General features: G+C 42.5%; 1 protein-coding gene and 1 long non-coding RNA gene across 11 annotated transcripts; one reads left to right on the top strand and one right to left on the bottom strand.

Moving 5' to 3' along the window:
• Positions 1-61,456: 61,456 nt before the first annotated feature.
• On the bottom strand, positions 61,457-63,561 carry LOC128768675 (uncharacterized). Its single transcript, XR_008416263.1, has 2 exons — positions 63,517-63,561; positions 61,457-61,941 (listed from the first exon to the last, which is right to left on the bottom strand). It is a non-coding gene; the product is annotated as an uncharacterized LOC128768675 (long non-coding RNA).
• A 65,118-nt stretch (positions 63,562-128,679) lies between these two features.
• Positions 128,680-286,279, top strand: LOC128768026 (adhesion G protein-coupled receptor B1-like). Of its 10 annotated transcripts, none has more exons than XM_053880548.1 (32): positions 128,680-128,876; positions 161,331-162,168; positions 186,903-187,061; positions 190,127-190,234; positions 199,199-199,366; positions 199,621-199,785; positions 201,535-201,699; positions 202,911-203,075; positions 203,164-203,265; positions 203,342-203,448; positions 203,821-204,015; positions 204,993-205,061; positions 205,188-205,296; positions 206,191-206,334; positions 206,551-206,626; positions 215,435-215,537; positions 215,628-215,671; positions 218,937-219,063; positions 230,569-230,672; positions 243,701-243,803; positions 243,999-244,149; positions 244,469-244,538; positions 244,647-244,713; positions 246,733-246,818; positions 257,601-257,699; positions 260,304-260,475; positions 260,590-260,685; positions 261,118-261,157; positions 272,381-273,006; positions 275,587-275,622; positions 275,785-275,943; positions 281,719-286,279. In XM_053880548.1, exons 2-32 carry the CDS (start codon positions 161,442-161,444, stop codon positions 281,911-281,913), a joined length of 4,737 nt encoding a protein of 1,578 aa, XP_053736523.1. In that variant the 5' UTR covers positions 128,680-128,876; positions 161,331-161,441; the 3' UTR covers positions 281,914-286,279. The 10 variants fall into 10 exon arrangements, with proteins under 10 accessions (XP_053736523.1, XP_053736524.1, XP_053736522.1 ...); XM_053880549.1 differs by having other exon boundaries at positions 128,680-129,125; positions 199,202-199,366; XM_053880547.1 differs by having other exon boundaries at positions 128,680-129,125.
• Positions 286,280-288,358: the final 2,079 nt, after the last annotated feature.

The raw sequence follows: 288,358 nt of genomic DNA, 5'->3' as shown, positions 1-288,358 counted from the left end.
AGGAAAAAGGTCTCTTAAGTCATCACGACTACGGGTGTGGAGCAAGGCCTCATCAATGGTGGCAGCTATAAAGACAGTCTATTCATTAATGAAGCTTTTACACTTAAATACTTTTATATTTTTTTCTATTTATGAATTTACCAGTATTCAACTTAACAGGTCAAACCAAGTAAGGTTTGTTAACTCGTTTCCTCAGTTGGAAGCCCAAGAACAAACTGGAAATATTGAGTTATCTTGTTGGGCTGGTTCAGCACCAAATAGAGGATGGAGTTAGAGAAACTGAATATATTTGGCCGGCTACTAATTGAAATCTTAACGTGATAATAAATGTGATTGAGTAGAGGCGTGTATCTATTATAACAGAGATGAGAGAAGAAATACAAAGTAATAATCATAATTGACATTTATGACTGCTAGAATACAATGGGTGTAGCTATTCTCTGGTGAGAGAACCAGTTCTAACTGGTCATATTATCTCATAATTCTAAGCCTTTTTTAAGGACGAGATGAGCTCAGTAGAAAAGTACAGAACAGTACCATTGTGTGAGTATAGATACAGAAAAAAACATACAATACCTAAAAACAAAACCAATCATATCAGTGTCTTGTCGGTTTCTTCCTTCCTTCCTTCCTTCTTCTTCCGCTTATCCGGGGTCGCGTCGCGGAGGCAGCATTCGGAGCAGGGAAGCCCAAACTTCCCGGTTCGCACAAACCTCCTCCAGCTCCTGCCGGGGGATCTTGTCGGTTTCTCTTACCACTAAATGTAAATGTAATGCAAGTTTTGATTTTGTCATGAATTTGTAAAATATTTTTTTTTACTATTTTTTTTTTATATCAGCATCAGCTTACAGTTATTTATTTACTTAGTTTACAAATAACATTAATATGAAGATTTTTTCATACCTAAACGTGACATACCATTTAAAATTGATACTGTGACATCATCCAGCTCATCCATGATGGCCCCCTGTCTTGTAGTGTCTTTAATTGCTCCTCAATCTGTTAGGGAAAAATTATATTAAGTAACATTTAGGACAGGTTAGCCTCCTGACTGATCAGTTTTTTTGTTTTGTTTTGTTTTTTAACATGCCCATCTGCCATGGATCCTGAATCCTGCAGTATTGAAACATCGTGACACCTAATCTGAAACGTACTATGGGATCTGCTGCACAGGTCCAACTAGGGATGAGAACCCCAATAGCTCAGCAGATGCTAGTCATATACAGACAGAATTTAAATTGGAGTGGACCGGGGCTTCATGGCACAAGGTCATTGTCAAACGTCAAACTATATCAGCTTCCTACCGGACTCAAGCTGGCTTCCCCATGAACCAGTGCAGACTTACTCCGTTTAGTTTTGCTAACATAAGGTAAGTAAATTTAGCTACATGTCGCGTGGCCATCCCGTTTTACAGTTTTCAGTGTAGTGTATGACAGCTAGCTTCAACTAACATTAGCAAAACTTCTCACAACACTGTGCAGCAACAAAACTGCAAACTCACCTTAGTTAAGTTCGGTGGTCTATCGGCTAAGAGGCCAAATTACAGCGGCACCAAGCCATGGCTTTCACAGTGACTAAAACTGCAGCGTAAAATTTAAGAAAACAAATGGTTTACTTTTGTTTTCTTTCTTTTTTTGGGCAGACCAACATCATGGCCTGTTGGAGATGTGTGATTTGCTTTGTTTTTGTTGCCTTAACATTGAAGTCTCTCTAGAGCCATATAAACACAGCACATAGTCGCAATCCAGATTTCTGTGTTGTATGCGGAATTGATGGTTGTACTCAATACAGAGTCTTCAACTCCTTCTGCTACCATATCAGATGCACACATGTGCTCTATCTTGCAACCGGTCACCCGCCAACAGGACGGACGACAGCAACTACATCTGAGCCATCGAGAGTTGGAGGTGAACATTTTTGATTGACCCATTTTTTCTGACTGTTCCACTCAAACAAGAGGGATGCAAAGAACCAGCAGTGAAGTCAACATAGCCATCATCCCACATGAAATGTTGCATTAGGAGCCTGAGGATTTTCAGCTTCAACATGCTGATCGTCAGGTCATGTTGGCTTTTTCCCATGATAATATTAGACAGCTCACTTATTATATTTTGGTCATGTATTAGTGCAAAGCCAAAGTTTTCTTCTCTGCTCCTGTTTCACTTGTTCAATTTGCATTTTGTCATTATGCTGTGAGCAAAACACTTTCTGTTTATTTCAAATTAAAAGGAAATATGGCATAACTCTAATTGTGCATATCATGTCTACAGGAAGGAGCATTAAGTGAGAATCTTACCAGACGTGCAGCTGCATTTGCCAGCAATGTCCGAGAACAATGCCACCTATCCCAGGTAATGCACTACAAATATTCTGTGCCATTATTTAAAAATTTTTTTAATTGTATGTTAATACACCTTCCAATACACCAGGTAATTATTATTAACAATAAAAATCTATAGTACATTTAAATAACAAAAAATAAATAAAAATCAAATCTGCCCATGTAATGCACCCTTTCCTAAGTATGAAAACCAACAATTATATTTATATTTATGGATCATTTTATAATCAATCTCATAGTCAGAGAAACAGTCTCTTATTTTATGACAGGAATAAATATAAAAGAGGAAGATTTATATTTCTTTCTACTTCAGTGGACAGCAAGTGTCCATAAAAAGAAATCGAATGTTATCCCAAAAATGCACAATGTTTATAAACTTGCTGTGATACGGCAGTGACCATTTTGGTATAAAATATTGTTTTGTTGATTCTTGATAAAACTTGATATGTGTCTTATAGTTTTTTTTTCTTGTTCAATGTTTCAGAGGAGCGTCAGCACTACTGTCTCTGGAGTCCAACAGTATCAAGCTGCTCTTCTGAATGCTTTGAGAAATACAATGAGAAGGGTCTTCGAAAGACATCCAGATATGGAGCAGCTCCAAGAGGAGGCGCTGGCAACATTGGACAATTTTCAGGATCCTTTCTCCAGAATGGCCACTACTTATATGCAGGACAGCATCATTCAGAAGCTTTTCAACCCAGTTAAACCAGAGGAGATTGTGATTTCTCAAAGAGTTTGTAGAGTTAAGAAAGGAAAATCAAGGGTTCTTGCGATATGATATGATCAACGCTGCACCACCGAGCTTGTCATGTCTGCACTTTATCGTCTGTTCCTTTTTGTATTTTTCGCTCGTGCTTTTATTTTGTTACCTCCGGTTGCCTTCTTATCCTGCTTTGTCTCCAGCTTCACTGGCAACACAGTTGTCGTTCATCTCTCATCAGTCTCATCCTAGATTTAAGATTTAAACCTGCCAACGTCAGCCCTGTTTGCCAGGTTGTTGCTTCTTGCTTCATCAAGGTAAAAACTCTTCCAAGACTCCTGTGTGTTTGCGTTCTTCCCTGATCTTTTCTAACTTCTCCCTGCGCACTTGATTTCTATTTCAGCCGTATCCTGATTTTTCCTCATTCTTCCTGGCTCCGCTTTGTTTTTCCTCCCATCTTCCAATTCAGGCTGCGTTGTGAGCTTGTTATTTAAGCCTCACTTTTATTTATATAGATTCGTCAGTTTACCCCTCGTATGTGTGAGTGTGATTAGCTGCTGCCACCGAGCGCTTTCAGTTTAGTACCACCACCACGTTGAGCTTAACTCCGGGTGTGTGTTTTCTGTTCTCCCATTTATATAGTAGGTCCTTGATTCTAACCCGCCTCTCTTGTACTCCAGATTCACCCCGTTCCCTGTGTGTTGTTCCCGGTTAGCGTTTTGGTTCCCGGCGTCCTTAGTTTAGTTTTGTCTGTCGGTATTTATTTGTTCGTTCCAACGAATAAATCTTTATAATTTACCCTCGTCTCCCGTGTCTTCTGCCGACCAACACTTCCTGCACTTGGGTCCATCAGCCATCATTATGACAGAGCTGCCCCAAAAATGGGTTTTTGTATGACATTATTGATGGGAGCCTTTTCAAATCCCACCCACTGTTTTCAATACAACCTTCAGCTTTGCGACCCCCTGGGGTCACACACCTCTGTCAATAAGTTACTGATGGCATATTATACTTACTACAAATACACAGAATGGGGAAATGCATTTATTTGGAGCCGTTGTTTCAGTATGCGGTGACACACTTGCACAACATGAGCTTGCTGGTTTCAAAGAAGGAGTTGGTTTTGCCTGCAGTAAGTGTAGGCATTGTGAATGTACCTTTGAGGAAATGCAAACAATTTTTGACAAACAAAGGGATTGCACCCTTTGAAATTAAGTGTGTGTTAAAATATCTTGTTCTCTCTGGCCACATGGAGTTAGACATGTTCAATTCAGCCATGCAGTGTTTTCCTTTTTCATCAATAGATGTGCGTGACAAACCTAGTCCTATCAGTTATCAGTCAGTACCTTAGCATCTAATGATAAACTTAAATAGTCCTCTGGGCAAATGCATATATAGTTGAAGAACATGCCTTTTCTGTTGAACAGTAGACAGGAAAATGAATATGTTCCGGTTGTTCAGCTACTTTTTGCTCCTGTTACATCAGTAAAAAGTGAATTGAAACAAATAATCGAACGGCATCTCAAACTGTTGAAGCAACTTTTTCCTGAGAAAAATGTAATTCCTAAGCAACATTATATGTTGCACCTCCCTACTCAAATTCTTTGTCTGGACCCGTTGATAAGACATATGTGCATGAGATTTGAGTCAAAGCACTGTTTTTTCAAGCAGTGGTCATCTAAGTTAAACTTCAAAAATGTCTGTAAGTCACTTGTGAACCATAATCAGCTCTTTGAATGTTGTCAAAATGAAATGGGCACTGAGCATCCAATTTTTGTACATGAGAAGGAATTGTAACCTGTCTCCGAAGTGACAAATATGGAATACATAACAGCAAAGATTAGAGACCTTTTGGGGATCGATGGCATATGACATGCAGTCACAGTAAAGTGGCTTATTCTCAATGGTAACAAGTACATCTGTGAAAGGACCCTGTTAATTACCAAAGCAAATGAAACAGTACCCGTCTTTGGACTTTTTATTAAAAAATAGTGTGTATGTTTTGGCTAAATATAACTTTGATGATGTCATTGCACTTAACACTGGAAATTAATAACCATGGATAAGATTTGGAACGTGAATGTGGTGAGCTAAAAATGTTATTGTTTGTTACTGCTTGCAAACAATTGCAAGTAAATGTGTTGATGTTGACAGTGTACCAGCGCTTGGAATAAATTAAATAATGTGACTTAACAAATGGGCTCATTAAACATTTGTTTCTGGGCAGTCTTGAAACAAGTTCTAAACACTCTTTAAAAACACAGGGTCACCTAAAGTAGTATTTCCGACAATAATTTGGCTTGATTTACATTTAAAGTAACTAACTTTGAGATTTAATAAGATGAGTTTGACCTAGTAAGAAAAAAAGAGTACAAATATTCTTTAAACAATCTTAATAATCGTATACAATTTGATCTTACATAGTATATTATTCTCAAAACAAGATCAATAAGAATTTTAGCCTAGATATAAGATTGTAAGTCTTGGCTAGATAAGGAGTTTTTGTGCATTGTGATCTGTGGTTAGCGCAGGGAGCAAGTGGAAGATAAGCACGACGGAACGGAAGTACAAAGAACCAAAGCAGCAGTGGGATGAAGACTTGGGACAGCACCAGCATCTAGTTGTTAACGGTCAGCATCAAAGAAGTCAAAGTACAGGCACATTGAATAGAGACGGGACCGATCCTCGTATCTATCACACCATCCAATACATAATATTACACACACAAACGCATGACCATATTAGAACGTCCGATGACAAGAAGTTTTACATGATTTCCCCAAATCCAGGATGCTTGGCTGAGCCATCATGGCCTGACATTACAGATGATTGATGCCCTTGTTTTATTCCTAAGGAGATCAGCTCTGACTGTTTGGAAACTCGTTGAACATTCTGTTTATGCTAAAGTGTTCAACTGACACCCTCACTGAGGCATTCTCAGCAGGCGTACACTTTAAACCACTGGACAGAAGGGATAGATAACATTGAAGATAACACACAAGAATGTAGCAACAACATTAAGCATCTGTGAGACACTCAGTCTGTATTCAGAGTTATGAAAACAAGGAGGAATGGTACAATGAAAAACAATGAGTTAGTCTGTCCATTAGTCTGTACAATGACAATTTGATTCTGATTCTGATTCTGATTCTGATTCTGAATAATTTTCCATCATAAGTCTCGAAAGTGAATCTGCTACATTGGACTTTCCTTCTATATGCTCTCTGGACATCAAGACTCGCCTCACTTGGAGAGTCCTGAGGATTGCAACAGACCCCACCCACCCATCACACCGCCTCTTCACGCTGCTGCCATCAGGGTGAAGGTTTCAGAGTCACCGTGCACAAACTAGCAGACTGAAAGACAGCTTCGTCCACCAGGCTGTCATGATGCTGAACTCCCTTCCTGCTCTGCCCCCGGGTCTGCACCAGGCACTTTTGGCTCCATCCATTGCACATCTGCCCGTCCTGGGTGGGGGACCCCACCTCTGACGCTCACCTTGAGGTTTCTCTGTTTTCCTCCCGATAGGGTTTTTTTTTCCTTAGCGAGGGTTTAGGGTAGAGGATGTTGCCATGCTGCTCATGCTGTCATGAGCTCGATGCTCCCCCCGGTGGCTCATGGACTGATGTGAGGCTGATTTTTGTTGCCATGTATCCTGCTGTGTATTTATCAATTATTTATCGTTTGTTCTTGTCTGTGATTTTCATGTCATGCCGTCCAGGTCTGAGAGAACAGATATTTCATCCATGCTATATGTCTTGTACTGTAGCATATTTGGCAATAAAGTTACCTAACCTAAATGCTTCTTTCAATGATTAAAATGACAGCTCAGTCCCACTTGTCCAATCCCATCCTCATCCTTTCCTTGTTAGCTTCCCTAGAGGTTCTGATAGGTTTGCATAATTGGGAATAAATTTCATCTGAAATCCACAAGTACCTATGAAAGAACGAAGTAGATGTATGTTCCTGGGTCGGGGTGATTTGCAAATAGCTTTGACCTTCCTCAAATCTGGACTCATAGATCACATGTTCAAGGTATCTTAATCTGTTGAAGTCCAAAAGTGCATTTGTTTCTGTTGCTCTGAAATCTCTCTCTCTCAAAAAAAAATCAGTCTCTGTTAAAGTTGACCTTCATTCTTTCCAAAGACAACAACATCATCCATACAACAGATGGTTCCAAGCATTCCACATAACATAGAGTCCAGAGCCTTTTGGTAACTGGTGCACTTGACAAGCCAAAATGAAACTTATTGAAGTGGTAGCAACTCGATGTGTGATGAATGTTTTCTGGGGTCTGGATTCTGGGGCTAAATCAAACCCTTATCATACATCAAGCTTAGCAAAAAATGTTGCTCCTTATACTGCTTGTAAAATGCTATCCCCTGTTGGAACTGGATATCATTCTCTGATGATTGCTCTGTTAACTTATCTGACGTTGACACATAACCTCACTTCTTTCGTATCTTCCTTGTGAACTATTCGGACGTTAGACATCCATTTAGATCCCTCATTCACTTCCTCTATGATGGCTTGCTCCAGGGTCTTGTCTTGCTCCTGGTTTACAGCTTCTAACATGGGATAAGGGACTCTCCTCAAACCTTGCGCGACATGTGGAACTTTTTGATCTGCCCTGGTCCTTTGAAAAAAACTGGAAACTCTTCAATGAGCTTATCAAATCTTTCTGTCTGCCCCACTTTTCTCATGCTTCCACCCGTGTTCTGCCAAACCCTGCCAAACAGTGCTTTCACGTTTCCTTTTATGACATCAGTGACGTGCGGTCAGGGGAGGCAGGTGAGGCACTGCCTCAAGAAAAAAGAAAGTGTACATAAAGAAATATTAATCTTTTCCACGGTTATGCGTTAAAAATGGAGTTTGACTACACATTTCTGCCATTTTTTTGAGTAAAAATTGCTGATTTGGGGTTTTTCCGATCAAATCCAGGGCAGAAACCCCACGTGTGGCAGGCGCGAACAGTGCCTCATACAAACTGGGTGGCGTGATGCGTTCCAGTTTCTGTTCCTCAGCATATAGACAGTATGAACTTTAAGTATATTCGTTATACACCACAACTTTCTACAGTCTATGTAATGTCTTTTATGTGTGTGTGACTTTTCCTGCTGATCACACAATAAAGTGCAGAGGAAAGTCAGCAGGTGAGGCAGGCAGTCCTCTGCCTCAACTCAAGGGGGAGCACGCAAACTGGCAGGTGCTTTCTCGCTGCAGTGCTGGCTTCAAGAGAGGCAATCCAAAGTCAGCGCCAAGCTAAGGCCATTATGGAGAGTTGTTTAAGACTTCTGCATTTCTCTAAACTAGATTTTCAGTCCAAACAGAGGGTAATAAGTGAAGGAAGACCAACGCCAGAGCTCAAAGGTTTGATTCAAACGACGGAGCAGACGAGTCGTTATTTTCTAACGGAAAGACTGGCTGCGTGGCTGTCCAGCAAGAAACCGCCCTTACTGCTTCCCTTGCCTTTTATTGTCATCTTGCGACCACGTCTGGAGTAACTACGGATACTGTGACCAGAAAAAATTGCAAAGAAGCCTCAGCAAACATGAAAGATCAGCTACACACATTCAAAGCCAGATTTCCTTAAAAACTTTTGGAAATTCTGGGATCGATTTGGCATTGGATGAACAATGGAGACGAAACATTACCATCCACAATGCTAAGGTGAGGGAAAACTGAGAGATTTTAAAAGACCTGATGAATGCAGCCTGTCTTCTAGCCAAACAGGAGCTAGCATTTCGTGGTAACAATGAGAGAGTAAGCTCTTCTAATCGGGGCAACTATGTTGAACTGTTGCATGCTTTTAACGAGAAAGATGAGAGGTTAGCTAGACATTTAGAAACATCCACTGTGTTTTCTGGCCTGACAAACAGGATACAAAATTATTTAATTGAAGCAGTTGGTGATGTGATCAGAAAGGATATTAAAAAGGACATTAATGCTGCCTCTTTTGTTGTCCCCGATGCTGCAGACAATATTATAAGTGAAAATCCTGACAGCTGGGACAATGAAACTCTAATGATGACTGCAGGATATGATTGGTGGCTGTCAAAAACATAAACTTGTTCTTCCTTATGGCATATGAAGGAATTGTCATGGAAACTGCCCTTTTTTGCTGCAAAACAAAGTTATGGACATTGGATATTGTTTTGCACGGATCCGCAATACATTCTCAATTACTGAACGCATGAGACAGGAGTTTTTTTATGAGACGTATGAGCTGAAATGCATCATACTTGGCCTGACAGATAGTGATAGTAAACAGCCAGTCATAGATAAGAAGAAAATAACGTATCATAACATCTTGGGCAATGTCAGTGTTCAAATGAAAGCTAGGTTTTACCAGTTTGGTGAGCTCGCTTTCCTTGGCTTGGTTGACTGTATGAAATTTCATGAAATGTCACAACATTTTAATGACACCAAACTGCAAAGCCTGTCAAAGTATGCAAGTTTCTTTAACTTTGATAGACTAAAGGCTAATCTTGTCGGACTGTACAGCTCACAAGCAGTAGGGAGTGCTTGTCAATCACCTGGACAGCTTCTCAGCTTTTTGGCCCAGAAGGATCTAATCCAGACTGTTCCAGAGGCAACTAAGTTACTCCAGCTGGCTCACACTCTACCAGCTACAACAGCATCAGTTCAGGGGTCATTCTCTGCATTAAAAAGACTGAAAACATACAGCTGGAACAAAACTGATCAAGGACGTCTTTCTTCTTTGGCCATAATCTTTGAGACAGAGACACTCTTAAAACAAAGAGAAAATAAGGATGACCTCTACAACCAAGTCATAGAACTTTTTGTGGAGAAGGACCGCAGCATGGACTTCATTTATAAGTAAGGTAAGACCACAACTGGTTTTAAGTGTTTGTTTGTTTGTTTGGTTTTTTTTAAATAAGAAGGGCGTAATTGTAAAAATAGTATTTGATCGATACATGTTTGTCCATAAAGTTAAAATATTAAAAAAAAATTCTGATCATTTTAATAGGCAAACTTTATTAAAATTTATTAAAGCACCAGAATTTAAAGTTTGGAAATAACAGACATTTTTGCTGTTGGTCAAAATTATTTTTTTTTGCTACACACATCTCTGCACTTCAATTTGTTTACAGTATATATGAATTTCTTAAAACACAAGATGGGTGCTTTATCCATAGCTATAAGGACAAATATGTCCACGTGTATATGTTGTGTGTGTTGGTTTGAGAGTGTAATTGAAAGAGGAATGCTGATGGGATATGAAGCACTATCAGTAGTGGTATGCTGTTGGATGAATTGTGAAATAAGATGCATTCTTCAGTTCTTAGAATTGTAAATCTGACTCTTGACGAGTCAGTGCCTCACCAGCAATGAACGTTACTGAATGACATATATGTTATCTCCGATCACATTGTCTTTCCATCTCATCCCTGACTCAAAATGACCTGCACATTGAAGTGGAGTAGTTTGGGCATATGCACAAAACCTCTTCTTGGTGGGTTTCAACTGTGTTCCAGAAGTCATTATTCTTTTTTAAAGATTCGCTCCAATGAAGTTTTTCAAACTTCCTGTATCTATGAACATTTTCAGCCGTTGACCACTGACCTTAGTTTGAAGCCATCTGTTTCTGAAGCATCCTGAACAACTCTCACAGGCTTCTTGGACTTTTCTTTCTTCTTATGTCTGTCTTTCCTTTTATCACTGACTTTTTCTGCCTGTGTTCTTGTATTCCTTTCAAAACACATACGCTCATAATGTCTTTTTAATGACATACATGACACGTTGCGGACTTAACTCCTCATTCATCTATGTGAGTGTCCAATTCCACATCTTTGACACTGGGTGTCACTGTTGGCTCGCTCGTGGCTGCTTCTTCCTCCTTGCACTGTCTTTCCACAGGGTGAAAATATTTGAATCCGGTCGTCTCTTGTTCTCTGACCAGCACACTCACTGAAATGTCTCTGCTTGATTCTACTTGTGCTGCTTCAAAAGCTCTTGCGAAAGACAATGCCGTTTAGTAGTCTGTTCATCCTCCTGCAGCAATTTGTCTCACACCTTTTTTGTGGTACATTTCTCCACTATTTGAACTAACATCACTGAACAATTTCCAGTGTGTAAGTCACATGATTTCACCAGTTCTCTTAATGCATGAACAAAAGCATCTATCGTTTCGTCGGCATCCTGAACTCTCTGCCAAAACTTGTGTCTCTCCAGGACAGAGGTGGGTAAACTGTTCCAGAAAGGGCCGCAGTGGATGCAGGTTTTTGATCCAACTCCGGAGTTTAATCTAAGTTTGATTGCCAGTCTGGTCCTTCCTGTTTCAGCTGACATCTAATTGGCTAAAGTGTGTGAGCTCGATCAGTTGGAACTATATCCTGCACCACCCAGTCCCTTTGTGGACCCGTTTGCTCACCCCAGCTCCAGGACAATGTTTCTCCTAAGTGTAAAATATGTGTCTACGGCAGCAACTGCCTCAGCATATGCACATTTATTTCCAGGAATTATCTGTGTTGGTGTTTCGATACAAAGCAACAGCTTGGCTCTCCTCACCACATCCTGTGCATTAATAGTTCTGCTGGCAACTTAAAAAAAAACTGTAGTCCTTCCACAGGGTTTACTCCATGAATCAATTGGATGCTCTCAGGCACAGCTTTTCATGCAATAACATTAAAATAATGTTAACTATGATACAGTGGGAAATGTACTGTTGGTGCCTGCGTAACTCAGCAGTTTTTCAGTAGTAATTAAATATCATCCTGAGGGCCTTAGATTTGAGGGCCAGATGTGGCCTGTTGGCATTTTAGTTTACTTTAGTGAAGCTAAAGAAGAGCTGCACTCTTGTATGGAGACGGCAGACTGGGAGGTGTTCAGGGCTGCTACCAATAATCTGGATGAGTATACAGACACTGTGACTTCACAGATCAGCTACTGTGAAGAGTGCATAGTTCCAACCAAGGTGAGTTATGCAAATGACAAACTTTGGTTCACAGCTAAACCCAGCCAGATTAGACGGGAGAAGGAGGCAGCTCACAAGAGCGGGGAGGATAACTGCTACAAAGAGTTGAAGTATTGGAAGTATCAGCGGGAGCTGAAGAAAGCTAAGGCCATCTGACAAACTTAGGCAGCAGTTCCAACAACACTTTCCTAGTTGGTGGGATCCTCAATGACCATGGTAATAAATTTGATTCTGATTCGATTCTGATTCTGATTGTCTCTGACATATGTGTCTTTAAGAGAAAGGCTATTTATCTCTTCATAAGTGTACATATTTTTTAGTTCAATTGACACAATCAAAAATGACATCACATCAAAATTACGTATAATGACAATTGTACCTCGAAAAGCAACATCAAATTATGCTTGAAATACCAGTATCTTAACTTTGACTTCCATAAAACAGCGATCTGCATATTACATATTATTGATGCTTCTGTTAAATGAACATTTCGCCAAAGCAGGTCAATTGCTGGGGGGTGTGGTCCCAAGTTTTTTGGACGGTGCTCAAACTAGCACTACTTATCAAATAAAAATGGTAAAAGAGTCTACCGTTTTCCTTGCTCTTTCCTATTCACCTCTTTTAATCTGTCCATCACTCTCTATGACTGGTCTCTAAAACCTTAACTCATTTGTTTTCATTTTTTCTGCTCCCTCACCTTCACCAGTTCTCCCGTCTCTCTCTCTCTCACACATTTATTGTTGTGCATAGCTGTGCGACGGTCCTTCATTCCTCTCCTTTTCCAGCTCATACTTCCACAGCATCTCCTCTCACTACGTCATTCCAGGTGTAATCTTAGGCTGCACTTGAAAGCTTTCCTAACTCCCTCGCCACATTCTGTCCTCATTGTGTTCCTCACATGATTATTCTATTAACCACACTTCCTGTCTGGGAACTCTAGGAAGCCTCCTCTTGAACTACAAAGACCAGTTTAACTACTTTGTACCTTGCTATAAACATCCACAGTGTAAACATCACATCTGTTCGCTCTGTCATGACACTGTACTGCTGCTCACCGATTCTAACCTCACCTTTTAGCAAAAATCCAGGAATACCTTGTATCTGAATGTCTTCCACCTCATCGTCACTCATGTCTGGACTTCTGTGATTGCTTTCTTCAATGACATTCAAGAGGCCAATTTTCTAGGCATGTCCCGAGATAGTCTTGGAAGGCCCCTCCTTTATTGTACACAAAGTCAGTTGTAGAAAGTTGCTTTAACTGGACCATGTATAAACACACACACGTTAGTCTATAATAACCTAGTTCTTTTAAAGTTATTTCCCTTCAAAATACTTCAAAATGAGAGTTGTAGGACCAGCTTAATTGTCTTCACTTTGCAAAAAGGTCCTCAGCATTGGTAAAAAACTCATAACGCTAAACTGTCACTACACAAAACTTAAACCAGAGTTCATCACACCTTAAAACTACACAATACAACAATACAATACTAAAGCAATTTATAGGCCGCACAACTTACCTGGTCAGAAGAATGTCCACTCATCCAGGTAATCACCATCTTGTTGACGTTGTCCCTTAAATACTTCGGCTGTAGTTCTTGAAGCAGCAAAATGAGTTGACCATGCGTGCATGTGCGTGCATGAATGCATGGTGAATACGTTTCATTTATTTCGACAAAAATATGGCGCATTCCCTAAACTGTTTCAGATTAATTTAAACCAATAAACAACCTGTACATATTATGAGTCTGCACTCGTTCTGCTCTGTAAAATTGTCAGGAAACATCCATGCACAAAATGCAAAATTTGTTTCCAGTCTGTGTTGTTGCTGATCCATTGGCGAGCGGAGAGCACTCGGGAATGTGAGTCTTGGTCAAAAACAATCCTTGCGATAAGAATTTTCTATATGACGATAAATGTGGCTGCTGACTGCTCTTTTTTTTATACAGCATACCTTGGTTGACACAGAGTCTCTAGATCTGTATATGTTTTATGAGATGGAGTTGTCCTAAAAGGTTTCCTGACACTGTCGTCTTCCTTGATAAATATCATTGTCACCGAAATGACAACATTTAACATGATTTGTTTGTTGTTGTTTTTGTCCATATCGCCCATCCCTACTGAAGTGATGCCCCATTGTTGTCATGTCCGCACTTTAATATGTTTTTGTTTTGTAAGTATTTTCTCATGCTTTTATTTTGTTACTCTCTCTCGCTTCCGTTTCCCTTCCCCTATCCCACTTTTCAGCCAAAACGCAGCTGGCATTCATTCTTCTCATCAGTCCTGCCGTGGATATACTCCTCCCGTCGCCAGCAACATTTTGCCAGTTGGTAGATTTTCGACTCTCCACACAGGTAATCCTCGCAAGACTCCTGTGATTGTACTTTTGAACCCTTGAATTCCTATTCAGTCGCCGCCTTTTGTTTTCCCGTTCCTCCTCGCTTTTTCTTTGTTTACCCATTACTCTCCAATCCAGCCCACGTTGTTAGCCGCTTCAGTCTCACTTTTTAGTTATAAATAGATCCGTTTAAGTTAACTCCTTGCGTGGTGTGAGTGTGAATAGCCACCGCCACCGATCTATCTATCTATCTATCTATCTATCTATATATATATATATATATATATATATATATATATATATATATATATATATATATATATATATATATATATATATATATATATATATATATATATATTATATCAATTAAATTCTGAATTTAATCTCGATCTTGTGTCTTCTGTCGACCAGTTCCAATAGCACTTGGGTCCATCCTTCCACACAATTATGTCAGAACCAACTGGCCATGAGCAGGACTCACATTGGTAGCTGGTCTACAGAAGGCATTAGGCGTCAAGGGTTCACGTATAGGAACTCTTAAAAGAGCTGTGCAGAGTGTGTTGGAGCAATTGCAGAACATGTCTTCCACCCTACTCTGCCAGTTCCTCTAGCTTCCTCTGCAATTGACCCAGCACACCTGGTGTCCGGTGGTCATGAACCTACTATCCCCACGCCAGAGGTTTATGCGGGTAAGCCTGGGTTTTGCAAACATTTCTTCTTCCAGTGCTCTTTAGTTTTTGACTCCCAGCCATCTTCTTTTAAGACCGACAGGTCCCGGGCAGCCTATTGCATAAACCTCCTCTGGGACAAGGCCAATCAGTCTCCTTATGTGAGTCAGACTCTCCCATATTAAATAATTATCCTCTTTTTTCTGCTGGAATGAGAAGGGATTTTGATGCTCCTTTTAAGAGCACACCTAAGGCTTCCCAACAGCTCATAACTCTTTCACAGAACGCACCAGGTGAGTCAGTCTCTGAATTCTCTATACGTTTCCGTATAGCTGCCGCAAAGGCAGGCTGGAACAAATCTGCACTTATGTCAGCCTTCTATAATGGCTTGGCTGACGAAATTCAGAACCAGCTCTCCACCAGGGATGAGCCGAGTTCCTTAGAGGACCATATCATGTTGTCTATTAAAATAGATAATCAAATAAGAGACCATGCCCGACGGAGACGACCCACTCCTCACGTGGTGCTTCCAGCTTCGTCTTCTCCACTTGCAATTCCATATGCCTTTGCTTCTCTGGGAGATCTCCCTGAACCCATGCAGGTGGGGAGGACGAGGCTGACCCCCAATGAGAGACAACTCCGTCTCTCCCACGGTCTCCGTCTGTATTGTGGTCAACCTGGTCACAACATCCGTGCCTGTTCCATCCGTCCTCGAGGTCCTCGTCTTCCACTCACCTCCAACAACAGTTAGTCCTCTATCTCCCACCAGAATCAGCAGAATTATTTTCTCCACTTCATTACGCCAAAATAATAATTCTGCCTCCGTAAAAGCTTTCATAGATTCCGGTGCTCTCGCGTCACTCACCGCACCGCACCAGTAACCCTCACTCTGGCCGGAAACCACACAGTGACAATCTCCTTCCTGGTCCTTCCTTCCTCCTTATCTCCACTGTTGCTCCCATGGTTGTCCCTTCACAATTCTAACATCGACTGGACATCTTCTAAAATCACAGGTTGGAGCACTGACTGCCACGCACACTGTCTCAGCTCTGCTTCTCCTCTTCCTCGTCCTCCTCCTTCTTCCCTCCTTCTCGAGGGAAGAGGAGGAACATAAAGGACATGCGTGCCTAGTTCTTCAGAGGCTGCTGGAGAGCAAACTATATTGCAAGGCGGAAAAGTGTGAGCTTCACATGAAGCAGATCAGCTTCCTGGGCTTCATCCTGGCTGAGGGACGTCTCATCGCTGACACTGCAAAGATCGAAACAGTCGTCAACTGAAGGACGCCAAACAGCCGCAAACAGCTACAGCAATTCCTGGGTTTCTCCAACTTCTACAGACGCTTCATCAGAAACTATAGTAAGATCACTGCCCCACTAACCGCTCTCACCTCTTCCAAGCAGGAGTTTAGTTGGAGCCCTGAAGCCGACCAAGCCTTTTCCAAGCTCCGGACCATGTTCTCCTCAACTCCAATCCTGCGTCACCCCGATCCTCGATGCCAATTCATTGGTGGACGCCTCCGAATGCGAATTGGGAGCAGCCCTTTCCCAGAGAGACCCAGAAGACCAAAAGGTACACCCATGTGCTTTTTTCTCCAGGAGACTCACCCCAGCCTATGACGTGGGCAACTGCGCACTGTTGGCGATGGTGCACTGCAGGAGTGGCGGAACTGGCTGGAGGGCACTGAAACCCCCTTCATGGTGCGAACCGACCACAAAAATTTGACATACCTGCAGTCTGCAAAACGCCTGAACACATGTCAAGCACGCTTGGCCCTGTTCCTGCGACGCTTCAACTTTTCAATAACTTACCGCCCAGGGAGCCAGAACACCAAGCCGGATGTCCTTTCCCGACTACACGAACCTGCCACCTCCTCTGACAGATCCAACACCATCCTCCCCGCCCGATGCCTATGTGATTCGTGCAGCTGTTTGGGACATCGAGAAGGCCGTCCTGGAGGACCAAAAGCTCCAGCCAGCTCCCAGTTCCGGGCCCTCCAAATTGACTCTACGTTCCAGAAGCGACCAGGCCCCAGGTTCTCCAATGGGGGCACTCCTCGAAGCTCGCCTGCCGCCCCGGTACGTTCCGCACAATCTCTCTAATTAAGCAACGTTTCTGGTGGCCAGGTGTGACCCGCGACGTGAAGGAATACTGCAAAACCTGCACAACCTGCAACAGGGCAAAGTCCATCCACAGCCCCCCTGCCGGTCTCCTGCAACCTCTTCCTCTCCCTGGTCGCCCGTGGTCTCACATCGCTCTGGACTTCGTCACTGGTCTTCCTCCATCGTCCGGCTATACCACAGTGATGACAGTGGTGGACAGTTTCTCAAAAATGGCACATTTCATTCCTCTGCCTAAGCTCCCTTCAGCTCTCGAGACTGCTGAACTTCTGGTCTGGCGTGCTTTCCTTAATGCACTGGGTGCATCTCCAAGGCTCTCCTCAGGTTACCACCCACAGTCAAATGGCCAGATTGAAAGGGCCAATCAAGACCTGGAATCCGCACTCCGCTGCGTCTCCCCACAGGACCCCTCTGCCTGGTCTTCGCATCTGCCTTGGGTGGAAGATGCTCACAACACACTCACCTCATCCGCCATGAGCATGTCCCCTTTTATGGTCACTTACGGCTATCAGCTCCTCTACTCCCTTCCCAGACTGCCGTCCCCTCGGTCACCCAGCACCTCTGTCGATGCCGAGAAACATGCACCCGCACCCGGACAGCCCTGTCCCACACCTCTGCCCACATGAAGAGACTCGCTGACCACAGTCGGATCCCAACTCCAACGTACCAACTTCCACTATCCCACTTTACAGGCAAAACGCAGCTGGCATTCATTCATCTCATCAGTCCTCCCATGAATATATTCCTCGCGTCACCAGCTACGTTTTGGCAGTTGGTAGATTTTCGATCTTTCGAGCTTGTGTCTTCTGTTGACCAGTTCCAATAGCACTTGGGTCCATCCTTCGACACAATTATGTCAATTGTCAAGTACAAGTCCAAATGCTCGCTTCCTGGTTCAATTGTCATAGAATTGCCACTGAAGTGTAATTAATCATCTTCTTTTTTTTATAATTTGTGAACATATTATAAACAGCGAGTGAGAGACAGAATCATACATACCACAGCTTTATCACCACCGCTTCAGGGTTGTTCAGGTTTGCGGGGAGTATTGCAGGCTATCCCAGCGGTCATTGGGCGAGAGGCAGGAATACAGGAATACAGGTAGCCAGTCCATAGCAGAGCCTACATGCACACCTAGGGACAATTTGTCCAATTAACCAACTGAGCATGTTTTGGAATGTTACAGAAAATCAGAGAAAACCCACATGTACACAGAGAGAACATGCAGGGAGGCCACTGGTCCAGAGGCCACTGGAAAAAAAATTAAAAATAAAATAATTATAATACATAAAATACATTTTATGTTTAGCACCCAAAGCTGCTTAAGTCATCTTGATACATTTTTGCATTGGGAGGGTCTAAACCAAAGGCTGCGCAGCTTTGACATTGTTGTCACTACTAAATGAAACAGTATAACCAGTATTGCCAGGTAAAACAAATATGGTACCTATTCTGACAATAAAATGAAATCAACCAGTTAATTCTGCTGCAATGCAAGACACCATCAACTTGGAATTAATGAGTAAATTATTTCATTGTTAATGCTGTGGATATTTATATGCACATTTTTAACAAATCTAGTGCCTTTAAAAAGGGTAAACATGTTCAATCCCAGTATAACAGATTAGTGCTGTAGGGAATGTGTGGGTTTGTGCCACAGTTAGTGGTGTTTGCTGCCGCTCGTATCGTTAATCCATGTCTATGAGCAAGTGTGACAATAAGCTTCTTGTCTGAACAGCAATCCTCTTAGGCAGAGATTTATGGGTAACTTTCCTCATGCAAGTTCCAGAGCCCAATAGCGTTGAGAGAGGGCAGTCAGATATGTTGAGATTAATGCCAAAGCGACTTCTTGAAATCATCATGTTAGTTCACATATACCAAAGGGCAATAAACCACAACTTTGCATCCAGAGCATTATCCTTGGCATTCAAAATCAGTGGTCTTTGTGGAAGTTTCTAATAGTGGATGGTTTATTTTCTATGATATTGACTGTCAGCTCAACAGCTGATGTGTTCTCATTTTAACTATTATGTCACTACTAACTGTGACAACTAGATGTGTGGATTGATAAAAAATCCAACAGGTTACAAAAATACAACATGCTGTAACACAACAGTTAAACATATAATAATAATAAATAAAAATAAACAAACAGTATTCAAAAAGACACCATCTCTTTAACTGGAGTCTACTCCCTGGAAACATTGCCTGTACGGATTAGTGCCTGGGTGGGGGGGTTTCTGTCACTACATAGCGTACGTTGTGACAGTGAAGTAAGCTGAAGGCAGACTGGAGAAGACGATTACTCTAAAGTAGAGCAGCAGATTTTAAATATTTCTTTATTCACTTAAAACCCTCAATCATTCTCAAAACAGTCCTGTAAATTTGCACTCAGATCTCAGCATGCTCTGCAAGCAAGCTCTTGGTGCAGATGAGAGACGAGCTTAAACTGACTGAACGCTTTAGCAGGTGAACTGAGAAGAGTTTTCCAGATGAGAGCTTAACGTTTGCCTATTTTAAGAACAGCTACTGATAGAGTATCACAACGGGGGCTGATGAACTCTCTACAACCTGCTTGATGTTTGCAGTACTGATAAAACCCTCAGTTTAACCTGAGCCATTCTTATTGACTTAACAATCCTACCAGTGACGCCTGATATGGTCATCTCGGAACACCTTGTTATAATTATTTGGCGCAGATGACATGAGACAACATGATATCCATGAATGGTATCTATCACAAATTATTTGTGCCATACAATGCGACTTCATTGAAACTGAGTGGCTTATGGGCATATATAAACACAATGATAATTTTGTAATTGACAGTGGAACCAAAATATAATTGAACTGCCAAATAAACAATGTATGAAACGTGTGGCCGGAATCCTTCAATTATATTCCTGCAGGCAAAAATTGACTGGTTATCAGACATAAGCAAATTGTTATGTACAAATCAGTGCTTGTGTGACTCATTCACATCCATACACCCACACATCTCCAATGTGACATGAATCACTTCCGCCCATGTTCTTCTTTCCATGTTTGGCATCTTGCCCGGCCTGGAAGATTATGCTGATGGACACTGACTCACAAATGTGACGGATGCCACTTTACTGGCTAGACAGCAATGGTACTGAAATGGAGGCCAGTGGGATCATCTTGGTCTGTAAAGACATTTAATCTGGCCTTGCAAACATCCATAAACTTGAAAATTATGCATTCTAGTGAAGCACATGTTCATACAGTACATCTCAAACTACCAGAGGGGAAAACAAGTGTAATAAATACATGGAAATTGTGCATTGGAATAAGATGGTTTCATGGTAGTAACAACGTTGTGGAAAAGACCACAAAGTGTTCATAATGGTATTGAGATAATGTATGATGTTTCTGGTGAATAGTGGTCACACATGGTGGTGTTATTGATTCCTCCAGTGGTTGTCCTACATCAGTTGTCTACACATGCAATTGGTGCCTAGGTCATAAGTGCATTGCTTTGGTGTATCATAATCAATTTCACAGCATCCAATTTGAATAATTAATTGGATAAGGTTAATTAATTCATTCATTGTATTAAGATAAATATTTTTGATAGTTTCCTGAGAACTTTATAATAGGTGGTGCTCCAGAGGTATATTTCAAAATTATTATAAATATAAAATTATCATATTCAAGACACTGGACACAGGCATCTGTAATAATTCCATTCCCATCATTTTGACTACAAATATGTAAAATAATATGTGGTCGCAAGAAGACATTTGATTCCGGATTCTGTAGTCTATAATTTACAATTCCAATTCCTTCCTTCATCCTCAACCTCAGTCCTTAATCTGAAAAATGTGCGCACCTACATGGGGATAGACCCGGGACAGCTTACATTGGCATTGAAAAAAATGGCTGAAAAAAAGAATATAGGCATTCAAAAAAAGAATATTGGCTGAAAAAAAAGTATCGATATATATTCTTACATGGCAGTTCAGGTGGGCAATGCCAAGTACCTAACGTGCTTGCTCTGTTTTTCAATCTGGTTCCTGCACCACTACGATATGTAGGCTGAAGATGGCAGTTGTAGATAGGATTGGTTTTCAAAATTGCAGATTGCTAATACAAAAATGTGAAAAACTAAAGCATGCCCCCAAAATGTGTAAAACGTAAAACGTGAATCTGTGATCTGGAATGTGGAACTTTGGAACAGTGAATGGTCTTGCTATTTATTTTGATATCGCAGATAAAATATATGCTAAAAGAGACACACACACCCCCAAACATTAGCTGAAAAAAAAAGAATACAGGAATTGAAAAATGGAATATTGGCTGAAACATTTTTGTATTGAGATAGAAAACTTGAATGGTATTAAAATTAAAATTAAGAATATATTTCAGCCAATATTAGTTTTTTCAGTACCTAAATTCTTTTTTTCAGTGCTTATATTCTTTTTTTTCAAAGCCAATATAAGCTGTCCCTGCTCTAGTCCCATGCTCCTATGGAGTGCTGCCCCCCACAGTCTGAGGACTTGCATCTGCATTTAAAGGGTGGCGCATTTCTTAGTCACACATAATCCTTAACACTTGGTTTGGAGGGATAGGGATTAGGGTTAACGAAGGAATTGGAATTCACTCTTAGTTTAAGAGATGGCGTGATGCGTCTGAAATCTTGCATCACACCAAACATGCATCGTATAGTACAGGAGCAGCCATTCAAAAGTTCCACTCCCAGCCAGCTTCCAGTAGAGTTCCTGGAGTGACCCCGTTCAACTTGTAGGAGTGTCTTTCAATAATGTAAACCTCACCTAATCATCACACCATCTACTCATGGTATAAACGAGGGTGGTGTTCTCTCTTTTTCCAAAAACCCAGATGTGATATTCAATGGCAGTGGTGCACAACAGAACTCCAGCAGTTCAGATGTGACCCCCTAAGGTCCTTTGTGGTGAAATTTCCTGACTACAATAAAGAGATAATTGTCTTTTATGCATGTGTATTGAATAATCTTTGCAAAAGAGTGTGAACTTTAGTCACTAGATCAGAAGGAGGTCAGAAGAAGGGGATGTGAGCTTGTGGAAACCGTACAACAGAGTGCCAAGAAAAGAGGTGTGGTATTGTATGAGGAAGTCTGGAGTGGCAGAGAAGTATGTTTGAGTGATGCAAGACATTTATGACTGGCATGAGACAGTGGTGAGGTGTGCTGCAGGTGTAACAGAGTAGTTCAAGGTGGAGGACGGCAAGGATGAAAAGGGTAAAAGTGGTCAGGCCAGCAATGTTGTATGGTACTGTGGAAAAATACAGGAGGCAGAGCTGGAGCCAGCAGAGATGAAGATGCCGAGGTTCTATCTGGAGGTGACCAGGATGGATAGGATCAGGAATGATATCAGAGGGACAGCACATGTCGAGTGTTTAGGAGGAGGAAAGGCAGAGAGGCTCGATTGAGATGGTTTGGACATGTACAGAAGAGAGATAGCGAGTACATTCGTAGGAAGATGTTGAGGTTTGAAATGCCAGGCAGAAGGTCGAGAGGAAAGCCAGGAGGAGGAGATAAATGGATGTGGTAGAGGAGGACATGAAGTTTGTAGTTTGGAGAGAAGAAGCAGCAGAGGACAGGTTGAGATGGAAAGACGATCCGCTGTTGACACCTGAAGGGAAGAAGAAGAAAGAAGAAGAAAAGAAAAAGAAGAAGAATGTGATTAAATGGTAAGAATAAATGTAAGTAAAATATAAAAGTAAATGTAAAAATATGGATCAATGGGTAAATATAAAAGTAAAATGCCTAAATTCAGTAAAACCAAGCCCACTTGGGTTTAAGGTAATTCATACAAGGGAAGTAACTGAAACACATAAAACCATTTAAATGATAACAGCATACATTTTACACCAAAATAGTAGGAAAAGTATTGAGTTGACATCATCAACCTGGGAATATTGAATATAATCGATTGGCAAAGGTTCAAGAACTGGTCCACCGGCTCCAGGTGAATGGGGCAGTGACGTCATCTTCTTTCATATCAATGAGCAGAGAATTCAGCCGATCAATTGTGTGTGTGATATTAGCAGAAACATTGGGAATGTAAGTGCAATCATGAATCACCTATCATGTGACATAGACCTCCCTGACAAGCAAATAAAAGAGAGAGAAGTCGTGGGAGAGTATACCATTAGGAACGTGATGAAACCATCTGGCGACACAAGCTGCCGTTGAGGGGTTGGGGCCCGTGGAAAGTCTGATGATAAAATGCACACCAGCCGTGTCTAGGAAAGCTGGAGAGAAAACAGGAAACGGAAACAAAGGAACAACAGGACGATCGCAGACATATGAAACGCGGACATGACAAGGTCAGACAAAACAGGTCAAGGTGGACCTAAATATAACAGACGCCACTCCATCTGTGGGGAAGAACCTGGTATAAAGTACTCTCACTTATCCAATGGGCATGATGGGGTGACTGAAGTCCAGCATCACTTGGCCGTAATACATTTTCTTACACAGTTGGCTGAAAACAGGGTGAGTGAACATTGTTATCAAGAGGTAATGTCTTCTCTCATCAGGGAGATTGGTCGCCACATTGACCAGAGGAGTGAAAGGAACAGAACTGATCGATTCAGGAGATTGAACCTCAAGGTTGAAGTAACCGCAGGGGTCAGTACCAGAAACATTTGCACAGATTGAATAATAACCTGAGTCAGAAACCCATGGCCTTTTGATAGAAAACAAAATCTTAGCACCACGTCTGGAGATCTTATCAATTCGAATTCGCTCTGTCCTCGGGAACTGTGAATACCCAATCCTCATCTCCAGTGTGCCAGACTCTTTTTCTCCAGTCAGAACGAGGTGTGGGGTTCCACTCAACCTCATGCAGATATAGACCATTGCTCTGGGTGACCAAGATGATCCTCCAGTGTATTAGAAATATGAACAATGGTCAAGTTGAACTGTTGAGATGTTGGTGTCAGAGGCATTATGTTTGTGCCTGTTTGGACTCTTCCATGGCACCATTGGTGTTTGGGGTCATCAACAGTATCGTTTTGATGCTTTTTGATGATATCTTTTGTTTGGATTAGAACCATTGATAGGCTCTTAACCTTTGAAGAATTGGGTGATGTTGATTTTTGGCCCAGACATTGATGATGGTTGTAAGATGTCACAGAAACACAAAAGCTGGAATGGTGACTGCCACCATGGTTTGGCATATCACAATCATTCTGAACCATATAATTCAGGTTGGCAGAAAACGTCTTTCGTCGTCCATGTTGGAACGTCGTCAGCTACTTCTGGCCGGAAGGTGGCATGTTTGATGTCATGCAGAGTGTCGGCTGACAGTGGGTGTGTATCAGCCACCTGCTTCCTGATTTGAGAAAGTTTCTTTTTTAGGTTAACACAACATGTCATCATCACAGAGTGCTGTATTGATTGGCGAAATAAATAATAATATAAACAATGTATATGTAAAAAAATAAACATGCAGAAAGGAAAAATTGAAAAAGAAATGAAAAAACAACTAGAAAAAAAATCAGATTGAACAAAAAAAGACATCTGTTAGATGTTTCCCCATCTATGAATAGTTATATTGTTCAACAACAAGATCAACCTCCTCTTTTTGCTGAGCAGCATGACGCAGAAGTACAGCAACCTGATACTTCAGGGGGAAATGAAATCAAAGCAGGCGACAACTAACTTACAGTCTAATAGTGTTAATGACAATTCAATAACAACAGTTGAGACCCTAACTGAAGCATTTGCTTATGTATTAAATATTGAAAAAAAAAGCATGACATTGTATCGCCCAACCGTGAAAGCCTGTTTTCCATGATAGAGGTCGCAGGTCCAGGAGGGGATAATGGTCAAGAAACACTTTGCATTGACTGCAGCAGATATACGTGACATAACCACAGCTATGCCTCAACCATTCACCACACCTTATCGTGATGAACTGCCAAATCTAGTAAACGGTTTTAGATTAAATGGAAGGGAAGTTGAACATATTATACGTAGACCTACAGGAACACGTTATGTCCTAATTGCTGGGGAATGGAATCCGTTAAATGCAGCAGAAACTCCTCTTCAATTTGATGATCAAGCATTAGAAGATCACATACAAGCTCTTTGTAACCGAATTGTGGAGCAATCACGTGTATCTGCATCATGGCATGAAATTGAAAATACAATTCAAGAAAAAAAAATTCTCGTCATACAAAGCAGTGTTTGATCTGAATTGCCGTATGGAACCAACTACTACACATGAAATGATCCCTTACACACAGCAACTTTGCATTTTTGTACGAACGCATTATTACTGTCAACACAGCACCACGTCTTGAAGTTGCTCATTGTAAACATACTGAGAACATGATAGCTAATAAAAATGAGAAGAAACCCGCTGCACCAACAAAAGGTTTTTTAGTTTCTGATGAAGATGATAAGGAAGATGACATATTTTATCAATCTATTAAAGGTTGCACATACCACCGCCCTCGTTCCTCATCATGAAACCCTAAAATACAACAGACTTCAACCCAAAAATCTGATAGTTATGAATATGATGTATCCCCATCTGAGAAGACCAGTTAGTCTAAAAGGTCTGGTGTACAAACGGGATAGTTAATTAAATAATTGGGTCAACACTAAGCATAAAAAGCGTGACAGATCTTGGATAGTCGATAATAAATTTGGCTGTAATCCAATGTATATAACTGTCAGACCTACACTTGCTGATGCTGGAACATACATTGTAGGAGTACACATTCAGGGAACTGATGAATTAAGAGTGTTCATGCTGCAAGTTAATTCTAATTGTCTAGTTGCTTCAACAGTCACATCGCTTTCTCAGCCAACTTTTCCATCTGGCAAAATATTAGCAAAAACAACCCAAATGATGTAGTCTACCATGGAAACCGGTAGCATAAGACAAAAAACTTGGTTTAACTGGATGCTTTATACAGCCTCAACTCTAAATAAAAGAAATTGTGTTCTATGTGCTCAAGTTTTACCTTCTCTCACAACAGTTCCTGTCAATCTAAATTCCACAGCGATAGACTGCTTACTGTACCTTATGCTACCTATGCCTATTGGAAAAACGATGGATTTTCTTGTGCTCCATATGATTATATTTGTCCTATATCTGACAAAGAAGTTCCAACTGAAATCACGATTTCCCCTGGAAATTACACGTTACAAAATTTTAGGGAAAAAAAAACAGAAAACAGATATGGAAGATTTCCATCAGATCCACGTGATGTTCTATTACAGAATTGTATGGAGTTACTTATCCTGTTTATGGCCCTGAAACTTATATTGACGCAATCGGTGTCCCACTGTATTCCATCAAAATTCAAAGCTTGTTGTGAGACTGCTGCTGGATGGACTGCAGTCATTCCTGTAGCAGTACCTGTTATTAAAACAAATAAAAACGTACCTTGGATTAACTATGTTTATTACAACCAACAGCATTTAATAAACCTTACTTACATCGGTATTAAAGGACTTAGAGTATTAGCACCAACATCTCTCATGACATGGCAAAATCGAATGGCATTAGATTTCTTATTGGCAGAAAAAGGTGGAGTTTGTTCTATGTTTAAAGGTCATTGTTGCACTTTTATTCCTAACAACACAGCTCATGGAGGAAGTGTCTCCCAGGCTCTGGCAGGCCTCAACTCTTTATCTGAAGAAGTAGCTAAAAACAGTGGTATCGATGATACATTTTCCAACTGGTTCACCAAAGTGTTGAATTTTGAATTTGTGTCGTGTAACTCTGGTTTCAGTTTTATTTAGTGCCAGTAAAGTGTTATGATTTTTTTTTTTTTTTAATTTTAATTTTAATTTTTTTTAGTTTAGGCCGGTCCTCACTTCTTCAACCCTCATTTTGAAAGGAAATGTCTTTAAAATAACTTATTAATATTATATTACTATTGTTATTATAATACAATTTCAGCAAAATTAATGTTGAACATTCGTTTTGGATGGTTAAGTAAAGGATTGAACACTGGGGAAAGCGTTACGTCATCGATGGTCCTCACTAACATAGAAAGACAAACATGTATGTATGTATGCATGCGCATGTGCTTATTTATACATGGTCTCGTTCAGGGGTGGGCAAACTCTTCCACAAAGGGTTGCAGTGGGTGCAGGTTTTTGTTCCAACCAATCAAGAGAACACCTTTTTACCAATCAGGTGTATCATCAGTTGATTGTCACTCAGGTGCTGTTTTGTTTTTTTTTTGGTTTGTTTTTTTCAGATGCACCTGATTGGTTAAACTGTGTGCGCTTGTTTGGTTGGAACAAAAACCAGCACCACCTCAGTCCTTTGAGGACCGGATTGCCCCTGGTCTAGTTGATGCACCTTTCTACAACTGATGCAAACTTTGTGTGGAGAGGGACAGGTCAGGAGTTACATTGGTCTTTGTAGTTCAAGAGGAAGCTTCTCAGAGTTCTGAAGAGAAGAAGCATGCGAGGGCCACTATGAGGACAGAAAGTGATGAGGTATGCAGCAGAAGTTGGGGAAGGTTTCAAGTGGATCCTAAGATGACACCGGGAATGACGTGGTGAGAAGAGAAGCTGTGGAAGTATGAGCTGGAAAGAAGAGGAATGAAGCTCCGTAGACTCTGGTGACCGTGGCAGAGTTGAGGACTCTGGACAAACTGCTGGATATTATGAACTACACCAGCCACCCTCTGCACACCGTCATCAGCAACCAGAGGAGCCTGTTCAGTGAAAGGCTGCTGCTCCCCAAGTGTCGGAACAACAGACTTAAGAACTCCTTTGTACACCACGCCATCGTACTCTACAACTCCTCACTTGGGGGGAGGAAGTAGTAGGGTACACCACGCTTTACCACATAGAAATGGACACCTGCTCTTACAATGTGCAATACCCATCTCAATGTGCAATAACCATCCCTACGGTGCAATAACCCTTTTTAACCTAGTTTAATTTTTAACTTTTTTATTTTTTTTATTCTATTTTATTTTATTTTATTTTATTTTATTTTATTTTTTTTTATTATTATTATTATTATTATTATTATTTTATATATATTTTTTTTTAATCTTATTTTATTTTCAATTGTATTTTTACTTCCAGGTGATTAGTATTATTATTTTTATTTCATTTGTATTTTCTTTCTTATTCTCTGTGTGATGCTCTTCCTAACTGCATGCCCTTTCTTGCCTCTATTGTTACTGGAAACGTAAATTTCCTGGAGGGAGTCATCCCAAAGGGATCAATAAAGTCAAGTCTAAGTCTAAGTCTAAGTCTAAGTCTAGACACACAACAATAAATGTGTGTACATGAGAGATCGAGGCAGAAGGGCTGCTGAAGGTGAGGGAACTGAAGTTAAAACAATGTATGAGAGGAGAATGAGATGAACACGAATTCGTTTGTGAAGAAATTTCATGAAAACAGGCCAAGTTGTTCATTACTAGTAATTACTGCACATTTTTCAGTTTTGTACATACAGAGGATAATGGATAAAGCTTTTTTAGCTTTAAGGTGTTTCCATTATATTGTCCAACCCCTGTAAATAGTGTGCTCATGTATTTTTGTATTTAGGATTCCACCCTGGTGTGAGTGTGTTTGGTCTTCCACTGAAGTCAGTCTGCCAGTAGATCTTGACCTGGACAATGACACCAGCATCATTGTCATCCAAGCCACTTCCACTGTCTCCACTGTCTGTCAGGTATGGGTGTGGACTATAAGGTTGTCTTCACCTTCAAGGACGTCCATAACAACATCGCTCTGCCATCAACAATGCATGTCCAACTGTATAAACCACATGTGTCCTGTTTCACACACACAGCCTTTACAAAAAATGAAGGGTCTATGTTGAGGAAAATGTGTTACAAACAGGGCAGCTGATGCTGATGCTACTAATGATGGGTCTAGGTCGGGAGTTATAGTTTTTACATACCACCTCAAATTATCTTAATTCAAAGGTAAACAAAAATATGCAACTGAGAGTAAGATGGAACTCTGAGGACACAAGGGAAAGATTCATGAGAGAATATTTAAAGTATTGTGTCATTTGATCAGGTATGATTCCTAATTCTACATGAAAGAGCAGCTCTGTGTTGAAAGTGAAGCCAGCAGGACAGCGGACTCTCAGAGCATCCTAGAACACTCGGTCTCATGTCCAAACACCCAATTGTGGACCAACCATGGGCGTTCAAAAGTGGACATTAATCAAGGATCAAAGGTCACTCCTTCTGTCGGGGATTCTCATTTGACCTTCATACTTACATCGGACAAAGAGCATGACGAGACCTTTAAAACAATGCATTGACATTAGCTTTGTTCAGAAGTAGGTCCACTGGTCTGTCTGTCCCTGGAGTCCTTGAAGCACTTAAGTAGCCAATGACAATGCCTGTTTAAAAATTAGTCGCCCGTGCATGCGTGTGTGCGCATGCAGACTACATTAAACATATTAAGCATTTTATCAATCAGTCAAGTTTAAACTATAATAATTCAGTTAACCTTTCACAAATACGTAGAGTTGGAGCATTTCAATTGTTCCCTTCCCAGCACATTTCTAGCACACTCTCAGCAGAGTTTCAGCCGCTGGAGTCTTCCCCCTCCTCTTGAGTTATGAATTATGTAAATACACCTGCTCATTGCGCTACGGGGTGTGAACTGAAGGTGGCCCTTTCTCTTCATACACAAAGCCCAGAGTGACGAATGAAAGCTGACCTCACACCAACTTCGGGTGTGTTTTGAGACAACTCTAGAGTGCCTCCACTCAGTAAAGAATCCTATGTCTCGGAAATAGGTTACTTGAGGAGCCCGTCTGTGGCAAGCCTGGATTCATGAGATGACTTCCTCATGCTATTTCCATTTCTAAATTTTGTAAATGGTGGTGTGCCATTGTATCTGCATCTTTTAATTTTAATACAAAAGCTCAATGCTCTGTTCTTTTATTTTTATTTGTATTTTTTCATTTTATCTTAATACGCCCATTCATTCAAGTCTGGTGACTCTGGTGGAGTTTTGACCCAGTCGATCCCTTCGGATGCCATGCATGCTCCAGCAGCAGTGTGTTTGGGATTATTGTCTTTGACAAAGCAATGGTCTGATCCAAAATGTCTTCTTATGTACGGCGCAGCATGCTCTTTAAGGATATACAGCACAGGTGGTCAACCAATCAGAGGTTAAGAGCCACATTGTTTTACTGTGTTGCTGAAACAAGCCACATCCTACAAATATGCAAGGCTGTAATGCTCATGTGAACATTTGGTTACATGATTTAGCTTGACTTATTGAAAGTTTGTTTGATGTTGGTTGTTACTTGAGCTTGAAGGGTAACTATCAAGCCATTTTGAAAACTTAACTAAGGATTGACTAAACTGCAAAGTCAACAAAATAATTCATTGGCCTATCTTGCATTGGAAGTTCTGTAACCACAAAATTTCAAGTCATTAACTTACCATCGGTGGGTGAAAACGTTGACATTGTTAAAAAAGAACATGAGAATACAAGTGAGACGGGTGTGTCAGAGAATAATTATACATTTTCCCACTAGTCTCTTCAGGCACTGATGCCATGTTATAGGAAATAATCTATGTTGTTTTCAAATGCCTTTTCTACCATTTCTCCACAGCCTGTTTTCTGCTACAAAGGCTTCTCAAGCAGCACCGTTCGACCAGAGCCAGGCTGCAGCCTGCCTGACGAGCTTCAAAGCGCGGGGGAGCAATTCATCTTCTTATCTCAAGCTCAAAACACACTTTCTGTGTTGAGGAGAGGGGAATGGGGGGAGGCAAAGGGGAAAAATGCTGTCGAGTAATTTTCCGTTTAAACGTTCCACTCCACAACAATTTGCATAAGCAGCCCTGCGTCTGTGATAAGAAGATTGGTAATTTTCAAAGGCTCTGTGGGGATTGAGAATTAAAAGCCTTTCTCTGCTATCTCCCCTCTTGCAGCTGGCCACCGCCAATTCCCTCTCTTCTCACATGCATTCCCTTCTAAACTATGCCTATAAACTTTTTTTTCCCCATGTGCTCCTGTCTGCTGGCTCTGATAGCTCCTTCTCTTTACTGTGTGCCGGCATCTCTTCACGGCTCCCACTATTCAGTCACACTATTTTCTACTTCTCTTGCTTGCTCACTCTGTCTGTTGGTCTCCTTCCTGCATTAATTTCCTCTGGCATCAAAATAGACATTGGAAGCAGTCGGTCAAACACTTACAGCACATAAATAAATAAATAGATCATCATTGGTTTTGTATTCATGTGTGCTCGGGATATCCTACAAGGTGCACTGCTGCTGAGCACAGGTGCAATGAGATGCTGTTATTACAAAAAAACGGAGTGGGACAGTTCAAAGGACGGTGGATGGGACATGAACATTGTGTGTTTGTTTGAAAATTATCCAAGCTTCATTATTTTTCATTGACTAACTTCCACCAGAACAAGTTGCTCCAGTTGCTTCAGTTTCATTGCTGGAAGTCAGCTGAGCAACATGTTGATGTGGCAAACATCAAAGAAGTTTGCGTCTTTTTCTCTATTTATAAAGGACATCTTTGGACATCAAACGCAGACACATTCTTGTTTCTTTGGTGATCTTGAAGTAGACTATTCGTCCAGTGTTGATAATGAAGTCAGCTTTCCGTGCTGCATGTTAATCAGAATCAGGTCAGTATCAGCAACAGCTTTAATTGCTAGTATAACTAGAGTGATATACAGGAATTGTGTTCCAGCTGATGGTGACTCTCAGTAATTGTATTACACATTAAGAATAGCATGCAATAATGGATATTTACAATATCTACACACCTGTATGCCATATACAGGACAAAGTCTCTGTGCGAAAAAATAAAAGAGTGCAGAAAAGAGTGCCATGCAAAACTGTCATGAACAGTCAATGCGGCTCAGAGTTTGTGAGGGTTATGGCAGAGGGGAAGAAACTGTGCGTGTGCCTGGAGAAGAGGCTAAATCCACGTGAGTGAACTCCTCGATAATGTTCCCTGCTCTCCTCATGGTCCTGGTCTCATACAAACCTGGTCTCAAGGCAATTCGTTCATGGGGTCATGAATATTTAATCCATTGAATCGTGCATGGGGTCACGAAAAAAACGCCTTTTATACGTGCTGAGGACCACGTAAAAAAAAGGATGGGGCTCCAATTGCAGCTCATCCATACACTATAACGTCGTAACGTACTGCTGCAATTTATTTGAGCTTCTTCGACTCCTGTTATAACATTACAGCCACACGAGTCACTAATTTCACCAGATTGGCTTCGGTTTTGGTTCTTATTCACTCTCCCATTCCCGAGTGCTCTCTGTTCTGTTTCCCGACAAAGTCACGGAGGAAAATGAGCGCAGGCTCATAATATGGACGTGCATTTTATTGGTTTAAATTTAACTGAATCAGTTTAGTGAATACACCACATTTTCGTGGAAATAAATTAAACTTATTTGCCGTGGATTCATGCACGCGCACGCATGTAGACAGATAGATAGATGGATAATTACTTTGTTAATCTCCGAGGAGAAATTCCCAATTCCGGCAGCAAGGCTGGTGGAAACATAAGAGCAACTAAAAACAATAGTAAAAATAAAATTAAGAAAAAATAAATAAAAAGAAATAAAATATGTAAAATATGTGTCCATGGAGTGAGTGTGTAGTGAGTACGCAGTGTATTTGTCCATTTTATCATCCTCCCAGAGAGATGTTGAAGAGCCGAATGGCGTGGGGGAGGAATGTCATCCAACTGCACTCCGAGGTATTTGTAAGTGTGGACCACCTCCACACAATCCCCTTTGATGGTGACTGGTTCTGGATGCGGCCTGGGTCTCCTAAGTCCACCACCATTTCTCTGGTGTTGGTGGTGTTGAGGAGCAGGTGGTTGGAGTCGCACCATGTGACGAAGTCCTGGATCAGTTTCCTGTACTCATCCTCTTGTCCACTCCTGATTCACCCCATGATGGCCGTGTCGTCTGCGAACTTCTGCAGATGGCAGAGTTGCGTATTCGACTGGAAGTCGGAGGTGTACAGGTGCACCTGCGGTGCAGTGGCTGGATTGTGTTAAAGGTGCTGGAGAAGTCCAAAAATGTAATCCTCACAGCCCTACTGCCTCTGTCCAGGTGAGAAACGGACCGGTGGAGCAGAAAGATGATGGCATCCTCCACTCCCATCTTCTCTCAGTAAGCAAACTGCAGTGGGTCCAGGGCATGGTGGGTCTGTGGCCTCAGGTGGTGGAGCAGCAGCCGTTCCATGGTCTTCATCATGTGTGACGTCAGGGAGACCGGCCTGAAGTTGTTCAGCTCACCAGGGTGTGGTTTCTTTGGAATTGGGATGATGCAGGATGTCTTCCACAGCTGGGGGACCCTCCCTTCTCCCAAACTCAGGTTGAATATGCGTTGAAGGGGGTGTCCCAGCTCCCTCGCGCAGGCCTTCAGTATTCTTGGGGATACTCCATCAGGACTTGCAGCTTTGTTGGGACGCAGCCTCTTCAGCTCTCCACAGACATGACCTGCTGTGATTGTTGTTGGAGATGTTATGGGGGGAGGGGAGGTGTCCTCTTCTCTGTTGGTGATGGCTTGAAGGACAGTGGGGGCTGCTGTGTTCAGAGGTCTGAATGGTTTGGGCTGGTCAAACCTATTGAAGAAGTGGTTAAGCTGGTTTGCCCTTCCCACATCCCACTCATCCCACTTTATGGCACCTCTCTTGGAGTTGCAGCCAGTGAAGATCTTCATCCCCTCCCACACTTCCCTTGTGTTGTTGGTCTGCATCTTTTGTTCTAATTTCTTTCTGTATTGCTCCTTCACCTCGCCGAGCTGGGCTCTTAGTTCCCTCTTTATCTGCTTGAGCCCCTGGGTGTTGCCATCTTTAAAAGCCGTCTTCTTCTGGTTCAGATGGCCCTTGATGTCACTTGTTATCCAGGGCTTGTTGTTAGCAAAGCAGCGTGCAGTTCTGACTGGAACCACAGTGTCCATACAGAAGTAAATGTAGTCCCTGGTGCAGTCAACCATCTCCTCCATGTTCTCGCTGTTAGGCTCCTGCAGTGTTGCCCAGTCCGTGATTTCGAAGCAGTCTTTCAGTGTCTGCTTGGCTTCAGGAGACCGCTTCCAGAATGAGCATGTGGTTGTGGGTAGTTTCCTCACTCTTGGTGAATAGTGAGGTTTAAGCAGGACCAGGTTATGGTTTGCCTTCCCCAGTGCAGGCAGGGGGGTGACTCTGTATGCATCCTTCACGTTTGCATATACCAGGTCTAAAGTCCTCTTCCCCCTGGTGTAACAGTCCACATACTGGTTAAAAGCAGCCAGTGTATTGTCCAGGTGACATGGTTAAAGTCCCCAGAGATTAGCACAAGAGCCAGAGGATGCTTTGTTTGGAGTCTCGCCACAGCGCTGTGGATGACGTCACACGCAGCCACCACGTCGGCTCACGGGGGATGTAAACAATAAGTACAATGGCGAGGCTGAACTCCCTGGGCAGGTAGTAGGGACGGAAACTCACAGCTGAGAGTCAAGATTTTAATGTTCACATGCCCAGGATTGCACCACCGTTTGTTCACATACAGTGCGAGTCCTCCTCCTTTACGCTTCCCATAGGCGTTCATGCTTCTGTCCACTCTGAAGTCCGGGAGCTTCACGTTAGCGTCTGGTATGCTATCAGTAAGCCATGTCTCAGTGAAACACAGTATACTGCACTCCCTGAAGGTCTTTACGTTCTTTGTCAGTGCAGCCAGTTTGTCGATCTTATTCGGTAGTGAGTTGACGTTTCCCATGATCATTGAGGGCACTGGGGGTCTGAATCTCCACTTCTTCGCTAGCATCTAGCCTTTAGCATAGCGCCGGCTCTGCAGTCCCGGTACGGCTTCCTTACCTCCACAGTTAAACAGGGAACCACTCTGATGTGGGACTTTGCTCTCAGGGCGTATTAAAAGTTCCTCGAATAAACGAGTCTCGGCGTGGAATAGTCCATATCCATAGGATACAATAATTTGTTCCAAATAACTCAGAAGAAGAAGAAAAATACAAAAGGAGTATAAAAGCATACAGAGCTGCTGGAGAGGCTGTCACTCGCGTCAGCGCCTGCCTACCGTCAGCTAACTTTTAAACAGGCATCGTCATCGGTTACTGTGCTACTGTGTGACGCTCCAAGGACCCAGGGACAGACAGACCAGTGGACCTACTTCTGTGCAGGTGCGTTTTAAATATTCTCTCATGAATCTTTCCCTTGTGTCCTCAAAGCGCCATCTTAGACTCAATAGCATATTAATGTTTACCTTTGAATGGAGAGAATTTGAGGTGGTATGTAAAAACTACAACTCCCATGCTAGACCCATCATAACTGGCATCAGCATGGCTGCCATGTTTGTAAGTCCTTCAAAACACAGCTTCGTCAACATAGACCCTTCTTTTGTGTGCACACTGCTGTGAAACACGACACGTGGTTTATACGGTTGGGCATGACTTGTTGATGACAGAGTGGTGTTGTTATGGCGCATGAATGCACAGCGAATAAGTTTCATTTATTTCCACGAAAATGTAGCGCATTCACTAAATTCACGAAAAATTTAAACCAATAAAATGCCCGTCCATATTATGAGTCTGCGCTCGTTTTTCTCTGTGAATTTATCGGGAAACAGAACAGAGAGCACCCGGGAACGGGAGAGTGAATAAGAACCAAATTCGAAGTCAATCTGGTGAAATTAGTGACTCGTGTGGCTGTAATGTTGTAACAGGGGTCGAAGAAGCTGAAATAAATTCCAGCAGTATGAATGAGCTGCAATTGGAGCCCCATTGATTTTTTTCGTGGTCCTCAGCACGTAAAAAAGACATTTTTCATGACACCATGCACGATTCAATAGATTAAACATTCGTCAACTCATGAACAAATTGCCTTGAGATCGGGTTGCTCATACAGATGAAGGGCTGATCCACTCAGCTGTCCTCACGGTCCACTGTAGTCTACTCCTGTCCTTCTGTGTGGCTGCCGCAAATAATAGGGTGATGGAGCAGCAGAGAACAGATTGGATAACCGGCGTGTAGAATTGGACCAGGAGCTGCTTATCTGCCATGTCTCCTCAACTGGTGCAGGAAGTACAATCTCTGCTGGGCGTTCTTCAGGAGGCAGGTGAGGTTTGCTTCCCACTTCAGGTCCTGGCAGATTGTTGCTGGTTGCTTGGTGTCCAGAGGTCCAGTCATTGATGATGTAGAGTAAAACAAGCTCTGTGATGCGGTCTGCGCAGAAGATGGAGAAGCTGGAAGATTGAGTCCGGTGTCGGGGTCTCGCCACTGAACCAGGTTTCAGTGAAGCATAGAGCGGCAGACTGTGCAAAGTCCATATTCCTTCCGCTTAAGTGAAGGAGTTCATCCATCTTGTTGCGTAGACAGCGAATGTTCTGCGCTGCTGTAGCTTTTTAAGTGCCATTTCCGAAAAACTTTCTGGGTTGGTGTGGAAAGTGGGGAAAAAAAAATACAAAGTCCAAAATAGCACGACAGTAAGCAAAGAAAAACAAATGTGCACTGCAAGAGTGGGAGTGAACATACTGACAAGAATCATGAAAATCCTGCACAACATGAAGGTTTCAAGTAAATGTAAATGACGCAGGTAGTGCAAGATTATTGTTGAATCTTGCAAAGATCAGCGCTAAATGACTGACTACAAAAACTCCACAGAAAAGATGACTGACAGTAATACACAGCAAAACATACACAACCACACGCAGACACAAGCTTGCAGAAATTCACAAGGATAGTGGGAATAAGGGGCAGAAATTATAAGAACTCATTAGAACCATTTTCAGTCTCTGTGAAATGTAACAATAATGAAGCCACATCATAATAGTTTTAAAAATGTAATATAATTTGACATGTAAAGCATTTACAATCATAAAAGATGGCCGTCAGCGTAGCATAATGCATTGAGCCTTCCAATGACACCAAAGTTCTCCTCTCTGTGGCTCTATCTGACACTGTAAGTGCGCTCACCACAAGCCCTCTTCCGCATCCTCATAATGGCCACTAAAGTGAGTGAAGGTGTGATGGCCTGCCCCGGTAATTAATGTAGATACCCAAACATACTCTCTCACTAATGACAGTCATCTGGAAATTCAAAATAGAACGGAATGCAAATATGAATGAAAATCTGAAAATAATATCACAGTGTTGATGATTTAAAGGTAGAACATGCCTCAGGATTGACGAAGCTACGTTCCTCAATCATGTTCCTCAGTTTAACTTCCTAAGAATTGGGACAGTACTTGCTCCTTGCAGGAATGCACATTTTTGACGGCTGAGGTAGAGGATTATGGGAGGAAATGGAATGCAGCCCTAGTGCCCAGTGCCTGAGTGTCTTCTCCTTTTCACACTGAATTACTTTTGTGTTGGTTTTTTTCTGTCGTTGTTGCTCTTTTTTTGCTACCGTGTCAGACAATTGTAGTTGCTTTTCCATCCACTTCTTCTGTTTTTTTGTTCCTGATTCTAGGATGTTGGACTCTGATTCCCTCTGAATATCGAATGTAGTGTGTATTTCAGGCCTGAGTTTTCGCAAAATCTGTCTAATGGCTCTTTATGTTTTTTAATAAAATCCTGGCTTGTAGAGTTGTCATGGCAACGAATTATAAATTTACCGATAAATCCTGTTACTCACTCACAGATCATCTCGTGAGTTGCAAAATTCATGTGTGAAAAGAGAGAGATTGTTCTCTGTTTTTGTAACCCGTGTATGATTCTTCACTTGTCTGTGTTTCAAGGTGTGCAAATTTCATTTATTTTTTATGAAAATAAAACAATTTTCAAGTCCTATTCATGGTTCAAATCAGAGACAAAATAATGAAAATACGTAGCACTGACATCAATACATATAAAATTAAATGAAATTCAAAACATACCGTTTCGTTGACAAGCTTTAGTCTTGAATGATTTACAGGCATATAACTTAAAAATGTCCTTACCGAAAACATGAAGTGTATTTTAGTCACGCGACATCTAGGGTGTCACATTCATTCCTATTGCTGTCCAGTATGGAAACAGCTGTGCATTTCTGACAGACAAAACCACCACTGGAAGTGATCGCTATGAACTCAGAAGCATGACTAAAACCAGGAATGTAATTTATGGACAAAAACCTTAAAATCCAGGGATCATTTCTGCGAAAACAATTAATTCTTCATCTTTGTGTTCTTGAGCGGATGTGTTTGAAAAAGGAGAGAGGAAAAGTGAGACTGACTCAACTATTTTCTAGCCCTCTATGGAGTTGTGTTTTCATTTTGGTGTGGTGTTTCTTTCGTGACTTATTTTAGTTGTTTGCTGGCGGGTGAAGGAAATCAGCTCCTCGGATAAATGGGACATTTGTATTGTTTGTGGCACAGGTGGATCAAGTGAAGTGGAGAAGTGGTGTGCGATTGGCGGGGTCCTGAAGCACCTCAAGCTACTTGTACCTCTCACATCAGCTGTCATTCATTCAAACCAAAGCGCTTTGGTTTATATATTTATATATATATATATATTTATATATATTATTATATTGAAAAAAAAACAAAAAAACAAAAAAAAAAAAACAATACCGTTACTGCAACTTCAACTCACCTGTCTTGATTTATTTTAGACAAAGTATATATTTTATGAAATATGAATCCATGAAGACCAGGCATTTATGTCACAAATAACTTATGTTGATTCATGGGGGGGATTCATTCACAGGGTCAACCTATGGTCGAAAGATAACAGGGTACCTTTCTGGAATAGGAGTGGTTGCTGGAAGACAGAGTGGGGAAGATTTTCATCAACATCTCATGGTCGCTATCATGAGGTCCACAAATGTGTAACTTTTACATGATGTGGTATATGTACTTTGCTGATTAAGTTCTTCTTACTTTCCCCGAAATGGGAGCACATAACCTTAACCCTGTCCCCTACCGTGCTGACGAAAATCCAAAATTGGTAATGTTTGGAGTGACACTGTTGTCTGGGCAGTGGGTTCCACAAAACTAGAGAGCAGAAAGAGAACCAGAAGAACCAATGGAATGCCACAGAAGCAGTGGGATGCGAGTTAGTTTATTCCAGATCACCATTTAGTTGTCAATACTCAGCATTAGCAGTAAGCATCCATGGTCAGCATCAAAGAAATCAAAGTACAAATACCTTAAATAAAGACTGGACCGAGGGCGTTCCTCAAATCCATTACATCATCCAAGACACGGCATTTGTCGAATCCAACACACAATATTACACAAACTCAAGACCATAGTAGAATGTCCACTCACTGGAACTGTTTTGTTATGATTCAAGACGCGGGACGGGCAGTGGTGAAAGAGTCACAGGAGGCTGGAGTGAGTCAATACAATTGTTTCATAAGCAAATAGAAAAATATAAAACAATAGGCATCACTGAACTGGGCAAATAAAACAGAAAATAAATCCAGAGCGTCACCAAAAACGGGAAGAGTCCACAATGGAATGAGTCCAAACGGAAAGCATCACCAAACCGGGGGAAAGAGTGCAAGGCCTCGGGTCCAGACGACATCCCGTGAAGGCTGCGCTGGGGAGCTCACGGATGTCCTCACGGACATCCTCAACACCTCGCTGAGCCAAGCTGTTGTTCCAACATTCCAGTCATTCCAGTCCCAAAGAAGTCGTCTCCCACCTGCCATAATGACTACCACCCAGTGGCACTCACTCTGACCATCATGAACTGCTTCGAGCGGCTGGTCATGCATCACATCAAGACCTCCCTTCCTCCTGCTCTGGATCCATACCAGTTTGCATATCGGTCCAATCGCTCGACTGATGATGCCATCTCCACCGACCTGCACTCCGTCCTCACCCACCTGGAGACAAGAGACTCTTGCGCCTGAATGCTGTTCATAGACTTCAACACCATCATCCCGCAGCAGCTCATCCTCAAGCTGGTCCAGTTGGGACTTGACCCCTCCCTCTGCAACTGACTTCCTCACAGGCAGACTACAGGTGGTTCGGGTTGGGTCCATCACGATGAACACTGGAGCTCCTCAGAGATGTGTTCTGAGTCCTCTCCTATTCACTCTGCTAAAGTATGATTGTGCACCTGTGTTTTAACACAAACCTCTTCATCAAGTTTGCAGATGACACGACCGTGGTGGGCCTCATCAAGAACGACAACGAGTCCAACTACCGAAGTGAGGTGAGCTGCCTGGTCCAGTGGTACCATGACAACAACCTTCGCCTGAACGTGTAGAAGACCAAGGACATCGTGGTGGACTTCAGGAGACGACCCGTCCTGCATCCTCCGCTTCTCATCACTGGTGCCACTGTGAAGCAGGTTACCAGCACCAAGTTCCTGGGTATTCACATCTCCCAGCACCTGACCTGGAACACCAACACCACAGCACTTGCAATGAAAGCCCAGCAGCGCCTGTACTTCCGACGGAAGCTGAAGCACACTTGGAGAGCCCTGAGGAACGCAGGAGACCCCACCCACCCTTGGCTCGATCCATTGCACGTCTGCCTGTCCTTGGTGGGGGATCCCACCTCGAACGCTCACCCTGAGGTTTTCTGTTTTTCTCCCGATAGGGTTTTTTTTTTTGACCTACCTACCTAAGTAAAGTCTGTAACAAGAGAGCATACACAATGAGCAACAAAACAAAGTAAACAATCAAGGTCGTCAACACACAGGTACAGCACAGGTAAGATATTACAGAAAGAAAACCAAGAAGCCACACAGAGCAGGGAGAACAAAGGAAATTTAAATACAAAGGCTATTATTGTTAAACTGACTGAGTCCAGCATGGATGAACCACAGTTCATTATTCCATTAGGGATGAGAAACAGATCATACTTTACGTTAAATGTTGTACAGGTTTCTAATCAGATATATTAATTTATTTTACAACGCATTCCCTCCTTTGTGGGTCTTCTGTCCCACACACCAAAACTTATATTGGAAGGCAATCCCTTTTTATTTTTATTGAGTGAAGTAAAAATATTGCAAAACACTGAGAGTATATTGAATATAAGGATATGTGAAAGGTTAAATGAATGATTATAGTTTAAAGAGTGTTTGATAAAATTCTTAATGTGTTTAATGTTGTCTGATTAAGAAAATCCCGATCGCACACATTGTTAGTACCCGCCGCAGGGAAATGTTACCGAGATGACATGATGAACACTTGAGTAGCTTCCGCTTAGCTTGGCAAATATGAACCGAACGTAAAACCCGAACGTGAACGTGAATAATCGAAGCCGAGCACTTGAACAAGTGTACAATAATGAACATCAACAATCAAAAACAATTTTCAACTTGATGAAGATTCAATGATTTTGGGGTTTCTTTTTTTTCACAGTTAAGACTTCTCCCTTTTTTTTTTTTTTTTTACAAACATCAACCCATCACAAGATCAAACATAAAACAAAAACAAATGCATCATGGGATAATGATGGTCAAAGCAAAGTGAAATACAGCAAAGTTAAAACACATCTCATTTCATGTCAGGTGAAAGTAATTATAAAGTCCTTGTTGCTCAATAGAAAACTAATTAATATGCAGATCATCTTGAAACATTTTGTCGTCACCGTCATAGTTCTTCAGATAATTGTACAAAGATCTGGAGCAGGGTTGAGATGAGCTTGTTGTTGTTCAGCAGTCATCATTGCGCTGTGGAGACCATTCATGACGTTCAATTGTTGCTAACCATTTTCAGGGACAGTGTTCTTATCAGTGCTATGATACAACATGCCAAAAGTAAAATCACAGTTAAAAGCAGTTGTTGATATTATTCTTATCTTAGAAAATATGTATCTCATTTACCTAGTCTTTCCTAAATCTTTGTGTGTCATAATAACAAATCACTGTCAAGTTTGAGTGCTTTTATTTTATTTCTCCATACACAACAGTCACTGGCATCTTGAGCTGGACTAGCGCGCATAGTCCCTCTCAATGTGGCGGCAACGTATTGAACTAGATGTTTTTCTTCACACATCCAATAGCTATCTGCAGTTGTGGTTATCTGTTCTCTAAAACAGTTAGGTAATCTAAATTGTTTCTATAGTTTTCCACAGTCACATTGTTTCTACTCTTCTCTTAATAAAACTCCTCTTGGGATATTATATCATATATATGGGTCAAAAGCATGGATAAAAAAACGGTTGCATCGTACATAACTGAAATATTGCTGTCATTAGTCCCGTGGTTGACTTGCCGAACGTCTTCACTGGTTCTCCTGTGGTTCCCGTCTGTCTTGCCGTGAGCTTATCTCCTGGTGGAAGCCAAAACAGACACTGATAAATACAAATAAAATGTTTTATTGTTTAAATTGATTCTTAAATATTTCAATTTCACTACCCTGATTTTCATCTTTGTTTCGTTGACTTTGGTGCAGTGACAATGACCCTCATTGTGCACGTCAGAATTCAAATGTGTACTATTTTCTCATCTAATTTAATTTTCATCATCACGCTGAAACTCATATAAAGAGCATCTTAAAATACAGTTTAATGCAAATAACTCTCAGGTCAGGCAATGCTGGTCTTCTTTGATTTGACATAGACATCGATTTTTGCATCCTCATGATCACATCCTGTCAACTATACTTGTGCGATTTGTGATGGCGGGTCCCACTGGAGCAGTTGACTTTTTAAATCATCATAAAATTGACACATATTCTGATTCTCTCATAAGAATGTTGTTGCAACAGATGGATACAGCAGTAACGTTGTCGCCCATGCAACCATGTCTGTTAAGAATAACCTCACAATATATCAAGAAGCGTTAGTCCGGTGCTTCTCAACTTGCAAGACCTCTTTGTCACTTTTTAGACACGGTTGATTTTATACAGCACAGTTAAAAAAATAAAAAATATCAGTATCTTGATAAGCAATCCTACTGGGGGAGTATTGTATGGTGCAGTATACCAAACATTTGAGTTTATTTTTACTGAAAACTCCCGACTGTCTATATTCATATATGTACATTACATCTGATTATCCTGTGTCCCTTCATCATTTTGATTTGCAAACTAAATACACAATTACTACCTATCTACCTTTTAGTTTAAAAAAATATAAAAAGCATAACCATGTAAATTACCCACTGAAGGAGGCCAACCTTACTGCTGAGCTGTGCAAGATTGGCAAAACGAGAGCTGTGCACCCTTAGAACACAGAATCCCAGAAGAGTCAAATAAAATAAATATGCATCATAACAGTCCAGTTCTTTTGGGAACTTTTAATGAATAGTGAATTTAATGATGGCATGTTGTTACCTATGCTTTACTTCACAGGCAAAGGAACTCCCAATTGTTTGGCAGCAGGAGGATGTCCTGGGGAAAGAGTTGGTGGTGCTCAAGGTTTTTGATACATTCTTGCTTGTTGTCTCCAATGTTTTTGTGTACCCCTCCCGTCCAGTGATTAAAGTGTATGCTCGCTGAGAATACCTCAGTGAGAGTGTCTACTTCATACTGTGAACTTGTGTGTTCTTCCTCTCTTTGCAAAGATTATCCGATAGATATTCGTAGAACACAATTCTCTGTTTATTGAAGTCAAGAAATTCCACAACAAACAGTGTCAGAAGTGGGATTCCAGGACAATCGTTGGACCAGTCGCAGACAGGTGATTACAAAGACATCCTTCCTCTCACCCAAATCAATGAAGGATAGGAAGAACAACTGCTTCTGGATCAGCTGTCAACCTTGAGATCTGACGAACAACGCAAATGCTGAATTACGTTAGAAGGAGAAATTTTGTATGCATTGAAGCTGAGAGCTGTTTTTTTTTTTTAATTGGTCGTTAGAACAGGATCAGGGATCTCAGTTGCACATGTAATAGAGACGCTGTGGATCTGGGGTGAAATCTGGGATTTCACATTCGCAGATAAAATAAGCGCTTATCTGAGCCGTAGACTCAGTTCTGGGTCCAGGACCCATCTGTGAAGTCCCTGACTGTGAAGTCCCTGACTTCACAGAGGAACAGCAAGAGTAAAATGGAGGAATCATTGTGGACAGCTCCATGCATGAAAATTACGTAAGGCAAATATGAGGATGAATGTTTGGAGTGTGTGACTGAATGGGTGAATCATTTTGGTTTTCCCAATGGTACATTGAGTGTGAATGAATTGCAAATGTTGACAGATCGCTCTCATCACCAATGAGGTCACAATACAATGTTCTGAAAATCTTAGAGCAATGACTGCCAACTGGAACAGCGACAATCCCTTGGAACAATGGGTCACAAGCATCTGCAACACTGTATGGCGCATCTTCCAAGTAAGATATGGTCACAGCAAAATCAAAGCTTGCTCCCAAAAGCTCGATGAGTCTCGATAGTCACTGATTACTTCTACCGCCTGGACTCCAGGCGGTAGAACATGCTGAAGAAGCTGCTTCAAAAGTCCAACTTGTAATTGCTGTCCCAGAGACGGACAGCCAAGCTCAACACGAACCTCGCTATGGTCCTACACTCTAATCCAGTGTAATCCATTTGTCAATAAAATTATTATAATTGCACCTCAGCATAACAACGTACTTAAAGTGCATCAATTTGCCTGAAATTAAAACAAGAAAATCACGAGTGGACGTGCAATTACACTAGTCCAGCAATAAGGCATGTTCTGAGGTCAGAAGCATCCCCCTGGCTTTGCTCCATGCCCCCCAGTGGTGCCCGCCCCATTATTTGAGAAGGACTGCTCTAATCCAAGGGGCCGTGGGTGCGGTCATTGGTATGCTCAGCTGTGGTGACGTGAGACGTGGTGGTCTCAACCATGGAAGAGGATCTGGAAGTGGGCCAACATCCCAGGATGATGATGTTTGCTTCAACTGTGGTGAGGTGGGTCAATGGGCGAGAAACTCTGATCAATGAAAATGTTGTGAATGTGGATATGGCACTCCATCCAAAGGACGACGCCATGATGACAACAATCCTCAGTCACTCCACCCTCTCTCATACTGACGCTCTAATGTGAGCAGTGCCGCCCGCCTATGACCAGATAAGAGAAACAAAACACACCACACTTGCATCCAACACCAAAGAATATGCTCATTGCATTTGAAGAGCTGCTCGCAATTGATTCACTGCTTACTTTGCTGAAAGGAAAGATCAGGGAATTAGACAACTGCGGGCACTAATGCTCTTTTAGAATCACCCATCTTTCTGCAACTGCCAATGATAACCTGCAAGGTCAGCGGTGTGAATATCAATTTCATGGACGACTCCGGCTCTACTCATTCTGTGATGAGGACAAGTGAACTAAAAACAAAACCGAGCAAGTGTTCAACCATCACAATAAGTTCTCACGGAAATGTAGTGTCAGAGTTCAGAGTAAGTTTTCGGCACTGTGACGTTCATTTAGGGACCTCAGTTGTCTTCAGTTTCAATGTACACCTCCAGCTTATGTGTACAACAGGTAGGTTAATCATGATTAACAAAATACCGACATTCTGAAAACAGCACAGCCATATCTGGGTGATGGCTCAGATATGAGTCCTCACCCATAAAGCACTCTGAAGCAGGTGGCTGACGCACTCCCACTTGTCAGCTATCCCAGGATCTGGAATTTCCGGCTCAAACCGTCGACATCCTTTGTTTGCATTAGAACCATTGAAGAATTGGGTTGTGGTGATTTTTGGCCCAGAGATTGGTGATGGTTTTCAGATGTCATTGAACCACAGAAGCAGGAACGTGTCACTCGCTGTGGTCAGGGGGAACATTGTTGTGGAGGTGGTGGAGTGTCCCTCAGTTGACACTCATCGCTGTCGTCTGGTGGAGGTGTTGCCGTGTCCCTCGGTTGACACTCATTTGGCGTTGGCACAACCTTTCAGTGGGATGCATGGATCCAAATGGCTCTTTCTGGAACTTTGACCGCTATGTTTGACAAGCAGGACCTGAAAGGGCCCCAACCAGAGCTGATGTCGCCAAGATTTCCGCTGCAAGTTACTGATCAGCATGAAGTCACCAGGTTTGATGTCGTGCAGAGGACTGTCAGCTGACAGTGGGAGTGTGTCCTGCTTCCTGATTTAAGAAAGTTTGTTTGTTAGGTTAACTCGATACATGTCTCCAAATCATTCTTACCGAGTGCCGTATCGACTGGCGGCCTTGGAAGCCCCATTTTAGTGTGAGGTGTTGCTGCAAATAAGATCTCAAAAGGTGAAAGGTTAGAATGCATGCACAAGTTCATCCTCATGAGCACAAGGGGGAGACACTTTACCCATGAGACGCGAGTTTCTTCACAGCATTTAGCCAGTTTTGTTTACAGTAATGCCATTTTCTCTTTCCATCGTACCTCCTGCGGGTGTTAACTGCGATGTGTTGTCAAATCAAACTTCAGTCTGTCAGAAAGCTGTGAAATACCTTCGCCTTCATTGCGAGCTCACTAGCAGCTACAGGCTCTGAGGAAGACCTCTAGCAACAAGGAGACACGAAAAGAACCCCACAGGAACGCCCACAGTTGGTTAACATTCATAGGTTTCATCAGTATGGTGACCATGTTTGTAGTCCGTCATACACATTTCCCTCAACATATACCCTGTTTTGTGTGCAGGTTGCTGTGACACATGACACATGTCGTTTACAGTTGTATAGTATACAGTTGGGCATGTCTTGTTGATGGCGGAGCGGTGTCATTATGGACGTCCTTGAAGGTGTAGACAACCTTTAGTCCACGTCATTACACGAGAGACAATGGAGGGGCAGTGACAGGAAACTATGTCACAGTAGAATTGGCTTGGGCAACAATGATGCTGGCATCCAAGTCTAGATCAGCTGGCAGACTGGCGTCAGCGACAGACCAAGCGCACTCACGCCAGTGTGGAATCCGGATGGCTGTAGTGTCAGGTTTGAGGGACAGCCGGAGGCTGTGAATATAATGTTGGCTCGTTGCAGACACGTACATGAAGACCCCGAAACTGAAACACATGAAACACAAGCGCCAACTTGGTCTGTTTTTATCAAATTTAAACACAAACGAATGAATGCACCAGACATGGTGCATACTAGTGCATACCCTTTGACTGTATGTAGGTGTCCCTCCTGGAGTCAGAATAAAACGATAAAACTGACGTTGTTAGAGAGATTATAGGGGCCATAATTCGTCAAACGAAAAGTGACAGGTTTCCACGCCCCTTTTTCCATCCAAAGCCCCATCCCCTTTGATATAAAACCGCAAAGCTCCTCCCCCTTTAAAATAAAACAGCAAAGCCACACCCATCTCAAATGAATGTGATATAAAATGGATATAAAGATGAGATACATTAATCTAAAAATAACATCCAATTAAATATACATTTTATATAAAATTCATATAAAGTGTATATGAAAAAGAGATCATGAAGTTTGACTGTGTGGGAGTTGTGTGTGTGTGTATGTGTGTATGTGTGTGTATGTGTGTGTGTATGTGTTAGGGAGGAGACGTGTGTTGATGGTTTTATAGCTATAGGTGCTATATAGAGACTGGATCCAGGACAAGATTATAATTTACACGGGCTGGTCGCAGCAGTGGGTTTTTAATGTTCCGTGCAATATGCGTAGGTATGGCGAAAATAGTATTGACTCGATTCTATACAGGGTACGGTCAAGACACATGGACAGATGTGTGTGTGTGAGGTCAGAATATACAAATATCTCAGACAAAAAAAAAAAAAATCGTACATATGAGACGGTGAAATCCTTTGCATCGACCGTCATAAGTGTAGGACATTGGCGTATGCGACTTTTTGAATGTTTCGTGCAGCGTTTAAAAAGAAGTAGGCAAAGACACTTACTCATTTTTTGAAGACTCACGCACTCGACGAGATGGTAAAGATGACTGACAACAAAACTGCGATAATCAGCCAGACGCATATAACGGTCATAGAGGATCCGTCAGGAGCCCCGCGAAAAACCATGCTGTATCTTCGTCGAAGGCAGTCACTGCCGCCGAACGAGGTGCTTCAGGAGGAATGGTCTTGGGAGTCCTGCGGTCATAAAGGCAAATGGGGCTACGTATTAAAGTATGTGTCCTCTGAATTACGCCTGTACCGATCAAGCCGTGTTATCTTCCAGCGACTGAATTTCCAGCGACACTGAATGCGGCGTGTTCCATACTCTGCTGAGCATCTCTATGGCAGAGTGGATCGGCCGGGTAGAGGGAATAGCGGGGAGAGTGCACTCATTGTTCGAATCCAGCCGGAAGTGAAATGATACTCTGACGGTGAAAAAGTGATTTTCTTTTAGTTCACTCCCTCTCCATCCTTATGACCCCTCCCCTTTCGTTTAGACCATGCCCACAACAACTGGCCCTACCACACCCTTTCACCCCTAGAGCATAGCAACACGTGTATGGGAGCTGGTATAAAAAGTCATCGCCCAAGACAAATTTTTTCATTCCACGGCTCTGATCGGCCATGGGAGGAAGAAAGCGTCTAGCACCTGCTTTTCTCTGCCCTGCTTCAGGTGCGCAGAGGCCGATGTTTCATCTCCACTCCATTCCGATTCAGTGATGCCTTATTCACAATTCAGCAGTGAGGGACCTGAGTCCGACTCTGATACAGATGATCTCACTGCGGCTCACTGAGGTCGTCGCCTTATTTGGCGGTTGACAATCCTTGTCCTGCATCCATCCTACCACAGGGGAAAGAGGAGGTCGGGGGTTTATATCTGACCTGCTCATGAAAGCGATAAAAACCATTGTATACCGTTTGTTGAGTTGCACTCTGGCCAAGTTCGCTGAGACGAAGAGCCAGTCCAGCAGCAGCGTAGACCAACCAGACTACAGCAGCGTCCAGGAGGCCAAGGTGTTGACGGAGGAGTACTTTTACCTCAGGAATTTCCCCCATCTACTGAGCCTGCTGTGCACTCCAAACTTTATTACAGCAACACTTTCTGACCAAAAACAACATTTGCGTCGATGATCAGAGAGTGACGGTGATCACGGGGGTTGTCTTGGTCCAGCTGAAATCCTCAAAATTTATCCTCTCTGCCATCATTCTGCCAGACATCGAGTGCGATGTGAAACTGCAGCTGGAGCACCTGAAGTCTGCGGATGAAATCTGGGAGAAGATTTGACTTTTCAACTACACACAGGAGACACCATGGGTCAAGTCACCGAGAAACTCCTCCGCGCTCCCTTCATACAACCCTGAGGCAGCGACTTTGCATGGTATTTGACTAAAGCCATCAAAAACATTTCAAACAACAGATTTGAAAGGCTGGAAATCATGCTGGGGCTGATACAATCGCTTTACTCCAATGACTGGGACGATATCGTCCAAATGACCCTGTCTTTGTGCGATGGCGGCGCATTCGAATGCATTTCAAAAGAAACCGAGTATTTGCTCTGAGACCCTTGCACCAGTTTCAGGCCAATCTGTGCGACATGCAAGGTTTAGCCAAATACAAGGATAATTACAATTATTTATTGACGTAATCGATGTGTTCTCCAAGAGGGCTTACACGAGGGCTTTGAAAAAGAAAAAGGCCGAAGAGATGTGCTGAAGGAGAGGGACGCCTGTAAAAACTTCAAACCGACACGGGCAAAGAGTTTTTCAACAAGAAATTTGAAGCTTTGATGAAAAAACACAACATTATACATTTTTCCACCGCCAGCGGACTCAAGGCTTCCGTGATTGAGAGATTTAACCGAACTCTGAGAAGGGAGAATGTGGAGATATTTCACTGCCAACAATATTGCGTTATCTAGACATTCTGTAAGACTTGCTACACAGCTACAACCACAGTTATCATAGCAGCATTAAAATGATGCCTATGCAAGTCACGAGGGAGAACGCTTTACAAGTGATGCGTAAGTTGTATGGTCAGTCATCCACCGTGAAGCAGAAATTTAAATGCGGGGACCACGTCAGGATATCAAAGCTCAGAGGGGTATTTGACAAAAAGTATGAACAGGGCTTTACGGATGAAATATTCATTATCACAGAATGCATCCCTAGCGATCCGCCTGTGTATAAATTGAAAGATTTTGACGAATAACTCATTCAAGGCTCGTTCTATGAACAAGAGCTGCAAAAGGTACAACTGGATCATGATAGAGTATATCACGTGGAAGAGATACTCAAAGAGCGTGTAGTCAAAGGTGAAAAACAGGTCTCAAAAATTGGCCGGCGAAATTTAACTCGTGGCTGAAAGCCTTGTCTTTTAAAGACATATAAAGACCGAGATATCTGTCATTGCATCATGCGTCATTCAAAGGAAGGGTTTAATGTCGTACTTCCATTAAATTCCAGCGCAGACGTTTTCAAAGACAGCACGATCGGAAGCTATCGCGTAGACCTGGTTCAACATATTGATTTAGAAGGACGGTGGGAAGTAGCCCTGACGGAGATTTCATACCCCCACACCTGGTACAATTTACCTTCCAACGATTCGCTCTTTTATTGGAGACCTAAACGAGATTAAAATTGAGAGTAAAGTAGCCGCGCAGAAGATTACACCCGGATATTACAGCACAGTGCAGCAGCTCAAAGATGAGCTCAACCGTTGCTTCAGAAAAAGGAACTTGGATATCACCTTTGGATATGACGGCGTTTCACAGAAATTTGAATTCCAAAGCACAGGACAGTTTCAACTCCTCTTTAACTGCCGTCTGGCATACCTGTTGGGTTTAACGCTGTATGAATAGGTAAAGTTTGAACGTAAAGTTATACCCAATCCCGTCGATTTAAAAGTCGTTTTTTTTATCATCTCTTTTGCTACTGCGACGTCGTCAGACCTCATTTAGTAGGAGACTCGTACGCTCCTATTTTAAGAACGGTGGAGATCAAGGGCAACTATGCAGAAGTGGTCACAAAATGATTTAATCTGGCCTATTATCTCCCTGTGGCCAGAAGTCACATCGAAAGCATCCACATTCAGATCAAGTCAGACCTAAACAAACCAGTGGAATTTACCTACGGAAAAACGATTGTGACGCTTCATTTCAGACCTGCCAAGAGCTATTAAAGAAAGATATATAATCTCGTGATACATTTGGGAAAAAAAAAAAAAACTTTCTACAATCAACACACAACAAAATGGCTCCTTTACGGTTTTGAGAGGACCCTCACAGATTTGTACAATATTCTGAGAAACAGGTGGGAGGCGAGCTACCTAGTTTTCTCGGATCGCCCGTGATGTACGATCGAGGAATAGGATCCATTTTTTCAAGACTATTCTGTTTTGTATCGCCGATGATCAAGAAAGGGTTGGCCATAGCTAAACCGCATCTCAAAACGCTGGCCGGCAATATAGCCAATGAGATGATTAAGCAAGACGGATTGGGGGCCATTATGGTGTTATCTCTTGATTGAGAGGAGGTTGAGAGGACGTCTTCCAGGAACACATGTCACTACACATAAACACTCAGGTGTGAAAAGAAAGAAATCAGTGAAGAGAAGGACGAGTAAGAAGAGGAAGTCTGCTGTACCTTCTGATATGTTTTGAGAAAAAAAAACATGGCACTCTTACATCAATAATCTCCAAAATGATCCCTAGGAGAATTAGACTTGTTTACCGCTCCGATGACACAGTTGTCTATCGAAGATAAAATGTATACAGAAATTGCCCCTCTGTCCGCCATCACTGACGCAGGACCCATCGAATTCTTCATACCGGGAGATGGTGAAAAATTACTGGATCTCAACGACACCATACTGTACGTTCGTCTCAAGATCACCACCGTTGACGGCGGGACACCGGCCAACGACGCTGAGGTCAGACTCTTCAACTACCCACTCAACACCATTTTTGATCAATGCGACATTGTTCTAGGTGAAAGACTGATTTCACGATCCAGCGCAACTCATCCATACAGGGCCATGATCAAGACGCTGCTCAATTTTTCAGAAGACACTCTGAAATCGCAGTTCTCAGCAGGATTGTTTTATCAGGACACTCCAGGTAATATGGATTCAATCGATTCGACAAACGGGCAAAACGCAGGGCTCAATAGCAGGGCTCGGTTTTCACCCAAAAACGAGAGAAGTGGAACTTTTCGGACCGCTACACAGGTACACATTTTTCTGCGAGAGACTGCTGCTGAATTCAGTGGACCTGAGAGTCAAACTGACTCCCGCCACCGACGCCTTCTGTCTGACGTGTGCTGCCGACTCGACTTTCCGACTCAAGATAACCGGTGCTTCTCTCTTTGTCAAAAAAGTAACTGTCTCCCGGCGGTGAGACTCGGCCACGTGTCCGCCCTGATGGGAGGAAACGCTCTCTATCCACTTTCACGCGTTAATGTGAAAACCTACTCCATTCCAGACCACTCCTGGATTTGTAATCAGGAAAATCTTTTTTCTTTCTTGGATCTCTTCCCAGATACGTATTGGGAATGGTGCACCATGATGCTTTCACAGGAAAAAGAGATCTCTCTCCATTCAATTTCTACCACCACGAGTACTTGGCTCTCTGTCAGGATGGGAGACAGATCCCTGCTAAAGCTTTCCAGCCTAAATTTAAAGATGGCATGGTGGTCAGAGAGTTTTACAACATATATCTGTCGACTGGGAAATATCTCAACGATCTACCGTTATGCATCGATAGAGCAGAATTTCCCCAAGGTTATTCGCTTTCCGTTTTTCAACTGTCCGCTGCGGATAACAACGAGGCATTATCCACTGTTTCAAACGGGAGCCTAAGACTAGAGATGAGATTCAAAACACCTTTACCTAACACCGTGACTCTCATTGTCTACGTTTGCTATGACTCCATCTTGGAGATTGTTGCTAAAAGACAGGTGCTGGTAGACATTATTAGAAAAGACATGAACAGACTTCAACTACGGAGCATTCTGAAAGCGCTGCTTGGGGATGTGTTCTGCGGGGTGTGGTCAGCTTCCATTAATATTCAAAATACCCGCCTATTTTGTCGTCAATACTCATCCCTCCCATAAACAGGGTGAACATTGGTTAGCTTTAACTGTGGAAAATAACGGGAAGGCCGCTTTCTTTGATTCCTTTGGTCTTCCCCCAAACTTCACCCATTAGCCCGTCTTGATTTTAAGGTTTCAGGACAAACACTGTCAAGACATCAAGTATCATGACGGGCAGCTGCAACATATCCTGTCTGACGTATGCGGCCAGCATTGCATCTACTATCTCTACCGGCGAGGCTGCGGATTATCTTTTGAACAAACACTCGGACTGTATAAAGATGACCCAACGAAAAATGATCTCATGGTGTACAACTTTGTGAAAAAATATTAGCATCTCACTGAAAAAAGAGGAGTCTGCCCTTCCAAGCAATACAACTGTTCTATGCTGGTTTTTAAAGAGCGTTACGAGTAGTTTAGAGGTTTTGGGGTTTTTTTTAACTTTATGGTGAACTGTACTTTCATGTCTGTTGAAAAAAAAACTGTACGCTTGAAATACATTGAATAAATCAGCTTTATTGCTTAAAGACAAAAAAAAAACCATGATGCGTCTTTTTTTTCAGATCGTCCATTGCGGTGATAACATCACAGGTTTTCGTTTCCTCTTGATCTGAGGCATAGTCCCTTCACCGCTGGCATGAGGCACCGCAAGCCATCGTGGGGATAAGACAATTTGTTTTTTGTTTTTTCTCACAACGGGTCTTGTATTCTCTGTTTTGCCGATGTGAGGTGTGACCTCGTAACTCCACCTCGGAGATAATACAATGGGTTTTCTTTTTCTCTTCAATGGTGTCAAAGTAGTCTCTTCATCAGTATGCAGAGGGAGGACACCGTCAGTTTTGATGCGTCGATATTGTGCACGAGCATTCGCATTATTCACCATGGATTGAGGGATGTTCAACTCTGCCAGAGTGTGGAGAAACTCATCCCAGCCCGCAGGCTTTAAAGACCTTTGTTTTGGTAGCGAGAGCTGCTTAAACAAATCGATAATGTGTGAACCTTTCACGGCGGTCCCTTTAAAAACAAATTCTCCCTTTGAATTCCAGACGTCTTTGTGATCTGATAATTTCTGAGCAATATATTCAGCGTTTTTACGAGCGTTTACAGGCAGATTTCTCAGAATTTCTCCTGTCAAACCATCATCTAGGCCTGAGGTGGGTGTACAGTCCGCTGGTGACGGTGCACCCACACCAGGGTCCCCGTCCTTAGGTGGTACAACCTCTCGGGCTTCTTCATGCGGCAGTGTCAGAGTCACACGACGTTGCTCGTCTTGCCCCTGTTTTGTTAGGGTTAAATATCTTTGCAGGAGCATGTTATATTTTTTCATTTTTTCATACGAATTCAAGGACGCATCGTTTAACACCTCTCTCATCTTCTCGTCCAAATCACTCACAGCGGATTCTCTAATGGATGAAGACGGTTCTTTTAGCAGACTGAGTTGCTGGGGTGAGACGAGATACATTTTTTGCGTCCAATTCATTTTTTTATATCGTCTGCTAGCCCCTGTTTGTGAGACCGCCGATGAGATTGATGTTTCTTTTGCTTCTTCAGTTTATTGTATTGTATGTTTGTGAGCGGTATGTGACCTTTCAAGAGCTTCAACGCCACCTCACAGAGAGCCTGGATAAAGTCCGGAGAGCTGTGCAGCAAAATGTCCTTACGTTCCCCTTAGGGGATAATCTGAGGTGGTGTTAAGGTAGGGATACAATGAGGTGAAATCAACATAGTACACTCTCTCGTTAAAGGCATTTGTCCTACCTCTGCAGAAAGCGTTTCGGGGGTTGAAGGGCTGAGGTGGTTTGAAATCATCAAGAAACTCTTTACATTCCGGGGATGATTTCTTTAGCGCCTCCCATTGATGTTTCAACATGGCTGAGACGCACACCATGCTCAGCCTATAAAGCATGTTCTCTCTCCAGCTTGGCTGCATTATAGTCCCCGAAAGACTTGCACCTCAGAGGACATTTGCTGTTAGAGTTAACACAGATGACGCAGCCATGATGAAAACATCCATAAAATTCCCACACGTTTAACACCATCAATTTCTGCAGAACCATCCAAGTGAAAACAGCCCAGTTGCTTCTCACCGTGGTTCAAAGTGTGCTGAATGAAGATGTTTTGAGTGTGCATTAACCACTCCATCCACTGGATGGCTGAATCTGAGTACATTTTGCACTGTCTGCTGTAATTGGCCGGACACGGCACCACCAACGTTTCCGGAGCCAGGAAGTTACACTCATAAAGGGGTCGACGGCAGACTTGTTCAGAAACTCCTCCCTGTATATGGAACAGCATTTTTAACATAATTTTTACAGTAATGTACAGCCTCTGCCTCAAACCTACCATGTTTGACCTGATCGTACCAACGGTAGAACTCCACCTGTTCAGAAGCGGTCAGTTGATCGACGCCATATTCTGCTGGTGACGGATAAGCCCTGATGTACTGCAGAAGATCTTCTGAGCTGAATTGGTGTGGATAATAACCTTTTCTGTGATCATCAAAACCTAAAGCTATAGGCATATCACAGAGTCGCATGGTAAGAAAAGAAAGTGAATCCATAAATTTCAAATGATAATGAGGATCCTGCAGACAGAGTATTTTACTACCCGTCATGATAAGATGATCATGATTCAAATCCTCATTCAACATGGCTTTTAGAATCAGGTAACCGTCAAATCCTTGGGCATTGTGAGCCATAAACACATGACCTTAGTATCTGTTACTTCTGAAATTACTGAGAAAAGCCTGTACACAGTCTAACCCATAAAACGTCTTCTCTTCACCTTTTGAGGTTTTGACGCATACGAGGTATGGTTTGTGTTCGCCATGGTCCTCCACAAACATTTCAATGTAAAAAAAATTGACTTCAGGATACGGGGTATCCCTATCAAGAGGTTGCATGTAACACTGATGATTCTCTGCTAATTTGCCTTTGCAAATGTTGCATCGGGAGGTAGGACAACGATGCAGATTCTGACCCTTCTTATTGGTGGTGTATGACCAGCCACATTCTTTACATCTTTTGACGCTTTGACAAAGACTGACTGACCTTTGTCCTCTTTGTGACGTGCCATGCACGAGGCAGATCTACACTTCCTGTGGCAGTCAGGGCACTCAACGTGACTTGGCGGTTCTGCAGGACAGATAGGGTCAAGACAGACATGACAAAAGCCTTTGCAGGAGTGATTATGCAGTTTAGCGATCACCATGTGGCAGTGATGACAGAAATCTTTTGCTCCCAGAAAACCTTTTTCATTTCATTTTTCACTGCATAGTAATGATCTTGCAAAAGAAACAGGTACAGCGTGCTCAATTTGTTTGCCAAGTCGGTCTCAAACACAGAGAGAGGCTGACTGACGGAGGTTCTGTAGAATACTACGATTTTACGACCAAGTGTCTCATCAAATTTACCAATGTCCATAAATGTGACGGGTGTCTGAAAGTTTAACCCCGTTCTTTCTTGAAGCTCTCTCCCTATTCTTTCACACTCTGGATCGTTCATTTTAGGATGGAGCAGGAGAGCCAGGCCGATCGCAAAGCACAGCCGGTCGTCTCTGTCTTGAATAACAGAACTGCTTGACCCCCTGTGCTTGTCCTGGACCCGACTCTCTTGTCCAGAATTCGGTGGTTCTGTAACAAAACAAACGACAAACGACGACACACACACGACTTTCTCTCCACGGCACGTATCTAGCGGCTGACCAACAGGAGAGTTAGACGTCATGAATATGAAACACGGGCGGGTTTTTACAAACTCCTGACAAAGCAGTCAGCGTGTAAGCATCGTACAGCGGCCTATAGGCTTGTTGCTGTAAAAGCACAAACAACACTCAACGAACGCTTGAACCGAAGTAAACGCTGCGGCTGAACTTCTCTTAGATGTCTTAGCCTCATCTGCTGAGCGAGAGCGGTCAGTTTTTTTGGAACGTCCAGACTTTTCCTGTTTTCATCCTCCGTGGGGGTAGGGAGAGAAGAACCGCATTCCTTGCCGTTCTGCGCAATCCCGGGGCTTCACCACGATAAACGACGCTGGACTGAGCCGTTTGGTCGAGAAAAGGTGTGTTTATCAGTTCTTCAAGCTCATCTCTTTCGGTCAAATCGGTTTAAAGAAAAAAAGAGCATTTCCTCAATCAACCATCTAAAATTGGAAACTGAATTCAAAAATAAGTACACACAGGCAAATTGGTAGCCTGTTGCTGCTGTGTCTGATGAATGTCCATCAAACTGACAACATGCTCTGCACAATATAAAAAAAGTTCATTGTTTGCTTCGACATCAGCATGCTCAAACGTATGAATGTTACAGTGCATACTCAATCATGGTTGAAGTCTTTGTTGGCTGTCGCTGACGATGCAAGTAGAGGTGCTAACACGCAGGTCTGACGGAGGGCTTGCAGGAGCGTACCGAAGATGATCGATGCAAAGGATTTCACCATCTTATATGTACGATTTTTTTTGTTTCGTCTGGGAATCACCGGGTTTTCTCTGCCAAGCGGTTGTATAAGTCTGACCTCACACACACACACACACATCTACCACACTCTGGGAGTCCATGTGTCTTGACCGTACCCTGTATAGAATCGAGTCAACACTATTTTGGCCGTACCTACGCATATTGCACGGAACATTAAAAACCCACTGCTGCGACCAGCCCATGTCAATTATAATCTTGTCCTGGATCCAGTCTCTATATAGCACCTATAGCTAGAAAACCATCAACACGTCTCCTCCCCAACACATACACACACACACACACACACACACATGCACACACATACACACACACACACAACTACCCACACAATACATCTGCCACATAGATCCTGACTGCGTTGACCTCCTTCAAACTTCTTGATTCATATACACTTTATATGAATTTTATATCAAATGTATATTAAATTGGATATTATTTTTAGATTCATGTATATCAACTTTATATCCATTTTATATCACATTTATTTGAAATGGGTGTGTCTTTGCGGTTTTATATCAAAGGGGGCGGATGGAAAAAGGGGCATGGAAAACTGTCACTTTTCGTTTGACGAATTATGGCCCCTATAATCTCTCTCTCTGTTGTTGTGGCTGACATTTTTGTCTTGTGCATTCTTTTTTGTTCATTATGATGCAACGAAAACTTTCTTGTTTTATCATTTTTTTCTTAATTGTTCGTCTTTTTCTTTGGCTATTTTAGAAGCATGTCTTGTCCCTTAAAATACATCAGAATTGAGAGTAGATTTTGAAATGTCCATGACACATCAATCCTAAAATGGAATGTGGTTTAAATTAAATAAATCCCAACAAACCATCATTTTCTGCATTTTTAATGTGTAATTTCATTATCACACATGATGTCATCACTTGATTTTAATTGTAAATGTTCTCACCCTCCTTTCTTTGGGTTTGGCTCTCAACGGTCACAATATATAACCTGACCCCTTCGAAAATTTAATTGCCCAAATTTTTTGAACGCCTCCTGCTCCTATCTGCAGTCGTCCTCACACAGTCCGGCTCTTCATTTGTCAGGCTGGACGAGCCGGGGGCACAATTCCTGCCATTTAGCTATGTTTCTTTTGGATCTTTTCTGTTAAAAACTAAGGATGCCCAGACCCCACATTACTGGTTCCAGTACCTGGGCTTTGGATATCTGCAGATACCAATCCAATACCAGTGTTAAAGTAACCATCTTTCCATGCTGTGGGACAACACGATCACAGCAAATTTGAGGAGTGAAAAAATTAAGAGTTGATTAAAAAGAGTGATGGGGTTATTTTTATTCACACACTTACACTCTAGCGCGTGTAGAATTATACTGTTCAATGGTGTGGAAAAATAGTGGTGAATAAAATCCACGGCAGAGTTAATTCTCAATGGTCCTTTTACACGTACGCACACTTATCACATTTACAACAGATCACTCCACATGGGGTTTGGCTATTTTACTGCAACACCTACTGCGAATGTCAGTTTTTGTCAGATTAATTTCAGGCAAGGAAAGAATTTCCCCACTTTCTCAGTGTACCTTGTAACTTTCATCATAAACTTCGATTGACAGTGAAGAACAAGCACAGGTAACATCACATTTATTAACTTTTTAAATGTCTTATTAGAGAACATTTTGCCAAGCAAGGACACAATGATATTGTAATTGAAAAGTTAGCTTAATTATCTTTGTTGTATACGATTTAGACTAAGTGGAAAAGTCTGCATCATTCATGCTCCTTTCTATTTGCGGTTTGAAACCTATCCCCGTGTGACATAACCATGAGTTCACTGCACCATTAAAGTCTGGCCCACTTGTAGCTAGTGCTCGCTTTGCTAATTGCTCATGAGGCAATTAAGCCGCTTCTTGAAGTTTTGTTTGATATCTTTGCTTGAAAGTCATTGTAAAATTAGTGAAACACACACACACACACACACGCACACACACCATCATCCACCGCATTATACAATTTTTAACGGCATGCATTTGCATAGAAACTGAAAATAGCATGTTAAAATTTATATTTATCTAGCCCAATGCTAACTTATATGGGAAACTACATTACAATGCTAACGGTTTGCGTTTAAGGAGTTGCGAACGTTTTTCTTACTGTAATTTCTATCTAAAATCAAAGACACGTCTTCCAAACACTTTTACTTTAATCTGAACGTACATATATTTAGAGGTTATATTTTCTGGCCGTATAAAAGAAATACGAAAAAGAACGTTCTGATTTGCTGTTGCTGCTAGCTGTTGAATTTTGTCAACAGCAATCATGCAAGAAGTGTAAGAGCAATATTAACATACTTGTACAGTTTTCATCAACATCAATGTGGCTCATGTGTGAAAAGGAATGGTGAAAAGATTAAGTTATTAAAGGAAATAATCTTGTTACATACATATTTATATGTTAGTGTGTTCTAAGGGTAGGAGTAGCCAAACCAACCAAGGAGTTTCATGCTTGTGGGATTGTGTCACTCTTCCCATCATTAAAGGATCCGTATTCAAATAAAGGATACGTGAGATTCTTTTTTTAATGCAGTGGACAATGTTTCTCACATTTATTTCTGTCTGCTTTTTTTTAAATGGCGGTGTCAGTACCCTAACCAAAGGTATTTTTCCCCAGGAGCATTTTTATGACATCCAGTGCAACACAGGTTTTCTTGACTGGAGAATGATGGCAGTTCAATCCAGATTTCCAGAATTCCATCAACTACACAAAAAAAGCAGTGCTTAAAGGAGGCCCCACGTCATTGAGAACAATTGGTCCCACCGATGATCAGCAATCAGGAGATGACTGCATAGAAGTCAGTTTTCCTAAAGATGAAAGAAACATTCTCCTATCGTCAGCAGATGATCCATGATCCACAGCGGTCCGCAGACATTCTCAGTGTGTTTCCACGTTTCGTGGACACACAAGGACTGGTATGAAACAATGAAAAATTATTTGAATTATGTTTCTGGAAAAAAAATTTTTCTTAATAGTTAGATTTTTATGGTAGTTCATTATGTTAGATTTTGCAGGACTTCTCACTTATGTTTGGAGGGCAAACATCATTCAGGTTCCTGGAAAAATGGACCTCATGCTTCAAAGATAAGATCATACAAGAGGCCAAGACACTTAGAGAGACACCACCTCTTAGAAAACACCTCAAATCCGCCCTTAATGAAGACTCTAAAATGGCAGATGATGACCCAGGTAGTACTCTACAAGTTGCCATATTCCAAATATGTCAAAGTCACTACCTTTGACTTCTATTCTATTCTTCTCTTTAAGACTTGAGCACACCTGAACCTGTTTTGATCTTATGTCTATGGGTTTTATCTGCCTCAATCAATTTTATTTCTGTACACCAGTGAGTTGTAACTATGAAAAAGCTCACCTCACCAATTAAAATGTGCAATTCCACAGTATGTTCTTTATAAAGTAAACATGAAGAGTCTGTGTTGCTGCATCAGCTTACTCCTCAGCCAGCTGGACGTAAGCGACCGAAAAAGATCAGTGTTGCAGAGGCTGCAGATGATTTGGTCTTATTTCAGAAGGTTTGTAAAAGCGACATGATCTTTTCCAACACTTTGATACATTAGTTGTATTTAATTGCTTATATTGAGATGCCTCTTAATGTAACCATCAGCCATATCTCTTGGAATTTTCAACTTATTCTGGATTGAATGGATGAAGTATCTTATCAAGATACATGCAGCCCTTGAAAGTTTGTGTCTGATAAACAAGACCCACTCTAACAATGGCTCTGATGGACATGGTAATTTGTTGTCCTTTAGTGATGAAGCACCCTCTACTTCATCACAACCCCAAAATATTGAGGCAGGTACTTAAGTTCCATTAAATAGCAAAGACACGTGTGCTTCAATTATTGCAAAACTTTTAGGAAGTGGACGACAGTGATGCTGGTGTCCAGGTCCAGATCAGCTGGCAGAGCAAACACACTCACACCAGGGTGGAATCCCGACGGCTGCAGTGTGATGGACAACTGGAGGCCGTGTATATAATGTCGGCTCATTGAGGACACGTACATGAGGACCCCGAAACAGGATTCAGTCTTGAAACAGTGGTGAGATGCAACACTTGAGGAAACTGACCAACGCTTTTCCACTCAATAACACATCCAGGGAAGCTTGAGGTGTTTTATTCAGAGTGAAACCAAAATACATGAACACGCTGTTGATCTACAAAGACATGTGCAGTAATTACTAGTCATGAACAACTTGGTCTGTTTTCATGAAGTATCATCACAAACAAATGAATGTTCATGTCCAATCTCCTCTAACACATTGCAAATGTCTTACAGGACAAATTGTAAGACCATTACATAACAAGGCTTCATTCTCGTTACATTACTTACAATTCAGCCAGCGTTTCTTCGAACTTAAATTTTACAGAGATGGAAAAGGAGCAGGCAGAAGAACAGTTCTCATCATTCCTGCCCCTCAATACCACTTTTCCTGAATTTTCAAATTCCATAAAAGACCAGAAAAGAAAATCCCTTCTTTACACTCTGAGATGACAAACAGCAGATCTCTCCAGAAGTCACATGTGATATCACCTCAGAAGGCTTTCTTGGACAGAAGATCTGTTTCACCAACTGTTGCATCCACCTGAGAAATAAAGAGAAAAACATAGTGAATATTTAAAAATTGCATCAACTGTCCTCACCTGGTCCAACCTGACTGCACTTTCCTAGTCACTTCTTTTAATCTGTCCATCAATCTCCATGACTGACTCTGAAACCTTAACTTGTCACTTCTTCTGCTCCCTCACCTTCACCAGGCCTCCTGCCTCTCTCTCTCATGTACACACATTTATTGTTCTACATCTACAAAGCTCCTCTCACCACGTCATTCCCGGTGAAATCTTAGGATCCACTTGAAACCTTCCCTAACTCCTGCTGCATACCTCACCACTTTCTGTCCTCATAGTGGCCCTCGCATGCGTCTTCTCTTAGGAACTCTGGGAAGCTTCCTCTTGAACTACAAAGACCAGTGTAACTCCTGACCTTATCTCTACCTTGCTATAAACATCCACAGTGTAAACACCACAGGTCAATGTTCTAGACATGTCCTGAGGTAGTCTTGGAAGACCTGTCCCTCTCGACACAAAGTTTGCATCAGTTATAGAAAGGTGCTTCAACTAGATCAGTGATTCTTAACCATAGGGCCGGGGCCCATGGATGGGCCGCGAGTGCCTCCTAGAGGGCCGCTAAATGTTTTTTTTTGTTTTACATCTCTGGGCCGTGAGACGCTCAGTTTTAATACATAAGCCACATATGGCGGCAGTAGTGTGTCGCTGAATTGACTTGACAGCTGCAAATCTGTGATAGTTAACAACTATGGAGAAGTTCCAAAAAAATGATAAAGTGATGCCCCCCACAACAGTAAAAACTGCTCACATAACCACCTGTTGAAGCAGTTTTGAAATTAATTAGAACATTTTATGGCGATACTTTCATTTACACTTAACTTATATCTTCCTCTGAGTTTCAATAAATTATATTATTTTTATTTTATGATATTCAGACATGGTTTAATTATTTATTTTATTCAGAATTCTATTGTGTACGTTTTTTTTATTAGTAAATGTGATGAACATGACTTGCACCTGGTTCTGCTGCTGGTTGGACTTTTCTGTGACAAACATATTTACAATGATCACATGGTTTCATGTCATTTCACAAGGTTTTGGTTTGTTTACATGTGAGGATATTAAATATGGTTGTTGATCACAATTGAAATTTAGAGTAATGATCAGTTCTGTTACTTGAATGGGCCCCGGGCTACGAGATCAAAAAGGTTAAGAACCCCTGAACTCGACCATGTACAAATAAACACACACATGCATGCACGCGTTAGTCATTGTATCTTAGGACCGTCAATGACATAACGCTTTCCCCAGCCTCCAATCTTTCACTGAACCATGCAAAATCAAATGGTTAACCTTAGTCTTGCTAAAATCGTATTATGTTAACCTAGTTCTTCTAAAGTTATTTCCCTTCAAAATGAGGCTTGAAGAAGCGAGGACGGGCCAACGCAAAAAATAAAACCTCAAAAAACTCACAACGCTTCACTGGCACCAGACGAAAGTGAAACCAGAGATACACGACACAAATGCAAGGTTCGACAACGGTGCTGGAGCACTAAAATAATTTATATTAACATCGGGGCAGTGCAACTTACCTGCTAAGAAGTAGGTCCGCTGGTCTTTCTGTTCCTGGGGTCCTTGGAGCGTCACGCAGTAGCATAGTTGCCGATGACAATGCCTGTTTAAAAATTAGTTGACCGTACGTGCGTGTGAGCGCATGCGTGCCTGGCGAATAAGTTTCATTTATTTCCATGAAAATGTGGCGCATTCACTAAACTGGATCAGATAAATTTAAACCAATAAAATGCACATCCATATTATGAGTCTGCACTCGTTTTTCTCTGTGACTTTGTCGGGAAACAGAACATAGCACTTGGGAACGGGAGTGAGGATAAGAACCAAAAAAGTCATCAGAAATCGTGTGGCTGTAATGATCTAACAGGGGTCGAAGGAGCTCAAATAAATTGCAGTAGTACCACGTTATAACGTATGAATGAGCCGCAATTGGAGCCTGATTCTTTTTTTTTTTTTTTTTCGTGGTCCTCAGCACGAAAAAAAGGTTGTTTTTTTTTGTAACCCCATGCACAATTCAATAGATCAAATTCGTGACCACATGCGCAAATTGCCTTGAGATTGGGTTGGTTGGAAAGCACGTATGTTACCAGACAAAACAACAAATCCGGAAACTATGAGCAAGTTCCAGTCAATGACAAATTCAAATATGTTCCCATACTCATAACACTTTGTTCTCACAAATAAGGTAATTTGTAAAGAGATGTAAAAATCTTAAAGATCTGATAAATACGAGGACTTCTGTGATGGAACTTACTTCAGAAATCATCCCTTGTTTTCAAGTGGTGAATTGACTTTCCAGATTCAGTTGTACTTTGATGAATTTGAGTGTGCAAATCCGCTTGGAACAAAAAAGGGTATTCACAAACTTGGCTGTCTCTACTTCATTTTAAGGAATCTTCCACTCCGGATGAATTCACCTTTATTGAAATCCATCTGATGTCCTTATTCAATGCACAAGATGCTAAAAAATATGTTATTTATGAAATACTGAAAGCCCTCATAAGGGACGAGAGAACTTTCTGTCTGTGGCACACTTGCATAAATTACTGGCAATAACTTCCTGAAGTCATTTAGTGCAAATTATTTGTGTCGATTTTGCTTGATTGATAAATCTGCTGCTCAGTCAATTTTCTCAGAGGATGACCCACGTTTGACTTTAAGATCAGCAGTCTTGAATGACCAGCATTTTACTACTTTGAAAAACGATCCAACATTAACGTCCTCATTTGGCATCAAGCGAAAACTGCATATTGAACTCCTTGCAATATTTCAACATTGCAGAAAATTTTGCCGTTGACATCATGCATGATATTTTGGATGGGGTTGGTCAGTTTGAGATCAGATTGCTTTTCAAATACATGATTGAACATCATATCTCAAAACAATGGCTATTGGAATAGAATATATGCTTTCAATTATGGCTATCTGGAAAAGAAAAACAAGTTCACATATGTAAGGCTTGACTGTGTAGGACACGGAATAGGGTTAAATGCATTTCAAACTTTGTGTTTGATCACAAACATACCCTTGTTCTTTGGTGACCTGGTACCAGAGAATGATTTGCACTGGCGTTTGATGCTTTTGTAACTCTATCACTGAAAGGATGACTGTTTATCCGAAGCATCTTATCATCAATCATCACAAACTCTTCAAAGATCTTCACCCATCAAAGAACTTGATCCCAAAACACCATTCCATGGTCCATTATCCTCGTTGCATCTGAAAAATTGGACCACTCATTCATTTCTGGACGATGAGATTCGAAGCCAAACATACATTTTTCAAGGATTGTGTAAAGAACTTTGACAGTATCACTTGCAAGGAAACATCAGTTTTCTGTTGCCTGTCATTGGGAATGCATTTTTTGAAAGGAATAGAGTCTGGTCCAATCAAAATGTGTTTAATTGAAACACTTAACTGCACAGAAGATGTTTCAGGAAGTCTTAACCTTGATCCACAATCCATTGTAAAACTGACAAACTGGGTAAAGTGTGATGGAGTTGAATATCGTGTTGGCCTTTTTGTTTGTACTGGTTCTCATATAAATGCTATGGTGGCCGAGAAGTGCAAAACACAACAAAATTAAAAGGAAACACCACAAAATTTACTCAAAACACAATAAAACATAAACTACGTGTGAAACGTGATGTGGTAATGAGGTTGCTGCGACAACTGCATCCACGAGGGACAAATTTGAGAAGAGGTTCATACAACGGACATATCACTCAATGAGGCCAAATTATATATGGCATGTAGATGGCTCCGATATTTTTCAGGATAGGAAGGTATTCGAACCTAGATAATAGATTATCTTTGTTTCAATATGGTGTCAAGGTATCTGAAGTGGTTTTTCAAAGTTTATTTGTGAACACTGTACATCAACTTAAAATGGCTGATGATGATAATATTTCCACAAATGTGAGTTTTGGCCAGGGGTGGTTTTTTAAGGAGCGAGAACAACAGCCAATGGTTGGCAGGTTGGGTACTCCAAGGTTTACGTCTACCTGTGTACAGACACCTTCACTTGAGCCTCAAGGGGCACAGTCATTGCCAGGGAATGAGCAGACTGCTTTAATCACAGACTTGGCAGATAAGATCGGTCAATCTATTGCAACGCAGCTGCGAAGTGGCAGGAATCGTGCTGATTCTGTTTCATCTGAGGGTGACACTGCAAACCAGGAGCTTCCTCAGTTGAATCTGTCTGGTGTTAAACTGGTGATACAGGGTGATGGCAGTGATAAATTCACGGTCCGTGAATGGATTGAGATGGTTGAAATGTATTTCAGGAAGACCAACACACCAGCACATGAGCAGTCACAGGATCTGTTAGCAAAAAGTATTTACAGATGAACTATGAGCCTGTGCAGAACCAACAGCAAATACCTTCCACGCCTAATACTGATGTGACCAACATGAACAGCTTGTTCAGTCTTCTCCAGAATGTACCGACTTCTGCCCCTGCACTACCACCTTCTTGTGCTTTCAATCCTATACCCTTTCAGAGAAAGATGTCATGATTCCGCTTTTATTTTGGGTCACGTGAGTCCTGTTTTGTTCTCTCCTTTCGTTCTTCCTGTTCCTGTGACACACGGCTGGAGCCAATCAACCCCTGATCACCCCTGATCATTCAGTACGAAAGCACCTGGACTCGAGCAACGTGTGCCAGATTGTCTTCTCTAGTTCCTGTGATCGACTCCTAGTTCCCTGTGTTTTGAGTTTTTGATTCTCCCGTTTCGGTGTCCTTGTGTTTTCTGGTTTATTTTGTGACTATGTTCATTGTGCTTTTGTCTCTGTTTCCAGATTTGAGTTTGTTTGTTTCTCCTGGTTTGGTGACGCTTTCTGTTGGACTCTGTTTCATGTATATGGACTTCTGCTAGTTTGGTTACTCCGTTTGCACATTCAGCTTTTGCTCTGTTTTCTCCCGGTTCGGTGACGCTTTCTGTTGTGATTTTGTTGTTTAATTATTAAAATATTATTTCTGACTCGCTCCTGCCTCCTGTGACTTTCACCACTGTGCTTGTGTCCCGCTCCACGTCCTTGACTCACGACAAAAGAACTGTAAAGTGTGTGGTGCCTTCAATCGCTCTACAGTATTGCATTGTAGAAGGGACAACCTTTGTCTTTCTTGTTTCACTCCTGGCCACTGGAAGAAAGACTGCCACAAGCGGATGCATAACAGTCATAACATTGCTGAAACCAGCCAGGGTCAGCACCCGGGAAACTAAGTCACCCATGTTTGGAGAGGGGAGATGTAGGAGAAACCCTCAATTGTGATAGGTCAGACGTGCTTTACATTAACTCCTGTTCAACTGCTGCAGAGGGTTTCCCGGTCGTCGTACAGGGTTCCAATGAGGTTCCCATTTTCAGTGAATTTTGTTACATGCAGGTTACTGCGAATGCTGTTGCTAAATTAAAGGGCATGGTGGATTCAGGATCTATGGCATGTTCTTAGGGATGCTGGTACTCTTAAGAGAGAATCCCGGGTTGTTGACAATGTTGTTTTGGTTGGATGTGGTGGAAAGCAGTCCCATCCTAAATGTGTTTATGACTTGACACTGACAATCTATTCTGGTCGTACCTGGTCAATGCGATGACCTTATTGTTGGTTCCAATGTTCTCAAGTATCTGATGCACACCATGAGAGGTGACGCAGCTTATTGGAAATTGCTGTCTGCTGGATGCAATGACAAGTTCTCTGAGTGTGAGCAGTTTTTGGATGTGATGTTGTGCTCAACTAGGTGGAAGGGAGACACGATCCCCAGCAAAGTTGAAGTTGGTCAGTTCCTTCACACTCCTCCCTCTGCACCAACATCTGGTATGGGGAAGACTGCCAAGCAATACGTCAGTTTCTCCCGGCAGGACAGTGGTTATTGAGCCGTCTGCATCTAGATGTAGACCGAGAAATGTTCTTGTGGGACAAGTGATCTCACCTTTATGGGGTGATCGCTGGTTTCCATGAAGATTACCAACTTGTCATTAAAGCCTGTTACACTGAAACGTAATGCTAGAGTTGCAGATGTGTTCCCTTGCATTGCAGTGGAGGATCTCAACATCCAACAAGGTTTTTGTGAGGTGGAGAACAACCGGACATGTAGGGTTGACCAGTCAGAAACCTCAATTACTGATCTGAAAGCTCAAATGGCAAACCTTGGCTTGAGTGAATTTAACATAGACTCGTGCAATGCAAGCATCCAGACAAAGTGCGAAGTATGAAACTCATTTGTGAATATAAAGATGTCTTTTCCAGAGATTCTCTTGATTGTGGCAAGACAGACAGGTTTGTTCACCGTATCAGACTGAAAGACGATCACCTTCTTCGCATCCCTTACCGAAGAGTACCACCTGCTCATTATCAGCAACTTAGGACAGTGCTCACTGATATGGAGGCGCGAGAGATTATTCAGAAATCTACGAGTGAGTATGCTTCTCCTCTCGTTATTGTTTAGAAAAAGGATGGTTGAATGAGGATTTGCATTGATTTCAGGTGGTTAAATGCCAAAACCTTTAAGGATGCTCATCCACTCCCTCACCAGGCCGATTGCCTTGCTGCGCTTGGGGATAATGCATTTTTCATCACCACGGACTTGACTTCATGGTTCTATAACATCCCCTTACACGAAGATGGCTGAAAATATGCAGCCTTCACTACACCAGTGGACTTGTATGAGTACAACAGAATGCCACAGGGGCTATATAATAGTCCCGCTTCGTTAATGCGCTTGATGCTGAATGTCTTTGGTGATCTAAAGTTTTCCAGCTTGCTTTGTTATTTAGATGACCTTTTGTTGTTCGCTCCAACTGAGGATGAAGCTTTATTAAGACTGAGTGTGGTGTTTGGAAGGTTAAGGGACAACAACCTTAAGCTCAGCCCAAAAAAGTGTCATTTACTTAGGAGGTCTGTGAAGTTCCTGGGCTATGTGATTGATCAGAGTGGGCTAGCAGTTGATCCAGATAAGGTTGAAGTCATCTCAAGCATGTCTAAGGAAGCCCTGATGGAATCGAACGGTTGCACGCCATCAGCGAAAAGGATTAAGTCTTTCTTGGGCATGATTTCTTTCTATCAGAGTTTCATTCCAGGGTGCTCAGCTCTTGCAAAACCTTTGTTTGCTCTCACAGCTGGTATGAGGAGGAAGGGGCAAGGGAAGCAGCCAGCAAAAGGCGTAGGCACGTTTAGGAAGCTTACACCTGCTGACTGGACATCTGACTGTGATGCTGCCTTTGAAATTCTTAAGAGAGAGTTGTTGGGCTGTGTTCTACTGGCTCACTCAGGTTTCACAAGACCTTTTATACCATCTCTTGATGCATCATTGGATGGTTTGGGGGCAGTTTTGTCCCAAGTGCCAGTTGGGGGTGATGTGGCACGCCCCATTGCATTTGCCAGCAAAACACTAACGTTATCCTGCTCATCGTTTCGAGTTTTTGGCATTAAAATGAAGCATCTCTGAGCATCTCTTTAGCCACTGGCTTAAAGGTCATGACTTCACAATGTGGACAGACAACAATCCACTCACTGACATTATGACGAAGCCTAAAGGTACGTTCACACCGAATGCGACTTCCGCGAGCGACACGACTGATTTGCATACAAAGTCAATGGAGTTGGGCGATTGACGGCGATCAGCGGCGACCACGACTGGAGTGTGTGACACTACGCGACATACGGCGATTCCGGCTACTCAAGACAACACAACTGGGCTACTGCGACAGTCGCAGTAGTTACATTTTTTGAACTACTGCGACCAGTCGCGGAGCGTTGACCAATCAGAGACCAGATCGACTGAGTGACGTGTCCCGGAGGAGGCAAAGCAAATCGCTGCGGTTGTTTACATGCAGACTTTCCGCCATCCTCAAGAGAGTGGCACAAATTGTGCATTTTTTAATTTCCACCGGAACATAAATAGGAAGAATCTTGTCCGGAGGGAAAGTTCGCAACAACGGTGGTGTTCCTGGTGAGTTGAGACCTTTATTTACGTAAGTTATATTCGCCTAAACGCAATGTCTACCTGGTTTACGAGGCGAATGTACTGCTACGACTGTAGAAACTACGCATGTATGGTGACGGGATAAATAAGTACTGTTTCTGATTTCATTCAGATGAGACGTCCTGAAGGGTCTGTTTATATGAGGGGAGGATGGTGACCGAGGAGCGGAGTGGTCAGCGGCATCTACTGTAGTGTCGTGAAGTGAGTGTTCTTCGCCCTCCTCTCTTGTGGAGCCCTCCATCTCCAAGAGCGACCTCAGCCAACAAGACTGGAGAGGCAGCAGCAGCAGCAAGGTAGCGGGTAGGTTTGTACGTTCATTTAGTGGGGACATTCTGAATAGTAGCTCAATATAAAAAAACGTATGCAGCTTTCTGTATTGCTTTTTTCAGTATAGCTAGTGCAATAATGTAATCACGATATGTTGTCATTAAGGAGAGGAGGATGATGGATCCACTCATGATGTTGGTGATGATGATGAGGAGCGGGATGGACCTTTCTCCTGCTTCACCTGGTGCTGCTGCTGCATCTCCTCCACCTGCCACTGGCCCCTCCTCATCCACTGCTGCTCCCCATGTATGTAGAAATAGCATTTTCTAGCATTATTCTATTTTTTTTAATTAAATGTTATTGTTCTACATCATTCAAGCACTGTCATAGTGACATGACTTGCTTTAGGTTAACTATTGCTGTCCTATACAGATTTTATTTATTAGTACTCATCACTATCACTATTGAACTCATCTTTCATTATGTGCAGGTCACCAAAGGAAGAGACCTACAGAGGAAGGGGCCACCAGATGCTGATGCTGAGCTCAAGCATCTACTAATGAGCTCCTTCCACCAACCCAGCTCAGAAGACGGGATAGTTTTCAAGGTCCTCGTTCCTTCCAGGCTCCACATAAATTTACAATGTACATGTTACTTTACCAAGCAAAACAACAGCTGACTGAAATTTGGATCATTTGGACCTTTCATTTACTTTCTTTGTAGCCACAGGTGATGAGTCTCCTGTTACCGAAGACCTGCAAAATATAAAACATACATGGATATGTAAACATATATATGTTATTTAACATTTAATTAATTAATTTAACAGAGTATATATCAACCATACAACAGTATATCAACTACAGGATAAATAGTTTCATCACAATGCATTTAACTGTTGCATTCATTGATTACCACAAAGTGGCGCTAACTGATAAGACTCAAAGAAAATATAAATATTGTTTCAAATACTCTAGTTTTCGCGTACATATTATTGACGATGACAGATTACGTATTTCCGAAAATTACTTTAAGTATACAGCAGATACGACCGCGGAGTTCATGAATCGATAACAGTTCAGAAAGACTTGGACACAAGTCTGCGTACATAACAACACATCGAGCTGCTTACCAAGGACAGACCGCGAGCACTTGATGTCCTGTATTCGGCCACTGATCCGGACCAACAGGTCGTCCAACTAGCGGCGGTTCCGCCTGAAGTACTGCTCGAAGCGGCCGTATCCCGGTGACGCTGCTGGAGGAGGTGGTTAAATTCACCAGTGTGAGCGGCTCTGGTGAATGCTATGATACGAGAGACGTCTCTTTTTCCATGTTTTCATTTAATAAGTTGCGAGCACCGGCTCCGCCATCTTCAATCCACCGTCCACATCCTGAGACCACGCCCCCCGGCGACTGACCTAATTTGGCGATGTGTTCGAACGGGGCAGGTGGCTACTAATGACGACCTGGTCTTGCCTACCGGTTTGAAGGGAACGGCTGTGGAGGGTGTTCATGACTTGGCAGGACACCAGGGTCAAGCCTGCATGTTCCATCTTGCAAGGCAACGTTTTTTTTGGCCGAAAATGGGGAGAGATGTAAAGGAGTATGTCCGGTGCTGTGAAAGATAGAGGGGGACCCAGCTTTGAGAGTGAATTGATGTTGGAGTTGCTGCAGTTGTCTGGTGTCTCTAAATGTCACACCACAGCCTATTATCCCATGGGCAATGGGTGCACAGAACGATTCAACTGGACACTAGGAAACATGTTGAGATCACTTCCTTTGCGATCCAAACAAGAATGGCCCCAGCAGATCCACACTTTGACATTTGCATGAAACGACTGGACACTGAGAGAGTGTGAGAACTGCAGCTGCTCAGAACTTATTTTGTTTTCTCTGGTAAGCACCGGTCAGTAAGAGGGGACCGGTTACATACATATATATATATATATATATATATATATATACTGTAAATATATAATCGGCAATGTCATATAAATAGCAATTGCTGTGTCAAGTTGTATAACTGTTCTTCCTTCCTTGCGTGAAACGCTGCTTTGATTCGTTCCTAGGGCGCAGTCTAGGATGGACTTGGACTGGAGATCTCTGAGATGCCGGATACTTCAAGCCACAAACATCAGTGTTTGCTGAGATTCTGCTCCCGGGACGTTCTGCAGAAAGACCTTGATCAATGTGTGGATCTCTGGAACAAACACAGGATTCGACCCTCCAGACGTGCATCATGTCCAGGAGGGATTCCTAATGAACTTTTTTTCCTGCCTCACAGGTATTGTATTTTTAAGAATACAAATTATTATGCAAGGCAAAATGTTTCATAGCAGAAATTGCATAAATTATCAGAACGTGTTTAGATTATGTGTAGTTAACCTAAAACCTAATGAAATTTATTGGGTAGATGTCTTTATTTACTTTGGATTTCTTGAGTCAATTTCAACTACTTTTCCTCTCCTGCTGAAATATATTTTTCTCATGTGCAAGTTTGGTTCAAGGCATTGCGGATTCCCTGTTGAGCACAGGGAATTAAATCAATTTCCTGAGTCAAACCAAACTACTTGTCAATGTCAATAGAAACAGTTTCCTCCCCTCAGCCATCACCATCTTGAACACTTAATTACACACCTCAGTGTGTTGGGTCTGCTTTTTGCACTTCCAGTCTGCACAGTGTTTTTTATATATTTTTACTCATTATTATAATTGTGTCTGTTTCTTTGTAAATATATATTCTTCAATTTTTCTCTGTAAAAATATATTCTTCTATTTCTTATTGAAAATCTCTATGGAATCACCATCGGCCGGAAACAAATTCCCTGTATGTTAAACATACTTGGCAATAAAGCTGATCCTGATTCCTGATTCCTGATGTGGAGATCCATACATTCAGGATTATGCACAACAAGCCGTGGAACTAAATGGACGACCTCAGCTACATGATTGGGAGTCGGCCTCGGAACTCTGCCTATGGCTCAAGGAAGTAGCTGGGCTATGATTTTGGCTAACTTAAGTATTGGTAAGTTTAAGTGATCATCACATGGCAGACATTATTTTCCCAAATAAAAAAAAAAGTTGAACATATGACTACTGTATTTACTATAAGTAATTGATACAAATTGTGAAACAAAATGATGATATACAGTGTGTACTGTAGATCATGCTGGAGTGAAGGCAATTCAAGAAAACACAGAAGTGATCATCACAAGAATTCCTTACACTTCTATTCATCATTTCCTTTAGAGCAAACTGGGAAACGTTATACACACCATCACACAGACAAGTGAATACAACAGGGGTCAAGGAGGGGCCAAACGACTATGAATGGAACTACGAATGGAAAAAAAAAAAAAAAAAATGGAATGAACTGTAACCCTCTGCATGACCAACCGGTGGAAATAAAGAAAAACAACAATAACCAAACTGTCATGTTCTCACTTTAATCTGTTTTTGCTTTGTTTGTTTTCTCTGCGTCCTCGTGCTTTTATTTTGTTACTCTCTCTCTCGTTTCCGTTTCCTTCCACTATCCCACTTCACAGGCAAAACGCAGCTGGCATCCACTCTTCTCAGCAGTCCTCCTGTGTATATATTCCTCCCGTTGCCAGCTACGTTTTTCCAGTTGGGAGATTTTCGACTCTCCACACAGGTAATCCTCGCAAGACTTCCATGATCATACTTTTGAGCCCTTGGTTTTTCTAAATTCCTCCACGTTGAATCCCTATTCAGTCGCCGCCTTTCGTTCTCCCGTTTCCTGCTACTTCTTTGTTTACCCATAACTCTCAAATCCAGACCGCGTTGTGAGCCGCTTAAGTCTCACCTTTTAGTTATATATAGATCCGTTTTAGTTTACTCCTCGCGTGGTGTGAGTGCGAATAGCCACCGCCACCGAGCGCTTTCTGTTTCATTGCCACCTCGTCAAGCTTAACTCTGAGTGTGTTTTTCTGTTCTCCCAGTTTGTAGGCTCGTGATTTCTAATCCGCCTTTTCTTGTGCTACAGATTCTTCCCCGTTCCCTGCGTGTTTCTTCCCGGTCTGCGTTTTGGCTTCCGGCGTCCTTAGTTTTTCATCGCTATTTGTCTGTGTATTTGTTTGTTAATAGAAATCTCTCTCTCTCTCTCTCTCTCTCTCTCTCTCTCTCTCTCTCTCTCTCTATATATATATATATATATATATATATATATATATATATATATATATATATATATATATATATGTATATCATTAAATTGTTAATTAATCTCGATCTTGTGTCTTCTGTCGACCAGTACCAATAGCACTTGGGTCCATCCATCCACACAGCCATGTCACAAACACAATTAAGCCAAACTAGTTCAGTTGGTGAGTTCTTTATCCCAAACTCTGAAGACGGTGTCGGATTGCAAGCGAGGAAGTTTCATTGTGTTTGCACAGGTGTTTGCCATCGGGAATGGTGAATCTGTTAAAAACACAATCTGTGGCTGAGGTGTTATTCCAGCAGGTGGAAGCAAAGATAGGCCTGTGGCAAACATCGACACCTCCTCCATCGACACAGCAGCTACATTTTCTGAAGGTAGAACAACAAACAATGTAACATACTGCTATAAGTTCTACCTTCTCAATATAGGAATTGTAGTTTTGACTGCATCACTTTCAGTCTTAGTATATATGAAAAACACATTTCGCCCCAGAATCCTAAGGCTTGGCATTCTTTCATTTGCCTGTTGCTTCCTTCAGGACAGAGGTTTGTTCTGAACAAGTTTTCAATGTCTTCTGTTGTCAGCTTCCTGTTAGTGCGGCACAAGACTGGGAATAGGACACTAGGATGCTGCCTCAGTGCCGTCAAGAATTGCAGACTTGCAAGTCCATCCTTGAATCTAAATATCAGAAAAAAAATGCAATGAAAAATCATACACTGATTTAGACTCCGGATGTTAGGAATAAACAAAGCAAAAGAACGAAAACAAAACACAAAACAATTCACGGCTACTGTTTGAAGTGACATATTTCACCAAAAATGTTGTAAACAATGTAATCAATAATGTGAAATTACTTTTTTTAATGTAATGGTTCAATCAGTCAAATACATTTCAATGACACTATAATTTCTGTGGATAATGTACTACTCCTGCACCAGTACATTCCTTTCCTCCAATGTTTTTACTTGTCTGAAACATCTAGCTGTTTGGAAGATGGCGCTGTTTTCCAAAACCACATTTTGCAGATTATCGACTGAGTGTGCTTTCTGGACCTGAAAATATTTTTGCTTTTGTGTTTTATGGTACCATTACGTCTACATTTATTTATTTATTTATTTATTTATTGTTATTTCAAATCAATATCATATTTTTATGTGTCAAAGTCCACTGCCAAAAACATCTGCTCTTACCTGATATAGAATTTTTTTTTTTTTATTTCCTCATCTGTAAGGTCTTCCACAGCGGCACTGAACGTGGACTTTCCCACAATGTAGTTCATAAGATCTACAGGGAGGAAATGTGGTACAGGTCCCCCGTTCACAATAGACACAGCATAAAAGCATAAAAGAGTCACAATTGATCAGCATCTGCTCAGGTACAGCCACAACATTTGCTTTAATTAAAGTATGTTAGAACACACAAAAACACACCATATACAAAGTACAATGTAAACAGTAATGTTAACACTACAAGTGGAATTGTACACCAGAAAACAACGTTGTGAAGGTCCATCGAAGATAGGCCGTTGCTTCAGGACATTCATTAGAAGGGTAAGAAATTCTCGTGTGGAACCTGCAACTAAGCCCTCTTCCAAGGACCCTGCACTATTGGTGAACTTCAAAAACATGTCATACTTCTCGGAGTATGAGCTCCGCTTAAAACCTCAAACACCTCCATCCCAGATGTGTGATCTTGATATATTAAAACGGCTGACTTTGTTGCGCTCTATTGCACTAGACTAGCTGGAAATTATTTCAGGCATTGTTGATTGCCTGGAAGTAATTCGGATCAAGCATTTCTTTCATTCAGGGTTCAAATAATTACTAGGACTTACACAGGTTGTTCCACCGACGCATGAATTGTTTCTATGGCCATCTGAACACCCTTGTAATCATCGTCATCGCTGATGACGATAGGGGCATACAGGCCTGTGTAGTTGCTACAAAAAAACATGTACACTCACCACTAGTAATAAATGCAGAAAAAAAGACATTATCAATATTCTGAAAAAAATCTACATCATACTATACATGTAGATGAAAAGTAAAAGTCCTAGCAAAATTACATTGTGTCCTGTTGACTGTGATTAGCAGCTGCATTCTTACTACTCTATCTCAGTAACTACTAGTGTATAATCGAATGCTAAAACCACACCTGTAAAAAGTGCCCCTGTTTGCTAGTTGTCCTCTAGCTCTACATCCTCCACATCCTGAAAAACAGTATGAAATTAGTTCAAATGGATTACATCTTGATGTCATTCTGTTAATGTTGTGTTGCATGCAGACTCATAGGAGAATAACCCAAATATATTGCACAGGGTTGTGTTTTTCGACTTACCTGATGGAATTCATTTGAGGGGGGTCATTAAATTGTCATTAATTTTATTGTTTTCCCAAGTTGTGCCTTCAGACCTCCCTTGGAAAAGGTCATGACACCAATATTTATCTGTAACAGAAGACAGACTATCAGGATAACAGAAGCATTTATTTCAATATTGATCAATTGATCGTGAGTCTATTGCATCACAATATTAAGATGGGCTTCCTTGTTCGCACTTTCAATAACATTAAAGATACTTTACCTGAATTTTTCCTTTTCCCCTCTTTGAACCCATTTTACCCGACGAAAACTTCTCTCTCTCCTCTGCTTTTTCCCTGAAAGGTTTTCAGGGCTGCTGATGAAGTGGAAGGGGATTTGGGGGGACTACGGGAAGCAAAAAAAGTTTCCTTTCTGATGACCAAGTGTGCATCAATGCGTTTCAAAACAACAATACTGAAAACAATATACAATGAAATACATGAAACACAAAAAAAGTTTTTCAAACTACATCAGTGTATAAAAAGTTACATTCACATTATGAACAATGATAACAATAAAATAATAGGAATTAATAGTAATAACCAAGTTTTATGGCACCTGTCTTAGACGGCGTTTAATGTAATTTGATGATTAATTTGTGCAATCCGGTGCCAGCTAACATGGCGCCATGGCATCATTTACGCTCCTAAACTGTACGTCAATATGTTAGCGACGATCTCACCTGATGGCTGTGCGTAAGCATCTTGTGCATCAAAAACACTTCATGTTCTGAATTGAAGTGAATGCACCAATCCTGGATTTCGCCTTCATCTTCAAGTGGTGCACTTGTATCCAATCAGTGGGGAGATCGTCATTGGCAATGCAACCAATGACAGACAGTCTCTGCTAACCTGGTGAGTGGGACTAACACATTCGCCCTCATAACTTCCGTAACAAGTTAATGTTTTTGTGTTTTCTGCTATTTGCATTGTGTTTTGAGTTAATTTTGTGGTGTTTCCTGTTAATTGTGTTGTGTTTTGCACTTCTCGCCCACCCTAAAATTGGTGGGTTGGTTGAGCATGAAACTTTTGTCCATGACCACTTTCATGCTTTCCAAGGTAGTGAACAGATTCCAAGAAAGATTCTTGTTGTTGAGAGAGTAAGTGTCCAAACATTGCACAATGTAATGTGACATATATTTTGTTAAATACGATCAATAAAGCAAAATTAAAGTGATTATTTGGTATATTTCATGATTATTGTTAGTGTAAAAAACATTTTATATTGAAATATGAACTCCAATTGTCTCAAATACAACACAAACCAGTTGATTTTTAACACTGGGAAAGAGTTACATTTTATGAATGATGATAGTTAATCCTACTCTGAATGGGAGTAGTATTTTAACTGCGTCAGGAGTTAAATTTTAACTCCTTACAAGAGTGAAATATTCAACTCGCAGAAAAGAGTTAATTGAACTCATATTTAGAGTTATTTCGATGGACCTATATGTACACTCAATTTTTTTTTAACTCTCAGAGAGTTTATTCCCGAAACTCAGATTTGTTGTGTAGCAATGCTAAGTAAAATGCAAAAGTGACTTCACGTTGAATTACAAACTTGATATTTATTTATACAGTATATACAGTTATACAACAAGTTTACCAAATGTTGCCTACCTACTGCATGCTACTGAGGGGCTGCTGCACTGCACTACTGACAAGGATTCTATTTCTTGCGGAGCTACCCACTGTACCGCTCCCAGTTGGAGTGGAACGTACAGACAGGAAATCTACCTCTGTGCCTCTGCATGGATCTCATTTGGATAGCACAGTGACACGTGATCTAATTTGTTAGTTCAGCATTTTGCATGTCTATTGTCACTTTTATTTTGCACCACTTCCTTTTTGTCGCCTCCTTCTCCTTTCTTGATTTGTTGGAACTTCACCTTGCATTTGGCACACAGCTGCAACTGATCTCACATCATCATCCCACCCCTTCTTAAGCACCTTGGTTCCAGCAGTGAGTGCCAGATCGAATCAACTCGTTTCTAGGTAATTGGCTTCTGCATATACTTCTCCTTGTCCGCTCGCTCTCTGTGTTTTCTGCCGCCCCCGACGCGACGCACCATCAACCCGGCCTCTCCCTCACTCACACGGACCGTGGCACAGAGTTATCGGGAAAATCATAGGGCGGCGGAATATGCTTTTATATCAACCAAGACTGGTGCACATCTGTCACAGTCCTGTCACAACACTGCAGTCAGAACATGGAATCGCTCTTTATCCACTGTAAGCCGTTTCATTCCCCTTCTCCTTCATCATGGCCGGTGTTTACATCCCTCCCCATGGCAACGCGAGTGACGCGCTGCAGACTCTTGCGGCTTGGAAGCTAAACGCCCGGACTCACTCTTTATTCTCATGGGGGACTTTTACAGAGCAAATTTAACCGTCGAACTACCAACTTTCAAACAGCACGTCAGCTGTCCGACCAGAGACAGAAACACACTGGACCATTGTTACGCCACTATTAAAGGGGCATACCACTCTGTCCCCAGAGAAGCTTTAGGACACTCTGACCACTATGTACCCAGCTGTGAAACTCCTGAAGTTTGCGGAAAATACGACAGTCATCAATCTCGTCCGGGACAACGATGAGTCTGCTTATCGGCAGGAGGTCGAGCGGCTGGTTCGGTGGTGCGGCCAGAACAGCCTGGAGCACAACACGCTGCAGACAGTGGAGATGAGAGGTGGCTTTAGGAAGCAGCCCCGTCACGGCCCCTCCTCACCATCCACAGCAGCCCTGTACCGGCCGTGGACTCCTTCAAGTTCCTAGGCACCACAATCTCCCGGGAAGCCAACATCAGCTGCATCCTGAAGAAGGCCCAGCAGAGGATGTACTTCCTCCGTCAACTGAAGAGACTGGCTGTCTCAAGGGCTATTAATGGCTGTGTCAGTTCTACACAGCCATCATCCAGTCTGTCCTGTCCACTTCCATCACCGTGTGGTTTGCAGCAACCACACAACAGGACAGGAAGAGGCTGCAACGAACTGTCAGGACCACTGAGAGGATCATCAGAGCCCCACTGCCCTCAATCCAGCAACTGTCAATATCCATGACCAGGAAGCTGTCAGAGAACGTCATCCAGGATCCTTCTCACCCTGGATTCAAACTTTTCTCCCTCCTCCCCTCTGGCAGGCGCTACAGAGCCCTGCACACCAGAATGGACACAGTAACAGTTTCTTCCCCTCAGCCATCACCATCTTGAACACTTAATGAACACACCTCAGTCCTTTTCTGCTCATTGCACTTCCGGTCTGCACAGTGTTTTTTATTTATACTCTTATTATTATTATTATTATTGTGAGTGTTTTCCTGTAAATATATATTCTTCTATTTCCTACTTGAAAATCTCCACCATGGGCGGGAAACAAATCCCCTGTATGTTAAAACATAGGCAATTAATTCCTGATTAACACATATGAACAACTGAGTAATCCGAAGTGTAGTGTCATTTTGCAGGAGCCCCATCAATCTCCCACCACCTTCGACTGAGAGATGAACTGTTCCTCGAAGTCTAGCAGTACTCTTCCGTTCTACTGTCATAATAAAATATATTAGTTAAAATAAATGTGCGGCCATCCATTTTTTCTTTTGCTCCCCCCCCATAATGCCTAAAACCACCACTCACCACAATCGTATGCTGCCAAAACCTGACTCGCTTGTGTTCACGTCGCTGACTTTTAAGACGAACGCGCTTTGTCTTTAGGGTCCACAGTGTGAAACCAAACCAAAGTGTTTTGACGTTTTCTGTGATGCGTCCAGAAACGGAGGATCCAAATGCAGATCAAAAGAGTCACCAATCTCAGTTCACAGTTACTTCCAACACAGACAAGGGGGGGGCAATAATCCACAAGCAGCAAATAATCCAAAACTAGGGGGTAAACCCCAGAACATGCACAGATGGATGGGGGGGAGATATTTCACACACAAAGTTCATAACAGAAACTGAAGCAGATGCAGACTGGAGGCACAAACACCGGTGGCACTGAACAGAACAGTGAACATGATCAAGACAACAAACTTACAACTGAAAGCACCGGTTCAACCAGGAGTGTCCGAAAAGGAGCAAAAGAAATGAATGGCAGACCTACAACAGCAAATGCTCCTGCGTCTGCGGTAATTCTCCTACATGCAGTTTTGTTTGAAACCGCAGGGAGCAGCAAAAGGACACGTAATTAGAGGATACTTCTGCTGGCATAAACGTGTTGTGCTTTATCTTGTGTGGTACATGAAAACAAGGAGGGAATTTTTGTATATTATTATTTTATTATTTTTGCAAAACATTTTAGTCTTGTTTTTATTCTTCAACTATAACGAACATTCATTGTTATTATAACAATGATTCCGTTATTATAACAATGATTCGGTCTTGTCTTTCTCATGGGAAAAAGGGTTGTTGACTAACATATTTTGTCTCGTCCCGCCTGACCAAACTGACACTATCATGATGTCAAAGCAGAAATGGGGGTTCAAGTCATGAGTTGGAGTTGCTCTTTTGATGACTTGTGACTTGACTAGGAAAGAAAAATGGAAGACTTTAGACTCAACTTGGATTTGGAAGTTAATGACTCAGGACTTAAATTGACATGAGACACGATGCGTGTCATTGGTTCTGTGCTTTGAGTTTTAAACATACAAATATTAATATAAAACGTGACCCAGCATGAGCGCTGGTTGAGAGTGGCATCACAAATGGATCAGGCTGGCGTTATGTTATGTTCTTATGTTAACAACTTTCAAGTGAGAAATTTTGGTCACCACTATTAAAAGTCCACACAAAAACTATTTTCATTTTTAACTAACATACATATATATACATTTCGTTTCTAAATACTGCACACACATATATGCATATATTTTTTCTTCTTGTAATCATTCATTTTCCTGTTTGTGGCGGTAGGTCCCACAAGAGGAGTTGGGCCATTTATTCAGAATATTCAGGAAAATAACATACATATTTGTAGGATGTGGCTCTTTTCAGCAACACAGTAAAGCAATGTGCCTCATTGCCTCTGACTAGTTGGTCACCCCTGGATTACTGTTTGTGTTTGGTCCAACTGCAGGGGAAAAGAAACTGAGTTTGAGAAGCGTGTGGGTAGGGGCAAACGGCATACACACAGTTTTCAGAGTGTGAATAAGCGTAGGAGCTGAGTGGACTCAAACACACTCTGAATCAGACGAGCTCAGAGCAGGGGCAGGCTGGGAGGCGTTGTATTCTTTCAAGATACTTAAGAATAATGGAAGAAATTCCGTGGCAGGCATTGTCAGTGAGGGTAATTCTGCAGGCAAACACAGAAAAACAACACCAACACTGAAAGGTTAGGGTGTGACATCGGCCTGTTAGACACATTCAGGCATGGCTGAAGACACAACATCAATTAAAGCGGCTTTGTGTAGATTTAGAATATTTGGTTTTGGCGGCGCCACAGGTAAATGAGTGTAATTGCAAGCTGTCATAAAGCTGGATCTCTAATTCCGCCCTCCGATCCCACGCTGGTTCATTTATGAGGTAGGACCGCGGCGAGACAGCAAAAAATTTTATCACAGATGGCAATATACTTGCAAAGGGAATCTAGAAGCATCAAACATTCACCATCAGGAATCAAACTCCGTCATGCAGCCAGAGAGGAGAGGCAGGATCCAATGAGAGGCTGATGCAGCTGCAAGACCGACGGACCCAGATAATAAAACTTTATTTCAACTGCACGTTTCCGAATGAAGCAAAGTTTTGACATTTAAGGAACTGGTGACAACGTCCTCCTCCTTCACGTTTGGCTGCAATGCACTACTTGAGTTCTGCAAGCAACGGAACTCCGTCATTGTGATGTTTCTTATGGGATTCTTCTGTGAAAAACATGCTGAAAACCGTCATGTTCTTCTCATTGACTCTCATTTAAGCAGTAGCGGTGCACCACCATCATTTACTGCGCTGTGGAATAATAATAGTTACTGAACGTAACTTCAGTTGTATGAACCCCTCTAACGGGCTTCGCACGTATTCATTTGCTATTGGTTTAACCACTCCATGGCTCATCCTTGTGCCTGAGAATTGATTGGCTCCACCTCCCTTAATAAATCCCCTTCTTCATCGTCATTCGTCTCCTTTTGGAAACTCAGGAGAACAGGACCTGCTGGTAGAATGTTAGAGGACTTCGCACGTATTCATAGAACTGAAGTTAAGTTCAGTAACTATTATTTCTATGTCATACGTGCTCTGCCCACTAATGGGCTTCACTATTGTTTTAACACCTCGGCGAAGCCCATAGGGATGAGTTCCCTCCCAGCATGGCGCGGGCGAACGTGGAAGCTGATGACCACGATGCAGCTTCACAGATGTCCAGCATCGAAACACTTCTAAACAAAGCAGCCGATGCGGAGATGGCGGAGTGGAAGCCACAGATTCAGATAAACCCAGGTTAGTCAGTCTCATCTTCTCAGCAACCAAACCTTGAGCAGACGTCCCAGGACAGGAGGAGACAAGATTGTCCCCCCTGCTTGTGTTAGGGCTTAAGACACGTCTTTTATTCGCTGCAGCAGCGGCATCATGAGACGCAATGGAGGAAAGGCATACAGGAGCCCTTGCGGCCAGTGATGATGCACCAGAGCATCCACCCCCAGTGGGGGGCAGTCTGACGGCCTCAAGGAGAACCAGAGGGGACATTTCACATTTAGTAGAACAGATCCGCAACCGGTAGTGACCCCACGTTGAGTGACTCCGGGACGTGGCATGCTCTCGGTGACAGCAGATGACTGTCTCTTTGATGGCGCTAGAAGGAGCCAATTGTCCAGATACGTCAGCAGCCTAAAACCCTGTCTTCGTAGCGTTTCGAGAGCCACGTCCACGAACTTGGAGAACGTTCATGGAGCCAGAGAGTACCCGAAAGGCAGGCGATTCTACTGAAACACCTGGCCTCCCACTGCAAATCTTAGGTACAGTCTGTGTTGCTGTAAAATGGGAACATGGAAATAAGCGCCTGTCAAATCGATAGACGTCATCCAGTCCCCGGGTCTGACGCACTCCAGCAATTGTTTCACCGTCAGCATGGTTGGTTCAATACTTTGAGATCCAGGATGGGTCTCGCACCGGACTTCTTCAGCACCAGGAAATATGGGGTCTCCTGTCTTCCTTGTCTTCCTGGTCCACTCTCGACACAACCAACCTTTTTCAATAAAGACGAGACATCCTGGTCGTGACATTCTCTCTCCTGCAACGTGCGGGGTTGAGACGCTCAGATCCCCTGGATCCGAGGTGGTTGACGGCAGAACTGGAGGGCGTAACCGCTCCTCAAGGTCCTGTCGAACCAGGGCGCAAGAGTTCCGCACATTCCGACCCACTCCATGTAAAACTGTGACAGCGGAGGAACGCCCAGCTGCAGACACACTGGCCCCCCCGCGTCTGACTTCCGTGGTGAGGGGGCTCCCTTGAAAGGGCGGCATCCCAGACAGCGAAGAAACGTCACTGCCGTCTGTGACATGCGCCGGATGCATCCTGGGGATTGTAGTCTACAGGCGTCCTCAAAATGGCCACTCGACTTGCTTCCTGGGGATTGTAGTCTACAGGCGTCCCCAAAATGGCCGCTCAACTTACCAGATCTATCTCCTTGAATGGACTTGGCTGATAGTGATGCAAAATGGGCGTATTCTCCACAAAGGCCGGCGTATTACATACATCAGAAGTGGCGGTTTGTGACGCTGGCGACGTTGTCACTCCTACCCGGAGAACGCGTCGAAAAGCAGGAAGTGGAGTAGGCCGCAGTGAAGCGTGAACCACAGAACCACTTGACGAGGCTCCACACCGCTTGAACGGAGGAGGCCCCTGCCTCTTCCCCGCGCCCACACGTAGCATGTTGGAAAGTGGGCCCACAGTCTTCCGCGATTCCCAGGTGTTCGACCTGCTCCGTGATGCCCTCACCAAACAGCGAGCCTTTGAAAATGGGGACACCAGTCCTGATAGTCCAAGCCACATGTAGCGCTGTCATCTGTAGCAGCGCTTGGCCCCGGCCTCCGGCTTTGATGAAGGCCTGCGACATACGCAGGAAGGCCGCCATCGCCACTTGGGCCTCGTGTAGCCCAACGAGGCGCGAGGCGGAGCCACGGAGTGGTTAAACCAATAACGAAGGCAGTTAGAGGGCGGAGCACCTATGACATAGAAGGTGCAATTTTCCTCTCTCGCTTTATTACATCATAACTGTCATGTGTTTCATTAAGGAGCAGAGAAACAGTGATCAGAGTGTGATAATCAAAACGTCCGTTCACACATTTATTTTGAGTTGAGTCACAGTTCTCAGGACGATACCCTCGGACCTGTCCTCGGTGGTTTCGGAAGCTCTTTGTGGCTTTGGTTTGCTCCAGAGACCCCATCGAGCTCAACATCGGTCCACCACTTCCTATCTCCTTCTATCTGCCGAGGGAATTTGCTGCTGTTCTGCTGGCTGCAGTATACATCCCTCCCAGCTCAAATGACAACAGCAAGAGAGAGGGAGCACTGAACGAACTTCACCAACTCATCAGTACTCAGCTGAGAGCTCACCCCGATGCTCTCCTCATCCTGGCTGGGGATTTTAACCATGCAGACCCCAAGAGTGTGCTCCCACAACTGCACAGCCATGTAAACTTCTCCACACGAGGCAGCAACACCCTGGACAACGGCTACACTGCGCACAGGGGAGCCTACAGATCAGTCCCCCTGCCTCCGCTTGGTGCCTCTGACCACACCACTGTCTTGCTCATTCCAGCATACAGGCCACGGGTGAAGGTCACAAAGCCCACCAAGAAGAGGATCCGCGTGTGGCCCGAAGGATCGTCTGTAGCACTCCAGGACTGCTTCTCCACCACAGACTGGAACATGTTCAGAGAGGCAGCCACTATCAACAACACCGTCGATCTCCAGGAGTATACAGAGACCCTCACAGCCTACATCCGGAAGTGCATCGATGACGTGACAGTTGCCAAAACCATCTCCATCCGGGCTAATCAAAAGCCTTGGATGACGGATTCGAAACGCTGCCTTCAGAGCTGGAGATGAGGAGGGCCTGAGAGCAGCCAGGGCCAACCTGGCACGTGGCATCAGAGGGGCGAAGCGGCAGTATTCCAGGAAGATTGCCGACCCGTTCAGCGACAGCAGAGACACCAGGAACCTGTGGAGGGGGATCCAGACCATCACAGATTACAAGCCCTCACCGCAGACCTGTGATGACTCCCCTCTTCTGCTCAACCAGCTGAATGACTTCTTCGCTCACTTCGAGGCAGTCAACAAGACTCCAGCCCAGAAGATCCCTCTGACCCCTGAAGACCAGGTACTGTCGTTGTCTCCGAACAGGGTGCGAAGATTGCTGAGAAGGATCGACGTGAGGAAAGCTTCTGGTACTGACGACATCCCGGGAAGGGTCCTGAAAGACTGCGCTGGGGAGCTCACGGATGTCCATCACGATGAACACCGGAGCCCCTCAGGGATGTGTTCTGAGTCCTCTCCTATTCACTCTGCTAACGTATGATTGTGCACCTGTGTCTAACTCAAACCTCTTCATTAAGTTTGCAGATGACACAACCGTGGTGGGCCTCATCAGGAACAACGACGAGTCCAATTACCGGAGCGAGGTGAGCCACCTGGTCCAGTGGTGCGATGACAACAACCTTCGCCTGAACGTGGAGAAGACCAAGGAGATGGTGGTGGACTTCAGGAGACGACCCGTCCTGCATCCCCCGCTTCTCATCGCTGGTGCCACTGTGGAGCAGGTAACCAGCACCAAGTTCCTGGGTGTTCACATTTCCCAGGACCTGACCTGGAACACCAACACCACGGCACTGGCCAAGAAAGCCCAGCAGTGCCTGTACTTCCTGCGGAAGCTGAAGAGAGCCGGAGTTCCATCCCCCATCATGTGCACCTTCTACAGAGGCACGATTGAGAGCGTTCTGACCAGCTGCATCACAGTGTGGTTCGTCTCCTGTACCATCGTCTGTCGCAAGACCCTGCAGCGTCTGGTGAAGACTGCTGAGAAGATCATCGGGGTCCCTCTTCCTTCCCTCCTGGATATCTACAAGACTCGCCTCACTCGGAGAGCCCCGTCGCACCGCCTCTTCACGCTGCTGCCATCAGGGCGAAGGTTCGAGAGTCACGGCGCACGAACTAGCAGACTGAGAGACAGCTTCGTTCACCAGGCTGTCATGATGCTGAACTCCCTTCCTGCTCTGCCCCCGGGTCTGCACCAGGCACTTTTGGCTTCATCCATTGCACGTCTGCCGTCCTGGGTGGGGGACCCCTCCTCTGACGCTCACCCTGAGGTTTCTCTGTTTTCCTCCCAATAGGGTTTTTTTCAGAGTTTTTCCTCAGCCGATGCGAGGGCTTAGGGCAGAGGATGTTGCCATGCTGCCATGAGCTAGGTGCTCCCCAGGTGGTTGATGGACTGATGTGACGATGACTTTTGTTGCATGTATCCTGCTGTGTATTTGTCTGTGATCTTTATGTTGTCTGTATTGTATGTCATGTCCAGGTCTGAGAGAACAGATATTTCATCCATGCTATATGTCTTGTACTGTAGCATATTTGACAATAAAGCTACCTACCTACCTACCTACCTACCTACCTACCAGAGTTAGAAAGCATCCTTCTTCAATCAGTTCCAGAACAATCGTCAGGGATGATGAAATGTGGCGCTGGTCGCATCTCTCACCAGCTCCAAGCAGGTCTGCAGATCAGAGGACTCAACAGCAGCAGCTACAGATAAAACATGAAATATAACATGTTACAGTTGTCCAAACCAGATGGACGATAAACACGGCTAATGACAATGAATCCATTATTGTTCTGTTTGATAAATGCTAGCGGATGTTAGCCAAGGCCATTAGCAACTAGCGGCTATTGTCGGAGCTAATTGGTTTTGATGGCTATATCGACACAATACTGTGATAAAGCCAATAAAATTAGTAACACACATTAAATAATTTTTCCACATCTGATAACACACCCAAGACCAGCTGTAAGCACAAAGAATGAGTTACAAGTCTGGTACAAAAACTGTTTTTCACCACAATGTATTGACTAACATGACACGCGATTATTAGCATCGTGGATAATCGGTTTGGCCACCTGTATGTTCAATGTACGCATCGGCAATGCAGTACAACAAACAGCGGACATCTATAATCGTGTTTGAACATGAACTAGTCATTTTCACTGGCAATCAATTAATTGAAAAACTATTTTCACCATACATGAAGTATATCTAGCACCCGTTTTAGCACCGCAGTTCATCTGTTTTGCTGTAAACAACAACAAGCATATATACATTTGTTTAATTAGAGACAGCAGTGAACACAAAAATGACTTTCAAGTCGATTCAAGTCAAATATTGCCACTTCAGGATCAGAAGAACAGGATCCTTCAGACATCTCCTGCCCAGTGGACACCACCCCTCTGACCTCCCACCTTCACCTGATCACTGCAGCACCACACCCCACCCCCCTGCAGCACACCCCAGTACTCCCCTCACGCCCTCCTCTTCCTCACATCGGATCAGGTGAGGAGAGAGCTAAGACGACTGAAGCAGAGGAAATCTGCGGGACGAGATGGCATCAGTCCCAGGCTGCAGAGAACCTGTGCAGATCAGTTCTGTGAGGTCCTCTGCCACATCTACAACCTGAGCCTGAGCCTGGAGAAGGCCACACATGCCGGTGAACATCCATGGGGAGAACATTCAGACTGTGGTCAGTTTCAAGTACCTGGGTGTTCACTTCAATAATAAACGGAACTGGTCCCACAACTCCACGACATGGGAGAGAGTCGCTTCCATCTTCTGAGGAGACTCAGGTCCTTCGGCGTGTGCAGACCTCGGCTCAGGACTTTTTATTACTCTGTTGTAGCCTCAGCGTTCTTCTACTCAGCTGCTCCTTCAGTGGACGACTGAGACACCCTCAGTGCAGGAAGGAGCGCTACCGCAGGTCCTTCATCCCCACTGCCATCAGCTTGCACAACTCCACTGTGTAGCTAACACTGTATAGTTACCGGTCAACCATCATCATATATACACCCCGTCTGATATGGTACAATGTACATAACACCCCACCCCATGTTGTACTACGGTATTGCACATTTGTATATTTGTAAATAAGTTGAGATGACTACCTGTATGATGACTACTTGCTTGCACTAATCATTTTTACTTATTTCTGTCTTGCACTAACAACCTAGGAGCTCCTGTAACAGTGAATTTATCCTTGGTGAGATCAAAAGTCTATGTTATGTTATCTTATGTTATCTTTCATAGCTCTCAGTTATTGCCAGGCTATAAATGCATCTCCTATATTGACACTTGTCCGGGATCTTGCTTGGTCATTCCATTCTTCTGCCATGATGCAAACAAGGGAACTCAGCTTCCTGTTGAAGTCACTCGGTCGTAAAGTGTGTTGGTGGAGGTGGAGTTGGGGCTGTGACGCCACTCTCAGAACACGTCTTGGGCGGCTCGCACAGAGAAAGTTACATAGTCCAAGAGAGCGTTTAACAGGGAGCTGGAGAGTCTGACTCCGGGATTTTTGACTGTTCATACTGAAACCTGTCATCTCAGGAAATGTGAAAATAATCTATTTATGTCTAAATGTTACGCACTGCTGCTTTAAGCAAACATCCACCAACAAACCATGAGCACACAACAAATCTGCCCCAATAATGGGACCTGTAATGGACTCATCAAGATCAGAGAGTGGGATAGAAAATTGTGTTGTGTGAAAATTGTTTCAAGATTAATCATTGTTCATATATGTACAGTAATGTCTTCAGCTGTACACAGTTGTCCACAGCAAGGATTATAGTGACTTCAATCTGGAAGGTTTTGATTTTTCGTCATTCATTTCTGCAGTCCAAATCAGAAATGTAGCAATATCGTGACAACTGTAGTTCAGAATCTGAACTGATGTATGGCATTAGGTAATGAAATGAACACAGCAACAGAGCGCATTATTAAGACTTTCTTTCATAATACGCACACACACCCACACCCACACACACACATACAGGCATGTTTTGCCATACTTGTGAGTACCGAGTCTTGACAAGCCACCTTTTCGTGAGAACACATTGCTTTGTGAGGACATTTTTGGGGTATACACCTTCTTGTGAGGCCCTAATGACTCATTCTTGGACCGCACAAGGTTAAGCCTCAATTTGAGGTTGAAGACTTCAAAGCAACAAGGTCATTTTATTTTGGTTTAAGTTTGGCTCAGAGTCCTGGTTAAGGTGAGCCATGTGTTTTGGATATTAGGTTCAGGGTGAGAGGCTGGGGAAAGGTTTATGGCATTGACAAATCTCCCCTTCAAAGATAGACCTGTGTCTTACTGCAGTTCGAGCTGTGATGGATCACAATGTCTGCCTATGCAATGTTGAAGACATTTGGATGACCAAATGATGTCGTTTTGAGAGGAGACTAGTTTGTTTTTAAATGTCACACACGTCATGTGATGTTCATATTGACAGTGTGTCGAGCAGTTATATTGTCAGTGTGATTAGTAAATATATAAATGACATACCTATATACTACATGTACATTGATGTTTTTAAATCATTCACAGTGACCAATAAAGACATCCCTTTCGAAGACGGACTCTGTCAATTGGACATTTGATTTCTAATGTAGGCACATGACGGACGCACCACACATGCCTGTTCCACTCAGAGCATTTTAAACTTTAAATAACAGTTTTGTAGTTTTGCGTGTAATATGTGCACAACAGTAAACCGTTCAAGAAGTTTAAATATGTTTGTTTTCGTTTTTTTTTTTTTTTTTTTTATCATGGTAAGCAACCTGATGTGAATCATTACAAACCACTTTTGAGGATGCAGAATAGTAAATGGAATTTGTAAACTCTAGAATGATACCCAAATCAATTGATGCTAATTGACCTGTTTCTCTTCCTTTTTTCCCTGTGCATTGTCAGTAAGAGAATCGCTAAGGAACTGAATCGTTGAGCAGTTTCGATAATCACAATCGCTCAAATCTTTTCACTACCATCCCTATCAGTAGGGATCAGTAGGGCCACTGCGCCACTGTCTGAGCAAGGGCAAGTGACTACTTTCTATGGATATGGCACATGCATATCATGTATAGTGGGAGTTTCACATTTAAAATGTATAATAATTATTTTCCGATGTAGGAGTAGAGAAGGTCATGATGGTCTTCTGGGACCCGTAATCCATTCTGTGTCCACTTCCACTCCGGCTGTCTCTTTTTACTCTGAAGATAAAGGCAGTGCATGGTGCAAACTCTCCATTTGCAAACATTTTTATGGATGTGCTGCATGGCGCCTAGAGCTGTTTCTGGCATGTGCTCAGAGTGAGAGCAAGAATTGTCTTGTGCTTAGGGATTTGGTAATGTCATTCATCATATTCCTGAGGGTATTCTAGTTCATGGCAAGTTTTGAGCAACAGAGAAGAGACTGGGCATCCACAAAACGGCCTTCTGCTTCTTCTTGTGGCAGTCCATGCCAAAATTGAAATCTTTCTCTTTTGGCATCTCCATTCAGAGGTTGCCAAGGTGGTTGTGTGCTAGCTCGTTGCATCATTCACTCACTTGGTGAACAAACGGATAATATGTATGATTATTAAATGCCATCACAGTAATACATTAGTCCCTTAAACTACACACTTTGATAATTGATAACATCGAGTAGTTTGACAGTTTGGTTTAAATGCTAACTGTTAATTTGTACATTGCTACATATCCCTCATCAGGTTTCAGCTGTCTGAGCAGCTAAGGGCCATCTTCATGATGTACTGTGCACTGTGGCTGTGATGCTCTCAAGTCCTCAGCCTCCCTCTTTCCACTAAGCGTGCATCTTCAGGGTGCTGGACATGGCCAGTGATGATCCCAGCAGGGCATCTAATGACTGGCAGTACATCATCCATGGGGAGGACATCTGGCAGGCGTACATCCGAATCACCTTTATTGCCATGGTCAGTGAGGATCCCACCAACTAGGAAAGTGCTTGGGAATAATGTGCAGTCATGACCAATAACCCACAAATAACAAGGACTATTCACAAATTTCAGTTTGACGGCCCGAGAGGAAGAAGTTGTTCCTGTGACGGGAGGTTCTGGTCTAGATTGACCGTAGCCTGCTGCCCGAGGGAAGAGGGACAAATAGTTAATGACCTGAGGAGACCTGATGTTGAAGGTCCGAGTGTCCAAGACAGTCGTCGCCAGCCGTACTCACTGACTCGCTCAAATATAGAAACGAAGGGGCCTTTGAAATGCATTGAGGACATCAGCATGTAAGCACAGAATTACATGTTAGCAGTAAATCTCCTCAGCTAAAACCCAAGGGGTAAAACAGGACTGAACCATAAATATGATCAATAAACCATATTTTTCTTTGTCACAAGTCCACTTCGTCAGTCTTCATAAAATGCCTTCTTCACCGCTAGTCTTTCATTTGGAATGATGTTGTTGAGAATTAGAAAGTCTGACTCAACAGACTCAAATCCATGGATGCAGGCTATTATAATGCCTGACAAGCATGACACCATTGTGAATAAATGACTTTTGTCCAATTACTTGCCCCTAAGACACCCTGGCCTCGGGCCCCAACTTTGGTACTTGCTCCACTTCTCCTTCATACTGCTCTAAAAGTTGCTCCCAGAATGCAGTGTATACCTGCATTCATTGCATTTGCTGGTCAACTGTAAAATAATTCTTAGAAAACAATCAATAACCCAAAATATGTTTGAAAAGAGACACACAAGTACTTTTTACAATGGCCACTGCTTCGTCATACACAAAAAGACACTATTGACATTATTGACATTATTTTTGCAGAATTGTTGTCTATTTGCATTCATGACTCACTAACCAAAATTACTGATCTCATCCCATTACCTGGAAAATGTCCTCTTCGTTGGTGTTATTCAATGTCAACGCTACTAAATCCAGATCATCTTCTTCACAAAGAACTTCACAAAGAAGTTGTTTCTGTTTCTATTATTTGTTGTCTTTAGAGGGTTTCTGTTCCTGTAGCTCTCAGGCCTCACTCCTCACTTCTCACTTCGTTTTCCATTCTTAATATGCCATCACGCATGACAAGCTGCTTCTGGGTATTGATAAATTTACACCATCGTCATGCTGCCCTGAGAACTTTGCATTGTCTCACTGCCTGCTGGAATTTCATGAGAATGGGCTGTGGTCTTATTCGATCATTTTGTACAGTTTTCTGCTCATGTGTCACAGGAAAATGGCTTTCCCAGATTTCCGTCAGAGAACGTGGTCTTGGTGGCCTAAGACTACATGAAACAACACGGAAACACGCACAACAGGGTGCGCAAAGAGCCAAGGGCTCGTGGGCATGTGCAGGGCGGCAACCCTACATCCGAAGCCCTTGTTCCAGTTCGGACAGTACAAGGACCAGACCTTGCATTGACTTCTGGCGAACAATGTGGGCTATGCTTGCTGCAGAATCACATCACATAAGAAGGAGAGAGAAGTGAGAAGTGCGTGGTCAACACCACTCATGGCCAACAAAGATGCCCTTGTGTGTGTGCACTCTTGCACACAGAATATGCCTCTTCAGACCCCGGTACCATCTCGCATGCAGAGCTTGTAGCTGAGACTGACTGCAACTGAGACTCGACTCTCAGAACCATGAGTGGAAATGCTTTGATGTTTAACTGCTGTTACTCAGACGTGTTTATTTATGTGTTTCATGACTCATCACAGCCACTATTACGGACGACCCACCAATGCCAGTCCTGTCCACCTGATCCTCGATGGAGCTTCGATGACAAATGAATATTTTTGCGATGATCACATCGTTTCATGTTATTTCACAAGGTTTTGGTTTGTTTACGAGTAAGTAGATTAAATACGGTTGTTGATCACAATTGAAATGAAGCGTAAATGAATCAGTCCTACAATAAAATCATTTCTAAATATCACAAAATAAATATTATATTTTTTATCTAAACTAGAAAGAAGATATAAGTAAAGTTTAAAAGAAAGCATTGCCATAAAATGCTTCAACCGGTGCTTTCATGAACAGTTTTTACTGTTGTGGGGCAGCATCACTTTCTTTATCATTTTTTTCTTTTCAAGAACTTAGTTGTTAACTATCACAGACTACACGATTTGCTCATCATTGAAGTCCGGGACAATGCAACTCATCAATTAACTGTTTTGCACTAAACGATGTTATCTGAAGCATTTTAAGTATTTTCAGCTGCTCTGGTGATAAATGGGTTGAAAACTCATGTATTTCTATTTTTAAAATAGTTGTAATAACAATAATAATAATAAAGGCTCTCCGTATTTGTAATTGTTCTTGATCAGAATTCAGGCACCCTCCAGATGATGAAGATGTATTTCGTCTATTATTCATCCTTTCAAACTTCATGCTCACATTGACCAGAATTTGTTTCAAGATGTATTAATAATAACGAAGGTAGCTAAGGAAATTAACAATTTAAGTACTTCACTTCCTATGTTGGCCTTAACTTTTCACTTCTTATTAGCAAACTCCCCATGCATGAAATGCTTATACATAATTTATTTTTGCACATTAAACAAAAGCTGAAAAATGTGTTAAATAAATATTTCACGACCACTAACGTCCCCTTGAAAGACCAGACTAAAGCATACCTCACTCATTTGTGCTCGTCCAAAGAACAAATGGAAGCCACAGTCTATGGTGGGTTGTTGATGGGCCTCAACACCCGTTGATGATTGTCATGTCATGACATAAAAACTGATTAAATATTGCTATTTGACATAGGCTGAAAAGTAATATGCTGGATGACAGAAAAAATATCAGTGATGCGATATGTGAAATAAAATTAGAGTGGTCAAAAAACTCTCGGGCTCCAATACTGACAACCTGCCGAACTACAGAATCACAGGTCAGTCATCCCCTAGCACAATAAATAAAACACGTCAGTGTAAACCATCTATCTGTAACTAATGTGAAACCTTTATATTAACTGATAATACAGAAATAAACAATATATCTCAGCTATAATAAACTTAACCAGCTTCTGTTTGTTATCAATGTCTTTGAAACAATTACTTCAAATTGCAAACAAATCTGTATATATCAGTAAACGTCTCCATGAATCTTCCAAGTGGCCAGGAATTTCTGGGTGATGGCTCATACATGGTCTGCCCCACATCACCTATGTCGACGTTTCTGTAGATGCAAAAGTTATTCCTTTCACCATCAATATCTGCCAGATACAACACTTGCTTCCATCTGCAATTAGCATCATGGTCGTTTTCATGAAATACTGCAGGTGGTAACTTTGCTTTGACCTTGAGCAGCAACAGGAGGTTGGGTTTGAGGGCCTCTAAAGAGGTCTGATGATGTTTTTGTGATGGATGTGCTGCGTGAAGACCTTCTTCATCCAACAGTTTCTCCTTAATTGTGACATTCAGGATTTTTCTGAATGAACGAATTAGCCATTCTCAGCAGCCTCCATGGTGAGAACCTAATGGTGGATTGAAATGCCACTCTAAACACCACTCTGTTGCAAGTGTTTATCTATCCTGGACACTGGAAAAAATGCCCTTCCAAAAATAAGAAATGCAATTGCAAATATTTATTGATTTTTATCCCCACATTCATAAATAATTGATCATGTAAAAAACACTGACAACAACACCATGAATTTCAATGCAGCACTACAAAACCTGAAAATAAAAATGTACACGAATTAAGAAACACATTATTGGTGCATTCAATTCAAACCTCTTCCAACGAGAGGCTGCTGCACCTGACAGTCGGACTGACCCAGACAATTAAACTTTATTTGGACTGCATGTTGCGCAATGGAGCAAAAAGGAACATTATGACATTCACTGAATTGGTACTGCATCAGCCTCATACTGCTAGCACTCATGAGAGTGTTATCTGGAGAGAGAAGCTGAAAGAGGAGGTGAGGAACACAAATAAGTGGAGAAGATAGTGTTGTATTTGTATATGCAAACCTGTTTAGCTATACTTGCGTGGAAATTATAAAACAATTTAAGCTTGGGTGAGGCCCTGGTTAAGGTGAGGTTTTGGATCGTTACAGGGTGAGAGGTTGGGGAAACCATGGCAGTCAATGAAATATCCTGACAGAACATAAAAACATAACATGTGCATGTGTGTACATGAGAGTGGTCTTATACTTCTATTTTTGTGCAGAGTTTTTAATCAACTGAGTGAGGACGTTTTTGCAAAGTGAGGAAATTTTGGCTGGTCCTCACTTTGTTAAACCTCATTTTGAGGGTTAAAACGTCAAAATAGCTTTTATGATGAGCTATTATTAAGTTTTGCCATTTGTTGTAGATGGTTAGGCTTAGGGTGAGAGGTTGGGGAAATGGTTATGTCAATGACGGTTCTCATTAAGATAGGAAGACAAATGTATGTGTGTGTGTGTGTGTGTGTGTGTGTGTGTGTGCGTGAATACCAGCAAACAGGAAGCACCATTCATAACCTTTGTAATAGGTAACCAGGAGGATATCGGTGCCATATCACTCAGCAGGGACCGCAGACCCCGGACCTGTGAGCAGGCCACAGGGAAGCCCCAGCAGCCCGAGGCACAAGGGCCAGCACAACTCACAGCAGGCCACGGGCAGCAGCCACCAGTGACAATCTTGCCACCCAACCCTCATTCCTGTCATTCTGTATTATTTGAATGAGCAGGATGAAGTTCGGTGCAAACAGCTCAGATAATTTTGGGGAGATATATGCTTAGATAATTAATCTTCTCTATTTTTAGCTTATGTACTGACGCTGCTTAATGAGTCACAGATCGCTTTCCAAATAAAATAACACATGACTAAACCCACATGTATTTAACAGCCATGCGCAGCAAAACCGGGCACCTCAGTCCACAGAGCGTGCACGCTAAGCACTACTTGGCACAAACGGCAAATGATTGACATATAGTGAGACAATTGTTGTACTCGGCCTTGATACCTCACTTTCTCCATTGAACGTCCTGGCACTGACATCAGTGTTGCGTGTCGTGTTCTGATCCGGTTCGGGACTTGCGATGTGTGCGGATGTTTGATAACTCATATGTTTTTGTCTTTATTAGGCTGATAAACATCAGATTTTATTGACAGACATATTTGTTCAAATGAATTATGCTGAGCTCTACAGTAACTGTTTTCACTGCAGTGACCTCGCAGATGTCTGCATGGGGACGAAAATGGGGAGGAAAGACGCTGATTTTTTTTCAACGTTACTGAAGCTCACCAGACTATTCCAGTGAAAAGCTACAGATAGTCACCATTTACAAAATTTAAGATTGGAAATAGCATGAATAAGCCATCTCATGAACCCAAGCTTGCCGTAGACGGGGTCCTCAAGTAACCTATTCCTGAGACATGGAATTCACCGAGTGGAGGGATGATGTGTGGAGCCCTAATCGCACCCTGGAGTTGTCTCAAAACATAACTGAAGTTGGTGTGAGACCAGCTTTTACTTGTCAGAAAGCACCACCTTCAGTTCACACCTCGTAGCGCAATGAGTCGGTGTGGTTTACATTATTCAAACACATTCCCTCAAGAAGAGGGGGATCACTTCAGCGGCTAGGACTGTGCTGGAACATTCCTATAAGTCGACTGGAACTCTGCTGGAAATTGGCTGGAACTGTGCTGTGAGGGGAACTCTTGAATTGCTCCTATATTGTTTGTGGCCTGCTGATGATTGAGAAGGTCTGGAGTTTTTCCTAGCATTGTATCTGTCTTTAACAGAATCAAACGCTGTGTTGAAATTATGGGTCGTACTGCTGAACCATCACAAACAAACTCTTGTCAGTTTGTGGTGGTTCTTCAGGGAGATGTTAATGATAGTGACCTTCTGGATCAGAGATTGCAGACTTGAGTGTGAATTGAGTGTGAATTTTATTTATTTTTCAAATTCAAATTTGAAATGAGGATTTCTTTCTTAGGAGTTGCATTTTGCTTAGAAGGTGTGAGGAAAGCTGAGTGATTCAGAATAACCAAGGGGTTAGCTCACTGTCGAGTAAAAGTTGTCCATCAATATAAAGCCATGGACCGGCATGCAATGCTCCATCCGGCCCGGTGAAACGCATGCTCCACACCACCCTCTTTCAGTCCACTGAAACACCTATGGGTAACATTCAACTCTGAAGCTTGCCTTTTTCATCAGTATAGGACACAAAAGTCCAATATATTACGCCAGGCTAGGCCTGGCCAACATGTGGCTCCCGAGTCGCATGCGGCTATTTCCCCAGTTTCATGCGGCTCTTCACCAAATGAGCCGCAGAACTGGCTGCGATTTTGCTCAAGTTTCTATTGAGATGATCATTTACACAGGAAATAAGACGAAAAAGGAAGAGCTAATCCGGTGAAATGTCAAAATATTGTTCAAAAACTGTGATGATGTGAGTCGCGATTCTAAGACTTGGACCGTCATCAGATCCACAATCAACGATCAACGATTTACATTACTTAGTTTCACTTTGTCATTCCCTAAACTAAACGTATGGCATGTATTTCACCTATTCATTGTTGGTTGTTGTGAAGTCTGTTTCATTCAGTGGAGTGAAAATGAGAGTGCAGCGTCGCTCACACACACAGAGTGAGGCGATGTTATTGGTGGCATGAGCCACATAAATATATATATATATATATATATATATATATATATATATATACACACAAGTCCAATAAATGCCGCACACATTTCTATATACGCCGCTTGATATTTCACGGAGTATCACAGTAAAATGCATGAATTTTAAAAATACATGCAGAAGAGACATACACCATGAACCAGCAACCTTGTGACACACAAGGAACCGTTAAGTCACATGACCAGCTGTTCAGGTGATCCTCACAGCCTCACATATTTGTAGGATGTGGCTCTTTTCAGCAACACAGTAAAACAGTGTGGCTCTTAGCCTCTGACTGGTTGGCCACCCCTTCCCTAAACGTCTTGCTACCAGTTTTTGGACCCCAACCTATATGTTTGATGCGATATCTGGTCCAGACGCACAAACAGGTGATGAGATATCCAGTCCTGTCACCGTTGATCCGCAAAGCCTGTTTCCGTATTTTCCATGTGTGAAAAAAATTAATAAAAAAAAAAAAAATCAATGACGTCATCAAGAAAAACCTCTCGTTTTCTGAGTTAGAACTGTGAGAAATGTCAGATGTCACTTGTAGTCTGTCAGTGGTCACCATTTCAGAAGAGTTTGACAAGAAGGGAGCAGCTTCCCTCCAGAGGCCGGGAGACGTGCACTTCTACCCACCAAGCGAACGCATACAATAAAGTTGATTTGAAGGAAAGGCAGGTCATCAGGAGGTGGCAGTGAAAGAGGAAGGGACTTAGACAATTAAGAAGATTATAACTTCAGGTTCCACTGGACAGGCTTCATTTCAGCTTTTTATTGACGGTTAGAAGCAGCTCCAGGCAAATGTTCATAGTGTCCACACTGAAACAAAGAAGTGACAATGTTTGACAATGTTTTGACAAATATTCATGAGAAGGTGGAACGAATCAAAGACAATGCATCGTCGACAATAACAACGTTGGAATGGGAGTTTGCGATGACACAAGGTGTTGCTGAGGACTGTTACACAGACATGGTTCTGGGACTCAGAACGTCTGTGCTTTCTCTCAAACCAGCCAACGTTTAGACTACGCGGGAACCAAAGTGGCATTTCTAAAAAGTGTCACTTACGTGGAAGTAAACAGCACTCCTGCAAAATGACAAGGTGCTCCAATATTCTGCAGGACTGCCAGCTCTCATCCTCCAGGCTTGTGCTGACACTTGTTTCTCACATTACTAAGTGTCTGTGTATGTGTGATAAATGATCTGAAAACAGAAATATGAAGATACTTTTAAGCCTGAATGGTGACTTTGTGGTAGCATTGTGATCACAGCCACGTAGATCACAAGGTTGATTCTTTCTGTTGAGGTTAATTGATGAATGCATTAATTTTCAAATCAAAGTATCATGCACTTTATTGTGAGCCACTTCGAAAAATCAAACTATAAAAAACAGACAATTGACTCCTAATTTTATTTACTTTTTCTGAAAGCAACATTGAGTAGTTCAAGAATATTTGTTTTTGGCAGCACAGCTGGTAAAATTGTGCAGCTGTTGTGAAGCTGGGCTCAGGTTCCCCGCACTCTCTGGCACGTTTGTTTATGAGGAAAGACCATGGCAAACAGTGAGAAATGAATGGAAAAATGAAAAAATAAAAATAAAAATCATACACGGCAATATACACAACACTGTCCAGCTTATACTTATACAAATGGAAGTCTAGAAACTTAGTTGAACATCAGTTATCAAACTCATTCAGCCACTACACTTGTGGTGGCTAGATGATGACAAGTGGCAAAAATAGGTTTGGTGAAATGAAAAGAGCAAAGTAAAAGAAACAAAGGAAGACATTGTGTGTCACACATTTTGTGTTTCATTTATTACATGTTCCTGATATTTTTTTTTGTCTCTGTTTTCAGTCATTTTCATTGGAATCTGTAGCTGAACACGAGATACACATTAACAATCAATCTTCTGGCAGAAATAGTGCTGACCTCAAAATCCAACTGGTGAGAATATTTGGTCAAGGTGGAAAGTGGTAGAAAAAAAGTAATTTATTTTACTTAGCAAATAACTGATATTGTGTTTTCATTGCACATGACAAATGCTACATAAGAGCATGTTGTACTGCCAATTAACAAACATAAAGAAATATCCATTCACAAAGAAACACAATGGGCCTTGATGGGGGAGGAGTGTGTGAAGAGAATCATCATTGCAACCTTGAAACACTCTATGAACATGCATTTCTTTTTACTAAATTGGACTTCATTTCTGGACTGAATTGATTTATTTAGTCTTTCAAAGTTTCAAAAAAAACCTGAGGAGATGCATAGGGGATGGTGTGGGTTCTTTGACTGATGGCTTTCCTAGTATATAATTTAAGTTTATTCTTTTTTCATGCTCTTCCCTCGAAGCAGCACTTCCTTATGAGTTTGACCCCCAACACAAGATTCATTGCACTTGCCAGCCAGTTTGGGGCAGTGTGGCCTTCCCTTATCAACGGTCAGCGCTAAGTTTGAGGGGCCTATTCAGCTTCTCAGCAAGTGACGAATGATGTTGTACTTCCAGTCAATCATCAGACATCTGTTACGTATAGTATGGAAAATTGTAGGTTAACTATTGTAATCGTTGTTCTCCGAAGTGTTCTAGTGAGGCTTCGCTATTGGACATTCTCCCGGAACCCTGTTCCGGCAACTTCCGCACAGTGTGGTAGCTGGGTGACAAGACTAGAGGGCCTCGCACACTTCGGAGAACAATGGTTACAGTAGTTGACCTACAGTTCTCCTGCATTGTGCTCCGCCCTCTAGTGAGGCTTCGCTATTGGATAACCCCAAGAGCTAGTGAGTAAGTACGACCCCTTGTGGTGAAAAACCCCACCTAGCCATAACCACCCAAACTCCTAACACTGCAACACGCTGGACCTTGGAGAAGGTGGGAGACCAGGGAATTAGTCATAAACTCCTACTCCGAGTTTTGTAACGGCCAATAACTGAAATTATTTCAGGGACTCGGAGGGTCTCGCAGGACTTCCATTATGCAACCTAACTCCAAGTGAGGACAAAATGGGAGAAGGAACAGAATTAGCTTGCAGAAAAAGCACTCTGAAGCCGGATGCCTGAATCTCCAACAGCATCTTGGGGTGACTGCAAGAAGCTTGGTTAACACTATTTAAGCCTCATATATGAACCTAAAGGGGAAGCCAACCCTCTCCAGGCTTCCAGGGTGGCGCCTGAAATGGAGAGGAATAGTGAACCAAAGGTTGGAAACAAATGCAGGCTCACAATGACACCGGAACCTGATTCTACAACAGTGTCCTTGGCCTGTAAGAGACAAACCCCAAAAAGGAGAATTAATTAACCACGTCCCACAATGAAGGTGGCGGACAGGAAGCGAGCCTGGTTCGCCTGTCAGACGGGTGAATGAGATGTCGCTGAGCCACTAACCTGTGACCAATACAACACTGTAAGAGAGGTTCTAGTGGCTTAATATGATGGAAGGAGTGTCCAAAAGGGGAATTCTTATCTTATCTAGGAGCCATCAACACCAAAAGAAATACAGTCAGGGTTGACAGACAGGGCACTTAGATCGCTGACCCTCTTAACCATTCGTTACTGCCAGTAGTAGCAATGTTTTAAATAACAGAACAGATCTCTTGGGCCAGTCAACCCCTCGTAGCAGGTTGTCGGACCTGCGGCAAGTGAATCAGAGGGGGCATTTGTGATACTGTTGACTTGCAATGAGAAATCACTGGAGCCCTGAATGTCAGCCAGGTCTGGTCACTTCAGGAGTCTGTCACTGCCCACTCACCCTGCTGAGCTCCTCTGGACAGGTGATCTGCTGATACACTGCAGATTCCTGCAATGTGGAGGACTCTCAATGATGCCAGATGCTTGTCCGCCCAAGTCCACACTTTGACAGCTACCTGATGAAGCTGTGTGGATCTGACGCCACCCTGGCACTTGCTGTCGGATCTTACCAGAACATGGGCTCGATGCAGAGAGGGAGCAAAGTGGAGCAGACTTCTGTAGATTGCTATCAGCTCCAGCAGGTTGATGTGAAGGGGAGTGGCCTCCTCCCAGATGCCGCAGATGCTCTGCAGCCCACAGGTGCCGCCCCAGCCAGTCAGAGACGCGTCCGTGAAGACTTGCTCCCAAGACGTGACGCACCCCAGTGGGACTGGTCGCTGGACCCTTTCCAGGTCGATCCTAAACTGACGGTCTCTCTGGGCGGAAGGGGGAGCACACAAATGTGTTCTGCTCTGTTGAGAGAGGGGAAGTTTATGTCATTTGACGACTGTACTTCTTATTGCGGCGTAGCTGAGGGGGAAAAGAAGAACTTCTTGACCACATAAACTTCCCCAAGGAAGGTTTTGGCGTCAGGGACAAGGAGGCAGAGAGAATGTTACTATAGAGCTTGGTCCCCTGAGACGATGCCAAACAAAAACAAATTTTTGAAGCCAGAGAGCTGCCACTCGAGTTCACATTGACTGGAACTGGAGGATCACTTGGCGGTTGATAAACCCTAATTTTAGGCAGAGAAGAAACAGATCCGACATGAAATTAATGCATCTTATTTTTATTCAAGTTAGACTTTGGTTTAGATTCATAGTTTTACATACAAAGTTTTTTTTTCTGCTCGGGTGGCAGAGGTGAGAGCAGCCGACTGGTCTCTCCGAGAGGAGCAGTGATAATCAGCGCGGCTATGATCTGGACGGCATGGATCTCATAAAGAGCGCGATGATGTTCGCAAGCGCTATGAGCTGGTTGCCGCCGTCGTAGATGCCATTCCACTGCACGATAGTGTCTCTGTCAGCACCGGGAGGGATGGTCACTCCTGCAGGGGCAGGTCGAGCTCCCGGGGCATGCGCATCGCGCATGACGGCTGGAATAGTCCGGATTTCTTCCAATTGTGGGCAGACAACATGCGGTCCTGCTCTGTGTGTAGTCTCGCCATCCAACGCCAGCAGGCCGTTAGTGAAGTGGAATGGTTCTTGGAGAGACTTCGATACGACGAGGGGCGGATGCCACGAGGCATGGGAGAAGATCAAGCGGGAACCCGCCTGACTCCACCACCCGGAACTCAGGCAACTCTGGGAACAGAGTCTCCGGATCCACCTCACAGCAGCGCCCGGCTCTTGTGAAAAACTCATCCCATGGCTTGGAAGCAGGAAATGCGGTTCGGCTGCCCGTAGGCAGGTCGTAAGAGGGTACCCCTATTCGTAAGAGGGAGAGCCTGGCAGACCTCACAATCTGTTGCCCAACTGTCACGACCCCCCCCCGTCTGTTCAATTTGGTTTGAACTGCTTCCTGCTCCTGCCTTTTTCTCCGCCCCTCTTCCAAGATTGGGGGTCTTTTTCCCGCCACAGACACACACACCTGAGGCTCATCCTCTGCCCTACTTTAACGCCGGCCAGATGACAACCGGCGTCAGTTCGTCACTTGTGTTGGTGAACAACCCGCTGTGTTCGACTCGATATCTTGGATGATTCCTCTCTGGACCATGGGCATTTTGTGAGTTTTGCTGATTGATCTCCTTTTTGTTTTTCCAGTGTGTCTGTGCCTCTTAATCTGATTCCTCTTCCCCCCAATCCTGTGGACTTGCTTCACCTTCCTGGACTTGTTACACGTTTACGGATGCTTGTAGACTCATTCAACTGTTGTTTTTATTTTTTGGACTTTATCGCCAACTTGTGTTGAGATTTTGTACCACCTTGTTTTTTCCGCCTCCTTGTTGTGTAGAAGTAGAGTTTAATTCTATTGTTCTACTGTATTGTAATTGTGTTTGTCTCCTAGCGTTGAAGTCGAGTATATTCACTTAGTTTTCTCATTAAATTTGTTGGACTTGACTGACCAGTCGCAGTCTCCTCCCTGCTGCATCACAGAAAATGCTGTGGGGAAAAAGGCCGAAGCAAAGAGGGTGGAGGACGATCAGGTATAGTATCCCCACAGTTCACGCAATCTCCCCAGTCAACTTCCATAGCTTAGGATGAGAGCTTTATGTTTGCAAAAATGCAGATGGTTTTGTACAAATGTACTTGCTTTCTCGCAATGACTGCTGTCCGCAGTGCGTGAAAGGGAAAGGAGGGTGAGGCATTATTATGCCATCCCCATTATAGGGGGTAGTCTGCCCCCATTGGGTGGCGAGTTCATGTTTTTTTTGTTTTTTTTTTCAGTGCCGGTACAGGGTTCCGGGACGATATCCAATAGCGAAGCCTCACTACAGGGCGGAGTGTAAGGCACTTAGTCAGGAGACCCACATACAGCAGACAGGGACTGGAAATTTAGTTCAGCACTTATATTGAGCTCACTTCAAATAGTAATTCTCAGTATAGAAGGAGTCAAAAATACAAAAATATAAACAGAAACACTAATACAAATTAACGGAGGAGGCTGGAAAAACAAAGACAATTCCTAAACACAATGCAAGAGCGTCAGAGTCCAAAAACCACAAACAAACAGTCGAATGGATTAGCAAGCGTCCGTGAGCACGTAGCAAGTCCAACAAAGCGAAACAAGCCCACACGATTGGGGTGAAGAGGATCCTGGGTCACAGGCCCAGACACACTAGAAAAACATAGAAGATCAGTCAGTAAAACTCACGAAAGCAAAGCGCATTGCAAAAATGTCCATGGTCCGGAGATGAATCATTCAGGTTGGCAAGACGAACACGGAGGGTCATACCAGGGAGAACACATGTGAGGAACTGACGCCGGTTGTCATCTTGCCGGCGTTTAAGTCATGAAAGGGGATGATTGCAGACTCAGGTTTGTGTGCGTCTGTGGTGGGAAAAGGACCCCCAATCCTGGAAGAGAGGCGGAGAAAAGGCGGGAGCAGGAAGCAGTCCAAACCAAATTGAACAGACGAAGGGGGGTTCGTGACACGGAGCACACTGAAGGAGAACTTGAGGATTGTGCTTTCTGTGGTGTTGGTCTGGCCATCATTGACCAGCTAAACCTGTTTTGTATTTGTTCAATGAACACGCTTTTGGTGAGCTTGGACCATTGCTCGAGAGATGACGATGAGGAGCATTGGTCAGATCAGATATCAGATAAAATATAAAAAACATATACATCCATATATATAATACACAAGTCATAATAATACACAAATTAGATAAGCAAATACCTTTATACCCATTTATAAGCTCTGGCCTTTTAAAACAGTGATATCAAAGAATTTTGTCGGGAAAAAAAAAAAAAAAACAATACCACCCTCACGCCTTCAGCGTTAAATGGGATGCTGCAGATTTTTGTTCCAAGCGATCAAGCCAATTGGTGTCAGCTGAAACAAGCAACACCTGACTGGCAATCATCTGATTACACTCCTAGGACACCTGATCGGTGAAAAGGTTGTCATGACGTGTTTATAGTGTGAAGGTATGTTGACACTGTCCGCTACTTTGCGACACGACTGGCTTACATACAAAGTGAATGGATTTTGGGTGATTGACAGTGATCATCGGCTACCAACTTGGCCGCGAAACCTCTGGAGTGAGAGACACGATGATTTTGTGGCTGTCGAAAGTATGCATATCGTCGGGATATAAAACATGAATAACTGGACATAGCCAGGTGGAGTGGAGGAGGTTCACCATCCTCTCCTTCATGGACCCGTACATCACTCCTGAGGGAGAAACATCACTGCAGCAGCAGCACCGCCAGCAGGTACTAGTTGTTGAGAATCTAAATATTCGCTGAACATAAAGTGTATTGAGCTTTTAAATAAGAAATATAATACAAATAATCACACTATGTTCTCATTTTACAGAAACGTTCCATCATGTTGATGGTGAGGAAGAGGAGGTGTAAGTGCCAAAGTAAGTTTTTCTTTTGACCGTTAAGTTTGGACTTTTGGATGTTCCTGAGACCGTTATTTTCATTAAAGACGAACCAACTTCCACGGCACAAGCTTCAGTTTGTTTTTTATGCCTTTTGATTCCCGTCTGAGAGAAGCTCGGGGAAAATACATTCTTACGGATGTGCTGGAGTGAACAATGGAACGGACACTCGGGACAAAGGAGGAACGAGTCAGAAACCAACGTCGTTCTCAAGAATAGAGGTAACAAACTATTGGAGTTTGCAATTACAGGAGGAATTGACCCCAAAAGAGTGTACAGTGGTGCAACCTCCTGTTTCCTCATCTGGTGGAGCTGCGGCTGCATCTGCACCTCCACCTTCGCCTGCCACTGGCTCATCCATATCCTCTGAAGGTCCCCGAAGTATGTATAAAAAATATCATACATTCATTCATTTTTTGGCGTACACTTCATTTTTGTTCCCCGACAGCAAGCTGTCCTGCAGATTTCTCTTGGTGGATGGAATAACCATCCTCTTTGAACAGAAGAGGGTTTCACTCCAGAACAGCTTTGGTGTGTGGCACATGTACAAAATACTCAGGAGGGGGAAGACTCCTGAATATTGAAAAGAATATTCAGATATATCTTGTCTTATACATGTACATGTATTTATTTTACTTTTATACTTGCAATTGCAGGCCTGATTGATATCTGTCCAGTTCTCCTTCAGTGTGCTCCGCCCTCGAGTGAGGCTTTGCAATTGGATATTCTCCCAGAACCCTGTTCCGGCACTGAAGAAAAAACCATGAACTCGCCACCTGATGGGGGCAGACTACCCCCCCCTATAGGGGGTGGCATAATAATGCCTCACCCTGCTTTCTCCTTCACGCACGCAGTCATTGCGAGAAAGTAAGTACTGTTATGGAAGTTGACAGGAGAGATTGGGTGAACTGTGGGGTACTATACCTGATCGTCCTCCACCTGATTCCCGCTTGATCTTCTTGCATGCCTCATGGCATCCGGCGCTCGTCGTATCGAAGTTGAACTCACTTCACTAACGGCCTGCTGACGTTCAAGAACGTGGTCAGGTACGGAGCATACTGCCAGGTGGAGGGTTTGGATTCGCAGTATTCCCGCTCCCTCAGCCGTCACGCGTGATGTACTCGCCCCGGGAGCTCGACCTCCCCCCGGAGGAGTGACCATCCCACCCGGCGCTGACAGAGCCACCATCGCGCAGTGGAATGGCGTCTACGCCGGCGGCAACCAGCTCTTAGCGCTTGCGAACATCATCGCACTCTTTATGAGCTTTGTGGAGGGGCTCATCCATCGCAGAACCTCTCTCACTCCACCAGAGAATTTGCAAATGCCCAGCATCAGAGTATGTGGCTCCAGCGTGCACCGTTCGCAGCGCCTACTCCACACAAGGCCGGCTCCCGGGGGAACGGCGTCGCTGGTCTGAGGAGCGGATGAGCCCAGCCGTCCGGATCATAGCCGCGCTGATCATCGCTGCTCCTCTCGGAGAGACCAGTCGGCTGCTCTCACCTTTTCTCCCGCCAACCGCGTAGAAAGAAAACTTTGCCTCAAAACCAAAGTCTAACTTGAACAAAAATAAGATGTTTCTGTTCTGTTCTGTTTCTTCTCTTCCCAACATTAGGGTTTATCACCCGCAAGTTCTCGGTCAGTGCAAACTCGAGTGGCAGCTCTCCGGCTTTAAAAATTTCATAGTAACAGTTTCTCTGCCTCCTTATCCCTGACCCAACCTTCCCTGGGGGAAGTTTCTGGAGCCACAAAGTTCTGTTTTTACTCAGCTTTGCCGCAATAAGGAGCACAGGCGTCAAATAACTCTTTCCCGTCTCTCACCAGATCCCGGTTCCAGCCAAATGTCAGGAGAGTTTCAATTCTGCCATTAACTCTTCTTATTTCCCAGACTCCCCAGTTTCCAGCAGGGGTCGCCACAGGACCGCGAAAGTCACCTCTTAAGGGGATCACACAGTAGGCGCTGTGTGTCAGACCGGCTCTGTTCTCGGCACCCTTGCGCGATGTATGATGCAATGTCTCTCTTTGATTCTGTTCTCTGCAGCCCTCAAAACCTCTCAGAGGCAAGCAGGACATCGTCATCTACAGAGTCATCTCTGAGGATGATTGGGCCGGTCCCTCGGGTCTCCATCTTAGGAGAATTGCAGCGTCAGATCAAGGTTCAACATCAACATTCCTGGACGACTGATTAAGGAGTGTGCAGACCAGCTGTCCCAAGTGCTCACGGACATCTTCAACACCTCTCTGATCCAGACGGTTGTCCCCCCATGTTTCAAGTCGGCCATAATTATTCCTGTGCCCAAGAAACCGACCACCACGTGTCTGAACGACTTTCTCTCCATTGCACTAACATCCACCATCATGAAGTGCTTCGAGAGGGTAGTGAAGGACCACATTGTCTCCATACTCCCCGCATCATTCGTTCCGTTCCACTTTGCGTACCAGCCGAACCGCTCCACTGAGGACGTCATCTCCACTGCTCTCCACCTGAGCTTGGAGCACCTGGAGGAGAAAAACACTCGGATGCTGTTCCTGGACTTCAGCTCAGCTGTTAATACCATCATCCCACAGGACCTGGTACATAAATTGGAGCACCTAGGAGTGGGTCCAGCAGCCATGTGCAACTGGCTCACCAACAGAACCCAGACTGTCCGAGTAGGAAGTAACACGTCGAGTGTCATCTCCCAGAACATCAGCTCCCCTCAGGGATGTGTCCTCAGCCCACTGCTGTTCACACTGCTGACCCACGACTGTCATCCCATGTATAGCAGCAACTACATCCTGAAGTAAGAGGACGACACAATGGTTGTGTGTCTCATCCAGGACAATGATGAGCTGGCCTACAGGGTGGAGGTGCAACATCTGGTGGACTGGTGTGAGGCGAACAATCTGGCCCTGAATCTCGACAAGACGAAGGAGATTGTCATGGACTTCAGGAGATCGAGACCCAGCCATGCCCCTCTTTACATCAACGACAGGGCTGTGGAAGTGGTGAGCACTACCAAATACCTGGGTGTGCACATCACAGACGATCTTAGCTGGTCACTCCACACATCTGCCTGGCTTATGAGTTAGCGGGACAGCCTGCCCCGAAGGGCACTCGGGCACAGTCTACCTGTAGCATGGCTTCCTCCACAGGCGTGCTGCGAGGAGTGCCGATGGAAGAGATCTGTTCCACAGCTTCATGGTCGTCGGTCTCCACCTTTGCCAGAGCTTATCTGGTGGATGCGTCAGCGGACTCCATGGTCCATTCCATCCTCAGTGGTGCCCCGACCAGGCACCTCGAGGTCTGATCAGGTGCATGCTCTTCAGGTACAATCCTTATTACCTTATTACGAACTCCGAGAGAGGTGGATGCTGATATCACAGATGCAATCTTACTCCGGCATCATATCTTTCCCTCACTATATGTCTTGTTTGTTTAGTCTTACAACCCCTGGTCTTGGAAGATAAGACCAGAATTCCACTTTTGGCCAATTTCTTCCATCATATTAAGCCACTTGAACCTCTCTTACAATGTTGTATTCGTAACAGGTTAGTGGCTCAGCGACACCTCGCTCACCTTTCTCGCAGGTGAACCAGGCTTGCTTCCCGTCCGCCACCTTCATTTGCAAGACTCATGATGGACAGGACATGGTTAATTAATACTTCTTTTTAGGGTTTGTTTCTTACAGGCCAAGGCCATTATCTCTCTCCATTACAGGTGCCACCCTGGAACTCTAGAGAGGGTTGGCCTCCCCTTTAGGTTCATGTAAGAGGCTTATATAGTGTTAACCAAGCCTCTTGCAGTCACCCCTGAACTTATTAACCACTGGCGGCCAGCTGGGGGTACATTTCTCGCTTCTCCCTTGGTTATCCAATCGCAAAGCCTCACTAGAGGGCAGAGCACAATGAAGGAGAACTGTAGGTTACCTAATGTAACCGTTGTTCTCCAAAGTGTGCGAAGCCCTCTAGTCTCGTCACCAGCTACCGCACTCAGTGCGGAAGTCGATTGGAGGGTGAGGCCTTATTGTGCCACCCCCTTTGTAGGGGGGTGTCTGCCCCCATTGGGTAGCAAGTTCATGGTTTTTCCTTCAGTGCCGGAACAGGGTTCCGGGAGAGTATCCAACAGCTTCGCACACTTCAGAGAACAATGGTTACATCAGGTAACCTGCGGATATCTACCATTCCTAGAAAATAATATACTGACGCAGATGATAATTTTCGTGTGAAAAGAAGCAAAAGAAAAGAAGAATTCTTACTTGTTCTTTTTTTCTTTTGTTTTATTCTGCTTGCAGGAATTCCAAGATCCAGACATCGACTGGGACTGTGCTGTACAGCAGCTTGACACTCGTGAGGCAGTTGTGGTTCCAGAATGTGAATCCCCACTGAACAATGAAGTTCTAAAAGAACTTTAAAGAAGGATCAATCCTCTTACAGAGTCTCAAATATATGGTCGAGACTTGTATTTACAGTTTTTAGAAGCCACGCGAAACTGTGAAAAACATAACATACCATAAAAATCCAAGAAAGGTAAAAAAAAATAATTTGGAAAATAAGACATTTTAGGCAATATTATGAACAATGGGACAACTCTGCATTGAGAAGAACTTTTATTTAGAGGAGCAGAATGTGACTCATTGAAACCGGTTCCGAGGGACATTCGAACCCTGTGTGAACCTCCATTCGAATGCCTTCTCCGGCGGACCTGACCCTTAAGACGGGACTGCTCTTAGTTTTGGCTACAGCTAAACAGGTGAGTGATCTGATCAATGTTGCAAACTTAGCGACTTTGTTGCTATTTTAGCTACTTTCTTTTTGGTGATCAGAGGCTCCAAGATTGCGGGAGGGGCAAAAAATAATTGCGCCGTTTTTGCTCTTTCTCCGTTCAGAGAGGGAGACAGAGAGGGGCGGGGGCCGTTGAGACAACAGCGCGCACTGTCGCTTCCTTGTTTTTCTTCCTCACTCACTCACAGGCAGACAGACACGGCGCGCACACACACACACACACACACTCACCAGTCTCTCCTCTGCTCCCTCCCATATCGTTAGATCGCCTCGGAGTCTGGTCATTCCTCTCTCTGTTTCTGTCATTCAGTTTCTCTCGTCACATGCATCTCTTTTTTCTCCTTTTCTATTCAATCGGATTGCCACAACCAAAAGTGTATACACGAAAGTACAGAGGGGAGTGGGAAACCTATCCTGAATTTAAAGGATGGTTGAAACCACTCCCTGTCAACGATACACAAAATAAAAAGCTATAGTTTGCCCACTATAGCACAAAAAAGTAAAAATAAATAAATAAAAATCTTTAGTTAAAGTACAGCACAAAAAAATAAAAAAAAAATAAAAAAAAGCCAATAAATAAATAAATAAATAAAAAAGCTCGCTATAGATCTTGGACTACAGCTCCAAACAAATATCTAAAAAATAAAAACCAAAAAAAAAAAAAAAAATTTAATAACGACACCAATAAAAGGTTAGTGTCACAGGGTGCGGAAGGTTACGCTCTCACATTTGGATTGGACCGCTCGCTCGTTTAGCGACTACTTCTACTACTACTACTTCTGGGCGGGCCAATAGCTACTTCCGATGCTGGGGAGTTGGCAACACTGGATTTGACAGCATTATCAGTCAACCCGAACTGCATGCCATTTGGTGGTGGAAGGGACTCCTATCATCCTAACCCTGCTTTCAGACCAAAGGTGATCACCTCGGGGTACAGGTCACTGGTGATCATCTTGTGGTCGTTCCATTCTCCCCTCATCAAAGTGAGAAGGAGGCAAAACTGCATGTTTTGTGTCCAGTTCCTGTAACCAATAGCGAAGGCCATTAGAGGGTTCCGCACATATTCGTTGAACTGCGGTTACATTAGGTAACCAGGATTTCATCTAGTTCTCACAAACAAGCAGAAGCTGAAGCTGGCAAAATCAAGATGCAGACTTGTATGGAGACCACAGACTGGGAGGTGTTCAGGGCTGCTCCCAATAATCTGGAAGAGTATACAGACACTGTGACTTCACAGATCAGCTACTGTGAAGAGTGCATAGTTTCAACGTGCACCAAGGTGAGTTATGCGAATAACAAACCTTGGTTCACAGCAAAACTCAGCCAGATTAGACGGGAGAAGGAGGCAGCTCGCAAGAGTGGGGACGGGAACAGTTACGAAGTGTTGATGTATCAGTTTCAGAGGGAGCTGAAGAAAGCTAAAGCTGTATACTCTGACAAACTTAGGCAGCAGTTCTTAGCCAATGACTTGGCTGCAGTTTGGAGAGGGCATAAGGTGGTCACAAACTACAGGCCAAGTGCCCCCCTTCACCCTCAATAACCTCGCCCTTTACAGGACTTGAACAACTTTCACTGTCGCTTCAGCAGCCATTTTGCCTCAACACCTCTGTGGTCTCTCCAGCCCCCTGTTCCACTTTACAGCAAAGGACTATGCTGTCTCTTCACAACACAACAAAGACGAACGATGTCACTGAGACAGTAAAGATGAACACAGTAACTGATGAGCCACGCCCTCCCCTTCAAGGTTGCCCCGAAACAGTCTGCAAGACTGATTGGGCCACGGACCCCGATGTCATATCCCTGAGATACGCTCGGGCGAAAGTCGGAGCTGATAACCAAGATGCAGCTTCAAAGATGTCTAGCATTGATCCACCTCTGAACAAGGTTGTTGACATGGAAATCCCTCTGGTTGAATGAGCCTTCAACCCAGCTGGAGGACCAGCTCCTGTGGCCTCATATGACACCGCTCTCCCTGCCGACTGACCACCAAAACACATGAATAGTCTCTCTGCTCTGACTTAGTAACCACTCGGGTATGGTCCAGATAGGCCGCCAGGGCCCTCACTGGACAGAGCAGCTGCAAACAAGCCGCCAGCTCATCCTGAGGAGAAAACTCTCTCAAAGAGATGACCCATGACCTAAAAGACAAGATGATCACTTTCAGGATGTAAAATGGATTCGGACAGAGCGTAACCGAATCTCCATCGACCCCAAATGGAAAACATGTCAGGTTGATTGACAAAGCTGCCAAGTCCCCAGCTCTTTTGGCAGACACCAAGGCCAAGAGAAGTGCCGTCTTATATGAGACCATGTCAATGCGAGCCGAATCCAAAGGCTGAAAAGATGACCCACACAGTCCTTCCAGGACCACTTGCAGTCTCCAGCGCCCTCCAAAGCCCTCGCGAGTGGTTTGATCCTGCAAGTTCCACGTAAAAAAAATGTTTCACAACTGGGTGACTTCGAATTGAAAATCAAAACCCTTGTGGCCCACAATAACAGTAGCCGCAAACACTCTGAGTGTAGACGTTGCGTGGCCCTTGTCCAGTAGCTCCTGCAGGGAGCCCAGAACCCCAGACAAGGGACAAGACACTGCAACCAGACAGACCCTTTACGCTGCACCAGATGTCAGAAACCCGCCATGGGTGTTCTGCTAGGTTCTGTTGGTAGCCGGAGCACGAGCGCTCTGAATCGTAGAAACCACAGTCTCAGATAAACCCAGGTTAGCCAGTCTCATCGTCTCAGCGACCTTGAGCGGACGTCACAGGACAGGACAAGACAAGATTGCCCCCCTCCCTGCCTGTGTCAGAGCCCAAGGCACGTTGGGAGCAAAGCCTGTGTCAGAGCCCAAGGCACGTTGGGAGCTGGCCATGGATCCCCCACTGCCAACTCGAGCAGATTCGGAAATCACCTGGTGCCCGAACTGTCCGGGGCCACCACCACAACCGACTGGTCCCTTATTCTCATTCTGGTCCCTGATTCGCTGCAGCAGCGGCATCATTAGACGCAATGGGGGGAAAGCGTACAGGAGCAACTTTGGCCAGCAAGGATGTGCCAGAGCGTACACCCCCAGTGGAGGGCAGTCCGACACCCTCAAGGAGAACCAGAGGGGACATTTTGCATTTGCTTTTGTAGCAAACAGTTCTGCGACCGGTAAACCAAACCGGTTCCAAACAAATCTTACAATTCAAGGAGACAACTCTCACTCCTCCACCAGGGCACCCACTCTGGACATCATGTCCGCTCCCACATTGAGGGACCTCAGGTCGTGACATCCTCTGAATGACAGCAGGTGACTGTCTGCCCAAACTAGGATGGAGGATGCCACCTTGTGGAGTGTGGGTGACCTGACACCCCCCTGTCTGTTCAGGTACGCTACAGCATATGAGATGTACGACCTGATCATGACAATGATTCCCTCTGATGAGAGGAGCAAAGTGGTGGAGTACCAGGTCCACCGCCATCAACTCCAAAACATTTATATGGCGTGATGAGGCTGACCAGACCCCACCCACACTGTTTCCGCTCAAGGTCCCGCCCCAGCCCGACAGAGACGCGTCCGTGAAAACGTGAAGATACCGTGGGACATAATTGTAATTCTATGATTCTATGCACTCTCCCCCCTAGTGTGCGCAGCACACGTCCCTATCTGGCCATTTCTATATTTTTACTCAATTTAAATATTGATCTGTCAGTTATCAATATTGGTATACTGTATTCATCTAAGGGAGTGAGAATGGGTTGTTCTATCTTGCTGAGATTTGGAACCCCGACTGCAAAGACAATGATTTCGTTGTTCCAGTCATTCATAAAGCACACATGCCTGCATCAGCATTTTTCAACCGGGTGACGCGGCACACTTGTGTGCCATGAGAGCGTGTCAGGTGGGCCGTGGTAAAATGACCTCATTTGTCCTGAGATAGAGGTAGGCGACATAATGACATTGAATCATGACAATTAGAACATGCTGATGAGCAACAAACGTGAGGCGATTTCAATGAACCAAGGGTGCCCATGTGTCAACAAAGCCGGAGTCGAGAAGCATCTGCCGAGACTGGCTGTGGTGTCGGTACTTCAGGCGTGCGGGTGAAAACAACAACATTAATTTGAATAAAAGATGTGAGGAGTTCATGATTCAAGTTCAGAACATTGCACAATTTGTTTCATGAGTCAGTCTCGATGCCGGAGCCTATTTTCAAAAGTAGTTTTGAAAAGCGTTTTTAAGCCGGCTGCACCACTGACCTTTCTACAGCACAGGCAGCACCACTGCATCCGTGGCTTATAGACCGCTGAGGCTGAAGCATGAACATAAATTTTCCTTCTATAGTCCAGAAATAGTACTTTTCCTCTGACCTGCTTGCAGCAGAATTACTGAGACATTTATACACAACTTACTTTATGCTTGACAACCATATGAATGTGGCTTCACCCTCTACATACCACAGCATAATGTGCACCTTCCACATCATATCCAGTTTCCTGAAAATGGAGGATTTCATCAGGTTGTTATAAATCTTTTCAATAAGAAGCTCCGCCGTATATACAACCAGCCAACCTTGGAAGATGTGCAGCAAGTGAAGGTTGTTATGGTAATGATCTAAAATGCCTTCCATAAAACCAGAAATATGTTGGGGTTTTTTTGGCGATAGGACCACTACATGATGAGAAGTTAAAGTTAAAGATTGAAGCAGCTGGTCACTCACTGGCGGATAAACTAAACATTTATACATGACACACTGCAGTGGAAGTCATGCAGGAGATTCATGGAGGAGAGAGAGAGCGTGACTGTTGATATTGTTCTAAAGCACATAAATAATTCCTGAACAGTCAAAAGACCAGTTAGTAAGGAGAGAGACACTTTTGGTTTCAGTATGACACTTGCTCGTGAAATGCTTATGAGGCTTCGCGAAACAGTGTCGTTATTTTCTGTGCTAAATTCTTTGGATTTCATCAACCGTTTCCAGGAAACCTCATTTAAAACAAGAGCCATCCGGTGGGGAAAATAAGCACAGTGTTTCATGAAGCGTATGGATGTAAACAACTTACTCCAACTGCTGGAAAGAAATTTGACTGTCTCTCACTACACAACCTGGATAACGTGGGTAATAACTTGACTAAGCAAGTATGTAGCCGAGAAGCTCGACTATAACCGGCTGTATGAGCTTCAGCCACGCAGCGTAAGTAAACTAGCTCATGGGTTAATCATGTCTATTAATCTTCTATACAATCTAGTAGTCGTGTGTGTAACCTGATGCATTATGAACGCAGTGAACACATAACAAACTTGAGATCATCTGTGTTTTCTAACTCGCGACAATGATCTGCAGACCGTTTTGATCTTTAGTTCTCACAATAAGATAAATAGTCGGGGGTCAGACCAGTGATCAAAAGCACGACTCTGTACTTAAAAAACTCAACATCACCATTCGAAGGCAACACAATCTCTGGGAGATTAAATTTTATCTTCCAGGTTATCTTTATAACCTGCCAAACGAAGCATGTTCCGTGACAATGACAGCATTGAACCATCGCTCCGATGCGCTGAATCTGGACCTCTAAAGTGAACATGGTGGTTACTCACGTAACCCAGGTTCTATGAATATGTGCGTAGCCCTCTAACGGCCTTCGCAATTGGTTAATCCACATCGAGGCACTGGCCTCGGCCTGAGACTTCGACAGATTGGCTCTCCGCCCAGGAAGGCACCGCCCACCACGTATAACTCTCCCCTGCTCCTGCCGCTCTGCTCCTTTTGGAACTCAGCGGAAAGAGGCCTGCTGGGCAGCCAGTTAGAGGGCTACGCACATATTCATAGAACCTGGGTTACGTGAGTAACCACCATTTCTATTTCATATGTGCTCCGCCCTCTAACGGCCTTCGCAATTGGTTAAAAACCTCGGCGAAGGCCGTAGGGATTAGTTCACTCCCAGCAAGGCCTTACAGAAGACCTGACAGGAAAGAACAAATCAATGACCAGAGGATCCAGCCGTGGTCGAAGATCCCTGGACAGACAAAACAGTGTGAGCCACCAAAGTGTCCGTCATGTCTCTCAGACAGTTCTGAGCAAAGGTCGAAGCAGATGACCAAGAAGCGGCTTGGCAAATGTCTTCCATAGAATCACCTCCGAAGAGTGCAGCAGATGAGGAGACGGCCCTGGTTGAATGAGCCCTGAGGCCCTCAGGGGCCACAGAGCCTTCGGCCTTGTATGCAGCGGAAATGGCCATACAGATCCAGTGGGCAAGGCGCTGTGACGTGACAGCTCTGCCTCTCTGGCTGCCTCCATAGCAGACGAACAGGCTATCGGTCAGGCGAAAGCCCTTTGTCCTGTCCACATAGCAAGCTAGGATCCTAGCCTCCTGATCAGACTGATGGGGTGGAGGATTAAAGGCCCTCAACATCAGGACTTGAGATCGATACGAAGTCGTGATGACCTTCGGTCTGAAGGCCGGGTTTGGGTGGAGGGTCACAGAGGTCAAACCTTCACCAAACGACATACACCGTGAGCTCACTGACAAGGCTGTCAGATCGCCCACTCTCTTAGCTGAAGCTAAGGCCAGAAGAAGAACCGTCTTCAAGGACAACACATCCAGTGGGGCAGCCGCTAGTGGTTCGAACGGGGCCCTACAGAGCCCTTCCAGAACCACCTGCAAACTCCAGGGCGGAATTAGGCTCCTCGCGGGAGGCCTCATGCGCCGGGCACCAAGCAAAAACCTCTTAACAACCGGGTGACTCCTAACAGAGACCCGGTCAAAACCTTGGTGCCCAGCCGAAATGGCGGCCGCGAACACATTGAGTGTGGACGTTGCCCGGCCCTTGTACAACAGCTCCTGCAAGAAGGACAAGACCTCCGCCACGGAGCAAGCAGACGGCGAAAGCTGTCTCGCTGCGCACCAGGTAGCAAACACTCGCCACTTAGAGGTGTAAAGTTTGTTAGTGGCTGGTGCACGGGCGCTCTGCACCGTCTGGATGACCGCGTCCGACAGGCCCATATCCAGCAGCCTCACCCTTTCAGCAACCAGAACTTGAGAGGTCGGCCCAGGACAGGACGGGACCGAAGCCGGCCCCGATCTTGCACCAGAGCCCCGTGAGTGTCTGGGATTGTCCAGGGGGGACCCGTCGCCAAGCTGATCAGGTCCGGAAACCACCTGGTGCTGGGACTGTCGGGGGCCACTGTGATCAGTGAGTGAGCAGCTGACATGAGACCTAATAAGGTCATCACCTCGCTCACCCTCAACCTCTGGGTACTTCTCGCCGTCGTCACCGCGAGGAGAAGTCTTGACAACCTCTCGTCTGACAGCGGCGCTATCATAGAGTGAGAGTCGAGGCGCAAGCCCAGGTATTGAGTGCAAGTGCTGGGCTGCAGCGCACAGAATGAGCCAGTCGTCCAGATATGACAGGATCCTTATGCCCGCAGATCTGAGCGGCTCCAACACGGCATCCACCACCTTCGAGAAGGTCCGTGGAGCCAGGGAGTACCCGAAGGGGAGCCGGTCGAACTGGTAGCAGTTGCCCCCCACTGCAAATCTCAGGTAGCGGCTGTGGCACTGTAGGATGGGGATGTGAAAGTACGCATCTGTCAGATCCACGGAGGTCATCCAGTCCCCTGGCCTGACGCACTCGAGCAGTTGCTTTATTGTCAGCATCCTGAACGAGCGGGTGGAGATGAAGGTGTTCAGCCGTCTCAGATCCAGAACTGATCTGAGACCTCCCGACCTCTTGGGGACCAAGAAGTATACCGAGTAAACCCTCTCTCGCGATCCTCCTGAGGCACCAGGGAGATAGCTCGCTTCTGAAGGAGCGACTCCACCTCCTGCTCCAGACACAGACGCTCTGCTGGGGAGCGAGGAGATGTAAGGCGGATTCCCGTGAACTCGGGGGGACGGCGGCAGAACTGAAGTGCGTAGCCCCTGCTTAATGATCTGTTTAACCAAGGGGCGAGGGGGCCGCACAAATCCACCCACACCGAGTGGAAGTCTGTGAGTGGTTGGGCCAGAGACGGAAAATGCCCGGCCGCCACATCTGGTATGAGCGGGGGGCACCCTCCGAAAGGGCCGGGTGCCGCCGTCGGGGTTCGCTGAAGACACCGTGAGCCGTGAATTTCCGGCAACACGGGAGATGTCAGCAGCGTGGAAGCCGGGAGATGTAGTCCCCTGCTCGACACGGTGACACTCTGCGCAGCCGCACTGGGTTCATTTGACCGAGGCGAAGCAAAATGGCCAACCGTGACGACACTCACCCGAGCGCTTGGAGAAGGCAGTGTCACTGCCCTATTTGCTTCTTCATCACGTTTTGCTTCCAGGGCTCAGGCTTATGACGTCATTTCCTGTCCGCATGCGCACATTGGTATTTCAAGACGTAATTTACTGAGTAAATACTCATATTAACGGAGACCACGTAGGCAAGATACAGAAAACTGCATGCAAATTGCACAGAAAGATCCAATTATTTCATCTGAAATCTTGTTAAAATATCCGAATTGTTGAATACAAGTCAAATGTAGTGATATATATATCAAATAAGGTTAAAATACAGTTAATACGTCGGCGTAGTACTTTAGTAATTCAAATTCTGCTTCTCTTGATGAAATACGAGTGTGTAGTCCGCATGCGCACATTGGTATTTCAAGACGTCATTTCCTGTCCACATGCGCACATGGCTGTAGCTGCTTGACACATAAATTAGAATAAAATTAGCAACGTCATTAGGCCACGCCTCACTACAAGCCTGAGCCCTGGAAGCAAAACGGGATGAAGAAGCAAATAGGGCAGTGACAGGCAGGAGGGACCTCCCGGAGGCAGGCGGTGCAAGATGGCTGCCAGAGATGACAGCTGCAGAGGCAGCTGGGAAATGAAGTACCTTGGGCCGGTCAGCACTCACCTGTACGTTTGAAGCACTCGAACGGGGCCGGCTTGGCACGGGCGGTGCAAGCTGGCCGGTGGTCGAGGAGGCTACTGTTAGCTTAGCCTTTTTGACTAGCGAACACGAAGCCTGGACACGAGGGAGGCCTACGGAACCGGACTCAAGCTGGTACGTAGAAGCTGACGCCGAGTGTGAAGCCCCGCATGCAATAAAAGCATCAGATGACACAAGATACTTCTTCTGTGGTTTATTGGTAGCAGAGAGGGATCTTGGGCGCTTAAGAGCGGGTGTCCTACCGCGGGGAGCGGCAGATGAAGGACCGGCGAATGAAGTCGAGGGCTGGGGACCCTCGCAGCGGCGAAAGGGTTCCTCTCTGCCGACTCTCTGGCCCGGACGTTCTCTGGAACGAGGCGCCGGAGGTCTCTGGGCCATGCGAAAGTGCTCGGAGAGCTTGGCCGATGACTTCCGGGTCTCCATCAATTCCATAAGGCCCGAGACGTTGGAGCCGAACAGCGTGTCGTCAGAGATCGGCGCTCCGATCAGGTTACGCTTTTCCGGTTCCTTGAGCCCCGTCTTCCCGAGCCACAGGTTGCGGGCCGCCATCTGGGTGAGGGCGTACGTGCGTGCACCATCCACCGAGGCTGCCAGCGCCATTTTCTGGAAGGCCGCGGTAGAGAGCTGGATTCTCCTGAGCTCGTCCCCCGACACGGACTATTTTTGGAACAGCAGCCTGTCCATGGACGCCGCCAGGAAGGTCATGTTGTTCGCCAGGGAACGGACGTGCATGCCGCACGAATAAGCCCGGTCCAGGAAGGTGGCGGTAACGCGGTCTTTCTCCTCAGGGAGCCGCTGCTTACCGCCCGTCCAGAGCGAGGAGTTTTGCGCCAGACAGAAGCCGAGCGTGTCCCCCAGAGGTGGCAGCCCCCTGGTGGGATCGACGCCCTCCACAGTGGAGTAAACGGCATATCCTCTCGGCGGCGCCTTGATTGTCAAGGGCGCCTGGAGATCCTTGGCCGAGTGGGCCCAAAGCCTGGCCATCTTGGGAACCGTGGCTGAGGGTCTGGACGCCTTCTTCGCAGCCCTTGCGAACAAAGGTATTGAGAAGTCCTCTTCCTCTGGTTCCACCTGGGCAGGGAGGGACACCCCGAGTGTCTCCGCTGCCTCGCGGAAAAGAAAACGCCCTCGTCCACCATCCCCGGGTCGTCGTCATCATCGGGGAAAATCTAAAGGTGGACCTCCTCCTCATAGAAAGGCCGCTCATCCTCCTCGGTGACATCCGCTCAGACCATCCTCGCTGGGGGTGGTTTGGGAGTGGACTGAGGAGGCTGAGACGCTGGAAGAGAGCGTCCAGCGTGCCAGACCCTCCCGCCTGCGCCGCTCTTCTCCTGGAAGAGCCACGCAGGTGGGACGTGAGTCCAGCACCTTCAGGTGCTCAGGCCCCAAGCAGACGACGCAGGCATCATGCTTGTCGGACTCACCTAGAACATCAGCGCAGGACGCACAGGAACGCTCCATGATAACCCGATGGTTAGTCGCAGGCTGAGTGGAAAAAAGGAGCAGAGTGGCAGGAGCAGGGGAGATTTATACGCGGTGGGCGGTGCCTTCCTGGGCGGAGAGCCAATCTGTCGAAGTCTCAGGCCGAGTCCAGTGCCTCGATGAGGATTAACCAATTGCGAAGGCCGTTAGAGGGCGGAGCACATATGAAATAGAACTAGTTAATCAGTCAGCATGACCGCTGTCTACAGAGGTCAGTATAACGGACTGAAACGGCGTCTCACTCCCTTTCAATTTTGATTGTTCTTCCTTTATGGCAGGGGTGGCCAACCATTCAGAGTCTAAGAGCCACATTGTTTTACTGTGTTGCTGAAAAAGGCCACATCCACCATATGTGTAAGGCTTTAAGGCTCACCTGAAAAGCTGGTCACGTGACTTAGCAGCGTTATAGCCATTAAAGCACATCCCTGCATGTCACAAGGTTGCTGGTTCGCGTCCGGTGTATGTCTCTTGTGCATGTATTTTTAAAATCCATACTTTTTCACCGCGATCATCTTAGAAATAGCAAGCGGAGTAGATATAAATGTGTCCACTAATTGTTTTACTTATTTTATTTTTTTTCGTGAACATTAAGATTTTAAGACTCCATCCGACGCATATGAGCTGTAAGTTAAGGTGGAGGGAGTCCATTGGAGGAAGGGCCTCCCTCCGTGTGCGTCGCTGGCATTATGTCTGGCGCCGACCACTTCTCCATGTGCAACGGGGAAGCAGGTCCTCCTGGATGAGCATTCACTTATGCCCTAGTGGACAGGGCATATAATTGTGCGACCCAAGTCACGGCGCTGGCCAACAACATGTCATTGTTGGCCTGCTCTATGGACAGGATGCTCTACAACAAACAACATTTTACGGCATCACAGAATGCACCTAAGGTTTGCACTGGGGGTTGAAGCGTTTCAGTCCAATCGACTGCCTTTCGGGTACTTTCTGGCCCCACGAACATTTTCCATTCTCATGGCTCTGGAACCGTTATGGAGATGGGGATTCAGACTGCTGACGTATCTAGAGGACTGGCTCCTTCTGGCGTCATCGGAGAGGGAGGCAAAGATACAGACGGTCACAGTGTTACATCACATCAAACAGTTGGGGTTTGTGGTGAATGAGCAGAAAAGTGTTTTGAAGCCCAGCATGCAGGTCCAGTATCTGGGGATCTGGCTCGACTCCGACCTGATGTTAGCGCACCTGTCAGACGAGCGAGTGGAGAAATTGCTCGTTCAAATATCGAGAGTCAGAGACACCCCTGGAGTGAGAGCCTGCAATGTCATGTCAGTAGCGCATCCAGTAGTGAAATTGGGGCTGTGGAATATGAGAAGGATGCAGAGATGGTTCAGGCGCTTAACCCTAGACCCAGTGAAGGACAAGAATCACCGACTGGTGCTGTCCGGCCAGGCACGTCAGGATCTGATGTTCTGGGACTCTCGGGCTCGTCTGAGGAGGGGCATGCTGATCGGTTGTGTCCCACGATATCTTCGCGTGTTCACAGACGCGTCCCTGTTGGGCTGGGGCGGGAACCTTTCCGCCTTATTTCCTGTATAAATGATCATCTCAATAGCAACTTGACCAAAATCGCCGCCAGTACAGCGGCTCATTCAGTGAAGAGCATGAAACTGCGGAAGAGCCTCATGCGACTCAGGACATGCCTGGTCTACAGTTATAGGAACCAGAAGGACTGAAGAGCTCATGGCGCCACCCCTTGTTATGGAGATGAACTACTCATAGTTAGATTTTGTCTTAGACTTTATGTAAACCGGTAGAACATGACGCAATTGGACTTGGCAACTTAAATGAGATATTGCCTTCGTCGAGCTGCTCTCTGCATGTACAGCGGTTACATGCAGAGAATTCATTTCTGAATTAAAATGTTTATTAAATATTTGAATGCCTGTACGGATGTACTTTGTTGTAAACGGTTTTGCAGTAAAAAATGTCTTTGTGTGGCTCACAACTCACTACTCACAATAAGTTAGTAGTATATTTTGATGTCCTCGGTGGATTTCATACATACAGTGTTTGTCACACTACAGTGCTTTTTGTGATAGGGAGGCAATTGTGTTAGGGTGATAGACACACTTGATTTTGTATTTTCCACGTAATGACCTACCTGTGGACAGTGCACCTTTCATACTTTGGGCAGTAAAAATACAAAACAACAACCCTTTTCAATGTGGCATCATTTCAACATTATTGAGGTTGAAAACTGTGTCATTGTCAGAAAATCATTCCCTGGTCATCATTCACGCAAGCATGACCACATGACATCACTTGATGGATGAGCAGCACCAGCTGGCCATAGCACACCTTCGCATTTGTAGCAGGCAGTCCGATGTTGACAGTGAACCTGATTGAAGTGTCATCAGTAGACATGTAGCATGACACAGAACAATTGGCAGTGTTCGTGATAGACCAAGAAGTGGAGCCCCACAAGCGATGCACCTCAATGATGACCAGTACCTAAGGACCCATGCACTCAGATACCGCTATGCAACTCCCACACAGCTGCAGGCCTGTTTACAAGAAGTGAGGGGTGCTAGGGTTTCCAGACAAACCATCTGCAACTGACTTAACCGCTTTAGATTCCATGCCAGATGATTGTTGAAACTGACTCTACTGACACCGAGACACTATTGTGACTGTTAGCGGGGGTTACAAGACCCTGTGACCTGGACAGTGCAGCAGTAGTCTACCGTCCTCATGGTGGGTAGGCACCATCAGTCAGTGCTAAACAGATTTGGAGATTTTAGATTGCACAGTCATGGTGCATTCCAACCTCAGAGACATCATCAAACCCCAATTCTGTTGTGCACACCCTATTTCTGAAGGCATGATGACATTCATTGTACCAGAATCGGCTTGACTTCAGAGCCTCAGTGCCTCACATGGTGTGGCCAGCAATGTCCCCTGTCCTCAACTCCCTAGATCACATCTGGTACCACCTGAAGAAGCAAGTCTGAACTGCATGTAGCACTTGAGGAAGGGTGGAACAACATCATGAGGCTAGTGGGGAGACATCACTGTTCAGATATAGCGGAAAATGGTGGAAACAACTATGACTAACTTCGGAGTTTGGGGCTATCTTTGCTTTTGTCTAAATTGTTGGCGTAATAAAAATTGAAATAATGAAAATATTGTTTTTTCTAACGTAAATGACAATATCCCCAACTTATTGTGGGCACTCCAGTGTAGGTCTGAAAAAGCCTTTGTAATTTAATAGGTGTTTGAGCCTTGCAGGTACCCTGCAGTGAATGACGTTACATACAGGACTGTTGTTGTACTTACGGATGTTGGAATACCTGGCTGAGTAAAGACGGATTCAACATGAAGCTTGATGGTCACGACTCATCAATATCACATGGTGTCAGAAGTTAAAACAGAGAAAGAAAATGGCTCAGTTTCAACCCCCAACGCATTAAAGTTCACAAGGCAATCTTGCGGAGAATTGGATGAGCTGGATACAGAGCTATGAGCTGTTTTGCACTCTGGGTGGAATCGAGGAGAAATCCGAGGAGGTGCAGTGCGCAACTTTTCTTCACGTCGTGGGAGAAGAGGCAATTAAAGTGTGCAATACATTCGTCTTTGGGAATGACGAAAGGGACAATATCGCAGTGCTCAAGAGGAAGTTCCAAGACTATCGTGAGCCCACAAAAAAAATTACCTTATTTACAGCACGTTTCAATCGTCAGTCGTTTGTGGCATAACTAATGACCAACTAAGAAGCAGACTCCTGAGAGAAGCAGATCCGACCCTTGAAAACGCTATTGATATCTGCCATGCAAGTGAGATCACCAATACTGAAGTCAAAGCTCTGACAGAGGAAGTGGAAATGAACACAATAAGAACAGCCAGACCAAAGACATCAAAGCTAAAACCAGCACAGGACGACATGAACAAGATGAGTCGAGCTGCAACAGATATGGCGTTAAACATGGAACAATGAAATGTGCAGAATTGACCAAACGTGTAAAACATGCAACAAGAAAAATCAGAGATGTGTAAATCGCAGGGTAAACAGCTGCAATATTGGAAGAAGGTCCATGCAATTGAGCAAAGTGAGTGTGAAACTGACATGTTTAATGGCACTGCCAGTGTGGAGCATGAAAAATACATAGGCATAATGGAGTCAGCAGCGACTGACCATGAGCAAGAAAACTGGACTGAGAAACTAAAAATAAACATTAAAAATGGTGACTTTTAAACTGGATACGGTCACAGACAGCAATGCAATTTCTGTTCAACCACTCAAGGCACTGGATGTTAAAGGCAGGCATCGGGTGATTAAAAACAAACTGGTTGCATTTTTTTGGACAAAAGATAACACCACATGGCAAGAGAGTGCGAACATGTGAGCACGAAGGCCAGAAGCACCAAATCGAGTTTGAAATCATACAACATGATGCCCTAGCAGTTTTAGGAGGAGACACAAACTTGATGAGGAGCACTCGAGGTTATGCACATTCAACACCCTAGTAGGATGATACAGATTCCTGCATTCGCTGTTTGGCATATCATCAGCTCCAGAGGTGATCGAGAGGGCTATCGCACGGATGATAGAAGGACTACATGGTGTTGTGAACATCATCAATGACTTGCTTGTTTGGGGGGACTCCATGGAAGAGTATGACCACAGACTGAGAAAACTGTTAGACAGAGCGAAAGAAAACAATCTGAAGCTTAACAAAAACAAATGCTTCATCAGTACAAAAGAAATCAGGTATATTGGACACACTCTCAGTGACACTGGACTCAGGCCTGATGAGGAAAAAGTGTACAGAACAAGCAGGAACTGTTGAGATTTATGGGCATGATTCAATATCTCTGCAAGTTTATCCCCAACTTGTCAGATATTAGTGCCCCCTTGAGGAAGTTGCTTGGAGATGGCACAGAGTGGCACTCGAGCGGTAACGCAGAAGAGGAGTTTTGGACACCTTAAAAAAGTGGTCACCGATGCTCCGACACTGAAATACTATGATGTCAACAAGCAAATCACACTGTCAGTGGGTGGCAGCTCAGAAGTCATTGGAGCAGTTATCCTTCAGGATGGACAACCAGTAGCCTATGGCTCACGAGCACTCACTGAAGTTCAGCGCAGGTATGCGCAAATTGAGAAAGAGTAACCTGCCATTGTGTAAAGATGTGAGAAACTCCATCAGTAACTGTATGAAAAAGAAAATCAGGTTGTGAATGACAACAAGCTGCTGGAATGCATCTTTAAGTGGTCATTACACCAAGTTCCTTTGAAACATCAGAGGATGTTGCTGAGGCTGCAGAGATAAGTTACCTACCGGCCAGGCAAGGAACTTTGCAGACGCTCTGAGTCGTGCATTTCTCAAGGAGCAGAAAGAAGACTGGGCAAAGATTTATGTGAACATGATAACACCTCAGCTGACCATGTCAGAAGAAAAGCTTCAAAAGCATTCAGAAAAGCGACTGCAGAGGATCCTGAAATGCAGCTACTGAAGAACATAACACTTAGTGGATCGCCAGATCAAAAGAGTGCTGTGCCAAAAGACATTCAGTTCTGCTGGACATTTAGGGATGAAATAACACACTCATCCAGGCTCATGTTCAAAGCGGCAAAGCTTATTGTTCCATAACAGCTGAGACAGGAAATGTTAAAAAAAAATCCATGAGTCACTCCTTGGAATGGTCAAGTGTAAGGAAAGAGCCAGAGATGTTCTATATTGGCCACACATGTCATCACACATTGAGGAGATCATTTCACGCTGTTCAATATGCAATGAGAATAGGCACAATAATCCAAGAGAGCCATTACTTTCGCACCCAGGACCAAGTAGACTGTGGGATAAAGTAGGGACTGATCTCTTTCACTACAAAGGACCTGAGCGTGGACTATTTCTCCAAGTTTCCTGAAATCACAAAGCTGAAATACACTACTAGTGCCAGTGTTGTAGTTGCACTGAAATCAATTTTTGTTTGACATGGATTTTCCAATGTTGTCATATCAGATAATGGTCCTCAGTATGCCTGTGCTGAGTATAGAGACTTTGCTGGGACTTCAGACACACCTCGTCCAGCACTGGTAATGCCCAGTCAAATGGTTATGGAAAGGACCGTACAGACTATTAAAAAATCTGCAGAAGAAATCGGAGTGCAGTGGTGGGCTCTACATCTCACTGTTGGAGTATCACAACACAATTCAAACACCAGATGGAAAGCTGTATAGGAAGAACCGAAAGCATCTGCGGAAAACATGAGAAAACCTTCCTTCCAGAGCGGAAGACCTTTACCTGAACCAGGACACAACAGATGAGCACACCATTGTGTCAAGCCAAAAAGAAACAACTGATGAACACTCTGAGACACTCTCCTACCAAACCAGATTGAGTAGACAAGTTAAACTACCTGTTAGATATTGAGATTAGTATTATTGTTGTTTTTTTCTGTTAATTATGTGTAGGATTAAATGTTGCACGGTCATATTGGACAAGATGGCATATACCGTTGAAATGTTTGCATGTGAAAATGAGTCAGATTTAATTCTAAGGAAAGGGGTAACCATTATTTACACTTATATACAGAAAGAAAAAAAATGAAATGGATGGAATGTAATAGGTGTTTGAGCCTTGCAGGTACCCGTAGTGAATGACGATACAGATGGTACTGTTGTTGTACTTACGGATGTTGGAATACCTGATTAGTAAAAGATTCAACACGAAGTTCGATGGTCACGACTCATCAATATTACAGTTTTCAAATTTATTATTGTTGAGTGCTTCACAATGTAGCAGTCCAGCAAGACATCCCCATGTAGGCAATATATATATATATATATATATATATATATATATATATATATATATATATATATATATATAATCTTTAAATGAAATAAATACAAATACAATGATGTCGTCAATAGATCAGTCATTTAGAAATACATTTTATATATATATATGACAAGATGGCAAACGAAACAAAAGAAATTCCAGAAGAGGGGGCTGACAGCCTGTTTTTTAGGATACATTTGCCTTCAACAAGCGGGCAGAAAAAAAAAAACAAAACGTAATTGGCCTTCAAAGTAAGGCATTTCCTGTGGGAATTACCATATCGATTAATAAGTTCATACGCACAGCGGAGACACATAAACAGTACAATGTTGCAATTCATTTTAATCATTAAATGAAGTTACATTAAATGGCGCATGAAAAAGTGTCAGTATAACATGAAGTGACCCATTCAGATGAGGTTGCAGGATCAAATAATAATAGATACGTAAGCGAGAAGTCCCAGATCATTTATTGTGAAAAGTATGGTAGGAAGTAGTGTGGCTCAAATCTTGCTGCTCTGACTGTCGCGTGACTCCCGGACTTCCAAATAAGGAAAAGGCTGTTGACGCGTGTGGACACAGTACAAGGACTCTCCAGAGCCGCGATCATCCATCCACTCGTGCAGACCCTCTCCTTTCATTTGAAAGCTTCATTGCCACTCTGGATTTGAACAGGAGGTCCAAGGCGGCGAGCAACTGTGGAATAACTCACACTTTTATTTCAACAATTATTCCAGAGGAGCTTGCGGTTCCTGATAATGTAAGGATACACCCCTAATATTGTTATGACTGAAAACATTTTTTAAAGGAACTATAAAAAAAAAAAAAAACTATAATAATTAAAAAAAAAAAAAAAACAAGAGAAAGTGGACTTATCAAAAAACAACACAACATATCCAATATACGGTTCGTGTACTCATTCAGTCTGAAACCCATGTTTTTTGGAGGGATTTTGTGAATCTCGCACCGAAGTTTGGGCATTGGCACGGACCTGCGGACCACATCCAAGGTAAGTAAGGCGGATATATATATATATATATATATATATATATATATATATATATATATATATATATATATATATATATATATATATATATATATATACATACATATATATGTGTGTGTGTGTGTGTGTGTGTGTGTGTGTGTGTGTGTGCGCGCATGAAACGGTGGATCCTGAATGTAACGCTGCGCATATTGCGACGCATTCAATTTCTGTTGTCAGTAATTTGCTCGATTTGGAAAACATTCATCAACATCCGTGTAAAAGAAATTGCACTGGGGTTCTTGTGTTTATGGTATCGAGTGTTGGAGGTCGGTTGGTCAGGGTGTGGTGAGATTCGATTGTGGCAAAGGACTCCGCTCTGAGGACTGTCGCCGTCTGCAAGGATACATTCTTCAGATTACGTGCGTTCCCCCGAGAACGGGAGCGATTTTGACGGTTTATTACGTCCGACAAAGACATAGGGACGCAACGATCACCATTTAAATTTAATTTCATATTTCAAGTAAACGTCTGAGTAATGTAACGCCTGAAAGAAGTCTATGACGAACAGGAATGTCCGATTATGGTTTTCCATTTTATTTTATGATGTGGGGAATTATTTTATTCCCCACATTTTATTTTAAACACACACACACACACACACACACACACACACACATATATATATATATATATATATATATATATATATATATATATATATATATATATATATATATATAGTTTCCCACATCATAAAATAAGTGGATATTACAGGTTATATGTATGTATGTATGTGTGTGGGTGTGCTTGATTGTTTTACTTTGTGGGGACATTTGGTTGGACCCCACAAGCCTCAATTTGAGGATGAAGACTTCAAAATAACCGGCTATTAAGTTCAGTTAGATTCAGAGTTTTAAGTTAATTGTGAGTTATTGTGAGGTTTTAAGAAACCTCACAATGTCCCCTCAAGGATAGAAATACTCACATGCGTGTGTGTGTCAAGAAATGAAGCACCAAATAAATAAGACACCAAACAGAAATAGAGTCAACAGCAGTGCTCTGGCGAGCTGGCTCACCGTGTCAGAGCACAGCCAAGCCAGCAGCACTACACAGACCTTTTCAGAGTCGTTCATGCATGTTTTTTTTAACCTAGATGTTCCCTTTTGTTTCTGCTTCCTGTGTCCTCTTGCCTACTCTGAAAACAAACCCTGTCAGACTCACCCACCGGTCATTCCATTCTCATAAGATCTTCCCCAGCAAGAAGGTTGTAGTGTCTGCAATTATTTGTTTGCTGATATGGATTTGTGAGATCAGAAGAGACGATTGTGGGCATGCTGAATGGAGGAAGACATTGAGGCAGAGGTGGTTAATAGACAGGAGATGAGACAGCAGTCAGCAGGATGGAAGAAGATGGATTTAAAACAAGCGTCTGTCGACTCGCCGATCTTGCCAGGGAGCTCACAACAATCAGTTAATGCACAACTGTAGTGTAACACGCAATCACTGTATGCACCTTCCTGTATGTTCCTCATGGCATCTCGACACTACTAAGCGGAGAATATATTTGGATATATTTTGATCACAGAAAATGTTTTTATTTAGAGTCTAAATGAGATTCTTTGGAAAGAAGGACACCTGGCTCAAGTACAAAAAACTACTTGTCAGCCAACAAAACATCTTCTGGCTTTGCACTTCTTAACCATCAACTTTTGTTGATTTTTTTCATCTACTGTATATCGTTCAGCATTTTGGTAAAGGCAGTATGTATCACACACACTCAGATATACACACACAAACAATTTTTGTGAGGACCTCCATTGCCATAATGTTTCCTCAGTCACTCGCCCATAACCTAACCCTTAACCCTTTTACTGACATTTTAACCTTGTGAGGCAAGGCCAAAATGTCCTCTCAAAGCAACATGTCCTCACTGTGACTTGTCAAGACTTGGTGTATATATATATATATATATATATATATATATATATATATATATAATTTTATTTATTTATTTTTTTCTTTGAAAAGCAGAAAACACTAGCAGCAGGATGTACCTTCTCTGACAGGTTAGGGGTTTTTCCATAGGATTTTCTCAACATTTCTGTATCTTTTCAATGAGGTGTCTTTTTGTTTCCATTGTGCTACAATGACATCAAGTGTCATGCAGTATCGATAATGAGTCAGCAATTTTGTTGTCATGTTAAGTCTTATATAGAATATAATAACAATAATTAATCACACTTTCTTAACTGACTGACAAGATTTGGTAATGTAGAGAAAGAAGAATCCATTTTTGTTGTGGTTTCAAGGAACAAAAAGGTGCAAGGAGAAGAATACATTTTATTTTTCGTCATTTTTAATTCTTTCTGTTTCCAGATAGAGTCCATTTTAATTTACAGTCCACCCAGAGAGTTAACTATATTGAAGATTTCGGATGATCTGTCAGTTATTACAACTCATTCTTGTTCATCTTCTATTTGTAAAGCACCGTGGTGCCTGAACAGCCTCTTTTGGGGTTTTAGGTTTCCACATTATATCTTGTAACTGAATTTTCAGCTTTGCTTGGAACAAATGTGTGGATCTGCCTTTATTTCCAGGAGTTTCCTCATTGCCACTTGCGTCTTTTTTACTTTATGTTGACCTTTGGTTGGTAGTCATGGTTGAATGTGATCCTGGTCTAATCATTGATTGTTGTTTCTAGCCTGCCATGCAGCCCAGAGATTTTTTTTTCATTTCCTCCTTAGTTTTGGCATTTTCGTCACATTCTTCCTTTTCAGACTCTTTGTGTTGAACAATTTCCTCTCGTTGGCTTTGTATAGAGGTTCACTGTAGCCATCTTTTCTATCTCATCCTTTGTTTTGCATTCATCCCTTTTTGAACCTAAATTTTTTTGACTCCATTAATTTAGTCAAACTGTCTTTTTTCGGTGTCATGAACATTATTTTCTCAGACTCCCCAGACATACCCATAGTGGTTTCTTCCAACAGATTTACGTAAGTTCTATGATGCTTTCGACACCTTATACTTTATGTATATAGTGTAAGTGGGCCCCTTTAATTATCAGGCTGTAACAGACTGATAATGAAGACTCATTGTAAACAGGAATTCAATCCAACACTTAAAAAGAATCAAAAACATCAACACTGCATCCAGACATTGGATCACACTTTGCACTGACGATGGTCGGAACCAGCCGCGCCTACTGCTTGACACTATGCACAACGACGAAATGATCAAATAAAGAGGAAACGTGGTACTTGCGTGGAATAGTCAAAATCGATACATTTTTGACTTGAGTTGTACCACTCATTTTCGATCATGGTCGAGTGTGCTGCCAGAATTTCACCAATGGTCTCGCATAGTTCATTTCACTTCTGTGGCATTTTTTTTTGTTTGAAATACGCATTCAATGAAGTCTGTTGTTGGTTAGAAGCTGCTCTGCATGGTGTTTGATCTTGCCGCACGTTGCTATTCAGCTTCGGTGAATCTGTCACTCCCGTTGCCTTTTTTCACTGTACAGCCACCAAATGTTCTGTACATCCCTAGTAAATACTCGACAAGTGTGCTGGGTAACTGGAGTCATTGAACAGTGCAGTGGTCCGGGACTCTCGATATGTGCGGGCACTGCGTGTTTCTTGCCTTTATTAGGCTGATAAACATCTGGTTTTACGTAAATGACGAATGTTAGGCTCGAATTGTTTTCACTGCCGTGATCCTGCAGCTTTGCAGCTGTCTGCATGAGAACAGTGAGGAGGAAAGACGCTCATTCTTAAATTACTGTAGCTTATCGGACTATTCATTGGTCATTTTTGATGTCGGGATCAGTACTTCAATGATAAAATTTGCTCAATCGTCAGTAATCTCTCTCGCTTTGTTCAATGTGTTGTGAGAGACACTTCTATGCTGATTTACAACATACAACATATTTGTCAAGATTCAACTTAAATCTCATAATTCTTGTGTCAGAAAAGTTGAATGCAATTCAAATGTGACTATTTGTGATGAATTATTTACCTTTTTTTCGGATTATATGTAACATTTCTTTTTCAAAGTTTCACTAGTCCTGCAACACAGGTGTTATATTAAAATATATAAGTTAAAGCAACAATGCGTAACATTTAGACATAAACAGATTAGTTTCATATTTCCTGAGATGACAGGTTTCAACAGTCAAAAATCCCAGACTCAGACTCTCCACCTCTCTGTTAAATGCTCCCATGGACTATGTAACTTTGTCAGGTCGAGGCGCCCGAAGGCATGTGTGAGTGGTATCACAGCCCCAACACCATCCCCACCGCGACACTTTACGACAGAGCGATCTCAGCAGCGAGTTGAGTTCCTTTGTTTACATTATGGCAGAAGAATGGAGTGAAGGAGCAAGATCCCGGACAAGTGTCAATATAGGGAATGCATTTACAGCCTGGCAATAACTGAGAGCTACAAAAGGCTTTTCTTCTGATCTTGAAGTGGCGATGTTTCTGCTTGACTCAAGGCAATCAATGTGTTTACCTCTGGTCTTGGGAGTGTTATCAAATGTGGGGAACTTATTTTTGAGATGCTAATAAAGATCTAAGTGTCTGTTACTCATTTTATTGTGTTTAACACAGTATACTGTAGATATAGCCAGGAAAACGGATTAGCGCAGACATTACCGGCTAATGTCAGTGGCTAACGTCTGCAAGCATTTATCAGACAGAATAATAGTCGATTCACTGTCATTAGCAGTGTGTATTGTCCAGTTGGTTTGGACAAGTGTAACATCTTGTATCTCATGTTCTATCTGTAGCTGCTGCCATTCAGTCCCCTGATCTGCAGACCTGCTCAGTGCTGGTGAGAGACGCGACCAGGGCCACATTTCATCATCACTGACGATTGTTCTGGAACTTATTGAAGAATGGTTTCTAACTGTGACATCTGTGTCCACAGTGAACTAAACGTGTGAACGATCGTTTTGATGCTCACACTCTGATTGCTGTATGGCCATTATTGAAACATGCTGAGCCATGATGTAATAATGCTAGACAGAAAAAAAAGCTTTGTCATAACCTTCGTCGCTATTATTCTACAGAGCTGTAGACTAGTGCTGTGTTTAAAAAATCCATAAAATCGATTCGTAGGTCCAAAGATCGGATTAATTAATTTACGTTTTAACACATATTCTCCGGGTGAAATCCAAGCCCTTTGACGCAGGCGCGCACCTGGGACACCAAAGTCAAAACAGCGTGCCTCCTCACAGTGGCAACACAAGCAACGTGCCGGGTTTGAAAACGCCTGAAACGCTCATAGCAATGGTCTGGCACCATTTTGGGTTCAGACGCGACTAAACCAAAAATGCGCTCAACAAAAGCATAGCAATTAGCATGTTGTGCCTAATGGAGCTATTGGAAGTGTTGCAGTATTGTGGAAATATGACCCACCTCACGAATCACGTGACGCGACATCACCCAGAGCTCCTTTCCAAGCCATGCCACAACAAATGAAACTCGAGCGAACTTTACCACTACCGGGTAATTCTGCACACTCTGTCAATATAACTGAAGCGATTGCGGGCTTCATTTGCAAAGATATGCACCCGTATTGCGTCGTTGAAAACGAGGGCTTTAGGCGGCTAATGAAAGTAACAGAGCCACATTACGTTATGGTGTCTCGCAAACGTCTGTTATCCCAAACATGCACCAGTCAGTAAAAGAAAACGTGAAAAGTAAGCTTCAGTCAGCAGTCAGGGTGGGCATTACAAGTGACACGTGGACATCTTCGCAATCTTACACGAATCTGACAACTCAGTATACTGATGAAGAGTGGAACCTCTTCTCGTACGTACTACAGAGCACAGAGAACTGTTTACATACTGTGCAATGACCGTCAGGTTGCTGTGAAGTCAGTAACCAGCACTCTGTTTACATTTTCAGTGGCTGAGAATACATATCTTTTCATTTTGATCATAAAATAAAAATTAGTATTAAACAGCAGCATCTTTTGGGTGAATTTTTAATGTCATATTTCTAATAATGCACCAGTCCCATGAGCAGTCACATCTGGCGTTCTGTGTCTGGATCTTTATTATCATTTACTACGAATCCTTCTTTAATTTCAATATGATACTAGTATTAATACGTTGCGTAACTTGTCATGTGATTATGGCAACAGCTCAGAAAATGGTTTAAATACTAACTTGAATCGAGATTGGATCGTATCGAATCGAATTGAATTGTGATAATCAATTCTAAGTCATGAGAATTGGAATCGAATCGATTCTTGAAATTAGAATCGATACCCAGCCCTACTGTTGACAACAGTGGCGCACCACCACGGGTTAAATGAAAGCCGCTAGACAATCAGAAAATGATCTGTTCTTGGAGATCCTCTCCTGTGATCAAACGTATTTTAACAAAGTGGAAACGGATAGCACGCAACATGTCATGAAGGTGGAGATGAGCATGACGGTTTTCAGCATGTTTTTCACAGAAGAATCCCATTAGAAATACGACAAGGACTGATCTCCGTTGCTCGCAGAAGTCATGTATTCCAGCCAGATGTGAAGGAGATAGACCCATGATGACACATGATTCTTACAGATTTATTTCTCGTCACTAAAAGATAGTGGTTTGTTTTCACCAATTTAGTAAATGTCAAAGCTTTGCCCTTTGCTTCATTCTGAATCGTGCAGTCGAAATAAAGTTTTATTATGTGGATCCGTTGGTCTGCAGCTGATGGAGTTCTATCTCTGATGTTGAATGGTAGATGCTTTTAGAGTGGCCTTTGCAAGTGTAACATTGTCAGTGTTGTGTATTGCCACATGTGATGACATTTTTTGCTGTTTCGCTGTTTTCGTCTTTCCTCATAAAAAAATAAACAGGGGATCGGGGCAGGATGGGAAACCCGGCTGTATGACAGCTTGTGATTACACTCAATACCTGGTGCCGCCAAAAGCAAATATTGGTAAAACTACATATTGCCGCTTTAACGTGTACTTAGATATTTCATAATGAGTACAGTCACTTGCAGAAAGTAGCCCAAATAAGGCAATAGGTTGAATAAGCTACCAAGTCTGATTGCAGCATGTTTGCACATGTAATGAAAAAAAAAAAACAACTGTTGATTTATGTCACGTCCATGAGATATATAGATGTATATAAATTCAGCCACTTGTATCTGGGATCTCATTCTTTCGGTCATGACCCACAGCTCATGACCATATGTGAGGGTCGGGATGGAGATTGATCGGTAAATAGAGATCTTTGCCTTCTGGCTCAGCTCTCATTTACATACAATGGGCCAGCAGAGCGACTGCATTAACACCCCTGCTGCGCTAGTTCGTCGAACAAAAACTCCAACTTTCTTAGCCCCAAGATGTTTAAACGTCTCCACTTGAGGCAGGAACTCATTCCTCACTTGGAGAGAGCAGTGTTGGGCAAGCTACTTTAAATTAGTAACTTAGTTACAGTTACTAGTTACCTCATTCAAAAGTAACTTTGTTACTTCAAGTTACTCATTACTTTCAAAGTAACTAGTTACTAGCAAAAGTAACTTTTTTGAAACTGTACCCATTACTATTGTTTGTGTGGCCTGCTAAACTAGATAGTCAGGTAACAAAGGTCGATCTTTAAGCCCTAGTCCACTTCAAGTGCAATCCTACTACAAAGTCGCCACTTAGTGACCGAAAGCTGCTATGGCAGTGTGAGTGCAAGTGAACGCTTGACAAGATCGAAACCTTTAATTGGCACATTTATTGTAATCATTTAGATTATTATTATACTTTCAGCAGTGCAAAAAAATCTTTTTACAGAACACTCAGTAGTAGCAGGAACAAACAATAGTGCAGAGCCGATGCTGACGATCATCTCAACAGCAACACAACTATACCAACTGGAAACATGAACTGCAGTGACAACTCCACAGCTGCGATAGGAAGCACGTCTTCCACAACATACCTCCCTACTCGTGTGTTAAACTGCTTCTGAGATAAAGGCTGTGCAACAGGCGCTCCCAAGTCAAGCTTCTGCTGTTTGGCTGCAGTGGCTTCTCCTGTGGCGTCAGATGAGATATATATATATTTTTTTTTGATCACAAAATAAAAATGCATTAGTATTAAATAGCAGCATCTTTTGGGTGAATTTGCAGCGTCTGCTTCGGACTCTTTTTCCACGAGCTTGGACACATGCACTCTCTGCGGCTGTTACGCCAGATTGGAATTGCTCGTTTTGGACGTGCATAGTGATTTGGAGCCACCACATGACTTGCACGCCACGACAATATTTCTCTGGTCCCTCAATAGCCTCACTCCCCGTAGTCCCGAATCACCTCCCACAGTTGTTTCTCTTGAATACGAGATTCTACAACCGCTCAGACCCTCGTCTCCAGCACCTTAGAGTAGACCTTACAAGGGAGGCTGAGCAGTGTGATTTCCTTGTTGCTTGAACGCACCCTATAGTCCCCCTTTTTAAATAGGGGAACCACCACCCTAGTCTGCCACTCGTCTGGTACTGATCCTGACATCCCCGCAATGAAGAGGCGTGTCAGCCAAGACGGCCCCTTAAAACCCAGTGACTTCAGCATTACTGGGCGAATCTCGTCAACTCCTGCAGCATTTCCACCATGGACCATTTTGACTAACATAGCGACTTTAATCTCCACAGGGATATAAGCAAAAGTTTCACAGAGGTGTGAGTTGAAATCCCCTCTAACAGTTTAGTCCTCCAGACATTCCCAGTTCACCATCACTACTCGTTTGGGTTTACCTGGTCGATCGAGAGGCTTCCCCTGCCATCGTTTACAAACTCGATGATTGACCTACGACCTCGGGAGCTCTGGTACCAAGTACACTTTTGAGCGTCCCAATTTTCGAACATGGTGTGATGGACAAACCATGACTAGCACTGAAGTCCAACAACAGTACAACAGCCGTTCGGGTTCAGATCAGGAAGTCTGTTACTCCTAATCACGTCTCTCCAAGTTTTTCCATCATTACCTACATGTGCGTTGAAGTCTCCCAAGAGGAGAATGGAATCCTCTGGTTGGGCCCCACACAAGACCCCACAAGAACTCTCCAAACAACTTTTTGGCTCATATGCACAAACAACAGTCAGTGTTTTGCCTCGCTTGAGCTGCAGAGAAGTGACCCTTTTTGTCTGCAGTTACTTCTCCAGACCTACCAGGATGCAGAAATAGAGTCAAATGGACTGAACCTGATATCAGGTATTGGCCAGATCTAGCCTCTTAAAGTGGTATCTGGCATTGGTGAAAAATTGCCAATCCGGGAGCTGATCCTGGCATTCAAAGTTTATGTTTAGTGCTGGTTGACGTCACACGCGGCAGCCTTTATTGTGATTACATGGCAGCGGCTAAAGATACAACGCTGCAACAACGTAGTGCACTTTTCAAATTCTATACGAAGCTGAGCGGCAGTCCTCCACTCAGTCACGCGAGGATGGCTGGATCACAAGACACTTGATGCAATTAATGAAACCAGTATTCGAGGATGAGATTGCTCCATAATCAGATCACATATTTGGGCTCACTGACCAATCAGGGTTCACTATTTGTCGCGGATTGAAAGAATGAATGGATGAATGTCTGCCAGCCTATGGTCTACAGCCCATGCTGCGGTTTCCCTTATGCTCTCATAGTAAAATGTGAATAATGTCTAAGACATTGTGTTTTATCATGGTGCATTCCCGGATTCACATCACTTTTCACAGGTTGCTTTCCTGTCTGTACGTTCCTCTCCACTCCAACTTGAAGCGGTGGTGCGCGTAGCTCCACAAGAAATAGAATCAGTTTGTTTAAATAAATATCAAGTTTGTAATGGCACATGGAGTCTTTTTTGTCTTTTACTCCAAGTATGGCCAGTTTTATTCCACAGCATGGAGAGATGGCTAATACTTTAACACTGGTATCGGATCGGTATTGGGACCATAAAAGTTGGATCAGTGTATCCCTAATAACAGGGATAATGGTCTTTTCCAGAAGCCAAGATGCCAGCCGTGTAATTTTACCTAGATAGCAATAGGACTTGGAAGGGTAGCATCACATTGGAAAAATCGCAATGCATTGTAGGTCATCTGGAAAGTTTGTTTAGAACATCGGCGCCAGATCTCTACACTCATCGATTATTTATTGTGACAGATCTTCAACAAAAGGTACAAAAGCAACTGACAAACAACTAGTATAATCAGAGTGTCTGCCAGTGTTTTCTGAAGTTTTGGCAGACCCTCCCTAGATCACCGCCTTGCTTACCCCTTGCCCCTCAACAGGAATGGAATGTAGTCAATCAAGAAACGGTTTGACAGAAGCAAAGTAGGACATTTTGACATTTCTTGAATTGATGACAATAAAACGCTTCGTGCGCTATATGATCAATCAAATAGTTTGATAGTTTGAACACAAATAGAAATAAAAAAAAAAAAAACATGTTAAATCAACATGTATTTATCCTCTAGTTCAAATGATAGCAATTGCACATCGGTGACTTAGAATGCTAATTATAGGCTCAGCAGCTGTCAGAATCAGAATCAGAATCAAATTTATTGCCATGGTCAGTGGGGAGCCCACTAACCAGTAAAGTGTTTTGGAATAAAATAAAATAAAATAAAATAACATCAAGGCTGTTCACGAATTCAACAGTCTGACGGCCGAGGGGAAGAAGCTGTTCCTGTGACGGGAGGTTCTGGTCTGGATGGACCGTAGCCTCCTGCCAGAGGGAAGAGGAACAAACAGTCCATGTCCAGGATGAGAAGGGTCGGCTGTGATCCGACCTGCACGTCTCTGGGTCCTAGAGGCATACAGGTCCTGAAGAGGTGGCAGACTGCAACCGATCACCTTCTCAGCAGAATGCACGATGCGCTGCAGTCCACTCTTGTCCCTGGAGGGGGCGCTGTTGTACCAGACAGTGATAGAAGAGGTGAGGATGGACTGGATGATGGCCGTGTAGAACTCCACCAGCAACTTCGTCGGCAGTCGTAGTTTTCGTCTTTGCCTTAGAAAGAACATTCTCTGCTGGGCCTTCCTGATGAGGGACCTGATGGTTGGCTCCCATTTGAGGTCCTCAGTGATGGTGGTTCCTAGGAAGCAGAAGGAGTCTGCAATAGGAATAGCTGAACCAGCCAACATGAGAGGGGACAGAGAAACTGTTACTCTCCTGAAGTCTATGACCATCTCCACTGTCTTCTGGGCGTTGAGCTCCAGGTTGTTGTGGCTGCATCAGGACACCAGCTGCTCCACCTCCCTCCTGCAAGCCGATTCATCTGTCGGAGACAGCGGATGTCTGGATGGCTTGGAAGGGAGCTCTGGGTGATGTTGCGTCACGTGATTCGTGAGGCGGGTCATATTTCCGCAATACTGCAACACTTCCAATAGCTCCATTAGGCATAACATGCTAATTGCTATGCTTTTGTCGAGCGCATTTTTGGTTTGGTCGCGTCTGAACGTTGCTTGTGTTGCCACTGTGAGGAGCCATGTTGTTTTGACTTTGGTGTCCCAGGTGCGCGCCTGTGCACTTCACCCGGAGAATATGTGTTAAAACGTAAATTAATTAATCCGATCTTTGGACCTACGAATCGATTCAGAATTGGAAAATCGATTTTTTAAACACAGCACTAGACAGGACACCAAGGAAGCATTGAAGATGTCCGTGAACACTTGAGCCAGCTCAGCAGCACAATGCTTCAGGATGGCAGGGGAAACTCCGGACCCACAGCCTTCCGAAGGTTCAGCTTCCTGAACTTCCTGAACTGAGTGAGCACGTCTTACTCCATGATGTCTGCGATGATTTTCTGAAAAGTAAGAGAAAGAATATATACGAACAAACAAATAATATATAATTGTGAACCTTTAGGTACTTAAATGAGCATGCAAACATTGTTTTGTGAGTAGCATTGTAGACAGTTATGACGTTTTTTAACCAGTCTTCATCCCTGAGTGAGTGATTTTGAACAAGTGCTCGAACGAGTGCTCACCGTGTAAGCAGTAACTGGCTCGTTGAAAAGTTTATGAGCGGACAACAGCTTTGCTCAGGTTATTATGTTTACTTTCAGTTTCTTGACTCCACAGCGTGCACTTTTTTTGACAACTCATTAAACTTAAGAATGTCATGGTGGCTCATGGGAACAGACCCAAGTGCTAAGATTGCAGCTAACTCACAGAAGACTCGAATCAACAAGTTTGAATTTAACAATGTTAAATACACAATAAACAAGAAAATAACAGGGTACAGACAGGAAACGGGGATCTAAAGACGTCGCCACCAAAAAACGGAGTGAGGGAAACACTCAAGGATGGGGAAAATAAGCCTAATAAACGGGGACCACTAAAACGCACTCGGATAAACTCACAAGGCCCAAACAACGATAAACGCTCTGTGGTGGAATACTCAAACACACACGTGACGAGAAAAAGCCAACAAAAGAAAACAAAACACAAGTACAAAGCTCTCACACAAAGCACAAAGGCGATAAGAGAGGACGGAAAATAGGAAAAGGAAATAACCAAGGAAGCGACAGAAAAGACACGCACAATAGAAAGTTATCAAAGAACGCAATAGAACGAAGTCTCGAGGGGATCTTTATCGGTGATGGAAACAACACACAGGAAAACAGGAAATAACTAATTTAAAGCATACAAAAATGGAAACACAACAAAGAATGAACACGTGATCCCATCTTAATAAAGTAGCCAGACACCCAACAGTGTTGAACAGAAAACTAGTGTCATGCAAGACAGGGATATTCATGGGTTACGTTCACTGTAAAAATTTTCACTCTCACATCTCTCCTCACATAGCTTACATCCTCATCATTGTCACTGCTCATATTGCCCCTGGAAAATAATGGTGGAGGGCGCTAAGTAACTGATCGTACACGTTGTATATGTGTTATGTCAAAAGGACAACTAAAAAACAACTAATTTGATGTGAGACATCGCAGTTTGGTGAATCTTTGAGACTTTGCTAAGTCATGGAAATATTTACATACTGGCTGCTTGTAGTGGGAATCTGAGACAGAGAGCAGAGCATTCAAGTTTCCACTCGGTACATTTTCAAAAGTTTCAAACTCAGGTGGCTGACGAATGCTGCACCTGACTTCAAAATGGTGACAGATCCGGAGGTTTCCGTCTCCTTGAGAAAGGCTGCTCATTTAGCTCTTTGAAGTTAAAGATTTTTTCTTGGGCAATTAGCTTAGTTTTCCGAATGTCACGCTTGGACCGCCGGGTGTTGCCAAGCATCAGCAGCGCTAACTGCCTGCTCCTGAGGAACCAGCGGTCTTACTTTCACAAGCCCGGAAAACTCTCCCAGCTCCAACAAGTGCTGATGCTTTAAATGGCATATTGGCCTGTGCATGTGTTGCAGGAATCACAATTTAAATGACAGATTGAAAGAACCTTCACAACACACATGCCGCTGAGGTATATCGTGTACGATAAGATATCACCCTCCGCTAGTCTGTTCATTTCATCAGTGATGCTGCTTATTGTGGCCAGAGGAATTCTGAGCTCTTTACATGTCTCACTCTGAATGTCTATGTGAATTAGACAGGCCACGTTCATGAGCACTTTCAAAGTCAATGATTGTGGTTCATATGGTGTTGCCGGTAAGAGTAACTTGGTGGTGTCATCCGGTGGCTGCAGGTGCAGCAGTTGGTGTACTGGGAGAAGAGCCATGGAGGGAGAACACAGCCGTGAGGAGACTCGATGTTGAAGGTCCGAGTGTCCGAGACAGTCATTCCCAGCCACACGCTTTGACTCCGGCCGGTCAGGAAGTCCGTAATCCACCTGCAGAGGGAGTCAGGCACGTTGAGCTGGCGAAGCTTGTCTTCAAGCAGAGCTGGAAGAATTGTGTTAAAAGCAGAACTGAAGTCCACAAACAGGATCCTGTCGTAGGTTCCTGTGGAGTCCAGATGCTCCAGAATGAAATGAAGGGCCCGGTTTACTTCATCGTCCACAGATCTGTTAGCTCTGTAGGCAAACTGCATTGAGTCCAGGAGGGGAACAGTGATGGTTTTCAGGTGGGATAAAACCAGGCGCTCAAAGGACTTCATGACCACAGACGTCAGTGCCACTGGCCTGTAGTCATTCAGTCCTGTGATTATGGGTTTATTGGGAACAGGAATAACAGTACAGATGGTCAAAGAGGCTAAGATAGCAAACTAACTGTCCGCTAGTGCTGTGATATAATGCTTGACAATTTTGGGCACTTGTAGCGAAACATGAGCTGTGGCATGCTATAAAAGTTTGGAAGTAAATATTATTTAGGGCTGGGACAATAATTTGGCCGTGCAGTGGACCGACCAACCGAGTCTCACTGAAAAACGTAGTAATTTGATGGAAATTCCTCAATGACCGTCTCCCAGGTACATTTTATTTCTCAATAGCTTTCTGAAAGGTGTGCCGCTGGTCACGTGACTGACAGGTTTCTCTCCTGTCTGAACACAAAACATGGCATACGTCTGATCTATTTTTGTTCTAAATTGTGAGATTTTAAAACAATTAAAAGCCTTAGTTGCGTTTTGATCACATTTCTAGCTACAAATGTTTTTTCATATTTTCGGCTCAGTGTATGTTCATGGTGCTTAGTTTTTTTTTCGTTTTGACCCAGATTCTTTCATGGGACTCAATGAAATAGTAGTATTGTGATGTTTGCCCAGCTAGCCAGTAATTCCGCTGTGAATTGTGGGGTTTTAAAAATAATTAAAAGTTTTTGTTGCGTTTTAATCACATTTCTAGGGACAAATGTACTCTTTATTTTCATATTATATCATGAAAATAATGTACCATGTATTGTCCTTAGTTTTTGCTGGCAACTACGGAAAGATGTTGCAGTTTTGTCACAGACTGAATACATTATTTATTTATCATTTGTATTGAATACATTTCTACGCCCAACAGTGTTATCGGATATTTAAAACTGTATCAATTACACATATAAGTCTTTTGACAAGAAAGGAAGTTCCATGATTTTTTTCAGCAGCAGCAGCATTTTGCTGAATGATGATTCCTTCTACGTCACTGATGTCAGCTGAAGCACAACCAGCCAATTTCAAACCATCTACTGAAGCACTGCCTGCCTGGGCTCAAGTGACCAAGTGTTCCAGGATGCTCTAAGAGTCCACTGTCCTGTGGGCTTCACTTTCAACACAGGGCTGCTCTTTCATGTATAATCATGTAATCATACCTGATCAAATGACTCAATACTTTGAAAATTCTCTCATGAATCTTTCGTTGTGTCCTCACAGCTCCAGAGTTAGACTCAGTTGCATATTGTTAACGTTTGTTTGCCTTTGAATTAAGATAATTTGAGAAGGTATGTAAAAACTACAACTCCCAAGCTAGACCCATCATAACTGGCATCAGCATGGCTGCCATGTTTGTAAGTCCTTCAAAACACAGTTTCGTCAACATAGACCCTTTTTTGTGTTCAGGCAGCTGTGAAACAGGACACGTGATTTATACAGTTGGGCATGCCTTGTTGATGGCAGAGTAGTCTTGTTATGGACGTCTTTGAAGGTGAAGACAACCTTGCAGTCCATACCCAGACCTGACAGACAGTGGATGGGCAGTGACGAGAAGTAACGTGACAGTGGAAGTGGCGTGGATGACAATGATGCTGGTGTCCAGTTCCAGATCAGATGGCAGACTAAACACACTCACACCAGGGGGCCGTGGATATAATGTCGGCTCGTTGCGAACACGTACATGAGGACCCCGAAACAGGAGTCAGTCTTAAAACAGTGGTGTGATGCAACTTTTGATAAGCACTTCAGGAAACTGACCAATGCTTTTACACTAATTTACACATCCAGGGAAGCTTGAAGTGTTCTATTCAGAGTGAAACAAAAATTCATGTGCACACTATTGACGGACAAAACTGAAAGACAAGTGCAGTAATTACTAGTAATGAACAGCTTGGTCCATTACATAATGTGGCTATATTCTCGATACATTTACTTACAATTCAGCCAGTGTTTCTTCGAACTTACATTTTACAGAGATGGAAAAGGAGCAGGTCCAACCTGCCTGCACTTTCCTATTCATCTCTTGTAAACTGTCCATCAATTTCTATGACTGGTCTCTAAAACCTTAACTTTTCACTTCTTCTGCTCCTTCACCTTCACCAGTCTTCCTGTCTCTCTTTCTCATATACACACATTTATTGTTCTGCATCTACAGAGCTTCATTCCTCTCCTTTCCAGGTCATACTTCCACAGCTTCTCCTCTCACCACGTCATTCCCGGTGAAATCTTAGGATCCATTTGAAACCTTCCCTATCACCTGCTGCATACCTCACCACTTTCTGTCCTCATAGTGGCCCTTGCATGCTTCTTCTCTTCGGAACTCTCAGAAGCTTCCTCTTGAACTACAAAGACCAGTGTCATTCTCCACACAAAGTTTGCATGCAGTTATAGAAAGGTGGTTCAACTAGATTAGCCACGTATTGTGGCAGTAATGTGCCACTGAACTGACTTGACAGCTGCAAATCTGTGATAACAATTATGGAGAAGTTCCTAAAAAATGATAAAGAAAGTGATGCCACCCCCTCCAACAGTAAAAACTGTTCATGTGAGCTCCTGTTGGAGGAGTTTTGAAAATGAATTGGAACATTTGATGGCGATATATATATACTTTCATTTACACCTTACTTATTTCAGTTTCAGTAAAATAGCAGTTTGCCACAAGTGTATTTTTTTTCTTTAGTAAATTTGATGAACATGAACAACGTACTGGAGCACTGAAAAAATTTATATACTGGGCTGCAAAACTTACCAGTTCAGAAGTAGTGGTTTGTCCCTGGAATCCTTGATGACGCAGGCAGCGCTTCAGTAGCCGATGCTTGTTTAAAAATTAGCTGACCGTGCATGCATGTGCACGCACGAACGCACAACGACGTGTGTGAAATGAAACGTTTCATTTATTTCCACGAAAATGTGACGCATTCACTCAACTGATTCAGACGAATTTAAACCAATAAAATGCATGTACATATTATGAGTCCTCACTCATTTTTTTCTGTGAATTTGTAATTGAAACAGCAGAGACCGACTGCACTCAGGAACGGGAGAGTGAATAAGAACCAAAATCAAAGCCAAACTGGTGAAATGAGTGACTCGTGTGGCTGTAATGTTGTAACAGGGGTCGGAGAAGCTCAAATGAATTGAAGCAGTACCACGTTATAGCGTATGAATGAGCCGCAATTGGAACCCCATTCATTTTTTTTCGTGATCCTCCGAACGTAAAAATAGGCGTTTTTCGTGACCCCATGCAGGCTTCAATAGATTAAATATTCGTGACCACATGAACGAATTGCCTTGAGACCGGCTTGTATTTTATGGTAGTTTTATGTCACTTGTGGTCACTGTTTCTTCAGATTTACATTTCAGATTGTGTTTATTCTTCCCTCCATGGTGGATCAACTTTCCTCAAGAAAAGCACCACACATTTAATAAACACCTGCACACACAACGTAAATTAAGATAAAGGGACATAATACGGATAAACAATAATCCTAAAAAATCCAGATAAGATATATATGCTTGATCATCTTGGTTGCATTCTGCTATGGCAATTTTGTCCTGCTTCAGGAACAAAATTAATTAATCAATAAATTCATCTGTTTGTATGCATGCATGTATTGCATGACAACGTCCAGATCATACTTTCGCAAGTTTTTTTTTTTTTTTTTTGTATTATTATTACTATACATCAACAAAAACAACACGACAACGACAACAATTGAGACAATAACTACTTTTATTTTGTTGTTGCTGCCTTTGGGACCCACTGAAGTGGGAAACTCTTTCCACTGCAAGAGAAAGAAATGAGATTTAATCACAAGACGGCAGAGAACAATCATCCTCGGTGGTCTTCGGTTTGTAACATAGACATTACCATGCACATTTGTATGATATCTAAGGCTTTCTTCAATAGTGGTTTGACTGAGGCATTCCCATTGGAACACAAACTTGATCTCAGACTTTTGCAATATCAGGCCCACAATGTTTACACTAAAACACCATATGAAAGGCGAATTCACAAAGCAATTAAAATACCCAGATTAAGAGTGCAGAGGATTCTACATGGAAGAAAACAACCCTCTCCATAAATGGATGGTTTAACAAAGAAGAGCTAATTCACTGGCCAAAACTCAACTGTCCTTACATGCCTCATTAACAGAGAACACTCTTCTGAAGCAGTGATGTTGACATATTGGCACAGGAAGACATGTTTTGAAAGAGGAATTAATAAGCCACTTTGTCAAATTGGAAAATCATTTTTTCTAACAAGGGGAGTGGACTTAGACCGGATCTTTCACCCTTATACAATGATGTCATGAACACCTCCCTCAGGTAGATCAACTTGTGAATAGAGCAACTGCCGTTGTCATTCATAACTCGCTGATATTGTTGGGGATAAATAAAACTGTAAAGAACAGTTATCACAATATTTAAACTGCTGTTATTATTTAAGTATAAGTATAATATCCATGAGACTAAAAGGTGATCAAAACCAGTGGCACATCGAGTGCAAATCAAAACCATGCCATAACATGCATAACAACATTCTCTGACTTTGTCATAGTAACCTGAACTACAACAGTCTTTTAACTAAATATTATCATGTCTACATTTCAAAATCCTGCGGAAAATAATTTATTAACAAAACAGATATTCTGGTAATTGGATTGCGTACATGTTTTAAAGAGGTGGTGGACGCTGGATGGTGGAGGTGGTGGACAGCTGGCTGGCAAAGGTGGTGGATGGCTGGATGGTGGAGGGGATAGATGGCTTCTGGTCTGTCCAACCTTTGTGGAACACACAGACAAAATGATTAGAGTGAGATATTTGTTTGTATACACACACACAAGCGCACGCACACACACACAGAGAACTTTCTTGTTCTTAAATGTTTCAGTGATACTGCCATATATATATATATATAAATATATATATATATATATATATATATATATATATATATATATATATATATATATATATATATATAGCCTCGCCCCCAGCAGCCTACGTGTGCACACTTCTTGAGCTTTTACCCACAATCCTTTTAATTTCTAATGTCTAAATTAGTCATCTGGTGGGCTGATATAGCCAATGCCCTGCTCCTTGGTATGTCCGATGAAACATGCAAAAGTCTCCTGTATTAGTTGAAAACTTCAAGGCTGGTAAATTAATAGATAGTTTGTGAGGCTTGAGAAAACTACATTTAATGAGAAGGTGCCAGTGTAGTCATGGAATCAGCTCAAACCTCAAGGTCTTTTGGACCATATTTCAAAGATGGGAGAGAAAGGAATTTGTGTGTAAATTGTGTTTGTGCAATGCAAAGGAGATGTTCCAACTATCTTCTTTGGTGCCCAATGTAACCAAATTAGAGAGATACAATATGCTGTGACGTCTTCTTCTTTCTCTTTCGGCTTCTCCCTTCAGTGGTCGCCACAGCGGATCACCTTCCTCCATCTCACCCTATCCTCTGCTTCCTCTTCTCTCAAACCTGCAGACTTCATGTCCTCCTTCACCACGTCGATAAATCTCATCTTTGGCCTTCCTCTCGACCTTCTGCCTGGCAGTTCCAACCACAACATCGTCCTTCCAATGTACTGGCTATCTCTCCTCTGTACCTGTCCAAACCGTCTCAGTCTAGCCTCTCTGACTCTCTGACTGTCTCCTAAACACCTGACATGTGCTGTCCCTCTGATCTTCTGCTTCCTGATCCCATCCATCCTGCTCACTCCCAGAGAGAACCTCAGCATCCTCATCTCTGCTACCTCCAGCTCTGCCTCCTGTCTTTTCCTCAGTGCCACTGTTTCCAAACCATACAACATTGCTGGCCTGACCACCCTTTTGGACACTTTGCCTTTCATCTTTGCCAACACCCTTTTGTTTTGATTCAGACATGAACTCTGAGGAAAATTATGAAATCTTGATCCGGAGGAATTCATGAGATGACTTCCCTTCCTATCCAGAAGTAGTCAGAAAGATACTGTGGCACATCCAAATGTATACATTCCAGAAAATATTTGGAGCCAATTGAACCAAGTTATGCACTTACCTTCTCAATTAGATATTGCCATATCCTATAGGGGCTGCAGAAAGCATGGAGGGGCTCCACCACAGGGTCAGGGCATGCACGGTCAGGGCAGAAAAACATAAGCAGGGTTAAAATTGAACATTTAAGTCTTCCTTTTGTTCAAAAGTAGGATCTGTGTCTTGTGCACTGTCACTGCCTTTGCCTGCAGTATGCCGGATGTAATCCAGGTTCTGATGTTTCTAATTGGTCTACACAGAAAAGGATTGACCCAACAAAACTATGTTTGATGAGGCGCATTTATTAATGACTATAATCATTTAGGTGGTATGGGGCCATAGCAACCCCCAATGCTAACCCTAACATGCGGCACTCCAGCTGCTTCCTGTAAGTTGAGATGATGATGGTAATTACTACGTTCAGAAATAAGTAAGCTTATACATTGCAAGACCTGCTCATACCATTTGTACTTTGGACATTTTACATCACATATTTAAATGAACTTGCCAGAGTATATTAGAAGGACAGCACATGTCAGATGTTTAGGAGACAAAGTCAGAGAGGCTAAATTGAGATGGTTTGGACATGTACACAGGAGGGATAGCGAGTGCATTGGTAGGAAGATGTTCAGGTTGGAACTGCCAGGCAGAAGGTGGAGAGGAAGGCGTGGTGAAGGACGACATGAGGTTTGTAGGTTTGAGAGAAGAGGAAGCAGAGGACAGGATGAGATGGAGGAAGATGATCCGCTGTGGCAGATGAGGGAAGGGAGAAGCTGAAGGAAGAAGGAGATTTAAATTAACTTGCCACTAAAGAAGACTCATTATTCCTGCTACAAAACAGCAGTCTCATTCAACGTACTGCTTCGGTTTACAAAGTCAGTGTGTTCCTACTTGTACTAGCACATGATTGAATAACATACATACCGACACATGAGTATATGAAAGACAAGAAAGAAAGTGAAGTGAGTTAGCATAGCCCGTTAATTGACTTTATTGAGGATGCACGAAAGCTGTATTTCAACAAAACTTAAAATAAAATTTCATAATTTACATAAAAAGTGGCCTAATTCAAAATAGTGATATTACATAACTCAGAAAAGGAGTCAATTGCAAAAAAAAAATCACATTTCAGGTTAATACTTCAGGTTACATAACGGTTTTCCTAACAGGCATCAGTGTGCCTGCAATTGCTGGACCACGGAAGGACATTTGAGATATAGGCAAGTTTGATGAGGGAGGTCAGAGTTCAGAAGATGAGCTAAAATCCTCCTGTTCTTCATCATCGGTGGAGGAGCTACTATTGTGGGGTCCTTCATCATCAGTGGAGGAGTCATCCAGAGACAAGGCTTGTGATCTAAACACACGTTGGTACATTGAGCGAGCTGCACCCTGCTGAGCTTTAATTGCTGACAGTCTTCTCTTCAGCAGACAGAGTAGCCCCTCACGTCCTCTCCCAGTCAATGCTTCTGTGCTGCCTGACAGTGACATGAAAATAAGTAAGACTACAAACACATATCTGTACAATAAGTAGCAAAAATAACTGTACTTAATTTGCTGAGTGATCCCTTCTGAAAGCTGGGAGGAAATCTCTTCAATATTTCCAACTCTCAGTGCTGATTGATTTCACAGACAACAATGACCTCTTCTTTCAGTCGGTTAAGCAGCATTATCTTTTCGAAGACCTTTTTTCTGTGTCACCATGACCTGCAAATCATCATACATATTTTTGTATCATTTAACTTGAATTTCTAGATAGTGGTGAACTACTTCCTGCAGTGTCTGTGTAGTTTCAAAGGAGTGTTCTATTACACTGCGTAATGTCCTCCTAATAATATCAGGCAATTTCTCCCATGGGACAACATTTTTATTATATAGAACAGTGTCTCTTTCAGTTTTCAATAGCAAGTCCCAGAAGTCACTGTTGGGGGTAGGGAGATTTGTATAAATGAACAAATGGACGAGAAACGTTACAATCCAAAAATGGAAGTATGTTGAAATAAAATCCATGCATCTGTCTACAGTTCGACATTAAATTATTGAGGTTAAGAACGCCTAAGAGGTTTGAAAAGAAAGCCAGAGAAGGTACATCCCAACACCTGTCAAGAACCGGTATTCCTGAGATAGTTTGGGGTACATGGACGTTTCTAACAATGAATACTGCTCGATAGTTCGTGCTGATGTATTCATTTGTAATAGTCCCCCATCCAAGTCTAAAGGAGGATCAAACCAATAATATGTGTTCACTGGGTGGATGCAAGATGGTAATGTGTGTGCACTTGCATGCCATGAGTCTCTGTCCAAGGGAGAAGGGTATTGATGGGCCATTATGTTTATGTGAAAATTGAAGCGATGGCTACAATTCATCAACATCAGCAAGTTATGAATGACAAAGGCACTTACTCTATTCACATGTTGATCTACCTGAGGAGGGTGTTCAGGACATCATTGTATAATGCTGGGTCCAAGTCCACACCCCTTGTGAGAAAAATTATTTTCCTGTCTCCACACTGCACCGTGGTAGAGTGTCACAGGGAAGGTGCTCGCTCTCGACACCTCCGAGGCTGGGATGCGTACTCCAGGGTTTTATTTCTTGTTGTTGGCTGGAGCTCGGACAGGGATGAGGAGAGTCTCGGACAGAGCGTTACTTGGTTTATGACTTTGTCACAACCAAACTGCACAGAAGCGCACATTCAGAGCTGGACACACACCGGGCACCTCTTCACTTCTGGAGAGACGTCACTCACTCGGCAACCCCTCCCACATGCAGCGGCCACACGCATAGACGAACAGCGCACCTGCAGCAGTCACTCTACATTCACTCCTACAAAAGACTATTTTAAGGCTTGGAACGTATTATTTCTTTTTCTATTAATTGTAATGGGAAAATTCGATTCAGATTTCGAACAAATCACTTCTCGAACCGCCATCTGGAACGGATTGTGGTCGAGAACCGAGGTACTGCTCTATTCTATTTATAGTGGAGCAAAGACCAGAACTGCTTCAAGTTGGAGTGGAGACTAACGTACAGACTGGAAATCTACCTGTGAAAAGTGCAAATCCACAGAATCAGAATCAACTTCATTGCCATGGTGAGTGAGGATCCCACCAACTAGGAAAGTGATTTGAAATAAAATAAAATAAAATAACTAACAAGCACAGCATTCAAAGTACAGAAGTTAATTGGCAGTGGAAGAGAAGTATTTAGGCTTTGCAGGTCATACAGCAGGGTGACCGCTCGTAGCAGGCACATCCCTTGTTTTCTACTGTCTTGAACGGAACCATGCATTTTCAAGATGAAATGCTTCCATTATTTCTTTGCATTCACCATACATCATGTCAACTACTGACGTGCTTTGTTCCAAAAAAAAAAGAAAAAAAAGATCTAAATATCTATTTGTACAAAAATAACTTTTTTTGGAAATAAATATCTGAGTCAAATAATGGTTAGCAGAGATGAACTCAGCAGCTGTTGCAACGGTACCACCCAGAACTGTATCTTCATGGTACTTATCTAAGTCCCTTTCTAATTCCTGACTAACCATTTTATGAATTTCAAATCCCAAATACATTCTTAAATAAGATGGTCTGGACCAGTGGGAGTAACCACCTGACTTGTTTTCAATGTTTTTATTTAATTCAACCAAGCAATACTTCCGGTTTTCTTATTGCGGTGACCTGTTTCCTTGAGCTGGGAGCTTTACATTGGAACCGAGATGAGGTGCTCAATGAGACTTTTCAGCAGGAAGACACAGATTCTTGTTAATATCAACATTTACTTGAAAGTTTTCATTTTTCCAACTTACACCAAAACCACTCCAAGCTGTCAGATTCTCATTTCAACAGATCTCTACACACTTCTAGCAGCGTTTTAACCTTTACAATCAGCATTTTGTTCAGCTCCTTACTCATCCTCAAAACACTTGTAATACAATAGTGCAAGCTTGACTAGCTACTCTGTACCATGAAAATCTTGTTCAAGTAGCAGTCACGCATGCATTCGTCTGTTCTCCTTGCTTTCCTCCGCTTTTTCAACGTACACACACCTTCACATTGACTTTTTACCCTTAATAGTGAATAACTCTGTCCTTTCTCTCTCTCTTTCCCTCTCTCGCTATCTCTCTCTCTGTCTGAGGAACGTTCCAGCTCGCCCGCACACACACACACACAAACCAATTCATGCCAAAAAGACTGTGCACAGTTAAAGAGATAAATTTCACACAGAACAGAGATACACACAGTATGATTTGCAGGTCATGGCTGCAAGCACATGCACACACAGTGTCTGCCGTCTGTCATCTGTTGGTAGTTTTAAGTCAGTGGTCTCTGTTGTGCTCTTTCTATGCAGCATTTGTTCATAATAATAATAGTCATTAATTATGAGCTGTCTCCACCAGATTCTCATTCGGGGTATTATTTTACAGATTTTGATGCAGAAGGGTCAAATTCTCTGTAGGAATCTAGAAAATATAAAATATTTTCAAATATAGATTATAGGCCACATCTAACTTGTCGGTATGTATGTCTAAAACATAAATTGACAACCCCCTGAGGGCATCGGTCACCGCTAGGGATGGACAGAACTTGTCATACACGATACCTGCAAAATATCTGCATTGGACTTGCATCCATGAACATGACAGAGTGCCGCGCTCTCCAGCTCAGTTAAAATAAACTGTCAAGAGACATGAGATACAGCAGACAGACAGCTCAATTTAACCCCGGAATAAAGCTGGCAGAGCACTCTGTCAGACATGAGCGTGTTCTACCAGAGACGTGAAACATTGAATTTGTCTTCTCTACACTTAGTTAACTATTATAATTAAACATAAACAAATAATGATATTGGAGACAAACTCTACTAATAAGTTTCATAATTTAAAGTGATGAAACACAGTTTCACGAGAGACTGTAGTATGTCCAATACATGGAACAGAATGAAAATTTATTTATCATGATGATTATCATTATTGCCGAAATTACAAAATTTATCATGAATGATTTTTTGGTCCATTTTTACTCATAACACAAGTGTTTCTCAACTTTGTTTCAACTCACAAGCACTTCTCAACATCATACTGCTTCTGTTTTTGTGTACACATCAATTTGCTCCACAGCCTTTGGTGCGAAAGTTTGGCCACCAAATACACGTTGTCACACACGTACATGTCCATATTTAGTATTGCAGGCTGGTCAATCGCTAGACGTGTTACACCTACTTTCTCAGAATTCAATGCACTCGGTTGGGTCGCCATGACAAGAACTTCATGGATCTGTGGACAAAACAGACATCCCTGTTTACTACCAAAGGGAGCTATCTCTGGTTTATTTGGAATCCAGCATGAGTCTGTCCAACATTCCAAGTTATCATTGAACTAACCGTCGCATGTCCCGAAGGAGACATATCAAATTATTCTCCAACAGTTCGAGTTCTATAGGATTTGTGACAAAAGTAAGAATGTGGTATACGATGGTGAAGACAGCAACCTGAACACAAAAGATTTGACACAATTGAATCAGATTCCACCTACCATGAGATATGCTGACGCCATGGGTAGTACTTCATGTAAAAGATGGACAGAGGTTTGAGTTATTGTTGGCTATGGTCCTTCCACACTGATCCTTAGAATACGTCTCATTTTAAGTGACATATACGTCTAAGTCGTAATGTGAGCTCCAGATTGTCTCCACTCTGTGGAAGGCTTACTTTGATGTCAACACGCATGCAAAAGTCACTTGAAGATAGTTGGTATTTGATGCCTAGCGAATGAGAATGGGTTGGATATCACCTGTATGTTGTATGGGAACTTTCTGCTGAATACCTAGAGAGCATTGTGCTGCCCGAGTACTTAACACTCCATTTTTTCACAGAGGGCATCTTTCCATTCATGAAGGAACGTAGCTTGAAATGTGGGAGAAATGGGAAATGTGGAGTGAGTATTTGAGACGAGGAGCAATGACTGCACCATCGGGCCGGATATGGTGCAAAGGTATTGAGTGGATCTGGTTCCTGTGGATCAATGCGGCTGCTATGTGAGTAGCAGGTCATTGCGTGTTTCACATCTTAATGTATGTATCAAAATAATAGAAATAACAATGCTTCTAATGCTGATGAAATCCCAAAAATAGTTTGTAGCAACGACAACAATGTTGCAGAAGTTTTGGTCCTCCAAGTAGCAGGAACAGGTGTAGTGCGCAAGCAATTTTGCAAAACCTATTTTCATCATGATCTGACTCGCATTCAACCAAACATTCTCTGGTTCTTTCTTTGAATGCACTGTGTCTGTGTTGGATATTCATACTCGGCAATGCAATTAGCTTTGTCAATAATCATGATTGTTAGAGACACAAGTACAAATTTTTGTTGGATATATATAAGTATGTATAGAATGTTTTAGGTCATCTTTATGAATATGAAGTAAACCGATACTGAAAGTTAAGCTAAATTAAAGAAGCACCTAAAATATTCATCCTTTATCAAAATGATCGATAAAGCTCAGGAATCCATTACATGATATGGGACTTTATGTCCTTTACAGCAGTGGACCCAACCTTTTTCGCATCAAGCAACATCAACCTGTTTAATGGCAATATTCTCATGTACTGGCTTCTAAGGCCGGTTACACACTGAGGGGCTTTTCACACTGCGGGTTCTGTCTCAAGTCGGCTGAGTCCGATTCGCCCCCTGCTGTGCAGCCTCGCACCTCTGCGCCACAGGCGATGCGTTTTTTTTTTTCTCTTCACAAAATAGCAATTTTGTGACCCACGACGAAGCACGTCTATTTACCACCATTGGCTTGACCACCTTATTTCTCCTTAGCACTGCGAGTAGTCCTCACCTCAAATATTAACTGATGACGGAGCTCCGCCACGGCTCTAACAGAATGTGGCGTTTCACAGCCAAAACTAAACATGAAAGAGTGTTGTCATTGTCATGATACCGTCGATGACGGTATATAGAAGACTCGAACAATGAGCGTAAAAAGTTAACAGTAACGTTAATAAAGCGTTAGTAAAGTAACACAAATGAAACACTAACAAGGAACAACAGAAGACGTCAACACCAGAACAGGAGGAAGGAGGACAAACGTGCAGGGAAGGGTGAAAACCTGAAAACAGAAAAAGCAGGTGAATTAAGCTCAAACCTGAACATACTGGACAACTGAAAAACACTCGGAAACTAAACTCACGATTCTAAATCACTCCCTCGGTGGTGGTTCTATGCACACACACACACACACACACACACACGGATCACAATAAGAAACAGAACGGAGAAACAGAAAAGACAAGTTCAATCAATAGCATGCACATGCGAGCAATAAAACTATAAGGTAGCAAGCGAGAAGGACATATAAACACTGTACACGGGAACGGGAATATAATTCGTCAGTCGAGTCACAAGAGATTGGAGGGTCGAGAGGGAGAGATTTACCACTGGAACTCGAAGTGACCATCTGGAAGGACAGACTGGAACCCAGGTGTAGAAATCCTTGCAGACTGATCACTGGAATGAGATCCACCTGCGCTGCCATTAAGCTAGAAACAATTGGATGAAAACAAGACACAAGACACCGAAACTCAGGACACAAAAGAAACGCACATAATAAAAAGCAAATATGACAGTCATGTTTATTTTACAAGGAAATAGCGGAAACAAGTTGCGTAGCAGTACAGAGCGTCTTGATTGATCTACGCTGCTCTCACAACACAAACACAGTGAGAGCGATTACTGACAATGAAGAAGATTTAAATCATTGAAGTACAGATCCAGATGTCAGAAATGATCAATGAATAGTCTGGTGATCTTCAGCAACTTGGGGAAAATCAAGTTGCACCTGTCCTCCTCGCAGTTCACCTCATGCAGTCAGCTGCGCTGCACAGCACTGAAAGCAGTTACTGAAGAGCGCAACATTATTCATTCAAGCAAATCTGTCTCTCAATAAAGTCAAGTGTTTATCCGCCCGATAAAGGCGAAAACGTGAGTTATAAAACATCCACACACATCGCGAGTCCCGGACCGCCATACTGTGCTGCTCTCCAATTCCCAAGCGCAATTTTCCTGCAGCTTCCAGCTGCATACCTCAGTGTTCTGGGAGTTTGAGAAGTTGTTTTTGAACCGTGTTGTGTGCCCAGACAGCGATCAGACCCTTTACTGCCCAGCATTTATCATGTTTATGTGGAGTCACGCTGTATACGTAGTTTCCGGCATCTAGTGCTGAGTCGCCTAAGGCGAGAAGCTCACTACCTGTTGAGAGTTTCCCGAGACAAAATACAGGTCTCCAGGGTTCAAGTCCACGGCCAATACCCGACTCGCTTGAGTTCACATCTTGGACTTCTGAGCCAAAAGAGCTTTGTCTCGAGACAGAACCCGCAGTGTGAAAGCGCCCTGAGGGTTCTGCCTCGGGTGGCCTGAATGTGATTTGCCCCCTGATGTGCAGCCTCGCTCCTTTGCACCTCAGGCGATGTCCTCAGCTGGTGGCGCTCTGCGCAAAATAGCTGGTTTGAGACCCCCGACGAAGCCACCATCGGCTTGACCGCCTTATTTCTCAGTCACTTCTTAGCATTATCAGTCACCTCAGATAAGAGCTGATGACGGACCACCGCAATTGCCGAGTATTTCACAGTATTTCAAGTACAGATCCAGATGTCAGAAATGATCAGTGACGTACACATAGGTTGCGAAATTTTTACATAATCGCACAGTGACTCTGATCTTTAGTAAAGCCATACACAACCACCTGACTGGCTTAGTTACGATGGTACAATAACATGACGAAAATTGGCATGTGAGGTTGCATAACTCTCAACAATAAACTCAATTCACTGTGATACGACATGAAACTGAATAGTTCCCAAGATGCTCTGCAGGCTTGTGAACCAATCGACTCTGTGCCTGTTCCTGTTTCATTCTGCTTTGTTGTTCTACATAAACAGAATGGAATATACCAATGTATGTACATATGTGCATTTTTCAATATATTTTAACCCTATTGTATTTTATCATGGATGGGATTTGAGTTTCCTCAAGGAGAGAAAGCAGGATCCTCCGTCGTTTACTTGAATGATGAGCCACAATTTTGAAGAGCTTGCTTCAGACAGTGAGGTCACATCGATAATGTGTCATCATGTTATCCTGTCAGATCTTCTTGTTTTCATTTTAATGAGTCATTAGTTTTTTTTTTTTTTTTCCTGCGTGCTTGTATGCATGTGTGTGTCTCTGACATTTGTCCCTTCTTTGGAATACACTGTGAGAACATTTTACCATTCATGATTTGCATGATTTGTATGCGCATATATAACGTATGGCAAGTCATATAATGGCATACGTTATATGACTCTGTTTAATGTATGGCATGTATTTCACCTATTATTCATTGTTGATCTTCGTAAAGTCCGTTAAATTCAATGGAGTGAAGATGAGACGTTCCAATCTGCAGCGCCGCTCACATACACAGACAGAGAATACATGCAAGAGACATATGCTGGACACGAACCAGCAACCTTGTGACACACAGGGATGTGCTTTAGCCACAATATTGCGCTTAGCTGCGACTGGCTGGTTTAGGAATCAAAGTTTCCTCAGACACATATTTGATTTAACAAAGTTTAACCGGTTATATGCCTTTTCATCATTCATGACTGAAGTTCGACAACAAAACTTTTCGTTTTCAAAGAGATTTAATTTTATGTTGCACCTATATTGATGTTAGTGTTCCATAGTCTCATTACTTTGTAACAGATTTATTATTTGAACCTTGAATACTATTTTTGTGATTGCCATGCATTGATTTTCTGAGTTAAGAATCCACCCATAATGACACCATAATTTAGTGGTATTAATAATTAGCTTTAAAACTATTAAAATTACATTATTATATTTTCTATATATATTGTTATCGTGCATGTATTTTTTTTTGCATAAGTTTATATGAATATAATTATTCATAACATATCTAGAATGCTCACCACCACCAATACATTTCCATTGAATAAAACATCCATAATCATTTACACCTCCCTGATGGTAGTCTTTTCTGCATGTCTCCGCTGTTTTAATACGTTTCATCTAGGGCTGCACCGATCAATCTGTCCGCTGATTTATTGGCACGATTATTATTATTTACGTATTCATTCAGCAAAAATGACAGCCAAATTGCTTCTGGGCAGCCCAGACTCATACGCAGCATTAAGACAAGATACATGGCGTCAACTAACCACTGCAAATTTGAGCACTAATGGATGAAGGCTAACTGCAGGCGAAACCGGTGCCACAGAGTTTATTGTTTTGTACTAGTAACCAAGTTCCGTTGTTGAAGACCAGGGGTCGCTATCAGCACCTAGGTGTTTATTTGGCTTATAAACATCTGATTTTATTGATAGACTGTAGGGAGGGGTGATAACTTATTGTACACGATATATCGGCAAAAACAATCTCCACAATGACAATTCTGCATCTCCCGATAAATTCGATAAACATGTGGCACCCTCATTGCATTGGACCTGCATACATGATCTTGACAAGACTTTGACGGCATGTTGCGCTCTCCATCTCTGCGGCAATTTAGAGCCGACACCAGTGTCTGACAGTTGTGGAGAGAGTGTGGTGGACTTTGCTTCACGATCGCAGTTTTAAACTTATTTTCAATCCAGGGAACCTTCGATGATGACACTGGTCGACTCTCGGTGTTTCTTTCTGACGGGGTCATCCGTCTTGGTTCATATCAACACAAGCAGTGGTGAAAATAGTAATAATGTATCCAGACTGGTCCATACTTAAAGTCGACTGTTAAGAGACATGAGCTACAGCAGACACACGGCTCTAACCTCTAATTAAAACTGGCAGAGCAGTCTGTCAGACAGGAGCAGGTTCTACCAGAGACGTGACACTTAGAATTTCTCATCTCTACTCTTGGTTGACTATTATATTTCAACATAAACAAATAATGATGTTGGAGACAAACTTCACTACTAAGTCTCATCATTAAACAGTTTAAAGAGAGGCTGTAATTTCCAACACATGGAATAGAATTCAAATGTATTCATTGTGATAATTTTTTTGTCCACATCGCCCATCCCTGACAGGTTTACTTTAATGAATAATGTTCACATGACATGTTGGCCCTAAGTTGTCCTGATAATTTTTACTGCAGCTCCCTCACTTGTGCAATGGTTGTGTCCATCTTCATGATGAAAAGATGCCCATTGATGCAAGCAAACCATACGTCCTGAAGTGATTAATGTATCAATGCACTTCAATTAACTATTGCAGCACATGATTTGTGAACCTGTCCAACATGATGGACATGAAGGTGCTGTTTATGGGCACAGGTGAAAATGTGAGTCAACAGCTGAGACCAGGGGCCTCATGTGGTGCCCTCACCCATGTCTGTACGTACGAAGAGTGAAAACTGCATGAAAATATGCAGTGCTTCACACAAACTTCAGAGCTGGTTTATGCTAGTTTCCATACATTTCTCCTGGTGTTGGTCCATTGAGGGTAGTTATACGAAAAACTGGTACGTGCACATCAGAGACCCATGATAAAAACATGCTGAAGAACTGTTTTTCAGAGGCCACACATACAGTATGTAATCCACATTTAAATGGCTTTGTATTATATAAAATTGAAACAACTCACACCTTTCATCGATGAATAACACCTCTCTGACAGCCGTAATTAAACTACACTGCATATGATCATCCCCTGAACTACAACTGCGCAATGGCACATTCCTAACCACTACAATCAACAATGATGAACATGGTAACACATAAACATGTCCACGACTAATGTCACAACACGCAAGCGAGAACTGGAGACATTTTCATTTGATCAATATGCACTTCAAATGTGATGCAGAAAAACAATTCACCAACATGCATGAGCGCACAATCCATAGACTCTAAGTACCAGCGCTGTGGTTAAAAGTGACTACAAGCTGACAAGAAGCTCTTGCCATGATTTGCAAAAGCAAGAGTGAGATGTGTACTGCCAGTGGCTCATCTGCCCTAATTCCGACAAATACAAGAGGTCATAACTGTTTTAGTAGTCCAACAATGGGAGATACAATGTTAGACCTGACTTGAAACACAAATATGGAGAGTGGACAGCGTTTCCATTGCAAAAAAGCATGCTAATTTTATATTTGTTTCTGATGAACTGAAGTCTGATGGACATTGTGTCTCTTTTCTTTCATAGGTTCCTGAGGTCCATCATTGCAGCCACTGTGCGGCAAGTGTGTCGGAGTTACCTGCCACCCCCACATCCCTTTTCTTATCTGACCAACGGTAGCTTGAATATTTAAAAGCCATGACTGGAATTGTTTTCTGGCCACTTGGAAATGAAAGGTGGCCACTGACTCAGCCAATTTTGTATTTGGTTGCTCTGATGCTAGCAAGTTGGCCATGCCTAGCATCCCCATTTGCCCCAGAAACTGACTCCTGCTACACCTTAGTCCAAAACCGGTTCTTCGGCTCCTTCCTGTCATCATCAATGTTCCCCAAAGTACCTTGTTCCTGGACTTTGCAGAACCCTGATCCAAGGCGATATACAATTTTCATGAAAATAACGAAACTGGATGAAATCTGCATGCCATCACAGGTGCTTACCTTCCAATATGAATCATTTCTAGAGACCACGCACACTTACATTGGCATGGAAAGCTTCGATGAGATAGTCAAGCTGTGCGATGCCACTGCTCCAGTGACCTTTCTAGAGGCTGGAAAGCGATTTGTCCAGATGCAAAAACGATTTGTACCAGCAGATAGCAGTTCTACAGGAAAAGGTGGGGAATTCAAGTCTGAGTTCCTGGTCGTCAGCAAACGAAACCCCAGCATGGCAGCCTGCCAAATGCTGTGCCAGTGGCTGGGAGACTGCTTGACCTCAAGCACATCCAAAAGACCGTGTGGTATCATGCAGACACCATGTATGTGCTGGCAGTCTACGGCGATCAGTGACAGCTGCTACTTCAATGGACTGTACATGGGAAATTGTTTACCTGAAGAGAAAGAGAGCCCAAAAAATACCCAGGCAAATGGTGAGTTTCAACTCTTTTACACTCTATTCTCCACATTGCCACATTTTAACCGAGCAATCTGGGTTGGTACTGATTGCATCAGAACCTTTATAAGGATGATTCTTCAACCAAAACAGTGGAATGACCAACACTACAAAAAACATTTTTGGTATGTTACTCTTGAGGTGCAGAAAACACTACTCACAGGTAGGATTGGATGGACCAAGTTTTCACCAAGTTTTGAGCAGTCACATGGACCACTGTGAGCGATCTGTCATTGTCGGCTGTGGTGACTGCTGTAATAGTTTAGCGTTTGAAACAGTATAAAAAAATATATATACATGATTTATGAAATGAAATAAAAGTTTGGAATCTGTACAATCAATCGTATTACATATTTGTGCAACTGAATGTAATGATGACCTCGGGGAACATACTTTTTTTCATACTAGAATAAAGTGTAATCCTCATCCACTTTTTCTTTTTTTCTGTTATGGACAAAAAACAATGTTAATGAAGTTATTATTTATTGGAAGTTGATCAATATTATTTTTGTATATTCAGATTTTTAAAAAATGAGGTGATTACAATTTGGGTTTCAGTTTGGTCCAGATTCCTGGTTAAGGTGAGCCTTGTGTTTTGGAAGGTTAAGTTAAGGGGGAGAGGCTGGGAAAAGGGTTAGGTCATTGAGAATCTTCACAATGTCCCCACAGGGAGAACAATACAAAAATGTGTGTGTTCTTGCGTCTTCTATCTTGAGGGTTAAAACTACAAATTGCTCGGTTATTATCACTGTTTTTTTATTTGGTTCAGAGTAAAGGTTAAGTTTAGCCATTTGTTTTAGATGGTTAGGTTTTGGGTGAGAGGCTGGGGAAAGGGTTATGTCAATGTATGTCAATGATGGTCCTCACTAAGATATGAAGACAAACATGTTTGTCTGTGTGTGGCTTGATGCATACAGACAGTGGGACTAATATTATGCAATACATTCTGAACATTTCAGTCTTGTGAGTCATTTGAGAAATGTTTATTTAGTGTTCGCTGAGCAGTCTCTCGTGCTTGAGTTCAGACAGACGGAAGATTATATTCAAACATTGGCATCATTTAATCAGTCCAATATATTTTGTTGAAACAACAGAGATATGGCATGAATGTGGGTATTGTTTTTAATTATTTAATTTGCTTCTTGCTTTTTCCAAGTCAAAATCATAACCATTGAAAAGTAGGAGTAAAGTAGACTGGATTCAGAGAAGCATGTAGAATAAATAAAATGACTCATTTGTTGTGCGCTGTTGGCAACCCTGTCTAAGTAAAGTTTTGGGGTGACAGTTTTCTCTGCAGTGCTCCACCCTGGACACAGCAGAACTGGGGAAGACGCTGCATCAAATATACATTGTACAATTTCACAGTAGTTCTACTCGACATGATCAGTGACACTAATCCAGTGTGTATGTCCTCTGCAAGGTTATTATAGTGATAGTGAAAAGTAACAAAAACTTGAATTGTAAATTATTTTCGTTAATTGAAATAAAAATACATGAATTCCCTAAACAAAAACTAAATGCAATGGCATGGTCTGTTTACAGAACGAATCGAAACAAACTAAATTATAGGTAAATTGTCCTTTAATTTTGTCTTTATTTATTTCATAAAGAAGCATTTTCAGATGATTTGGGCTGCATTTATTTTGGCTAGTTTGGTTTTACAACAGCGGCCGGCCAGGTGCGGCACGTCAGGTTGTGACATCAGTGCAATTCAGTGTCAGTAAAATGTCAGAGGACTTGAGAGACTGAGATCCAAGTTAGAAGACCATATCTCATAACCAGATGCAGAGTGTCACTAAGTAAAAAAATATGTTGTTGTTGGCTGCATTAGATGAGGTCTATGTTTTCATTTCACCACCGTGTTTCTTTACATAAAGACAGCAATTTTAAAAATACTAATCCTGGAGAGGTAAGGGCATGTAGATGCAGCAGCGACTGCACACAGTGGTCACTGGTGGTCAACTGGTTTTTGTAGTATTTACTTTAAGAGCGGAGGAAACAGGTTCATTCAAACTTAACTGTGGTCTCTGGAAATCTCAGTTCATGTCATTGTAACAAATTCTAAAATTACGGACTTGTCCAGTGACGCACTCACGAACAGTCTCACCAGCAGGGCGATTACAAAAGTACACACGTGTGAGAGCAGGTTGGGGCTTGTGTGTGTTTCAGACCTTGTATTTCATTCTAGCTTTGTCTGTGTTTTCAGATATGCGTATGTTTTGGAAAATCATACATGTGTAGTTTTGCACTCCAGTTACGCATACGTGTCACTTTTGCAAAGATTATAACCCCATACTTAAGCTTCTCTTGGCTTCTTCACACCTTAAGCAGGACAGCCTTTGTCTGCAGGTTTATTCATTCCTTCTGTACTTAGCAAGTTAACCAGTGGCAGAGCATGGCTCTTTCAGACATGGTTGGGATGCCACAAGGACTTCAGCAGCATCTTAAAAGTCAGTGTCTGATAGGTACACATGGTATTGAAGAATTGCCTCAGCTGAATAGTCTAGAATGGCTGACCTTAGCCTATTGTCTGGATTCAATAAAGTACAACAGAGTACAACAAGGATCTTGAAGTGAGGGACTCAGGAAATGACATCATGTCTGTATAGCCACATAAAATAGGTGAATCATAACCAATCTGTGATGAGGCGTGAGGGATGTTTAGGGAGAAAAAATATCACTGATGCCTGCGTATTTGAAATGACAATTGCTAAGTAATAATTTTGTAATGTATCTCCAGAGCACCAGCCCTGATTTTAAGTCCAAGGGAAGACTAGATTAAGAGAATGAATTGCCTTTTGCTGATTCATGAGTCACACCAATTAATCTTATTTTGAAGTCACTACTAATGCTGTGATTTGATGTTTTTTACTGATCAGAGTCTCTTAAATTGACTATAATACATTCCGAAGTAATGCAAGTACAACCAATCGCATTTTCTATGTTTATTAAAGCAAAGTAGAAGTGACAGAGCAGGAAAGAATATACAATTATTTGAAGATGATCACGTCAATATTGCTGTGAAAGACGTAAGTAAGCTGTGATGTAACATTAATATCATCTTAGACAAATACACTAACTTGATAGGAAAGTTGTGATCTTTCCTACTTTAACCGTAAACCTCAGATTAATGTGAATGCACATCAATCTGTGAACAATGACAAAGAGGCAGCAACTTACATGGACGTGACTCAGCATATGCCACAGAAGAAGGAACGTGTTTTTCAGTTGAAAGGCTGACTGCCAGTAGCGGGCGCAAAAGCCTACTTTTCCATCATCAATACAAGGTTTCCACCTGGATTTTTTGAAACTGTGAAGAAGTCCTCACACGGTCCGTCTTTTCTTTTGTACGGCCAGAATTTGCAACTTCAATTGCCTGAGCTATCAACTTCGGTCATTATCAGGTTTCACTCAGAGTTTTTCTGTTAAAATCATGCAATTTTAATGCATTTATTCACATGATATTTCATCTTTAAAAGGAGCTCATCTTTCTAAAGTCATAGCATCTCTCATCTAAGTCATGGCAGTGCATGCAGCAGAAACCCTGTCATGTATTACACCATGGGTTCGAGGTTGTGTTGGATTTGTGGCCATGAACTCAGCACAGACGAGTCACATATTTCACCACAAAGTATTTTCACTTGTCTTAGTCTTTAATTCATTCAATGAATTGATTGACAGGATCATTTGCATTTTATATTTTTACACATTGCTTTCTGTCTCTTTCATTGAGTGTTTTTTCTTAAATTTGTGTTGTCTTGATCTTGTCAATTCTAATTGCATTAATTTAATAAAACATTTTTAATAGTTTCCTGTGAACTCTATCACAGAAGGCGCCATCATTTTATTATTATAAAACATCCATGACATTAAACATGGATGCCTCACTACCAAACACTAAAAAATAGGGATAATTGGAAATCAGAAACAGAAAATATAAGAGCTGTGAAATGTTCGAGAAAATAGTGACTGAATTGCATGCAATGTAACAATTATGTATGTGTTGTATGATGGTCAGGTAGACATGGTAACTTGTCATGTCAGCGGTATGCAACAGAATGGTTGAAAAAATAAGTGTGGTTTTTGGTGTCTGGTTTCATCTAATGGAAAAGAAAAAAAAAAACGGTGTCCTTCCAAATGTCTGTCCTTGAGGTTTGGCTCATTGGATCTGCCTCCGGGAATTGTTTGTCTACTGATTGATCATCTGATATTGGATAGCGCTGGGTATTCCCTAACAGAGAAATGGGTAGATGAGGATGCAGAAATTGAAAAGGAGTAGAGTGAGAAACAGTTCATTTAATCTCTGCCCCTGATTCTCACTAGTTTTGTGGTTGTGTGTAACTGTGTGTAAATCTGTGATTGAGGTCCTTTTTTGTTGTGTTTTGACAGTTTTGTTTGTGTTTGTTTCTGTCAATTGGTTCAGTGTTATAGTCAGTTTTGTGTTTGTGTGTGTATTAGTTTGTGTTTGTTTGTATGTTTGTTAGTTATAGTAATTTGTGTGTTGCTAATACTCACTTTTAATCTTTGCAGTCTTGCAGTTCCTATGTCAGACCCATTGTCTTGAAAACCCTCATTGTTGTATTCGGTTTTTAATATGGATATTCCGATCAGAATTTTTGCCGACGTTCACCAATACCAATCACGTGTATTGACAATGAATTTGTAATCAAAATGATGAGACTTTCTGTGTCCATGATGTAAAAAAATGAACTTTAAATCATTTTAATTCAGAAACGTTTTACATACCTCTTCATGGAAGCAAAAAAAAAAAATAGAAAAAGCTTGCTTGAATTCAGCAATTATTCTGAAGCACATTTGATTCAACTGAAAAATATTTGATTAAACGTGAGATGTTGCAGTTTGGTGAATCACTAGAGACTTTGCTATGTCCATGAAATATTTACATACTGGCTGCTTGTAGTCGGATTCCTAGACAGAGAGCACTGCATTGTGAAAGTTTCCACTCCGGACTTTTTCAAAAGTTTCAGATTCAGGTGGTTACCAACAAATTTCCTTCGCATCCTGAATGTCATGCTTGGACCGGCGGGTATTCCTAAGCGCCAGCTTTGCTAACAGCCTGCTGCACTAACAGTCTGCTGCTGAGGAACCAGCGGTCTCACTTTCATCAGCCCCAAAAACTCTGTGTTGGTGCTTTAAATGGTGTGTTTGATCTTGATGCACTTCCCTGCACAGCATTTTCCCACGCATGTGCTGCAGGACGCAAACTTTAAATGACAGATTGAAAGAACCTTCACAGCAGACATGCCGCTACCGAGTGGGCAGCGAGTCGGGAGGAGCGGACACATCACAACCAGCGGGTCTTCATCCGAGTGCCGGCTGTCAAACGTGATCGGTTATTGTGATTGGCACCGATAGGTAGTGATCAGCATTCACCGATCACGCTGAAATTGGCCGATCATGATTGGTGACCGACCGATCGGAGCATCCATGGTTTTCAACCTCAGTATTCTTTATCAGCAAGCAGTTATTTCTTATGTGTTCCAATCTGCCTTCTCCCAATTTCTAACAGCCTTCTTCTTTAGCATAACAAATGGTCTTGTACTTCTTTGGTTGGTGTCCTCCCCACTCCTTGACTCCGTAGGATGTGAGTGAGGGAGTATCAGAGTACAGTCGGGTATTAAGAATGCTCTTTCTTTCAAGTAGAACTGATACAGATATTTTCATTTTGCTGTTTGTTATGTGTTTCCACGTGAGCTGCTTGTCTATACTGAAACCCAAAAAGTTAACCTCTAATACTTGATCTAATCTCTGTCCGTTGTCAAGGACAAGTTACCATCTGCATTTGAATTACATACGACCATGAATTTAGTTTTATTTTTTTTTTAATACCACCTATTTTTAGTTTCTGAATTTCTATATAGTGTGACCATCAACCTTCACTCGATCACTTTGCATCCAAGTACGAAACCGCTGGGATGAGGATCAGCTCTAAGTCCAGGCCATGGTTCTACCCCCTAGGCACCTCCCTTGCGGAGGTGTGTCAGGCACGGCCACCTGGGAGAAGACAGAGGGGTCGAGCCTGGACCAGGTGGATTATGTCTTTTCACTGGCCTGGGGGTGTCTTGGGATTCCCCAGTTGGAGGTGGTCGATGTTACCCGGAGGAGGGTGTTTGGCACGACTTTCTGAAATTACATATTATTACATACATTTTATTATTACATTATTATAGACCTCTAGAACGTCACACATATGAAAACAGTGGAATTGTCAGGACAGAAGTGGAGTTTCCAGAATTTCAACAAGATGGTTATGTTGTTAGATTTTTCACATTTAAGTTGGAAAATTCTTGGCAAGTGCTCTCATGAAATACTGGTGAATACCCCATCACTTGCTCTGAATATATTTGCTTCACCTTTTACATTTACATCAATCATAGCAAGGTACTGAAGGCAACAACACAGTGATTGTAAGTAGGGGGAAATGCACCTGAAAATTTGACCTGAAGATTTATTCCCTTTGTGATTTTGTGATTCGGCATATTGTACCAGAAGATGGTACAAATATGGATCTCAAGTGTATCATTGACTTGCTTGTGGCTTTTTTTTTTTTTTTTTTTATAAATGTGAGATATTGTTCGTGGACAATTAAAATGATTAAAAACAACTCTCCCACTTTGCCATATGCTTCATAGAGTGACAGTGACAGCGTGGCTAGTGCTAATGTAACCGACTTCATGTTTGCGAAAGATTCTTCTAAGTTTCTCAGAGACCCAGCCACATAGGGAATAACAATGCCGTTACGGTGCTCAACATTGTTTTCTTTGTCCTTTGTGTTCCCTTTTGATGTTTTGGTAAAGGCCCAGTTGGGGTAGCCACATTTTTGGAGGGTATTCCTAATGTGATTCTGCTCCTTCCCTGTTCTCCTAGGTGTTCTAATCACTCCGTTTTTGTTCTAGTGGGTGATGTGAGTCAAACTGGAGGTATTGGTCGGTGTGTGTTGGTTTCCTGTGCACTTCAACGTTGAGACTCCTGTCTGCTTCATTGTTAACCACAAGTTGATGTGTTGTGTGAAGGTGCCATCAACATATCTGAACCGACAGCTGGGTGGTGTGCCCTTGTATGAAGCCAAAGCAGTGTTCGCAACTTCCTCCACGTACAGCTTCGCAACTATGGGTGACACTGGACAGCCCATTGCACAACCGTGTATTTGTCTGTAAAAAAGATCCTTTGTATTAGAAGTAGGTGGTGGTGAGGCAAATGTCCAACAATTCACATATATTCTCTGGTGAGAGACTGGTTCTGTCAGGTAGACTGAGATTGTGGCTGCTTTTTACCACGGCGACCGCTTCGTTGGTGGGGATACACGTAAAAAGGGACGTGACATCATATGAGACCATAGTCTCATCCACATCTCGTTTAGTTCCCTGTATCTTTTGTGCAAAGTCTGTTGAATTGATGATGTGGTGGGTGTTGTGCCCTACCAACGGTGCCAAGAGTGTGGCTAGATGTTTTGGCAATGTTGGATGTCATAGAGTTTATGACAATAGGTCTTAAAAGCGCTCCTGCCTTGTGGACCTTAGGGAGACCATACATAAATACGCAGGATGTCTTCCCCTGGGTATAAGCGGAAGTAAAGGAAACAGTCCAACGATTTGGACTTCTGAAGTCTTTGCAGGCAGTCAAACGGCATCTTCTTGTATGAGTTGGTGGGATCCCTTTTTAAGGCTTCATTTGTGTCTTTGTCGTTTAACAGGCTTTCCCTCTGACTTTGATAGTCAGCTGTGTTCATAACCACCGTGCATCGGCCTTTGTCTGCTGGTAGGATAGTGACATTGCTGTCCTTCTGGAGTGCTGTCAGAGCCTGTTTTTCAGAATCAGAATCAGAGTCAAATTTATTGCCATGGTCAGTGGGGAGCCCACTAACTAGGAAAGTGTTTTGGAATAATGTGCAGTCAAAAATAAATAAATAATACAATAAACTAAAATAACAACAAGGCTGTTCACGAATTCAACAGTCTGACGGCCGAGGGGAAGAAGCTGTTCCTGTGACGGAAGGTTCTGGTCTGGATGGACCGTAGCCTCCTGCCAGAGGGAAGAGGAACAAACATTCCATGTCCAGAGTGAGAAGGGTCGGCTCTGATCCGACCTGCACGTCTCTGGGTCCTGGAGACATACAGGTCCTGAAGAGGTGGCAGGCTGCAACCGATCACCTTCTCAGCAGAACGTACGATGCGCTGCAGTCTGCTCTTGTCCCTGGAGGTGGCGCTGTTGTACCAGGCAGTGATAGAGGAGGTGAGGATGGACTGGATGATGGCCGTGTAGAACTCCACCAGCAACTTTGTTGGTAGTCGGTAGTTTTCTTCCCTTGTTAGATTGGGTGGAGGGATTTTTTGCTTTCAGTGTCGCTGATATTTTTGTTATTGTGTATGGCAGTTTCTGTGGCAGTTATGAGCTCATCTACGGGTATGCGTTCTGGAGCAACTGCATAGTTCAGGCCTTTGGATAGCACATCCAAAGGCCATTGGGTCATCTTCAATGTAGTTAGTGCTTATGGGGTGTAACCTTAGGAGATGGAGACCTTTTGGAGTGAATTAGAGAAACTGCAGGAGAGTATTCCCAGAGGTGAGAGAGCAGTCATTGGGACAGACTTCAATGGACATGTTTGTGCAAGAAACCGAGGTGATGAGGAAGTGATGGGAAAGTTTGGCATCCAGGATCACTGAAGGTCAGATGCTTGTGGGCTTTGCAAAAAGGATGGAAATGTGGTCAATACTTTCTTCCAGAAGAGAGAGGAGCATAGGGTGACTTACAGAAGTGGAGGTAGGAACACACAGATGGATTAATTAAACATTGCTTTGTCGGATTGTTTCTTTTGATCCTACCTTAACAAAGTTCGAGAAGTCTGTTGGAATTCTTCCGGGTGCTTGCAGAGCGCATGTGCAAATGCTGTGTTCATTTACCTGAGCAAATTATCTATTTAAATGGGTTAATCGATCTCTATCAGAAGTCACTACTACTGTTGTGTTCTTTATTGATTGGGGCTTATACATGGATTATAATACACACCAAAGCAATACACTTAAAACCAAACTAATTTTACAAGGTTTATCAAATAAAAACAAGCATGAAACAGCCAGAAAAGCATGTGTACATACATAGAATCCTAATGATCTTGTCAGTTACACCAAGGAATGAGTTTCAGACTGAGACAAGTGAAAATACTTTGTGCCAAATTTTCTTTTTGACTCATCTGTACTCAATTACTTATCTCAAATCAAGATAGAAGAAGCATCAATCTGTGATTATTAGTGAGTAGCGTCTAACAATATCATCTGGAGAAGAAGGCATGGGCCAAGATTTCTGGTGGCAATGTGTTTTGACTGGTTCGGTCCAAGTGTGTTAATGTTTAACCACATCATAAGCTCTCAAATCTGTGAAGTGCAGCATTTTGGATGAGTGTTTTGTTTTTTTTCGTGCTCTTCTTTAACGGTGGTGCTCCACTAATCACGGCAGGCTGGTCAGAAGGCCTGCTTTTTGCAGAATGCTCTGGAGTTCATCCTTTCAGTATTTCTATGTAACATATGCTTTGTCCGCTAATGCCCTTCGCTATAGGTATTAGTTTCCTAACAGCATGGCCTGTAATAAGACCCAGCATTCAGAAACCAAGTGCTCAAGGGACAGGACAAAGCTGACAGTTGAGTTTTTCAAGTCCTTCACAACTTTTCATGTTGAAACTGTGAAACGTAGGTAAGGTGTTCTGAACAAAGGTGGAGTCAAATGGAATGGGTTTGAGAGCTCCTGATTTCTTAGGTATGATGAACCCCCCCCCCCCCCCCTCAAAAAAAAAAATTATATATATATGCAGTCTTCTTCAGTCACAATATAATGTTTCTTACAGGACTTTCCAGTGAATGACACGAAAACTAACACGTTCAAGACTACCTCTTTGTTTATTGTTGGTTTTGATATGTTTAATCATGTCAGATTTGATTTCATCAATGAAAAGAGATGAGTTTTCTGATAGAGTGGCTGTTCTCACGTAAGCCGTGCTGCAGCACCAGGCAAATTTAGAAGTGGCGGAATCCCTGTTGTACAGTCATTTGCTAGTCAAGTCTCAGTTTCGTTTAAGATGGACTCCAACCAGACAGCCACAGTTTGCAGCCAGCAGCATCAGAAACATGTCAGAGTAGAATTACTAGTTTGCGTGTAAAAATCTGTATATGTTTAAGCCACCGGGTTCAGAGAGCAAGAAAAGAGCAGTGGTTAGTCCGGAAATTACGGTGTGAGTATCCAGTCACAGGACGCGTACAAGTCACATTCAGCGTGAGGCCGACTAGATGGCCTTGCTGTCCCCAGCTCATGATTTGATTGGCTGTCGCAACTATCCATCGACTATATGTGTCCGTTCACTCTGAGGGTTCCTGTGCCTGCATGGTTGCTGGACTGATTTCTCCAAACATGACAACACGAGCTAGCCGAATCTGATTGGATAAAAACCCGAGAAAAGCCTAGAAAAACAACACTGGGATATACTATGACATGAGTGTGATTATTATATATACTATGTATGATATATTTTGGGAAAATACTTTGAAAATAAAATTCACTTTTCATCGAACACAGAAGACCGTCGGCTGAACTGAAGACCATGGCCTCTGTTTAGCATCTTGTTCACAAAGAGAGAATGAAAATCCGTGGAGCAGGAAGGAGACGGCTCACCTGCATCCATGATTTCTTGCGGGATGCCTGATTCAATAAGGCTGTAAGGCACCCAACATGGTGAGACTTCAGCAATTTGCGTGGTAACACATCTGTCAACACATTACGTGACACAGAGTTGTTTATAACCCTCGCCACTGCTGGGAGAATGCCAAAAGTGGCACGGAGAATTTCCTAGCTTAGCATTTTTTCCCGTGCTGCTTCACGGAATCCTAGCAATGTGGGAAACAGCATTGATTATAGCCAACGTCACAACTCATCTCGTCCGTTGCTCCCGATACAAGATGACAGCTAGTGGCATGTTAAATTTCCTCACATGGGAAAGGAGGCGCGACCACTGACTGGGCATTGGCATAGCTTTTTTAGCTTGCTGCTCCATGGCATCCGGGGAAAGGGACCTCTTAATAATGAACTTACCGTATGCATGCCTTGTTCCTTGCTAGTGATCCTTTGTGTTTTGTGCACACAGGGGCAGAGGGTTGTGGAAGTGTGTGTGTGTGTATATATATATATATATATATATATATATATACATATATATATATATATATATATATAGACACATATATATGTATATATATACACACATATATACTCAGGCTAACGTTAACATCGACACCTCTAACAGGTGTATCACTGCAATATAGCGGCAAAGCCAGCTTTGGCAGCCGATTTGTACTCTGTTGGTTCACCAAACAAAGTAAGATTAGTAGTGCTGATGCAAGAGGTTGCAAAAACACTGGAGCTGGAAATTATGCTTCGTCGTTGGATGGCACTCAAAACCAAGTGCTGGTGTTAAGGGTGAGACATGGGATTAGGCATTGTGGGAAATAAACAAGGACACTGCAGCAAGTCTTGTTTTAGATGCGTCATTATTATGGTTTGAGGATTTCTCATTAAGTGCATTCTGACTGTTTAATTGACACCACTTAATTGGTTGCATACTTTTATTTTAAAACACCACTTTTAGTGTCCTTCAAACAGGAAGTAAATACGTCCTTTCAAACTCAGACTTGACAAAACTTTGGTTCTTTGGGTTGATACTAACAAAACACAAAGACGGTGTCATGTGAGCGCAGTGTCTCATCTCGCACTGAGAACCCGAGCAGCCGAGCGTGAATTTTCAATTCTTGGTCCTTTTGTTATACATTTTTGTATCGTGTCATTAAATAATTGTATTAACTCGCTCCTGCCTCCTGTGACTCTTCCACCACTGCACTTGGCTCCCGCCCCGTGTCTAGCAGTTCGATCTGGCCAAAAACATGGACCCAGCAGTGGTGAAAGATCTATAAGACGCCTTAGCCACTCAGGCCACCAGGGTTAGGACGCTGGAAGAGGTAACTCAAACTATATTGACGCAGTTGCGACCGCTGTCTGAGGCAGTTAAACAGCTGTCCTCCCGTCCTCTTCCAGCCAGTGCTCCGCCTGTTTCCTCCGCTGCTTCAGAAACAGCGGTGCGAACACCGTGTATTCATCTCTGTGAGCCTCTCATTCCTTCTCCAGAATTTTTTTCTGGAGAAATTGATGCCTGTTCCAGATTCCTTCTGCAGTACAATCTTGTTTTTGATTTACAGCCACATTCATACGAGTCTGACCGTGCCAAGATCCCGTTTGTGATAAATCTACTCCGGGGCAGGGCAGCTCAGTGGAGCTGCGTCTATGTGGGAATCCTATTCACCAGTTTTTGAGTCATTCCGTTCTTTCTCTTCTGAGCTCTGTCGTGTTTTTGACGCTCCTTACAAGAGCGGTTCATGCTCCTCCCGTCGCTTACTGCATCTCCAGCAGAATGCCCAAGTCAGAATCTGTTTCCAAGTGCTCTCTTCGTTTCCGGGTCGCTGCGGCTGAAAGTGATTGGAACGAACTGGCCCTTGAATCTGCGTTCATCAGAGGCCTAAATAGTGAGATCCCGGACCAACTCTCGACTCGAGACGAACCCGAGTCATTTGAGGACCTGATAACTCCAACAACCGCATTAGAGAGTGCCGTCAGCAGTTACGACCCGGGTTCCACTCTTCTCCTGTTCAAGTCCCTTGGTTACCCCCTGTTATTGAACAGCCAGAGGAACCCATGCAGTTGGGAAGAACTTGTCTCTTCCCTGAGGTGCATCAGTACCAATTAGATCATGGGTTGTGTTTATATTGTGGTGCTACTGGTCATTTTTTAAGCACCTGCCCAGAACGTCCCAAGTCACCTTGTTCTCCCCCTATGACTGGCACCCACGTTAAATACACCGCTCTCTCTCAGTGTGAGAGACAACCGTGTGTTTCCTCAGGTCACTCACCAGAGACCGAGACACCCATGCTTGTGGGAAGAACTCGTCAGTCACCTGAGGCACGTCAATACCGGTTAGCTCACAAGTTTTGTTTATACTGTGGTATGGTGGGTCATGTTCTTGGCACCTGTCCTGCTTGTCCCAAGATCCCTTGTTCTTTTCCCATGACTCGTACCAAGGTTGGACTCACCTCACTATCTCTGGGCGATGGACAGCAGTACACCTTGTCAGGTCACTCACTGCATTGCACCGCTCAGACTCCAGTTGTTTCCGGTCAGGCCACCGAGGAGCTCTCCAGAGCATTTTCCAAGCCAGATGTGCCCCAGAACCCCCAGCTCGTTGTCCAACCCAGACCAGCCAAGACTTCAAGCCAAAGCACCCAAGCTCCACATCCAAGTTCAAAGCATCCTCAACGTGAGACGGCACAGTAATGGCCTCCAGTATCTCGTCAGCTGGGAAGGTTTTGGCTCTGAGGAAGATTCCTGGGTCCCCAGCTCCCTATTGGATCAGAGGCTTCTCAGTGACCACCGTCTGAATCCCAGCAGACTGGGTAAGACACCTGGAGGTGTTCCTTAAGGGCGGGGTACTGTCATGATTCCGCTTTTATTTTGATCCCTTGAATCCTGTTTTGCTTTCTCCCCCCTTTCTTCCTGTTCCTGTGGCACATGGCTGGGGCCAATCAACCCCTGATCATATGTGTATATGAGCACCTGGACTCCAGCAACGTGTGCCAGATTTGCTCCTACTGGTAATTTGCTTCATTCGTTCATCTCTGCCGTCGTACATTTATCCGTCGTTTAAATTATCTTCTGTTTCACTATTTCTAAATCCTGGTGTTCTGAGTTTTTGTAGTTTGACTCCCTTTGTTCTCCCTGCTCCGTGTGGCTTCTTGGTTTTCTCTCTGTATCTGTTAATCCCTACTTGTGCGTTAGTTTTGACGACCTCGATAGTTTACTTTTCTATTGCTCATTGTGTGTTTGCTCTCCTGTTGCAGACTCTTCTTGCATTCTCTCTTACCGGTTCGGTGACGCTTTTCGTTTGGACTCATTCCGCTGTGGACTCTTCCCAGTTTTGGTGACGCTCTGGATTTGTTTTCTGTTTTCTTCTCCCGGTTTGTTATACATTTTTGTATCGTGTCATTAAATAATTGTATTAACTCGCTCCTGCCTCCTGTGACTCTTCCACCACTGCACTTGGGTCCCGTCTAGAACCATAACATCGTGAACTCATTTCTTGTTTGCATGCAGCTTTGAGGAGGCTCCATAAGCCTCAACATGACCCAATCGACACATTTGATGCTCAAACAAGGTGAGAAAATAAATTGCTTGTGGGCTATAGTCACCTCGATCATTGTTTCAGTGTGCAGGCCTTTCCTCTCTAACTGCTGAACTTCTTCGTTCTCCAGCGTCATGACAACAGACCTTCCTTGTGAGGTCTTGCTGTTGAACTTGAGATCGTAGTAGGTGAATGACATTTTCATCTGCTTTTCACACTGTTTAATTTTGATAAATGTTTACCCCTTAGTATTTACTTAATTGCCTGTAAACAATGTAATTATTTTTTCTCCTTTGTGCACAAAATACATATATTTACTTTTATAAGGTGTTGTTGTTTGTCATTTAATGTTCTTAAATTGGTTTTGAGACCTCTGTTCTGTAGTGAGTACCAGGGATGACTTTTTACATATTTATGCTGGTTATGGCACTGATAGCCCTACAGGTGTGTGCAGGAGATATAGAGAGACAGCTGTGATAGAAATTTCTGAATGCATCAATCGCGCAAATCCAGCTGGCAAATCGTTGCGTGAACACTGCTGATGAAATTAAATCAGCTGTACTCTCTGTCTAAAAAAATAAGGGAAGCAAGCACTGGCAGCTATTGGCTAGTGAACATTAGCAACTACTGTCTGAAAATCCATTTGAGTGCCTAAGCTATCTTTGTATATCCCAGTGGGCCTCCTGGAGGGCTGCTAGAAGTTTTTTAGTTTTACACTTCTAGGCTGCTAGATGCTCAGTTCTAATTCATTAGCCACATATAGTGGCAGAAGTGTGTCACAGAATTGCCCCTGACAGCTGCAAATCCGTGATAGTCCCCAACTATGGAGAAGTTCTTGAAATGAAAAAAAAAAATTATAAAGAAAGTAATGCCCTCCCAATAGTAAAAGCTGTTCCCCTGTTGAAGCAGTTAAATTAGTTCACGTTTTATCACCACTTTCATTTACACATATCTTCTTAAGAGTTTATTTATGAAAAAGACTATTTCAGGACATTTAGACATTATATATATATATATATATATATATATATATATATATATATATATATATATATTGTATTTTATTCATGACCTGCAGTTTTTCCAATTTCCTCAACGGAACATGATTTGCACGTGGTTCTGCTGCAAACCACGTGCAGCAGTGGTGCACTGGTCACATGATTTCATGTCATTTCACAAGGTTTTGGTTTGTTTTCATGTAAAGCTATTGAACACAAATAAGTAATCACAGTAATGAATCAGTTATATCCCTTGAATGGGACCCAGACTCATTTGTTCTGGAAAAGGTGGGCCCTTAGATCAAAAAGATTAAGAACCCTTGGTATATACTATATAATGACTAGCGGAAATTTTTTTGCATTACAAAAATCACCTTCAACGCACTAAACACATGAAACTCACAAAACAATTTAAATCATTGTGAATGAATGTACATTTTGGATAAATGAGATAACTACTGTGCACTGATGCCTGTTGTTTCATCCCCAATTTTACTGAACAGTATAAATGTGTTTAAACTTATCTATTTATTGACATAACTGTTTTCTTTTTATCCTGAATAAAAGTTGACCTACTGTATGGTCAGTATTTCGATTTCAATGATTCATTTCTTTTCTATCCACCTCTCCTTTTGGGCTTCAGTGTCCATATCACCCACACGACTCAGTGAGGCTCATCCTCCATATCTATCTCCCGCTCTGAGTCACACAGCAGCCAGTAGCCCACACTGTGTGGGGAGACAAGAGCTTGTGATGTATGAGTGTTGAAACACGTGGGAAGAGGGAACCACATTGGTCTCTTTGCTGAGTGTATGCGTCTTTTTAGTTTTGTATACTGATCTGTAGATGATTCTGCATAATTCCATGTACTATTTCATGGTGTGTTGGTTGTTGAGCTGTTAAATCTGCTGCCAAAGGAGCTTGGGGAGAACGGATGTATAGAGGGAGTGACGAGCCTGCTGAGACAGCAGGGCACACAATAGTACAGTTGGGGCAAGCTTGACGAAAAAGGGAGGGAGAGGCGACTACAATGATGGAAAAAGATAGCTACTTCTCGTCTCATGGGAACACTTGAATCTAGACACGTGGTGCCAATAAACCAATAGGACTGTAGTCAGAATGTCAGGTGAGTCTGTGGGAACTGAGAATGATAGAGGTGCATGGCACTGCCATCATATTACTCATTTGCATCTAATTTGTATAGAATGGCACAGAGTGCACTATGTTCAGCTTGCTGGGGTTTATGTGTCTTGATGAGTGTCAAGGAGGAACCCTCTAATTCGGTGAAAAAAATATATTTTTCAAGTATCTGATTCTAAAGGTGGGAGAATGTTTGAGCCTTTCTTCACCCTTCCCTCTGGAATGGGACATCCATCTTCAAAATTGAACTGTCTGCTTGGATGACTTGCACCTGAATCCTGCAAACAGCTGGCTTGATATGCAACTATATGCAATGTCTTTGGACAGCATTTCGTCATCACCACTGTGATTCACTTCACAGTCGACCAGCCAGTTGGAAACATGAGTTTAACCATTGTATTCACCATTGTCGTGGGGTTCTTGTCCACACTCAAAAAAAAAAAAAATATGGCGTAGTTAAAAGAAATTGAGAAAAAAGGCCAATGTATTGTGGTCTTTTCCCAAAAGCGCAGTGATCTTCGTGGCTATTTACAATAAAAGTGGAAAAAATGCAGCAAAGAGGCTGTTCACAAAATGTACAGGGAAAACTGGACGGAGTTCCACAAAAACAACCAAGTCAGCTTTCCCAAACACAGAAAAAACAAACAGCTCACAATTAGTTTTCTCTCCAAAAAAGACAAAATTTCAATCATATAAGTACAGATCCAGATGTCAGAAATGAACAATGAATAGTCTGGCGAGTCTGGTCAGCATCTTTCCTCTTCGCTGTTCTCCTTATGCACATATACAGCTGCGTTGCATTGAGATCACAGCAGTGAAAACAGTTACTGTCGAGCGCAGCATTATTCATTTAAGCTAATCTGTCTGGACCGGACATATCGCAAGTCCTGGACCGCCTAGGCAGTCCCCCGTGGCGTGGTGCGATGCCAGGGGAGCGCATACTTTTTTGCCGTACTAGAATAAATTAAATTAAATTCACATCCACTTGTGATTTTCATTATTATTTATATTATTGACAAAAACAATGTTAATAAAGTTATTCATCATTGTAAGTTGATCTATATTACTTTCTTTTTTTCATTTCTTTAATGTTAACAAGGTTAACATTAGATACAATGTTATGCAGGGGTGCAGTGCTAGACTAATGATACCATTGACAGAGGCGGCGGAGACTTGGGGGTCGCGAAACATTTGCTTCTTCCTGGGGGGGGTGCAATAAAAAATAATTGCGAAGTGCTGGGTTAGGGTAAGCTATGGATGGCACTCGATTGCTATGTCTGCTATTTCTAAATTGCTATTTAAAGGCCATCAAACGGCCTTGTGTTTTAGTCACCCCCGCGTTTTTAGCTCTTCTTTCTATCCATTGAAACACCTATCCGTAACATTTTATGCTGAAGGCCTTTCATCAGTATAGCACTCAAAAGACTATTCTCCTAAAGTCTATAAATTATGCCATGGGAGTGAGAATGAGTTGGTTCATTTTGTGACCCTCAGTACTTTGAGTCACCAGCTCCACTCTTGTTAATTATTGGACCTTGGTATTTCCGTAAGAGAAATGTGTTTACATGAATGACTATTATCTCACAATGAAATATAATTGAAAAACAAACGTCTCTTCAGTTCGATGAGCTTTTTTTCTTTATCTGCAATCCCAACATTTGCTACTCCCCCAGTGTCCTTTCATTTCCCTCTAGTCTTATCTATCCAAACATTTTCTCTCTCTCCGTCCCTCCTCTTTAATCTCCCTCTGTCCTCACCCCCGCCTTTCATGGTTTGTTATCTCCTCCCTGCAGTTGACAATTTCTATCCTCTTGGTGTCAGCACTGGCTTGATGCCTTTTTCAGCCATAAAGCTTTGTATGCACCAATCTAAGCGTCTACTTTAATGCTTCCATGATGTTTCCTTTCCTTTTTTTGTCTTTGCTTTTCTCATCTTCTCCTACTATCTCATCATTTCATAAACACTGAGCTTGTAACCCCAACGCTTCTATTCATACCTCCGGACTTTCTATAGCCACCTGTCTGAATTTTATAATGTAACAGGAAATGGCCTCCAGATGGGTGATACATACTCTGATAGTCACTACAGCAGATGCTTTTTGAATATCAGGGTGAATCTGATGATTTGAGACGAGCAAACTATATGTCACGGAACAAGCAGACAAGTTTTTATTTTATTTTTATATGAAATGAAAATCAACACATGCAGTCCAAACAAGGTGGCAGCGAGGGTTCGGCTATATCGAGTATAGGAAAAAGGAGGGAGGAGTGAAGAGTGCAAAACCGCTATGCAAGTCTGTGCTTGCCAGCGCTATAACGCCCAAACCTGGAGAAAACAGGAAACAAAAGCAAAAGCGCTGAGTAAAACTTGTTGTGCCAGCAACCCTAACCCTCACCCTAACCCACACATTAGTTGTTGCTATTCTTGCTAATCACTGCAGCTGACCCCCATTTCCCAATATTAAAGCAGAAATGCACATTTCAGAGTGATCTTTCATTGTGGCCAGTTGGGATGGGCGATATGGACAAAAAAAAAATTGTAATTTTGGCCCTAACAATAATGATGATAAATACATACGAAAGTGCAAAGGTGAAACGACAATATGTTTCTATTTCAAGTCAACTGCCTTAAATAATCAATTTAGTTGCATAAAAACAATCAACCCAGAATCAGTAATCAATATTAACCACAAGACTGGCTGCCAGCTCTCATATGATGACATCATCCATGACTTCACAAATAAAAAAGCTCGGAGGCAGAAGACAACACACTGGACTCTTATTCTAGATAATATGTGTTCTTTTTGGGTGTTGTGCCGTTTATTAAACATTATTAGATTAGATCGCATTTATTCTGCCCACAGTAATGAAATACACACAAAAGGCAGAAAGGCAATGTGAGAAAAAGAGAAAGTGTCTAGATAACATATACAGACTGACTTACTATTATTATCCGTTGTAAATATTTCTTTTTATTGTTATGCGTTCTTGTTTTACTGCTGAGCGCTCATTATAATAAGTTGTATTCATGTTTTGTAATGTCAAAATTTTGTTGAGCATGTCTTTTGGGTCATTTTGATTAAAAAACACACAAAAAAGGAACGGTTTGATAAATACATTTTTGGTAGACGTAGGGTGATAGTCAATGAAGTCAATTGAAATGTGAGATTAGGGCTGCCCTGCGATAGGTAGAGTCTGAAGCTGGTGAGCTGATGGTCAATGCCAGGCCTTTCTCTGCGAACAGATGGTACAGGAGGCTTCATGTGTCTTTACATTGCAACCAGTGTTTGGCCAGTGTTTGACCAGGAGCATTGAGGTGCAGCAGGTTGTGGTTAGCTCCGTGATGAACAAGAGTACACCCACTGGAGAAATTTGAGATGTACTGAGGAGGGGTGCATGATATATGGTTATCGTGTTTATATCCGAAAATCAGCATTAAATACGTTGATTTTGTAAAATCCTTTATAAGTGTTTACCCTGCTTGTCCTGAAAGTAAACCTTCATCAGTGGCATACATTGTCCCTTCCGGCAGCTACTGTATGACCAGCCAACCACAATCGTTGTTTTGTGCTTTCTGTAGATCAACAGCTGAAGCCACTCAAAAACATGAGTTTAATATTTGAGTGGAACCTTTTTTTCAAACAAAGTCAAATGTATATTGTACTAATGACCAGTTACCGACGGAGCTGCTCAGTGTCACTCGATTGAGGTGGGCGAAGATGGATTAACACACTCAATGTGGTCAAAGGTCGTAGTGGAGAGCAGAATGATGTGGAAATAGTTGTATGTTGGTTATGTAATCCGACTCAGGGAGTGTGTGTCACCTGCACGACGGCTCTGTCTGATACAGGAAGAAGCGATTTGTTGAAGGTACAAGGAGAAGACAATCAAAACACTTGCTTTTCATCATCCAGGATTTTTTTTAAACAATGGAATGGAATGGGAATTTTCCGCGAACAACAATGCAAAAACCGTCATGTTCATGTCCACCTCCATGATGAGGTTTTAGGGAATAGGTGACAAAAATTAATAAATATTATGGAAGCAACAGGCATGACAAGCATATTTTATTGGATGAAGAAAAATTTCAAGTATGATTTGAAAAATGTGTGAATAATAATGCAGCACATGAAACAAGATAAAGAAAGATGTTGATCAAAGTAGATTTAGTGAAGGCTTTTGAGTAAGTCACAAGTACTATTTATATATGTATTTAAACTGCCAGAAGGAATATGAATGGGGGATAGATGTATCTAAAAATATTTGTGAAATAGCAGAAATCTATCTAAATTAACGTAATAATTAAAGGGGGGGTACATTGTAAGATCTATTAGACAATGGTGCCTCTTGTCTGTCGTATTGTTATATACTGAAGTAGAATGTAACAACAGGACAGAATTTAAGGAATGAGGGGTTCCTAAGCTTAAATGAAATGGCTTGGTGGGCTGGAATTACAAAGGTAACGGACACAGCATACATTACTCCAGGTTTTTTCATCGTCACTTTAATGGATGAAGTTGAAAGAATCGGAGAGCACATCAATAGCATTGAATAGAACGTTACATTAAGAATGGGATGCTGAAAGAACAGAGGGAGAATGTGAAATATAAATGTGTAAAAAATCAGAGAATGATTTGTAGTTATGTGTCGAGGTGAAGAAAAAAAGATACATATGAAAAAAAAAACAATAAGGAAAAATATGGTAACCTGTATAACGAGAGAAAAAAAGATCACGAGAGCGAGATTGCGAAAGGTGCGGGAACAGGCGGTGTAGGTAGTGGTTTGGCAGAGAAACATTTTTGGTGAAGTGTGACAAGCATAAATGTGAACATCTTGAGTTTCAGGTCAAAAGTATAAAGTATGTAATGTGTGTGAGAGAATGACAAATACATGTTCATGCATGAGTTTTATGGATGTACAAAATATGGATTATAATACATAAATCAGAAATAATTAATTATTTATTGTGCGGCCCGGTACCAATTAATCCATGCACTGGCACCGGTCCCAGGCCCAGGGTTTGGAGACCTGGTTGAAGACACACAAACTTTTTAGCCAACAGGAAATAGTTTGTGGCTCCAAGGTCATCCATTCCACTCAGGTAAAGTGATCAAGGTCAAAGAATAAGTGTTCATTTGACATGATGAAATGTCACACGAACATTGTTTTATGTCACACGTTGCCGCTTCTGTTTTCTTCGTCAGGGTTTGTTTTGTTCTTCTGTGCTGTTTAAACATTAGGTTATTTCCTGTTTTATTTTGGTGAGGTTAGTCTTGTCACAATTAATTATTCAGAGGGGACGTGTTCGGCACTTTTTGTGTTTTCTTTGTGTTGTATGTATAGTGGTGAAAAAAAAACAAAAGAAAGCTGTCAGGCACTCTGACTTGTTGTGTTTGCTTCCGCTGTCAGAGCTGTGAAGCAGTGGGAGATGAGCTCTTGAATCCGCGTTTCACTCCTGAAGGTGACACGTCTCTCCACCTCCCCTCTGTCATTCGACAATGGTCCAGATTCAACCGACCAATTGTGTTCTCTCATCACCACAGTGTGGGTCAGTGAGATGGAGATTGTGAGCTAACATTGAACATTTATAGTATAAGCAGATTCAGTAGATAGCCTATCACAAGTGCATGAACTGGAAACGTGCACATTTTAGAGCAACTCATATGCCGTAGTTTTACAAGTGATGCATCTTGGATTCTGTTCTGGAAAGTTTTTGGCTCATCATGAATTTGATGGACAGATTGATCCACTCCAAGTCAGAGACAGCTCGGTGTAAAAAAAAACATGCCCGCACTGAAAACAAGGAAAGAAGACACCAGGTAATTTGGAGATATGAAGAAGTAAAAATAAATTCCGTCAAATACCTTTATTGTTGTCCACATTGAAAATAAAATTTGTTGCGAATTGGGCAAGACCACTTCAGCCATAATACTTTAGGCTAGGTAGCACATACATGGGATGCTTGTTGTTTAGTAAATAAAACTCAGTCTTTCACCCTGTGTATATAGCTATAGGACACCATAAAATATGTTTTATTAGCTTTTTAGCTTGTGAGCGAAAATTAGCTGTGGAGCATAACAAAGCGGTCGATGCTGTTCAGCTTCTGTTATGCAAGTCAGAAAAATATTATACTTGTATTTGTGACTGGCTTCTCTGAAGAGTGTGTGCTGCTCACATGGTCAAACGCACACTAATTTATAGTGCGCCAGTATTTTTGTCAAGTGCCGACTTTCAGGGAGCGATCTGAAGCAGACACCTCCGTGATGTCATTGTTTATCCAAAAATGTATTTTTATTTTAATTTTGATACATAGAAAATCCACCTCCTCCAAGAATGAAAACTTTTTTCTCAATTTGTTCTATTTTCGAGTTTCCATTACTGTTAATTTTTGTTATATTTGAATATGTAACAATAATAGGTAGTAATGATAAGTAATTCTTAATGACACAAGGATTGTTCTGATGCACTTTTATCCCCTTCCAAGTAATCATTGTTTTTTTGGCACAAACTCAACAAGCAACTGCCACTGCTGCTGTTGTGAACAGGAGCGTCTACTACTGTGAGTCGTTCCCCACTAGATTATTATGTAATTTGTTATTAAAATCATTATTAATTATTAAAATCATAGTTAAAGTTGTAAATGGAGTAAATAATGTAAAAGAATGGTCTATTGACACAGAGAGAATCATATTTGGAATCACAACTGTAGTAGAATCCTACTGTAATTGATTAGATTAGATTGCCTTCATTCTTCCCACAAGTGTTATAATAAGAGTAATAATTATACTTTTATTATTATTGTTATTATTATTATTATTATTATTATTAGTAGTAGTAGTAGTAGTAGTAGTATTGTTATTATGTGCTATTATATCCCCGTATTCCACATTTTTGTGACATTTATGATTTTAATGAAAAAAAGAGATCATAAGGAAAGGAAGTAATAAACAACACTATGCATTAGACGATCTGATTTTGTTTTTCTTTAGTCTATTTTGTTTCTGAACATGCTCATCTGATATGCAACATGTCACACAAAGACAAACGTGTGTGTGTGAAAAGTACGCATGAGTCTCACCAATGATTTATTTTATTTTTTTCCCATTTCCCATATCTTGGATGTGCTGCTTTGCCAAAAACCTCCTGGCACAAAGGGAAAACAGACAAAGGAGCGTATTGCCCTACAGTGACTTTCTAAATGACGATGGTGATCAGTTCTTCCACAGTTCTTCCACGCTTCCAAATGATCCCCAATCGACATTGCATCACGCTTGTCCTTTAACAAAGACAAATTAATGGCATTGCGATCTCTGGGCTTTGCATCAGAAAAGAATCTTCTGGTTAGACTTCTGGGGTATTGGATATAGCAACATGGTAACAGGATTAGGACACTGAAGAGTAGACTGTGACTGTGTGCAGCTTCGTACAAGATCCTCCCTTACTCAGCAGCAACACAATTTATTGGAAACATGAGTGAGGCAAATCAGCAAGAGCTATTTTCAAGATGCCTAAGCTTCACTGCACCTGTCTTTTGGACTTAGGAGTTAGCAACCATATACTCAGAAAGAGATGGTGTGGTCAGACACAAAGGAAATGAAGCTGAGTAGCAGGAAAGACCAGAAAAAAAGTATATAAACGAACAACACAATTCAGTCAACAACCCGAGGGGTGCTGCTCAAAACCAGGATAAGGGATTAAGTCATAATTTCCCAGTTATCCTGTCTTAATTTAACCCTGACTCAGATGCATGAAAGCAGGTATAATTAAGTCTGGCAAAGATGCTATGGTTATTCATTCTTTACAGCTAGTTTCCTCCTGAGTAGGCCAACAACCAGGCTATGATTACTCCTGGCTATTTCATCCGTTAGTTGTGTAAGAACTTTATTTGCTTTATGGGATTTACATGCAATTGGTAAATATTTTGCATCATTTTAATTATCCTGTATTAAATCGTTGGAGATACAGTATATTGTTATTGTTAAATCAGTGCAAATGACTGAGTATCATACAACATGAAGGACAAGACCTAGACACAAGCTTAGACATAGTTACATAAAAGAGCTGTTATTCGCTTTGCTGCTTTTCAATCTCTAAAATGTAAGACATGTTGCCTCCACTATAAGTAAAGTGAGTCACTAAAATGTCAAATGTAACAATACTGGATTAGAGAAGACTGAAATAAGCATGAACATGCATTCAGACATTCATTCATTCCATTTCTTTTTTGCAATTGTTATCATTAACTTCTACCCCGTCGGATGTTTTGTCAGCAAGAGCACAGCAACAAATATGACAGCACATTGTGATTGACAACTGTGAGATGTTGTGTTTGTCTGCCTGCCTGTAGGTGGCTGGAGCATGTGGGGACAGTGGGCACAGTGCACCAGCGAGTGTGGAGGCGGGATTCAAACACGGACCCGCCTGTGCAAGTCAGTCACAGAAGAGTCAAACCCCTGTGAGGGAGTGCTAGAAGAAGGTAGACCTTGCAACTCCCAAGACTGCCAGGGTGAGTTGTTTTCCAAAACACACATACATCTTTGTATCTCTGTGTTTGGGAAGACCACTCATTAGCACGAGGCTTTTCAAGAAAATACATCTACAAGATTCCTCTGAAGAATAAGGTTGAAAATGACTCACTTCAACAAGTAGAGACACACAGGTTTGGGTCGGCTTATTCACATAATGCTTTACCTAGCCTCTCATCCTTCACTTAACCATCCAAAACAAATGGCTAAACTTAACCAGGGGTATTAACCAAATTATAAAATCTTCTATAATTATAATGACCTTATGGGAATAACTTTAAATATGGGGCAGAAATTATTTGAAATGTTCTTCACTGTGTAGAAGTATGGACTGAATGGTATGCAGTAAAACAATCATGAAGGCATGTTGTATTATAGCTCTGCACATATGTCAAATAATTTGTCATGTGAGGCATGGCAGATTGAAATAAACATTTATTTATTTATTTAATTCCTTGGGCATGCTATGTGATGAGCAAGTTGTTGCAGATGGCTTGCATGCTCAATCCACTCTTCGCTGGATGTAGCAGTGGTCGGGTTACAAAGTGCAACGCAGACAGTGAAGCACTAATGCCAACAAGCTTTGTGTTCCTGGCTGCCATACCTTTTGAATAGGACGGTCAAGTGCAAACCTCGTGTGAGGGAGGCAGAGGTTCTACGTAGAGCAGAACAGTGAGCGGCAAGATGCAGCGTTGAGTAGCAGGTAACAGCGAGAGGGAGAAGCAAGAACCAAGAGGAAAGAGCAAGAGGAAAGACGACAAGAGAGACTTCCAAAATGTAGTCTTTTAACCTGGGGTCCAGTGCGAACAGTCCCTTGCTTGGTGGATGAGCACAACTGTCTATCTTAACTTTCCCATCTCAATTTAAAATTTCAAACGAGACTAAGCATGAACATTCGAACATACAGGGAAGCATGATAACAATATGACAATGAGTCGTTAACTTTCATGACATAGTTTCTAGAATGACTGTCTTATGGGATCACAAGTTCTTGGAATCAACGTTTCTTTTCAGAGAAATATGCATTTAACCATGCACATATGAGTCTGTCTTTGTCCTTTTGAGGTATGTTGAAGCATGGGTTAAGCAAAGGTCAGGCCTGCGAGGTCAGGTCAACCTTGTGTTGCTCACCTGATGTTCTGGAATGCTTTCCAACTGAGTTCTCCAAAGAATCGGCACATTTATGACCTGTCTGGAGAACCCACAAATATCTGATGAGGATAGTGGTGGCCGAAAACCAGTAGACATGTCATGGACTGAGGTTAACCATTCAGAGGTCTCATCAGACATTTACTCTTGTATCTTTGAAGAAAGAATCACTACAATAGTTTTGATTTGAGTAGAGTAAAATCAAATTACAGTAATCCTGGACAGTATTCTGCCAAAACTGTGTTCATCGAGCCCTGACAGCTAATGTCTCTGATCGTTGGAACTAATTCCATAGCTATGATAAGTAATGTTTTAACAAACAGCACAATGATGGCAGAAGGAAGAGATGACCATGCCTACTCTGATGCCCTGTATGATGAAAACTGATGGAGAAAATGTTCTGGGTCAGCTCTGCATCGTCTGAGTCGGTTACGGTGTCAGCATCTTCCTTACATTTCTTCAGTCCCATAAAGGTACCAAATTGAACATGTCCCTAGATGGACAGACAGACAGGCAGACTGACTGATAGATAGATAGTGCTGAAGGTCACATAATAATAATAATAATAATAATACACAATAATAACACATTTCTGAATAACAACAACATTGAACACTGAACCGAACCTGTTTACATTATTCCATAAATGAAAGTGATACATCAAGCACTGTACAATACGTGAGCACATCAACGGTATCACAAAATGAAATGCTGAAATAAAAACAACACTTTTGGTGGGACATTGCCATTGCTAAGGATCAGTAGCAGTCACATTTGTCATTAGTCATTAGGTCTAATACTGCAACACTAACTCAGCAGTTGCTGAGCGCATCGCAGAATTAACTTGCAATCTCCTCACATCTAGTCAGTGTCAAGTCAGGTCCTCGTCTTATCAAGTTAAGCCATGTCTTGTCTGGTGTTTTTTTCATCGTCAACGTCTTGTCAAGTTTTTACTGTGACTGTTTGCCATCAAGACGCACAATATTCAAGGCATCTTTATTTGCATAAAAAAAACAGACATAGAAAATAATGTATCAAACCTAAGCTATTTTTTGTCATGAGCTTTGGTCTTAACAGAAAGAACAGGATTTTGGACTCAAGGAGTCAGATCAGGGTTGGGTATCTTATAAGGGCTCCTCCTTTGGAGGCTTTTGAGAGCCAGCTGGGTGGTGACCGAGGGGTGAACCCAGGAGCAGGTGGAGAGATTATATCTCTTCACTAGCCTGGGAGCATCCCGCAGTAAGAGCTTGACGCTGCCCAGGAGAAGGATGTTTGGCCCCTCCTGTTGAAGCTGCTGCCCCTGCGACCCGGGCGAGAATGGATCAAGGGAAACTATTTTTGTCTACTGAAAACACAAAACAAAAGAGGACTATGACTTTGCATTTCTCTTTTTCCAATGTTGCATGATTGCAGTTGCATGACTTCAGTCTATGACATAGAATGTTCTGTGTCAAATGTGCAAAGATACAAAAGTAACCATTATCTTTTCTGATCTTTTTGGAAGTTATACGAGTACACAGTGTTTTTGCATGCAAATGTAAAACTGTGAACGCTATAAACTGTGAACTCAGTTTTACTCACACCGTGATTGAGAGGAACAGATCCATGCACTTGTAACTGATGATTCATGTCCTTGGGGTTGAAGAAAGACATTTGTCAAAGAAATGACACAGTTATAGATCTGTTTTCAGAAAACGTTGTATGCAGGGCATGTTCTACGAGTGTCGAGTTTTTGTTGGCATTTTGGTGATGAGTGAGGAGCAGATCAAATGTGTCTTACAACTGCAGATTCAAGAGTATATGTCTACTAACAGGTTTAGGTGCATCTATTGCACAGAGCATACATTGTGATATTGATTCCATGGAAAATGACACTTCTTTGCATGACTTTTTCTAGGCAAGTGGGAACATCTCTCTCGCAGCCAATCGCTTCGCTCAGTGGACAGCCGGAAGCGTGATGAAGTGGACAAGCCTCTCCGCGGTGGGCAGCAGGTCCCTCTGACAGGTAAGACAACGGAAAACAGAGATTCCATATGTGAGCTTCTGTGGCATGTTGGGTGACTGTGAATTAGTCATATCATATTAGTTATATCTGCATCTTGCTATTTTTGACATAAAATCTTGAGTTGTGAAAGATGATACATTGAGAAGGCTGTGTAAGGTAACACACACTTGCATCTCAGTCACAGAATTTTAAAATAAATTTATTCAAAACATCTCCCTTGTAAATGCGATACTAGGTGTTTGTTGCATTCAGTAATGCTTGTAACGCAAAGGCTTCCACGTACATCAGTCATTTCTGTATCACTTTCCGAAATGCAACATGGAGCTCTTGATCCAGTGCAAACCTTTGCAATTGGGTAGAATTGGTCATATATTTTGTGTATTCTGTCTAACTGCAACAAAGGGATCACAAAAAAAAATAAAAAAACGTAGTGACACACATCTTGGGGCCCACCTTTTCCAGAACAAATGGTTCCGGGGCCCATTCAAGGAATAGAATTGATTCATTACTGTGTTTACTGATTTCTGATTTCAGAATTAGTGCCAATTAGTATCATTTATGTTCAATAACAATGTCAACAAACCAATAACTTGTGAAATGACATGAAACCATATGATCAGCGCAAACATATTTGTCATAGAAAAGTCCAACCAGCAGCAGAACCACATGCAATTTATGTTCATCAAATTCACTAAACAGAAAAAGAAAAAAATTGATGCAAACTGTCGAACAAAAACTGTACATCATGAATAAAATTCTGAATAAAATAAATATAATAAAACAATGTCTAATTATATTATGCTATAAATAAACTCTAAAGAAGATAAGTAAAGTGTAAATTAAAGTATCACCATAAAATCTTCTATTTAATTTTAAAAACTGTTCCAACTGGTGAACAGTTTTTACTGTTGGGGGTGCCATCACTTTCTGTATCATTTTTTCTGTGAAGTCAATTCAGTGACACACTACTGCCACCATATATTTGATGATTATGAGTGAGAAAGTGTTGTGTTTTTTTTGCCCACTTGCGCACTGAGATAAATTTAAACTGCAAAAGTGGGAGTGAAAATGTGGAGCCCATTGACCAAAGAAATGAAAGACCTAAACAGCGATGATGGTTTTCTGGAAATGTATCTGACAATTATACTGATTAAACAAAAACACAAAAAACATTCACACACACACAAAACTGACTGAGACAGTGAAGTGACAGACATAAACAAACAGACAAACAAAACCAACTGACAGAACACAACAAAGAGAACCTCACACAGACATTTCAATTATTTTATTTTACAATTATCTGTCTATGCATTGAGATATTTTTTCTTGACAAGTCTTCTTGAAACAAGCCAGCACAAGTAAAAAAGTGTGTAACCTTGAAATAAGAACCATATGCTGATTTCTACACAATAATTACTTGAAGTTAGCCTGAAAGGGAGCTATTGAAACTAGATTCAAATATATATTAATTAAAATTAGTCTCTGTATCAAGACTAGAAACTAGATATTGAATACCAAAATCAAGGCCTGGTTATTTTAGGTAAAACAAAATAAATGTGAAGCAAGTTTCCATAACATAAAAAGAACATGAAAAAACAAGGTAAAACACTCAACGTTAGATTGGCATTATATAACAGATCACATGTCCTCTCCATACTTATCCTAACAACTTACGGTACTAACTGTGTTTGTTAGACAGGAAAACATTAACAGTGATTCAAAAAAGATCCTCTGAAGCACAATGATCTGGGCTGTACATGTAAATAGTTGGGGGTTACTTTTGCCTGACACAACACTTAAACTTGGGCGTTTGCTGTTCACAGCAATGGTCTTAGAAACGAAACATCCAAAGTATCAGTTACAAACTTCTGTTGAAGTGAGGTAAATATACTTAACTAAATTTTTCTATCCGGCAGAAAATATAAGAACTGCTCCTCACTCTGCTGCTTTTCATTCTTTAATTAATGTAAGTATTATAGTGTTGTGAAATATTTACTGAATTATATGCTATGACTGAGGACAGGGAAATGTGCCGGTATGCTCGTTCACCTTCGCCGAAGAGGATCGCGCACACCGCTTCCTCTGATATTTCTCTCCAACGGCCGCTCGCTGAGCAATGAGATGATAAGATAAGATAAGATAATAGAATGAACTGGCGCTGATGTTAAGAAGGAACGGGGACTTTTCCTCCTCTTGTGTTCTATCGTTCACTGAGACATGGTTGCACGAACTTGTCCCTGACACTGCGGTTCATCTGGAGGGATTCCAGCTTCACCGTGCAGACGGGGTTCTGGAGTTCAGCAGGAAAACCAAGGGTGGGGGAGTGTGTTTCTACATCAACGGCCGCTGGTGTACGGACGTGATAGTGAATTTTCAGCACTACTCTCCCTCTCTGGAATGTCTTATAGAGAACAATAAGCCATTTTACTCCCTTCGTGAGTTCGCTTCATTCGTTCAGGCTGCTGTGTATGTCCCACCGAGCGTGGATGTTCATGAGGTTCAGCATGTGCTCATGGACAAGGTACTGCATGCGGAGCGAACTTTTCCGGACTCCCCTGTTATTGTGCTTGGTGACTTCAACAACGCAAATCTGAGGAAGGAGCTTCCCAGGTACAAGCAAGTGGTACAATGCCCCACCAGAGAGCACAGCGCGCTGGATCACTGTTACACATCACTGTGCAACACTTATAACGCCCTCCCTCGACCAGCACTGGGTATCTCTGACCACTTGAAGATTCAGTTTCTTCTCACTTGGAGACTTGTATGGAGACCACAGACTGGGAAGTGTCTGCTACCAATAATCTGGATGAGTTTAGAGACACTGTGACTTCATGGATCAGCTATTGAATTTTCAGAAGGCTGCAGGTCCGGACAGAGCATAGTGCCACTGAGCTGGCTCCAGTGTTCACGGGCATCTTCAATGTATCCTTGGTTTCCTTTCATGTTCCCGCCTGCTTTAAATGCTCCACTGTCGTTCCTGTTCCAAAGAAACCTAAGATAACACGCCCGAATGACTACAGACTGGTGGCACTGACGTCTGTGGTCATGGAATCCTTGGAGCACCAGGTTCTATCCCACCTGAAATCCGTCACTGCTCCCCTCCTGGACTCAATGCAGTTTGCAGAGAGAGCAAACAGATCTGTTGACAATGCAGTAAACCAGATGGAGATGAGTCGGCTTAACGGAGGGAGGTGGGCCGGCTGGTGTCCTGGTACAGCCACAACAACCCAACCTGGAGCAGAAGGCCCAGAAGACAGGCGAGATGATCATAGATTACATAGTTCCTCCATCTTTCCTCATGATGGCTTAGTCGCCCATTTCCATTGCGGACTCCTTCCCTCATTAGGAAGGTCCAGCAGAGAATGTTTTTCTTGCGGCAGTTATGAAAACTACGACTGCCGACGAAGCTCGTGATGGAGTTCTCCATAGCCATCATTGATCATCCTCACCTTCTCTATCACCATGTGGTACAGCAGCGCCACCTCCAGGGATATGGGCAGACTACAGCACATTGTGCATTCTGCTGAGAAGGTGATCGGTTGCAGACTGCCACCTCTTCATGACCTGTATGTCTCCAGGACCCAGAGACGTGTTGGTCGGATAGGAGCCCACGCTGGTTTGTCCCTTTTCCCTCTGGCTTCTTCCCCTTGGCCGTGGGACTATTGAATTTGTGAACAGCCCTTATTGTTTGTGGTTTATTTGTTTATTTGTTTCTTCTATGATGATTGTTCATTCTTATTCTTTTTTATTTAACTTTATTTTTGTTTATTAATCATTATTATTATTGTTTTGATCATTATTGCACATTGTTCCAATGACTTATTGTTTATTTTTATTCTTTTTTATTTCATTTTATTTTTTATCTTCTTCTTCTTAATATTATTTTATTATTATTGTTATTATTAGGTTTTGTCTGTAATTGCACATTGTTCCAAAGCACTTTTCTGGTCAATGGGAGCCTCACTGACTCTGGCAATAAAGCTGATTCTGATTCTGAATGTGTCTGTTATGAGCCATGGCATATGACAGTACTACAAATGTCATATCATTTGCCATGAAAGACATTTACATCGTATTAGTGGAGATTGAAATACATATTCAATAGCATTTAGAGCTAGATAAACATTTCAATCTCAATACTAATAAATCACGAGAGCTGAGGTAATTCGATTAAAAAAAAAGCAAAATAATTTCTGCCCTGATATCCTCTGAACAGTAGTGTGTAAGCTTGAAAAAAAGTGGTTAGCACTGCTGCCTCTCAGCAAGAAGGTTCAGGGTTTGAATCTAGCTCAGGACCCTTCTGGGTGGACTCCGCAGGTTCTAACCCGGCGTGCGTGGTTTATCTACGGGAACTCCGGTTTCCTCCCACAGCCCAAAGACATGCTCACTACATTTAGTTCACATTCGGTATGTGTGTGAATGGTGTGTGTGCCCTGCAATGGACTGGCGACCTGTCCAGGGTATATTCATGCCTCATATAATCATCTGGAATATTATCTCACTGTCCAGTGGTGACTTACACCATAGTTCAGTGGCCTCCAAAGATTTTCTATTGGATATAGATCTGGAGACAGGCTAGACCACTCCAGGACCTTGAGATGCTTGCTACGGAGCCACTCCTTAGTGGCCCTGAATATGTTTCGTCATGCTGGATGACCCAGCCACAACCCATCTTCAAGGGTCTTACTGAAGGAAGGAGACTGTGGGCCAAGATCTTAAGATACATGGCCACATCCAGTCTCCCCTCAGTTGTCCTGTCCATTTGCAAAAAAACATCCCCAAAGCATGAGGTTTCCACCTCCATGCTTCATAGTTGGAATGGTGTTCTTGGGGTTGCACTCAACCTCTTTCTTCCTCCAAACACAATGAGCGGAGTTTTGTCCAAAAAGCTCTACTTTGTTCATCAGACCACATGATCTTCTCCCATTTCTCCTGTGGATCATCCAGATGGTCATTGGTAACTTCAGACAATGACCATCACTTGCATGTTTCTCCTGAGTGAGGGACATTGAACTTGAACTTCCACTTTCTAATAATTTCACCAACAGTTGTTGCCTTCCCACCACACTGCTTGCCTATTGTCCTGTAGTCCATCCCAGCCTTGTGCAGGTCTACAATTTCAACCCTGATGTCCACAGTTTCAGGGAGGTTTTGAGGCTTCACCAGCAGGCATGGAGTTCTCACACCAAAACTGAATTCTTACCAGCGAGGAGTCATGTGAGGCTGCTTCTCACAAACCAACTCCACCACGCAGTGCCATTGGCACACTGAAGAGGTCAGAACAATACCTCTTTTATTATTATACTGTATGATTCATTACACGCATTAAGCAAGCAGAAGTTGTATGGCACATTTCATGACGGCAAATGATTTTGCAAGATAAATGTCAACTGTTTTGCAGGCTGTTTCCATCTGCAACCCAGGTGTGGTTTTAACCATTAATGCAGTATTTTTTATATTGATTGGCAAATGCAAAACAGTGGAGAATTACTGAGAACTTGATGCATACATGGCAAAAACACAATTGACATTGACATTGATAACTAAATACATATTTCCGTAACACACAGCTTTCTGATCTTGGCCATTGTGAAGAGTGTTGTTTTGTTTGTTTGAAATAGTGCGTGAACAGGTGTCTTTTACACAGGTAGCAAGTTCTAACTGATAAAGTTAATACAGGTAATGAGTGGAGAACAGGAGGGCCTCTTAATGAAGAACTAACAGGTCTGTGAGAGTCTCAATTCTTACTGGGTGATAGGCGATCAAATACCTATGTCATGCAATGAAATTAAAATTAACTATTATAAATACATCCACCGTGATTTTCAGGATTTTTGTTTAAAATACTGTCACTCAGTCACTCAGAGTACCTTTTATTAAAAAATTACAGCCCTCTACATCAATTGTAAGTGGGAATACTTAAAAAGTAATATATTGTGCACTGAAAACTCCTTTTACAAGTTCTCTGAACACAGTCATTTACATAACCCCTGTCCAGTGTGCTGCATGTAATCTCTGCTGAAGATGCGCAACGTTCCGTCACTCGTGTTTTTTCTCTCCTCTGGCTGGAGTAAAAATAATGAATTGCAGATTAATCAATACTAATAAAATATGAATTAAAAATATAGATAAATAAAAATTACTTGGAATATTGAAAAAATAAAAGATAAAAGCTGACTTATAGTGATATCCGATTAAGTGTTGTAAAAATTATCATATTCCTAAAATTCCAATATTTACACAGTACTGTGCACCACTAGAATGCAGGTGAAAATGCTCTTTAGTATCGGCCTACACCCATAAAGAGTTAAAAAAAAAAAAAAAAACTTTCAGCCGTTTACACAGATACACAAAAAACAACAAATTAATAAATGAGTCCACCACTAGGAGATGTGTTTACCAAAGATGCGGTTTAGTTTTTCGTAGAGTCATCACTGAACTACTGTACAAGTCATCGAAGAAATGCGAAGGTAGTTAGGCACGCTTTTCTCATGTTTCAAGCATTTTCAGCATCTCTGTGGTCAACTGCTTCATGCTCCATCAACACCCAAGGGGTACGATGCATTTCAATTCCACAAATTCTTGTTTCATAGTTTGAAACTCGAAATATTGGTCTTACTGCCTTTTCGTGCTGCTTACATGCCTAAAACATGTCTGCCACTTATGATAGTGACATCTTTGTTGAGGATTGTGTGTTAATTTTCAACAATTGCTGCACCATCACTTGTTGGCCAATATTGTTGAGAATTTTTGGCGAGAGAGATAAGGCGCAAGGGGCGGTAACTTCATCGTATTGGGATCTGCTGTCCACACAGACACCCCGATCTGTCATTTTTAAATGCATTTATTCTGGTATCCGCTTTCAAAAAGTATTAATTATATGGTGAATTAAAATGCGGGATCCATGTGGACTGGGGAAAAGAAATCCCCAACTGTTGTGCGACTGGTGCCAGTGAACAAGCCAGCTTGTCTAGCTAAACAGATAGACAGGTTATGAAACCGACCTCAAATGCCCATGCTTTTGCCCTGATTGCATTTTTTTTTTCTGATATTGCGGTGCCGATTTGATTTATATTGCAATTATGGTTAATATTGTGATTCTTTGTATTCTTAAAAACTTTACTGGACCCAAAAACAGGTTCATTTGCTGTGGGGGAGTGAAGTCAAAAAAACAAAGCAAAGTTATCAATTAAAAAAACTTGTTGAAAATCATGGAGACTAAACATCTCAGTGCACAGCTCAAAAGACATCAATTGCAAGGTTGAGAGGCCCACACAAAGCACATTGGACTGAGAGTTTTTAAACTGTTCTACATAGACCTCTTCAATACCATGTAAGGAAACCTTGGTTGAATGTCTCAGCTGGTGACCTCAGCACACTCATCTCACAGTTACTGCATATTTCTAACCCCTACTTCTTGATCATAGTTATCCCAAATCCAGTTATGAACACTACCAGCATCAAAATCAATACAAATATATAAGAATAAGAACACATAAAATAAACACTCGGCTCCAATATGTCGCTTGGCAAGATCATGCAGTTTGTAACGGCACAATAATATGCCATTCCAGGATTTCACAGGATTAACCTACTTTATGAAGAGTATGGAAAATGATGAAACAATTGATGAACTGATCGATGACCATTGTTGATTGTCGATCATTTGTTCATACATTATATATCTATTTATACAATTGATTTTTTCCATATCATTATTTAATATTTTATAGTTTTATATTATCAATTTAGTTATTTTATATTTTATTTATTTTCTTTGTTTTATATTTGTTTATTATTATCAGTATTTATTTATTTGTCTTGTGTTGTATGACAGCATGTGACTTCACTTTTTTTTTTTTTTTTTTTTGATAATGCTTTGTGGACGTCTTTGATGTGTCTCTCCTCTTCACTGTCCTCATGCAGACAGCTGCGAGATAACAGAAGTGAAAACAGTTACTGCAGAGCACAGCATTATTATTTTGAGCAAATCTGTCTATCAATAAAATCAGAGGTTTATCATCCTAATCAAGGCGAAAACACATCATTTGGCAATAACATTTGTCAATCAAATCCAATACCTTGACACCCCTCCCTCAAATTAGCATAATTTGATTATATAATAGTCATTCAAAATACTCTTATCCTACACATAACATCATGGTTCCTTAATAAAAATAAACAACTTTACATGATCCTGTTCTTAATCCTGAAAAAAATAAAATAAAATAAAACATTTCATTTTTTTTATTTTCTTATTTTTTTCTATACACAGAATGAAACACTGCATTTCTTCGATGTTTGTCTTCACTGATTTAAGTTAAATTACAAGGGTGCACTTCATCAGTGTGTTATTTATCTTCAGGAATGTTTATGTTTTGTGTGTTGGCAAAAAATCAGTTCATTGGTCAGAATTGTCTGGTCTATTTTATTTACTCATCTATTCCCCCCCCTCGACTGTTTACTTGCAGAAATGGCGTTGTTGCATTGAGAATAATCATACAAACCAGTGTCACCTGTAAACTATGATGAAATCCAAATATGAGCTTTTCTAATTGAAAACATTGGGATAAGATATTTTTGCATATCGACCGCCCGTACGATAAACCAAGAAACCCAAATACAATTGTGTGGTGTATGTGCAATCCCCATGTCATCCTTGTTTCCATCCCTCTACTGCCCTAGTAGTTGATGCCCATTGTGCATGAGGAAAATGAGGAACAAATAGCATATGCTATTGCCAGTCAATGCCACATATATGAATTTCTTTGCTTTCTCCTCATGTGCGACCATTTTTGAGCCACATTCCTTGATTGGAGGTGGTTCTCGAAATCAAAAGGGGCTGGAATCCACCTCTCACACCACAGTCCTGAGTAATCCTGCATGTTACTTAGTTATGGCCCTATCCTTTCCCCTTTCTTTCTACTATCCCTTCCTTCACCTATCCCCCCTCCTACTCAGTAGATTCAGCGTCAGGTGAGGAGTGGTCAGCGTGGAGTGTGTGTTCTGCCACGTGTGGGGAGGGCTGGCAGAGTCGCACTCGTTTCTGTGTGTCCTCCTCCTACAGCACCCAGTGTAGTGGGCCACTGAGAGAGCAGAGACCGTGCAACAACTCTGCTGTTTGTCCAGGTAAGCTCGCCTGATATGCCACCTCCCTGCGCTCACCCAGCCCTCACCTGGACCCTGCCTCACCCTGGTAGCACCCTCTCTCTACTGGCACTAGGCAAATTTCATTATTTGTGTTATTTTCACACAGTTATGTGGATTGCAATGTATATCAATAGGAGCTGGACTTATGAAACTGTAACTCTTTCAAGATAAATCTGTGTTCACTGCTGACTCATAATGTCCTTATATCATTACTTTCGCCACTCTACTTGCAGTACATGGTGCCTGGGATGAGTGGTCACCATGGAGTTTATGTTCTTCAACCTGCGGTCGAGGTTACAGATCTCGTACCCGGACCTGCAACCCTCCTCAGTCTGGTGGTGATCCTTGTGATGGACCAGAAAAACAGACCAAATTTTGCAACATAGCTGTTTGCCCAGGTGAGAATTTGTTAGCTGCAGCCACTTTGTTGCAAACTGTAGTTCTAGCACTTCTTTGTCACACCACATCTTTACTTGTCAAGAGCCAATGTTACAATGTTACTTTATATACTATAATTTATACAATTGAGACCTGTTGTAACCACTAAAGTACACAAAAAGTTTTCTAGCAGTGATTGCGAGTAGATGTGATAAGTTTTGCTTTTATAGTAAACCAGAAACTATCTTGTGAGTTTGAACATATAAAAGGCAAGTAAACCAGGGTAATGATTGCAAGTATAACAAATGGTAAAAACAACGGCACATAAATGTGTTAAAATATGTTGTCTGACATCTTACGACTTCCCACCCAGAGAGACTCTCTGCACCCTAATAGATCACAGTTATCAATAAACACAAAACCCAACTCCTTACAATGGGACTCAAGCCAAGAGTGTGGACGCCCTTGATGAGACACTGATGACTGGGACTTTTCACACTGCAGGTTCTGTCTCGGGTGGCCTGAGTCCGATTAAGCCTCGCACCTCTGTGCCTCAGGCTCCCTTTTTTTCTCCTCAACTGGCGGCACTCTGCGCAAAATTTGTGACTGGTTTGTGATCCACAGCAAAGCACGTCTCAAAGAAGTCATCAGCCGCCCAGCAACCTATTTACCACCACCGGCTTGACCTCATTATTTCTCTGTCACTTCTTAACATTAGTCATTGTCAGCTCAAATATGAACTGATGACGGATCTCCGCCATGGCTGTAACAGAATGTGGCGTTTCAAAACATATTGAACACAGTGAGAGAGATTACTGACAATCGAGAAGATTTTAAACATTTAAGCACAGATCCAGATGTCAGAAATGACCAATGAATAGTCTGGTGATCTCCAGTAACTTGGGAAAAATCAGCGTCATTCCTCTTCGCTGTGCTCATGCAGACAGCTGCGCTGCAGCGAGACCACAGTAATGAAAACAGTTGCTGTAGGGCATTCAACCAATAAAGGCAAAAACACGTGAGTTATCAATCACCCGCACACATCACGAGTCCCGGACTGCTGCGCTGCGCTCCCGTTCCCAAACACAATTTTCCTGCGGGTGCCAGCTGCACACCTCAGTGTTCTGGGAGTTTGAGAAGTTGTTTTTGAATGATTTGAACGGTTTCACACTTCGGGTTCTGTCTCGGGTGGCCTGAGTCCGATTCTCCCCCTGCTGTGCAGCCTCGTACCTCTGTGCCTCAGACGATGTCCTTTTTTTCTCCTCAGCTGACGCCGCTCTGCGCAAAATAGCCGTTTTGTGACCCACGGCGAAGCATGTGTCAAGGAAGAAGTCATCAGACGGCGAACAAACTATTTACCGCCATTTGCTTGACCACCTCATTTCTCAGTCACTTCTTAGCTCTACAAGTCGTCGTCACCATCAGACATTAACTGACGACGAACCTCCAGCGCGGCTGTAACAGAATGTGGTGTTTCACAGCCAAAACTAAACTTCAATGAGTGTTGTCATGTTTATTTTACAAAAACAAGCGGCGTAATACGTAGTGTCATGATTGAGAAAACGTCCTCTTTCCCAACGTCAATATAATACGCAGTGAGAATGAGGATGAGCTGAAAATGATGTCGCGGCTGGAGATTGCTCCTGTGTATTTTTTGTTTGTATAATCAGTGTAGAATGACATTTCATTTTGTCATTCTGCTGCGCTTTGTTTCATTGTACTGAACGCTGCCAATATTGTTTTCACACCTAATTAATTCTCATTCTCAGTCGATGGAGTGTGGAACGAGTGGTCCAGTTGGAGCTCCTGCTCAGCCTCATGTGCCAACGGGACCATGCAGCGGACCAGAGAGTGTAATGGTCCATCATATGGAGGGTCTGAGTGCAAGGGAGAGTGGTTGGAAACAGTGGATTGCTTCCTGGGAGTATGTCCAGGTAAATGAACAATGGGGACTTTTTGCTCATCCTTCAATCTTTCATCACTACTCTTGACTGTTGTTTTCATTTCTGCGCATGTCATCAACCAATGTAATGAATTATTTCAAATCAATCATGTTATATCAAGTCAAAACTTATTGTCATGATTTTATGTTCCTCTATTAATCAGATACTCCTTAGTTTATTATAATGCACACCAAAGTAATGAAAAGGCAACCAGCATCATATAATATATTTGTTAAAGTAAGATCAAGCTGAACAGACTAAATAAATATGTTGTCATACTATATATATAATATACATAATATGTATATGTATACATATACATATGTATATGTATACATATATATATGTAATATTTAACAAGTAAATAACTGCTGTCAGTATCATTAGTAAATAACAGCTGTAATTATTCTTAGAACTGTAGGTGATGGGAGGAAGCTCTTGGATGAAGAAGACAGTCAAAATGTATGCGCAGCATCAATTTTTATTTTTATTTTTTTATGTGGACCATGCCACCAGTCCTATAATGTCGCCTAATGCCACCCGTGGCTCTGGGTGTGGTTTTTCTCCATCGACAGATCACCAATTTGGAAACAATATGTGTTGTGGTCGCCGTATGATCAACAGTTGTATGGTTCAGATCGTGAATTGTAGTCACTGAATGATACTTTCAATTCATTGGTCATCTTTTTTAGCTTTAGATGAATGTCGATGACCTTGACAGGTTGACGGACCACTTACCCAACAAGTGGCTGAAGCTGTTCTGTCCCATACCTATGTGACAGGGCAGACTCCCGTGCTCAGTGGTGATGGTCTCAGTGATCAAGAAATTTGCTGGAACGATTGGGATTCACTCTGCGTGTTGCTGGTTGGAGGTGCAGAGACGAATCACAAAGGAACCAGCTTGCGTCATTGAGACAAACAATGTTGTGGGAAGTTACTTTGTTTGAGTCAAGCTAAGCTCTAATTTGGTAAGGCGAGCAGGAACACTGGCACGAGCACCATGGATGGAGGAGAGATTTGGATAAGAGAGACTGCCCACTTAGAATGTTCGTTGATTTGTGAATGAAAGCTGACTGTGCAGTTTCTATTGACCCCATTTCATAATGATCCTCAATAAAACACTACAGCACACAAAGAAATGCAATGAACAATTTATTGATTATAAATCTTTCTTATCAAGGTAACTGTGTTTTCTTTCTCAGTGGATGGAATGTGGCAGTCCTGGTCTTTGTGGTCAGGATGTTCACAGACGTGTGGTGGAGGAACGCAGGAGAGAACCCGATCATGTTATGGACCCTTTTTTGGTGGTGGCCATTGTCCTGGGAATCGAGAAGAGGTGCGCAGCTGTAGTGAAAAGAAATGCCCTGGTCAGTAATTTTCCATCATAGGTGCAGAACTTTTTCCAAACAAGTATGGGCTATATACAAACCACAAGATGTTCTTTTGTTTGAGCAGAACCACATGAAATATGTCCAGAGGACAATTTCTCAAATGTTGTTTGGAAAACCACCCCTGCAGGGGACACGGCTGTGGTGCGATGCCCTCCTAATGCAATTGGTAATCCTCCATAAGACATCACATCAGATTTTCTTCTGCACCTTGCCAGCATTGTCTTATATGGGCACTCTTGCAGGTCTCATCCTCCGTCACTGTGGCCTTAATGATGAGGGTAATGCTTACTGGCAGAGTCCCACGTACATGAAGTGCGTTTCCAATGATTATCGTTTTATACAGACAATGGTGAGTCCAAATTTTTTGATTCAAGTGAGTTCCACTGAGGTATTGTTGTCTTTTCAGACTTGATGGTACATCTAAAGCTATGTTCTGACTGCAGTGTAAACTGACCCAAATCTGTTTTTTCCCCCTGCCATTTAAACTTCTATTGATATTATGAGTGACATAGATTTTTATTTATTTATTTTTTTTTTTCAAATGCGATTCACATCACTTGGATATGTGATTGTAAGGCGGCTACCTGTCCTAAATTCAAAATAATTAAACATTGATTCGCTCAAATATTGGTGGGACACATCAAATGGGAAACATACGTTTTATTAAGTGTAACATAATGTGTTGATTGGTGTGAATCTGACGCCCCTATATCTCCCTCAGACTCGAGAACATTTGACTAAAGCACAACGAGGCCTGGTGGTCGATGGGATTTCTGAGGTGATGGCAAAGTTGAAGGACACATCCAGTGATGGGACCAGCTACAGTGGAGACCTCGTCGCCTCCTTGGACGTGTTGAAGAACATGACAGAGATTTTCAGAAGGATCTACTACAGTCCTAGTGGGGTTGACATCAGGGTACATTCAACCAATTGTTTGATACCCCTCCTTAAGTGACCACCTTCGAGTGGTGGTGGTGTTTGAGTATGTCCAGGTGGTATTGTGTTTCTGGTTGGTTCCCTCAAGGCAAGCATGTTGTGTGATTCTGAAGACCTTTATGAAGGAAATATTAAGCCAAACATTGGGTTACTGACCTGCCACAGAGAAACAGAGACAGGTTGGGCACATCATGAAAAATAATCACCAGTATGCCTTTATGTGAGCTAGCTACCTGTGAAAGAGGTGATAAAAGTCAAATGCTCGGATTACGCAACAGTGATTGATGCAGGCCTTGTTGATCCACCCCCTGAAGTGGCTCATCGGAGCTTTGGCTACTTGGGATTGTATTGACGTCCTTGATCAGATGCCAGATGAAGCTGACAGGCAGACTTGATATTTCCATTGGTATTTCTACCAAATGAGTGTTGCAAACTCACTTGCACTTGCAACAAACAAACAGCACATGCACATTAAGAAGCTTGAGTACAGGGCTTCAGAGAACAATATGTACTTGCACTTTTTGGAAACCAAGAGTTGTTTAACAGTTTGATTCTCTATCGCACTTGATTGATGTCAGCTTCTGCCCACATAAATGATATTATTTTTTTTTAAGATTCCATTGAAAAAGAAAGTGGCTGGGAAGGTGTTATAGTGTCTCTAGAGATGATTAGATGTCCTTTTTGTTATTGTACTTTCTTTCACTTTATTTATTTGTTTATTTATTCATTGGTCATTTCTATTTATTATTATTATTCATTTTGAGGCAAATGGAACCCCAGTGATGGACATTTTTTATATCCTCTCACATTTAATTTTTAATATTACAGTTTTTTTTTTGCTTTGCTTATAGCAGATCTAAAGTTTGTCTTCAACCTGGATTTGGATAATCTGTTTGTTTATTTTTTTTTTCCTTTTTTGTTTCTGTTTTTTTTGTTTGTTTGTTTTTTTTTCCACAGAACTTTGTCCAGTCGGTCAGCAATCTGTTAATGGAGGAGAATCGAGAGAGATGGGAGGAGGCACAACTGGTAAGTGAAACCACTTCCCTGCCCTTTCATACTGGCTCATTACGTGGAAAAATCTTTCATTATGTTGTATTGGATGTTTAACTGGTCAATTAATATTACCTATAAATCTACGTGGTTTCTCCCCAGCTTGGACCAAATGTCAAAGAATTGTTTCGGCTGGTGGAAGAGTTTGTTGATGTCATTGGCCTGCGGCTGAAAGACTTCCAGGACATGTATGAGGTCACAGAAAACCTGAGTAAGTAAACTCTTAATTCTGAACTACATCAATACGTTATGTTTATGAACACTTTTATATGTATTTATCATTGCTTGTTGTGGAAATATTCAATGAACACTGAAATACTTATTTTAGCATATCAAAAATTGTGGTGATGTTGCTGCTGTATTGAGAAAAAAATTAAACATCAACATCTTTTGGATATCTTCAAATGATGCGCCCTGAACGAACACAACAAGGATGGAGAACAATCTCAGAAAGGATGCTCATGTTTGGATTTTGGACGAAATGAGTCTTTGGCTGCCTTCATACAAGCTTGTACTGTTGTTTTCCCACATGGGTTATTTGGAAAAAGAAAGTGTTCAGTTTTTTAATAGTATTTTACACCATGTTACAGGACAGTTTCATTGCTTATTGTTTGAACATGAATGATGTGCAGTACCAGGATGAGACAAGCAGCTGTGAAGAGCTCTTGCAGAGTGTGAAGGACTGACACCATTTGACGCAGACAAAAATGTGTGTGCGTCTGTGTGTAAGCGCATGAATGCTAATCGCTTTATTTCAGGATCAATTTGTTCCTCAAACATTTACTTTGTGTGAATAATTTTCTGGATGGAAAATGCACCTTTGTTGTAGTCATGAAAACAAACACGAAAGCTGCTGCAGAAAATGCTATCAAAGTTGGGTGTAAAATGACTTTTACTGCCACAGGATTGCCAGTTGCAAACCATTACAGGTATCCTAGAGGGAGAATGAAGCCTACATATTGCTCTGGTTGGAAGTGTCATGTTCCTGGAAGACTCCATCAATCACAAAGCAAGCACAAAACAATGTGCAAGGGTTAGGTTGGGGTGGCTGGACAGGACACAATACAATTTACATGGAAGAATTTCTGTCTCTCTGCATCCATAGTTCTAAGCATCCACAAGCGCCCAGTTGTGGGACGCACAGACATCAGCTTCCCAATGAAGGGTTGGAGAGGTATGGCAGACTGGGCCCGGACCTCAAAGGACAGGGTCCACATACCCAAAAACATTATGATCACAGTTAAGCCAGGTGAGATACACACGTGCACAAGCCATGTAGTCGCACTTGAAAGTACATTCATTATAGATTAATCTATATGCAGACTGTCACATGCGTAATTTCTATGTGAATGTTTCAGAATGAGACAATTCACTAGTCATATTATCCATAAGAAGCAAAGGGTTACAGGAGGAAGAATGATGGCGGTGTTGACCTCGACTCTTTCATTTTTCTTTCCCATTCCAGACTCTGGAGATTCCTCAACGTTTGTGACTGGAATTACTCTCTACAGAAACTTGGGCAATATCCTCACTCTACACAGGTAAGAGTTACAGGAAATTTGCTGAATTGTTATATTGATATTTTCTGATCCTAAATACGATTGTGACGGCCCGTATATTCCTCCTGCTACATGAGTTAAGACACAGAACAGCCATCCATTCTAATCCACTTGTATTGATAAAGTCCATTTTACACCACTGCCTTCTACAACATTTCCCTTTTGGGGTTGCCACAGCTAGATATCCTCCTCTGCGTAAACCTTTCTTGTACTCCCTAGCCACACCTTTTCTCTCAATAACCCCCTTTACTAAATCTGGGAACCTTAATGGTTTCTACAATTCTTCCTCCAATATCTTCCCCATCTATTCTCTCCTCATGACCAAACCAACTGAGTCTGTTTGGACTCACTTTTTCTGTCCCTCTGGTTTACTTGTTTCCAATGGTGTTCTTCATCGTCAGTCTCGATGAAAATCTCACTCTCACTCTCTCGTCACTTCTGCACATTTCCAACCCAGTTGCACCACCTTTCCTGCTGTCTGTCTACTTGGCTGTCCTGAAAACAGCAATTTTGCTATCCAGTCTCTCATACAACTGACACTGTACTGACGCTGCTAATTGTGAAAACTCAAAATCTTACCAAGTTTCTTAAGCCTTATTTATTGTCAAAGCATCTCATTCCACTTGACTTAAGATGCAGTCACTATAATGTGACATTTCAGCAAAAATGGAGGTGCTTTTTTTTAGACAATAAAATCTTAGATATGTTGTTTTTTTCACTCTGTTCTCCTGCCATTCACTTTGATTGTGAAAAGCAAATCCTGGAATATATGAGTCATAATTCTGGGTCATAGGCCTGGTGCACTATTGCACTATTGCACTATTGCACAGCAAAAAACATGGCAGAATAACTATAATAAGGTAAAGAAATTGGCCAACATAAATACTTTTTTAAATTATCACCTTAAAGCAGCTGTAGGTTGGATAAGAATATTGGCTTCTGGCGGCACCACAGGTAAATGAGTGTAATTGCAAGCTGTCATAAAGCTGGGTCTCCAGTCCCGCCACCCATCCCGTGTTTGTTGGAAAGACCTTGGCGAAACAGCGAAAAATGTAATCACAGATGACAATACACACAACACTGTCCAGCTTATACTTGTAAAGGCAATTTCAAGAAGCATCTATCATTCAACATCAGAGATGGTGGTCCGTCATGCAGCCAGTGAGGAGAGGCAGGATCCTGCGAGAGGCGGAAGCAGCTGTAAGACAGACGGACCCATATTATAAAACTTTATTTCGACAGCACTTTTCAGAATGAAGCAAGCAGGGGAGTTTTCACATTTAATCATTAGGTGACAACAAACCCCTGTCTTTTAGTTATGAGAAATAAATCTGTAAGATGCAGCCGTCATCAGACAAATTTCGTTTAACCAGTTTAAAACAGATTCCACCATTGCAGTGTGTCAACACTATTGTCTCCTGTCTCGCACATGGCAACACATCCTCACTCCCATGGCCTCACATATTAATGTTGGGAAAGTTGGCTTTTGCGTCATTTACTAACGAAAAACGCATGCAAATGCATTAGCAGCCCAACACGTGAAAAAAAGACATTGGTCTGGGTTAGGGTAAGCTATTGGATAGCGCTCCATTCATCCTACATTTAACGTGCTGGTTTGCTCTTTAAAGGCCATCAAATGTCCTTGCATTTTAGTCTTGGTGACTTTCAATACCATCTGAAGACCCTGTTCACTGTTGTGGTCTCGTTGTGTACACTCGGGTTGAGCTGTCAGCATTCTGTGCTTACTTGGTACCGCTGAATCAACCCAACGTTCCGCTGGACCTGAGAAGGAGGAGACAGGCCGCTGAGGTTCTCAAGCCGCATGAGGAGAAGTCACAGGCCCGCTGTACCATCCATCATCAGAGGAAATGTCACTTTCCAACAATGGATGAGCTAGCAGCTCTAACCCAGAATCAGTGGGAGTACTGGCAGTGTAGCATTCTACTCATCATAGAGACGTGGCTAACATAATACCCGACACTGCGCTGGTGTTGGATGGATTCCAATTCCTGTGTGCGTACAGGACAGCAAACGTCGGTTAGAGTAAGAGAGGTGGCTTAGCTGTTTTTGTGAAAAATACATGGTGTAAATCCACGCACATCACTGTCAAAGAACAGCTTTTAAGGACATTGAGCTATAAGCTGTTAGTATGAGGCCATATTACATCCCGAGGGAGTTCTCTCATTTTGTCGCAGGGGTTGTTCACATCCCTCCCTCTGCTAATGGTGAAGCAGCTCATGAGGTTCTGCTATCAGCTGTGGGCAGGCTCCAGACACAACACCCTCCTCCTCTGTATGCCAACACCAAGGAGGCATATTTATCATGCCCTCTCCCTCCACATGGGCGAATATGATGAAGCAACGAGCCAAAGTAAAGACATGGTCTGCAGAGGTTGAAGAAGTTCTACAGGTCTGTTTCTCCTCTACTGTGTGGGTCTTCAATGAATCCCAGGGAGAGAATATTTACAATGTCACTGACACGGTCGCAGATTATATCAACTTCTGTGTGGAGAACACCGTACCCACCAGGACTGTGCAGTGTTTTGCAAACAAAAAGCCCAGGATTACACCACACATCAAAGCTCTCCTGAAGGAGAAGAAGAGGGTTTTTGTTTCCATGTAGGAGCTGAAGGAGGTGCAGAGATGGCTGAGGGGTAAGATTTGTGAAAGGGGAAGAAAGTGTACAGGGAGAAGATGGAGTGGCAGCTGCAGCAGAATGACACCAGAGGACTCTGGAAGGGCCTGAAGGCCATCTCAGGCATTAATGAAACCAAGACTCAGATTGGGGGGCAAATGACTTGAACCTCTTTAATCGGATTGACTAGCTGCCTCCCACCCCACTGAGTGCTCCATGCTGCAGCCTCCCGTGTCCGCTCCAAGTCCCACAAAGCCCACACCCTCCAACATTGCTCCTCCCTGTACCAGCGTGCACCTGACATTAGCCATTTTCCATTGAGTCGTCTGCCGGGCGGCAGCATTACGGACAGGCACAGAAAGAGGCTGGACAGACTGGTGAAGGGGGCCAACTCAGTCCTGGCCGGTTCTCTAGACTTGGTGGATGAGGTTGGAGACAGGAGGACTGTGGCCAAGCTGTCATCCATGATGGCCAACCTGTCTCACCCCCTCCAGGACATCCTGACAGCACCTTCTGTGGCAGGCTAATTCACCCTCGCTGCACAACGGAGTGATTTCGATGCTTCTTTGTGCCCAGTGCTGTCACAACAGTGAAATATGATGGCCCGATTGATGACCACTGTTTATTGACAAGCATTTGTACATTTATTATCTATTCCATCTAGTGTCTATTTATGAAAGATATTATTTATATAATTTCTTTATCTAATATCTCAGGGCTGGGGCAGAGTTATGGCCTGTGAGTGGGGCTTTGGACGCCCCGTTTGAAAATCCTGGCTTAAAGCCGAGAATGCAGAATGAAGATCAATCGATTTCAGTCTCTATCCACTCATCACTGATCCATGACGTGTTTTATTACGCATACAGAACTCTGAAAGATAAATTACATTAGATTTTTTGTCTTTTATCTGAGTGGGACCACACAGGCATTTTTGTGTGTCCTTGTTGGTTACAGGTCAATATAACCTTGATCTGAGCTTCCTTTCCTGCGAATGTTTTGTGCAATTAAGCATGGACGTGGATCAAAGCAAATGTATTTTATCATTATCATTAACTGCCACTTTCAAATCAATTGAAATCACTGTTTTTTTATGTTTGTCAGTCCTCCCCCTTGCAGTTTGCTTAATGTTATTTATAGTCACATACACATTTGATGCCACGTAATTGGACAAAATGCTATGGCATGGAGATCAAGTACTTATATTCTCAGTGAACCACATTCTCCCCTCTTTTTTCCATAGTTTTTGGACATTATTTTAAGTGTTTCGTTCCGTTTTAGCAATGCCATACAGCTTTGTGATGCAGTTGAAGCAAAGAGACCAGCTGACACAAACATTTATGGTGATTGATTGTATTTTCACTTGGTCACTATGCAAAAATGAAACTGTTGTATGGAAGGGCATGATTGAACATAGGCCCGCTGTGAGATGTAACTGCAAAACTTAATTTGTTTTTTGCTGCATTTGTCTAATCCCATGTGATGGACAGGAGGAGTGTTGTAATGCATACTAAAGAGCATCAAGGGATGGGTGAGTCTGCTGTCCAAACCTATTCAATGCACCCACTTGGTTGACTAAACCTTAATTGCAAAGTTTAAATGGGCAACATCCTTTGTAGCAAAGTATTGTAATGACACTACTCCACTACACCTCAACTTGAAACATCTGGTGGAGTCGGTGGGGCTGTCTAGGCCCTGGGCTCCCTGCCTAAGAAAAAGTCTATCCATGTGTCCCAGTGAATTTTGGAGCTCTGGGCCAAGATTCTCACAGGAAAAGAAAGATGCAGTCTCAAATAGCACTCCAACAAAAGCAAAGTGCCAGACCCAGCAGAGCTTTTCCCAGAAAACTAACGCTACAATAAGACGACGAGAAAGCCGTCCACAGCAACTGTATGAAGATCATCCACGGGACTAACTGCAGGACTGAGCAACAGAGCCGCCACTGCTTGCTCCAAGAAATATATGGGATATGGATGCAGCCCACAGTGGAGAACACTATACAAACCCTGCATAAAGAAAATGACCTGTGGTGCAAAATTATACACAGTGCTATGGCCCCAATGTTTTATTTTGGTAATCCATCTTACTGCTTTTAGTGATTGCCCTTTTTCCAGGAAACGAGAAACTGTTATTCATGTTTTGACAGAATGTGAGATACTGTAGTTTCTTCTTTTTAATCATGTTCTAATCTCTATAATGTCAATTTTACAGAGGGATTTTTTATTATCAGGGTGGGTTACAGAAAGAGAAAAAAATCAAAATAATTGTATTTCAATGGAAAGTCTGTAGGAGGGTGGTAGGAACCCTGCCACACCAAAAAGCGACAAAAGTGCTTTTCGGAGTCTTTCGTTCCAAAGACAGGGCGAGTCCTCATCGTCGCCATCATGGCACAAACTTCATCCAAGAAACAAAATATTTTGTATAAAGAGAGCATAAAACGAGGGAGACTGGAACAAGGCAAATGCAGGAATTAAGTATTTGCCTGGCTGTCACTCACTGGCTTGTACTCAAAGATGAGGAGGCGTTTGCGACTGATGCAGGCCTTGCTGTTGTTCCAGCAGGACAAGTAAGTAGCTTTTGGAGTTTCAATGCTCAAATCAAAACCTAGTAATGTTAGCTATTGGAAATTTTCATGTGAGCATTAAATAGCCATGAGCTTGATATTTTGATTGATATTTGACCAGCCTAACTACTGACTCAAAATTGAAAATATATTTTTGTCATAGTTATGTGTTTCTATTAGACATTGTGCTGTCAAAGGTGTATGCTGTGGTTCCCAATATTTTTCATGCTATAGTATTTTTATTTTCATGGTGTATTGCTGGTTATTGACATTCTTGTCTTATACTTTAATTCTGTAATATAACATAGAAGATGCAGATGAAGTCGCATTCTGCAATACATGTTCGGATATTATAAAACAAGGTAGTGTTTTTTGTTGCCCTGCATGGAAATGTCACCATCTCACAATTAGATGCGTGATTACAGGATCAGCAGCTTAAGAGACCATCGACGCGAGAGGAATGTAAGGTGGGCACGTTTTGAAAATGTTACGTGTACACACACACGCACACACATATATATATGGGATTCGATTAAAAAAAGTAATGTAATCTATTTGATTTTGTATCCATTTGCTCCGGACCAGGTAAACCTCCTACTGGTTCACTTTCACGCGAGCAGTCTTTCGCACCTGGACTTTACTAAGATGGACACAAAATGTAAGTTAACTAATCTAAGAAGGACTCCAGAATGGAATCTCATAGTGTTTGCATGATAATTGTAAAACACAAGTATTTGTACTTCTTTCAGATCCAGGCCAGAACTGACCCTTACGCCAGATGACCCCCAGAATGTAGGAGTGCTGGTTTCAGTGCAGTTGCCCCCAACAGTTGAGCTTGCCAAAATAGGATTCATGTGAAACATGGCGAAGATGTCCCTCAGAGTGAACACAGAGGATCGTGCCTCATATGTTCACAAAAAATGTACATTCAAAACAGCAAACTTGATGAAGGAGTACAAATAAAAGTGTCTTGTTTTGCAGACATTTCTTTGAAAATACATTTCAGAACAATTCACAGTACATAATGACACGACAAGCTGCTATTAGTATCATATTTCCTACACACAGGCAGCTATGACATTGTGCTAAAGGAATAGACAAGAGGTGAAAATCATGCAGGTGGCAAACACAGACCACTTCTCCGTCCTCAGTTCCCATGCTTTCTGACAATGCCATGTATATAAAGATTTCATCTTTTAAAAATAGTTCATTTTTATGAGTAGCAGCTCTCATTTAAGCCGTGGTGCACCGACATGATTCCTGGCTACATTAGGTCAGTAGATAAGGCCTTGCTGGCCCTGACGGCTCGCCACTGACAAATGGGAGATTTCAGTTTTCAGCGCAAACATCACATTGTTGGTTTTCTAGTACTTCCATACTTCACAGTACAACGCCAACATCTGCATGAATTCCATCTCCAAGTTCAGTGCAGTGTCTGTGCATTCCCCAACTGCAGTTTTGAAAAACTCAATGGCAGTATTCATCAAAATCTGTAAAATTTTTACTGACTTGACACCACAGAGCAAACTTGTATTGTTAAAACTTTTTTAGAGTTAATTCATTTTAGGGCAGACCTGAGCCACCCCGTCCTCAAAGGGCTGGGGTGATGCTGTTTGTTTTCTTTTCCAACTAAACTGGCAAGTGTCCTCCTAACCTGCAGTCACTGCATCCTTTTTTCGAACTGTTTGCCACCTCGGTTTAGAGCAGTGCTTTGATTTGTCTATTAAATTATTACACCTCTGCATAACACTGTATCCTTGTTAATACTAAATAAAAGAAAAAGAAAGTAATATAGAGCAACTTACAATAAAGAATAACTTTATTAGCATTATTTTTGTCTGTCAGAGACAAGGGGGTCCCGCCCCACTATTTGAAAAGGACTGGTTTAGAGGAACAAACTCCAGATTAAGTGCTTGCTCAGTGCACAAGACAAGCTAGAGTTTCTGTGCATTATTATATATTATTATTATTATAGGGTACACCCATTATACACAAGTTGCTTCACAGACAGACCACTGAAAAATGTCTGCGCTTGTTTTATAAACAAGCACAGAGACATGAATGTGGGCAGCTAATCTCTCAACGAAATAGAATGCAATGCAATAAATGTGAGTTTTAGTGCAGGTACATGATGCATTTCGGAGCACTGTTCGGACTGAGTGATCACATTTGCATATGTTACCCATTACCATGTTGGCCATGGGTACTGTATGCGAATGTCCTCCGTGACCTCTGTTATCATACCCTTAGCTCACTTCAACTGTAGGCCTGTGAATTCTGGTGAGAAAGATTCCTGGGAACTCTCTGAAGCCACTGGACCACCTGTCCAGTCATGTTGGCTTTTGTGATACATCCAGTGAGTAGACAGAGTCAGTAGACATAAACAAATATTTACATGCAATCTGTATGCGACCTGTCCAGGGTGTAGTCCTGCCTCTCGCCCAATGACGCTGAGATAGGCCCCAGCACTCCCCGCAACCCTTAACAGGACTAAGCGGTGGTCAACTGCATACATACAGCTTCAGTTAACTACCACTTAGTCCTGTTCAGGTTTGTGGGAAGTGCGGGATACAAAATAAATGGTCTCTATTTTCTCATTTATTGACATGCTAGAATGAATATTACATTAATAACAGAATATTGGCTGGTGTAAAGCCATACCTTTCATCTGATGTTTTCGGCCGCCCTGGACTACTGCAACTCCCTGTACTGTGGTCACGGCCAGGATCGGTCGGAAACTCCAGTAGGTAGAAAATGCAGCTCCCTGTTTGCTGACCGGCAAAAAGAGGTGGGAACATGTCACACCAGTGCTAGCCTCACTGCACTCTTTTTATTGTTTGTATTTAAATGCCACCTTGTATGTCTCCGAGTTGCTTCATTTGCACGACTCCGGAAGGTCCACTAGGGCATCTTCCCAGCTGCTCCTAAGCTGCCCTAGGACCAACCTTAAGACCCTAGAGGACAGAGCTTTCTCTGTGTCTCCAAACTGTGGAACAAACTACCTCCCGGTATCTGAGCTGCACAATCACTTGAGCGCTTTAAATACAAGCTGAAGTCACACCTATTTGCACTGGCTTTTAATACAACCTGAGCATCCTCTTAAGCTGTTTTCATTGTATTGTATTTGTATTATTTTGTGTTCTTTTTCTTACTCTTTTCTTAGAGGTTTGTTGAAAATGCCCCGTTTAGTCCTGTTTCTCCTGTTTGTAATTGTATTCTTCTTTTCATTGTTGTATGCAAAGCACTTGAGGTCAGCACTCACTATGGAAATGTGCTATATAAATAAATTGACCTTTGACCTTGACCCTTGATTTTATTTGACTATTATATACATTATATCCAGTACCTATTCAACCACACCACTATATATGTGTTCATCTATTCAAATGTCCATTCATTTAGCCACTCGATGATCAAATGTTCCAACCTGTTATTTTCACATTTATCTTCTTTATATTTTGATATTTCCCTTCAGAGAATGCCAAATCAACCATGCCTCCCCAACATTAGCCTTTCCTGTGTGTCCTCTCAAGTCTCACCAGTTATCTTCATTCCCTCATTTACAGTGTCGATATTTACGATTTGTTCTTCTACAGAAACGGCACAGTGCTCAACTCAAAAATTCTCTCAGTGACCATCAAGCCATCCCCTGCTGCTCTCACTGCTCCAGTTGTTGTTGAGTTCTCCCACTTGTACAACGTGAGTACCAAATAGAAAATGACCTTGATAATCTTTTTCACCCCATTATAATGCTGTGCTGTAAATGGTGGACTGTGTTTCTTGCCTTAGGGAACCATCAACCAGACATGTATATCCTTGGATGAAAGTGACAGGTGAGACCCGTGCTCTAAAGACAAGAATACATTTATTGTCATTGCAAAGTAAGTCTTTCAGACCACTAATGTAGTTAGAAATCTGAATAAAAAAAAAAGAACACATTTTGTGTATTTCCTGTCTCTTCAGCGACACCAGAAGCAGTGTCAATAGCAGGCTGCAAAGGATCATCAAGAAGTGTGGATTCTGTCTAAACCTATTTTACACATGTTCATTTAAGTGCACACACACAAATGCATGTACGCACTTTTGGAGCTACAGGCCTAAATAGATTGAAACCGCTTTCCTCAGGACAACAACAAGAACAGCCTGCTTCTGTGAACTGTCAGAGGTCATGCTTCAGGCAATGACATCTGGTGTTGATGATATTGGGACATAGAGGAGGGCCTCTGGGCTGGGTCCATTTAAATTTTTTGACCACACATTGGAAGATCTATTCCTCAGTCTGATGCTGTGTAATATTTACAGACAGCTGTGAGGAAGACCAGAATAGTTGATTGTAGGAACCTTCAATATAGGGACGGTGACTGAAAAGGGGAGGGAGTTAGCTGACATGATAAGAACCAGGGTAGTCATATTATGTGGGCCGAAAGCCAAGTGGAACGGAAGCAAGACAAGGAACATTGCCGTCTCTTTTGTGGGGTCTTTTGTGGTGTAGACAGGAAGAGAACTGGGAAAGGTATAATATAAGCACCAGAACCATGTTGTGGGGGTGAAGAAGGACTCTTCATAACATAGCGACCGTGAACTTGTTTTTCCAGAAGAGAGAGGGACGCTAGGCGACCTCACAGATGGATTGTCATTGACATTGTGCGCACAAGGGTGAATCTGAAAGAGATAGTTGACTGGAAGGTGGTGCCAGGGAGAGTGTTTCTGTGCAACATAGGCTGGGTTCTGAATAGCACAGCCCAAGATTAAATGGTGGTGGAGGATGACGCAGTAAGAATGTTGTTCAGAGCTCAGTGAGAAGTTAATACAGGGATAATTACCAGATGAATGGTTATGTACAGCACAAGTGGTGTGAGAAACTGAAAAGAAAGTGTTAGCTGTAGCAAATGGGAAAAATATGGAGGGACAGGAGGCTTAATGTGAACTGATACAGTTTAGGAGAGATTCAGAAAAAAAGAAGAAAGTGAAAAAAAAAGAATCTGGGATAATCAGAGAGATGAGGAGACCAGACTGAAAAACTGTGAGTGTGTATGTCTGCTGGGATGCGTAACAGATTAGACTGATATACAACAGAGATTTGTCAAGAGAGTCAAGAGAGTGCGACGAAAAGAGGGAAGAAATAACCGATGAACCGATGAACAAAGATAAAGGTGAAACAATGGATCATGGAGCTGAGGATGTGAGGGCAGCTCTCAACAAAATGAAAAGTGGGAAGGCAGTTCGTACATAAAACATCCCAGCTGGGATGTGGAAGTGTTTAGGAGAACAAACATTTAAATTTCTGATTTGACGCTTCACAATGGTCTAGAACGTTGAGAAGATGCTTGATGAGTGGGGGAAAAGGTGTTCTGGTGCCTATTTTTCTGAACCAACGGGATTGACATAACTGTGGAGGGATCAATTTGATGAGTCATTCCATAAAGGTGTGGGAAAGAGTTGCTGGGTCCAGGATTAGGGAGGTCAACATTAGTGAGCGACAGTACAGTCTCATTGCAGATCTGTTGTTTGACAGTTCATGTTCATTGTCTGTTCACTTCAATCTCCTCTAATCATATGACATTATTTACATGGAATTACATTATACGTGCATTTTAGAGAGATTGAAAAGGAGCCGAGTGAGGAACAGTTATTATATTTTCTGCCCCTTATTCTCAAGTTTTCCTATTTCCCCAAACAGTGGAGGATATGTTGCTGGACGCTGTGCTTGGTTCTGTGTCATGCCCTTTCTGTTGTACTTGGTGTTACTGTCAGTTAGTTAGTCAAGCCCTGCTCTTTCAATTTGATGTGGCAACAATAAACAAATTATCCATCCATTCAGAAATCATTACCATTTATGTTAAGTACCGCTGCACTGCTTACGACAAAAGTCTATTTTAATGATGCTGATGCTTTAATGTGGCTGCTGCCAGTGTTAGTGTTTTATGGCATGCTGAAGGTCTACACTAGTTCAAGGGTTCTTAACCTTTTTCAATTTGGGGCCCACCTTTCCCTGAACAAATGAGCCTGGGGCCCATTCAAGTAATAGAACTGATTCATTACTTTTGATTTCATTTGTGATCAATAACCATATTTAATCTACATACACATAAACAAACCAAAACCTTGTGAAATTACATGAAACAAAGTGATCATCGCAAAGATATTTATTTGTCATCGAAAAGTAAAACCAGCTGTCAAGTCAATTCAGTGACACACTATTGCCACCATATGTGGCTAATGTATTTGAACTGAGCGTCTCGTGGCCCAAAAACAAAAAAAAAAAACCTGGGCGCTTGCGACCCAACCATGTGCCCCAGCCCTATGGTTAAGAATCACTGCACTAGCTAGCTGCGAAAGGTGCACATCAGTCAGATGGCATAGAATCCTTCCAATCAGATTCAGATAATGAGTTGTGTGAGTTGTGTGGTCGGTAACGGTGTGTGTATCCTTGATCTTTGTCCACTGAAAATGCAAAAAGAGGGGCTCCACTGACAAGAGTCATCAACTACCCCTGAAGTTCATCACCTTCCTGAAACCAAGTATGAGAAGTCCCAGCCCAAATATGGTGCCAAATAATGTAGCGAGTGACTTCATAATTAGCCAAATTATTGTAACGCTTTCACAAAATTGATTGTAAAATGGGAACCTCACAGATTAATTGGAGGTTGTTTTTCTGACGGCATAACTTTCTGTCCGCTGTACGTCATGCTTAGAATCTATTTAACGCACTGTTCACACAAGCGCCACAGCTCCTCCACTGCTATAGGAAATCTATTATTTTTCCAACGGCTTGCATTGGAAACATAACCACATTCGCATATATAATAATAATAACAATAATAACAACAACAACAATAATAATAACAATAATAATAATAATAATAATAATAATAATAATAATAATAATAATAATAATAATAATAATAATAATAATAATAATAGGTCAGTCACTGCAGCGCTGGAAGAATCCGGCAGCCACCGCTTTACAGCCCCCCTCTCCTCCGTCTACTGCTCCGTTTCATCACCTTGGTCCGCTGTGGAGACGGTGCGGATAACTGGATTGAAAAGCGGATGCTGTTGGATCTCAAACGATTTTCTCTGTGTCTGTGTGTGCAGCTCCACTCTGTTCGGGTCCTGGTCCGACAGTGGCTGCAGAGCTGTGCTCGTGGATCCGTTCAGAACCAAATGCGTGTGTGATAGACTGTCCACCTTCGCCATTTTAGCACGTATCAACCCCGACATGGTAAGTGCGAGTCCAGCTTTGCCTCCGGCTTTTATTTCCTCTGTTACTGAGAATTATGTGTCCATGTTTTTTTCTCCCCGCGCATCCGCCGCTTGGTCTCCAAATGTCGTCGATGTGCTGTAATATCTGGGACATCCTTTCTCACGCCACCGCAAGCAAAACGCTGATACTAAAACCAAATAGCATATTGACATCGAAAATAATACCCGTGTTACTCGTGTACCTCGTGGAAATAGGCAAACCGAAGGCATGTTAACGCGTGTGCGAGCGCCGACTGCTCAAGTATTGAATGATCAGATTGGCTTTTGTTGCAAAACAAACACCGTTTCATTCATAAATTCATCTGTACGACGTCCCTTGCGAACGATTATCACTCTATTGCTCCGTCAAATATTTCAGGCCTGAAGTACCTTCGTTGTGATCTAGTGACCTAGAAGTGAGTGTAAAAAAATACACATCCTACGTTTTTCAAATTTCAGTTTGTTATGGGACAAGTCAACTAAAGTAGAAAGATGCATTTCATGATTTTGTTCTGAGAGGACCTTCTCATGTAGGCCTAGCTGTTTCATTTATTTTGAACACAGCAGATAGTGATAGTGAAGGAATGTGTATTCTGTTGAAGTTATGTGTTTCATTGATTTGTGCAACTGCATAGGGTTTATTAGCTGTACAAAGCTCTTCAAGTGAACACGTTAAATAACAATCATGTCTTTTATTTAAAAACACCTTTCAGAACTCAATTACAGTAATACTGAGAAACAATGTAATGAATGTGTTTCCATTATCCTTCATCTAACTAATGGAAATATGTAAACTGTTATCACTTGTAAACTGATGTCAATACTGTGAATACAGAAACTTGCTTAACGCCCAAAACTTGCTTCAAAAGTTTCACATATAAGTGAAAAAATGTGTTTTCATGTTCATTTTTATTCAATCAGAATCAAGTTTATTTGACCATGATATTGGAAAGGTATTTTCAAGTTCCATTAAGATCATTGCATGTCACGGTTATAATCCAATATTGTTTCAGATGATCATCAGTCTAATAAAAAGCATGTACAGATCAACTGATAAACATCAATCGTTTGTTGGTCTATGTTTACTGGTGAAGTGTGCCAGGCTTAAGTTGAGCTCCCAACAATAAATACAGCACTGGGTTTCCTCATTAGACTCAGACGTATAATTCATTTGCTGATTTTGGCAGGTGAACTGTAATTTCTTGTATGATTGTTTAAACAAGTTAAGTTCAAATACCTGGCATTAGCGGTGTGGACACCAGCTAAGTGTTGGGATAGCAGTGTCAGGTAACGTTAGGAGAGATGGATCTTGTTTGTGTATCTGAGCCGAGAGTGTACCATCAGACACTGCACTGGTGACTTCCGGTCTTTAGTGCCGTTTGTGTTACGTCATTGGAATTCTGGCTACGGATACTCTGATCCATCGGTCACTGATCATAATCGGCCAATTTCAGCGTGATCCGTGAATGACTACCTGTCATTTCCAATCACAACAAGCGTTCATGTTCAAATTGTGATGCATCTAGAAATCAAATCAAAAGTGTTATCCATTTATATAAATGCAACTAGTGTATATGTGCGCATATATATATATATATATATATATATATATATATATATATATATATATATATATATATATATATATATATATATATATATATATATATATATATATATATATCAGTGTTTCCCCTAACCTTGTGTTGTCAGTCTTAATTTGGAGTTTAATTGTGTATATGTAGTAAGGTGTGTAGTTCTTGTCATCTTGTCTCTGTCAAAAGACACATTCAAAACAACAAAGCTAAACAAAATATGAGGGAACAGTTTCTCCTTTGTTGCTGTCACTATATTTATTCTTTAGGTGCCATGCTAAAAATAAGGGTTACATGGCTGCATGTAGAACTGTCGCAACACATTTTGTTTGTTGATAATTGTCCTTCAAATACTGGAGATAATCCATGTTATTGTCAACATTATTTTTAGCAGGGCTGCAACTAATGATTATTTTCATTGCCGACTAATCTATTCATTATTTTTTCGTTTAGTCGACTAATCGTGATTACCTTTGTTTGGACCTATTTTGAATTTCTGTTTAACCTAAGGTTGCATAAATCATCTCACTGTGATACTCCGCCACCAACAAGTACATTAAAATAATGACACATAATCCAGGAACAAGTATTAACCCGGTGAAGCATGAAAACATTAAAAGTTGACAGAGAGCTCCAGTTCTTTAAATCGAAGGTCTTTATTGGTCCTTGACAACAATTGAAAATCATCAATGGTCATATATGTATCTCATATCAAATATCTGCTCAACATCCACATGAAAAGGTCTTATTTGAATTATAATGTAAAACAATGTGTTCAGTGCAGCTGCTAAGGTCAGTTCTGGTTATTATTAGGAGGTGGAGAGAGACCGATCACTACATCTACAACTTACAACAAGTTAGCTCCGTGCTAACGGACATGCTAGCGGTTAGTTTGAGAGTGTGTGGCGTCACAGACCAAACACGGAACACTCTTTCATCACTCTACAATGGTGTCAAAGGGGTTTGCTCATCCTTAAGACATGTTATCTTCGCAAACAGAAGGAAGCCACGCTTTTGAACACTAAAACCCGTCGCCACGCAAATTCCTACGTGACAGTGACTGAGGCTGTCAGCCGAAGACGCGGTGATGAGGAACCATAGGCGCGCAGCGAGGGCAGCGAGTTGGAGTCCAACCTCAGTCTGGAACCAATTAAAGGAACAGAAATTAACATGTGTTAATGATTCCAGCGAATGTGATAATTTCTCACTGCTTCTCAATAACAACTAGTTCTTGATGCCTATCCTGCGGCCCGTGTGTGTTTACACCAACTGCATCATGACACATCGACGCACAGATTTTGACATCGACGAAATTTTGTTGTCAACATTATTGATGACATTAAAATCAATACTTGCAGCCCTAATTTTTAGTAACCACAAATGTCATGATAATGTGTCAATATCCACAAAACACATCCACAAAATGTAAGTGTAGTTCTATTATTTATTATCAGTATTTTTGGCATTGTTAAAAATGACTCAAATATCTTGAAAAATAATGATCATATTAAAAAAAAAAAGCACTGATAGTCTTCACAAACTTGCACTCAAGAAAATTGCTTGGTTTGATGTGTTGCCTTATTTGTTGTCACCACATGAGAACAGATTTGACTATTAGCTCATCCATGTCGTTGTGCTCAAATACTTATCGGGTTGTTATATGTACGACATTGCCATGTGCTTCTCCTCGAGTCTCGTGACGTACTGACGAGCTTCATAAACTCTGCTTTCATTGCAAGACAACTAACACTGAACTGACTGACAAAAGGTTCACTTTCTTCATTCCGCAGTGTCACAAATGTGCTTGTAATTGCTTCTAAAGCTCCCTGAGACTTGACCCGGGAATTGAACCCGTACTTACGACCACGGCCAGCAGATGCCAGCAGATGCTTATTATTATTAATCATGGTCAGTCAAGTAAAACAGCTACTGAGTTCATCTCTGTTAACCATTATTTGACTTAGATGTTTATATTTATAAAAATATTTTTTGTACAAAGTAGGTGTACAGCTTGTGTTTGGGAGGTGAATGGGCTGGGGGTGGGATAAGCTGCTTGTATTTATCATTTGATCGACCGATCATGATAAATGCCCATATCAACGTCAATAAATTGGCTGGCCAATTGGTCAGAGCCTATTTATGTTTACTGTACGTATAAGTATCGTTTTTTTACTTATGTCTGCTTGCAAGAGGAAAGAGGAAAACAAAATATACTTCTTTTAAGCGACCGTGTAGTTTCAGAATATTTGCTTTTGGCGGCACCACAGGTAAATGAGTGGAATTGCAAGCTGTCGTAAAGGTGGGTTTACGTTCCCGCCCCCATCCCACGTTTGTTTATTAGAGAAGACCGTGGTGAAACAGCGAAAAATGCAATGACAAATGGCAATACACAACATCGTCCAGCTAACACTTGCAAAGGCAACACCAGAAGCATATATCAGTCAACATCAGAGATGGAACTCTGTCATGCAGCCAGTGAGGAGAGGCAGGATCCAGCGAGAGGCGGAAGCAGCTGCAAGGCAGACGGACCCTGATGAAAAAACTCTATTTTGACTGCACATTTCAGAATGATGCAAAGGGGAAAGTTTTTACATTTACTGAATTGGTGACAACAAACCGCTATCTTTTAGTGATGACAAATCTATAAGATGCATCTGTCATCATGGGTCTGTCACCTTCACATTTCGGACTGGAATGCACTACTTGAGTTCTGCAAGCAACAGACATCAGTCATTGCAATGTTTCTTACTGGATTCTTCAGTGAAAAACATTCTGAAAACAGTCATGTCTTGAGCACATCAGCACTCATTTAAGCCGTGGTGGTGCCCAGGCTTTTAGCTTGGATTTTGAAACAGGGCATCCATAGTCACGCTCACATTCCCCGCCCCAACCCTTAACTCCACCCCCAGCCTCCACGACACACAAGGATGTGATGGTTTTCTGAACTTTCACACATTTAAACATTCAAAGAAGAAGACAATTCTGTCTTGTTTTTCCTTCAGGAAGAAGCAGTCTGAAGAAGAAGTCTGTCTTGTCTTTTTCATTTTTCAGTCAAAGATTTGGTTTGGAAAATGTTTTATAGCCAATACATGACAAAGGACAGCAACAACTGTAAATATTTCTCGATAAAATATGTACAAGTACGTTGTTCACCAAACACTGCAAGACCTCCCCAGCTCAGTTCTCGCTATGTGAGAACTGCGCTGGGGAGTTGTGCTGTCGCCATGTGGCTTGTCCGATTAAAAGACTTTCAGTTCGTTTTGGATTGTTTTAAGTTTTGAACTTACCTGACTTTTCCTCTTGTAATCAGCGTAAAATAGCCAACTGATAGCCGCTCTTCCATGCCGCATCGACCACTGAAAATGCGAGTGTTGCAAATGTCAATGTGAATAACCGCAAAATTTGGCCCAAACAAATATGGCATCCGCGGCCCATGGCCAAGGTTCAGGTGCCAGTGCAGGGTTGAGACGCGGGGAATTTATCAAATTCAGCAAAAATAATGCGTGGAAACGTCCTTTTCACGGAAATATGATGAGACTATGATTGGGGCATTACGCAGGCGCTGATTAAAAATTTCCGTCAGAAATGGGCGTCCGATTTTTCATGTTTTGCAGTCCACGGGCCCAGACGCCCATCTGGCCGGGCCCCGCCGTCGTTCACAGCGCTGTACGATAATAAAGAAGAAGCTGAAGCTTTATTCTTCTTGCATTATTACATCATGACTGTCATGTGTTTCAATAGGGAGCAAACAGCGATCAGCTTGTGAGCATCAAAACGTCCGTTCACACGTTTATATTGAGTTGACCGTGGACACAGAGAGTTAGAAACTATTCTTCTTCAATCAGTTCCAGAATAATCGCCAATTGCAGGCTATATCAACACTAAACTGTGATAAACACTAAACAATAAAATGAGTAATGGACACTTGCACGTTTGTTAGCATCTCAAAAACAAGTCCCCCACATTTGATAACACACCCAACAAGAACAAGTCATTTTCACTGGCACTCAATTCATTGAAAAAATGACCACGTAACCCAGGTTCTATGAATATGTGTGTAGCCCTCTAACGGCCTTCGCTATTGGTTAATCCACATCGAGGCACTGGCCTCGGCTTGAGACTTCGATTGATTGGCTCTCCGCCCAGGAAGGCACCACCCCCCACGTATAACTCTCCCCTGCTCCCGCCGCTCCGCTCCTTTTGGAACTCAGCGGAAACAGGCCTGCTGGGCGGCCAGTTAGAGGGCTACGCACATATTCATAGAACCTGGGTTACGGGAGTAACCATCATTTCTATTTCATATGTGCTCCGCCCTCTAACGGCCTAACATTGGTTAAAAACCGCGGCGAAGGCCATAGGGATTAGTTCCCTCCCAGCATGGCCTTACAGAAGACCTGACAGGAAAGAACCAAATCAACGACCAGCCATGGTCGAAGATCCCTGAACAGACAAAACAGTGTGAGCCACTGAAGTGTCCGTCATGTCTCTCAGATAGTTCTGAGCAAAGGTCGAAGCAGAAGACCAAGAAGCAGCTTGACAGATGTCTTCCATAGAAGCACCTCTGAAAAGCGCAGCAGATGAGGAGATGGCCCTAGTTGAATGAGCTCTGAGGCCCTCTGGGGCCACAGAGCCTTCAGCTTTGTATGGAGCAGAAATGGCCATGCAAACCCAGTGGGCAAGGCGCTGCGGAGTGACAGCTTTGCCTCTCAGGTTCCCTCCATAGCAGACAAACAGACTATCGGTCAGACGAAAGTCCTTTGTCCTGTCCACATAGCAAGCTAGGGCCCGCACCGGGCACAACCGGTGCATCCTAGCCTCCTGATCAGACTGATGAGGTGGGGAATAAAAGGCCCTCAACATCAGGACTTGAGACCGATACGAAGCTGTGATGACCTTCGGTCTAAAAGCCGGGTTTGGATGAAGGGTCACAAAGGTCAAACCCTCACCAAAAGACATACACCGTGGGCTCACAGACAAGGCTGTCAGATCGCCCACTCTCTTAGCTGAAGCTAAGGCTAGAAGAAGAGCCATCTTCAAGGACAAAACGTCCAGCGAAGCGCAGCCAGTGGTTCGAACGGAGCTCTACTCTACAGAGCCCTTCTTAGTAGCTGGGGCACGGGCGCTCTGCACGGTCTGGATGACTGCGTCCGACAGCCCCATGTCCAGCAGTCTCACCCTTTCAGCAACCAGACCTTGAGAGGTCGACCCAGGACAGGTCGGGACCGAAGCCAGCCCTAATCCTGCACCAGAGCCCCATGAGAGTCTGGAATCGTCCAGGGTGGACCCGCCGCCAAGCAGACCAGGTCTGGAAACCACCTAGTGCCGGGACAGTCGGGGGCCACCGTGATCACCGTCAACTTCTGCGTCCTCACACGAAGAAGGAACGGCATCGACAGTCTCAGCGTGCGCCAGAGCATCCACCCCCAGGGTGGGGTTGTCCGACGCCCTCAAGGAGAACCACAGAGGGGCTTTGTAGTTCGTCCTTGACGCGAACAAGTCCGCGACCGGAACCCCGAAGCAAGCCCAGACCGCCTCTGCCACGTGTGGCGCGAGATCCCACTCTTCCTCCTCCTCTGGACATTCTGTCCGCGTCCACGTTCAGCACACCTGGAACGTGACGCGCTCTCAGAGATAAAAGATGAGAGGCCGCCCACAGAAGAATGCAAGCTGCCACTCTGTGCAAAGAGGGAGCTCTCACTCCCCCCTGGCGGTTGATGTAGGCAACCGTCGTGGAGTTGTCTGACCTGACCATCACGTGATGACCTTCCAGACGCACCTTCTCCACCGCTAACAACTCCAACAGGTTTATGTGTGGCCTCCCACGCGCTCCTCTCCTAGCGCGCCTATCCATCCCGACAGGGATGCATCCGTGAATATGTGCACGTATCGCTGGACACAACCCATATGGACACCTTGGTGGAGACGACTGCTGGAGGCCCAAAAGATCAGATCCAGATGAACTTGGGTCGGAAGGACCACAAACTTCGATCTGTCCCTGACTGGGTCGAGCCTGGCCAGCACTCACCTGTGTGCTTTAAGAGCACGAACCACACAGAGTGAAAGTCTGTAAGGGGTTGAGCCAGAGACAGAAAATGCCCGCCCGCCACATCTGGTATGTGCGGGGGGCACCCTCCGAAAGGGCCGGGTGCCGCCGTCCGGATTCGCTGAAGACACTGTGTGCCGTGAATTTCCGGCAACATGGGCGACGTCATCAGCAAGGAAAGCGGGGCGATGTAGTCCACTGCTCGACACGGTGACACTCGGCGCAGCCGCACTGGGTTCATTTGACTCAGGCGAAGCAAAATGGCCACCAGTGACGACACTCACCCGAGCGCTTGGAGAACACGGACGGGACCTCCCAGAGGCAGGCGGTGCAACATGGCTGCCAGAGACGACAGCTGCAGAGGCCACTGGGAAACAAATGCCCTTAAGCCGGCCAGCACTCACCTGTGTGTTTTAAGAGCACGAACCAGGCCGACTTGACACGGGCGGTGCAAGATGGCCGGTAGGAAGCTAGTGTTAGCCTAGCCTTTTTAGCTAGCGAACATGAAGCTTGGACACGAGGGCGGCCTACGGAACCGGGCTTAGGCTGGCACGTAAAAGCAGAACCCGAGTGCAAAGACCCGCATGCAATAAAAGCATTAGACAACACAAGATACTTCGTCTGTGGTTTATTAGCAGCAGAGACAGATCTTGGACGTTTGTGAGCGGGTGCCATACCGCGAGACGTGGAAGGTCCGGCGGGTGAGGTAGAGGGCTGGGCACCTTCGCAGCGGCGAAAGGGGTCCTCCCGGACGTCTCTGAGGCCCGAACGTTCTCTGGAACGAGCAGACTGAGATCTCTGGGCCAGGCGGAAGTGCTCGGAGAGCTTGGTCAACGACTTCTGCGTCTCCATCAGCTCCATGAGACCCGAGACGTTGGAGCCAAACAACGTGTCGTCGGTGATTGGCGCTCCAATGAGGTTCCGCTTCTCTGGCTCCTTAAGCCCCGTCTTGCCGAGCCACAGGTTGCGTGCCGCCATTTGGGCCGCCAGCGCCATCTTCTGAAAGGCCGCCTAGGGACCTGGATCCTCCGGAGCTCGTCCCCTGAAATGGATTCCTTCTCGAACAACAGCCTGTCCATGGAAGCTGCCAGGAAGGTCATGTTGTTCGCCAGGGTCCGAACGTGCATACCGCATGCATAAGATCGGTCCAGGAAGGTGGTACGGTCTTTCTCCTCTGGGAGCCGTTGCTTACCGCCAGTCCAGAGAGAAGAGATGGGTGCCAGACAAAACCCAAGCATGTCCCCCAGAGGTGGCAGCCCCCTGGTGGGATCGACGCCTTCCACAGTGGAATACACGGCATATCCCCTTGGCGGCGCCTTGATAGTCAAGGGCGCCTGAAGGTCCTTAGCCGAGTGGGCCCAAAGCCTGGTCATTTTAGGGACGGTGGCTGAGGGTCTGGACGCCTTCTTCGCAGCCTTTGCGTACAAAGGTACTGAGAAGTCCTCTTCCTCTAGTTCCGCCTGGACAGGGAGGGTCAAGGTCCAAGCAGACGACGCAGGCGTCATGCTTGTCGGACTCACCGAGAGAATCAGCGCAGGACGAACAGGAACGCTTTGTTAACCCGATGGTTGTAGTCGCAGGCTGAGTGGAAAAAGGAGCAGAGCGGCGGGAACAGGGGAGAGTTATACGTGGTGGGTGGTGCCTTCCTGGGAGGAGAGCCAATCAATCGAAGTCTCAGGCCGGAGCCAGTGCCTGGATGTGGATTAACCAATAGCGAAGGCCGTTTTAGAGGGCGCAGCACATATGAAATAGAACTATTTTCACCATACAGGAAGTATATCTAGCCCCGTTTTAGCACTGCAGTTCATCTGTTTGGCAGCAAACATAGAGGCCTCATCAAAATCTTAAGACCAGTTGAATAAGAGCTAAAATATACTTTTTGCACATTTGGATCTTAATGAGCTTTTGAGTTGAGCTACAATATGCAAAAGCAAGAAGGAGTGTGACAAAAAGCACTTTGAAAAAGTAATTTATTGAAAACAAGTAAACTGAAATCGGCTGTTTATCAGCTGACCAAAATTTTAAGACCATCGCTCAAAAAATTACAAAAAACTCTCTAAACCAGAAAAAAATAAAATAGGGCTCTACTGAGAATGATGTTATTCTCCCTGACGAACATTGTGAACATTGTGCAGCATTCTCTATTTGTAAAAAAAAAAAAAACAGCTCTTACCACACAGACGAGGGTCCTCTGTCATGAGGGACACCCGCTGCAACATCTGCACATAACCAGCCACCATTTGACGACCCTCCACCACCTGAAGCTCCAGTGTCCACTGTGTCGGGTAGAAAACATCTCAGGTGGGATCCCCTTGTCATGCCAGTAACGTTGGAAAATCTCTGGATGTTTTCCTCATCAGAAAATGAAACATTTTTCCACCTTTTAATGTCCCATGTTTGATGCTCCCTGGCGAAGTCTAAATGGGCAGTTTTGTGGTGTTGAAGGAGACAAGGTCTTTGAGTTTGTTTTTGCTTTTTGAAACCCTTTTCCCGCAAATGCCGTCTGGTGGTTATTATACTGCATTCAGCCCCAGTAAGGGCCTTAATTTGGGTCGAGGACCAACTTGTTTCTTGACGGACAGCCGATTGGATCCTCCAATTTTTTTGGGTCTACCGCTTCACTTTTTTGTTCCATGATGCTCAGAATCGTACAAAAAAATTTGAATGACTGTCTTGCTGCGTCCAACCTCAGCAGCAATGGCACGCTGTCAGCAGTAGTGCTTGAAGATCCGACCATGTTTAAGAAGAGAAAGCTTCTTAGCTTTAGCCATCAGGAGGACATGACTGTGTGAATGCCTGACAGAAAATTAGAATTTTGAGCAGATTTTGGATTTTATAGATTTATGTGGTTTTAAACTATTGATCAGGTGATAAACAACCTACTTTCAGTTTATTTATTTTGTTAATTACAAGTTCCAAATGTTTATTGTCTCGCTCCCCCTTATTGCTTTTGCATATTGTTGCTCTATTTAAAACCTAATTGAAGTCCAAATGTGTAAACTGCATATTCTAGCAGTTTTTCAACTGGACTTAAGATTTTGATCAGGTCTGTGTGTACTGCACTTATGTAAAATCAACAAGGTTATACACATTTGTTTCCCTTAAAAATGATTTGGCAACACGACAGAGGCAGCAGTGAACACGAAAGTGACTTACAAATCCAGTAGAAACATTGCTGTTTCAGGCTGAGAAGAAAAGCCTTTATTTTGTGTCTGCCATGCTGTAAATGCATCTACTATATTGACAGTGGGATCTTGCTCTGTCCATTCCATTCTTCTGCCATGATGTAAACAAAGGAACTCAGCTGGCTGCCGAGCTCGCTCTGTCCTTCTGCCATAAAGTGTCGTGGTGGGGATGGAGTTAGGGCTGTGATGCCACTCTCAGCACGCGCCTCTGGGTGGCTCGCCCAGAGAAAGTTACATAGTCCAATGGAGCGTTTTAACGTCGGACTGGAGAGTCTGATTTCGGGATTGATGAATGTCTGTGTGGGAAAAGAAAATACATGAAACTGAGACGTATTATTCTCTCTGGGCCTTGAAAAGGAGCAGAGAAGACTTGTTGTTAATGTTTGATGTGGCACTGAAATAAACTTTGGTATTTTTGCTTCTGTAATCTAAAGTATATTGATGCGAATTTAAACGGATGATGTATGTATTACAGGTATTATTTCCATCATATATACCACTTGTAAGATTTTTTTTAATATGTTTTTTTTTTGATAATGCTAAACATGATGAGTCCAAATCCCCATTTTCTCCAGTGAATGTATGTGCAGCCTGTGGTTTCCAAATATGTTCTTGCTAACAGGAAAAAGATGTGCAATGACATGAAAATATCTGTTTTTCAGAGCATGGATAAGACCCAGCTTCCATCAGTGACACTGATAGTTGGCTGTGGTGTTTCTTCCCTGACCTTGTTGCTTCTCATCATCATTTATGTGTCTGTTTGGAGGTGAGTTGTTTATTTTTTTTTGTTTTTTTTGCTGTCTATTGTTCAAATGCTTACTCTAAACAGTAGCTTGATTTCAATGCTGCACAAAGACTAATTGAATATGACTTATTAATATTTCAACTAAGTAAATCTCTTTACTGCCATACGTTAATATTAAAATATTACTTACTGTTTTATTTTTATATTAATTAAGCTCTTTATCTAATGGGAGGGCCCCAGAGGACCATCATTTAGTTTCGACCTTAAGACTTTTCTTAGTTTACGCAAAGGAATTTTCCCATCTCTGGAGGAAAGCGTTGACTTAGACAATGGCCTTCGATTTTGCGTTGTTTCCAGGCTTTTAGCTAGGATTTTGAAACAGGGCGTCCATAGCCACGCCCACATGTCCCATAACTCCACTCCCAGCCCATTCCCCTGGACCCACGACACACCAGGACCAATGTTGTCCACTAACATAACTTGAGATGTAAAAAAACAAGCATATTGCATCAAATATCATAAAGGTTGTCACAATAACAAATTCTAAATGTAGAAAACGCCTGGGGGTCTGGAGGTATATTTCTCGAGCAGCTGAAAAGTCAAAATCAGCAGATCCACTTGTTCTTCTTCTTTCATGATGATGGAGCCTCTTCCTCTCTCTCCTGATCTGATGAAGGGATGGGGCTCTCTTCTACAGATAACTGACCCTGATTAATTTAAAATAATTATTATTTCCCTTACTACATGCTATCTTGTCAACAGTTAGGTTCATCTTCCTTCATACAGTGATGCAAGACAAATACAGAGTTGTATCAGCTGTGAATCTGTGATTGTTTTCTGAAATTTCAAACATTTAAACATTCAAACAAGAAAACAATTCTGACCTGTTTTTCCATCAGGAGGATGATGTGTTGTCTTTTTCATTTTTCACACAAATATTTAGTTTGGAAAATGTTTTATAGGCTTTACATGTAAAAGGACAGCAAGAACTGTAAATATCTCTCAAGAAAATATGTAGAAGTTGTTCATATGTTGTTCGGAAAATGCTGCATGAACTCTTTGTGAGAACTGCGGTGGGGAGTTCATGCAGCGCTGTCGCCATGTGGCTCGTCCGATTAAAAGACTTTTCCGTTTTGTAAACAATTCCTCTTGTAATCAGCGTAACAGCCAACTGATAGTGTCGCTAGTGGTGGCCAAGGTTCCGGTGCCGGTGCGTAACACCGGGGCATTACGCAGGCACTGATTAAAAATGTATGGCGTCCATCGGAAAAAGAAATGGCCGTCCAATTTTTCACGTTTTGCAGTTCAGACGCCCCTCTAGCTATAAGCCTGGTTGTTTCATTGGGTGCTTTGTGACCCTCACAAATGTGCATCACATTCATGGTGCCAGTCTTGAATCACAGCTTTGGATCAATGTGCTCTTGTTTAAGGGTAACAGCATTAGGACTGGGTATTTTTTACATTTCAATTCAATCCCGACCATTTCCTCTCAGAAACTTCTCGGCCAAACAGCGATCACTTTGTCACTCTGCTGCCCAAAACGAGTGCACACTCCACACACTCACCCTGGAATCTATCTTATGCAAAATAAAAGCACATTTTGATCAAGTCTTTGCAAAAGAACTGACACTTTTTAATTTATTTTTATTTTTTTCAAAGTTCTGTAATTCCTGTCATATTCTTCCAGAACCATGAATGATCACTACGTTCACCGCGTTTTTGTAGATGAAATCTACCGCTTGTCATTTTTGTCACTTTTCAGTAGTTCAGACGCCACTCTAGCTATAAGCCTGGTTGTTTCATTGGGTGCTTTGTGATCCTCACAAATGTGCATCACATTCATGGTGCCAGTCTTGAATCACAGCTTTGGATCAATGTGCTCTTGTTTAAGGGTAACAGCATTAGGACTGGGTATTTTTTACATTTCAATTCAATCCCGACCATTTCCTCTCAGAATCTTCTCAGCCAAACGGCCATCACTTTGTCACTCTGCTGCCCAAAACTAGTGCATGCTCCACACACTCACCCTGGAATCTATCTTATGCAAAATAAAAGAACATTTTGTTCAAGTCTTTGCAAAAGAACTGACACATTTTATTTTATTTTATTTATTTTATTTTTTTTTCAAAGTTCTGTAATTCCTACCATGTTCTTCCAGAACCATGAATGATCACTACTTTCACCGCGTTTTTGTAGATGAAATCTACCCCTTATCATTTTTGTCACTTTTCATAAAGCCTGTTTGATCACGATCATCCAGTTAATGAGTAAATCTCAGTATTGAGATTGCCCTGTATGTGTTTTTCTGGGTTGATACTCATATTGAGACTGATGACCAATATTAGGATCAGAATTTATTCTCCAAGGATTTCAAGTGTGGGCAGTTCCAGGTTCAGCATTTCTTATTAATATAAAAATAAAAGTTAATCAAGATTACACAAATAATTTCACAATAAAAAAGTAATCACATTACTGAAATGACTTATCTTTGTCATTAGTTCAGACAAAGACAAGAAGTGCTATCTCCTGTGAAACGAGTCAAAAGTCGGGCCACATTCTAGCATTTGCGCTGCGTCCCATTTCTCACCTTAACATAAGCACTTGGCTTGTGCCCTCCAACAACAACAAAGTGAAGTGACTTAGGCGTAAAGACAATGTGTCATTTACTGCCGTGCTGTGTTTTGATTCCTGTGTGTTGGAGACATTTTGGAAATGCCAGTGCCCGCGTTTTGACAACCTCTTGCATCTGAGCTGATAATCTCACTTGCTTTGGTGAACCAGCGGAGAATGGTCAGAGTTGAAGCCGGCTTCGCCACTATGTTGCGGTGATAGAGGTATGACGATGTGAACGTTAGCCTGGATGCTCGCCGACTGTTGTTTGTTAAGAAGAAATAAAAACATATTGTTGTACATATGTCATTATGTATATATGTCATGTTTTCCTATGAGTTGACCCAGGTGCAGATGATTGCAGATGAAGGCACGGGCAACGAGATTAAATTAACAAATTTAATAAAAGACAAGATACAACAAGTAGACAGCAACTGAAGGCGCCGGAGCCAAAACATGAACTGGGATATACACAGAAGGACTGGGGAAAAATTTGTAACAAAGGAGAGGTGAATCAATGTCAACCTTCAAAAATAGGGAGAACCCAAAAACGCTCACAAGGTCCAATTAACTAAAAGCACTACGTGGAGGAGAGTACTCAAATTCACACGCAGGGAAAAAAATATACAACAATCATTAAATGAAAAGGTGAGTATAATAAGAGTCACGAGCGGACTGACTATTACATTTAGAAGAGAAGAACTAAAGCAGAGCAAGTAGGAGAAAGCGAAACTAAGGAAGCGGCTGAAGAGGAATTGAAGCGCACACAAGAATCTAGAAAGCTCAGGAAGACAACAAGGAAGGTGACGTCGCGGGAGAGTTACCGAACGACACAAAGTGACCATCTAGCAGCTTGCAGACTGGAACCCACGAAGAGATATCCACAAAGCCGCTGATGACGGGATCATTGCTTTTTTTTTTTTTCCCTCACCATTGCTGTGTGCTTTTGGATGTGTGTTCGGGGTCTCTGCCTTGCCTTGATCTTCGACTCGAACCAGGGCAGGACATTTTGGTCTAAAATTTGCTGATAGTCTTCAGATTTCATAATACCAGTGACACGGATAAGGCCTCCATTCCCAGAAGCAGCAAAGCAGCCCCACAGCATTATGGATCCTCCACCATGCTTAACTCTTGATAGGCTGTTCTTTTCCTTGAAAGCTTCATTGCAACGCCTGTAAACATACCACTTGTGAGAATTGCCAAAAAGGTCTACTTCTGTTTCATCTGTCGACAACCCATTTTACCAGGACTGTGTCAGGTCCAGGTTCTAGTTCGCAAAATCCTTTCTGTGTCTTTTTCTCATCAATGGAGTCTTCCTTGGTTTCCCCCGAAATAGCCCTGCTGTGTTGAGTGTACGCTGTGTCGCACTTTTTGAAACAGGTACCCCAGACTGCTCCATTTTGGCTTGCAGGTCCAATGATGTTAAATGTGCTGATTTGTCCACAAATGGCACCAACCTTCGAAGCCGTCTGCCATTGATTTTTCTCTTAATCCCAGGCCCTTGACAGTTCCGTGCTTCAGATATTTCTTAATTGCCTTACGCACTGTTGAAACAGGGATTTTTTTTTTTTTTTTTTATCCTTTCGAGCTCTAATGTTTGGCAACAATTGCATTTCTTGGTTCTTCTGACAGCTATTTTTGTTGCGTTTCATTTTTTTTTTTGAGTGCATTTATTTTGTTAATTTCTGTTCCCCTGTCTGTGGTTTCTCTTTCCTTTGTTCCCTCCTGCTTCATAGCAGCACAGCTGGAGCTCATCCACTGATCAAGCTTGCTGATTTCAACACCTGGTACACTTGGGCCTCGTGTGTGTATCAGTGTGCGGTTTTGGTTGTCCCCACTAGTTGATAATAATTCACCCTTTTTCCCCGTCCCTGAGTGTTTCCCTCACTCCGCGTTTGGGGACCACACCTTTAGTTTCTCGTTTCCTGTCTGTGTCCTGTTATTCTATGATTTGTTGCTCATTAAATTTGTTAAACTTAACCTCGTCTTTGTTCGAGTCCTCTGTGAGCTGCAATTAAGCACTTGGGTATGTTCACCTGAGCCAATCATGACAGAACCATCTGGCCAGATTTCAGACCCAACTATTCTGGCCTACAGAAGGCGAAAGGCTCACAGGGCACCAGGATTGCGACCCTCGAGAGGGCGACCCAGAGCGTCCTGGAGCAGCTGCAGACAGTTTCAGCTGCTCTTGAGCTGATGCTCCTGCTTCAGTTCCAGCAACGGCTCCTGCAGCTGTCCCTGGTCACCCTGCTGCCGGTGCACGTGAACCAACCATTACCTACCATTTCCAGACGGACGGAGTCCATATAGCTTTGTCATGAACCTCCTGCGTGATAAGGCCAGAGAGAGCGAGAATGTTACCTCATTTATGGTGGAAGCATTTAATGACGCGTCATTGACGCTGCCTTCGTTGAATCCTGAAGTCACGCTCCCCTGACCCTCACACTATCTGGCAACCACACGGAGGTGATTTCCTTTCTTGTTCTTCCGGCTTCCTCATCCCCTTTGGTGCTTGGTTTCCCCTGGCTTTCTCTCCACAACCCTCAGATTGACTGGACACCTTTCAATATTTCTGGCTGGAGTCCTCACTGCCATTCCCACTGCCTGAGGTCCGCAGCTAACTCCACACTAGGAGAGGTTTTTCGTAAGAGTCAGGCTCTCTCTCTCCCTCCTCATCGTCCCTATGACTGTGCCATCGATCTGGTTCCTGGGGCTCCTCTTCCCTCCAGTGGATTGTACTACTCTATGGAGAGTTATAGAAATGATTAACAGCAGGGCTCATCCACCCCTCTTCCCCCCCTATAATCAGATAACTATTAAGAACCGGTATCCGCTTCCCCTCATTCAAACCCCTGAATAAAGCTACTATTTTCGCAAAGGTTGATCTCAGGAACGCGTACCATTTACTCTGAATCCAGGAGAGAGACAAATGGAAGACAGCTTTCAAGACGCCCCTGAGACACTTCGAGCATCGGGCCATGTCCCTCTATCCCACTAATGCTCCGGCTGTTTTTCGGGCACTCATAAATGACATTCTGAGACATATGATTAATCACTTTGTTTATGTGTATCTGGATAACATTTGTATATTCCCAACAGCGGAGGAGGAACATCAAGGACATGTTTGCTTATTGCTTCAGCGGCTGCTGGAAAAAAAGCTCTTCTGCAAGGCTGACAAATGAGAGTTCCACACCAAGCAGGTCCATTTTCTGGGCTTCATACTGGGGGGTGGTCCTTTACTTGCGGACCCACATAAGATTGAAGCAGTAACGAACTGTAGAACTCCCACCAACAGCTATAGCAGTTTCTGGGATTTGCTAACTTCTACAGACGATTCATCCGGGACTATAGCAAAGTAGCGGCTCCACTTAACCTCCCTTATTTCTTCCAAGAGGGTTTTCGCCTGGAGTCCAGAGGCAGACCAGGCATTCCATAGACTCCGCACCCTCTTCTCGTCAGCTCCCATTCTTTGACACCCGTACCCCAAGCTACAATTCATCGTGGAGGTGGATGCCTCTGACTCGGGTTTGGGGGCTGTACTTTCTCAAAGAGATCCACATGACCAGAAGGTGTTGACAGTTATCGCCAGCAGAGAGATATTAAGATATCGGCAACTGTGAGTTGTTGGCTGTGGTGGTGGCCCTGCAGGAGTGGAGGCACTGGTCAGAGGGGTCAGAAATCCCTTTCATGGTGCTCACTGACCATAATAAACCTCACGTACCCCCAGACAGCCAAAAGACTGAATTCTCAATTCTGTTTCGCCGTCACATACCAACTTGGGAGCCACAACATGATACCGGATGCTCTTTCGCGGTTTCACAAACACTCTTCTACAGGTGAGGAACCTGACACTATCCTCCCCAGATCCTGCATCATCATAGTGGCCTGTTGGGACGTGGAGAAGGCAGTGTTGGAGGCCCAGAAACTCCACCCTGCTCCTAGTTCCAGCCCCCCCAACCACCAATTTGTTCCGGAGCCCCCGTGACCTCAGGTCCTTCAGTGGGGACACTGCTCCAAGCTAGCTAGACATTCTGGCATGTTCCGTACTCTGACTCTCATTCAGTAAACAGTTCTGGTGGCCTGGTATGTCTGCAGAGATAAGAACTTTTGCAAATCTTGCTCCACAACAGATCATAGTTCTCCCACTGTCCTCCCGCTGGTCTTCTACAACCGCAGCCATTTCCCAGCCACCCTTGGTCTCACATGACTGTCGGACTTCGTCACCGGCTTGCCACCATCGGCAGGTATGACCATGATCATGACTGTCGTCTACAGATTCTCCAAGATGGCTCACTTCATCCCTCTGGCTAAACTTCCATCTGCCCTCAAGACTGCCTACCTCCATGGTCCTCCACATATTTTGGCTCCATGGCATCCCCGTCAACGTGGTCTCTGATCAGGGACCGCAGTTCTCATCCCAGTTTTGGCAGGCATTCCTGAGACCTCTGGGGGCTTGACTTAACCTCAGGATATCATCCACAATCTAACGGCAGATGGAGAGAGCAAACCAAGACCTGGAGTCCACCTTGAGATGCTTATCTGCCCAAGATCCCGCTGCCTGGGTCACAAACCTACCATGGACGGAATACGCCCATATTTCCCTCATCCCTGTCTCCTTTCATGGTCGCATATGGTTACCAGCCTCCCCTTTTTCCAACCCAAGAGATGGAGGTCGTTTTCCTACCAGTGAGCCAACACGTACGCCGCTGCCAAGAGATCTGGTCCGGCACCCAAGCTACTCTATCATGTACCGCAGAACGCAAGGGAGGGATATAGCCCAGAGGAACGTTCCTGGATCTTGTGCTCCCTCATTCTCCACGTTAATCTCAGACTTCCATGCTAGACATCCAGAGAAACCAGGTGGAGTGCCTAGAGGCCTCGATCAAGGTGATCGACCAGGTATTTCTATTCTCAGCCTATAAAAATTGAAGACATTTTGTCTGATTTGGTCCTCCCTGCCTCGGACATCAACCTGAAGTAATTCAATAATAAAACACAAAATATAGTAAAACTCTTTTGGTGAGTGTTGTTCAGAATTCTGATTCAGTAAGTGACACATCTTCCCAGAGACTTGGTTTTTGCCGGTAACCACATCAGCAGGCTGGTGTTCTTGATTTCCTGTAGTATATTTGCTGTCTGTGACACAACCAAGTGCAGCCTGCACTCCTGTCACTCCACTGATGACATTGGCAATGTCAGCTGATTCTGATGTAGGCTTGCACTTGATGAAATGAATGCAACCACATGAATTTTGATCGTGTTAGGCTAGTTTGCTTGCATTCGACACGCGTTGTGTGAACCCCTCGCCCCTGGTGCAGCTATCGGGGATGATGACAAAAAAAAAAAAAAAAAAACTGGAAAATGCTCATCCGATTACAATACTTTGAGTTTGTTTCATAAACAATTGCTAGATGTTTTGAACTTACCCGGGTATTCCTCCAGTTATCAATGTCGGACCGCCAATCTATCACGGTGCTCTTTCTTGCCGCTTTGAAATCAAAATGTGAGTGCCACGACTCGCGAAATGTGAATAATCTGAGATTTGGATCATAAATAAAGAGACGTGGCAAATTACGGAAACTCCCTTTTCATGGAAATCGGTATGATGAAACAATTATGGGAATTTTTTTAGGGGCATTAGGGTATTTTGCAGGCACTGATTGAAAATTTTGGGTGTCCGCCTGAATTTTGCAGTTTAGAGACCCTCTAGCTAAAAGCCTGTTCATCGGCATATGCATAGATTATCCAGACTAAACTTGAAATAATAAGAAGGAACCAGCGATCTCACTTTCATGTGCCCCGAAAACTCTCTATGCTCCATCAAGTGCTGGTGCTTCAAATGGCGTATTTAATTTTAACGCGCTTCCTGTGCATGTTCTGCAGGATGCAAACTTGACACTCGATCACGCTGATATCAGTCGATCATGAACGGTGACCGACTGATCGGAGCATCCTTAATAATAATAAATGAAATATGATTCATGTTTGTTCAGGGAATGTGCTGAAAAAAGTAAGTATTTACAATGGTTGACATTATTACTACTATTGGTACATGGTCCCTGGAAAGTACTCAAATGCTAGTACTCGTACTTGGTTGGCATAAAAATTGATATTGCCAACATCATTTTCCTGCAGTTCTAAGATGAATGGTGTTTCTCTGCTCTGCTTTTCATGTGGCACACACAATTTTGTACTCTATAAACACATCATGCTTCTCTGCTATGAAACTAGACTGAATTGAGTTTTTTAATCACGCTCAATCACACCCACACTACTTCTACCACAGACTGTTTCCACATCAATATTATTCAGGCTACTATGAGCTCTACTGGCTGATTTTTATCCTGAAACGTAACACTTCAACTTGGGATAGCAAGTAGTCTGGAATGCTACATGAACAACAAACATTTTCATTTACATATTCTCTCCTGTTTTTCAGTCTAAATATTTATTCCTTTGATTTTCTCATCAGTAAGTTAGTGAGGTTTAAATATATTAAAAAAAATGTATTTTTGTTCTATCTGGATTTTCCCCTTCTTTAACCAATTGTCTATAGAAAGTGGTTAATTCATCTGCATTATCTTCTGGTTGAATCTAAAGTTGCGTGTTATTATTCAGGGAGTTTATTTTGTTTAGTGCGCTGGTCGAGTTTTGCATAATTGGAATATGATTTCTCAGATGAATCATACTTAACTGTTGGGATGGTGCAGAGACGCCTACTTGCTGCAGCAACAGATAGTGAGCCAGCCAGCCATAGTTGTTATTATTATTATTATTATTATTATTATTATTATTATTATTATTATTATTATATATTTGACATGGCACCCACAATGTCATTTTCAGATGAGCAGCTGTTTAATGATGTTCTGCACTGCTGCTTGGTTCCTCTGTACTTCGGGTTCACACAAATGACTTTCTTTTGAAAAATTATTCATATCTACACTCTTGTTTTATTATTGTACTCTTGTGACAGAGTAGTCCAGAGACTTTACTTATAAGAGATTTACTGATGAAGTGGTTCAAAAATTCGCAGCTGCAATGTCTCGTTTATTCACGGGGAGGCGCATGGATACATTTGGCCCTCAGCAATTTCAATAGTGAAACTTTACCTTTATATTATTTACAGATGTCAGAACACAATAACACGAGACTGAACTAATATGGACTTCAATTTAACCACTATGCCACGCTAAAGTCTAAAAATTTGTAAATCACCCATTTTTGATGGGTGTCTTTTTTCTTGGTTGAGCGCCAGACTCCCATAATATTTATTTCTGTGCCTGTTACTCTGTTCTTCATTTTGTTATTCTTCATAAAGTAACAATAAGAGACCTCAACAACTCGCTGCTCAATTGACGGCGTGAATAGCGTGATGTGGTGTTTTGAATGCCCTTGCATTGATTGACCCACTACAGGATACGATCACAGGTCCAGTAATGTTAAAGACATTCATTGTCGCAAGTCACCATCTCCCTGCAATTGCTTGTTGAAATGGTACTTGACAGTGAAGACATTTCTGTTGCATCAATAACATACTCAACTGACTTTGTGATGTCAAATTTGTGTGTAGGATGCTGAATGTAAGGCTGTGTTCAAAATCAACAACATGCAGAGCAAGCCTGAACCTTTTTTTTCTCCCTTCAAATCGACAGTGTGATGTAATAGATTGCATTTGTCAAATGCAAAATTCTGCAGAAGAGGTGAAACAAGCACTGTGAGGTGGCTGACTAAAGGCGGTTTCACACTGCGGGTTCTGTCTCTGATTCTCCCCCTGCTGTGCAGCCTCACACCTCTGTGCCTCAGGCGATGTCCCTTTTTCTCTCCTTAGCTGGCGGCGCTCTGCACAAAATAGCTGGTTTGTGACCCACGACAGACCAGGTCTCAAGGAAGTCGTCATCAGCCACGATCAGCCGACGTATTTACCACCATCAGCTTGCCCACCTTATTCTATGTCAATTCTTTGCACTATGAGTCGTCGTCACCTCAGATATTAACTGATGACGGACCTCCGCCATGGCTGTAACAGAATGTGGCGTTTCACAACCAAAACTAAACATGAAAGAGTCATGTCATGTTTATTTTACAAGGAAATGGAGGAAACAAGCTGCATAATCAGGAGTGTCTTGATTGATTCACGCTGCTCTCACAACACGTTGAACACAGTGAGTGAGATTACTGACAATGTGGCAGTTCCTCTCACTGACCGTCTACTCCATAATATGACAACCAGAGAATCTTGTAGACAAGGGTGCTAGGAACATGGCAAACCACAGGTGTAATGATCAATACTTTGTCACCTGGCTGGAACAAACTAACTGCTGCATGTTGATCGCTGGTCCTGAGACATGGGATTTCCTTGTCGGCGAGGTTCATGCGATCCCTCAGCTTTTTTTATGTACTGAGGAATTGACTTCAAACACGTCTTAGTGTAAAGTCTTAGCTGCTCCCTTAGCTCCCAGCCGAAGACCAACTCAGCTGGGCTGAACCCCAATGACTCTTGAACTGCCTTCCCAGCAGCAAACAGCAGGAATGGCACACCATCATCCTAGTCTACTGGATGGTCAAAGATATATTTGCGCATCACCCACCGTTCAGGATGGTATGGACGAGAGGTCAAATGATCAATCCCAAGTACTTGAGAAATGGCTTGTCCAAAGCCGTGACAACAACTGGATCTCTGATTTTCTGCAGTGGATTTGCTCCTCGGAATCCAGTGGTGGTACAATTGTTAACTAAAACTGATTCCGTGATCTTGTCCTGGGCAAAGGGCCCATACAATCGTTGACATTCTCAAAAGGCTCACCAATAACTGGCATAGGACAGAGAGGACCTGGGGTTGCCACCTGATTTGACTTGCCTGAAAGTTGACAAAGATGACATCTTTCAGCCCAGCCAAAAGAAATGTTTCAGGACCATAGGTAGGTGTTGCTGACATGACCAAATTCCTAAATGATGTAGGTTCCACTACGTGATGTGCATCACTAACAATACTACTTAACCAGCGATCGATCAACCTTCTTCTCTTCACAGTCCTGACTAGTGATGAAAAAAAAAAAAAAAAAAAAACTGAGCCTCAAGTGACTCTTCTTGAGTAGCAGTCAAAACAGCAGCGATGGACCACTTTGGTACTGCACTGCAAACCTCCAAGTCTTTCCTTCAACAACACTTTTATTTGGCAACTTTTCTGCTAAAAAGAAAGAGTCAGAGAAGTCAGCATTGGTATCCTTCGCCTTTGCCCTTGTTACTTCACATGCTGGGGTTAATCAGAGAAGGTTGTTCAGCTGAACCAAACTCTTCATCCTCATTATAATGTTATCCGCCATGTCAGGAACTGGCATCGCCTTTCCTCCCGCTATGTCATTACCTCGGATGAGAGCCGTTTTGATAGGCAAGAGACCAACGGTAGCTTGGAAGCATCCACTCATAAGAGAAGACTGGAGGTGAACATTATGAAAAGGGACAGAGATGAAACTCATTTCCACAAAGTGAATGACAAGATGGTTCGGCAGAAAAAGGCAAAGCTGTCTTACAAATGATAGACTGGATCCTCCAGTACAGGCCTGGCCAACATGTTGCTCCCGAGCCGCATGCGGCTCTTGGCCCACTTTCATGCGGTTCTTCACCAAATGAGCCGCGCTGCGGAGTGACTGAACTGGTTGCGGTTTTGGTCAAGTTACTGTCGGGATTTATACCGGAAATATATGTCGAAAAAGTAAGTGCTATTTTGTCAAAATGTCAAAATATTGTTTGAAGAATCACGTTTAACTTTGTAACATAAACAATACACCCTGCCGTACATGGACCAAGCCCACCCATCCAATGCCAATGAGAGTTGCGGTACTCAAACTTCGATCGTCATTAGATCCACGATCAACACAATTACTTAGTTCGCTATGTCATTCCCTAAACTAAGCCTATGGTGTGTGTTTTGTTTATTATTCATCGTTGATTGCTGTGAAGACGCTGATCTTTTAAGTCATCAGTCAGGAAAACAAGCACCTTATGCTTCCTGCCATGTCCACTGAGGTTTTTGACAGTGTTGAACTGCTTGTGCTTGTTGATGATACTCTGGACTGCTGACAAAGGCACATTTGACATGGCCTGGTAACCTTCTCCCTTACTGTGAGCCTGCACAAGACGTTGACGCAGATCGTCATTGAGCTCCTTCTTCTTGGTCGAAATGATTAGAAAATGAGAACGACCAGAACATTTTCCCTCTATTTATACTCTTCTGGAAAGATGAAGACAATTATAATCATTGCTTAACAATTGGTCAAGAAAAATTGTTTATTCCATGGGAACATCTTGAGATGACTCTATATATATCTACTGTTTTCTTCCTCCTGAGGGGGGGTCACAGTGAAAATATTTGAGAAGCACTGCACGGAAGAAATCCTCTTTCTTCATATTCGTCTGATATAGTTTCTTACTTGCAGGTACATCCGCTCTGAACGCTCGGTCATCCTCATTAACTTCTGTCTGTCCATCGTCTCGTCAAATGCTTTAATCCTCATCGGACAGACTCAGACAAGAAACAAAGTGAGTAGACTTGGTAACACTGTAAACCTAACCAGAGACGCATGTACTAATTTTTAGTCCGATTTGAGTAATTTTCCCCCTATTCATGTTCTCCGTTCATCAGTAAAGTCGATTCTTGTTTTTTGCTCGTCGTACATTGTCACTTTATTTTTATTTTTATTTTTTTCACTTGGTATTTCACTTGTATCTTTTCAGATTGTTTGCACCACGATTGCAGCATTTCTTCATTTCTTTTTCCTCTCCTCATTCTGCTGGGTACTAACTGAGGCCTGGCAGTCATACATGGCTGTCACAGGCCACCTGAGGAACCGAATAATCCGCAAGCGTTTCCTGTGCCTAGGCTGGGGTGGGTACCTTTGTTTTTGTCAGGATGACACAGATTGTCACCACTCTCAACACTCTCAACAAGATATTGTGAAGGATTGGGCCTCAAGGATTGAGAAAGTCAGCTGAATGCAACAATGTAAAACAAAGACAAATCTGTATTATACACAATATACAACACAGATGTACAATATCCAATCTGTGTTAAAATGAAACTAATAATGTTTGTTGCTACCATAAAATTGTGTTTGAACATATTTGAACATAAATGATTCAGTGTACAGTCGCTCATGTTCACGCCTTAAAAAATATTTTTTCCTAATTATCCACTCTCCCCCCAGGTCTCCCTGCCCTGGTGGTGGCTATCTCGGTTGGTTTCACCAAAGCCAAGGGATACGGGACACCCAGCTAGTAAGTGTTCTCCATCATCATCACATTTGACTCATCTGAAAACTTGTACCATCAAATAAAGTGTTTCTCTTCCATTTCCCCCCCTATTAACACCTTACTGCCAACCAGCTGCTGGCTCTCGCTGGAAGGGGGGCTTCTTTATGCCTTCGTAGGACCTGCTGCTGCTGTAGTCTTGGTATTTCTTCCACTTGTCTCTCCATTTTGTCTTCCCCTTCCCCTTTTATATTGAACACAATGGCAAAACAATTCTACATCATGACCAGGGGCAAGAAAGGCAATTGAGGGTTAAGTTCACCGAAACAAGGTTACGTTCTCTCAAGAGAGTCATGACAGTCTTAGGTTATATCTACATGGATTGTTGTTATTTTATAATTGCCATAACCATTGATTCACACATTGAACAACTCTAAAGCTAGTGCTATCGGGCGACTAAAAATGGGCGATTAGTTAATTATGATCGATAATTAATTAATCTAGTCAATATATTTTTCAGTCTCACCTAAGCATTGCTGAGAAAACCTATTTTTACAAACTTGGAGGTGCAGCACCAAGGGACATAGCATTGCCAATATTCAGTTGAAGTCTCTAAGGAATCCATGGCGATCAGACTTTTGAAGTTGCACCTTAAATACTGGTTAAAGATTTAATGGCATACTGAAAATGAGAAATGATCTAGAGTTTGTCAGTAAACTCACTAATAAAATGTTTGTATTATGATGTCACCAGGCACTGGCCATTGTGAGTTACATAACTTTTCAGATGTGTATCTGATCCATTGGTCATACTCTTCCTCTTCTCTCAAGCAACCATGATGATGACTCACCCTCTTTACTCCAAAATGCTGTCACATAGCCATAAATGCAGGTGACAGCCATTTGCAAGAAAACACATCAACCTCCATGTTTGCGGATTGACTTCTTTAAATGGAGCAATGTTGCGTATATCAAGGTTGCCACTGTTGCACTTAAAGGGTTAATGAATTGCTGTGCAATCTCATCCCCCCATAGCATACTCTACTTTGAAAGGCATGTGGAGGGTCTTTTTGCCTGACTCAGTAGGCACATTGTGTTTTTATGAGTTTGATTTGTACTTTATTATTTGACTTTTTTCTGAAATCACAATTTCAGAAAGTCATGCGCACTAGCCTATTTTGCTATACTTGTACTGGTCAAATGGTCGATCTTGACAGCACCTGATATGAGGGTGGTCGCTGGCCCTCATGTAATAAATATGTTCTCTGATATGTGGCTCTGTGGCGGACCGCTGCTCTGCTTCAAATTGGTAATATTTTTGATGGAGTTCCATGCAGCACAGAGGATCGTTCAGACTGGAAATGAGATCCTGAAAAGTGACGTGAATCCGGAAAAAGTTCATAATTTAACACTATATGTCGACATTATTTGCATTCTGTTGTAAAAGAGCTGTGTCAAACCCAACACCAAAGCGGAGCATGCTTTTCTGGAGGAGCTTAGTTCATGAATGTAGTTATAAATGTAACTCAACACTGTTGTTTTGATCAGATCCAGCAGTGTGTTGGCCTGTCAATTTTACTTTTTTTTTTTTTCTTGATCGTAGTTCAAAATCATAGTTCGAGATAACTCTAACGATATTAGTCATTTAGATATTAGTTATTTGAAGATATGTGTTACTGTTACATTATGGTGCTGCTGCTTCGCTGTTTTTCTGACTACTGAATGTGGTCCTGGAACATCACCCTGCGACAAATAGGGCAACACTCTAAATGTAAACCAGAAGGCAGCACCAGAATCTTATATATTTTATGTCCAGCACAGGCTTTGATTGCAGAGACAAAACTTGAAAGGTTAATAGTGAAATCTATGGCAGTGATTCCATGCTTGTGTGTTTAAATAAGCAAATAAAATATTGTTATGGTATATTATTTATTACCTATATCAGTACTCAATATCAGAAAATGGGTCTGATTGTATCGGAAAGTCAATCAATCAAAAACAAATATCTACCTATTCTTCTGAAAACGTTTGGAATCTCTGATTTATACCAATGAAATTGTATTTCTGTAAGACATCTAAGAAATGTAAATGCTCAATACAACCATTATCTAAGAACTGCTGTAAGACACATGTATGTATGTACTGTATGTGTGTGGACAATATGTGTTTGTGTGATTCAATTTCTATATTTTAACCATTTGTTTTTTTTTCTCTTTCCCCAGGTTAACATGGTTATTGGGATTCTCGTATTTAACAAACTGGTGTCCAAAGATGGCATTACTGACATGAAACTAAAGGAGAGGGCGGGGTATGCCTTAAACCACACTTCCATGACAAACAGTCACCCATAACCAGTCTGCAGATAGGTTCTGAATGAGGATTTGGGGAGTGCACACATTCAACTGGCATAGGAACAAGCTTTGATACAATATGATCAATAGTTGGCGAACAAGAAAATCTCTTTGATAGATGTGGCAAAATCACTTCAGGCGAGCCCAAATGCACATTCTTCAACTGTCAGTGTTAGTCTCCAGCGGGGCCAAGTGAAACAGTATCACAGACTGGTTATCGGTCCTGCTCATTCTAAGTAAGAAGGTGACTCATTTCATTGCAGCTATTTTTTTTTTTTTTAATGTGTCACGTTTTGCTGCAGCTGCTCTTTGTTTTCAGTATTGTTTGCCATTTATGTGACTTTGCTGCTTCATTTCATCTTTGTTGACTCAAGTAAACGGGAGCAGGCATTGTTTAGAACAGTTTAAGTAAGCCAGGGTTTTCACAGAAGGATACTGTCCAGTGAAACACGTTTGTGTTCACATATTGAGCTCTTTTGCCGGTAGTTGTCAGTGAGTGAAAACAAATCAGATGTAGTCGGCACCAAAATTAAACTACAATGACTATATACATATTTGTTTTCACCTTAATCATGTGCAAAGAATTTTTCTCTTTTGTGACAACTGAAAACTATGAAATCAGTACAGTTAATGCAGTTGCTACTTTAACCTTTACATATTTTATATATAGTTTTCCATAGTTGGACTTTCATGTTTTTCCCGCTTTAAATCACTAATTAGATCATTAAGTCACATGACTTTAGAACATCAAAGACCTTTATAATAATAATAATAATAATAGTATACAAGTTATATTGGCCCTGGCAACACGTGAAACACAGAGCATCCTGTCCCAATGAAAATGTTAAAGGGGACCTATGCAGGGGTATGCATTTTGTGCTTTTCTGACTTTTGCAAATATTTTAAATGTCTTTCCAGCTTACAAACTACTTATAACTGAAGTCATAATGACCTATCTATCCAGATAATTTTAAACCTACCGTTAGTAATAAATATTTTGAGTTTCCAATATTGTTCTTGTTCATTACTCTCTCTCTCTCCAGGATATAGGTTGCTGATACAATTCACAAAGCATCTTGAAACTGCTGATAACAGTGAAAATATCAGACAAATAAGATTTCTTTAAACCTACTACTTTTGTCTAATGATGATACTAAATAAGAGTTGTGATTTCTCTAGATTTTTCATGAAATCGAGAAAGATTATGGCACGTCGAAGATTTTGCCACTCTGCTTTTTTCCCCTTCACTGCTGTGGAGCTGTCCGCCCCGCCTCCTTCTTGCGTTCCCAAAGGCACTGGTTTCCCCTGCCCCAGAGCCATATATGGCTGTGCCTTCCCCTACCCCTCCCTTTGCCTGTAAGCGGCTTGTGTGTGTGTGTTAACTCATTCAACATGGCGGCACCCAGAGAAGCGGGCACGACAGAATGCGTTGCAAAGAAAAGAACAAACGGCTGCACTTATACGGCGATACTTCAGATTGGGGCAGAGATATCAAGCTATATATCATATATAGAGATATAGCCGAAACATATCAAGATTAGTTTTTTTCTCAATATCGCCCAGCCCTAATACTAAACAGGAATTACACAAAAATAAATGTAGAAATATATTCTTATTTTTTATTTTAAGACTATTCTAGTTGTCAACCTCAGTACAAAAATGTTTCAGCCAATATTTTGTTTTTCAATTCGTATATTTTTTCAGCCAGTACTTTTTTTTTTCAATGCCATCTTTCAAGTTCTCTTCAAGGTGGCACTGTTTTAGTGTGCAGGGCGGGAAGGAGGCAAAGGGGATGATAGAGTGGGAAGGGACGGGTTTGCGCTGTGTCTGCATGTGATTTACATATTGGTGTAACGTTCAGTGTTTGACAGTGTTTGTGAAGCTCATGCACCACGTTGAAGATGTCGAATTCCACTTCAAAACCTCAAGTAAGTCATTTTTCCTTCTGTTGATTCTTGTGTATGCAACACTGCAGTGTTAGAGATACGTTTTTGGAGGAAACATGCTAGTTCAGGTGGGGAATGCGTGCTAACTAACATGCTGGCTCTGTTTTTCAATCTGGTTCCTGCACCTATGATATTTTGGCTGGAGAAGATACTTGTACATAAGGTTTTCTAAATGCTATGTGCAGATCGCCAAGCCAACCAATATGAAGTAATTACTGGCGTGACGTCACGTCCAGGCGCGTTGCATCTCTAAAACTGCTGTGTTGCACACACGAGAATCGACGGATGGAAAAATGCCTGATGCTACACAGTTTTGTCTGAGTATACCGAGTATACTGAGGCATGTTTAGACCGTCAACTTGGACATTGCTGAGGCATGCACTCCATGAGTCATGGCATTCGAGAGCGGCGGCGAGCCAAAAGACGGAGGTGGGAGCCCTGAACTGCGCCGTTCCCACTGGTTCCGTTGGATCGCGCCGCTTCACTGCATACTATGTCTGATCAGCAGAGGATCCGGATAATGGCCAGAGCACTGGGTTGTTCTTAATTAATCCAATGCGTACATCTCAACTTAAACAGGTCTGGCACATGAGCCAACGCTGGCGCGAGAGGTGCACACAAGCCCGTACTGGATTTTTTTTTTTTTTTTTTTTTTTTTTTTTGCCATGTCAGGTCTGGGGCTCCTTATGCATTAGCTTCACCGAACACTGAACGTTACATCATTATGCAAATGATATACAGACATAGTGCAAACCCCGCCCCTACCCTCTCCCCCTAAAACAGAGGCACTTTGAAGAGAACACCAAAGACGAACAATTGAATTGAAAAATATGGGCTGAAAAAAAGAATATAGGAATTGAAAAATGGAATATTGGCTGAAAAATGCTAGTGCTATTATCAACTTTAAGAATATATTTCTGTCTTTATTTTTTGAGCCAATATTTATTTTTTCAATGCCTATATTGTTTTTCAGCCAATGTTTTTTTTTTTTTCAATGCCAATGTAAGCTGTCCCTGTTATAGCCCCATAGTGTGATTAAAACTTGCACTTGTGCGGCATGTTGTACAAAGTAAAGAACTGGAATATGGAACTGTGGTGATCTATGTCCCAAGCTAAAACAAATGAAATGATGTATGCCGGACACAAAGCGGCAACCTAGTGAAACACACAAAATCACGTGACCTCTCTTTTGCCTCAATTGATGCCACTAAGGCACATTTAAATCTATTTAAGTTCAGCATACGACTGCCACTGGGCCACGTGGCCTTCAGGGTCATCTACAGTGGATCAGATCAGCGATCAACATGTGAATTAAGCTCGTTCAGTGTGTCACATTGTTTTGATTTTCATTTGTCTCTTATGTGTCATGTGAAAGTGGGGCTTATGTATGCATCTATTATACATTTTAAAGGCCATCGAATCTAATGTAATGTAATGTAGGGTTCTGCCACCCCAAAAAATAAAACACTGCAGTGATCTACATTGGTCGAACATCAGGGTAATTAAATGAACTGGATCGGCTGCCTTTAGTAGCAGCATGCAAGGAAAGCCAGTATTTAAAAATTAACAGTTACTAGTCCTCATTTTCCCTGAAGGAACCTCCTAAAGCCTTTTATATTATGTTAGGTATGTATTGAAGAAAAAGAAAACTCATGTTCCCTCATGAGTCGGTGTAAGTCAAGGCACAAACAAGATTTGTCTGTCGTTAAAAATGAAATATTAAATTATAAATAAATTAATTTTTGTTTTTCACTTTCTCAATTTGCAGCATTCTTAGAATAGAATCTGACAGTCATCGTCATTTATTAAAGTAGCTCAAGTAGCATTAAAACAAAAACAATTTTAAATGTTAATTAAGTGCATTTTTAATTTTTTTCTTTTTTTTTCAATTTTTCATCTTAAGTGTCCAAATGGACTTGTTGCACTTCGTGAACTTGTTTCTTTAAGGTTATTCTGAAGAGTTTTGAAGAAAAGCATTCAACTGGCCATTGAAATTGTAAAAAAAATATGCAACAATTAGAAACAAATCTTCTGTCCTACGAAGGTGTCAGTGATAATTTGGCATTTAAAGATTACTAGCCAGAAACCAGTCTGTCACCTGCTTTGGCTTTACTGATGTACATAGCTGGCAGTGCAACTTGTGAAAAATTGGTAAATGTTTAAATCATCTTTCAAAATCTGTCATTTTCGACGGTGTGTATTGAACCGTATCTTTTGCTGGATGGTAAGCAATTGCTTAATTTATTGTTTTATTCCTGCTGGAGTTCTGTGGGTATGGTGTCGCATTGTGCAAGGTGTTCCTTGCACGGCTTCCTCATTCACATTGCACTATGTGGTGTAACGTTTGAGGTGTTCGTAAAGAATTGCTTGGTTTACCTGTGGTGCTGCATTGAGGGAAAAACTTGTCTGGCAAATCACCTGAGATTGCTGCTAGTCGTCTTGTTTGAATCCAAAATAAAGCCACACAACCAAATCGGATCCCTTTTTCGAAATAAGTTTGGTTTGTGACTGATTGTGGGCTGATTCTCGTCACTAAACTAGCTGGTATTTCATTCATATTCTTTCTGTTTCTATTATGTAGCCGAGCAATCCAGTCAAACGTGACTACAATCCGCTTTGTTGCTAGCTAGGGGTGAAGCCCTGAGCTTTGTGGAAACTAAAAAATAAAAAGTTGTATATCTGCTCCCCTCTACTTGGTCACTGGTTCTGTCGCCATAGATATTCATATTACATTTACTTTTTATTTTCATGTATTTTCACTTGATTTCAATGTTTGCTTCATCAATGATCTCTGTGTTCAACTGCACCTATTTATGCTGTCTGATATGTACAATTTGAGTATGGACAGTCTCCCCCTCTCTCTCACTCAGGGCTCCTCAATCAGGAATACAACTGCCTCAGAAGGCCCTACATTGCAATTCACTAACTTAAAATACCATCCATTTTTCTTGTGGACAAATGCGGTTTACAATCTGCAATCCTGATTCTTCCTTTAACTGACGTTATCTCGCTACGTTATTTGCTTTTTACCCAAGACAACATGAATGAACTGCAAAATTCTTTATGCTTAAACCATTACTGTGTTTGTAATGAACTACTTTTTCTTGACTTTCTCAATTTACTTGTGCATGTTCAGGCACAGTGGCACACAGAGACAAAGAATGGTCATTCCTCATAATAAGACTCAAGAAGTGCATTTATTTGGATTCTTAGAATGGTCACTATATTGTTACAGGCATGATTTGGTTTTTTTTCCCCCAAAGTCAATGTGAGTCTTGAACCAAGTAGCTAAAGAGCTGTAATGTATTTAAATTGATTAATAATTCTGACTAAAATGTGGAACAGAATTGCACATATACAGAGTTAAATTTTGTTCAAGCCCACCTGTCTTCTGTGTTTGTGTGCGTTCCCCTCTAATGTGGTGTGCCTCGATGCTCACTTCGCACCCCAAAGCGACGTCAGTGAATGACATTCTATTAGAATTCCAGGTGACATCAGGTTGTATGAAATACATGTTCAGTAGTCAGCCATACTCTAGTAATAAACCACTGACAGCTCCGCCCACCCTGCTTTACAGACAGGGAGAACAAAGAGAACAAAGAAATCTAAATACAAAAAACTCAGAGCACCTGGGATTAGAAAGGTGAACAGAAGATAATTCAAACGACGAATAAAATGTACGGCGGCAGAGAAGAACAAACAGAGCAGATTACCAGTTGGAGCAAATGAGTCCATCTGGCACACATTGCTGGAGTCCAGGTGTTCTTAAACCTTAATGGTTAAGGGTTGATTGGCTCCAACCGTGTGCCACAAACACGGGAAGGAAGGAGGGAGAAAACAAAACGGGAGTCAAGGGAACAAAATAAAAGCTGAATCATAAGTGTAGGAAAATCTCTGACAGTAGTTCAATATCATTTTCATTGTATGAGAAATCCATCATCTTCTATCATAGTATTAGGGCGCACACTCACTGTCACACGGACCACAGTAAATGAAATACTTTTGACTTGCTTTGGTATGCATATAGGAAAATGAAATACACTTTGGGTTTTGTTAGTCAGCTGAATCGTTAACATGAAAAGAATATTATTTATGTTATTTGGTGCTATAAGATCAAAATGATCACACTTCTACTTTTTTTCTGTGAGGTGACAACAAAAAAACACTGTGCAATTATATTAGATAAGATGTCCTTTATTAGTGTTACTTTTCCGACAATGAGTTGTCTTCCCTCCAGACTGTAGGTCTGAATATCCAACTGGTGTTCAGGTGGATGGATTCGTGAAATGTCCTTTGGGGTGATGTCTGGCAAACAACTTGTCGATGTTGTACATCTTACTGTGATGCTCTGAAATTCATTCTTCAGTATTCTCCAGAGACTCCCAGTTTTCTTGTTGACAAAGAGGTCTTTGGTGAGCTTGGAATAATTTCTTGGCAACTTTGCTTGGTCCTTTTTGAGGTTGCCCTGTGACATGGTAATTTCTTTATTTTAGTCTTCCGAGGCCTTCCTCCATTGCTTTCTAAGGCTCAGGCACTCAATATATTTCACAATTTCTTAATGTTATGCTGTGCTCATGGACTTTGCATGCCCTGATGCTTTCTTCTGGGGCATTGATTTTTCAGTGCAAATCTGTCAGCCTTGTAATTGTGAATAATTTTGCTCATCTTGTCTAGTTTTCTTTGTGTGTCCCCTTTTAGATAGTTCATGTAAAGTAATGAAAGCAAATTAAAAGGAAAATAAAAACATGTTCTAAAACTTTTGACCGGTAGTGTGTGTGTGTGTGTGTGTGTGTATATATATATATATATATATATATATATATATATATATATATATATATATACATACACACAAATAGAATATTTTGAATGGTAGCTCACCTGACCACAGTGCTGGAGGTAGCAGTTTGAGGGATTAGTCGTGGTGAAGTTATACTTTACTTCACATTTACATGTCCAACAGACCGTAAAGACGACCTATTAAGTATATCTGCATTCTTGCAAAAAACGCTAATGTCTCCTAACACTGGACCGCAATGACAGCATTTCCCACTCCGCCGCTTCCACTTTACCGTCCCCATTCGGCTATGTTTACTGCTGGAGCAGAGGAGCACGGTGATGATGTCATGTCACAGTCAGAGAAAGGTCGGCTCAATTGAATGATGCTTAACGACTTTATTGTCATAAAATTGCTTACTTTTTAAAACAATTTAAGATTTTGTGTATATATGCTGTCCGGAAAGCCGACCTGCCGGGCACAGATCAATGTAGTTGGATCGAAGGGATATGAATCGAAACATTGATCTACTAGATGTCACGTTTGTTCAGGGAACATGCTGAAAAAAAAAAAAAAAAAAAAAAGCATAAAGTCGTTGTTAAGCTATTATAAAGTACTTGTGTCAGTACTTGGAATTGGCAAGTACTCACTTGGCAGTACTCAGACGGTTGGCAGAATAGTTGCATCAGGACATCCCGACGCACTTGCGGTTTCAGTCGTGATGGGCCAATGCTAAAAGTCTTATAAAATAAATAACGAAGTGGCAGAATTTTTTGTGCATCTATAGTATTGATGCCAAGAGATGAGTTCTTTCTCTCTGTATGTTTGTATGAACGCATGTGCGCAGGCATATCAGGGTGTCTATGTATTTTAGTGTTTGTGTCCACTGTTGTTCATGTTTGAATGTGGCGATCGAGAGGTGCTCTCATACAGGGATGTCACTATTGCTAACGTTCTCCTTCCTCATTCTCCCACCACTGTATCTAGCAGGATTCTGTGACAGTTCATGTTTGTGCAGTGTACTCCAGACAGATTTTATGGTTCTCCTATTCCATTTTGAAATGTTATTGTCCTACAATAGTGTGCCCCCCCACTTGAATAGTTCCCACAAATCAAGAGAACGCAGTTGCACCAAGCAGGTATCTGTAGACTCTTAACAGTTAAATAACTATCTGGTGGCGCTTGTTTTGTTGAAAGTTGAATCGTAACTCACAGAAATTGATGTATTGCAAACACACGAAGCATGGATGCATCAAATACAATCACTATATTGTGAAAATACTTATGTTCCATTGACAATTCAACCGTGTGCAATATAGAATTTTTTTATTATTCCAAACATGTTTTCTTGTCACAGTCATACTTCCATCTGCCAAAGACTGTAAAGTTAAACATGTTCGCATAAAAACACGAACTGCATGCAAGTGCATCTTCACATTTGCTTATATGGTTAGAACAACAATTTGCTTTCAGAACAAGTGTTACTTCTACAGACACTTACAATATTTTGTTTTTCATTGGTTGAAAACAAGTTATTGCCATGGCATGGGTTGTGTGATATTAGATCATGAACAGTTACGTGTTGACGATCTGCCAAAGTGAGTTTGTCACATTCTATACATTGTTGATCTGTGCTGACGTAGCACTGCTGACTCCAAGATAAAACACTGCACATTTTTTTTTTTGTTTGACTCACAAAGCCAGAGACTGTCTTCACTGGTAAGCTAATGCCTAACACATTTCTTTTTTGACAATCGTAGACTATCAAAGTTTAGCTTGAGGTTTCATAGGCTAAAACTGAAATGCAGAATTGTGAGGAACATAGTTGGGAGACCCACATGTAGACACGGACTGGAGATTGAGTTCACCAGTTTTAAAGACTAAATACAGGACTATCTCAGAAAATTAGAATTTTGTGATAGTTCTTTATTTTCTGAAATACAATTAAAAAACAAAAATGTCATTCTGGATTCATTACTAATCAACTGAAATATTGCAAGCCTTTTATTTGAATATTGCTGATTATGGCTTACAGCTTAAGAGAACTCAAAAATTCTATCTCAAAATATTAGAATATTTCCTCAGACCAAGTTAAAAAAAAAAAAAAACAAGCAAAACAAAAATCATTTGAAACTGTCCATTAATGCACTCAGTACTTGGTTGGGAATCCTTTTGCACGGATTATTGCATCAATGTGGCATGGCATGGACGCAAACAGCCTGTGGCTTTGCTGAGGTAGTGGATGCCCAGGATGCTTCAATAGCGGCCTTTAGTTCATGTGCACTGTTGGGTCTGGTGTCTTTCAGCTTCTTCACAATACCCTACAAATTCTCAATGGGGTTCAGGACAGGGGAATCCAACAAACAAATGAATTAACAAGCGTCCGTGAGCGCGTCGCAAGTCCAGGAAAGCGAAACGAGTCCACAGGATTGGGGGGAAGAGGAACCAGGTCAGCAGGCACAGACACACTCGAAAACAAGAGATCAATCAGCAAAACTCACAAACTGAAACATCCAAGGACCAGAGAGGAATCATCCAAGACGTCAAGTCGAACACAGAGAACTATACCAGGGTGAAAACATGTGATGAACTGACATCGGTTGTCATTTGGCCGGTGTTCAAATAGTGAGCGGGGATGATTGCAGGATTGGCTTCAGGTGTGTGTGTCTGTGGCGGGAAAGACCCCCAATCCTGGAAGAGAGGCAGAGAGAAAGGCGGGAGCAGGAAGCAGTCCAAACCAAATAGATCAAACGGAGGGGGTTTGTGACAAGAGTACTGAATAAATGTTATCCAAAATGAAAACAATCAAGACAACATGAATTACAACGCCAATGAAGGAATCTGAGCAGGTGAATGTTAAAGATTTAGCTGTAAATTTGCCATAGCTAGAGTAGAACTACACAGAAGAAGGTATTTTAGGAACTGTAAGCCAACTTAGTGCAAGGCAGATAATGGATCTCCTGGCTAATAATCTGTGATAGGAATATGTCTTGATGATTTGTAGAAGATGAACACTAAGAAGACAGAAAGTAGCAAACCATATATTTGACCGATTTAACAACATAAATACTGCGGAACCTATTCTCATTCTTTCTCGCCTGTGACAGCCGTGCTCCGCTCTACATTTAGAGTGGAGTGCATCAAGTGTAAGGATTAGAAACAATATCCACATTTACCTGATATTTCTGTTATATCAACAACATTCATTTGACGATTGAATAACCTAAATGCTGTGTTTGATGCCCTCAATTTGCAGGAGAGATGGATAATAAACAAGGTTTGTTTATTTATTTATTTTTAGAGGAGACTGTAATACTGTCACCAATTTTTTTGGTCATGGGAACAGTGTGGCAGTTTATTACACTACACTACATTTTGCAAGTGTTCAAATTTTAACAGTAAAACCAAATTGTGCAGAACAGAACAATGTGTAATCAGTGCAGCGACCCAGTTAACACTGTTGGAGTTAACTAGCCCACAATGCATTGTGGTGTGACGTCACCCTTTTGAGTCCTATTATTTTTTATTAAATGGTGATCTTTATAATGTGAATCAAGTCAAGTCGCGATGAAATATGTTACGTACTCTGTTATGTGTTATGTTATGTACTCTAAAAAGAGTGTACTTTCTCTTATACTAATTCAGTAATAAATCAAATTTCACTTTTCTGCATTAATCTACATATCTGCTATTGAAATTGAAATTTTGAGTCATTAAAAACACACACACAGACACACACACATTAGCCTCTTCAGACATCATCTGTTCAATTTAGTAAAATATTTGAATTCACTACTGAAGTGGTAATTGACAACAAATGGAAAAACATAATGATCAGTATTTGAAAAAAAAAACAAAAAAAAACAAAGGGGACTACTAATAAGTGACTCTGTGCTGGCCCTGAGAGAGAGACTGTGTGAGAGTCTTCACTGTTAGTGTGACTTGTGAACGAGTCTGTGTGCTGGTGCATTTGTATCTGTTTATGTATGTTACAGTGTGATAATTTGACTTTGCAGTCAGATGACAGTGCCACTGTACAATATGACGCTCAAATGTGCCAAGTGCGGAATAATCTCTTCGGCTGACGTTTCTACCACCGCTACCAGTAATGCCATGTTAGTCTCGTTCATTGTTTTTCCTCTTGCTTCTGGAATCTACTCTGCTGCAAACCTCATTCACCCTGCATCCCTCCCTATTTCTTTCCTCCTGATGTCACATGGGATTATCCTCATTTCGCCACGAGGAGTGTGTCATTCAGAAATGTTTTTTTTTCCTTCTGAAGGCTGTGCAAATATACATTTTACAAACATGTAGACTGTGGATGTGATTATGCTTATGTTAGTTTCCTTAGAGTTCTGAAGATAAAACATTTGCCATGCAAAATTATGATATGTGGGCAACAACTATTGAGATTAAATGGATCATAATGTCCCTCAATGCACCCTTCACTTTTGCAGGTCATAGCTAAATCTTTTAAATTTACAGTAAAAATGTGTTGTATGGGATGGTGAGAAAAGCTCATGCACTAAATACTCACTAGTAGTGAGCAAATATTTATTCACCTTCAATTTACAATATTGGGAAAAAAACGATTTGTATGATTTAGTGTCTCAATTTATGTGCAAATGGGTGAAGCACGACCTCTTTTATTGGGGGTTATTGTGGCGTAAACAGTCATTTGACAGATACTTGTTCCAGTTCTGGTATAAACCTTTTTAGTTCAAGGAGCGATTTGCAGGAACGTTTCATTCTTAGAACCATTCTCCCCACAGAGTGTGTGTTTGCACTTAAATTAGTGGGGCAGATGGGGCCGGTCACTGCATTAAAGAGCTGCTGAGACGCGTAACCACTGTAAAGTTGTGAGTAATGATGCAACAGTGGTTATGATCGCTTCATCTTTGAACTCTGTCTCACGTCAATAAAGAGTGGTTTTGTGTTTATTGCTTGTTAAACCAAGGCAGTGACCGCTCAATTCCATGGGTGTGTCCGTGTGTAACTTGTATAGCTATACTTGTAGGGACCAATTCTTAGAAAAACACTGCCTTCTAGGGACTTATCGCTTTTGTGGGGACCTTTTACCCGACCCGAGGATTTAAACTTCAAAATAACTGGGTCATTATAGTCAGGCATATTTTTGGAGTAGAGGTTTGATTAAGTCAGCCATTTGTTTTGGATGGTTAAGTTTACCGTGAGAGACTGAAGAAGGCTGTGAAAGTATTATGTCCAAGAGCAGTCCCCACAAAATAGGGATTAACATATGTGCGTTGTGTGTGTGCTCTTGCACTTCTATCTTCGTGAGAACCTTTATGAGTTTTTTACCGACAGAGTGAGAACATTTTGGCAGGACCTCACTTTATCAAGCCTCATATTGAGGGTTACAACTGCGCAATAGGCTCATTATTATAATTCATTCAGAGTAAAGGTTAAGTTTAGCCATTTGTTTTAGATGGTTAGTTTTAGGGCGAGAGGCTGGGGAATGTATGTATCCAGTATGTCAGTGACGGTCCGCACTAACATAGGAAGACAAACGTGTGTGCGTATGTACTCTGAGTTACTACGGAGCCCTGGAATGAATATGTATGTGGACATGTATGGGTTCATTTTTTTTGGATGTGACATGTATGACTTTATTTATTTATTTTCTAGATAACTATTATCTTGGGTTAAAAAAATAATAATAATGAAGTTAAGCATGTCACATCCAAAAAAAAAAATAAACATGCATGTCACTTCCAGGGCCTGTAAGTTACAGTGGACCCACAATAGGTTTATTTATGTATCCAAGCACAGACTATGGACTAATATCTAATATCTGAGAGTGTGTGAGGTTATGTGTGGCACAATGTGTGTGGCGCAATGCCTCAGTCTTTCTGTGTCTCAGGTTGACGCTCAACTCCACTGAAATAAAATGACTTCATGGAGCTCCGTGATTAATAATAAATTAAATACATGAGACAACTTTAGTTTCGGTTGTATCAATGCAAAGTACTGAACTAACTTTAAATCATGCGGATCATGGATCTGATGATGATCCAAGTCTGACACCTGAGACTGAAATGTCATTGAGTAAATCCAACATGAAATGTTTCCTATGTAGTACTCATTATCTGGTTCCTGCATGTACTGGTATCATTGAAATGGTTCAGAGAACTGAGGAGGTTCATTCAATGTAAAAACAGTTGCCCTGTTAAACAAACAACAAACACTTTTTGCATAGCATTGACCATTCAAAATGTCACTACTCTATATGTATAATGTAGTGTCAAACATTTCGTGATCTCCTCCGCTAGCATCCATGTTGCTGAGACTAGGTAACCCATCTGCCAACTCGAGAAGTATAGAATAAAATGGATTGTCATCATCATCTGTCACCTGTCTTCTGCACTACATCCACTGTTTGGTTCTGTCTGTTTCAGCCACGTTTCTGCTGACTCCTCTCCATCTTAAGTTCACTGAATCATCTCTTTCCAAACATATATGTCAGTCATATAAATGATTTACAGTCACATATAGCTGTAGTTCATTGACATCTGTTTCTTTACATGACACTGACTTGGTGATTTAATATGCATTCAGGGATGAAGATTGCTTGCGATATAGAAAACAATATCAATCTTCCTACAGTTATATTGATGGTCAATTACATTTACATTAACGGTACAACAATTTAATGCTACTTTTGTTGTAAAACTGTCTACGCTCCTGCTCCTCTCCTGCAGGGCATCACTGTGGAGTTCCTGTGTGGTCTTGCCACTCCTTGCACTAACGTGGATGTCGGCAGTGCTCGCAATAACCGATCGGCGGTCAGCTCTCTTCCAGATCGTCTTTGCAGTCTTTGACTCGTTAGAAGGATTCGTCATTGTCATGGTGCACTGCATCCTCCGACGTGAGGTAGTGATTCATGACCACGAGTGGTAGCCATGTAAATTGTGTTATCAGTTACGCTGTCAGTCAGGGAGAGATGTGGGAGGTACAGGTTTTGTCTCAACTTTATATCCTCTACAGGTTCAGGAGGCAGTGAAGTGTCGAGTCGTGGACCGACAGGAGGATACCAATGGGGATTCTGGAGGATCGTTTCAAAATGGCCACGCTCAAATTGTGGTTTGTTTCTCGATTTCTAACAGAGGTTAATTTTAAGTTTAGAAGTTGATTTTAATTTTGGGACTATTGATCACGTCTGAATATAAGCTGCACACCGAAAAAAAATGAAGAGGAAAATAGACTGTGTACATATATAGCCAATATAGTCTATAAACCGTAGATTCTGCCATAGAAGTCCTCTTCCACTGCGTTCCTGACGAAAGTTTACTGATAGCGTTCGATACCTGGCCACCTCTCTGGTCAATTGACCATGCATCAGTTCAGTGGTCTGATGTGATGAGGCTCAATAATTTAGTAGTATGAACATTGTTTGCATGCAAAACTCAGCCACATTGTTGTTTACGCCGCAGGATTCAGAGTAAGCGAAACAAGTAGAATTAAGTTGAAATTACAGTGCTTAATCACTGACGGTCTTCTCCTTTTTCTTCTCAGACTGACTTTGAAAAGGACGTGGACATTGCATGTAGATCAGGTGAGCTCACCACGAGGGGACAGATATTATTTTGGGGGGGGGGGTTTAGCTTTTGTGTGCATTTTTTAACACAACTGTTACCGGGAATTATGTTTCCATTTGGTTTATTTTTCTTTTATTTAATTATTTTAATTTTTCTGCATTGACAAGTCGAAGATCATGTATGTTTTACAGTTCCCACAGGGAATCTGAATTTGAATAGCAGGTCAACTCAGGTGACATACAGGTACGACTTGGAAAGTTGGAATATCAGAATCAGATCAGAATCAAATATATTGCCATGGTCAGTGGGGTCCCACCAACTAGGAAAGTGCTTCGGAATAAAGTGCTGTCAATAAAATAAACAAAGGCTGATCACAAATTCAACAGTCTGACGGCCGAAGTGACGGGAGGTTTTGGTCTGGATGGACCGTAGCCTCCTGCCAGAGGGAAGAGGAACAAACAATCCATGTCCAGGATGGGAAGGGTGGGCTCTGAACCGACCTGCATGTCTCTGGGTCCTGGAGGCATACAGGTCCTGAAGAGGTGGCAGGCTGCAACCGATCACCTTCTCACCAGAACACACGATGCGCTGCAGTCTGCTCTTGTCCCTGGAGGTGGCACTATTGTACCAGACGGTGATAGAGGAAGAGAGGATGGACTGGATGATGACCGTGTAAAACTCCACCAGCAACTTCGTTGGCAGTTGTAGTTTCCGTAGCTGCCTCAGGAAGAACATTCTCTGCTGGGCCTTCCTGATGAGGGACCTAACGATCAGCTCCCATTTGAGGTCCTCAGTGATGGAGGTTCCTATGAAGCAGAAGGAGTCTACAATAGGAATGGGTAAACCAGCCAACATGAGAGGGGACATAGAAACTGTTACTCTCTTGAAGTCTATGATCATCTCCACTATCTTCTGGGCGTTGAGCTCCAGGTTGTTGTGGCTGCACCAGGACACTAGCCGCTCCACCTCCCTCCTGTAAGCCGACTTATCTGCATCTGAGATGAGCCCGATGATGGTGGTGTCATCCGCAAACTTGATCAGCTTCACGGACTGGTGGCTGGAGGTGCAGCAGTTGGTGTACAGGGAGAAGAGCCGTGGAGAGAGAACACAGCCCTGACTAAACCCGATGTTGAGGGTCCGAGTGTCAGAGAGAGTCATCCCCAGCCGCACGCGCTGACTCCGGCTGCTCAGGAAGTCTGTAATCCATCTGCAGAGGGAGGCACGTTGAGCTGGCGAAGCTTGTCTTCAATCAGAGCTGAAGTCCACAAACAGGATCCTGGCATAGGTTCCTGGGGAGTCCAGATGCTCCAGAATGAAATGAAGGGCCTGGCTCACTACATCGTCCACAGATCTGTTGGCTCTGTGGGCAAACTGCATTGAGTGCAGGAGGGGTAGTGGGGTAGTGATGGATTTCAGGTGAGATACACTACAGGCACGCGGCCTGTGGCCTGACCACCTTAAGCCCTCTCCACACTGCAGCTGAGTCATTGGCTGAGAACTGCTTTCCAAGTTTGTCAGAGTATACTGCTTTAGCTTTCTTCAGCTCCCTCTGAAATACTTATATAACTCTTTGTAGCAGTTCCTGTCGTCACTCTTGCGAGCTGCCTCCTTCTCCCGTCTAATCTGTCTGAGTTTAGCTGTGAACCAAGGTTTGTCATTAGCATAACTCACCTTGGTGCACGTTGGAACTAAGCACTCTTCACAGTAGCTGATCCATGAAGTCACAGTGTCTGTATACTCATCCAGATTATTGGTAGCAGCCCTGAACACCTCCCAGTCTGTGGTCTCCATACAAGCCTGCAGCTCCTCTTTAGCATCACTTGTCCAGATCCTCATCCTCCTCACAACAAGCTTTGCATGCTTCAGCTTCTGTTTGTATGTTGGAACAAGATGAACCATCAAGTGGTCAGAGAGTCCCAGTTCAGCTCGAGGGAGGGCTGTATAAGAGTTGCGGAGCGATGTGTAGCAGTGGTCCAGCACGCTCTGCTCTCTGGTGGGGCAGTTTACAACCTGCTTGTACTTGGGAAGCTCCTCGGTCAGATTTGCCTTGTTGAAGTCACCAAGCACAATCACAGGACAGTCTGGGAGCCTGGTTTGTTCCACATGCAGAATCTGATCCGCAAGCACATCCTGAGCTTCACGTACATCCCCGCTGGGCGGGATGTGTACGGCTGCCAGAATGAATGAAGCGAACTCACGCGGGGAGTAAAATGGCTTACAGTTCACTATAAGTCACGTCCGTACACCAGCGATCGTTGATGTAGAAACACACTCTTCCACCTTTGGTTTTGTTGGTGAGCTCCGGAACCAGGTCCGCACGGTGAAGGTGGAATCCCTCCAGATGAAGCGCAGTGTCCGGGGTGAAATCGCTCAACCACGTCTCCCTGAAACACAAAACACAAAAGGAGGAAAAGTTCCTGTTCCTTCTCAACATCAATGCCAGTCCATCCATCTTATTGCTGAGCAAGCAGACGTTGGAGAGGATTATCCCGGGAAGCGGAGTGCGCGATCTTCTTTCAGGAAGGCGAACAAGTGCACCGGCACGTTTCCCTCTCCTTCTCAGTCTCTTCTGCCCAACCAAAAGCTAAACTAACTTTGAAACTGACACCAAAAATACTGGTAGTAAGTCAGACACGGTCATAGCCCTGATGTTCATCAACTGATCTTGTGTCAGCGCCATCTTGCTTGAGGAATCTCATGAATGAGGAAATAGTACATGCATTTCTGTTACCAGCAATTGTGAAATGTACATCTTAAATGGACATATAGAATGAAAATCAATCTTTTTCAAGCTTTATATGGTTTTATTTTGCTGACTCAGACTTCGAAATTCAAAAAACTAAGTAAAAGAGAATATTGCTTGAAATCAATAAACAGAATGATTTTTAATACAAAAATGTCAGGCCTCTGAGAGTAAAATCTTGTTATATTTTAAGCCTCTGCTGTCTTCCACCATGGTCTTTGAGCAATGTTGCTGAATGAGGTGCATAACATATAGTTGGTAGAAATTCACTCCTCTTTTCTGCTCCTCTTCATCATGAGGTAGTTTAAAGTCTTTTTAGATGATCTGGTAGTAGTGCATTTCTGGCTCTGTACATGACCAGAGGTGTTCATCTGTCTACTACCTCTGGTAACTTCAGGTAACTTCAGTCATCCTGTGAGGGGCCAGACAAAAGGTAGTTCACTAAAGTCTCTGTTGAAAAAATTACCACAAGGACCGTGACGTCGCTTGGTGTGGCGTAGCCGGGGTTCTACCCTGGAGCCAGTCCAGGTTGGGACTCACATGCTAGCGCCTGGTGGCCGAGCCTTTGCCCATGACTCAGCCTGAAAGGATGACATGGGTCCGCGCTAATGTGGGTAGCTTCTGGCTGTGCAGCCATGGAATATCACCTATAAGACCTAGAGGGAGGTGATTATCGGCCATTATTAAAGTATTGTTCAGTTGTTGGACTTAGGTGCTTGTCACAGCTCATCCATCACAAACACCATGTTCGAGCATAAGGGTGTCCATAAGTGCACATGGCACCAGAACACCGTAGGACGAAGGTCAATGATCAACTTCATTGTCATGCCATCTAACCTTTGACCCCGTGTCTTGGACAGTCGAGTAAAGAGAGGGGCTGAGCTGTCTACCGATCATCACCTGGTGATTATGATGGATCCGCTACTTGGGGAGGAATCTGGTTCCACCTGGCAGACCCAAGCACATAGTCAGGGTCTGTTACGACTCTCAGTGCCTGGCAGAATCCTCTGTCAGTGATGTGCCTGTCGTGGGGGCAATGGCCAAACCTGGTGGTAGTAGCCGGAAGTAAGGGATGCCGACAGGCTGAAGAAAGAGTCCTATCTGGCCATGTTGGCTCGTGGGATTGCCCAGACAGCTGACTAGTACTGGCAGGCCAAGCGTGCTGCGGCTCGCGCGGTATCAGAAAACTAAACTAACTAAATGTTTTGATGAGTATGCTGACGTCGCACACATAACTGCATGGTGTTTGCTTTTATTTAATCAGTAATTAACACAAAATCACGTATTGTGTCGCTTCACTTGTTTTGGCCTCTTTAAATGCTTCATCAATTTCACTGAGTTGAAAATCTGGCTTATTTCAGTGACCTGATGATGCGTTCTGCAGCGTCCCACACTGGGTAGAAAGCTTTTCTCATGTGAGTTTGACACAGGGTTGCCACAACTGGAGTTTGGGGTTAAAATGGCAAGGTGTTGGGTGTAAACAAAGTGGAAAGCAGCCTTCAGGGCCTTATTAACATTGGGTTGTTCATTCGATGGTGGGTAGTAGCTGAAGCTGTCTGAACTTTTAGAACTGAGGCCCACACTCATCAACAGTGATGCCATGCTGCTCAAACGCAATTCACTTGTTTGTGTCCTTGTCTATCTGCTGACACACAAACGGACCTGACATCAAGGTTATCATTTGCTTGGGAAATGGGAGGATACAAGCACACAGAAAAGCATTCTATGACTGTCATGCTGCTTATCATGCCAGCTGATGGCAAGTGTCCATGACGTCGACCAACAATTGCCTTGAGACAAGTGGTCAGTTGTTAGGGGATGAAGCAAGCCCACAAGAAATCTTTGATATGAAGTTATTCTAATGCCTATGATGTTCCGCGCGAATGGGCGCCAATTATGTTGTCTGGCCAGCAGGTTCCACCAGTCTAAAGAGCAGTATCAGAATCAAGCTGTCATTGATCACCATCCAAGAAGTCAAAGTACAGACACATTAAATAGGGACTGGGCCAAGGGCGTTTCCCGAAACCATTACACCATCCAATGCACAATATCACACATGACAATATATAGTATTGTAGGCTTTTCGATGACTGTAAGTGTTCCATGTTTTACCCGGAATTCAGGACGTTTGGCCGAGTCATCACGACCAGACATTTACAGATGGTAGATGTCCCTGTTTACTTCCTAAGGAAACCAGATCTGACGTATTCAGAAACTCGGCTGAACATTCTGATTGCCAGTTGCTTAACCATTTTTTATCTGCTGGATAATTTGGTGAAGTATGGTCTATGGAAATATGAAATACAGCAGGGGTGGCAACATTTGATTCAATTGAAAGCCTAATGTGTCAGCATGCTATGCAGAAGGCTGACTTCTATGTCATCCAGCCACGGTTGTTGATATGTGAAGCTAATGTGTGACAACGTGTTTCCCTGGCAGCTGCTCGGACTCAACAGGAGTCTGGAACGATATGTTCAGTGTTCCCACATGTAACAGGCCCCACCCAGCAACAAGGCTCTGTCAATCTAGCAAGAGTTGGGTCTTTTGGCATTCACCAGTTATTACTATTATCACCATGAAGGGCCCCTTGGTGCCCTCCAAACAGTGTCCACTCCTGTCATATTTCCTCGTTGTAGGAGAGAAGAAGACATAGGAGTGCACCATCCGGTTGGAGGGGTCATGTGATAGTTGGCCCTGATCCATTATGAAGTTGACATCGCAGACATCATATACACAAAGTGGGTGATCATGTATGGATACCATATGAGCACTTAAAATACAGTGGACAAACAGGCATGACTGACTTAATACTTAATTGTCCCTGGGGTACCTTGAACACAGTATACCAATCCTACTTCAGATGATAAACATTCTGTTGCTCTAGTCTGGAAAAAATGGTTGCTCACACTAATGAAATGCAAGGAGAGCAGGAACCACAGCTGTGGTGGACACAGAACAAGTACAGTTTTGCTTGTTTGTGTGACTATTTCTGCACACACAGGGAGCATGAGGATTATTACACAGACTAGAAACCCAATCACATGACAGTGGGCGAGCATTCACCCAGCCCGCATCTGAGCACTTGTGTTCTTGCCTGCAAACAAAGACTGTGACTGACACAGTGACTCAGCATTATTGTGATAATGAGTAGGCTTGCATGTACTGAGGAGCGACATAAGTGCAGTAAAACTTCGATTCAAATACTCTGAGAAAAAGGAGCCGAGCCTACTCGCAGTCATGTCTCTTGATTTAAATATGACGATATGATTTTATCATTTATTATATCTAATTATTATTACTTTTTTTGTCTTGGGTCTTTGTTCATAAGTACAATATGAATGAGCTTGTTATAATTTGCCGCCAGTATCCTCCCTACTACCACCTACTACTTATAAGAACTGTGACACCAGGATTGTTTTGAATAGTATGCTTTATAGATAGGCTTTGTGTGGTGTTTCTGTCTCCACAGCGATGATTTGCTGCTTATTACAACAGACAGCTAGCTGAAGACTTTGGCAGTACAGTGGTACCTCAGTTCTCGACCATAATCCATTCCAGACGGCCATCCGAGAAGCGAATTATTTGAAATCTGAATGGATTTTTCTCATTACAAGTAATGGAAAAAGAAATAACGTGTCCAAGCCTTAAAATAGTCTTTTGTAGGAGTGAATGTTGTGTCTGCTGCAGGTGTGCTGTTCGTCTATATGTGTGGCCGCTGCACGTGGGAGGGGTTGCAGAGTGAGTGACGTCTCTCCAGAAGTGAAGAAGTGCCCGGTGCGTGTGCAGCTTGGCTGTGACAAAGTAATAAACCAAGTAACGCTCTGTCCGGGACTCGTCTCATCCCTGTCCCAGCTCCAGCCGAGAACAGGACATAAAACCCTGGAGTGCGCGCTCCAGCCTCGGAGGTGTCAAGAGCGAGCACCTCCCCTGTGACACTCTACCACGGTCCAGTGCGGAGACAGGAAAGGTTCAATATGACGATTGGTCCGTGCACGTTATGTTTTTTCCGGCTTATTTCCAGGGCGTTCGAGTTCTGAATTTTTATTCAAAATCCAAAGCAAAAGGTAGCCCAGAACTGACATGGATGCCCCAACTACACCTCTGATGACCATGCTAACTGGCAAGTCACTCGTGGTAATGCTAATGATGCACTCTGTTTTGCCATCAACTTATCTGGATGCATTTTGATGATGTTTGATAAACGTCGATCCAACATCTTTGATTCTACAGCAACTGACATTGCCATCTGCTCCTATCATTGCCATCACCTAGATCAGAATGGAAACATACAATTTTGAGTCGGAGTCCAGTCTCGAGTCTTCGTACCTCGAGTCTAAATCGCTGACTCAAGTTTTCATCTCTGTTTCAATTTATTGTGATTTATTGTTCTTTTTTTCCCCTATCTATTTGGAGTCTCAGCTTATGAAAGAGTGGCCCTAATTGACTTATGATTAATCCTTGCTTAAATTAATATTAATTATAAATATTCCATGTTGCGATGTATAAAATTATTGTGCATGGATATATGCGTATGCACAGATTCGTGTGTCTGGATTAGTTGTTGCGTATACTATTTTGGGGGGATTTGAGCGTAAGCCTTGTTTTGAAATACATGCAAGGCTCTGTACATGAGAATCACAAGTAAGTTTGCTCACGTCAGTAGTTCATCTGCCGATGGAGAGTGTTCAGGGCACCATTGTGTGGTTTCGCTTCTCTAACGCTCTTTAAAACCATCTGTCTTTTTTTTTGCCAAAATGCAGACATTGCTGTCTTTAAAGGAGTGCTTCTTGTCCATGAGGCTTCTTAGGTTTTGCCTGTTTAAGTCATCAGACCCAGGTGCTGTGTGTGTGCTGACTGACAGAAGGCTCAGAGAACGAGATTAATTTAAGAAGTGTAAACACAAAGACGAACCGATACGGAAAACCAAGGGCGTCGGAACCAGAACACGGAATGGGAAATACACTTAAGGACTGTGGAAAACCGCAGAAATGCGAAGTAACCATCTGGCTACACAAGCTGGCACCGAGGTGTTGATATCCGTGGGAGCATCTTTAGCAAATGCATGCCAGCTGTGTTGCTTGAAAAGATGGGGAGAAACAAGGAAATGAAAACAGAAGACAACCGGAAGTCACTAAAATAAAAAGCATGAAATAAGCATTTTTGTGTGGATGGATGAATGAACTGCATAGGGTCAGAAAACAAATCAGTTAAAATATGTGCTTTTCACTCACCGAAAAATAGATATGCAATGATTGTTGTTGAAGATCTCTTTGTTTGACAGCGACCGCAGTTATCTTTTGCTTTTAAAGGTGGTGATTGATAGATTGGTTAGGAATGGTTTTGTGCGAGTCATGGAGTTATTCAGTGGTGGGTAGCAACCATGGATTACAAGAAGATAAAAGCACATGATGGGGATACTTTGTGTTGTGGAAAAAAAGACAGTAATGTACAGTCTTGTAGTCAATGTTGAAACACCACATTGCTAAGGGCAGAAACTGATATAAGTTGGACAGATTGGTTAAGAGGGCCACCCTTTTCTGTGATGTCTGGCCAATCTGTGTTATCCTCTCCGGGATACCTTTGCAGCACTGGGCAGCACCTTCAGTGGCAGACTGATCCGCCCTAGGTGCACAAATGAACAACTTCCTGCCCAGTGTTGTCATGTTGTACAACAGTAAAACCTGATACAACTGACTGATGTCCATTGTTATTTATTTATTTATCATCTATCTATACAATTTATTTATCATCTATTTATTTGTGCAATTTATTGTTTATACAATTTGTAATTCATTTATTTATATAATTAGTGTTTACGGTGTATGCAATATGGGACAGCTTTGAGTTTTATGTATGCTCTTGCGCTGCGTTCATCTTTGTTTGGTGTGTGACTTTGATATTTTTCTTGTCTTTGATGCCTTTGCTTGTTGAGACGTCAAATTTGCCCACTCCGGGCAAAAAAAACTACTGCTTACTGAAGATGCCATAGAACTCTCCATGACTGAACCGTCGTTTGATGGGCTTTATAAAGTATGTGTAAAGTATGTCTGTACTGAAATGTACAGAGTGTAAGGATTGCAATCCCATGCCTGACCTTAACCCTGATCTTCCTTTTATGTCTATCTGGCATGCAGCCCATGCAGTCAGTATATGATGTGAAAGGCAAATCATATCCTTCAATGGAACACCTAATGTGCCAAAATATCGAAGGCTGACTTCTGCGTCACTCTTAAGTGAAACTGTCCACTTGAGAACAGTCACCATTCAGTCCATCCAGAAAATCACAATTTTGCATTCACAACTATTGATGCAATTATATGAAGGTAAAGTGGGTGCAAAAGTGGCACATACCCGTAACACAAGACTCGTATCCATGCGTCAGAGGCCGATTGGACAATTGACATCACGTGACTACCGGGAACGCACATGGAGTAACAGGCACATATTGCCGCCACTTCTACGAGTGCGCATCAGTTTTATTTACAGGTGCAAGAAGAGGTGCAAAAGGGTGCACGCGCATACGGATCGTGTTCTACGAGTATGTGGAACTTATGCACCCGTTTTGGCGGTGTTTGAGGTAGACAACTTAGCAATATGTCACAATTGCAATTTCAAGAGCTCGTGTTTAGCCACTTGTATCTGTGCACTTAGAAGGTGAAATTACTTTTTGTGTTTGTATGAATGTAAATCTTCTTTTTACATGCATGTGTCACAGGGTTTACGGATACAAATGTGCAGTTACGCGTATGTGCCTCGGGGTTTACGGATGCAAATGTGCAGTTACGCGTATGTGCCTCTGACGCATAGATACGAGTCTTGTGTTACGGGTATGTGCCACTTTTGCACCCATTTTACCTTCATACAATTTCAGCCACTCTCCAAGAGCAGCATCAACTTTGCCCAATCACTGCAACTTTCCTTTTGCAGGATGTTACTGAACATCCAATGCAACAGGACATGTTTCATGAGGGATCCCATATTTTTCAACAAATGTGTTATCTATTGACTTCTTTGAAAGCTTTTTTCATCATCGTCACTAGACGAGTGATAGAACTCACTTGAGGCGTCACCATGACGAACAGGAGCGCCATGTCAAGACAAGTATCCCAACCCTTAAGGTCTGGTGAGCACTCGCAGTCTTTGGTTTGAGTTGACTCCACCCCTTAAGGATGACTACTCCCAGGCAGGTAAACAACATCAACATCGATGCCCTAAAGCGGGAGCTGGCGACATCTTTGAGGAGAGGGATGACAGATAACTTTAAAACTGAACTGAAAGTGGTACTTGATGATGATTTGAACACAATCAAGGTTGATATATAGTCACGAGCTCACAGCTCACATATGAAGTAGCAACATCAGATCCGGATCTGGCGTCAATGAAAAACACAGCGGAGGAAATGGATGAGTCTTTATCTACATGCACAGATGAAGTGGCGCAATTGAACAACAATTTTGAGCATTTGGTGGTTTGTAAAACTGGACGCTAAATATGAAGATTTGCAGTCCAGATCTCACCAAAACAGGATGGGAAGACCAGTGCTGAGAATGTTGCCACTCTACTGAAGGATGTATTTGATTTGGCTGAGGCACTGCCACTGGCTCATCGCTCTACACAATCAACAATGGAATATATCAAAAAGATTAAGTCACGGTCAAATGTTCAGGTGCTGCTGCGTTCAAACTGTATGTTCTTAACGTTGGGTTATAAATTAAATTGTCCCTGTTTTATATCTCCCGTGTCCCCTTTGAAGTGTTTTATTTATTTATTTAATTTACTGTTTTAATTGGGGTGTTTTGGGGATTGTGTTATTGGGGAGGGAAGGCCCACCTTGACACTAGTTGATATATCTCACTATTTTTCAAAAATAGAATTTAATTACATTTTGTCACTCCTGATCCAAGCACTTAGGTCAGGTTCCTCTTTGCGAGTATCAGGAGCATGAATAATCACACACAGGGATTTTGAGTTTTTTTCACCTTCAATGCGACTCATATCTGATATTTTGTGTTCATGCAGGAAACCCATCTGAAAGTCAAGGACCATAGCACGCTAAAAACAACGCAGGTTTATTCTACTATCTGTCTAATACATTTAGAATTTAAATTCTAAATCGACAGGAGTAGCAATATTAATACATAAAAGAACCAACTCTATAGCCATGCATGTTAACACAGATACAAATGAATATATCTGATGGTTGCAGACAAATTTGATTTTGGTCATTTTTTACACGCCGAACAATCGTTTTTCAATACATTAATTGTCAATATACCTTTTTTTCAAAACACATTTTTGGGTTGTCCAAAATTGTGTCTTAGTCACCCTTTGTCCACCCCTGTGACGTGTATTTATTTAGTGTGTGTGCTCATAGCTTTGTACTTGAAACACTCTTTGTTGAAAATCTTTGCAGTCTGGCTAAAATCTGTGACTAGTCTTTTGACGAGCTGATTTAACATCTTGTTCTTATTGAAGCAATTATTTCTTGTCTGAACAGGGAAGCAGTCATCACTCCAAGAAGATGAGAAGGCATCTTCAGCGATTCATCCTCTGCAGAAGGCGTCGAATTTCAACACCATGCCTGCCAGCTTGGCCAAAGTCCACCTACAGAACATGGATGACCAAACTGTTCAAACTCTGACCTTGCGCAGGGAGAAAGGAGCCAGCAAGGGAATCAGCACTGAGTTGCCAGGAGCCAAATCAATCTACATATGTGACGGTGAGCTCTTCAAGCAGCTGGACAGAGAGATGCCAAGAGGGGGCGGTGAGAGCAGCAGCTCAGAGGGAACTGGCAATGGATTAGGATGCGTCATGGTTCCTCCCAACAGCACAAACACGAAGGCTGCTAAAGGGATTGAGGAGCAAACATCAAAGTACATTGGTATGGAACAACTGCCGCAGACAAGGCTTATCCACTTAGCCAATCCTGCCACTGACGATCCATTGCCCAACTTCGGTCTGAAGACCCTGCCAGCCGACCAGGTCAGTGTGTCCTGCTCCGAAAGAGAGTCACCTACGCACAACCTCCGAAGTGTGCCCAGAGACTTGCAAGCAACCAACACGTGTGAGGCAGGGATATCCATGAGTGAGATGATTTCCACTCTGTCAATGAGCTCGCTTGAGGTAAGACGCTCTGGACAGAACCTCCTGTTGTCTGTCTGCCTCATCTCATCATATCTCATATTGGTGCTCAGACTTGCATGGAACCGCTACTCCACATTACTCAGCTTCCACCCTTGTTAGTGACACATTTCCACTCAAATGATTCACCTGGTACTTTCATGTCCCACAAACATTATTTTTTTATTGTTTATTTTTATATCCAAGATTGATCAAGGTGAAAATTTCTGAAAGGGTACAACAGAGGAAGTTGCACACACCCTTGCCTAATTCCTTCTCTCAGCATACGTCTATGTACATCTCATTTCAATAGTAGAAATGTGGTTCTGTATGAAATCTATCAATAGGAGTGTGCTCTGTTCACTTTGATCTTATTTGACATGGTGATGGATTGTGAGATGAATACATGTTTATTTCAAATTCCCCCTAATGCAAATGGGTTTGAACAGTAGTCTTCACTGACCGTGATGTTTACATGATGACATAGTGATTTGATGTCCTAGTAAGGAAAAATTGGAGAGAAAAAGGAGTGGTGGTGAATAGGAGACATAAGACCACTGATGCCAGAATGGAACAAAGTGAGAATTGGTTATCTGTAATCAATAATTAGATGCAAGAGTAATATTTTAAGGCCACTAAGTGTGACAGCCCAGATGGGAGAGGAACGAGGGAGTGTCAGAAATGGCAGACGATCAGCTCAGTACCAATAATCATGTTGATGGTAAAAGATGTTGAAAAGACAATGATGACCATAATTATAGAATGCCCTCGCTTATGATGTTCTCACATTAATTCATATTTTCTCACAAATTTTGCTGTAATTTAGTCACAGTGTGGTTCTTGCATAGGGTTAGTAGAAGTTCCCTCTTCTTCTCTGCTCCTCCTCATGTGGAGTTAGTTTCAACAGTCTTTGTAGAAGATCCGGAAGCAGTCCATTTCTGTCTCCCAAACATGACCAGCAGGGTTTGTCTCTCGACAAGCGTCTTGTCAATTCAATAATCAATGCTTTAGGGAACACTTCATCTGCTTGTGTTCTGTGGTCTCCACAATATATTATTCTGAGAGCCTTTTTCAGAAGGAGCAGAAGCAGTGGTCTTGTGCGACTTTGGCAGGTGTCTCCCGAATCAATGTAATTTCTGACTTAGCTTGGGAATATTGTGGTGATGGGTCTGCACCATGTATGTCATTACTGATGACTCCTCTAGTCAATCCTGTTTGCACCATTTGGTCAGCTGCCATGTTTGTTTTCTTTTTTCACTCTTTTTTTTCATTGGTTCACTTCCTGTGAGATGGATTGAGAAGATTTTTAATTGGGCACTGGTTCATTGCAGCAGACCCTGTGATTCAAAACGTGAAAAGCAACTATCAAAGGGGATTGTGTTGGGGGTGTGAGGTCTTGAAGATGCCATAGTGGAAAGTGAGGAGTGGGTGTGTTGATGGGGTGAATGCTGGCTTGTTGGAGTGTGATGACATATGAACTTGTATTTTGTAACGTCTCTCAGTTATATTATATTAAGTATTAAAATGTGTACGTGTTAGACATGAGTGATAAGGACAGAGCGTGCTTTGTGCTTTGAAAGAACTGTAGTTTTGTGTCACCTAACAGTAGATGCCAAACATCCATTTTTATTTTAACCGTGAGAACATTGACACGGCAGATAGCAGTACTTGTCAAGACTGGCCACCTTGACTACAAAGCACCATGGAAAACCCTGAACACTTTAGTATTTAAAATATTAACTTAAATATTGAAACAAAATATTTGATACTGTGATATTAAGGAATATGTGTAATTACTGAATTAAAAAATAGGCATAAAACAGTCCAGTTGTGGATTCGCTGATGTTTTCTTTGCAATGCTGCATTAATTTCAAAAGATTTGACAGACTTGCAGAGCAGACTTGCAGACTTGTCAACAGAGGTCACATCGGCTCCACTTCGCCGTTCGTTTAATCAGAAACGCAAGTGGTCCTTAAAGGACTGAGTGTAATTTTGCTGTTTTGCTGTCAACCTTCATATGATGGTTTGAGTTTTATCTTGGATATAATTTTTAAATGAGGAATGAATGAAACAGTGGGCATCATGTGGACAACACTGGAATTTTGTGTATATATCAATTATATTATTATATTATTATATATTATATTATTATACATATATTATTATATTATTGCTGCCATAATCATATCTAATTTAAGACAGAATGCAGTATGCAGCATTAGCTACATAAGCTGATGTGGCAGCAGCGACGTCTTCCAGCTGGCATCTCCTCACTTTGGGGCAAAAAATGTGTAATTCATGGTGTGTGAGACAGCAGATGCCATGGCAACAGAAAAACCCGAAGGTCACATTTAGGCCTTAGGTAAGACATCACGAAAAGGTCCTTAGGTCACAATCTGTTGATGACAAACTTGAGCCAACATGGATGGAACACTGATGGAGGGAATAAACTCACGCATACACACACACACACTCGCACACAAACCTTGTCTCTGTTGATGTCTACGGCACACCTCTCTGCTCATCTCACACAAATTATCATGAGCTACACATTCACTATCTCTCTTTCTCATCCTCCCCCAGAGAAGAAAATCGCGATATGCGGAGCTTGACTTTGAGGTAATTTTAGTCCTGTTTTTGCACTAAGGAGGTACTTGGCTCTGATCTCTGGCTCTTGGCATCAGTTTCTGAGTAAAAATGGTCTTAGATGAGAGAAACCAGTGTAACTGATGGTGGCCTTTGCTGTTTACTTTGTCCGTCATGTGCAATGTCCCTGTGTAGAAGATAATGCACACCCGGAAACGCCACCAGGACATGTTTCAGGACCTGAGCAAGAAGATTCACAGTGCTGACAAGGATAGAGAGTCTTCAACTGTTGATGGCACATCTACAAAAAGATGGAGTGTGTCCTCTACCTGCAGCGACAAGACCAACCTGAGTGTAAAGACCTTTAATCCTTTCCCTTTCTTGCCCGTCCCCACAACCCCAATATCAGAATTTTTCGAGGTCCTTTACATTATAGCAGTCAATTAATGATACTCTAAGTTAATTGAATCTACCTGAAATTTGTCTGTCACTCTGCCATTAAGTTGCCTGCCATGTGTTGGAAACTTAATATGAACTCTTCGAGTTCCTAAAAATGCTTTACTTCAAAAGTGTTTCCTCTAGTTTTTCCTTTGCCTTCCTTCATTCCCTTGCCCCACTTACTTTCCATGTGCCTCTAAGTGCCCATTTGTTATTCACGTTTGTTCAGAGATGATTTTATATACATGTCAGGCACAGGTCCATCTCATAGGTCCCGAAATTCTTATCTTGAATATGAGTTGCAATTGTTTGTTTACATTTTTCCCTTCTTTTTTCAATATCAAGTTAAGCAATTCAGGCAGGCTCTAAACTTTATCCTCATCTCACCTCATTTGTTTGTCTCTTCCCCTCCCAACGAGCTTCTTCCTTTATCTCTCCACATTTTTTTGACATTCCCATCATGCAATTTTTTTTTTCATTGCAGCTTTTCCATTCGCCAGACTCATCTGCCATTGTTTGTTACGCTAATCTTCTCATCTTTATGAATTGTTTCGTGTACTTCTCCCATCTTGTGTGTCCAGACTTAACTAAATTTCAATCTTTTTACTTGCATTTTCTTCTTGTCATCTCTTAGTGTGTTTACTTTTTTCTTGTGTATTTTAGCATACATATCTCATCCTCCCTTTTCATAGTATCTGTCCTATACTCACAGTCTTACATATTATGCCCCATCATCTTTTCCTATCTTTGCTTCATGGTGTACGCTTGTCTTAACCCTCTCTTTTCTTAGTCATTTTTCTTAGTCATTTTCTTAGTCATACCAAGTCCTTAAGAGAGACTTAAAAAAAAATCATTTTGTTCAATTTTGAGTTTCTCGATTGTTGAAGCATATAAAACTATAGAAGCTAGAAATGAAAGCAAAATGAAATGTGAGAATCGTATAACAACACAAACATGTGAGCAATCTCCACTCAACAAATGTAGATGTGTACTTTTCCGGTGTACTCTAGGTCTGGGTATTGCTATGAACCTCCTGATTCGATTTACATTCTGAAGGTTGTGATTCGATTCAGTATCAATTAACGTTGAATCTAACTCAAAGGCTTTGATATATATTGACAGTACTTTTCTAAGCCTGAAGAGCATGAATTTATTTCCTCTTGGTAGTATGGATGAACCTCATCATTTTTTTTTTTTTAACAATATCAGATTTGAACATGAACACATGAACGCGAACCTTCATTAAGGGTGAACATGTACATTTTTTGTTGAAGAACTGCATCTACATCTACATGTACATGCTCAAGTGTAGGAACAGAGTTTTGATTCCCATAGTAAAGTATCATTTTGTGTTTAATACTAGTTCCATAAAGTTGAGAGAAAGTAGAGATTGCTTGGGTCAATGTGTGCACATCAGTGGACTGACTCCAGCATCCACTTTTAATCTCCCAGTATTCTGATTCACATCGGACTGATAATAACTTTATCAGCAGTCAGTTGAAGAGTATGGAGTCGCTAATATCTGTGAGTCTTTTCGCAACACTATGTTTATGTTGTGGTGATGTTGTTGAGTCTCCACTCCACGGAATAAAATCACTTTGAAAACTGTTGTTTTGACCAATAGAAAGTGAAATGCTGAAGCACCTAACTTTAAATCTTGAGATTGCTGATAAAATGCAAGTTACATCTGAAATGTCTCATCTGCACAGCTGAATCTAACGAGCTGGCTCACAGCCTTATCAACCACCACTGTGATTAAGAGTTTTGTTTCTTAAAAACTTGTTTACAAGTATGATCACAAACGTCCTCCAGATTCTCTCCACGTTCTTTTGCGTTGCTGTTCTTTGGTTGTGTGCAGCTTCTCTCGGTTAAATATGAAGGTTACCTCCAACTGGTCAGGTGGCGAATCGATTCGGAGGATTTGCAGAAGCAATACTGAATTAGGGCAAGCTAGAATCGCTATGTATTGCTAAATTATTTTACACATTTTTTAACCCTTCCAGAGTGCAGTGAAGAAAGTACATATCAAATCATATGAACAATCTTTAGTTGTCAGTCCTGCAGGCTAGCTTGGTGGCTAACAACAAATGACCGGTCCAATTCTGAAGTTGAATAAGTCAGATCCAGAACCAGCCCTGACCTCTAGTAGTGAGGAAGGAGAGTAGTCGGTAGGCCCGTGTTCAGTAAAGAAAAAGGGTGATGGCAGATAATCCAGAAGGACCATAAATGTTCCTCGATATTGTCTGATTGTAGAACTGCCCTGCCCTAGTCCTTTATCACCTGGCCAGTCTTAATATGCATTTGCCCTTTATGGAATTTCCTTCTTTCCTCATCTTGTTACTCTTTATTCATGGACAGTTAATTCATTCATTATGATTAACATAAAAAATTTTGTTCATCTATTAAGCTGAAGACGTTCATGTCTTTTGGTGGGTCTTTGGTGGGAAGTTGTCCACATTATTATTTAGTTCATTGTCACTCATATTGTCACTCACTCAACTCATATTTACATTGCTGCCATCTGGTCATCGATCAGTTAATTTGAATTTTTAAGTGGTTAGACAACCAAGACATATTTAGGAAGAGGATGCACTGTGTTTTCTGTGCATACAACATTGGTCTTAAAATTTCGTTCCCATATACAGCCATGAGGTACATCATGATGCAGAGGAGTGCAAAGTTCAAACCTTGTAATGCATCATTTTTTATCCAAACCACTTCAATCTGAAAGCAACAACTCAAACTTGCCATAGGATATACTCTGTCAAGAGTATCGCTGCGAATACCTGCACGCGGATGGTTGCCATTCCTCTCTCGTTACTTCACCCATGTATTATGACACACATCTTTTAGGGAGAACATGCTTAGATGATGCCTGACAACATTAGAACATTCAGCCGTGACACAATGGCTCAGCATGTTTTAAATGATACTGAAGCTGGAGAGCTGGTTTACCTGCACCTAATGGAAGCGTCGGGAGGAGCCCTTTCCTGTTGTCACTCAATTTTACACTACTATCATCTAATTTGTAGCTGATGTATGTCAATTTCAGACTGCATATTTAGTTGCAGTGCCTTGTCAGTGACTCTTTGATGAATGGAGGTGAGAAAACAGCAGTTATAACACATTCTCACTCTTAAAGCAGCTTTATGTTAGATGATAATATTTGCTTTCAGCGGCGCTACAGGTAAATGATTATAATGTTTGTTTATGAAGAAAGACTGTGGCGAAACAGCAAAAAATATAATCACAAATGGCAACATACACATCACTGTCCAGCTTATATATTGCAAAGGCAACTCGAAAAGCATCTATCATTCAACATCAGAGATCGAACTCCATCATGCAGCCAGTGAGGAGAAGCAGGATCCAGCAAGAGGCAGCTGCAAGAGCGACGGACCGAGATTATAAAACTTTATTTCGACTGCGCATTTCTGAAAGAAGCAAAGGGGGAGGTTTGAACATTTACTGATCATCGGCTCTCATTTAAGCCGTGGCACGACCATCGTTTACAGCGCTGTTGAATAACAAAGACGTATTTGCAGTCTTTTTCCTCTGGCTTTATTACATCATGACTCATGTGTTTCAATACGGAGCAGACAAACAGCGATCAGAGCATGAGCATCAAAACGTCTGTAGACACAGACGTCAGAGTGAGAAACCATTCTTCTTCAATCAGTTCCAGAACAATCGCCAGGGATGATGAAATGTGGCGCTGGTCGCATCTCGCACCAGATCTGAGCCGGTCTGCAGATCAGAGGACTCAACATCAGCAGCTACAGATAGAACATGAGATATAACACATTACACTTGTCCAAACCAGTTGACCATAAACATTGCAAATGACAGTGAATCGACTATTTTTCTGTCTGATAAATTGTAGCGGACGGTAGCCGCTAGCGGCTATTGTCGGAGCTAATCCGTTTTGCTGGTCATATCTACACCATACTGTGATTAACGCAATGAAATGAGTAACGGACACTTGCACATTTGTTATCATCTCAAAAATAAATTGCCTACATTTGATAACACACCAAGACCTGCGGGAAGCACAAAGAATGCCTTACAAGTCCGGTACAAACACTGTTTTTCACAACAATACATTGGCTAACATGACTAGCGCGATTATTAGCATCATGGCTATATGTTCACTGTACACTTCCACAGTGCAATACGACGAACAGCAGAATCGTCATGAGCAAGTCCTTTTTGCTGGCAATATTATGCTGAACATGTAAGTTACTGTCATGGTCTAGTGCAGCACTGATCGGCGAGAGAGCATTTATTCATGTACCATATGGACACATGTTGCAGAAGAAAGCATGCACTTCCAATGTGGTCAGTAAATATAGCAGAAGCAACAGTTAAATATTAAGTTAAATATCAAAGGTGCTTGTTTATGAATGGAGACACTCTCTCTCTCGCTCTGTGGGTCCGTAAAAGTTTCCATTTTATTCATCCAATAGGAGTTTGTTGGTGTTCTAGTATGTGACAAAATTGCAGCATTCTCAGCTTCAGTGAAGAGATGATCAGATTCTGACATCAAATTACAATCAGGAAGGATCTTTGGAAATTCTCCTTGATCGGGCATGAGCGGATCTCTGTGAATCCAGCTGCGCATGGCTGTGTCCTTGGTGTGTATGTTTGCTGCACAATACCACAAATTCAGCGGTTGCACCATCTCAATCATCCAGAGAGCGGTGGTGTTTAGGAATGGCAAATACATGTTCCTTCTCCTCACAGAAAAAAAAAAAAAACACAGTTCATCATCTTTCAAGACAATATTTGGCAGCAATCAAAAAGTTGCTCTGTGGTGTATCATCAGTCCAATGATTCTTTTGGGGTCACATGAACACATAAATGGACGACCATGGTTCTTTGGCACATTTCACCGTCCTAGCACCGTAAATGTCAACCTTGGGTTACTATTCATGGTCCCCTAAATAAGTAAAATATGTTCATCAACAAATAGTTGTGTGTCACAGTTGATTCACTATTATATGATGGTTAGCAAGCAATAACAAATGATCCATAAATATAATAATAATACATGACAGTCAGTGTACATCAGGACAACATGAAATACTGAACAAACCTCAAGTCATGTATTGATGGCACATCTGATCCAAGTCACACAGTCACGTCTGAAATATCTCAGTTGCAATGCTAGGGCGAATAAAACAATTCTGATTCAGTGTCTTCATTGCTACAACTATGTGTAAATAGAATGACATACAGTTCTCCAGAGTCTCTCCACAATGCTTTGTTTTTATTTTACACGTTGAAGAGGTGACAAGATCTATCTATCAAGACTTTTTGATTCAACTCAAAGACCCAGCTCTTCAATTGCTTCAATTTCTAGAACCATTTGATTGGGATCCTACAGTGCGAAGGTGGCTATGAATTCCTTTTTGCTCTCACTGTAGTAGAATTTTCAATGATGACCACAAATGATGTTCCATTAATTCATCTGACATTCTTGCTTTAATTTAACCTGAATGAAATTACAAGTGCTTGGAGACTCATGAAAATGTAGCAACTGCTTGCTGTAGAGGCATGTATTTATTATTATAGTGGGACTGAAGGACCTAAATTCCTATGTCTACCGACATGTTTCATGACTGAACTAAAACAATGTTCTTTGGCTGACTTAAAGTACACCTGCAAGTAAAACTGTGTCCTCATCCACAGGACAAACAGCTCACTCCAAATAAGAGAGCCTGGGAGGGCATCCGGAAGCCACACTCCCCACCATCCTGGGTGAAGAAGGACCTGGAGACAGTTGTGCCATCACCTCTGGAGATGCAAACTGTGGAGTGGGAGAAGAGTAGCGCCACAATTCCTCTGGTTGGCCAGGAGATCATGGACCTTCAGACAGAGGTGTAGGCAGGTCGGGTGACTTCTGTCCTACAAACACCACCATCACTTCTACCCATCCATCTCAAGCATACGAACATCACACAACATTAATACAGACCATGTTGATTTGGAAGAAACCACATCTGGGAGTGTGAGAGTCTCCACCACAACTCCTCTTGGACTGTGTCAACAATTTGCCCTGGCCCTGCCTTGGCCTCTATTGCTGGGACAACTACAAATGACTACCTGTATGGCATATGTTGGTGCTGTTTCTGCATCACATGTGGGGAATAAGATTACGGCAAAAGCGACATGTTAAGGGGTGGCAAATGTTTCTGTGCCTCATCCCAAAGCCGTTCGGTTATCCTTGCCTCTCATTCTTTAGCTGACTCGCTACACAGTGTCATACCTGTGAGGAAAGCGAAGAAGAGCCTACAGCAATTGTATGTGAGAACATTATTCATGGACATGTCAGAGATACTGGAAAATACCAAACCTGTACCCTCTCCAGCCACTCGTCCACCATCACTCATCTGTAAGGGTCTACCGAACATGGTCCCTGTACAAAACAAGTGTGGACCTTCGTGTAGGTCTACTGTAGATCTTACATGAACTTTGAACAGTTTGCCAATGCCAATAGTTAGCGTGTTCTTGTGTGTGTAATGAATAATAGTCATGATAAACTGATGGGCTGGAGAGGTTCTGATCCAGTAAGATGACTTCACAGAAGCACAAGGCTCGCCCGGAGTCCTGCTGTACAGCATTGTAATTATTCTATAGTTCTACAAAGTGACTTTTAGCCTCTACATACAGTATATTTCCTACTGTGCTTAAAGGGTATGGTTATTCTAAATATTATTATTCTGATACTGACCTTCGACAATGTTATCAGTGTATGTTTTTTGATATTCACTCTGTCATTCGTCCTGATCTGTACTTGTTTGAAATCTCTTGCTGTGAACTCCTGAATTACGCTCATGTGACTCATATGACCTGGCCAATTCGCTAGCCCTGTTGTCCTTTTGTCTATATACAGTTTTCTGAGCACAATATATATGTGTGTCATTTCAAATAAAATTGTAATTGGTAAAATGGTTTCAAAATCTTCCCAAAACACGAGCCATGCTCATAATTGTTAATTGTGAATGTGTGTCCTGTGTCTGACTGTCCTTTCCAGGGTCAACAGTGAGCTACGATTGGCTCCAGTGACTCAGGCTTGCAAGGATTAAGCCACGAGGGAAGACATGGCATTTGCTTTTGCCATACTAACCACTATTGCGAACCCTCCCGCCCAGTTTTGTTTTTTTCCTTAATGTTTATACACCGGTAGAACCGATAGCTTTTATTCTATCCAAAACCAGACGACATGTCAGCTAACTCCTACAGTGATACTGCAGATGAAATGAGTAAAATCCTGCTTCATTCCAGGTCTTTCTAGCACGACTGCTTCTCACCAACACAGTCCAGGGTCAGAAAAGTGAATGAAACAACAGGGATTCAATTTCTAAGATTTTACATGCAATTGAATGATAACAAAATATTCTTCTGCAAGAAGCAACGATCATTCAGCTTGATGTGTTAATATAATGTTGCACAAATAGTTTCAATTTCAAGAAATAGTTTTTGTTAACAGCAGTGAAAGAAAAGAAAAACACAGAAATACTGATTCTTGAAACATGTGCCGGGACTTATCCTCAGTTGTTTTATGTCTGAACTGTCGTTGACTGAAACACCAGAGAAAATAAATTAAAAAGAAAAGTCATTGTGTGGCAGTTGTTTGTTTTTTGTTTTTGTTTTACCTCCTCCCTGCGCCCAATAAAGGCCAATAAAGTTCCTCTGAGAGTTTATGTGTGACCAAGGTTCCACGGAATACCATTCCACACCATCAATCATCATGACACGAGAAGTGCAAAGAAGTAAAAAAAGGGTTTTTAGAACCTTCTTTCTTTTAGAACTATCAAATTGTATTTTTCAATGATGCTGTGGTTCTAGATCACACAATTAATATGCTATTATATGTTTTGTCTGTTTGAATTCCTTGTGTGTCGCCCGTTAATATTTAAAGCTCTCTTCAGTCTCTGAAGATTTTGAGATATCTATAACTACAACAATAACAATATAAACACCAACTTCAATTGTCTCAATTTATGATTCATTGGCTTTTAGAAACTTATTTCTGAAAAGGCCTCAGTTCATATTTGTGCTATTCCGCAACACTGGCATTATTGTTTCTGGAGATGTACAAATGACTAAGCAGTTTTCCTAGTTTGTCATGCAAAGGCCATCTCACACTAAAATTGACATTCTTCCAAATACATTGGGTAAATCACAGTTGACAGTTTTCTGCTTTCACCAATTTTGAAAACAATGAGCACCAAAGTAATAGTGTGGGAATAAAACCTCAATCACTGAATTCCTCCCTAACCTTTTCACATGTGGCTAAACATTTATCAATTTCTTGAAGATTACCGCACTATGCATCATCTTATGAGGATGTGTGTAAGACATCTGGTTTGCATGGACTGTGATGAAGCAGCGCAGGAGCTGTCATTGTGACTCCAACAGCTCCGTGCTGCATACCTGCCAGCAGTGGTCAGATCCTGGCAGGATCCATCTGGCAGATCTATTGATGAGTTTAAAGACTGTTCCTTGTTTTTTTTCTTCTTCCTTTTTGTTTTACTTGTGCATGGCGCTGTTAACTGTAAAGAAAATGCATTTTCTATCACTCCAATCATGTGAAACCTCATCCAGCCTCTCAGCATGCCTTAACTCAACTGGTCCGCTCTCGCGGCCTGGCGTTCACGTCGACGAGGATCCATGTATGCTGACAGTTGATTTGGTTATCTACCACTTAAGGTATATAAGGAGAACCAAAAGTTTTTTTTTTTTTTAAGGATTCATTGCTATCAGTGTTTTATATCTATATACTAGATTTTTACCAAGAAATGCAGACTGGCATGTTAGATCTATTTGAAGGGTTGCATGATTCCTGTTTTAAGGAAGCATTAATTTAGTGTTTGTTATTTTAAGAAAGAGTGATTTTAGCATTATTTGGCTGTGGTGGGAGACTATGGTAAGATACAAATAAGGTTTACTACTTCAGCAAGACACTCTCGAAGGGTCTCCAGTCCTGCTCCACAGTGGAAACTGTCATGATCTGCCGATAGTTTTGGCAGTGTCCTTCCTTGCCCTTGTCATTATCTTGCTCTCAGTTAATGGCACGTGGCTAATGGCTAGCACTCATTTGCTGATCAGAACACCTGCTCCCTAACGCCAGTGTCAAGGCTCCAGTCCCCTGTGCCCGATCGTCCACTGTCACATATTGATGATTGGACTTTCTGTACTCTTGTGTTATTCCTTGTGCAACACTTCCTGGCGCTTGAGCTTCATTTGTACAGTAATTATTTGCGTGCAAGTGTTGACTGCCACATTCCTTTTGTTCTCCTTCGTCTGTTTCTTCTTCTGTTATCGTACATGAGTCCTGACCTCTGCGTTACTTTCTGTTCTTGTTTTTAGACCATTCTGTGTTTTCCAAAGCACGCGATCAATTGCCTGATGTATAACGTGTAGAATTGCTGTATTTGTTGCGCCTCTGTTACAATTGCACGCTTGTGCTGATCTTCTCGTTCGTTGTCTGTTTCCTACCACAGTTCTGTATGTGTGTTTCTCTCCCAGTCCAGTGCCCTCCTTGGTTATCCTTCTTGTGTGTTGTTATTTTCGATGTCTGTGTGAATAAACTTGATAACAGCTGTCTCGCTGAGTCTTGCCATTTGTACCATGGTCCAGCCTTGTTTCTGTTTCCGGACGCAAATGTGCAATTGTTTATGGGGAAGGATCACTGACAGCAAACTATGAAAAAAAAAAAATCATCACAGGTGGCCATATACAACATGCAATCTACAATATACTTCCATTGTACAATATACAAACAATCTATTATTATTATTATTATTATTATTTTCTGATAGTTATTAATTTTTAAGCGTTCAACATCAGGAATCAAGCTACAATCATTTAAATCAGTAATGAAACTCAGGAACAAGTGAGATGAAGTAGAAATCAGGTCTAATCAAGACATTGTTGAGAGGACTCCTGAAGCAGTTGCAAGGTACCAGTTGGTCCAAAGGGCTGTTCCTTTGGCTGTTGCAAAGGCTCAACATCAGGCATCGTTCGTCTTAGATGTGTCACGAAGAGACAGCATAGTCCTTTGTAGTAAAGTGGAACAGGGGGCTGGAGAGACCACAGAGGTGCTTAAAGCGACAATAGAAGTTGTTCAGGTCCTGTGCAAGAGCAAGCTTGTGGGCATGTGACCTGTAGTTTGTTACCACCTTAAGCCCTCTCCACACTGCAGCCGAGTCATTGGCTGAGAACTGCTGCCTAAATTTGTCAGAGAATGCAGCCTTAGCTTTCTTCAACTCCCTCTGAAACCGATACTTCAACTCTTTGTAGCAGTTCCAGTCCCCACTCTTGCGAGCTGCCTCCTTCTCCCGTCTAATCTGTCTGAGTTTAGCTGTGAACCAAGGTTTGTCATTTGCATAACTCTCCTTGGTGCAAGTTGGAACTATGCACTCTTCACAGTAGCTGATCCATGAAGTCACAGTGTCTGTATACTCACCCAGATTATTGGTCGCAGCCCTGAACACCTCCCAGTCTGTGGTCTCCATACAAGCCTGCAGCTCCTCTTTAGCTTCACTTGTTCAGATCCTCATGCTACTCACAAAAGGCTTTGCAAGCTTCAGCTTCTGCTTGTATGTGGGAACAAGATGAACCATCAAGTGGTCAGAGAGTCCCAGTGACTAAAAATATTAGTTACCTGAATGTAACTTCAGTTCTATGAAAACGTGCGAAGCCGTCTTATGGGCTTTGCTATTGGTTACCTCCACTCAGAGACCCCACCTCGTGCCTGAAAATCGAATGATTAACTCTCCGCCCAGATAGGCTCCACCTCTCCCATAAACCCCCAGTGAGCTGCTGCTCGTCCTCTTTTGAACTCAGCAACATCACAGGGCCTGCTGGGCGAATAGTTAGAGGGCTTTGCATGTATTCATAGCACTGAAGTTACATTCATGTAAGAAACATTTCGATGTCATATGTGCTCCGCCCACTAACAGGCTTCGCTTTTGATGACACAACTAGGTGAAGACCGTAGGGACTAGTTTCCTCCCAGCATGGCCCGATCGAGCCACACCTCAGGGAAATACTACAACAGCTCAATTCTAACTCCCCCCTTGTGGGGGCCGAGTAGGGCCAACCACACCTTCCAACACCGAATGAGCCACTGGCCCCTCTGACATAACCTGTCCAAGTCCCTCCGACACTGTCCTGACCCAAGCTGTTAGAGACGCGTCCGTGAACACGTGAACATAACGTGGAATGAAACCCAGCTTCACGCCTCTCTCCAACAGACCTGGGGAGTCCCAAAAGGCCAAATCCTGTCGACACCAACATACTTCTTCTGTCTTTTATTGCCAGTGTGCTTGAAAACAGGTGGGGGTGCAGGGAAGCCTCTGCCTCTATGGTCTATTGCGTGACGTTCCCGGCTCCCTGGGTGTCCCACCTCCCGGACATCTGGTAGGGACCTGGTCTGGTCAGTCCGGAGCCCCTCTGGAAAGGTCCCGCTCTTGACGGCTCCCTGCCGTCACCGCCGCTGCTACTGCCGCTACTGCTACTGCTATTGCCGCTACTGCTACTGCTGCTACTGCCGTCAGCTCCGCGCGGTCTCTTACGCTCCGCTGACCTGCTGGGGTAGGTTGGAGGGGGGGCTTCCACAGAGGTCCTTTGGACTTTTTAACCCCGTGCATGAGCTTGACCACTTCCTCCACAGGGCCGAAAAGTGAGTTCTCCGTTTTGGGCGCCCCGATGACAAGTCGGCGCTCACTCTCCTTCAGCTACGTTCCGACAAAGTTGCGCATGGTCATCTGCCACGCACACACACCACCCGTGCTTCATCAGAGCTTAGGACATCCAGTCCAGCCGCCGAGACCTGGACTTCCTGGATGTCCTCCTCCGACAAAGAGCTCTTGCCATAAACCAGGCGATCAAGAAATGTTATTGGCCAGCGCCCTTACCTGGGTTCCACATGCGAAGCACCTGTCCGCCAGCCATGAGCTGGTCACGTTCTGCCAGGAGGGTGTGACGGATACAGGGAGGCACCCCGTTGCGCACCTAGGGAGGGGACCCCCTTCTTCCAGTCCACTCCCTCCACATCGCAATAGGCAGCGTAAGCTGTGGTAGGCGACAGTCAGCGGACTCTTCATGTCAGCGTCGGAATGCTTCCAGAGCAACCCATTTTGGGGCACGTTGTGGTCACACACTGGGTCCGCTTCAGCTGCTGCCCGAAAATGGAGCATGTGAAGTCCTCTTCATCTTCCTCCACCGGAGGGGACGGCATCTTCTCAACATCATCACCAGTTCATCCATCTTATTGCTGAACGAGCGTACGTTGGAGAGGAATATCCCGTGAAGCGGAGTG

The sequence above is a fragment of the Synchiropus splendidus genome, chromosome 12 (assembly GCF_027744825.2).
Source record: "Synchiropus splendidus isolate RoL2022-P1 chromosome 12, RoL_Sspl_1.0, whole genome shotgun sequence".
Taxonomy (NCBI): domain Eukaryota; kingdom Metazoa; phylum Chordata; class Actinopteri; order Syngnathiformes; family Callionymidae; genus Synchiropus; species Synchiropus splendidus.
The sequence above is the reverse complement of the archived record's forward strand: the minus strand, read 5'-3'. Positions and strand labels throughout refer to the sequence as shown.

Bases quoted from the DNA above. Each gene is read 5' to 3' on its own strand.
- LOC128768026 (XM_053880548.1), top strand. From the start codon at position 161,442: ATGACTGGAATTGTTTTCTGGCCACTTGGAAATGAAAGGTGGCCACTG. The intron at 205,297-206,190 runs GTAAGTAAACTC...CTGCATCCATAG, and splicing joins TGAGGTCACAGAAAACCTGA to TTCTAAGCATCCACAAGCGC. The intron at 219,064-230,568 runs GTAAGTGCGAGT...TCTGTTTTTCAG, and splicing joins CACGTATCAACCCCGACATG to AGCATGGATAAGACCCAGCT.